General features: G+C 44.3%; 5 protein-coding genes and 1 long non-coding RNA gene across 21 annotated transcripts; 3 read left to right on the top strand and 3 right to left on the bottom strand.

The window, feature by feature from the left end:
* The first annotated feature begins 27,278 nt into the window (after nucleotides 1–27,278).
* On the top strand, nucleotides 27,279–42,400 carry LOC120398820 (prion protein). Of its 2 annotated transcripts, XM_039526492.1 has the most exons (3): nucleotides 27,313–27,400; nucleotides 29,816–30,045; nucleotides 39,648–42,400. In XM_039526492.1, exon 3 carries the CDS (start codon nucleotides 39,658–39,660, stop codon nucleotides 40,462–40,464), a length of 807 nt encoding a protein of 268 aa, XP_039382426.1. In that variant the 5' UTR covers nucleotides 27,313–27,400; nucleotides 29,816–30,045; nucleotides 39,648–39,657; the 3' UTR covers nucleotides 40,465–42,400. The 2 variants fall into 2 exon arrangements, with proteins under 2 accessions (XP_039382425.1, XP_039382426.1); XM_039526491.1 differs by lacking the exon at nucleotides 29,816–30,045 and having other exon boundaries at nucleotides 27,279–27,400.
* A 19,977-nt stretch (nucleotides 42,401–62,377) lies between these two features.
* PRND (prion like protein doppel) lies at nucleotides 62,378–67,517 on the top strand. The gene is made up of 2 exons (XM_039526493.1): nucleotides 62,378–62,433; nucleotides 66,445–67,517. The coding sequence occupies exon 2, from the start codon at nucleotides 66,455–66,457 to the stop codon at nucleotides 67,010–67,012; it is 558 nt and encodes a 185-aa protein (XP_039382427.1). The 5' UTR covers nucleotides 62,378–62,433; nucleotides 66,445–66,454; the 3' UTR covers nucleotides 67,013–67,517.
* A 25,982-nt stretch (nucleotides 67,518–93,499) lies between these two features.
* RASSF2 (Ras association domain family member 2) lies at nucleotides 93,500–140,065 on the bottom strand. 2 transcript variants are annotated; one of them, XM_039524121.1, is made up of 11 exons: nucleotides 139,954–140,065; nucleotides 126,591–126,681; nucleotides 119,344–119,419; nucleotides 118,022–118,173; nucleotides 114,365–114,453; nucleotides 108,849–109,009; nucleotides 108,364–108,465; nucleotides 106,862–106,913; nucleotides 106,139–106,260; nucleotides 101,450–101,547; nucleotides 93,500–99,366 (listed from the first exon to the last, which is right to left on the bottom strand). In XM_039524121.1, the coding sequence occupies exons 2-11, from the start codon at nucleotides 126,647–126,649 to the stop codon at nucleotides 99,297–99,299; spliced, it is 981 nt and encodes a 326-aa protein (XP_039380055.1). In that variant the 5' UTR covers nucleotides 126,650–126,681; nucleotides 139,954–140,065; the 3' UTR covers nucleotides 93,500–99,296. The 2 variants fall into 2 exon arrangements, with proteins under 2 accessions (XP_039380055.1, XP_039380056.1); XM_039524122.1 differs by lacking the exons at nucleotides 93,500–99,366; nucleotides 101,450–101,547 and adding an exon at nucleotides 104,609–104,889.
* Nucleotides 113,648–128,451, top strand: LOC120397737. 3 transcript variants are annotated; one of them, XR_005593963.1, is made up of 5 exons: nucleotides 113,648–114,427; nucleotides 118,000–118,215; nucleotides 126,079–126,210; nucleotides 126,618–126,903; nucleotides 127,006–128,451. It is a non-coding gene; the product is annotated as an uncharacterized LOC120397737 (long non-coding RNA). The 3 variants fall into 3 exon arrangements; XR_005593964.1 differs by having other exon boundaries at nucleotides 126,672–128,451; XR_005593962.1 differs by having other exon boundaries at nucleotides 126,618–128,451.
* A 10,342-nt stretch (nucleotides 140,066–150,407) lies between the features above and the next one.
* Nucleotides 150,408–266,873, bottom strand: SLC23A2 (solute carrier family 23 member 2). Of its 12 annotated transcripts, XM_039525016.1 has the most exons (21): nucleotides 262,244–262,309; nucleotides 261,336–261,416; nucleotides 258,702–258,768; nucleotides 238,791–238,867; nucleotides 237,584–237,653; nucleotides 225,699–225,802; nucleotides 222,944–223,220; nucleotides 212,416–212,514; nucleotides 202,017–202,133; nucleotides 198,716–198,873; nucleotides 179,260–179,348; nucleotides 175,980–176,050; nucleotides 174,642–174,823; nucleotides 170,805–170,925; nucleotides 164,164–164,320; nucleotides 161,987–162,134; nucleotides 161,238–161,343; nucleotides 156,508–156,637; nucleotides 156,207–156,344; nucleotides 154,669–154,764; nucleotides 150,408–153,854 (listed from the first exon to the last, which is right to left on the bottom strand). In XM_039525016.1, exons 7-21 carry the CDS (start codon nucleotides 223,046–223,048, stop codon nucleotides 153,622–153,624), a joined length of 1,950 nt encoding a protein of 649 aa, XP_039380950.1. In that variant the 5' UTR covers nucleotides 223,049–223,220; nucleotides 225,699–225,802; nucleotides 237,584–237,653; nucleotides 238,791–238,867; nucleotides 258,702–258,768; nucleotides 261,336–261,416; nucleotides 262,244–262,309; the 3' UTR covers nucleotides 150,408–153,621. The 12 variants fall into 12 exon arrangements, with proteins under 12 accessions (XP_039380950.1, XP_039380952.1, XP_039380947.1 ...); XM_039525018.1 differs by lacking the exons at nucleotides 261,336–261,416; nucleotides 262,244–262,309 and adding an exon at nucleotides 266,820–266,873; XM_039525013.1 differs by lacking the exon at nucleotides 261,336–261,416 and having other exon boundaries at nucleotides 262,244–262,366.
* A 12,996-nt stretch (nucleotides 266,874–279,869) lies between these two features.
* Nucleotides 279,870–287,162, bottom strand: TMEM230 (transmembrane protein 230). Its single transcript, XM_039528088.1, has 4 exons — nucleotides 287,012–287,162; nucleotides 283,625–283,752; nucleotides 282,695–282,817; nucleotides 279,870–281,265 (listed from the first exon to the last, which is right to left on the bottom strand). Exons 2-4 carry the CDS (start codon nucleotides 283,721–283,723, stop codon nucleotides 281,125–281,127), a joined length of 363 nt encoding a protein of 120 aa, XP_039384022.1. The 5' UTR covers nucleotides 283,724–283,752; nucleotides 287,012–287,162; the 3' UTR covers nucleotides 279,870–281,124.
* Nucleotides 287,163–288,358: the final 1,196 nt, after the last annotated feature.

Here is a 288,358-nt window from a genome sequence, read left to right as displayed (position 1 = left end):
CAGGTCCCAGAACGGAAGGACCCCCCCGCCGCCGACTTACCACTGAAGCGGGGCCCCCCGCCGCCGAAGACCCCGGGCCCCCGGAATCCTCTGGGCGGCCCTGGGATATTGTAACTATATTAATGTAAGCTCTTTCTTTAAAAAACAGCAAACAAACAAAAACCCTTCCTGCTACAGAAAACATCTGTGCTGTCAAGTTAATGAGGATTTTTTTCCCCTACTCTTCTCCCTTTTAAATAATCTCAGCACTAAAGGTATCCATAGAGACAGACACTGAATGCTTGCTAGACTGTTGTGTCTATGACAACCAGAGAACAAGCATCACTGCAGGGTTTAGAAGGTGCAAATCCTCTCACCTATACCTCCCTCTTTCTTGTATCAGACTGTGTATGTCAATTAGGGCCTGATCTTGCTGCCATAAAGTCAATGGCAAAACTCACAGTGGTGCAGAAACAGGGCCCCAGAGCTCCCTTCTGATATCACACCACTGCAAATCAGCAACAATGCCTCTGCTGAAATCACTGAAGTGACAAGCAAGGTGAAATTGGGGAAAGTGAGAACAGATTCAGGCCCTTGGCGTTTTGTATTAGTTAGTGAACAGGGCTTTGTGTCATGTTGTATCCAAGAGATCATAGAAGATTAGGGTTGTAAGAGACCTCAGGAGATCATCTAGTCCAACCCTCTACTCAAAGCAGGACCAACACCAACTAAATCATCCCAGCCAGGGCTTTGTCAAGCTGGGCCTTAAAAACCTCTAAGGGTGGAGATTCCACCACCTCCCTAGGTAACCCATTCCAGTGCTTCATCACCCTCCTAGTAAAGGTGATAAGGTAGGAGGGGAAATATCTTTTATTGGACCACCTTCTGTTGGTGAGAGAGACACGCTGTCTATCTCCACAGAGCTCCTCTTCAGGTCCGGGAAAGGTACTCAGTGTCACCACCAAACACAAGATCAAACAGCAAGTTTAGCATAAGTAGTTAGCACATGTGGGGGAGGGATAGCTCAGTGATTTGAGCATTGGCCTGCTATACTCAGGGTTGTGAGTTCAATCCTTGAGGGGGCCATTTAGGGAGCTGTTGTAAAAATCTGTCTGGGGATCGGTCCTACTTTGAGCAGGGGGGTTGGACTAGATGATCTCCTGAGATCCCTTCCAACCCTGATATTCTAAGGGACTATTCAAGGTAAATAACTGCTTCTGCTAGACCAGGGGTTCTCAAACTGTGGGTCACAACCCCATTTTAATGGGGCTCCCAAAGCTGGTGTTAGACTTGTTAGGCCTAGGGCCAAGGCCGAAGCCAAAGCACGAGCCCCACTGCCCAGGGCTGAATCTGAAGCCCAAGCCCTACTGCCCAGGGTCAAAGCTAAGGTTACAGGCCTCCTGCCCAGGGCAGAAGCCCTTGGGCTTCAGCTTTGGGCCCCTCTCCCCCAACCTGGGGCAGCGGGGCAGGATGGGCTCAGGCTTCAGTCCCCTCTCCTGGGGCGGTATAGTAATTTTTGTTGTCAGAAGGGAGGTCACGGTGCAATGAAGTTTGAGAACCCCTGTGCTAGACAATCTGCTCCACCTTGTATTTAGCTGTCCCACTCTGACTATCTTTCCAAGAGCTCTGTGTAGCTGAAAGGCTTGTCTCTTGCACCAACAGAAGTTGGTCCAATGAAACACATTATCTCAACCACCTCATCTTTCTAATATTCTGGGACCGACACAGCTACAACTACACTGCATACATATTATATCCAGTCAGACAAGTAGATGCTTTAGAATAATATAGAAAGCTCAAATAAGTGTCCAGATAATGAAAATTTAGCTGATTAAAATGTATGGAAAAGAACTGATGGGAGAGAGAGATGCTATTTTACATCACAAATCCAGTATGTGGATTTCAGGGTCCTCACAAGGGGTTCGGTCTCACAAGAAGCTCTGCACAGGTGGATCCCTGTTTCAATGTAGAGCTCATTGCAGGGTTAGGGCCCAAGAGTCTGATCTTGCAAACACCTACTTGAAGCCAATGGGGCTACTCTTGTGAATAAAGTTACATGCCCAGGTGTTTCTTGGATCAGGACCTTGGACAAGAATTTTGTTAAACCAGGAAGGATCTTGCATGAGCCAGAACTGAAGTTAAAAAAAAAAAAAAAAAAAAAAAAAAAAACCTGGGCCAAGAGAAAATGTTACATGGAAAGTGACAATAACCTACAACATATACATAGCTAGGGCCCTACCAAATTCACGGCCATGAAAAACGCATCACAGACTGTGAAATCTGGTCTCCCCCATGAAATCTGGTCTTTTATATGCTATTACCCCATACTATACAGATGTCACAGGGGAGACCAGCGTTTCTCAAATTAGGGGTCCTGACCCAAAAAGGAGTTGTGGGGGGCCACAAGGTTATTTTAGGGGGGCCACAGTATTGCCACCCTTACTTCTGTACTGCTGCCTTCAGAGCCGGGCGGCTGGAGAGTGGTGACTGCTGACTGAGGGCCCAGCTCTGCAGACAGCAGTGCAGAAGTGAAGGTGGCAATACCATACCAGGCCATCCTTACTTCTGCGCTGCTGCTGGTGGCAGCTCTGCCTTCAGAGCTGGGCTCCTGGCCAGCAGCTGCTTCTGTCCAGCTGCCCAGCTCTGCAAGCAGCGCAGAAGTAAGGGTGGCAACACTGTGACCCCACCCCTAACTCTTTTTTTGGGTCAGGACCCCTACAGTTACAACACTGTGAAGTTTCAGATTTAAATAGCTGAAATCATGAAATTTACTGTTATTAAAATCCTACGACGGCGAAATTGACCAAATGGACCGTGACTTTGGTAGAGTCCTATATATAGCCAATAAAAAATCTGGGAGGTTTTCCTGTTCCGTTAGACTCTTCTTGTATGCACTGAACTCCTACTGATACTGGGCTCAATTCACCCACTGTCCTATCCTCCATGGAGTCATTTACACTTTTGCAAAGTAGGTATAAAATCCTATCAATTCAGCATAGCAGCATATTATGCTCACTTTGCACTGGTGCAAATGATTACACATGCTACAAGACAATAGTGAACCAGATCCATCCATGGGAATTCTTCTCACGTCGGGGGAGAGGGACATCTGCATGGAAACCGACTAGGTGGATTCAGAGGGAGAATTTCACCCTGCTGCTGCAAGAACACCTTTCTTTCTGCCTCCTAAATCCAATGGTCTGATACTATCCAAGGACTAGAATTAACAGGCTGATTCACCAGCAGGTTTGTGTAGCTGTTTTGACTTCAGTGAAATTACACTGCATCATAGGGTGACTGGCCCTTTAAGGCAGATGGGTCCCACCCCACCTACACTTTGCTTATTTTCTCCACTTGGGGAGATGAGCTAAGTCACATGACAGGCAGGTCACATGGCTAAAGTCAGTCCTTTTAGTTCCCCTGGGGAGGCAAGAAGGGAGAGATTACAGACTATGTATGAAGCCCTGGGAGTTGCTGCTTGACAGAGAGCAGGGGGAGAGACTCGAAGGAGCAGGAGGTGTGCATAAGTGGCTCCACACAAACAGAGTCTCCTCAGCTCCCAGGCACAGAGCTGGGGAGCACAGAGACCCAGTACCAGCTAGGAAGGCTTTGATCTTTGTTAATAAACCAGCCCCCAAGAAGGGGTGTTATCTGACACATGAAAGCCTTTGTGAAATAATTGAGGAGCCCAACATGGTGAAACTGAGGCAGCGGAAAGCCAGAGCTGCAGCACATCCATTTTCACCAGCAAAAAATCTAGGCCAAAATATTCTGAGAGGGGAAACAATGGTTGAAAGTGAAAACAATGGTTGAAAGTGAAGCACCTTTTTTACATGTCCCCCTATTCAAAAACCACATCCGTTGAACCAGTTCAGTGTGTTGCTCTCCTTTGCCCCAACCAGAGACTATTCTGAAAATGATTCTGCCCAATCACATGGCCATGACTTGGTTTCACCATCCTACGGAGAAAGTGAAATGGCTGCTACAAACAAACCAGCAGAACAACTCAGTGGGGCAGGAGGATTTTTTCCAGATTCTGCAGCACTGTAATAGGGAGTTGTTTAGTTCTTTGGAAACCATGGTAATACGGAAATGAGTCATGCAGCCTGCTAGCTTTTTCACTCCAGACAGCAGTATCTTTGTGCAAGCTTCTGAGAGGGCTTTCTAGCTAGTTATTGCAATGGAAAGAAAGATCTGTAACAAAGCATGAGCCTCCCCAGACTCTCTCACCACCGCACAAAGGTAAATGACAGGGTGATAGGAGCCCCTTCACCACCACTAGCATGGCTTCTGGAGATCAGGCAGAATGTTTCCTAGTGTAAACGCACCAAAGCTTATTTACATGAGCTTTGCTTATGCAGACTGCGTTCAGCCTGGTGTGACCAAGAATGGCACGTTCCTTGTGTGTAGCTAGTTTACATAGACTTCCTGCACTTACATGTCCACTGCAGTCATGCAAACGGTGCTCAGGCCTGGGCCTTGACTGATTATATTATCACCTGTATTACAATTATGCCTAAGGCCCCAACCAAGGTCAGGGACCCATGCTTGCCATCTCCATTCAGGAACGTACCCCTAGGCAGGGCAGTCCTTAAGCATGTCAAATGAGACTTAAGGACATGCCTTAAGTGCTGTCCCGAATAGGGATACAGAGCCTGGATGTTGGACTCTACTAATTCATTTTTGTGATGTACTGATAACTGAACTCAAATTACCAACTATCACACATTAGGAGTAAAGTGTTTCCTAGTCCTTCCAGCAGGCTAGGAGGCTCTGTGGGGAAAGCATGTGAACTGGGTCTTCAGCAGTCAGTCTGCGAAGAGCCAGACTAAAGCAAGACAGGGGGAGTCATACCTCTCTGCCATAGGGAGCAACGTGCTTTGTCTCTCTGGTTTTTGTGGTTCTTGCTTGTAAGGGTTCTGGATTCTAAGAAATAAAGCCATGTTGCATTCTAACATTCCAGAAAGAGTAGTTTATGTTTATATTTATCTTCTGGGTGTATGCTGTGAATGTAGGCATTTTTATTTATTCAGATTTATAAAAAGGTTAATTAAGGGCATTTATCCATACTCTCTAGGTGCCCTTGACATAAGTGCAGCAGTACAATATAATGCAAACCATCACAAGTAGCTCTTTTGGACTTTATCCAGACATGCAGGTTAAAAATAAATGGGATGGGAATCTCCTGACAGTTAACATACTACAGATCCTACCCTGGACACATGATACCCATATGCAGTAAAGTACATTTAACCTTTCCTAAGAGGGACTCTAACCAACAGCAGGTCTTTTGACTGTCAGTTCTCTGAGAAGTACATGTGTCAGTTTAAGGGAAATCTCAGGGATTTGTCACAGTAGTAACCCAGTGTCACTACTTTACCATGTCACCAGGAGAATATCAACCAGAGTGCTCAAATTCTATGCTGCCTTCAAAGAGCGTTCAAATTCTATGCTGCTTTTGTCTTTATAAAAAATACACAAGTTGTCTGTCCCTTCCTCCAATTATTACTTCTCTGCTGCTTACTTATTCTTCAGGACACAGTAGTCAATTGTTCACATGCAGAGGTCAACACTGCAAGACATTCCAAAAGCATGAACACTCTGTTCCCCAGACTGGTTTTACACAGAATATTTTGCTGAAACAGAGCCAGATTGCAAGTTCCTTACTCACATGGGTATGATTTACTCAGCCAGTTAGACTCTACTGTTTTCATCTTTAAATAAAGAAAGATCCAGCTATCCCTGACCACCACATAACCTAGCCACCATGGGTTGACTTGTCTGTCCAATTATCATTTATTTGTAGCAATGGCATAGAGAAAAATATGTGCATTTGAACATTAAAACACCCAGTCTGACAACTAAATTAAGGATTTATCTATATGGAGAAAATTGACTGGAATACCTATGCAGAATAAGAATGCCCACAAGTGGAGTTATTCTGAAACAGCTATTGTACTTTAAGTTCACATACACACTACCTGATTCTAGAATAGCTTCCCCATATACACAACCCCTAAGCTAAGACTCTGGAAACCTTCAGAAAAATGTATTAAACTGCCTAGTGTTTTTAAAATAAGAGTTATTACAAGTAAACCGCCCACAGCAGAATGGATGCAGGCTAAGAACTGTACTAAGTTACACAAAATAATTACCTGTCTCCTTCATAAGCATGCCTACCAACTCTATTTTTGCATAGACAAATACTTTAGAAACATCATATGTTATATGGGCCTGTGGAGACACAACTGGACCAGTACTCTTTTTTGTTCTTTGGTTTTTGTTTTTTTAAAGCAGTATCTTTATTCCTGTTACTAAAGCTGCACACAACTCAAACCTTGCAGCTGGTTGTTAGAATGCCAAGGGGGACTTAATCATGAGTTCGCTGTGCTGCCGTGAACTAAGAGAGTTGTTTAAAAGCAGTTCCTATGAGAGATTTATTCCTTGCAGGTTTAAACAACTATCCCCAGAAAATTCATTGCATCATCAAGAAATCAACCTAGATACAGGAAGACAGCTCTGCCTGTAAGTAGCTTATTTGTTTCTCTGCCTGGAATAGTACTTAGCACATGGGTAGTACTAAATTACCTACAACTGTTATCAGATTATAGCAGCTAGAGAAACAGTTATAACTTTTAAAGTGATCGTATTCCAATAATAAACACAGAAGACATGTAAATGATCCACAGAGATTCAGTGAATAAGATGCCTACCTATACAATAGGTAAGTTATTGATTAAATATTCCTTAAATAGGGTAGGTGAAGTTTGGGTGCGCTAGTTCTTTGTACACTTAATTATTACTACTATCAACTATTTGTATTACTGTAGAATCTAGAAGCACAATCACATTATGCTAGGCACTGTACAAACAAAACAAAAAAGACACTTGTCTTTCTCTCTGAAGCACAATTATGGAGATAATACTTTGCATGTGTATAGTGCATTCTATCCAAAGTGCCTTTCAATAATTAATTTGGCCTCACAATGCCAGAGAGGAGTAATTATGGCCATTCCAAAAATGGGGAAACTGAGGCACAAACAGGGTTAAGTGACTTGCACAAGGCCACACAGCAAGTCAGCGAGTCATGTTTGCCTTCAGAGCTGTTTGTGCTGGAGACTGTAGTGTATTGTAAAAGAAAATAGGCCAGTTCCTCTGCTAGTATAAGTCAACATAGCTGCGTTGGAGCCAATGGAGCAACACCCATTTACACCAGCTAGGAATATGGCCCTGTGTGTGCATGCAGTGAATTACATCAACCAGCACATGAGTTTGTGGGTGGAGAAATGGGATCTCAATTTGCTGACAAGATTCATCTTTAGAGGTATTGATTTACATTGATTAACATGGCCCAGATATTTATTTGTTAATGTTACCACTTACGGACTAACAAAATGGATTTGGAAATCCTTCAAAAATATTCAGGAAGCAAAGAAAATCCCCTAGACAGCATGCTCAGCAGAGACCATGAACTCTAAAACATTAATTAGCAGCATCATGAATGGCTGGTGCTAATAGATGTAGTTTGCTTGAGGAATCACAGGCTAATTGCATTTTCTTTCTAATCAAATGCAACGCCAAGGGCTTGGCTTTGCAACAGTCATGTGTTTGTTGGGAAATGTTCCTAGCTAGGACAAACTGTTCTGTGCCTGTAAAAGTTGAATGACTTCCCAGCAAGGACTTTCCCTGCTCTCCCCTTCCCCTCACCACTCCTCTATCTATTTTGAACTATCAGTTACCTAATAAAATGCACTGTTTGCCTCTAACAGCACCTTGGAGAGCTTTGGAGAACTTCCCCATGACTTGTGGATTTCAAAAACTCCTGCTTTGCAGTAAAACACCAGAATATTCAACTATAAGCATTTACCCGATCATTCAGACTAATTGCATGAGTATTCTCTTTTGCTGTTTCAGTGTTACTCTTATATCAACAAGATTAGAGCTTCATCACCTTGATTCTTTATTGAAAAGTCCTCCAGCGTTTTACAGAAGAGGAGAAGCCCTTGAAGGAGCTCGGTTTAAAATTAGAATTTAACAGACAATTAGGTCTCTGGTATAAAATTTATAGGGCAGTTTAAGAAACCTATAGAAAAGAGTGGGAACCTATTTGATTTAGACCTTGTCAACAAATGGTAAAGATTTTTTATATGACAGGCACAATCAATCAAAAATCTCAGCTAGTTTAAAACTCGCAGCCGGCCACCTTGGAGAACATCTCCAATTCTGCATTTCTCCTCCAGCAAGTCTCCCATTGATTCCATGGGACTGAACCCTTTACATCCGATGTTCCTTTTTCACTGCTTTGGCAAAACCATGTAAAGAGGCCTTAGTGTAAATGAGAAATAAGGCCCTACGTTTCTACATGTAAGTTACTTGATATGAATGGACATTAGAATAGTATTTGGTTATTTGGACAGGAGTAATCTATGTGCGCTAATGGCCAAGTGGATCTTCTTAGAATCAATGGCTGTGTCCAAAAGATGACAAATAGATTCTGCTGGATCGGCCCCTCATAATTTTCCTAAAATTTCTTTTCCCTTTTGTTTACAGCAGCAGAGGTTCCTGGAAGCCTGCTCTCATTTTTCTTCTCCTCTGAGTATGTATATGCCACACAAGCCAATGGCATTTACTTGTGTGCTTTGCCATATGCTGATGCATGCAGTGTGAATGCCTATATAGGAGTTGGAATAAAAACTATGAGATTTCAGTGGCTATTTGAGCAGTTAGGAAGCAATGACCTCAGTATTTGGGTCATACTCTGTTTTGCTTCTGAATTCATGTCACAGTTAGTTTAATGCAGATTAATAGATGATAAAACCAGCAGGGATCATTGCAATCAAATCTGACCTCTTGTATAACACAGGCCATAGGACTTCTTTGAATTAATTCATGTTAGAACTAGATCATCTCTTTTATGTTTGGCTTACACAACTCCCTCAGCAACCAAGCATCAGTGAATCAATCAGAGTCCAATTTCTCCACTGCCTTGCACCTATGTCATCATCTATGCCTGTGAAGCTGGGTGCAAGCTGCTGCCATTAATCTGGTGGCATTTTGTACACGTTCACTTTGCCCAGGGACACAAGCGGTAAAGCTTCATAGGGAAAAAAATCAAATCATCCACCGTGTTGAACTTCTGATTTCATTTTTTAAGTAAATCTTATTTAAAATATTTGTTTAAGTAGGTAGAGGAAGGGGAAATAGGGGGAGATTTTTATTTTGTTTCCAGCTGCAATTATGAAAGGGTTTACTTTAGTGCTACACAAACAGCTGCCGTCTGGAAAATTCAACCACTCCAGATGGCCACTGGAGCATTTAACTCTTTTGGAGCCTGGGTGACCAAAATCAGTTCTCTGTGTCCAAAGCATTCAGACACAACATATATTAGTCAACAGAAATGGGATTTTCTTTGTTTCTTTATATGATAAAACCTGGATAAAGCATGGGCATTTTTCAATCGGATAATAAAACTGGTCACAGATGACTAGGCTCCACAGGGAACACACTCACCTTGCTATCATTTTATTTATCCATCCATCCATCCATCCATCCATCCATAGGGGTAGGTTTACTGGATGTGTACTAGCTCTTAGTAGTTCTTGCTTTATTTGCCTTCCGGGTTTTGAGCCTTTATGGTTCACATTTTCAAGCTTTCCTCCATAACCATGAGAGCTACAAAAGGGTAATCTTTTTTTTACATGAATCATAGAATATCAGAGTTGGAAGGGACCTCAGGAGGTCATCGAGTCCAACCCCCTGCTCAAAGCAGGACCAATCCCCAATCCCCAATTTTTGCCCCAAATTTTGAAAGTGGAGATTCTCACATAATCACATGACTCCAGGAGCTTGAGCTTTAAGAAAAAATGCCGCATATCATGAGACAAGTCACAAGAGTTGTCAACACAGAGCTTCATAGCTGTAACTGAGGGAAGAATCTGCTCCATGTGTGTTAGACTAAGGGGGCATTGAGGAGATGGGGTGATGGTTCAAAATTAGTCACTCCAAATTTATATATTTTGTCCTTAAAATGATCGAGACAGGTACTACCAAGCAAGCCCGCAGTAACAGGTCAATGCCCATTTGCAATGAAGAGAAACAATCTGGAAAAAGAGAAACAGATCCTGGTTAGGGAGGGATAGCCAGCGCATAGGACCGGGAGTCATGGTTTCTCTGTTATCCTAGCAATCACCAAGCTTCATGCAGATGACCCTCTGCATTCATGAACTCTGACATCTCTCCACTGAGCTGTTTTGTTTTCTGCAGCACTACAAATCCTGCTTTTGAGTAATATGGAATCCTCAAGAATTGCAGGGGGAAAATCATTCCGGCACAGGACTGCAGAAAGCCTGTGTACCACTGAAATTGCCAGAACAGCAGTGTTACCAACTCATGATTTCTACCAAGCGTCTAACAATATTTAATGTTTTACTTAAAACCCCAGCTCCTGTGAGGATAACCTCAGTGCTCTCTTCTTAAAAAAAAGTGGGTCCTTTTAAAGTAGGTCCTTTGGTAGTTGCAGAGAAAAATCTTGAAGACATGAGTCGAGTGCATCCCACCGTCTCAAAAAACAGAAGGCAAACAAAGTGAATGCAACATTTAAAATCTCATGATTTTAAAGCTAATTTCAGGATTCTTTTCAGACCTCGCTCTGGGTTGTTGAACATTTCGGATTGGCCATACCGTAAAAGGCCCTGTGCACAGGAGTAGTTTTTCTCCCTAGGTGTGAAGAAAGCTGTGCACAGGGATCTGCTGGGACTTCATGTTCAACTTTCCTTATGGAAGATATGCATTAGCCAAACAAGTTATTGGGCTCAATAAGGAGGTTGCAGAGTGAAATTTAATGGCCTATGATATACACAGGTCAGACTAGACCAGTGATTCTCAACCAAGGGTATGTGTCAACCATGGGTACAGAAGTCTCCCAGGGGGTACTCAACTCATCTAGATTAGTGGGTTGCAGCTCCCAGAGTGGGGAGGGTCATGGGACAGGTTTGGGGGGGTTGCAAGTGCAAGGCCGATAGTAGGGGGTGGCAAGCAGGGCAAATGCCTGGGGTTCCACACCATAGGGAGCCCCACAAAGTTAAGTTATATTCTTCAGCCCCACTGCCTGGGGAGCAGGCTTCAGACAAGGCTCACAAGTGAAAAACAGGCTCTCAAGTATCACACTGAAATGTAAGTACAATATTTCTAGTCCAATGGATTTATTTTATCATTAGAAGGTAAAAATGAGAGAGTCTCAGCCATTTTTCAGCAATAGCGTGCTGGGACACTTTTGTATTTTTATGTCTGAGTTGGTAAGCAAGTCGTTTTTAAGTGAGGTGAAATTTGGGGGTACGCAAGCCAAATCAGACTCCTGAAAGGGTACAGTAGTCTGGAAAGATTGAGAACCACTGGGCTAGATGATATGATGATTCCTTCTGGCCTTAAACTGTGGAATCTATTCATTTAAAAGGTGGGGGGCAAGGAAGGCGGTCAGGTCATGAGAACCTCTCAGTGCTTCATTTTAGCCATGTGTATAATTAAGAGTGTGATAGCCACAGGGACTGACAGGCTTAGAATGCTTGGAAAGGTCTGAATGAAGGGGAAATGTGGTAAAGTACAAAGTGTTACCTTCCCAAGGCTTTATGATGAAGAGCAAGGAAGAAAATATCACAAAAACTAATTTGACATGGGCTCTTTTAATTAGACTATGACTCAGAGTTTCCAGGGAAATAGAAATCCTGTTTTACAGCTCTCCTAAAAAAGAAGACACTGATTTTTGCTACCAGATAGACATGCCATTTAAAATCCAATAAAATCAAACCCAGAATTGTTTTCCTCCAAACCAGCCCTGTAATAATTCACAATTAGATATCTGTACTCCCTCTCAAGTCTCAAGGTGGCATATTGCCCACTCCCAGCAAGGCTGAATCTGGAAAATGTTCAGACGGGAGATCGTCAAGAAAAACCTAGGGTATGGCATTGGTGATCCAATAGATGTTACATATCATTGTTAATTATTATTATTAAAATAACTAGCACTATATAGGACTCTTCAAAGTGCTTTACAAAAGGAGTTAAGTATCATTATCCCCATTTTACAGCTCAGGAAACTGAGGCACGGAAAAGTGAATGGTCTTGACAAAGGTCACCCAGTGGGCCAGTGGCAGAGGCCAGACTAGACTCTTGGTCTCCTCATCCCAGTCCAGTGCTCTAGCCACTAGACAACACTGCCTTCTTAAGCACTATTAGTCAGCTGTTGTGTTTCACCCTACAGGTAGGTGAAATTATTATTTGTGTATTTATAAGGCCATATTCCGTCAGATCACTGTGGATCTGCAACTGCCAGGAACCTTTTGGAGTGAGTGACTCCAAATTTGACTTTCTGCATTCTCACAGAAAGGTCACTTGGCAAAAATTTACAACACAGGAAAGAATGGGGCCTACAGGTCGGGTTGTGTGATTGCCTTCCCCACACCTTGGGCAAGCCCCTTCTCCCCCATGCCTTAGTTTTCCCACCTGTAATAATAATACTGACCTCCTTTGTAAAGTGATCTTTGAGATCTCTGAATAAAAAGCACAATTAAAAAAAACTAGGTGGTGTTATTATTAAAGGGGTGAACTTAGATGCTAACTCCGAGTCTGTGTGCTTTGATGAGACCGGGGTATGGATTCAGTGTATGCTGAACCACTATACAGCAACCCAACACAACTTGCCAAGTAATGAGCTTTTCTCATACTGTAAGAATAAAAACTCTCACACCAGTATGCTGAATGTGTTCTTAATTCCTTCCCGGGTGCCCCAAAACAATCCAAGTAAGTTAACAATGGAAAGGTTGCAAGCCCGTCCCTAAAGGATCTACATGAACAAGAACTTAAATGAATGAATTAAAAGGTAAATTTACCAAAAAAAAGAATGGTTAGGCCTCCAACTGCTGCCATTCAATGCTTTCCTTTTCTACTGTACCTGCAGTACCAAAAGAGCCAGAGACCTCATTCATCTGCCACCGACTCCAGTTAAAATAAAACCACTGAATGATGGAAGGGATCAATCCACACACAGCCATGTTCCATCCTGTTTAGCTATCACAACTACACGGTACAGCCAATATTTTTTAGCTTTGCTTCAGGGCAAACAGCCTGTTAATGTTTGTTTTGTTTTGTTTATGGACTTATACTTCCTGAAGCATTAATAGATTTCATTCTTATCTAATGCATTTTGTAGCTTTCACTTTTTCTGGCTTTGTTTTGGTAACTTCAAGGAAAAAAAAAAGACTACTCAGTGCTTATAGTGTTTTTCATGTTCAGAGCACTGTACGAATAAATCCTCAAAACACTGTGGGAGATAGGTTAATAAGCAGTAAGTATTACTCATTCATATAGTCCATAGAGATTAAAAAAAACTGGAATGCTGCCCTGGCAATGAGGGATGAGGAATCTCCCCGCAAAGGTGGAGGAGGAGAAACCATGTACATCCAAGGCTGGGGGGACCATGGCCACCACTCCCAAGGGGAAATGGTGGTGGTCAGTGACTCCCTTCTAAGGGAGAAGGAAGCATCCATGTACCAGGATGACCTGGCATCCCAGAAGGTGTACTGCCTATCAGGGGCCCACATCTGAGACATTACAGAATGATTGCCGACCCTCTGGCTACTACCTCATGGGGACACTAATGAAACCCTGCAGGGTATGACCCTGAGCAGATCAGAAGTGACTACAGGGCTCTGGGAGGGAGGGTGAAGGAGTTGGGGGCACAGATGGTGTTCTCATCTATCCTTCTGGTCAAGGGTAGGGGCCCAGGCAGAGACCGACACATCCTGCAGATGAATGCATGGCAGAGCAGATGGTGTTGCTAGGAGGACTTTGGCTTCCTTAATTATGGGATGCTGTTCCAAGGACTGCAGAGCGGAGACAGGGTTCACCTAGCAAAGAAGGGGAACAGTATCTTCAGATACAGACGGGCTAACCTAGCGAGCTGGGCTTTAAACTAGGTTTGATGGGGGGAAGATATAAAAAGCCCACAGTTCAGTCCAAAACAGAGACCTACGTGGACAGCTGGGATCTGCGGGGAACATGGAAAATCACAGCAGGGACAAAGGAAATCTTTGATGAACATCTTATGAACATCTTAGGGCCGGCTCCAGACCCCAGCGCGCCAAGCACGCGCTTGGGGCGGCGTGCCGCGGGAGGGCGGCAGGCGGCTCCGGTGGACCTCCCGCAGACATGCCTGCGGACGGTCCACTGGTCCCGCGGCTCCGGTGGACCTCCCACAGGCGTGCCTGCGGACGGTCCGCTGGTCCCGCGGCTCCGGTGGACCTCCCACAGGCGTGCCTGCGGGAGGTCCACCGGAGCCGCGGGACCAGCAGAACCTTCGCAGGCATGTCTGCGGGAGGTCCACCGGAGCCGCGGGACCGGCGACCGCCAGAGCGCCCCCTGCGGCGTGCGGCCCTGCTTGGGGCGGCGCAATTCCTAGAGCCGCCCCTGATCTTAGATATCTGTATACTAGGGCCGGAAGTAACGGGAACAAACAGGAAGATGTAGATATACAACTGAATAATCACAATTATTACACAAGCAGTAGACCAGATGGGATCATTCACATGACTAGAATAATGGTATAGAAGGCCAGGCAGAGGAAAAAAGGGAGGAGTTGCTTTGTGTATCAAAGATGTATACACCTGCACTGAGGCTGAGATAGAAGTGGGAGACAGACCTGTTGAAAGCCTCTGAGTAAGAATAAAAGGGGAATAAGCAAGGGTCTTGGTAGGGGTCTATTATAGACTGTCTAACCAGGAAGAAGAGGTAGATGAGGCTTTTTTTCCCCCCAATAGCTAACAAAATCATTCACAGCACAGGACTTGGTGGTGACGGGGGACTTCAATTACCCAGACATCTGATGGGAAAATAACACAGCAGGGCACAGATTATCCAACAAGTTCTTGGAATGTTTTGGAGACTCCTTTTTATAACAGAAGGTGGAGAAAGCACCTGGGGGGGAAGCTGTTCTAGATTTGATTCTGACAAATAGGGAAGGACTGATCAAGAATTTGATGATGGTAGGCAGCTTAGGTGAAAGTGATCGTGAAATGACAAGTCCATGATTCTAAGGAATGGTGGGAGGGAAAACAGCAGAATAAAAATGACAAACTTCAAGAAGGTGGACTGTAGCAAACTCAGAGAATTGATAGCTAAGATCCCATAGGAAGCAAGTCTAAGAGGAAAAAAAGTTCAGTACAGCTGGCAGTTTTTAGAGATACATTATTAAGGGTACAAGAGCAAGCTATTCCAGTGCATACTACACTTCCTATCTTTCGTAAGAGACCACCGTGGCTTAATCAGGACATCTTCAATCAATTGAAACTCAAAAAAAGAGTCGTGTGAAAAGTGAAAACTAGGTCAAATGACAAAGGATTAATATAAAAAAACCTCACAAGCATGTAGGGATAAAATTGGAAAGGCACAAAATGAGATTAAACTAGCTAGGGTCATAAATGGTAACAAGATAGCATTCTAATACATATATTGGAAAAAAGAGGAAGACCGAGGACAGCGTAGGCCCATTACTCAATGAGGAAGGAAAAACAACAACAAAAAACGCCGCAATGACCGAAGTGTTAAATGCCCTTTTTTGTTTCAGTTTTCACAAAAATGGTTATCGGTGATCGGATGACTAACTGTGAACATCAGTATAAATCAGGGGTTCTCAAGCTGGGGGTCATGACTCTTCAGGGGGTCGTGAGGTTATTATGTGGGAGGTCACAAGCTGTCAGCCTCCAGCTGACCCAAACCCCGCTTTGCCTCCAGCATTTATAATAGTGCTAAATATAAAAAAAATATTAATTTGTAAGAGGGGGAGGGGTCACACTCAGAAATTTGTTGCGTGAAAGGGGTCACCAATACAAAAGTTTGATAACCACTGGTATAAATGATGTAGGATCCGAGGCTAAAATAGGAAAAGAACAAGTTAAGAATCACTTACAAGTTAGATGTCTTCAAGTCAGCAAGGCCTGATGAAATACATGCTAATATACTTAAGGAACAGGCTGAAGAGATCTCTGAGCCATTAGCAATTATCTTTGAGGAATCAGGGAGGATGGGAGAGACCAGGAGGACTGGAAAAGGGCAAATATAGTACCTAATATAAAAAGGGGGAATAAGGACAATCCGGAGAATTATAGACCAATCTGTTTAACTTCAGTACCAGGAAAGATAATGGAATAAATAGTCAATCAATTTGTAAGCACTTAGAAGATAATAAGCTAATAAGTAACAGTCAACATGGAATTGTCAAGAATAAATCATGACAAACCAACCTAATATCCTCCTTTGGCAGGGTAACAAGCCTTTTGGATAGGGGGGCAAGCAGTAGATGTGATTTATCTCAACGTCAGTAAGGTTTGAGAAATTGCCTCACATGACCATCTCACAAACAAATCAGGGAAATATGGCTTAGGTGAGCTTACTACAAGTTGGGTGCACAATTGGCTGGAAAAACATATTCAGAGTATAGTTACCAATGGTTCACAATCAAGTTGGGAAGGGCATATCAAGTGGAGTCCCAAAGGGATCTGTCCTGGATCTGGTTCTTTTCAATATCTTCATAAATTATTTGGATAATGACAGACAGCACACTTATAAAGTTTTCAGACAATACCAAGCTGGGAGGACAGGATTAGAATTCAAAATGATCTTGACAAATTAGAGAAATGGTCTGAAATAAATAGGATGAAATGCAATAAGGACAAAGGCAAATTATACTTAGGAAGGCATAATCAAAATGGAAATAACTGCTTAGGAAGAAGTAGTGCAGAAAAGGTTCTGGGGGTTATAGTGGATCACAAACTAGATATGAGTCAACAATTTTAAACTGTTGCCAAAAAGAAAGAAAGATCTGCTAATACATCCCAGCATGGAGTGTTGTAAGCAATGCATGAGAAATAATTCTTCCACTCTACTCAGCACCGATAAGGCCTCAACTGCAGTATTGTGTCCAGTTCTGGGCACCACACTTCAGAAAAGATGTGAACAAATGGGAGAAAACTCCAGAGGAGAGCAACAAAAATGATTAAAAGATCTAGCAAACAATGTTCCACGAGAAAAGACTGAAAACATTGGGTTTGTTTAGTCTGGAGAAGAGACGACTGAGGCGGGACCTGATAACAGTATTTGAGTATATAAAAGATTGTTGTAAAGAGGACGAACCATAAATTCTTTTCCTTAACCACTGAGAACAGGACAAGAAGTAATAGTCTTAAATGGCAGCAAAGGAGATGTAGGTTAGATGTTAGGAAAAACTTCTTAACTGTAAAGGTTGTTTGGCAGTGTAACAAATTACCAAGGAAGGTCATGGAATCTCTGTCACTGAAGGTTTTTAAGAACAGATTAGACAAACACCTGTCAGGGATGATCTAGATAATACTTGTTACTGCCTCAGTGCAAAGGACTGAACTAGATGACCTAACAAGGTCCCTTCCAGCCCTACATTTCTAGAATTCCATTTTACAGATGAGGAAACAGAAGCAGGGAGGCTAAGTGATTTGACAAAGGCCACAGAAGAATCCAGTGTCAGAGCTGAGATTAGGTTGTGTATCAGAAACAGCTTCCTAATGGAGAGGTCTGTAAGACTGTAAAATAGCCTCTGGTTACAAGTTCCATCCCAAGAGACATTTGAAATTGGACTGTTCAAAACAATAAAAAAAAATACATTTTAGTGTACAAACCTGCATTGGACACAGAGGCTTAACATCTATGATAAAAATACAAACTGTTTAAATATAGTGAAGGAAAAAGCAATGTTTTTCATTTAATTGGTGTTTATCAACAATATTTTATTGCTATAGTTTGGAGCTAATAATTAGGACAATAATTTGCATTTATAAAATTATAGCACCATCGATCAAAGCACTTTTACAATTATTAGATTTTAGGATCTAGTCTACAGACCTTGAAAAATCAATAGAAAAATTCCCATTGACTTCAGTTTACCATATTTAGGATTGGGGTACTAAGAAAGTTTTCCCATCTCCCAAGTGTTTTACAAACATGACACCCCAGACCCACAGCTGAAGCCAATGGAACAATACTGATTTATTTGCACTGAGGATCTGGCCCATTAAAATTAACTCTAAACATCCCTGTGAAGTACAACTGATCACATATTTCCACTGAAGATACCGGAAAAAACAATCCCCCCCACAAAATCTATTGAAAAATACTGGAAAACAAGACATGTGGGATCATGTGACTGCAGCACATTTGCACCAGGGATGAATTTGGCCTCTTAGCATAGGAAACCACCATCCAGTCCAACATGCCTTCACTTGTTGACCTTAATCACACTCAACACTTAAATTGCCTTCTACTCTGGAAATAAATATTGATATCAGTACTCAATTCAAATACATATTCAAATTCAAGCAATGCAAAGTGCGTCCCATTTTCATGGCAGACAGCATTTATCCTGTTGAACTTAATCTTGTCAGAAGAATAAACATATATGTGGCATGGTACAACGGAAATCCTCTTACATTCTGTGATCTCTCTCTCTCACTCAGACTACCTCAGAATCAAACTTATTTATTTTGCTTCCTATTCATAAAGGGTTAAAGTCACCCTTATGTAGAAGGACAGCAAGGGCCTATACATCAATTAAATCCCCACTTATACCTTCAGAATTGGACATAAGTGAGAGTTGATTACACCGGGATGTGCAGTGATGCTTGTTTCATTTGCAAAATGTGTAGCTGAACACAGGTTAAATTGAACAAGTGAAATTTTATTAAACCATGTGGATGGCTCTGTCCACATGGCTAGTTGCTTTCAGCCTAACTCCCTGATACCCCACATTCCCTGTTCCCCTGGTGTCCCATCAATAACAGTCCATCCAGAAAACATGGGCCCTCTGACGCCAGTTCCAGTGATTATGATACAAAGCTCCAAAATGCGATACTAAAAAGTGTGGCCTTTCATACGGGCTTTCACTTTCTTCTGATCACATTTCCTCAGTTTACAAGTGGTTTCCTCCCCCGCAGTTGCTGGTGCCACAAACTCATTCTGAAACTAGAAGTCATGCTGAGTTCTTTCTGGCTTGACCATTGCCAAAAATAACAAAAGATTCCAGAATCAGGATGGAGTTAATTATTCAGTTGATGTGTGGAGCAGAGTAGAAACCACCTGTGTTTATCTGAAGGGATAATAGAAGTAAAGAAAAGGAATAAAAATCCATATTGCCAACTCTTGTGATTTTATCATGAGTCGTGATTTTTAGTGTTTTTCTAATGGCCAAGCTCCTGGGGTCAAGTGATTACATGAAAATCTCATCTCAGATTCCCTGTTTAAATATTTAGATATTCTTATAGCTAGACATTTTTTCCTAAATACTGGAATAAGTTACCAAGGGAACAGGTTTCAAAGGAGTAGCCGTGTTAGTCTGTATCAGCAAAAACAATGAGGAGTCCTTGTGGCACCTTAGAGACTAACAAATTTATTTGGGCATAAGCTTTCATGGGCTAGAACCCACTTCATCAGATGCCTGGAGTGGAAAATAAAGTAGGCGGGTATAAATATACAGCACACTACCAAGGGAACTTGGTCAAAACCTTCCCAGGCTTGTCTCATAATACAGTCCTCATACATGTTAACAATGCCTGCAGACAAAATACACATTTATCTCACACCCTTCCCATTTGAAAACGTCTCACTGTCACCTGCTATTGTTTGCACCAGGGCCTGTTGGTGGTGGTGAAGACTTACAATGACTTTGGTGACATGCTTTGGAAACTCCATGTCTGTCAGCATCCTCCAGACAGTATCAAACGCTTCTGAGTAGTCAATGAAGCATGGTCAATGGGTGACTGTACTTATTGCATTTTTAAGTGATGCAATGGGATTTGCAATTTGGTCACGTGTGCCTCTGCCCTCACGGAAACAAGCTTATTGTGGTAGCAGTTCTGCTTTTATTCTTCGTTTCATGTTATCCTAGATTATGTAGAATAGAACTTTGCTCACATGCGATATCAGGGAGATGAGATAACAGCGACTACTACTACTAACCTACATATTTGCATAGAAAAGCTTGGAAATGTGATCTGAGAGTACCCGAACAGCTCAGGAACCAGAAAGTGAAGCAGAACTCAGAACTGTTGGGTTTTTTTAAATGTGATTTTGACTCATGATTTTCGAATGGTTAGGCTTGCCAGTACTGCAAAATTTTGGTTTTGTTAATAAAGTAGATCATTATAAGATCTGCACAGATCAGATCTGTTGAGCAGAAAGATACCATCTTTCACACAGGCCTGATGGAAAGCCCTCTGAAGTCAAAATCAATTTCCTGGGCTTGACACTGATCAGTTATAAATCAAGGCAGGCAAATAACTGATCTTCCAGTTCAGCCAAGCAAATCAGAAAAAAGAAAGTCCAGAAACAAAAAAAGTTCCGTTCTGCTCCAAAATTTGTTTGGAATTGATCAATAAATCCAAAATGTATCACCTGGGAGATAGATATGGGTTCAAACCCCTCTCTTCCCAGGTGAGTGACTATAGAGTCACTCTCTCTTTGGCCCTGTGAATACTTATGTATTTATAAAAGTGGAACAGCTTCTGCACTTCCACATCCGAGGAAGATGCTCTAAACCACTGGGCTAAAGGTTATAAAGTGGGCTGAATGGACACACACTGAAAAATGTTCTACAACTGCAACTATTTGGGTCACATTCGTGAATAGTTTGGGGTTGACAGACACTGCATTTTTTGGCAAATAAGGTATTTGTCTGAAAAATGTTGCCCAGCCCTACTTTGAAGTCTCAATTTTTAAACACAGTTGGCTAAAAGAAAGATAGACCGGGATGAGATGCAAAGATCTTCCTATGTCTACATTTTGAGTATTTGGACTCTGATCCTCCACCCAGAAGTTAATTGCAAGATTCCCATGCACTTCAGTAGGCACTGGATCAGGCCCTTGCTGACTAAAAGATGATTGGACTCAGTAAATGTGTCAAAATTCCATCTCAGACTGTTTCCAATCTAATTCAGCTTTTGGATTTCAGAGATCAGTGAAATGCTCAATCTTGTGGATCAGACATAAAAATCAAAGTCCTAGCCATTGTGGTCATTAACAGTTAGCCACAATATCTGGCCAAAATTCCCACTTGAGTAATAGCAATTTGCTGTTCTAGTTAACCCTGGGCGGCTGGTTTCAGGAGGATACATCCATCTTCATATTATGTGTTGATAACCAGTTCCCATATTTCACCCACAGCGGTGGTTGTTTTTCCAATCGTAGATGGAGGGAAACCAAAGTATGATTTGTGAAATATGATGTATTTTCATGCAGAGCAGTTTGTTAAGCTTGTGACATAGTCTGGGAGCCCTTTGATGTGAAATAAGCTCTATAAATGCTGTATTATATACTCTAGAGAGATACAATATATGTATGTTTGTATACATTTGGAAATAAAGGTGAAATATTTATGTGCACAAACTAAAATCCCCTAATATTTATAGCGTATTTATATATATATTCATTAGTTTATGAATATTAAAGGATTTGTTTTGGTTTGTGCACATAAAAACATCATTTGTACTTCTAAGAGATTGAAAATGGATACAGTCATATTACTTTGCAGAATAATAAAAATCATGTTTTGCTGCAAAATGGACCCAAAATACTTGTTTTTATTTTTTGGTTGGCTCATTTTGCGTTTTATATTGTTCATTGTTTGGGTTTTCCTACAAAACTAATGTTTATCTATTGTAAGACATAGGAGAATTTATATTAAGAGAACAGCTGGTTGGAAAAAAGGAAATTTCCATCCTGCAGAAAATTCCAACATTTCAGAATCTATTTTCACTCTGAATTGGAACCATAAATCCAATTTTTTTTTTCCACAAAAAATTGAAATTCTGAAAAAATCTGATTTGGAAACATGGAAAAGTTTCATTTTATCAAAACAATATAAATATTAAATACGATGTTAAAAATAGTTACACTGTAAAGGTCAAAGCAAAATGAAATGGGAAAATCAAAATGATTTGGCCAGCTTGGTTATGAGCAAAACTGACAGTTTAAAGTGCTAACATTGCTAAAGTAAAAGACATTTGAAATGTTATTTTGGCTTTCTTCTTACGGTGTCCTAGATGACTCTCTCTCTTCCTCCCTCGCAATGGAGTTCTGTGAGGATTCCATATAACATGCAAGTTACTTTGAAGATAATTTATTCTGACATATTAATAAATCACACTCTGAGAGGGTATTTTTCCATTTAAATGATAGACAAGAAGAATATAAAGAGATTCTCAAGATAATCACGTGTGGAATAGAGCAATATCTTTCAGAATGGCTAATGGAAAAAGAAAAATTTGGGTTTTATCTGATGGGAATTCTGAGTTAGCTTGGTAGGACTGTGTGCAAAGATTTGAGATAGATGGTGAAATAAATTCACTGAGGTGCAGAGGGTCAATGGAAATCTTCTGCTCCCTGTAGGTCCTCTTTATGTCCCCAAAACAGAATTTAGGCAAGATGTAAGTGGTCCATAAACTTTGTGTCAACTCTCTGCACAAGGGTGAATTTCACTCCTATTTATTAAGGGTATTTAGTTTAATGGAGTTGTGCCCACTTACACCATCCGTGGGCATGACTGTGTGAGAACAGAAGCTTTTGTGGCTATGAATGGAGGGTTATCTGTCCCCAACCCTGCGTTTTAGGCTCTTTTGCCTTATATCCGCGTGGTAAGAGTCATTAGGCAATGGGCGTGGGATAGGGAGGGAGGTAGAGAACAAAAACAAACACAAGAAACCCTGTAGCAACTTTAACTATGGCTATGTCTACATTACAGAGGCTATGCCATCATAGCCGCCTAGCATAGACGCAGCATACGCCAACAGGAGTACTGTCAGTGTACCACTGTCACCTCCCCAAACAACTTGAGCTTTGCTGACAGAAGCCCTCTTTTGTCAGCACAGCTGTGCCTATACAGAGATGTCGTTTCCACACACACACACTCACTCCTGACTAGCACACAGATATGCTAATATAAGCTTTAAGTGTAGACCAGGCCTATGGAATTTGTCACTCCTCCATCGTGCGAGAGTTTGCAGTTTTTAAATAAGTCATTGTTTGAAGAGGACAACTTTCTCAGGCTGTTTATTATTTACACTCCACTCTGCTTCGGCAATTAAAATTAGACTTGTCAGTTCCCTTTTATTTCTAGCCCTTTCCATTTTCAAAACCATACACCAGCATCACATAGTTGTTGGGGTTTTGGGTTGGTGGAGGTGAGTTTGTGTGTGTTTGTTTTTTGGGGTTTACAAACAAATTTTGAGCTTAAAATAACTGACAGAATCCCTTAATATTCCGCCGCCGCCCCCCCCCCATTACTCTCCACCCAAATCTTCAAAGTTTCTGAATCAAATTCCTAAAAATATTGCAAAACTATTGATCCAGATCCTCGGCTACTGTAAATCAATTAAGCTACACTGATTTACACCAGCTAGGCATCTTGCCCATTGTACTTTATAAATGTACTTATATCGCACAACTGAATATTTATGGCTAAAGTGTAATCCCCTAAAAGCAGGTGTTTATAATGGAAATGGTTTTTGCCAGTTTTCGCTATACAGCTCTGCAGTGCTGAGGAATAACTTGAATGTATACTGTGCATATGCACATTATCCGCCAGAATTAATACCATCTCTCTTTCGTGTTATTCCAGCTTCTCGTATTCCCCAATATCACTTAATGCATCTGAAAAAGTGGGGTTCTTTACCCAGGGCCGGCTCTTTTTTGCCACCCCAAGCAAAAAAGAACGCCGCCCTGCCGTAACACCTCCTCCCCAGCGCTGTGCTGCCCCACAAAAACACCCACCTCCGAGCACCACGCCACGCCACCGAAACAAAATTCCCCCACCCCACCCCACCCCAAGCGCCGCCCGGACGAACCAAAAAAAACCCAAGCACCCCCCGCCACCGCAAGATTCACTGCCCCTTATAAGGTGCCACCCCAAGCACATGCTTGGTCAGCTGGTGCCTGGAGCTGGCTTTACCCACAAAAGCTTATGCCCAAATAAATCTGTTAGTCTTTAAGGTGCCACCGGACTCCTTATTGTTTTAATATGACTGCAGTAGCAAGCCAGGCACTTGGCTGTCTGCACGTCAAAGTTTTAAACCACCACAACATCCGGATGTCAACAAAACTGCTTGTGTACAGAGCTGTTCTCTCATCTCTTTTGTACGGGTGTGAAACATGGACACTATATAGGCGTCACTTCAAGCAGCTCGAAGCATTCCACATGCGCTGCCTCCGCAACATCATGAAGATCCGCTGGCAAGACAAAGTGCCCAATCTCGAGGTCCTCGAGAGAGCCCAGATGACAAGCATCGAAATGATGATCATGAAGTCACAGCTACGTTGGATCGGTCATGTCAGCCGCATGGATGCCAACAGAATCCCCCGCCAGCTTCTCTATGGTGAGCTCTCCCAGGGCATCCGGCATATAGGTCGTCCACGAAAACATTACAAGGACACCATCAAAGCCAATCTGCAGTACAGCAGTATCAAACCCAGGGACCTTGAGGATGCCGCCAGCGACAGAACACAGTGGCGTACAACAGTTAGAAATACCTGCATTGCCTTCGAGGAAGACCGCTGCCAGCGTCTACAAGAGGCACGCGAACGACGTCACAGAGCACCAGCAGCGCACAACCCACTGACTGCGAACTTCCCATGCACCATCTGCAGCCAAATGTGCACCTCTAGAATTGGCTTGTATAGCCATCAGAGGGCACACCATGAGACCAACAATAGATGATCTGCTCAGATTTGTCATCATCGGATCGATGGACTACCAAGAAGCTGCATCTTTCAGACCCTCATTTGGAGCCTCCTCAATACACATCAAGTATTCAGGAGTAGTATTGACATACCCAGTAGCAGCAAATCCTGGCTGGAATTTACTAGCACCCTGCTACAGCCAATACAGTGATTGGATAGAAGAGTCAGATCAGAAGCCCACAACCGACTTCTTCTCCTGTTGCTGCTTTATAAGACTGAGCCTGAGTGGAAAGGTGGATTCTATGTGTTGCTAGAATTCAAAATCTTCTTCCCTGGGACTATGCGTTATTTGTTAATCAAAAGTCAATAGCTCTCCCCTGTTGGGCAGCAGGAACAGGGGATAATTGGCTGCAGGCTAGTGACTTGGGCAGCATCTGGAGGTCTGCAGCCTGTTTCTGCTTAGCACTAGAAATTACAGAGGAAATTCAAGCTAGTGATGAAGGCAAGCCAGGAAGAGGGGAGGGGAATAGTGAGTGAGTGGGTGAGGGAATGGTATGTGGTGGGAGGCGGGAGCTGCATGTGGAGCTAGGGGGCTCTGTCTGCGAAGGGAATGGGCAGGTGAAGTGAGCTGGGCGACTGAAAATGGGAGGCTGGGTGGTGATGGATGGCTTCAGGGGTGTAGGGAGAGCAGGGACTGGTGTGGTTTGGGAGATGGTGTGAGGAGGGGCTGGATGTATTATATGGTGATATTGGGAGGGACAGGCAGGCTGTACTGTGAATAGCCCTGGGATAATGTGAGGGACTGTGTGGAGGGGGGAGGAATGGAACATTAGGAGTGGCTCAAAGAGAGACTGTGGGTCTGCAGAGGGCTGTATGGAGGAGTGGGGCAGTGTTAAGTGGTGGGTATTGGGTTGTGGGTGCCGTGTTGTTCAGTGCAGGCATTTGGAGGGCTGAGCTATGGGGGTGGAGGAGACTGGATACAGGGGGCGGTGCAGTGGGGACTCCTGGGCTGGCTTGGACAGAGCTGGGCGTGTGTACAAGAGAGCAAGTGCTATGTGGCAGTTACTGGGATGAGTTCTGGGTTGGGTGGGGAAGATGTGGCTCGGCTGTGGGATGAAGGGGCAGTGGAGGTGTGAGGCTGGGCTGGGGGTAATGGAGGTGGGGACTGGGGTGTAGGGCTGGGCTGTTGGGGCAGTGGGGTGGGTTGGGGGGCAAGGGCTGGTGGAGCTGGGGGTGAGTAGGGGCAGTGGGGTAGGTAGGCCTGTTAGGGGGCAGGGCAGGTGGAGCTGGGGGGTGAGTAGGGACAGCGGGGTGCTGGGTTGGGATAAGAGGGGCAGGGTAGTGGGGCAGGGCAGGGTAGTGGGGCGGTGAGTAGGGGCAGTGCAGGGAATGGGGTTGTGGTGGGTGGGGCAGTGGAGTGGGTGGGGCAATGGGGGTGAATGGGGTCATGGGGTGCTGAGTTGGGGTAGCAGGGTGTGGGGCAGTGGGGTGCAAGGCAGGTGAAGCTGGGTGGTGTGGAGGGGCAGGGGGGGGCGGGCCAAGTGGCGCTGGGGGGTGAGTGGGGGAGCAGGATGCTGGGTTGTGGTGGCAGGGCAGTGGGGGGACAGTGGGTTGGGATTGGGGTAGTGGGGGACCGGGCAGGAGGGGGCCAGGTAGGTGGAGCTGGCAGTGAGTAGGGGTAGTGGGGTGGGGTTGGGGTTGTGGGGGCGGGGCAGTGGGGTGAATAGGAGTGTGGTAGGGTGCTGGGTTGGGGTAGCAGGGTGTGGGATAGTGAGGGGGCAGTGGGGTGGAGCAGTGGGAGGCAGGGCAGGTGGAGCTGGGCGGTGAGTAGGGACAGTGGGGTGGTGGGTTGGGACCAGGGGCGGCTCTAGGCACCAGCGCGCCAAGCAGGCGCTTGGGGCGGCCGTTTCCCGGGGGGCGGCATTTGGCTCCGGTGGAGCTCCCGCCGGCATGCCTGCGGCAGGTCCACCGGAGCCCGGGACGAGCGGACCTGCCGCAGGCATGCCGGCAGGAGCTCAACCGGAGCCGCGGGAAGAGGGGACCCGCCGCGGGACCGGGGAAGGGCGGCGCAGCGTGATCTCTAGAGCCGCCCCTGGTTGGGACAGTGGGGGGCAGGGCAGGCAGGTGGAGCTGGGGGATGAGTAGGGGCGGTGGGGTGCTGGGTGGGCGTACCGGGGGGGCAGGGAGGCGGAGCTGGACGGTGGGTGCTGGGTTGGGGTAACGGGGGCAGGGAGGCGGAGCTGGACGGTGGGTGCTGGGTTGGGGTAACGGGGGGGCAGGGAGGCGGAGCTGGACGGTGGGGTGCTGGGTTGGGGTAACGGGGGGGGCAGGGAGGCGGAGCTGGACGGTGGGGTGCTGGGTTGGGGTAACGGGGGCAGGGGCGGAGCTGGACGGTGGGGTGCTGGGTTGGGGTAACGGGGGCAGGAGGCGGAGCTGGACGGTGGGGTGCTGGGTTGGGGTAACGGGGTGAGGACCAGTGGGGCGGGGCGGGGCAGGGACCGGACGGCGAGGGGACCGGGCAGGACTGGCGCTGGGCTGGGCTGGGCGCCCGGCTCCTCCCCTGCGCGCCGCTCCCTCCCCGGCTCCCCTGGCAGCGCGGCGGAGGCGGGTCGCGGTGGCAGCAGACGCAGTTCCCAGCCGCATCCCGGGGAGGTGAAGCGCGCAGAGCAGCGCCCGGGTGAGTGCGGGGCCGAGGGGTGGGGGGCGGCCGGGCGGGCAGGGAGACCCTGAGCTGGGGGGGGTGGAGGGGAAACGGGGGGCCAGGCGCGGGGAGCTGGATCGGGCCCAGCTTGCCCCCACCCCCAGCATGAAATCGAGCAGCCAAAGGCTGCATCAGTCCGGGGCAAAGGCTGAATCAGTCCGATTCAGCTCCTCACCACCATCCCCCTTGCCCCACCTCTAGTTGACTGAATACAAAAATAAATTAAGTGGTGGGGGGTACGTGCGGTGTGGGTCGGAGGGGAGCAGGGGGACCGGATCCCTCGCCCCACTGCCCGGGGTGATCTCATTCTGAACACTGCACATCCTCCTTTCCTAGCGCTGCCTAGTCATGGAGGACCTGAGCTAAAGATTTAAGTCAGAGCAGAAAACGGATTTTTGTGTGTCTGTTCAGACAGCGAAATAGGCACACGAACAAAACCCCACCCCATCCATCTGCTCACATCTACTTCTTCCTTTACACCAGACCAGAGGCAGCAGTACCAGGGGCACTTACCCATCTTCCCTCTGAAAGCAGGTCCTGCTTTTCCTCTGATTTATTTAAGCTCCAGAAATACACTCAGGGCTGTATAAGCCATAAGACCATCTTACACCTTAGACAACACAGCATCCACATCCCTTAACAAGAATCTTGCCCTTCCTACCTGTTGCCCCCTTACCTAGTCCAACAGAAAGACCTTTACAGTAAGAGGAACTCTAGAAAATCCTAGGTCCAGCTTGCACCATCTGAAGGTTGGAAATGGAAGCTGCTAACAGGCACACCCAGCTGCAGCCCTTCCTGGATTTCCCATCACACTCCATCCCATGGCAGCTTCCTGGCATAAGAGCATTTCAGCTTCAACATTTGTACCCCGGGACTTGTCCCTACATTCTGTTGCCTGATACCTCCAGCTCTCTCACACTTTCACACCCCTCTGCTGCTAGATCACTCCTCTCTTCTCCTCCATATCTTTCCCCTTTCCTCTTCCACCATTTCCCTCCCTGCCTTCACTTACTGTACAGATTCAGCTCTTCGCCCCCATCTCCCTTGCCCCACCTCTAGTTGACTGAATAAAAACAAAAAGAACCAGCACTTTTTTTTTTGTTTCAAAACAAAGATATCTCCAATACCCCCCAACCCAAACATAACCAAAGCAAACTCATGAATGAGTAAAAAGAACAGCAGTACTTGTGGCACCTTAGAGACTAACACATTTATTTGAGCATAAGCTTTCGTGGACTACAGCCCACTTCTTCAGATGCATAGAATGGAACATATAGTAAGAAGACATATATACATACAGAGAACATGAAAAGGTGGAAGTTGCCATCATGTTCTCTGTATGTATATATATCTTCTTACTATATGTTCCATTCTATGCATCTGATGAAGTGAGCTGTAGCCCATGAAAGCTTACGCTCAAATAAATGTGTTAGTCTGTAAGGTGCCACATGTACTCCTGTTCTTTTTGCGGATACAGATTAACATGGCTGCTACTCTGAAACCTGAATCATGAATGAGTATCTGTTAACCTCATTCTCCATTTCTCGCTACTCTGTCTCCGACTCTTTTTAATCATCATTATAAGCTCTTCTCGGCACAAACTGTATTTGTCTAGAAAGTGCTCACTATACTTAGGATCTAGACAAATAATCCTTGTTCCATACAACCCTGACAACAACATCTTTGTGAAACCCTTCACCTGCAGAAAGGTGAGATGCAGTACTATTATGTTGTGAGGATCCATGTATCCGTGTTTGCCAAGTGCTTTGAGATCCTCTTCTCTAAAGGTTGTAGAGAGAGGCCCTGCGGGTAAGGTAATAATTGGAGATATACCAATCTCCTAGAACTGGAAGGGACCTCAAAAGGTCATCAAGTCCAGCCCCCTGCCTTCACTAGCAGGACCAATTTTTGCCCCAGATCCCTAAGTGGCCTCCTCAAGGATTGGGTTTAGCAGGCCAATGCTCAAACCACTGAGCTATCCCTCCTCCCTACACAAAACATACAGATTGATGAGCTCCAACAGCATCATTACCTGTAAACAAGATAATTATTCTCTCCAACACTTATGTAGGTAACATAGGAATGGATAACATCTTATTATAGTGGCAATTCATCTTTTCTAGGACATGAGGTGGGAACCCCACCCCTAAGGCTGCAGAGACATTAAACAGATGCATGATTAGACAAATTTCTGAGCCACTGCTTGTTTATCAGTTTGTTTTGCCCTGGCACATTATTTAATACAACCCAGATGGAACATTCTCCAGTGCTTTGCTGTAACATGTCTGATGAAAAAAACCAATTACATTCTTATTAATAATTACTTTGCTTGCTTAAGAGGAGGCTTGGATCTTCATATGAATAATATTGAGCTTTTCTGTCTGTATTCAGAAAGCGACATGGCTTTGTTAGTAAAAACCGTACAGTTTACCCAGTGAAGTTATGAATGTGATCCCTGTATATGCAGAGCTGACCCACACCAAATATACATGTCTTTGGACTATTTTTAAACCCACTGCCCTCACTGACTGACAGTGCTTCGGTATGAAGGCATTATGGAAATCAGAAAGGAACAAAGATTGAGGGCTGTAAAACAGCTAGATTTTAAAGCACTCTGCAAGGTAAGGCAAACAAATCAAGAACAAACACCAAAGGCTTTGTTTCTTAATTGTTATAGTCAGGGGGCATGTGTTATTGTATCTTTCTATTGCTCTGTTTTGGTAGGCAGAGAGCATATTTAAGTACAAGAATCCTGCTAGGTTATGTAACCATAGTCAGCCATGGGGCGGTGGAGGAAATCCCACTTGCAGGGTTTATACTGTGATCCAGTTAAGCTGTCGTATGTATTAAATACGCATTTTGATTAAGGGACACTCAGGTCTAAGCTCTCAAACCGGCAGTCGATTCAGATTTTTTTGGTGTGGTTTAATACTGTATTGAATGACATAATGCCACAAAGACCTGCCTCTGCCATGGCAACTGCAGCGTTCAGAGAGACATAAGCTACTGTACATTAAAAATTCAAGACTCCATTATGTCTGGACCATACTCTCCTGTATGTACTGCCCTGCTAAATATTGTTTTTAGCATTAGAAATAAGGACGTTTCTATCATGAGTCCAACATTTCTTTGCATATTATTTATCTGCACAGTGTATTATGCAAATAAAATCTTTCTAGAGGAAAGAGGAACTATAGTGGTGAGAGCAGGATACAGATAGGTTCTCTCTTGTGTAGAGAGGTTTCTGATTTTTTTCCCCATACAAACAGAAGCCAATAGCCATCATATCTATTTCGTTGAGCCAAAATTGTACAAGTTTCAGTTGTTTAGATGTAGCGTACTGCTTCATTCATTCACTTAAAGAAAAGTAAATGGGTGATTGTTATGGTGGACACTCACCCATGGTGGCCCAGTGCAGAACCACAGATGCATCTCTGACTCAGTTTCCCCCTGTAGACTATCAATGAGTTTCATGAGGCTTGTAGATAGTTAACCCCGCCCCTTCAGGGATCTAGTTGATTTAATCAGAGGTGAAACATGGTATGCAAACAAGCCTTCACTCCAGCATCTTACTGATGGGAGGGGAGAGAAGAAAAAGGGGTGCAAGTTAATGTTAGTCAGTCTGCTCCCACCTAAATTCCTCCTCCTTCTCCTCTGTCTAGGATCTTTCACCAATAAGGCCCTCTAGACTTGAGATCCTCCACTGGAGTCATGCCTCCGGGCATCACCTTCCTTCCCTTGACTCCGGGCCCCCGTAAAGATCAAGCCCCTGCAGCTCTTCCCTAATGATCTGGACCTCTTCTTACTATCTGGTAAGGTCCTTTCACTGGGACTGGGCCTCCCTAGATGTTTGCCCTCTTAGCCCTTTGGACACCTGCTTTCTCCAGGAGCACCTTTCTTAGGTCTCCTTTTCTGGTGGGCTCTCTAATCAGCTCATCTGAGATGATTCCTCTCCGTGTTCTGAAGACCTCCTCTTGACCGAGCCCTCAGAAGCCTGTATTAGGCCCAGGTGTTCCAAAACTGCCACCTAGGTAATTAACTACTCACAGGTGGATTTGGGTTGCCTCATTCTCCTTAGCCAGCCTGTCACAGCTAGACTGGGTGCCTGAAGCCCCTCAGGGGGCGGCTACCCTATGCCAGTATTCCATAGTCATCCGCATGCTTTAATCATCCTTGTGCTTTGTTAGGACTCATCTCTCTCCATTCTTGGCACGCTCTCTGTTAGAAATGCATGGACTCATTTTACAACAAAAGTAAGCAAATAATAGGAATAAGTAGCCAGTTCTCAGCATGGAGAGACATTAAAAGTAGAGTGTGCTTTATGGAATAGAACTACAGCCTGTGTTAGTCAGTATATTGATTAACTATCTGGAAGGAGGAGCCGTGAATGATGAGGTGGCAAAATAAGTGAGTTTTCTCAAGACTAAGGATTCTTTGGGAGGATTTCACTAACATAGTTAATTGGGCACCACAAACACAGAGTAAAGTCAACCCACACATGTGCAGGGTGACGTACATTAGAAGAACCGACTGAAATTTCTCCTGTGCCTTGATGGGTTCGGAATTTGTTGTAGTCTGAGGGGGGAAAAAGACCTAGGGACAAATTTTGGCCCCAGTGAAGTTAGGATTTGCCATTAATTTTAGTTAGACCAGGACTTGATCTGGGATTTTCACAAGAGCCCAATTCCCATTAAAGTACAGTGAGAGTTGGGTGCCCATTTCCCTTAGACTCTTTTGACAAGCCCAACCTTGGTGCTCTTCCTGGACAATGGAGTGAAAATTCCCTCTCTGTAGTGGTCAGATAAGCAAATAAAATATTAGTCTGTGTTAAGCAGGGTACAGAGAGAATATGGGAATTATACCTTGATATAAACTGATAGTACATCTTTACTTTGAGTAGTGTAGTTTGTTTTGTAATCTAAAAGGAACAGACCTGATCCAAGGAGGGACAACGCAAGTTATTGGAGCAAGTGTGTTCTTACCTTTTGCTAGCCAACATAAGTAACATGAGGTGAAATCCTAGTGAAGAGAAGGATTGTAGAAGGTAGTCCTAGGACTATTACTTCAATTATAGGTGTGATTTTTTTTAAAATTACATTTCTATAACAGAAAAGCCCTGGTGTAAATGCAGTTGTAGCAGCATAAAATCCTTTTGCTAGTTATTGTTTATTTTGCCCAAGGAAGCTATACTGGTATAAGATGCAGCTACACTGGGAGGGTTTCCTGGTACAGCTATATTTGCAAACATTTTATTTTACACATCTGTCCTTACTGTTGCTACAGCAGTCTTGTCTTCACTGCCAAAAAGAGGTGTTTTTAAAGTGGGATTATGTGCATTAGCTATCCAACTGTAAAATCCTAATAAGACAAGACATGGGTCACTTTTACTGAGATGTATCTAGGCCAGGTCAAGGCTATATTCACTGCTCATGGTTCACTCACCTAGCTACACCACAGTAAGAACTACATTGCCTTGTCTCCGTTAGGATTTCACACTGAGAACACTAAAGCACATAAATTATCCTACTATATTAAAAAAAACAAAAAACCACATACCTTTTTTGGCAGCAAAGACATGTCCTAACGTTAAGACCTACACTACAAAAGATTTGCTGTTATCCCAAAACAAATGCTTATAAACTGTGTGCAACCTATATATTAATTTCCTCCAGTCAAACTGAGTATAGCAGTAACAGCTCTTTTAAAATACTGGTATAACTATGTACTGGGTTTTTGTAGGTATGGAAATAAAGTAAGAAAAATCACTCCCCTAATCCACATTACACTTTAGACCTGGCCTAAGACTGAGAAGAAAATGGAAGTACAAACTTAACAGGTTTTTTGTTGTTGTTTTTTTTAATGCCCAACGTACTGGTGGTTCAGATGGCTCATTGAATTGAGTCCCCCTTCCCCTCACCCCAATAACGTGGACTTTTTTTGGAAACACTGCAGAAATGCACCCACACATCAAGAGAAAAAAGGATAAGCTTGCACATCCCCTTGTGCCTTTCCAGCTGGAAAGGGGTGAAATAATCTGTAAACGTGGTCTCTTGTTTGCTGAATGATTTCAGGCTTTCTGTGGTTTAGAAAGTCATTAATAAGCTAGGTACCATTTACATATTCAACAGTCTTTTAATGTGGCCAGGACACTGTCATATTGGACCATGATCCTCCCCTACAGTCGTTTTTATGTTGTAGACCACAGCTTCCTGGTAAGTCTCTCATGCTGAGCACATGACAGTTTTGTTCCTACTTACATTGGCAAAACAGCTTCAAGGAAAGTAAACTCAGTCTAAAGCCAGGTGTGGCCAAATGGAGGTCAAACAAGGTTTGGTCAACCACTGTCACTAAGGCCAAGATTTCCCCTGACCCAACATTCATTAATAGAGAGAGAGGCGAGAAAGATATGGGGGGGAAGGGAAATTTAAATTCAAGTCCATCTGCTTTGACGGCACTTTGTGGATAGACACTTTATCCTAGTGTGTGTGTCCAATTTGCACATATTAACAGGGGAATGAAAAGCATTTAAAATAGAAATGTGATTGTAAAATTCTCAAAAACCGGGGCAGATGTAGCATCTGAAACTGCTCTTAACATCAGCTAGATTTTGGGTGGGTATTGTCCCTTTAAAATATGGTGTGGGAATTGGTTACATCAGACTGCCTCTTTCCCTGTGATGGTGAAGACAACCTGAAGTGTGTTTGTGCCCTCTTGGGGCAGGAGGGAGGATATCTTTGCCGGAGCATCTCTGACTAACTGGTTTCCTCTGCCAGCCACTTAGTTAGCATTTTAGCCTTAAAGCTTGCTGGATGGCTCACCGCTTCAGGCAAGCCTTTGTCTAGTCTAAGGCCTTTTCCCCCTTTCTGTTCCTGCTTTCACTTCATTAAATGATGCTTGTGTGTGTAGATAGTGTGCTCCGGTGCCATGGCAGTTGACAAACTAGAAATTGCTCCTAGACTGCTTAACACACCACGAGGTGATCAAGGATATGAAGTGAGAGTTGCTGGGACTGCATGTTAGTGCTTGTACCTTGTGCTTTCCAGAGCCAACAGTGAGCTGGAGCTGACAAGATTCCTACCTGCCCAGCATTTGAGACTGGAATTATGTCAGTTTCTGCACACTGTTGCCTCCCAAGTATAGGTCCAGTTGGAAGAACAAAGGATGACCTGGCTTCTGTGTGTTTGAATCAATCAAATCGATCCTGCTTTGGCTTCTGGTGGATCATACACCTACACCTTAGGAAGGAGCTGAGGTTTCAGCTATGACCATTCTTAATTCTGGTGGAAAAAGGTTCTTCGTGTCTTTTATATTTTCACTTTTACAGGAAACATCTTTAGATGGAAAGCCATCTGCAGTAAGAAGGTAGAGTTATCCTTTGGTCTAGTCAACAAGTGTTAAGCCTGTCATTAAATTTCTGTTACAGAGCTATGAACCCAGATCTCAACTTTTTGTAACTTTCATGTGAGCCGACAATTGGATCTGACCAGGATCAGAGCTGCTGTGACCTCCGTGACAGTTTGCATTAGGGTAGAAACAGTTTAGTCTTCTACACAGTTTAATTGTGTCATTCAAAGATGTTAAAGGTATACATTAAATGTTGCACTGCAATATAAATAATTTTTTACAGTCCTGTACGGAGTTTTGTATTTATATAATTCATTTGGATCTTATTTCTTCTAGAATCTCTCCAGTGGAGCAGCCTTTCAAGTAGTAGTAGTAGATAGCATTAGTGTACAGTAAGCGTGGAAGCCTTCTAAACAGGCATTTAAACCAGACTTTCCTTGACATTTATCCTGCCAATGTGCACTAATTGAAACACAAACACTGGGAAATACACAGTAGTTGGATGTCTTCTCCTTCTGCCTCCCCCTGCCAATACATGACTTTTCTAATGGCTTCTTGTTAAAAATGCATTTTTTGCTCTGATGTTGAGGGTTGTTCTCTTATAAATCTTCTCTGAGCTGAATTTGTTGTAACTTCTGCATCATTCTTTTGTGAAGTAAAAATCTTAAGTGAACCCACATGTTCCGTAGAATCTCTATGGATAGTAATTTCATGCTCTAATAAGAATATAACATTAGGGATCTATTATCGACCACCTGACCAAGACAGTGATAGTGATGATGAAATGCTAAGGGAAATTAGAGAGGCTATCAAAATTAAGAACTCAATAATAGTGGGGGATTTCAGTTATCCCCATATTGACTGGGAACATGTCACCTCAGGATGAAATGCAGACACAAAATTTCTCGATACTTTAAATGACTGCTTCTTGGAGCAGCTGGTACGGGAACCCACAAGGAGAGAGGCAACTCTAGATTTAGTCCTGAGTGGAGCGCAGGAGCTGGTCCAAGAGGTAACTATAACAGGACCGCTTGGAAATAGTGACCATAATACAATAGCATTCAACATCCCTGTGGTGGGAAGAACATCTCAACAGCCCAACATTGTGGCATTTAATTTCAAAAAGGGGAACTATGCAAAAATGAGGGGGTTAGTTAAACAGAAGTTAAAAGGTACAGTGACTAAAGTGAAATCCCTGCAAGCTGCATGGGTGCTTTTTAAAGACAGCATAATAGAGGCCCAACTTCAATGTATACCCCAAATTAAGAAACACAGTAAAAGAAATTAAAAAGAGCCACCGTGGCTTAACAAGCATGTAAAAGAAGCAGTGAGAGATAAAAAGACTTCCTTTAAAAAGTGGAAGTCAGATCCTAGTGAGGTAAATAGAAAGGAGCATAAACACTGCCAAATTAAGTGTAAAAATGTAATAAGAAAAGCCAAAGAGGAGTTTGAAGAACGGCTAGCCAAAAACTCAGAAGGTAATAAAGTGTTTTTAAAGTACATCAGAAGCAGGAAGCCTGCTAAACAACCAGTGGGGTCCCTTGATGATCGAGATACAAAAGGAGCGCTTAAAGACGATAAAGTCATTGCGGAGAAACTAAATGGATTCTTTGCTTAAGTCTTCATGGATGAGGATATTAGGGAGATTCCCAAACCTGAGTCAGCTTTTGTAGCTGACAGATCTGAGGAACTGTCACAGATTGAAGTGTCACTAGAGGAGGTTTTGGAATTAATTGATAAACTTAACATTTACAAATCACCGGGACCAGATGGCATTCACCCAAGAGTTCTGAAAGAACTCAAATGTGAAGTTGCGGAACTATTAACTAAGGTTTGTAACCTGTCCTTTAAATCGGCTTCGATACCCAATGACGGGAAGTTAGATAATGTAACACCAATATTTAAAAAGGGCTCTAGAGGTGATCCTGGCAATTACAGACCGGTAAGTCTAACGTCGGTACCAGGCAAATTATATAGTAATAGTAAACAATAAAATCGTCAGACACATAGAAGAACTTAAATTGTTGGGCAAAAGTCAACATGGTTTCTGTAAAGGGAAATCGTGTCTTATCAGAGTTTTTTGAAGGGGTCAACAAACATTTGGACAAGGGAGATCCGGTGGACGTAGTGTACTTAGATTTCCAGAAAGCCTTTGACAAGGTCACTCACCAAAGGCTCTTATGTAAATTAAGTTGTCATGGGATAAGAGGGAAGGTCCTTTCATGGATTGAGAACTGGATAAAAGACAGGGAACAAAGGGTAGGAATTAATGGTAAATTCTCAGACCAGAGAGGGGTAACTAGTGATGTTCCCCAAGGGTCAGTCCTAGGACCAATCCTATTCAATTTATTCATAAATGATCTGGAGAAAGGGTCTGGAGAAAGGGGTAAACAGTGAGGTGGCAAAGTTTGCAGATGATACTAAACTGCTCAAGATAGTTAAGACCAAAGCAGACTGTGAAGAACTTCAAAAAGATCTCACAAAACTAAGTGATTGGGCAACAAAATGACAAATGAAATTTAATGTGGATAAATGTAAAGTAATGCACATTGGAAAAAATAACCCCAACTATACATACAATATGATGGGGGCTAATTTAGCTACAACAAATCAGGAAAAAGATCTTGGAGTCATCATGGATAGTTCTCTGAAGATGTCCACGCAGTGTGCAGAGGTGGTCGAAAAAGCAATCAGGATGTTAGGAATCATTAAAAAGGGCATAGAGAATAAGAAGGAGAATATATTATTGCCCTTATGTAAATCGATGGTACACCCACATCTTGAATACTGTGTACAGATGTGGTCTCCTCAGGCCAGGACTTTTCAGCTTGGAAAAGAGACTAAGGGGGGATATGATACAGGTATATAAAAAGGGATGTGGAGAAAATAGATAAGGAAAAGTTATTTACTTATTCCCATAATACAAGAACTAGGGGCCACCAAATGAAATTAATAGGCAGCAGGTTTAAAACAAATAAAAGGAAGTTCTTCTTCACACAGCGCACAGTCAACTTGTGGAACTCCTTGCCTGAGGAGGTTGTGAAGGCTAGGACTATAACAGCATTTAAAAGAGAACTGGATAAATTCATGGAGGTTAAGTCCATTAATGGCTGTTAGCCAGGATGGATAAAGAATGGTGTCCCTAGCCTCTGTTTGTCAAAGGGTGGAGATGGATGGCAGGAGAGAGATCACTTGATCATTACCTGTTAGGTTCGCTCCCTCTGGGGCACCTGGCATTGGCCACTGTCAGTAGACAGCATACGGGGCTAGATGGACCTTTGGTCTGACCCAGTAGGGCCGTTCTTATGTTCTTTGATATTTTACAGTTTTATAGGTGATAATCCACTGTCCACTTGCTAGCCCAATACTGTGAAACACTGTAGTTACTTGTCATAAGTTTAGGGAAATACGGCACTCTCTCAGATATCATGTGCAGTAACACTCTAGGTACTCACATTTTTAAAGGCGACAGCCATACTTTGAGAATTGCATGTTTATGAGCATTGTAGAAATCATTGTTTAACTGAGATCTGTTAAACATCAATACTGGTGTATTAAAGTCATTCTTTATTTTAAGAGGTTTTTTTAAAGTGAACACTAAAATATTTGATTTTTCTTTTCTTTTGAAGAAATCCGTAAGGTTAAATCAGTAAGGCACCCACCACTCCCAATGAAGCTTATGGGAGCTGAGAATATTCAGCACCTCTAACTCAGAACCCAGGTGTACACTTTGAACTAACAGCAAGAAACAGCTTTTCTAAACTACGTTTTTAATTCCATTCCTCCAAATTTGAGATTTGGTTTGGGGTTTTCTTGGTTTGGTTTTGTTTTTTCCCATACCCACACATACCCCTTTACAAGGAGCAAAATCTCCTCTTGTGATTTAGCATAAAATATTGCAGAGCAGGCTTAAGTGAATGTGGTTTTAAATTTAAACTGCAGCTAATTTAACAGGTCAGACATAGCAGAAGTAACAAGGCCTGTTTCCTCTAGGTATTATATATCAGGTCTGTTCTCACTTCTTCATCTGTTGGCATTTCTCATCATAGAATATCATAGAATAGAATATCATAGAATATTAGGGTTGGAAGGGACCTCAGGAGGTCATCTAGTCCAACCCGCTGCTCAAAGCAGGACCAATCCCCAGATTTTTTACCCCAGTTCCCCAAAATGGCCCCCTCAAGGATTGAACTCACAACCCTGGGTTTAGCAGGCCAATGCTCAAACCACTGAGCTATCCCTCCCCCCTAAAAATGAAAGTACTACATGTCCAGGGTCTTTGGGGGTCTCTTGGACCCCAAACAAGTACAAAAATTTAAATTTCCTCATCCATAGGAATTAAAGTGCATGTTAAGAGAAGATAACCTTTTTAGAAAATTGACTTTTACTTCTATTGCTTCTGTAATTTAAGTGGGTTTTTAATATTGATACACATTCAATGCATTCAGTCTACAGCTATATAAAATGGAGTGTTTGTTTATAATGATTTCACAAGTCAGGCGTTAAACAACACCCTCAGATGCAGACAGCAGTGGGAGCCCCATAGATGCACCCAAAGGTAGACCATGACCCTAGACCTCATGCAAGACCTCCTTCTGTCTGTCCTCATGTTTATAAATACAGTTGCAACCACTGAAAAATCAATGTGCTGATTGCTATCCTTGTTTTCTCCTGTTCTGTGTACAAAGAAATGCTGAAGTATCTTATACTGTTGTGCGATAACTGTTGGCAAAGGCAGAATGGTTAATGGTGAGGTTATTTAAAGTCAAATATAAATGAGGCTGAGCAGACATCCCCCTACCATCTGGTTGCAATATTGTGTGTACCAACACTTTTATACATCAGGTTGTTCTTTAAATCAAATAATTATCTTTTACAGATTAATCACCATGGGGAGGTACCGGATAACCTGCTGGATAGTCATCCTTTTTGTTGTGATGTGGAGCGACGTTTCCCTTTCCAAAAAAGGAAAGGGTAAAGGTAGAGGCGGTGGGAACACAGGAAGCAATCCTGGCTATCCCAGCAACCCTGGCTATCCCAACAACCCTGGCTATCCCAGAAACCCTAGCTACCCCCATAATCCTGCCTACCCCCCCAATCCTGCCTACCCCCCCAATCCCGTCCACCCCCCCAATCCCGGCTATCCCAGGAACCCTAGCTACCCCCACAATCCCGGCTACCCTGGTGGTGGTGGGCAGCACTACAACCCAGCTGGTGGCGGAACAAACTTCAAAAACCAGAAGCCCTGGAAGCCTGATAAACCCAAAACCAACATGAAAGCCATGGCAGGAGCAGCAGCGGCAGGCGCCGTGGTGGGTGGCCTAGGTGGCTACGCCCTGGGAAGTGCAATGTCAGGAATGCGCATGAATTTTGACCGTCCTGATGAGCGCCAGTGGTGGAACGAAAACTCCAATCGCTATCCCAACAGAGTGTACTACAAGGAATACAACGACCGCTCCGTTCCAGAGGGAAGGTTTGTGCGGGATTGTGTGAATATCACAGTGACCCAATACAACATTGATCCCAATGAAAATCAAAATGTGACCCAGGTAGAAGCCAGAGTCATGAAGCACGTGATACAGGAGATGTGCCTGGAGCAATATCAGCAATACCAGCTGGCCTCTGGTGTCAAACTACTCTCTGACCCCTCGCTCATGCTGATCATCATGCTTGTCATTTTTTTTGTAATGCATTAAGCAAGCAGTCTCAACCTGAACTGTGCTGCTGATCTGTGCAAATGTTCAGAGGGAATAATCTATATAAAACAGCCTTTCTGTGGAGGTCTCTCATTTTTGCTTGTGTTTATCTTAGGTGAAGTATCTTAAGATCTGTAATAGTATCAATAATGTACCATAGAGACACAGGCTGACAGTGTATAGCTCTCTCTTCAAAGCTATCTCTGATTATACACCTACTGTCCAGAATTAAAATTGAACCAGACTTCAAATGGAAAGAAAAGTCAATCTGTTAGCTCCACATTTGTTCTAGTGCAATAGACCTTAAAAGCCAATACAAATCAGTTAATACTGACATAGTGACCTTGTGATCACACAAGAAAGTGGCCTTCACCAAAATGCCCTCTTCCTCAAATCCATTCTTTAAACCCTGGTATGGATAGGATCCATCTGATCACACTCATCTTCCCTCCTCCAAACTAGACCACTTTTGAGAGCTGTTTTTTCCATTTCACTACACTATTGGACTTTTTCCTCTCCAGCTCGTCTAATTAAAGACTTCAGACTGTTGTCTGGCTTCACAAGCGCTCCTGAGTCATCTAGGCTGAGCAAGTTGCAAAGGCAGAATACTTATGAAAATCCTCTTGAGAGATAATTGGTGTCTTAGCTAATGGCACTAAATAATACCAAATGGTACCAATCCATAACTTGGAGACACCACAGTTTTTGGGACATCCACAATCCAAGTTCAAATTACAAGTTAATTTTGTGACCTAGAGTACGTACCAAGTATGTCAGACAGTTTTTCCTGCCTGTCTGTGGCTTGTGAAGTGAGACCCTTCCATTGTTAGGCTGTATTTTGTACCATTAGATCACCTTTTTGTACTTGAGAGTATCCTCTCTAAGCACGTGTACGTAGTGGCATTCCATCCATTTAACAATTTGCCCATTGCAAATGTTCCAGCAGAATAGGCTAGCTTTGGAGGCCAAGAGTCAGCCTAAGATGGCAGCCTGCCAAACGCCAAGGTTTCAAGGAGAAGGCCTAGGATTGTTAAGTTTGGGTAGAGTATCCTTTTAGTTGTACAGTAATTGACTTGGAATGTTTAAAGGAGACAAATGGCTGATGAAGGTGTAAATAGCTGCTACAATAACACTTGTTTCATAGTTGTCCTCACAAGGAAAAGCAATTCTGCCGATGCAGTAAAAGGTGCATGGTTTCATTCATGGCTATATTGTCAGAGTTTCCCTGACAATAAAGTTTTCCCCTTCACCGAGCTGCATTCACACAAACTGTTGACTTCATTGGAAGTTGTGCATGACATACTTCTGGGGGCAAGATTTGGCTTTTAAAGACTCATCTAAAGCCTATTGGAGTCAGTGGAAAGGCTCCCATGGATCAGGCACTAAATCAGTAAAACTTGCATTACACTTACTTCAGCAACTTGATCAAGTTAGAGCAAGCAACATCAGTTAACATTATCCTGACACAGACAGTCAAAATGCTGGAAACCATCTTTTGGAAGCAACTAATCCTGGCTGACGCATGCTTAATACCCTAATTATTATGGTAATTGATGGGGTCAGTTACAGCTAATCTGCATTTTGATTGTCTTGATGATGCAACTGTGTTGTATATAATGTGTAGTATATGTAAAGGTTACGCTTATTGCAATTACCATGCCAAATATTTAGTATACTGTATATTGCATCAAGGCACTGAATGACTAAAACAAACAAGCACCCTTAATTATTTCTGCTTCAATGTAAGTTGAATGGATATATTATGAAACTGTTAAAAATTCACACCATAAAGACAGGACTTGGAAGTCACATGTAGTTTGTGATGTGAGAACATTTTGTATATTTGTAATGGTGCATGTACTTAACACTGACGTTCAAATCCTTTTATAAATGTTTGATGTCTGGTAAAAATTAAACAGACACAGCAAAGGCTCAAGCGTGTCTCTTGCATGCAGATATCTTTCTTTATTTGTGAATGGTTCATCTACGCAGATCGAAAGCTGAACTCCTGTTCTCAGAGACCACTACTTCTGCCTGAACATTTGCTTACTTCTGTTGATCCAGGCACTGATAAGGCCCTCATCACCATAATATCTGAGCATCTCACATTCATTAAATGAAATTTACCCTTAAACACCCCCACTGAGTTCATAGAATATCAGGGTTGGAAGGGACCTCAGGACATCATCTAGTCCAACCCATCTAGTCTTTGAGCAGAGGGTTGGACTAGATGATCTCCTGAGGTCCCTTCCAACCCTGATATTAGGGAAGTATCGTCCCCATTTTACAGATGGGGAAACTGACATGTAGCGTATATTAAGCAACTTGCCCAAGATCACCCAGGAAGTCTGTGGCTGAGGCAGGAATTGCCAGGTCTCCTTAGTCCCAGTCCAGTATCATATCCACAAGATAGTCCTTCGTTGCTTGCCTGTGCTTTAATTTCATTTTAAACAGCATATATGGTATAATTTTCTAAGCATCTAAGTCCCATTTTCCTAAGTGACTGAGGCATTCTTGAAAATTGGATTTAGTCTCCTTGGTAGCATAGCTGGTTTTGAAAGTTTTATCCATAGTGGCTAAGCAATTCTGTGTTCTGATAAAATGTAAGTGCCAAGTTACTAGATGGAGAAGTTATTTACCTAGCTCAAAACACAGGTAAATAAATAGAGGTAAGGAAACTAGCAACTTTTTGCACAGAGACACAGGAGAGTCTTGTAGCTAATCATACAACAGATTGATAGCCTTCAAAAAAATATATATATATGTGATCCTGTATTGCTTTGCACCCTGTATAAACACTAAAGCTGGTCTAGGAAATGGGGTTTCCATTTTGCGGGAAATTCCAACATTTCAAAAATTCATCCTGAAATTTTCCATGAACAGAAATTCCAAAAACATTCAGTTCAAACACCATTATTGTTTTGATAATGCCCAAAACAATATAGTAAGTCAGAATGAAACCGAGAAAGTTAAGATGAATCCAAAGTTCTCCCCTAAAAAACAAAATCCTCAAAATTGACCTAAAAAGTTTCAGTTTCAACAAAATTGCATTTTCTGTTCCACTGAAAACTTTGACCAGCTCTGGTAGGTCACATAACTGGGGAAAGTGGGTATAAATGCGGCTGTTCTGGTTTGGTGGTGTGTTGCCCCCACTTTAAACGTGCTAAGCAGCAGAGAATCAAGATGAGAGCATCACATGCCATCATTTGGTGAATGGGGGGCCAGACTCTCGGCTGGTCAGCTGATCAGGCTGGTCTCGGCTAATCAGCATTGCTCCATTGACTTCAGTGGAGCAAAGGACCTACGCCTAGAAGGATAAATAAGCACCTAATGTTTAACATCAGATCCTAGAGTTAATTATTTATTAGCCACTTAGTTTTGCATGCTTCCGAAAATGATGGGCCTTAAAACCATTTTGTTCATTTCCTCTTTTCAGGGAATGTTTGCTTCCTCTGTGTGTGAATTTAAGGACTTGTGTCAGGAGCTCAATTCATGGCCTCAGATTGAAGCTCTATTGGTGCAGAATACTGGTGTCTCCTAAACACTGGCAGCACAAGCTTCCCTCACCTTTCCTTTCCTTATGAACTTCAGTCTTTCCCTGAAGGGTAGTTCAGTCACCATGACCCATTCAGTCCTTTGCATCTCTATTGAGATGGCTTCAATTTAGTGGCAATTTCTCTGATGCGGGTACTTATTCATTAGAAATACTGACACTGACAAACTCCTTTATCATAAGTGATCAAGCAGCCATCACTTTCCTTCACTACTAACCTGGGGAGCATTTGAATTGGTATCACAAGAGTTATTATATCCTATTTCACTCCCCTTCCCAATCCCTGATATTTCTTGCTTTAAATTAATTTTAGACTGTGTCTTGAATCAGTTTGTCTGAGGGAGAAGGTGCACAAGGAAACAGAATCAACTGTAATCTTCCCTCCACACACACACACAAAAAGGAAAGCTCTATATTGTGTCGGTGAAATATAAAGAACAAGGATGTATAATGGCCTTATGTACAATCACTGCAAACTTGACTCAGGACCCTATTTTGAAACCCTGATTTAATATCTCCCATTTATATTTTTCTGCAGAGGTGGGGCCCAAACCAGCACCTCAAATTCAAAAACCAAAACACACACTGTGGAAGTCCAGATCCAAATTTTACACCTGGCCCATACTCCTAAAATGGGTTGAACCAAAACTCCAGGTCTAGAATGCCAGTACCCTGAATGTTGGGAAAGTCCAGGGAAGGATCTGAACTGTGCATCTCAGGTCTATGTCTAGTTTTCTCAAGCACTGGGCTTTTCCTAACAGTGTAAGTATGTCACAATTCAAAAAATTTATGCGGTGATCCATTATGGATGTAGCTATCCATCTTAGGTCTTTTGTCCCTCTAGTATTAAATCATGTATGTGTTATATTGCAATTTATATATAGGGCTGTCTGAACTTTCATGACTTGCATAGCTGTCTGTTTTACTTATAAGAACCAGATGAAGAACTTATTGCTTTCCAATGAACAGGCTTAAAATGAAATGCATTGTTCCCCCGCCCCCTACTCCACCGCCTGACTTGAGTGTAAAACTCTGTTTTCACCTGATTATGAAAATATTAGCAGCTGCTCTGCTGTGACATTATCTATCCATTACTTCACTGGTAAGACTGGCAGCCACAAAATATTGATGCACAGCACTTCACACCGGAGTAACCGGTTCTTTCCCCTTAAAACTCCAAACCTGCAATGGATCAAGTCTACGCATCTCTAATACCAGTGGACTCTGGGCTCTCTCACCCCATATATACAATTCTTCATTAAATTAATTTTCTTTTAAAAAAAAAACAGCTTTGGATTTGTTCCCTCGCTCCCGCACCCTCCCCCGCGATTATTTTGTTTGTTTTTGGCAGTTACTCTTTGCCACTGAGGTATCACGTGAAGCATTATAGAAACACAAAGGCAGACATGATCCAAGTAGCAAAAAGCTTACCGTTCTGTAGCTCTGTTAGTCCCAGCACTCTGGAAAGCAAGGATGCTTTGAAGTAGACCCACTGTTTAAATTTATTTGCAAAACAGTAATTGGCAATGATTGGTACCTCTTGAGACACGAGACCAGTTTTAAGATGCGGCTGCTTTATGGATGCCTGGTCTCTTTGGCCTAACAGGTTGGACTTGCACAGCTCATCATTCTGAGCCACTGAGGACATGTTTACACAGCATTTTGGAGGTAGGGTGACCAGCCATCCCGATATTAGGGGCTTTGTCTTACATATGCAGCAATCCCCCGCCACACACACATACACACTCTGAAAAAATAAACGTTTGGTCACCCTATTTGGAGCAAGGCTCCCAGCCTGGGTCAACAGACCGGGGATATCAGGGCTGCACCAGTGCCCTAAAAACAGCTGTGCATGCAGTACTGCAAAGCTGCAGCTCAGGCTCTGAAACCCGTCCCCTCCTCAGACTTCAAATCTCCGATCTTACAGCTATTTGTGGAGTGGTAGCATGCGCCCCACTAACCCAATTCTGTTGACCCAGGCTCATTCCAAAATGTTGCATAAACATGCCCTCCCCCGCACCAGCCTCTATCTGATGAGGCAGGAACAGAAATGGTCATGTCTTATTCTCTCTCTCTGTGGCTAGGATAAGATGCTTCCTCCTTTCAGCTGCTGCGTTGACCTTAATTTTCATTTGCCTTGCCACACCTTTTCCTGCTGATCCCCTCAATTCCTCTAGCGGCCACCAACCCTTACCAATCACTGCCTATCCCGATTGTAAATCCCTTCTTCCCATTGGGGCAGTGCTTAATTTGTAATCAAAGAGGTGCTTGGGCTCAAGCAATTTTTTTTTTTTTACAGTCATAACTGATTCAGCAAGCCCAGAAGTGCCGGGACTATGAACTGCACCTGTACTCTTAGGTTCTCAAAGGGGACAAAAGTCCAACCCCGCCTGTTACAGAAGACTGTTTATAAAAGGCAGCAGATATTGAAGACAAGTAGGTGGTACCAACCGGTGAAATGAACTAAAGCCAGGGGACTTCCAGGCTCCTGCTACTGTCACAGGTGGATATAACAATAAGCGGGAAGATTCTAGAAATGGGAGGAAGTGCTTGTAGTGGAGAGTACTGAAATGTGTTTTCATTGGATAATATTAGTGGGATGAGGCAGCCACCCTTCATGGGCATTGTTTATCTGGCTGTCACTCAGTGAGAGACTGGGGGATGTGTAGAATGGAGAAAGCAAGGTTTACCACCATGGTTTTCTCTCCCCACTGTTTCCTGACACCCCACATCCACTGTGACCCCCTTGGGCCTTCGCTGTTCTACTCCTGAAAAGTGTCCTGACCAGACTGGGCAAAAGAGGTTTCTGAGACTGGGACCATCTAAATTAACTTACTCTCTCAGCCCCCATAAGGGCCTTTAACACCCTCTTTAATGCCACCTAAAAGACTGGCAAAGAAGTGTTTCTCTTATTAAACACAAAAGGTCTCAATACAGCAAACATAAGAGAAAGAGCAATTAATTTTATACAGCGAAAGCCTTACTTACTACTTTATATTTCAAATGCTTTAACTGTTTTTCTGTGTCTTTAATAAAAAGGTTAAAAAGTGGTTGTTACACTGGAAGTCGCCAGCAATCACTTGACAGAAAACCCTACATTACTCCTGCCTGTTAAATGTTGTAACAATGAGTAAAGATTTTATTAACATCTTATCCCTTCTCACGTCTGACACCCCCCTATGTCAACACAACAATTCACAATCTGACACTAAAGGATTTAGTGGGGATTAAAAAAACCTTAAGAATCTGAGCTATTTTTATGAATAAAATTGATGGCCAATCTGGTCGGGCAAGAAGCAGTGCACACTGGTCTGGTTATTCATCTGGATAAAACTAAGTCAGAGTTTAAGGCTAGAAGGGATCACACCAAGGTCAACGAGTCTGACCTCCTGTACATCACAGGCCAGAGGATAAACAGGGGTGCAGTTTGGATGGCTTACATGATTTTGGAGCTGTTCCCATGAGACTTCAGCCAGTAATGGTGGCTATTTCACCAGATCAGCTCATCTGGCAAAAGATTACGAAGGGAATCATGCATGATCAAGACATTTGTCTCCTTGGACCAGAAGCTTGCAAGAACAACCCATCATGGGAGATTTAAATATATAGGATTTAAACTGGTTTTTGCTCTCCCAGGGAAATAAAGCCACAGCCGTGAGTTGGGATCCAGCAATCTGAATTCAAATACCCCCTTCCTGAAATTTGGAGGGGTTCAGATTAAGTATTTGTGAAAGAATAATATTACAGTATTCCATCATTTGAACATCCATCATTTGAGGCTATGTCTACACTATGAACTAGGGGAGTGATTCCCCTGCTCATGTACATCATATACTCATGGCTAGCTGTCATTGAGCAAGCAGGAGTATCAATAGCAGTGTAGCCAAGGTAGCACAGGTAGTAGCAGCCAAGCCTTGAAACCCACTGGTTTCAGTCCGATGGGTCACTTACATCCAGGGGCAGCTCTAGCCATTTCGCTGCCCCAAGCACATGCCTGCGGATGCTCCACCGAACCCGCTGGACCAGCGGACCCTCCGCAGGGACGCCTGCGGGATGTCCGCCGGAGCCGCCTGCCATCCTCCCAGTGACCAGCAGAGAGCCCCCCGTGGCATGCTGCCCCAAGCACGCGCTTGGCGTGCTGGGGCCTGGAGCCGCCCCTGCTTACAGAGTAGACATAGCCTAAGTCAGGATTTCATTTTTGTAGCTGAAAGGTAGGACATACCTTGCCATGAAGCTACTTGCATTCAGCATGACTACATTTGGCATATATTTTATAAGATAAGAAAAATATCACTGGTAACTTATGTTATATTGCAAGCTTCCTTAGGATATATAGATTACAGAGGAGGCAGGGATGGGGGTGGAGCAGTGAAATAAAAGCACTTCCACTGAAATCACTTACTGGACACATTTACATTAGCCCATCGTAGAATATCAGAACCTAGAGTGGAGCAAAAGCCAACGTGGAAGCCAGAGAAAAGGGACTGGGGTAAGAGAAAGAAAGTCTTAGCATGTTTTTAGAACCAAGATATAAATGGCTTGACTGTACCACAACAGCTGCATCTCTGTAACATGAGCAGCCCTGGGCATAAAGGGGGCAAAAATCTCTCATCAGCTCAATGACAGAATGACTCTTTCATTACCAAGAGAAGCCTGCTATAGAGTTTCAAACTGGTTATTAGCTAGTAAAATTAATGGAATGGGGAGGGAACAGGTCAAGCAATCTGATTGGCTAACATGGGGTTAATTCCCTATAATATCCTTTATATGCCAACCAAAATGAGATCACTGAAAAAGAAACATTCAGACAATATTTGATTTTATGTTTTGCTATGTACGAGCATTAAAGATCTCAAATGTAGAACATTACTTAGGGGTCAATGAACAGGGGTGGGTCTGTCCTGCCAGTCAGTAACCCTCAGAACGTGCCTTGCATCATGCTGGCTAGTTTGAGCATTTTACTCCTCGTCGATTTTGTATGCTAAAGCCTAGGCAGTTACACAACAGTGCCAAACCATCATCAATGGCAAAACCAGCACGGTCTCCAGTGGGACCCAGATTTGACTCCGATTGTGTAAGCGAGCTGAGGAAAATAGAAATCCCCAGACAAGGAAATCAGCATTACTTACCCAAAGTGGTCTCTTCCAGCACCTCCCATCCTTCCTCCTGCTTTGGCTTTCTCATAACTTGAGTCTAGATGGTTTTATTTTTTCCTTAATCTTCTAGGAAGTTCATTCAAATAAGCTTTCCACAATTTTGGCACAGCTGGCTGGGTGCCATCTCTGCTAGGAAAGCCCATACTGTGAACCAGGGCTCTGCATCTTTCTGATCCAGCTAAAACAGTGGTTCCCAAACTGGGGTTCATGAGTCCCTGGGGGTTTGTGAAGTGTTACAGGGGGTTCTCAGGAAAAAATTCCTGAATGGCAGACAGAGCTGTCCCTAGAGACCGCGGGCAGCATGGGGCCAGCAACCCAGAGCCCCTGGACTTCCAAGAGCTAAGCAGATCAAAGCAAACATCTCTATCACACTGAGGAGTTTTAAACCTCAAAACTCCTTATAAGAAATGGAAAGGGAGGTGGATTTTTTTTTTGCTGTTTTTAAAATTAAATTAGCAGTTAGTATTGTTTTTTTAAATTATTATGAACAAGTTTAAGCTTTGTTGTACTGGACTGCTCAAGACCTGAATGCTTGTGTAGGAGGAACTCTGAGTTGGCTTCTTAAATACCTTCTTGCTGTTTCACATCTGATACTCCTTGATGAAACATAGGAGCCTTGTCTTATAACAGACTTATTCAAAGTGATACAAGCTACAAATGTGAGATCTTGGAAGAGTGTTGCCTTTTTCATAATGTAATAACAATACTGTAATGATAAATAATTAATAATAGTGTGTAATAAGCATGTCATAAAAACAAATTTTATATTTCCAAGATCACTGCTTTTATAATTTATACTCAAGAAAAGGAGAAAATCCCTGGAAATATTCATTTTTAGGAGTGGGTTTGTAAGACTTGAAATTTTAGTGAAAGGGGTTTACAGGTTGTTAAAGTTTGGGAACCACTGAGCTAAAACTATATATTCGTATTGACTCTTATTGTTATTTGGATTATGCACAACAGAGAAAGAGGCTCAGATGGAATTGTGATCTCCAAGGGGCTGTGACATGATTAGGGCTGGTTGAAAATTTTCCATCAAAACTGTTTTTAGATGGATAATTTGACTAAATTACATTTTTCACAAGGTTGCGGTGTTGTAGTGGCTGTGTTGGTCCCCGAGTACAAGACAAGATAGGTAAGGGAATATCTTTATTGGATTAACTGCTGTTGGTGGAAGGGACAAGGGTGACAGGGTGTTTTGGTCTTCTATCATTTTTCTGTGAGAGTTCATTCGAGAGCATAGTGATTGTCTCATTTTACCCACGTTGTTGGTGGGACATTTGATGCACTGGATGAGGTACACCACATGTTGTGGCAGGCCTGTGTAGGATCCAGGGACCTCGAAAGGTGTGTTGGGGGCAGGTGCAGATCATCACAGCAGTGGAAATATGTCTGCAGGTTTTTCATCTGTTGTTCTGGCAGGGTTTGGTGCCACCTGGAGTTGGTGTCTCCTGGTCTGTGGGGAGCTTGCTTCTGATGACGAGGTTGGGGGCATTGTTTGAAGGCCAGAAGAGGGGGATTCAGGAAAGATTTATATTTTCAGGTGCGTATCACGGACTCTCTCTTCCAGAATACACACCTAAACGCATTTAAACCCGCCTTCAGTAAACAAGGACACTCCACCAGAGAAGTAGATTGCCTCATGGCCACCCACATACCCAGAGAAAATGTGCTTCAATGCAGAACCACCCCCACACATACACTGACCGCACAATCCTCATGGTCACCAACCACCCTACACTGGGACCCATGCAGGATATCAGACAATTGCAACCTATACTATCAGAGGGGTAGCCGTGTTCATCACTTTTTACAGATCCAGACTAAGAGTCCTGTGGCACCTAATAGCCTAACAGACGTATTGGAGCATAAGCTTTCGTGGGGGAATACCCATTTCGTCAGATGAATGTAATGGAAATTTCCAGAGGCAGGTGTAAATATGCAGGCAAGAATCAGTCTAGAGATAACTACATGCATCTGACGAAGTGGGTATTCCCCCACGAAAGCTTACGCTCCAATACGTCTGTTAGTCTATAAGGTGCCACAGGACTCTCTTTCAGGGTGTATAGTATAGGTTGACAAAAATACCCACCTGGGACACTGGCATCCTTTCCAAATGCACGTACTTTGAATTCTTGCTAAATTAAAAAAAAATCCAAAGGAAAAAATAATATTTTCAAACCAGCTCTAGACACAACCCTATGTACTGCTGTTCAATCAGCTGAGGTGGGTCATTTTACCAACAACTGTAGGTGGGCTGCAGAGAGAGATCCCAGCAAACAAAGCAGCAGCTTCCTCTCCTACACTTTGAGCTCAGTAATGTATTACATTTGTGCTCTAGCCTGATGCCAGCTTGTGATCTTGGCTAGATTGAAGCCAGCTTTGATTACCTGCCTTTTAGCTTTTCGTTTAATTAATTCAGGCCAAGTTCCTCACAAGGTGTTGACACCTTGAAATCAATGGGAGTGAGTCGGTTGCCTAAATACCTTTGAGGATCTCCGCCCAGTTCCCAGTCAATAGTCTTAGGAAAGCCAAGTCTCCGGTTCATCCACACTAAAGTGCAACTGCACAGGGAGCATCAGTCACTCACTGCTCCTTCACACAGACCCTGTGCCTTAATTCAGAGGCACCCAGCCTTGGCCCAGCTTGGTTCCAGTTTGGCACAGCTATGCAAAACCTATAGCCTGTGTTATACAGGAGTTCAGACCAGACGAGCACATTGGTCCCTTCGGGCATCATGCTCTATGAATCTATGAACGGCACAGAAATCTTGCTGTGGCCCCCCTCACATGACAGAAACATTCCCATTAAATGAATCCCATCTCTGTGGATGTGGTTCCCCTTTTGGTCAATGTGGGGGAGCAGGGCAGAAGGCTCTCCATACACATCCCCTTTGCCACCAGCCAGGATTACAGGGGATCTGCTGACACTACCACCAGCCAGTGCAGAAACCATCAGAAACCACTAATATGGGTAAGTGTTTTGTTTTCCTCTCTCCCTGTCCCTCAGCATCAAGACAATTTAAAGGGCTAGTGCCACCCAGTCAGGTACCCTGTCCTACTGCCACCTCACCCACTCAGCTCCCCATCCTCACGACAGCAGCCTTTCCAGGAAGGTGAAGTTCCCTGGGCTAATGACAAAGAAGAGAGTAAGTGGAGAAGGGAAGAAATGCCTCCCCCAACCACTCAGACCCCAATCCACTCTGCCTTCACCACCCTTCATCAGTCAGAGTTTCTATCCCGCAGGAAAGTCCACAGTTTCTAAGTTTGTTTTCGTTCTGCATTGGAACGAGAAATGAAAAAAATCATGGAATTTCCTGCGGAACAGAAGAGTTCCTTTCGATAACCTCAAAACGCTTCTTTTCCACTTTAACATTTCAACTTTTATTTTATAAATACGTTGAAATGAAAACATGTTGACTCCTCCCCCAACCCAAAATGAAATTTTGTCACATTCAACACGTGCTCATGGAAGTTTTTGATTTTGTTGAATCAACATTTTCCAACAGATAATTTTTGACCCGATCTACAAAGCATTTTTACCATTGAAAAAAGGAATATTATTTATTTATGAAACTTAAAATTGAAAAAAAGTCATTTTCCCTTCCCATTTTCCTTTTCGTTCCAGTGACAAATTGGAAAAAAGGGAAAGGGTGTGGGAGGAGGGGAAAATGAAAGTTTTTGAAATGGGAAGTTTTCAACATCCAATCGTTCCTTTTCAAACCATGTGGCATGAAAGGGACAGAGAAATTTTCTAAATGTTTCACAATTTAAAAAAATAGAAAACCTATTTTGCTACCAAGCTCTAAAAGAGAATTCAGGCAAGAACCATTATAGTTAAACATATACTAGAAAATAAAGGGCTAAATTCTCTCTCTCTTTTTTTAAATTAACCTCCTTTTTATTCTCACCCCAGGAAGAATAGGAAAATGTTATACGTTATGCCCTCCATTAGTTATCTTATAATACCACTGCCATGTTCAAATCCTAACACCATTCTACCATTTTGAATTGAACTTCACCAAAACTCAAAAACCATCTGCATGGCAGAAGAAAGCATTTTTCCTCTCTGACACAGCGGGTATTACAGAAGTCTCTTTCATTTGTCCTCTAGATTTATTGATGGACTCTCTCCATCTGTCCCTGGTTTAGTATTAAGTGGAAGACATCTCCTATTAGAATTCTCTAGCCAGCATAACATGTCACTGGCTACATAGGTAAAAATCACCTGCCTTGAAATAGTTCATTATCTAAATACTTTAGAGTTGCTTTATTGCCATCTGCTGGTCAATTGGGGGTGAGATCCATCTTTACAAACTTTCCCACGTGGGTTCTGTGGGATAAGCTAGATACTGAATTAAGGAAGCAACAGACAGACAAAGGTTGTTGAGTTCAGCCCATCCCTGGCTTGTCGCACTACCTGCCAATAGTAAATACAATGATAATAAGCAGCACTCCATCTCCATTGTGCTGCTGTTGAACAGAATAAAAATACTAGCCTCTAAAACTACACACAAATGAGGAGTCCAGTTTAAAAGAAAGAGAGGATAAATATAGGACTGACAGTGGTTATGCTAAATACCCCATCACATCCCGATTGAGCACTCTGATCCACACAGCTGGACCAATGCACCCATTCAGGCTGCCATTGGATTTCCCTGCCTGGGTCAGCTACACTAGCTAAGCCTCCAGTGGAGAGAGACAAGACCAATTTCAGGGGGAGGGGAGTGAATGCCCGTCTACAGGGCCATCTGCAGCAAAAGATCCATCAGCTTTCTGCTTCTGATGGTACAGTGGCATCCTTCAATGTGCATCGCATCTGATTGCAAGTACCCACCAGTAGATGGCTCAAGGAGCATGTATCTGATATAACCAGGATCAACACCTTTCAGGAGGTAATGGAGTCTAGTCTATTCAGATGGGACTGTCTCTGCCCATGAGTTTGTATTAAGATTGGAGCTCTGTTGGAGATGTACAAACAACAGGAACTATTCCTTGTAGTTCTCTCTTGATTGAACACCATCCAACCAGCAATTAACTGGCCCTTTGAAATTCCTGCAGGCAGACAGCACTGTATTCAGAATGCCTGCAGCAGAAGTAGCCAGGCCAAGTGCTCCTGGAGACTATGATTCTGGTTTGACCCTAGCAACATCCCAAAACCAGTGAGCCCTTTACTCTGTGGCATCTACCACTGAGTTTCAGCTGGCTTGACCAGCGCACCCACTCACTGGGGTCATATTCTGTGTCGAAGAAAAACTCAGTTCTCACTTTTTGTTTGGATGCAGCAAAATCAAATACTTTATTATTTCTCCAGTAATTACCATGGAGGGAGAGAGTGCCATAGGACACAGGGTCCTGGGACAGTCTCTCTCTCTCAAACACAAACACAGCAAGCCTTTATACCTTTACAGACATTTTCTAGCAATACAGACAGAGTAAAAAAAACAAATATATATATTTTATATATAAGCTTTCCTCCTATCTCAACTAGAAAAAAAGACTGCAGACTGCACACATTGCAAGGGTCAGTAACTTTCACACAACACTGTCTTACATCTTCTTCTGCTTAAACCTTGTTAATTATTTACTGGCTTCCACATCTGTATCTAAAAGGTGTCAAGTAATATATTGTTGGGAAACTAATGACACACTGATGATGAATAGCATTAATACATACATTTCACAATGACATATGTGGAGTGATGGAAGTTCTCTGAGACTGTGTTTGAAAGTCTGTATTTGAACGAAGTAGAAAACAGATCTGCCCAGGTCTTGAACACAAAGGGAGTCTGGTCATCAGGCAGAGACAAGGAAGACATGTTTACATGCAAGGTAAACACAGCCATCATGAGAGCAAGTGGGGAAAGGTCACCACTTAACCATCTTCAGGGTGACGGAGATGTCACCCCCAGGAAACCTCTCTGCCTCTTGAAGCAATGTCAATGAACTTGGAGTGGTGCTTTGCAAAGATTTACTGAACTATAGAAGGAAGAGCAGAGAACCCCTAAGTTATCCATCACTTGAGGGACGGAAGAGGCCAGAACTCTTGAGATTCCAGAAAGATGGGTCCTTCAACCCAGGGGGTTGAAGTCTCTGGAGGTTGATTATAGGTGAGAAATCTGCTTAGGCAGATTGTAACTGTCTGAAATTAAATTTTAGTTTTAGAAGCATATTCCTACTTTTGTTTGTTTGTAACTCGTTCTAAACTCTATTCCTTCCCTTTGGTATCACGTAAAGAAGGACTTTTGTTTAATGAACTTGTTTTACTTTTTACTGTGACCTAATCCAGTGCTTTGATTAAAATGTTTAATGTTTAAGTGTTTCTTAACTCCAGTACAGTGGTAAAGCTGCTGATGTAGTTCCTTTCAAAGGAATGACAACCGTCACTTCTCTAAAGTAGGATAACCAGACGTCCCGCGTCCCGACACAGAACAAACAAACAATTTTGCCCTCCGCTCCCGTGCACAGGCGGAGCCCGGAGGGGCTTTCACCCTCCCCGTCCGACACCGCCCCCTCCTTCCCCCATTGGATCCCTCACCAAACCCCTGCCCCCAGCCCCGCCCCCTCACTGCCCCATTGGATCCCAAGCCGAACCCGGGGAGGAGACGGCTCTGTGCGGCGGCCTGGGCACGCGGGCCTTGACCGGCTCGGGCTGGGACGAGTCTCATGTGCCCGGGGCGGGTCAGAGGGCGGGAGGCTCTGCGGGGAATGCGGCGCGTGCGGCCGGGGCGCTGTGTGTGGTCCCGCGGCGCGGGGTGGGGTCTGCTAATGCCCCCGGCCCCTGCGAAACTGCCTTTTTTTGGGGGGGGGGGCTCTGTGGCCATTTTTTTTTTGTTCCGCCCCTCCCCCCGCTTCCCCATATTTCATCCCTGTGATCTGGTCACCCTACTCTAAAGTGACACAACCCCTCAGTGGTCTGAATTGCACCCTCAAAATATGACACCTCGTCAGGCTGCTTCATTGATGGTTTTTCCTTAGGCCCTTTGCCAAGTCTTGTTCTGTAAACTCTTCATGGGGGATGTAAGCAAATTACTTGACACACTTAAGGCCTGGTTTTCAACAGATACTGAGTATGGATGTGTTAGCACGGCAGCTCCCATAATGCATGTGTGTGCAGCTCCCATAATTGGGGGTGCTCAGCACTTCTAGAAATCAGGACTCAACACTGCTTATACTGCAGTGGATGCAATGGACTAGGTGAAATGCAATTGTAATATTTAGACATCAGGAGAAGCCAAGCCAGGATTCTGCTTCTTAATATAGATTGTTCAAAAGAAAGACTTAGCACTTAGAACGCGTTTTATGGCACCAGTTAATTCTTGGTTTCCATAGAAATCTGAGTTGTGAGCCACTAGCAGTACAAAGTCTGCTTGGGAAAGTCACAGGGCAAAGAAGTACTGTGGTGCAAGGTGACACGGAGGGACCCAGAGCCAGCCAGCCAGCACATCCCACAATGTGGGACCCAGGCTTGTGTTTCCAGGCCTGTGCTTGAGTGTTTACACTGCATTGTAAACTTGGGTTTACAACTGCTGGACCAGGGTCTCACAGCCGTGCTAACACATCTATATTGTGCCATGAAGACCCTCTGACTCGGGTCTGCCACTTGAGCTGCATCCACGCTGCAAAAAGACAGGGCTTGGACCAGAGTCACAGCAAGACTCAGACTCTGACCTCCCCCACATCCTCCCAGCAGAGTCCTAGGACCCAACTCCTGACCGCTTGCTGACCTGATTTGTGTGTGGACAGAGGGAGGGCTTAGGCTCACATCTGATGTCAGAGCCTGGGTTTAGTGGGGAACACAGACATACCCATGAGACTAGTTGTGGAGGAGCAGGGCTAGGCTGCCCAAGAGACACACTTAAACAGTGCACCTCCCAGGGGTAGTATTCCACACGTGGGATACACCAGAACTTACAGCTGCCCTTCCCTGGTGGAACCTCCCAAAGATGACAATGGTGTCATCACCATCTGGCCTCTCCAGGGGCAACCCCTATGCCCCACAGGGCATCCTCAGCTGGCTTTGGGTTCTGGACCAAAGTAGGCAATGCCTAATCTGTGTAATTGTGCCATTGCATCCATGCTCTCTGTCTGCTTGAGTTTTGTCTCAGATCACAGAGTAGGAAATCATGCTTTACTGTGAGTATTTGCTTAAGATCTAGCTCAACTGGCCCTGGTTGAAGCCTATGGGTGCTACTGCCATAAAAATAAATTGCATTTGGAATTTATTGCCAGCTACTTCTGATAGGGAGTTACCTTGTGAACACAGACCTGGGCTTGCTCAATAAATGATACCCGTTAGCCCTTCTCCAGTGCTTTTCATCAGTCAGTCTCCGAGCACTTTACAAAAGGAGGTCATTAGCAACGTTAGAGCTGGGTGGAAAACTGTTTTCCTATCCCCAAGAAAATTTGAGATTGCAAAAACATCTGTTCCACATCTGGATGTAGCCAAGACCTTTCAAAAATTTTCATGAAAACACAAGAGAGGCAGAGGCAGAGAGAGAGACAGCGAGACCGAACCCCTAGAATAGCCAGTAATCTGCAGCAAGGCACTCATTTGGCAGGTTCAAGTCCATGCTCTGCCCAGTTCCCAACTATGGGAGTGAAGCACCTAACTACCTTTGAACCTTCAGCCCAAGTGACTTGCCCAAGATCCCACAAGACATCTGTAGTGGAGCAGGGAACTGGACATGTCTCAAGTCCCTACTGCCTAAACCACTACACCATCCTTCCTCTCTATTAGCTGCCGCAAAGGAAACTGAAAATACTGAAGGAATCAACTGGTCGGCAAGAGTGTGATTCTGCATGATCATGAGTACTATCAACTCTCGTGTTCAGCAGGAACGGAGGATGCTCAGCAATTCAGAGGATTTGTCAACAAAGACCTGAACCAGTCTTCATTGAGATCAATGGAAAAAGTCTACTGACTTCAGTGAGCTCTGGATCGAATGATGGAATAGGTGAAATTCCCTGGGCCTGTCTCTTGTAGGAGGTCAGATGAGATTATCATAATGGTCTTCTGGCTTTAAAAAAAAAAATCTAAAAAATATAGTGAAACAATTTTATTTAAAATAATTTTGATGTTAGGCTTGATTCACTACTGTCTGACACCAGGTAGCTCCATTGAAGTCAGTGGAGAATTGGGATCATCAAGCCTATATATATTCTGTGAAAGAGGCCAGTCTAAAGGCAGAGGGGTGGGAGAGAGCACCTATTTTTCTTTTGGCAGCTTTAGGCGTTCTGTCAGAAGTTTTACTGTTCATCTTTAAATCCATGCCAGACACTGGCTGATATGAAGATTGCTGCCCACTTGAGTAGTACAAGACGGGGCCTGCTAAAGGGAAAAATTAATAAAAACACCAAATTACAGTAAGTGCTTTTTTGAAAAAAAAAAAAAGTAATTATTGAAATTGCCACTAACATCACGCATAAATGTATTCTTGGCTCATTAGCTCTTAGAGGGGTTATGTTTCAATATTTCAGAATGAATATTGATGAATGGATTGGATACACTGGAAATTAAACCTCTTAAGCTATAAAAATAAAAATAAGACAAAACATTAGGGTGGAGAGAAAGTCACAAAAGCAAGAAACTTCTTACATAAGGCAGCGACATCATCTGTAACTCAGCCGCTGGATGTGACTACGGATAGAAAGAGGACCTGTGTTTAGCGCATCACAACATAAACTTGTGGGGGAAAATCTTTTATAGCTCTTCCTCAGACAAAATTCCCTTTACAGGAGAGTCCTAGAAAATTTGACAATTAAAAAAAAAATCCCGCAGCAGGAATGTAAACAATGCTTTAGTAAAGAGACAGTTCTCATGGCCTCATGTCTCCATTACAGCAACATCTTTTCTTTGGCCTTGACCACCATTCAGGGCGCAGATGCAAATGTCATTTTCCTAGCCTATCACTTTTTCCAGACCACTCTCTGTTGACTCCCTCGTCTCCACAGCATCACACACAAACTACGTGTCTTCCCATTAAAAGCCCTTCATGACCTATCCCCACTATACCAATCAGCAGTCTCAACACTGCATACAAAGAAATCTTGTTTCATTCTACCCAAACTGATTTTTTCAATTTTTCAGAACTGCCAGTGAATCAAAAAAAAAAAAAAAAAAAAATCCGCTACTTGACCAGTTCCGTTAAGGACTACAGGTTAGGGAAATTAGATATCAGTGGGAATTGACCTGAAAATTGCTAAAGAAGTATCATGTGTTTAGCTAAGGACAGAATTCAGCCCTTTGAAATCAGATGCAATGAGTAGCAGTATTATAATTTTACACTGGAGTTTTGCTTTACTAGGAAATTCACTACAGCTAGGGGTAGCAGTTTAAATTACAAGAAAGGCAGAAAACCACATCCGTTCAGCAAGAGAATCTGACACATAACTAGCTAAACTGGCAGTTTGGCTAGCAGTTAATTTGTAAAGGGATGCTTTTACATAGCTCGGTGTGTTTACGCAGCTATTAGACACTCGCAGAGATCTGGGAGTTTTGCTGGTACGAGCCAGCTTACTGGGTGCTTAGAACATGATACTGGGAACCAGGGTTCCTGGGTGCCATTCCTGGCCTGGTAATTGATTTCCTGTGTGATCTCAGGCCCAAAATGAGATGTGCCTGCTAATTTTCAGGGCAGAGCATGAGACACCTAAATCCTGAATTTAAGAGGCACCTGACACCCACACCACCAAAATGAAGTCACTGGGAGGTGCACATACTCTGTGCATGTGAAACTCGTGTCTTGGATTAAGCACCTGGAAGTTAAAGGGCACATTTGAAATTTTTGGGCTCAACCTCCTTGTGCCTCAGTTTCCTCATCTTTAGAGGAATGGAACAGTGCTCATGGGGGTATGGGGAAATTTAAGTGTTACTAATATGTTCTCCAGTGTCCTAGGTGTCCATAATGTTGGGAAAAGGAGCTATGGATATCATTAATTGTCAGGAACACCGTAAAACCACACATTCAAGATTGTGTGACTAACACGGCTACCCCTCTGATACATTCAAGATTATGGCCAGTGGACTTTTTTCTGGCACACTGCATTCTCTGGAGTTCTTTGATTATTTGCCTTCTCACAATTCTTTATTTGATTATATCTTATTTACCACCAAGCAGCATTCAGGATTGAAAAAAAATCAAACCCGAAGAACTTGCTTTGAGACTGCCATTTGCTTGACTTAGAGGAATCTTTATTACTAGAAAAGCTATATGAATATAGTGCTTCCATGCCCAACCAGAAGAGAAGAAGTTCTTGAACTGCCTTCCATTAGACACATGACCACATAAGTCTTTTCTATCCTGAAAATCTGATTCCTAAATGACTTGCACTTACTGTGTAAAGTGGTGCGATCTCTAACCATCTGGAGTTCGTTTTCTGGATGAAAGATTCCGGGTATGGCTACACTTACGGTTTGCAGTGCTGGTAGTTTGCAGCGCTGGTCATCCAGCTGTGTAGGAGCAGCGCTGGTGTGTGGCCACACTCACAGCTACCAGCGCTGGTGTGTGGCCACATTTGGAGCATTTGCAGCGCTGTTGGGAGTGCTGCATTATGGGCAGCTATCCCAGCATTCAAGTGCACCAACGTGCTTTTCAAAAGAGGGGGGTGGAGGGTGGTGTACTGTGACAGGGAGTGGGGAAGATAGAGAATGGATTTTTGGAGCCAACACTGTGTGTTAGCTTCCTGGATTGGAAAAATCACAAAATGTTCATGAGCCCTTAGTCTTAACTCTAATTGCAAACAGCCTGCCTCCAACACAGACTCCTCCCTGTTTCACTCACTCCCTGTGGTGTACTGTGACAGGGAGCGGGGAAGAGAGAGATTGGAAAAAATCACAAAATGTTTGCGAACCCTAACAGCCTGCATCCAACACTGTTTCCCCTGCCTCTCATTTGATCGTTCACAGCCAGGTACAGATAGCTCCTGTTTGCTGTGATCAGTGTTTGTTTTCATAGATAAGCAGTTCAAACGGAGCTCCGATCGGCTCCGTTCTGTTTCATTCACTCTCCCTGCCTGCCTCTCATTTGATTGTTTACAGCCAGGTACAGAACGGAGCTCCGATCGGAGCTCATTCGCAACAAAACAAAGAGAGGCTGCATAACAAAACAAAGAGAGTAATTTATAAAAGCATTCTGGGATACACCTTATACCCTGGAGGCCAATCACAGCGCTGGTGTGTGGCCACACTTGATGACCAGCGCTGCAGCACCAGCGCTGGAATCCTTATTCCCCATGCTGAGTGAGGTGTACGGCCAGCGCTGCAGCCAGGGAGTTGCAGCGCTGGAAGTGCCCTGCAGGTGTGGCCACTTACTAATTGCAGCGCTGGTGGAGGCTTTCCAGCGCTGCAAATCGCCAGTGTAGCCATACCCGGTTTATTGTAGAGATAGGTGCCAACTAATTCCCTGGATCCAACCATCTCCAATTTGTCAAAGGCAGGTTAAAAATTTGAATCATGCCCATGGCCCAACTATGTATAAATAGACCAAACCAGAACCCAAAATCCAAATATCCCCTTTCCCCATCAACCTCCCAAACAAAAGTGTTGAGATTCTAGACACAATCCATGTTTAGTATGTGTGCTTACTGGAGATGGGCCACAAATCAGAAGACAGATCTGAATTCTTCTCAGAATTTAGGGCTTTTCAGGAGCCAGACCCCAGTTTTACAACTCAGAGGTGCATAGAATCATAGGACTGGAAGGAACCTTGAGAGGTAATCTAGACCAGGCCCCTGCACTAATGGCATCTATCGATCAATCTTAAGGTTTTATATGGCACCCATCATCACAATATTGAGCCTCTTTTTAGGCACAATCTGAACTTGAATACTCAACCCTACTGCTCTAGAAGTTTGGCCAAGTTCAGATGCAGATCCAGGTCCAGATAGTATTTGTATTGCAATAGCACCTATAGTCCCTAATAATGGATCAGGGCCTCACTGTGCTAGGTGCTGTACAAAAAGTCAGTCCTTGTCCCTACAGAGCTTACAGTTCAAATACAAACTGCACAGCTCAGTTCATCTCTAACATGTACAGGAAAATGGAATATTTAACAAGAGGCAATTCAAATCTTGAAAGGGGAGGAGGGGAAGGGAACAGAAGATGCTCTCAGACACAGTACACTCAGAGAGAAATAATTTGCCATATTTGGAAATGAACATACCCCACCTACTGCTATATAGTTTGAGAGATTCAGCTTGGCAAATGCTATCGAGACCTGCACTTCCCCCAAAAGACAACCTGCAACTCTCTAGCAGAAAGGTGAGTGATTACCAACATCTGGCACAGATTTTTATCACTTATTTTCATTTGTGTTTGCATAGGATTTTGCTATTTACCTTTGTTGTTTAAAAACCTCTCACTCCGTCCAGTGAATTGCAGAGCTACGTAAATCACCATTTGTTTTCAGTTACTCCTAAGTGACCTGGATAAAAGGGACTGCTCATGGACCCGCAGTAATTCATGACCCAAAGACTGATCTTGAAGCAAAAGGAATTGCATTGATGTAACAAGGACCAGAATTCACTTCAAGCTGTCTTATCTAGATGATTATTAGACATGCTGTCAGATAAGTTACCTGATATCTGCATGGTTCGATCCTAAAAGAACTGGCTGTTTCTTCCAGCCCGTGCAATGTTAATTGCTCTGGGATATTAAAACTATCATTGATAAATATTTTAATGGGTATAGTTGCATGTTGGACCCTAACTGACCTTTCCATTGAGTTTCAAAACCTTGTATCTATAGAGTCTTTTCCTGGAAAGAAAGGAATGATGGAAGAGTTCTATTCATCTGCTAGTTTAGAGTGAAGCAAATATATGAGTATGTAGTACCATATTTACGGGGAAAACCACAAAGCATCTACAAAAAAATGTATCTGGTGGGTTTCGTTGCTAAATTTAGCCTCACAGGGGAAAAAAATATCACATACACAAACTTGCTTATGCTTGTGATTTCTTCTTTGGACTAAAGCAATTTCTTAATGGTCTGTTTATGAATGAGCTAAATCCTTCTGTTCTAACCCGATCCTTACCCTCCTAGCAGTCCCACTGACTCTCAGTCAGAGTTTTGCCGGAGTAAACACTGCACAATTTGGCTCTACAGAAATACACAGGCAGCACCCTATTTCCCCCCCCAATAATACCACCTTGCCTGTCTTGGAGCTCTCAGGGTCCCAAAGCGGCTTACCATCATCCATTCCCACCACACCCCTGCAAGACAGGCAAACAAACATGGAGAAACTAAGGCTCGGGAACATTAAATGATTTACCCAAGATCAGAGAAAGCCAATGGGAGAGCTGGGGACGAGAACCTAATTCCTCTGCTCTAACCAGAGGTCAGGAAGAATAGCAAATGGTGTAGAAGCATCCACTCCATCCCATCTTCTATATGTTTCAAGCTAACCAACATGATATATATATGTAGGGTGACCAGACAGCAAATGTGAAAAATCGGGACAGAGGGTGGGGGTTAATAGGAGCCTATATAAGAAAAAGGCCCAAAAATCGGGACTGTCCCTATAAATTCTGGACATCTGGTCACCCTACATATACATGATACTCTATCTGCCCAGGTATTTAAAATGCACCTATCACCCTGGTATCAGCATTGTTGTTTCTTGTTGATCTTTCCATTCTAGCCTGCCACTCTGATGAACAAGACTGGTAAGCAAAAAAAAAACAACCACCCAAATGTAGACATTTGAACCGAATGCATGGTTGTGGGTACATAGCTAAGAGGGAGAAAGAGAGAGAAAGCATGTGTAATTGCACACATTTTTCTTCCTTTTTCTCTTTTCTGTGGAGCATTCGGAGACAACACTCAGCAGTACATCTGACTACCCTTAGCTGAGTCCACAGAATTGATTCAATGGGGAGCTTCATTTGACAGCCTTAAAAAAAAAAAAAACAGTTACCCACAGATTTCTGTGATGAATAAAACAACCACACACTATTTCCACAGGAAGAAGCTGTAACATACTGTGGAACAATTTCCCAGGGCTGCAAGCTACGAACCTTGCTCTATGAACCTAGCTGGAAGGCGTCTACTCATTACTTTCCACTGAAAGTGAAGCCTTACGAAAAAACAACATCCTATGATCATAAAACAGCCTTCCTATAAGCACAGAATGAGTTGGGACATTAGGGACCTGATGCAAAGCCCAAAGTCAATGGAAAGTCTCCCATTGGATCAGATCCTACATGCTCAGAAAACTCTATTTCCACACTGTGAACATGAACAGTTTCAAAACTTATTATGAGGAGTCCAATGGATTGATTTTTAAGCAGATTCCCCCCCCCCACACACACACACACACCCATTGATATGGATGGAGGGAGTTCTGCTTGATACCCTATGGCACAATATGGGTTGTGACTATTAGTTATTTCTTACCCCCAATGCAATTCCCAAACATGGTGGGTTCAGAAGTAAATGGGGTTAGGTGGAGAACAGCAAAGGATCATTAAAAACTATATGCACCTGATCCAAAGTCCACTGAAGTCAGTGGGACCAATGTGTTCCTGGAGAGCCCTGTTCAATATTCTTAATTCTCCTTTAGCAGCATACAAAGAAAGCTCTTATGGCAGCCTAGTTCATTAGGAGTTAATTCCAAAATACTGAGACATTAGAAAGCCCTGAACTCCCTACTTAAATCTCAATGGGGAAAGCATCTAAATCCCCAAGGTCATTTTGAAAATAGCAACCATTGACTTTAACCTGTGCCTCAGTTTCCCCGGATGTAAAAAGGAAATATCACTCTGGCTACTTACATGATGGTACCTTTGCACCTGCAGCTGAACCAGTGCTTTGCAAGGACATGTCAGTCTACTGCATCGTGCAACTGCAGTTGTATCTTAAATGGCCCCACACTGCTGTAGTTTCTGGGCAGGTCACAACACCTCTGTGGGGCAGAGCAGTGTGACTATGCCCATTTGACAGGGCCCAGAGATGGAAAGTGATTTAACGCCAGGCCAACTCGGAAATCTGTGGCAGAGCAGGGGAATTGAACTCGGGTCTCAAGTGCTAGGCTGGTGCTGTAACCATTAAACCATCTTTCCTCCAGCTAAAAGGAAGTATCTGGCTGCTCTTACTCAGCCTCTGGGTAATCCTGAAGGGTTGTGATGCTTCGTTATAAAGTCCTTTGAAACTTCTGGATGAAGAGCGCTATCTACTTATGATTATTTGTCACCTAAATGTTGGCAGCTTCCCCTGGTTGTTACCTCAGCAGTCAAACAGCTTGCCCAAACTGCATATGTCGTGGAATTGACGTGCTGGAGAATTTGGAATCGGAGTTGTTCCCCCTCCTCTTCCAAAAAAGGTGGGGGAGCATTTGCGACAAGGGGGTTGGTTTTGTCAATTACAAAGTTAGGAACTGTTTGCAAAATTCAGGTCTAGATGCAGGCTAGGATTCTGAAACCCTCCAAAGTTTACAGGATGTTGGGATTGAGCCCATATCTATAGGAAATAGATTAGGTTGTTAAGAATTAGCATTAATCCAAGAAGGACATGGTGGAATTAGAGAGGGATCAGGAAGAGCCGTGAGAATTAGGAAAAGATTGGAAAACATGCCTTATAATGACAGACTCAAGGAGATAAAAATATTTAGCTTAAGAGTAAGTTAAGGGATGATTCTATCACAGGCTGTAAGTACCTACATGGGCTCTTCAATCTAGCAGACAAAGAGCATAAGAAGATCCATGGCTGGAAGTAGAAGCTGGACCAGTTCAAACTGGAAATCTTTTAAAATAGTGAGATTCAAAAGGTTAATTATCAAGTTGCCAACCATTCTGGCGGATTTGCCATCAATTGCTATTCTTTAAGTCAGGGATAGGCAACCTATGGCACATATGCCGAAGGCGGCACAAAAGCTGATTTTCAGTGGTACTCACACTGCCCGGGTCATGGCCACCGGTCTAGGGGGCTCTGCATTTTAATTTAATTTTAAATGAAGCTTCTTAAACATTTTAAAAACCTTATTTTACTTTACGTACAATAGTATAGTTATATATTATAGACTTATAGAAAGAGACCTAAAAACGTTAACATTTATTACTGGCACACAAAATCTTAAATTAGAATGAATAAATGAAGACTCGGCACACCACTTCTCAAAGGTTGCCGACCCCTGTGATAAGTCAAGACTGAATGGATATAGCGTAGTTCAAACAGGCATTATTTTAGGGATGTTCTGTAGCCTGTGTTCAGCAGGTCAGATTAGATGATCACAGTGGTCCCTTCTGGCTTTATAATCCAAATCTCTTCCCCTTTCAGATCCTCCAGAATGGGAAGGACCCGGATGGTGACCTGCTGGATGGCTATGCTTTTTCTGGTGCTATCTAGCGATATCACCCTTTGTAGGAGGGGCTCCTCAAGTAAGAAAGCAAACCAGAATAAAAGCCCTCCCCCCGTTAATAAGCCCAGCCCACCAACCAAAAAAGAACCAGTGAAGATTCCAGGAACACTCTGTTACACTGGCCAATTGCTCGACATCAAACTAGAGCCCGAAGATGCCAAATATTACACCAACAACTTCAAAAAGTTCCCCGATTGCGTTTATTACCCTAGGTGCGTCCGGTCACTAGAGCCAAACGCAACCAAGGACACGTTGGTTAGCGAGTGCTTTAACGTTACGGTGAGTTTGACTGAAAACAAACTGGACTTATCTGAAGGAAAGAATGCCACCAGTGCGTATGCCAGGGTCATGTGGCAAGTGATAAGCCACTTGTGTGCAATGGAATTCTGCTGCCAACCATGCAGCCTCGCTCTGTCAATCCACGGTTCCTTTGGTTGGTTAGCAATGCTTTGCCTCGTGAGTTTTATTTCTCTTACCGTGCAATAAGCTTGCAGCAAAAGCCTTTGATTTACTGGCAAAAGGGGAGTGCCTATCAGTAACTATTTACCTTTTATGATTTGTATATGCTAAACTTCCATAATTCTTTTAATTTGTTATTTTAACCAAAATCCTGTATAAACTCAAGTGTGATTTATCTAGCAAACTAATGTGCTTTGTTTTAAACTGGATTAATGTGTGTCCAAATAAAGTAACATGCTAATCTTTTAACTCCTTTAATCTAGTCCAGAGAGGGATTCTGGATTCTATGGTAATAGACATTCTTATTAGTAAACAAGACTGGGTAATATATGGGTTGCATATAATTGATAAGAGGCACTTGTTATTGCAGACTTTTCCTGTGATGAATGAAATAATGACCCACTGAGAGATGTTGTTAACTCATTAAGAACTACCGGTTGCCACGGCTGTCAGTAATAATGACTGGATTATAAATCCCCTTTAGTTTATCAATCAGGTAAAGTGAAATAACCATAAAAGAAATTCCATAAGTAATGAGGTAAAAATGAGATATTGAAAACAGAGTAAAATAATTGTGAGAAAGTAACTTTTCCCTCCCCACAAAGATTTCTTTGTCTCACACCCTGTAAAAGGAAAAAAAAAAGAGTTTTGGGGAGATAAATTGGGAATGAATACTGCCAGCAATCCACTAAGTACGGAAGATGGGACTAAACTACCTTCTTCATGTACAAGGGTGGTAAAGTATGTTCTCTTTCTGTATCCTGGATATTGCTGTATTAATCTTTAATTAAATAATTCTATTTGAGCCAGTTATTCCAATACTTTGCATTGTTATTAAATTCCAACATGCAACAACATTAAAGTGAAGGAAGCCATGAGCTGGTTGCAAAGACAGTCTTCACCTCTTCAGTTTGCGTAATACCAACAGACCCTGCTCAATGGCGGGCAGGATCGAACTGGGGACCTCTGGAGCTTAGTGCATGAGCCTCTATTGCATGAGCTAAAAGCCAACTGCCTGTTAGCCAAGGCTGTAGAGCAAACTCATTTGATCTCTCTCTCTAAGTGGTCTCGGTGCCCCTAGATGAGACAGACCACCACACCCCGAAGGTGCATGGGTTGCATTTGCACAGTTGAATGACTAAGCTATTCGGTAGACAGTGATCTGTGTGGCCCTAGCAGTCCCTCATTTCTTTGCTTTGCCATTCCTAATCAGCATGTTTGAGACTCATCGGAAACTCAGTAGTGGTAATGATATTGAATACTGGGACGGAGCAAAGCATATTTGGAAGAGCATTATGGAATATAAGAAAGCCAGAGTATAAGGAAACCTACTGAGCAACCAAACTTCCTCCCACATGTTGAGTCTCAACCGACAAGATGCCCAGGTGCAAGAGAGTGGATGAGGATGGTAAATGTTGCACCAAATTCAGTGATCCTGCTTTACAGAGGTTATTAGATGTTCTAAAGAAAGGCTGGTCTTTTGGATTAACTATAACGAAGGCAAAGATTTTGTCATAGTTATTTGCAGTAAAAGTCACAGACAGTTCACAAGCAATAAACAAAAATTCACGGAAGCCATGACCTGTCTGTGACTTTTGCTGCTGTAGCAAAAGCCTGTGGCAGCTGGAAACTTCAGGGGGGCCCCCTCTGCCCACGGTGGCTGGGAGCTGCAGGGTGACCCTATTTCCCAAAGAGAAAATGGGACACCATCAGCCGCTCGCCCAAGGTGTCCCTCTGACCCTGTGTGAGGCTCTCTCCAGTCACTGGTACCCTGCCATGGCCCCACTGGCTGCCAGCTCCAGAGTCCTGCAGCCCCTGGGGCTGAAGCAGAGAATGTCACGGAGGTCTCTGGATATCACGGATTCCGTGACCTCCGTGTCATAAATGTAGCCTTAACTAAAGCTTTGAGACTGTAAGGGACTGTCTCCCACTGTGTCTGTAAGCACGTAACACAATGGGACCTCTTTCTCTTTATCAAGCAGTTGTGTCCTATTCCAATAGTCCTTATGAAGGATAAAAGCATCTCGCTCCCCTCAAATATGAAGGAATTCATATTCTACATGGTCATCATCTGCTCATGCATCACTGAAAATGGAGCTGCTTAGAGATGAATAGAACATCATGCACTTGGCTGCAGAGACAGTAAATGCTTTAGTGGTAAGGAGTCTCTTTTTGAGTGTAAAGAATTCTAAATGAATGTTTAATGGGACAATAATGGGTGGGGCACAATGGTTTGTGCTTAGTTTGAAATGAAGGATTAATGTGCCCATGTAGAGGGCTATGCCCTTCTCACATTAACGAGGTTACATTACATCACAGCTGACTCTGGCATATTACAGGAGAGGAGATGATGCTGTCAGCTAATTACATTTCGCTACATCGCATCAAGACAGACTGTGATCTGCAGCAGAAACAACTCTGTCCCTGGAATCAGCGGCACCCAGACTGTCTCTGCAATTGCATCATTATTATCCAAATTAAGAGCAGAGTGAGGTCCTCAGCTGGTGTTGATCAGAAAAGCTCTACTGCTGATTTAAAAAACACAATTTTCTATCAAACATTTTTTAAAAATAAGAAAAACAGGTGAGTGACCATTCAACTAAGAACAAAAAATTATCAGAAAAATGCATTGGGTATTTTGTGTTACAACCCCCCTCAAAAAAATAAATAAAATAAAATAAACTGCCAGCAAAACAGATTTAATTTTCATTGCAGTTTTTCATGGGGTCAAAAAAAATCCCCCCATCCATTTCCCAATTGCTATTTCAAAAGCTCCATACGTAACAAAACTTGACACATGAACCCCGTTGCAGAAGAAATAGTCTGAGACCATTAAAAAAAAAAAAAGAGAAGAATGAAAAGCCAGGCTACAAGAGCAATTCGTAAACAAAAGCAGAGAGTACAAAGTGTCCCTCCAGGTAGAACATAGCCTCAGTCATTCAATTCCAGAAAGAACACTGGCTTAAAGCATATAGCATTAGCTTCTCCCACTGGACATACTCCTCTGACCTGACATTCTCTCTCAAAAAGGCACAGGCAGCTTGATTTAACTTGGAGACCATCACAGAACTGCATTCCTACGTGCTGCCATGATGGGTAAGGATTAAGATTGTGTTAGCGGGGGAGGGGGAAGGAGTTGCCAATCAGCACTGCACCCCAAGCAGAAGGCTCACACTCATTAAATCCTGCTGGACTTGGCTCTCTGGGCAGCAGAAAGCTTTTTCTGAAGTAACCAAAAAAAAAAAAATCACAGCAGGACCATAGTGCTGGAGAGAGGATGGTCAAGTGGTTAGGTCGTTAGCCTGGGACCTGGAAGGCCTAGGTTCAGTTCTGTCGTTTGTCATAGACCTGTGTAATCCTGGGTAAATCACAGTCTCTCTGTGCCTCAGTTCCCCATCTGTAAAATGGGAATAACAACACTGCCCTACCTCACAAGGGTGTGGTAAGGATAAATACAAAAAGGACTGCGAGGTGCTCAGATAATGGGGGCCATGTAAGTACCATAGATTGGTGGGTAAGGAGCAATGCGTGGAGTGCTCTCGAGATGGTAATACATTTTTCTTCTCCCGTTGCCTCCGAGGCTGCCTGCATTGACTGACTGCAATCCTCCATGACCCTGGGAATTAAAACGTTCGTAGGTTTCTATATTATATATGACTCTGTGCAACAACCCGATTGCATGGACTGTAAGCGCCATGGGGCAAGGACTGCTTTCTGTTCTGTTTGTGTATAACACCTAGCTCAACGTGGCCCTGGTCTATTGTTTTGCTTCCTAGATGTTACGGCAATAATGGTAATAAATAGGAAGGAACATAAAGCCATCTCTATGGTACCTATATCCATTAGCTGCATCAATGCAAGTACTATGCTTTCGTAGATTGACAAATCAGGCCCTACACATCTTATTGATCTTTTACACTAAGGCCACTTTACACCCACTTTACATTTCCAGAGAAGCATATGGGTAAGTTGTACCTACTTTAAATGGTCCCTTTACACTACCCAGATCAGTATAAAGTGGCCTCAATGTAAATGAGAAAGAATCAGGTTCATGACAGATAAGAAAAACCCCAATATAGCTCCCCCAGCACGGGGAAAATAATGATGATCATAATGCTCAGAGCAGAGCCAATAAGCAACTATTATCCCCTCTGTTCCCCAATTTACAGAAACAAAGAGGTCATACAAGTCACCACAAAGAGAGGGCAATGGAACAGGATAGCAGCCTACAAATATCTGATGGGTATAAACACCCGGGAAGAAAGGGGACTGTTACTGTGTGATATGGGATATAGGTAGGAGAAAATGGATTAAGTTTAGGCTGAGCATCAAGAAGCAACTTCCCGACAGCAGGAAATGCAAGGCTGGAGACTTTGGTTTCCCCAGGGATGTGGGACTGTGCATAATAGTTATTGGAAAATCTGAAACATCAACACATAAAAACTGCAGAAATGCATGTGCTGTCCAAGGTAACAGGACATGGAGCTGGGAATTCAAAAGATGTGCTCTCAGATGCAATTCAGCCCTGAGGTCCAGCACGGGAGTGCTGGGCATCTGCACATGGATGAATTTCACCCTTAGTACATGGAGTCAGTGACCCCTACACACCAATCAACTACCCTTTTGCAGCCCCTGCAGTTAAGAATGGAACAAACAGCACCATCTACTGGCTGAAGCACACAAATTATCTCCCTCAGAAGCAAATGCTTCTGAGGCTGGATCCACATAATCTTTAAATTGGCTTCTATAATCATACTTTCCAAATTGTCTGTTATCTGAGGTGAGAACTGCTGCTTCCTATGAAGAAACTTAGCAACACATTTCAGAATGCTTGTTTACTGATGTCATTTCAGAGCCCACTGCTAGAAAAAAAGCAACACACTCCAGGTTGCTTAAAAAAGAAAATCCTACTTATACACTGTTGATATGGAATAGCAAGTTTTCATAGCAGCTTAATGTCTCTAATTGCTTGACTGGAGAAGATTAGTACAAACAGAACTGTTTTTAATTGGAATTGTTACAGTTCTGTTTATTGATCCAACAATACTAACCCTAGTGGATCAAAAAAAAAGATGAATGGGTTTTGGTTTGCCTTAATACATTGATCCATTGTGTTTGAGGAATAGGAGTCTCAATCAAAATGAAACAATTCCTTGAATGATAATTGTTATGGGCCCTGTGGAGCCACTGAAGCTTATTATGCCATTAAATCGATACAATATTTAGCACTTAAACAAATGAATATTGTGCTCACATCATAAGCCATTTGAATGTTGATGCCTACATATTATTTTCTTTTTGATGCTACCGAAAATTAAGACATGTAATCTATAAATATTAAATAAAAATAAAAAACAAACTGTTAAATCTAGGCAGGACAAGGCAGTAGGACAATATGCTCTAGGGAACAGTCCTGCACTGTCATGGGAGAATGGAGTGGCTCCCCTAGGAATTGATTGCTGTCACTATGATTCTGCCTGCTGTTTCATGCACCAGGTTCTGGGTGATAACATGAGAGGACTACACTTCTATAAGTAAAATGGCTCTTTATTAAGAAAGTTATCTACTGGGATGCTGCAACTGCAGTTAGCATTCCAGCCATGCGCACACAGACTGACTTTCTGGTGCCCTCTCCAGAATTCTCACCTCCTACAACCTGTGCTCCTCTCTCCAAGTTCCATTCAGGTTGTTACAACTGCAAGCAAAGAAATTCAGATTTCAGTCTCATGTTCCATATTTAAAAGTATGGGATAAAATAAGAGCAACAGAGTTCTGCTTTGGCATGCATAAGCAAGGGCATGTGATTTTAGACCTCGATTTAGCCAGATGCCCAAAGATGTGCCTAATTCTAAGCATGTGAGTAGCCCCATTGACTTTATACATTTACTTTAAACCATATGCTTACGCGTCTTGCTGAGTCAAGGCCGCATATACTGCAATACCATAAGAGCAACAGAGTTCTGCTTTGGCATGCATAAGCAAGGATGGAAACAGAGAAAGCATTCTAAAGCTGTGTCATGCCTGCTGACATGGCAGATAATGAATGAGGTAAAGAAAGATCAAAGGGGCTGACCCAAAGTCCATCTAAATCTCAGAAAGATTCCCATTGGTTTCATCGGCTTTTGGATCAGGCCCTAAAAAACCAAACCTTGTTTGGGTTCTGAACATTAAAAAGCAAGACCAGAACAGTTTTGCAAAACTAAAATCCTGTCTCCTTGGCCCACCTCATCGTGGTGCTTTCAGCTAGAATATTACTTTAAAAGTAACTTTAATAATAATAAAATAATAATAATAAAAAAAAAGCTTTCTGGGTACACTGAAAAGGCTATATTTTATGTGGGTAATTTGAAGGATGTAGATCCCTGCAGGGTTATTGGGGTAGGTCAGGCAGTTTCTGACATTTTATGGTTCAGACCATTAATTAATGTCATTGTATTGCTGACTGTGTTTTTTAAGTTCTTTGTGAAGGTTTGATTAAATAACATGAAGTGCTTCGAGTTTGGGATCAGCCCAAAATAAATCCCAGCGTATAATTACAGTAATTATCTATCCACTGTTCATGAGAAGCTGAGCTGGAAGTGCTTGAACGGACTTTGCTCTTGCTTAGACCACTGTAAACCAGAGTGACTCACACCTACATCAGTGGGCTAGATTTGTACTGCTGTTTCAATACAGAATTAAACCCACAGCTACAGAATTTCATACAGAGCTAAATAGTAGTAAAACTAATATATTATAGCAGTATACAGCAACATTAAGTATATACCGAATATATTAGTCTAGGTTAGTGATTTTCAACCTTTTTTCATTTGCGGACCTGTAACAAACTTTTGAATGGACGTGTGAACCCCATTGGAAATCTTAGGCATAGTCTGCAGATCCCAGGGGTCCACAGACTACAAGTTGAAAACCACTGGTCTAGGCTATACATGCATACACACAGACATCCCCAACCCTTGTTTCTCCCCTCAAAGGAAATCTCAAAACAAGTTTTCCTACTACTTGAAGATATTATCCTGGGAACAGTACCAGGTGCAGTGCTTATTAATTCCATGTACATCAATAAGAACATGCCAGTGGTGGTTGTTGTGGCCCTGATCCCGCACAGCAATTAAGCACATACTTAACTTTTAAGCACGCGAGAAGTGCCATTGACTTCAACAGGGCTGCTCAGATGATTGAATCAAAGCACTGGCTTAAATGTGTTGCTGGACAAGAGGCTATACTCAGTTTTAAGTGTATGCGGCATCATCCCTTCTCTCCTTCCTCTGCATGGGCTGTGGGTCACTTGCTAGGTTCATCTGGGTCTCTCTCACCAAATCAATTCCCTACCATTGCAGGGACCTCAGCTACTGGTGTACCTTGGGCCATCCCATTCTCTGCCTGTGGCACACAACAGTTTAGTCCAGGGATGGGCAAACTACGGCCCCCGGGTTGGATCCAGCCCACATGCCATTTTAAGGCGGCATGCCAGCTCTGCTGGGGAGCGGGGTCTATAGCTTGGTTCCACACCAGTGCTCCAGCCGGGGCACTGGGTCAGGGGCCACTCCAGCTCTCCAAAGCCATGGCATGGCCCTGCTCCAGCACTCTAGCCAGGGTGCAGGGTCAGAGGCTGCTCCATGCAGTTCCCAGAAGCTGCGGCAGCTGGCATGGCCCTGGTCCAGCTCCTACACCCTTCAATGGCCCCCTCCGGTGCTCCAATGGGAGCTGCAGGTGCTGTGCCTGTGGATGGGGCAGCGTGCAGTGTCGCCTGGCCATGCCTGTGCATAGGAGCCGGAGAAGGGCCATGCTGCTGCTTCTGGGAGCCACTTGAGGTAAGCAATGCTCAGAACCTGCACCCCTGAGCCTCTTGCCACATCCCATCCCTCTGCCCCATCCCTGATCCCTCTCCCACCCTTCAAACCCCTCAGTCCCAGCCCAGAGCACCCTCCTACACCCCAAACTCCTCATCCCCAGCCCCATCCCAGAGCCCACACCCCCAACCAGAGCCCTCACCCCCTCCCGCACCCCAAGCCCAATTTTGTGAGCATTCATGGACCACCACACAATTTCCATTCCCTGATGTGGCCCTCAGGCCAAAAAGTTTGCCCACTCTGGTTTAGTCTCTGACATGTTTTAATATTTTAATCTAATCCAAGTTATTGGGGTCAACGCAGGGGTAACTAGGTGGTGTTTAGAGGTCTGTGATGTACAGAAAGTCAGACTACATGATCTATTGGTCCCTTAAACCAGGGATCTCAAAGTAGGGGTCATGACCCCTCAGGGGGCTGCGAGCTGTCAGCCTCCACCGCCAGCATTTATAATGGTGTTAAATATTAAAAAAAGAGGTTTTTAATTTATAAGGGGTGGTCACATTCCGAGGTTTGCTCTGTGAAAGGGGTCACCAATACAAAAGTTTGAGAACCACTGCTTTAAACTATGAGTCTAGAGAAGTCCATGCGCATGCTTATGCACCCATACGCAGACTCAGGATACATGACATAAAGGGATAATCATATCGTATGAACACAAATGCGTCAATACTGTGTATGCAATGTTGTAATACCGTCAAATCTCTGAACTACAGATTTAGACAGGCAACCTCTAAACTCTTTCCAGCATGAGCGGACGATGACTTGGGTATTTTATTGTGGACTAGGGTTGAGAGACAAACTGGCAAAAGCCGAACCAATTTTGAGCAAGGCTGGCTCCTCTTCAGTTCGTGCCCTTGGATATGTGGATTTGAGGTTTTTTGCATTTGATTATACGTTAGTGTTTATGGCCTGAAGGATTATACATGTGCTTTCCCAGGCAAACAGCAGCAAGAGAGAGAATGCAAATGGGTTCGGATCCTTCCTCAGACAAAAAAATAAATGGAGGAGTAGGTGTTTTACTCTCCCATTGAAACCAAGGGGAGTTTTGCCCGGGATCATAATGGGAACAGAGTACCATATTTTTCCACAGATGTATAACCCACATCCACTCAGGGTGGTGCTCTGTCTCCTTCTAGCGGTGGACAAGTGACTATAATGGTTGATAAGCCTGTCACTGCCTTGGCTAGCAGCCCAGTTTTAAGAGCCAGAAGTCGCAGGTTCACTCCCCACTGTGGGCAACCAAACCAGGACTATGGTGCAACATAGGTATCTGTTTCGTGCTTTCAGGCTATGAGTGAAATTCACCTCCCCATGCAGCAGGCCAGCACAATGCCCATGCCTCTCTTGAGCCCTCCAGACGAGGATTTATGCCCCCCTCTGCACAGGGATATGTTTTACTGTATCTGCCCAGAGGCACAACACAATAATTACATGCCCCATTGAGTGTGCCCATGTACAGTACAGTGTTGGGATCATCTTTTATGGGCATGGCTTGGTATGTACATTTAAAAGTTTTTCCTTTAAAACATATCTGTGAAGGACTCGGTAGAGTGACTCCTAGTTAGAGATGAAGCATGTTCTTCAGTTAAGACCCTGGACCTCAGGAGACCTGGATTCATCTCCCTGCTCTATAACAGACTCCCTGTGTAACCTTGAGCAAGTTGCTTCATCTCTCAGCTTCCTTCTCTCCCCAACCCCACCTATAAAATAGGGACAAGGCGGCTTGCCTTTCCTTCCATCTTTTGTCTGTCTTGCTTACATAGCTTATCAAAGGCTGTTAGTCCTGAAGAGATTACAACATTCATACACTGCACCCAGCACAGCAGGCCCCATCGCCACAAATCTAATACAAGGGTAATTATCATAATGATCAAATCACTGGAGTACAGTATTTCAGTTCCTTGGTGCATGGTGGGTCAGTCAGAAAGGAAGTTATTTGTGAAGAGTGATATTACAGCACAGAGGTCAGAAAACACTTTGTTGTTTAAGTAAGTAGTGGGGGAAGAGAGATAAATCATGTCAAAAGAGCCACTCTCTACAACAACTGCTCTGCTAATGCAAAGCTTACCAGCAATCAAGCCTAGCATGAGAGGCAAATTACACGTTTAAATGAGAGTTACTGGAAAGATATCACAGAATTCCTGGCATTTCCTTTAGCTATGAGCATAAATAGAAAGCAACGTTCAAACCCCATGGAGAATTAAGAGGAGATGGGCTAACCTTGCACAACTTGAATTTTATTGGAACAGGGCTCAAGTTCTAAGTGCTGCCAGGAAGGGATCTCTCTCATCACTCCTTGCACTTATGTGTGTGCATAGTAAAGATAACCACAGAATGGTCTGTCTCTCATCTAAGCAGTTCTCAGAGCTGCAGAGGACTCCCCCAAATACTCAGCTTATCAAATTGCTACTGGGAATTTGAGCAGTTTGGGACCTTTTCCTTCCTCCCCATGTATGAAATCACAGACCTCCATAAACAAACCATTTGTTAAACAAAACAACTACAGATCAACAGGCTTCCACACAGCTCAGGTTTCAGCTTAGTATGCCTTGTTTACCAGGAGCCACATGCTGGATGCCTATACATCATAGAGACATCTAGTGGCTGCATAGCATTCTTCAGGCAAATAAATCATTGCACTCCCCATAAGATGTTACCACAAGTATAATCAGCAGACACTCTCAAGCTACCAGGGATCGGCAACCTTTGGCACGCAGCTCACCAGGGTAAGCACCCTGGCAGGCCGGGCTGGTTTGTTTACCTGCCATGTCCGCAGGTTTGGCCTATCGCAGCTCCCACTGGCTACGGTTCTCCATCCCAGGCCAATGGGGGCTGCGGGAAGCGGCAGCCAGCATATCCCTCGGCCCGCGTTGCTTCCTGCAGCCCCCATTGGCCTGGGACAGTAAACCGCAGCCAGTGGGAGCCATGATGGCTGAACCTGTGGATGCGGCAGGTAAACAAACCAGCCCGGCCCCCCAGGGTGCTTACCTTGACAAACCGCATGCCAAAGGTTGCTGATCCCTGAGCTAGACACTACTCAGTATAGAGAAGGGGGTGTTAATGGCAAGATGCACTTTGTGAGAGCTTCTTGGGCTTGGAGTTTGTTCCCCATTCCTTTTCCAGAGCCTGGTTCCAACCTGCTAGGCATGCTGTAAAGCCTACTTTTGCCTCAGAGGTTTGGGGAGGGGGTGCCCTTTCTGGAAGGAGGAGGTGTCAGGATTGTTTATAGGGAGCATTGTTAAAGAAGCTCATTCGTCATTTGTCCGGGCAGCCTGTGAACTTCATTGAGCACACACATATAAAGTTACCCAGGAACCTAAGGGTTTGCAGAGACAGGGCCTTAGATAAGCACCACAGGGAAGGAGATTCCCCTTTAGTTGTAAAAGGGATGCCCTATAGTACAGCGCTGTATAATAATCCATTAGAGAGAGTGCCAGTCCGGCTCTTAAATGAGCAGGCTCAGTGAGCAGCTATGCATCTTCTCAAGGACAAACAGCACTGCTCACGGCACAGCAGGACCATGGCATCCAGGGTAGCATAAATAGCTAGATGGACAAGCCATCCGTCACTAGGTCTGCCATGTGTCTCACTTCTTCTCCTCTTCCCCCACTCCTCCTAATAAGCCTTCACTTTTGCACAAATGCTCAAGCCATCCCTCCTCCCTCATGCCTGGGAAGGAGTGGGGAGCAGGCAGAAGAGAGGGAGAAGTTATAGGCGGCGAGTTATATGGGCCCGTGGGGCCCATGCTCCAGCAATATTCCCGAAGGTGGGCCCAGCTCCACCAATGTTTGGGCCCCAGGCCCTGTGCTTTGGGGGTCCCCGCACCAGGGGTTGGCAATGTGGGGCGCTTTCACCTCAAGGGCAGCTCCCCCCAGCCCCGGAGAGGCCCCAGTGCTGACTTGGCTCACAGCCCATTGGCCGGGAACCCCAGCCAATGGGAGCTGCAGGGGGCAGTGCCAGAGCTGCCTGGCCACATCTCCACAGCAGGGATGGGGAGGGAGCCACAGGCAGCAGCTCTCAGCCCTGGGCAGAGTGAGCAGCAGGGTCTGTGCCTGTCGGACTGACACAGCCGGTGAGCTGTGAGGGCAGCCAGACACACGGACGCAGCCGGGGGGTTGTGGGGACAGACAGACACAAGGTCACAGCCAGGGATGGTGGGGACAGACAGACAGACACAGCCAGGGGAATTGTGAGGACAGACAGACGGACACAGCCGGGGGGTTGTGGGGACAGACAGATGGAGCCGTGGGTGGGGGAAAGGAGCAGCAATGGGCACCCCGGGGCTGGCATAAAATACACAGGATGGGGGGGGCTTCCTGAGGGGACTATAGCAACACCCCCCACAGAGCAGACCCAGGTTGCAGCTGGCTCCGCCCATCACAGCCCCCTGCCCCACAGAGACCCAGATAACCCTCTGCCCCCTCGAGAGACTCCCAATGACCCCTGTGCCCCTATCACTCCTCTCCAGAGAGCCCTCCCCTTTGTGCCAGACTACTCCCCTCCCCCACTGCCTCCCCTCCTCCAAAGCTCCCTACAATCTCCCCCTTTGCCTTCTGCCCCCCAGCCCAGCCCATTCCATTGGCCGGGAGGCTCCCAGTCTATTGGCTAGCAGGGCCCATGGGAGCTGCACCTGAGGCAGGGTGCCTGCTTGCAGATGCAGACCTGCCTGGCTGTGCCTCCACAGCACAGGGACGGGGAGCCACAGGTGAGCAAGCCCTGGTCATCATCATCACAGGCCCAGTAATTCTCTGGATATTTAATTTCACTGAGGCAAAATGTGTGCAATTTTATGGGTTGAATGATTGAATGACATAATACCCACCTGCCCGCATTGTCCGTCACTAAGTCCAGTAATTTTGTCACGTGTTTGTCGCACAACATGGTGGTGCCTAACCCTACCTTGTGCTTCAGGGGGTGATTGGGTCCAGGGCAGCCTGGGGCGTTAGCGTGGGGCCTGGCACTGGCAGCAGTGAGTGACCTGGCCCCAGCCCACTCTGCTCAACCTCGCCAGCTCCCGGCATTGCTCAGGGGCAGGGCCTTCAGGGAAGAGATGGAGTGGGGGCGGTGTGGGAAGAGGCTGGGCAGAGCAGGGTTGCTCACTGCTGTCGGCGCCAGGCACCCCGCTAACCCCCCAGGCCACCCTGGACCCCACGTCTCCCTGAAGCATAAGGTAGGGGTAGGCATCCTATGGATGGGACGGATCCACTTGGGAACCACCAAATTTATACAAACCTGCCTGAAGTCAGCACCATTTTCTCTTTCCCTCACCCATTCCCAGCATCCGCCAGGGCATATCCCAGAAATAGAATCCCCCCTGCCGTACCCCCTTCCACATGACAGGGGTCCCTGTTTGGAAATCTGATCACTTTAGAAATGTGAAACTACAGAGTGCATGATCCAGTCAATGAGGCACTGGACTGGGACTCAGGAGACCTGGATTCTAGTCCCAGCTCTGCACCCACCTACTCTGTCTTCTTGGACAAGTTACTGCTGCACTCTGTGCCTCAGTTTCCCCTCTTTACCAGTCATCTTTATTTGGACTGCAATTTCTTCAGGGCACGGACTGTCTCTTGCTATGCATAAGTACAGCACCTAGAACAACACAGACCACAATCTTGTTTGGGGCCCACAACTACCACCATAATAATATGGTTATCATCAGGGGACCAGAAATCAAAGACATAACCCAGTGGGAATTCTAGGGAGGAGTTGTTGAGGGCCAAGTTATGATGTAGCAGCATGTGTTCATGTGTGCACGTTTATGTGAGTGAAACAGAATGCGCCTGCCAGCAAGAGAATATTTTTCTGAAGGCATCTAGATCTTGGATATGGATTAAAGAAATCTCTGTAAGTGAAAGTGTCATGTGACTGAATCCCAACTCTTGACAGAATCCTGGCACATCTGAATCTGTAATCAGTGGTAAGCATCATTGGAGAAATAGCCTTTCCTGCTTTCAGAGGGCCTGATACCGCTCTTCAGCCATGAGTCACCTTCTCACTGCATTCCCCTCCCCTGCAAAATAACAGCACCACACTGGCCTGACAAGTATCACCTCTTGGTTCCCTGTCATTTTCACTGACATTTAATTATTTAAACAGGAGAAAGGCAATAAACAAGCACTGGAAAGTAACTTACAAATGCCTGTTAAAACACAGCAGCAAAGGATTCTACAGGGCATCCAACCCCGACCTCTTTCTAGCAAACTTTTACTGAAAATACAGTCTTTGGGATAAATGCCACCAGACGTGCTCAGACTCCTCACTGTAATGATGTTCACTTACAGTACACTAGTCAGCTCTCTGTGTGCAGTACAGCATTAACAGAGCATGGTCCCTCAGAGACAAAGCTGGAACTCGGGTTGTGTGGAAGCCCATTTCTCTGTAGCTGCTGCTGTTTTAGAAACACCTCTTGTTTAAAACAGACTGTGACTCCATGCCTGACAACTCTCTTTTCCTTTGCTCTCTCTGCCTTTCCCTCTCATTCCCTCTTCATTTTTAGCATCCTCTTTGTTGCTGCTTTGGTAGCAGAGAACATTTTTTCAGGACCTGGGAAAGATTCTCAGCTCACCTCCTCCCCACCTCGGCCAGTGGACAAGAGTTCACGAGACTCTGCCCCTCCCCCCCCCCCCCCAACCAATAAAAAAAACCACATTGCAGACATTCTTGGGGGTTGAATCCACAGTCGTTACCAGAAACCATTTCCAGTGGGTGTTGCATTCAGTTCTGGGGATTGCCATACTAGAGTGATTGACAGCTTGGAGAGAGTTCACAGAAGAGCAAAGGAGGAGGAGAGGGGAGAGATGGGGACAGATCAAAAACATGCATGGTTACATTTTTTAATTTTGAAGCATTGATGGAAAATTTCATCAAAGTTTAATTGGAAAAAAATGGAGGAGGAGGGGGATTTGTTTTCCTATTTCTTGGACGATAGAGCTGGTCACTTCCCACACCCCAAATTTCAGAGAAATTTTGAAATTGGATGAAAAAATAGAGGAAAAAAAAGAGGAGGGACAAAAAATTTTGGCAGATCCCCAGGGTTTTGACCAATTCAACTGATTAAAGTGTATTAAGGTTGTAAACAGCCGCTCTGAGGTGATAAATGACTTATGGGAGCAACCTTCTGGAATCACAGAATGGAGAATTTACACTAGAAAGCTTCCTTCAGGAATTCTAATGAGACTGAGGGACGTTCTCTCCCAGAAAATCTATCAACGGTACTTATGTGGCCCCTCATCCGCGCAGTATCAAAGTCTCACAACCTTGAATGTATTTATCCTCACAACAGCTCGGGCAGTTCTGTGACCCTATTTTGCGGAGGGGGACCGGAGAGGCTAAGTGAAGTAACCAAGGTTACAGAGGGAATTTGTAGGAAGACCTGGGTTCCACTCCCTGCTCTGCAAATCTTAGACTAAAGTGATGGAACCCTTAGGGCTTGGGACATTCAGAGTCTGCCACCGCAGCAGCGGGGATGCATCGTTGCCAGCTAGAGGAGCCAGACGTGCACTAGTTCTACTCAAGCTAGCACCTAAAACTGGGAGGGGTAGCCATGGTGCCTCGGGTTAGCCACCCGAGCACGTACCCAGCAAGTCAGGCAGGGGTGTATTCAGCCAGCTAGTCCAACATACTGCTCAAGCTGCCACTGCTCTTTTTAGACTCTAGCCACAGGAGGATTACCCAAGCTGGGAACTGTACCTCCCAGCTGCTGCATAGACGTACCCTTAAAATTAGAGCCGGTGCTACTTTGTTCAGCAGTGGTGAGGCCTCAGCTGGAGACCAGGGATACTTGGGAGGAGAGGAGCTTGAGGGAATGAAACTTTCACTTATGAGAGATAATGGACCTCACTGCATCTCATATAGGGCTAGGTGGAGCCCTCCATTTCAGTGTGGGGTGTTCACTGATTGCTCAGTGCCTAAGGAGCTGGCACACGAACTTGTCTCGGAAGCTCAGCCCTTGAAGGCACATTCCCACATATGCAATTACCCCAGGTAAAGACGTGTACTTTTCTCTCCATGCCTTTGAGACATGACTGTCCCCACTACTGCCCCCATTGAAGTCACCAGCAGAAGATATTATTCTCTTCCTAGAAAAAACTCTCTCCAGATCCTGCCCTGTGAGAATCGCATACTGTGCTGAATACCTTCCCCTCCCCGCACTAGCTCATCATGACAGTGCAATGCAAGCCATGATCACTAAAGTACGTAATCCCACATTTATAGAGAACAGGGGAAATGCTGCTAGGATAACGCTGCCGATTGATCCACAGGGCTGCCCTCTAAAATAAACAGCGGTTGGTAATGGTAACTAGTACTACTACATAAGAATGGCCACACTGGGTCAGACCAAAGGTCCATCTAGCCCAGTATCCTGTCTTTGACAGTAGCCAATGCCAGGTGCCCCAGAGGGAATGAACAGAACAGGTCATCATCAAGTGATCCATCCCATCGCCCATTCCCAGCTTCTGGCAAAACTAGTGAGAGGGGGTTGTCGGGGTTTTTTGTTTTGTTTTATAATTTCTTTTTAAAGAACTCTTTCAATACAGTGTCACATCAGCAGCCCTCAAGCCACAAGGAGGAAAGCAGGAGAAATGTGTCAAAACAGACTGTTGAGATTTTAATCCATATTGTTTGCAGGAAGAGTCAAATTTTCAAGACAGAAATACAAGCACTTAGCGAGAGCTACCCGCTGTGGTAACTTGTCGGGGAGGGCAGCGTGCCCGAGCAATTACAAGTGAGTCAGTGAAATCCGAAGAAAAGCTTTTCTATTGTTATTCATATCACTGAGGAGTTGTTTAAAACCTGGTGTTTGCAGCTTTTAAGAAAAGGTCTGTGCGTTTCTCTCCCTACCCCCAGCTCCTCACACTCTGCAAGATTGTCAGAAGTGACAAGCAATTTTGGGTCATTCACTTCTGGGTACCAAAATTGAAACACCTTGAAGGGGGGCTAATTTTCTGGGTATGATATGCACCAGCCCTCTGAAAATCAAGCCCTTTTAAGGTATCTTCAGCTGGACACTCAACACGTGTGGCAATTTTTCCATCTGTGACTCTTGGCTACACACCACAGCCCGGTAATATTTATTTAACCTAAAAATTTCTCTGCTGTTCAGAGTGTAGTTCTAAGCATCCAGGGGACTGGAAAAGGGCAATCTTGGAGTTCCACATTTATTCTCACTCTGACATTCATACCATGGGCTCAGTTCTTCAAGCAGCATTTCATGTGGTATCATATTGGCTGAAGTTGTACTGTACCTGCATAGGATCAAACCACAGGTCTAGGCAGTTCACAGCTTTTGGAATCATGCAGTCATCTGAATGTAGGACTAGGAATGAGCAAATCCCATATTCATACTGTTACAGCTATACAAAGCTCCCACCTATACCTCTTGGCCTCAGCTTCCCTTTTTCGTGAAGTAGCATACCTGTGTCTCCAAGGGATTGCAAGATGGCTCACTGATTTATGACTGAAAGCATTTGGAAGATGGCAATGCAAGGCTCCATTTTCTAAAAGCCATTGCTACAAACCCAGCTCAGGCTCCAAGTATTAACCAGCCCTCTTCACCAAGGAGGAAGATGCTGCAGTCAGAATTTTGCTGCTCTGTTCAATACAGAACTAGCTGAATTAGGCCTATATTTTAGCTTAGAAAGCACCTCTCCACAGCTCCACATGCTGTATAGAATCAAGATTCCACCAACAAGTGATGCACCTGAGCACAACCCTAACCCTGTTAGTCACAAAGCACGGTCAGACCCCTGCACAAAACCCCAGTGACTTAGACAGGGAGTTATTACATCTGGTAGGTTGAAAAATCAGGGTCCAGAACTCCAGGCTAGATTTCCTCACCCCAAACACAACATTAACCATCCCTCTTTACAGTCACCTCTCAGCCTTGTAACAGAGTTAATAGAAAATAAACACTGATTTGTGTTACACATTAAGCAGATGCACTTTTAATAAGTCTCTGCCTCTATAGCAGTGGTAACTACATCATTATGTCTTCCAGACAGTTTCTGAACACTATAATAGAGGGAAAAGTGGTAAGTAGCAAAGGCATCAGCCTGCCTACAAAACTCAGCTTAAAAATCATGAGATGAGACTTACCTCCTTGAGGAAGATGACCAGCTCTGAGCGCATGTCTTCTAGAGTTAGCCAGTGCTTTTGTTTGCTTTGTTTTTCCCCACTCTTTGCTTCTCGCAGGGGTGGGTCTTAGACCTTGGCTAACCAAGGATTTCTGAATGGCTCTTTCCTCGAGGTGTATGGATAACCCAGATGGGGAGATAATAGAGACCTCAGGGACTAACATTATTATTAAGGACTTATTCAGAAGGATTTTTCAGGAAGCCTCAGGTTGGTCCTTTCTAGAAGGAAGGACAGACAGAAGTTGAATTTGCTGCCTGGGGGTTGTTTGCCTTCCTCTGCTAAGCTGTTAGAGGGGAAAATGTCAGGGAAGGCTTCAGCTGAAGACAGCTAACATGTTTCACCTGGAACCATCAAATCACTGACTAATGGGGAAGAGATAAGCACCATCTGCTTGCAAGGGGGCTTGCACCTAGGTATGTACGTTAAAAGAGTTTTTATAACTTGGGGCTTGATGTATTTGACCACAGTGGTTGAAGACAGGCAGGGAGGTGTCAGGGTTGTGACCAGATACCTTCTGTTCACACTCAGCCAGCACAACACTGATTCAAATCCCACATACCGTTGCTTTAGGGACTTCAGTGGTGCATTAATCTCATGCTTGGCCCTGGGGGGGTGCACGTGCCTGCCAAACAGAGGCATCTGCCGACAGCCGAATGCAAAGAAGTCTCTGATTTAGTTGGGGATTGGTCCTGCTTTGAGCAGGGGAGTGGGCTAGATGACCTCCCAAGGTCTCTTCCAACCATAATACAGCAGCAAACCCTCAATGCAGAAGTTCTGTTCCACAACATCAGAGCAGTAGAATATGGTGGGACGGGGAAGAGATGAGGTTAGAACAGTAAAAGTAAGTGACAGAGAATCTCAAGGCAAAACTTTATTACAGGTTGCAGCTCAGGGCTTTTCTCTTACATGTCTTTGAACCCACCCATTTGTTTACAGTGGAAGCTCTCACCACGTTTTTTTAAAATGTAAAATCTAATGGCACGACACAAGTCAGTCCACCAAACCTACAACAGTATGGCAAATCGGTGCCTTTATAGCACCAGGTCTATTGAAAGCACTATTTAACCATTAACTAATAATCCTCATAGCATCCCTGTGAGATAGGTGCACTGCTGAGGTATTATTACCCCATTTCACAAATGGAGATATGACTCACCTGAGGCCAGGCAGTAAGTCATGGACAAGGCAGGATTTGAACCTGGGGCTAGCCTGGCTCCCAGTCTTCTGGATTGCACTATCTATTTTACAGGTTAATGTTTCCCACCCAGTTTATAATTTTCCAGAACCATCATTATATTTGTTTGCTCAGCTATGGCCAAATACTAAGGCTGGTGGAAAGCAGTAATACACATACATAGCCCTTATGAAGGGTTTTTTCCTCTTCAAAGTACTTTTTAAAATAATCCTCCCAAGTACCTCTGAAAAGTGGGTCAATCTTATTGTCCCCATTTTACAGAAGGGAAAATGGAGGTACAGCAAGGTGAAGTGAATTGCGCAAGCTCATAGTAGTAGTCAAGGAGTGAGCCAGGAGTCTATCTTGAAGGTTCCAGCCTCCCAGATCATGCAGCTTTTGATAGTACTCTTTAGTATTGAGCAATGGATTAAAAGCAGTAATGTCCTCCCCCACCCCATAATCCTGTGTACATTTTTGAGAGTGGAGTCATACAAAAAGTCCAATTTATCTACAGCCCTGCTTTTCTAGTCCTTTGTGTCTATCACTCTAGCACAATAGTCCCCCACCACAAAGAGCTGGGAGGTATTGACACAGAGTAAACGCAGAGAAAGATACAGAATAATTGTGGTGACATATTGGTTGTGATGTTCCAGTTGTGACACTGCTTCGCTAGGCAATAGGCTGCCTCATCCTAAGTCAGCACAGCCCCACCTTGGCAGGGCATCAAAGCCATCACTGCAACGTGCTCATAGGCCACATCGGCTTGAGTCCAACTAGCGTTTCACTTCTTGGAGAGGGGGAAAAAAGGCCTCTTGCTGAATGGGATCGATGCACATTCTTTGAAGGAGCCTAGATTTTTGCCCAGCTAATGCAAAAAAGGGATGCGCACTTGTGCCACAACAAAGTCCTTCCTTTGTGCAAACCATTCCTTAAGATGTGAGCAACTTTTGATTGGAAGTTCTCTGGCCTGCGTACCTGGACATTGCTTTACTAACAACTGGGTGAAAGACATTCCTGGGCCCTATGTGCTCCATAAGGCTGATCTTCACCCTTAAAGACTAGAGGTGCCATAGCATACCCTGGGAGCCGAATGTGGCTTATATATAGGGCGCTACCAAATTCACGGTCCATTCTGGTCAATTTCAGTCATGGGATTTAAAAAACTGTAAATTTCATGATTTCAGCTATGTAAATCTGAAATTTCACAGTCTTGCAATTGTACAAGTCCTGACCCATGAAGGAGTTGTGGGGGTGTTGCAAGTTTATTGTGGGGGGGGATTGTGGTGCTGCTGCTGGCAGTGGCGCTGCCTGCAGAGCTGGGCAGCTGGAGAGCAGCAGCTGCTGGCCGGGAGATCAGCTCTGAAGGTAACACTTCTGTGCTGCTGCCGGCAGTGGTAAGGATTGCTTGGTATAGTACTGCCACCCTTACTTCTGCACTGCTGCTGGAGGGGTACTGCCAAGAGCTGCTGCTCTCCAGCCACCCACCTCTGGAGTCAGCTCAGAAGTAAGGGTGGCAATCCCACAACTCCCCTGCAACTCCCTTTTGGGTCAGGACCCCCAATTTGAGAAACACTGGTCTCCCCAATGAAATCAGTATAGTATAGGGTAAGAGCACACAAAAGACCAGATTTCATGGGGGGAAACCAGATTTCCACGGTCCGTGACACATTTTTCATGGCTATGAATTTGGCCCTACTTATAGAGCCTTGTAAAAATGTGGAAGTGCAGGATGAGGGGCAAGAAAAAGCCCAAGCAAGTTCTAATCATGTCAAAGAAAAGAGCAGCACCCAGAACAGCTGTGCACAGTTGTGCTAATCGCCATCTTGGAGGACACTGGGAATTCAACTGAGGACCTCTGGTGTTCAAAGCATGAATGGCTACAGCACGAGCTAAAAAAAAAAAAAAAACAACCTAAAACATCCTTGCCTGTGGAGAGCGGTAATTAACACATGTCCTGGGGGGCTCAGCCAGACCTGGAGAGGGAAGATGGAAGATGCAGTGTTCAGTGGGTTACGCATTTTTCTTTAATTATATATTTATTAACTAGAGCTGGTTCAAAGAACTTGAAAAGTTTCATGAAGCCTTCTGAAAATGTTCACAGAAATGTTGAATGACGGCAGCCAGCTCTAATGTTTAGTAGACTGGCAAAGTGGGGAGCTGAGACTTTTGCTTTTTGTTGTGCGCTAAATTCAGTTTTATTATCATCTTACCCTGCTAACCCACCCCCCACCCACCCACCGTGGGTGTTTCATCCACTGCTATATTTTATGGAGCTTGTGAGGCTTAACATGTCTGTGCTGCACCTAGCTCTCTGGGGCCCTGATCCTGAACTGAGATTCTCAGATGCTTGGGAGTAGTTATACGTACGGAAGCTATGAACAGGCCCTTGGATCCTGGCATGGTGCCCTGGCTGACAGTGCTGTTGGAGAATTCCTGACAGTCTTATGGAGTTTGGAAGTCCTAGGCCTATTAAATCCAGCCTCTAACTCAACATCAGGATTTGTCATGAGTGGGTTCTAATTTGAGTAATTAAGCTGAACTTTGAAGAGCAAGAGGTTGGATACTTGGATCCAGCCCCCCTCACCTACCCCCCCCCCAAAAAAAACCCCAACAGCTGGCTTGGATTTTGTCAAGCCAAAAGCTGATCTAAAAAGGCTTGCAAAAATCAGCACCAGCCCTCAGCTTGCTGCTTTGCGATGGTGTTGTGGTCCTGTTCCTCCAAAAGACTATGGGGTTATTGAGAGTGGGAAAGTGACTCTGCTTCATGAAGTCCATCTCTTTGCCTTAGAGCAAGACTAGGGAGAACATCTGAGAGAAAGCAAACCGTGTTAGATGTCTGTTGGTCTCCAGATGTTCTATACTGTCACTTGTTCTATACTTAGATTGTAAGCTTGTTGGGGTAGGGACCAGCTTTTTGTTCAGTGCCTAGCACAATAGAGTCCTGGGCTAGAACTGGGGCTCAGATCTATCATCACACTAGATGCACAGGGCTTGGAGGGGCCTGCTTTCACCCTGACATACCCCTGTGGTGTAATTCCATGGATTGCAGTGGATTCTCTTACAATTCACCCTATCAGGCAGCAGCATCAGAACAGGAATTTTGGTTTCAGATCTCCACAGGCAAAGACAAAGAGCCTCATACATTGTTGCACCCTTCACCACCAGTGCCCTGATCATACAAACCCTTAACAGCACTGACTTGAGCAGTCCCAGAGACTCCAGGGGCATGATTCACCGCAGTAGCATTATAGAAACATAGGACTGGAAGGACTCTCAAGAGGCAGGATTAAGTAGATTTACACCATCTCGTGTGCTTACGTGTTTGCAAGAGGTAGGCGTAGGTACATAGGTTGGTCACGGTCAGGATATTTGTGACCAAACTCATTGATTTTCACCCTGCTCGCTCCAGACTTACTGAGATTGGGTATGTGTCTAGCTTCAACTGCATGTGAATATTCCCAAACCCATTAGACCTCTGCCTTGCCTAGAGGGTTAAGTTATAGCAGACCAGGGTGGAAAGTTGGTTCCATCTGACCCCTGTGCCTCGCTGTAGTTTCACTCCTGCAAGTCAGCTACAAGATTACAAAAAAATAATAAAAATAATAGCAAACCCTTTGTGGCCCAGCCTCAAAAGGGGTTTGCACAGCTCCCGACACGGCCCCCTGGGTTTATCTACACACAGTTTAGACTAGTTCGGCATTAAAGAGGTGCACAGCTATGGACTCTCTCTTTTCCTCATTGCTTGTTTTAACTCACTTGCGGGGGCAATGTTCAGCCCCTCAGGAGAATACTAAGGCAGCAGCCAATTGGAGACAGAAGCAGGGCAGTGAGGCCTTCAGCATCCTTTGGGGCCCGGTTGTAGAACTGTCCTTCAGTGGAGGGGTAGGACCAGTTGGAATAGCCCTGGCCACTTGGTGGCACCTGCCTTCCTCCTGAAGCGCCATGTCCTACACGGGAGTGGCGAGACCTCCCAACAGCGCCCAGGCCGTATCCAATGGCAGCCCCGGCGGCAGCTGCTCCGGCCATCTTCACGCCACCGCTGGGGCTGCTCTCTTTGCTCTGGCTGCTGCTGCTCTTCGGTAGGGCCTGGAACCCTCCGCGCATCCCTCTGCTTCCTCCTCCATTTTTCCCACTTCCTCCTCCGCTTCTTCCTCCTCCTCTTCGGCAAAACGCGGCCTCACCGAAAACAGCGAGCACTAGCATTATTATCCAGTACCAGGCCTTCAGGGTTCTCCTCATCCTGCCACACCTGCAACAGGTACACGAGGGAGGGAAGTGAGCCCTGGATTCGCCACAGGGAACGCTACAAAGAATGGTGCATTGATACCTAGCCCCACTGGTCTGTAATTAGGATTCAACAGACCTGAGTTCTGTTCCTAGCACTGCTGCTGTGTGACGTTACGCAAGGCTTTGTGCCTCGCTTTCCCCTCCCACTCTTTATCTGTCCCATCCATCTAGCTCCTCCAGGAAGGGACTCTGGTATAGTATAGCACCTAACACAACGAGGATCCAATCTCTGGTGAGGCCCCTCGGTGCAAACCCTTAATACAAATAATATTAAATAGATTTGCTACCCAGGGGGTCCTCTTTAAGGGGAGATGAAGTTTATATGCACTTGAGTGCTATACAAGATGGACAAAAATTTCAGAGCAAATCTGTGCCACAATTATTTAAAAGGAGAGGTCTGGTTATAGCTGGCCTGAAACTGGGACTGTCGAAACCAGTGAGTCAATGAAAGGACAACTGGCATCAATCAAGAGATTCCTATTGACTTGTTATTTGGACCACGCCTTTGGAGTATTAAAATCACCAGAACCACTTGTCATCCCGCTGTTCACTGGGTGAGCTGCAGTAACTTGCATTGCACCCGTGACACAGCAGAACCTTCTCCCCGGGGAGCTGACCAAACAAAAACCGTTGTGTGTAATCAGCTGAGCCATCACCAGCCAAGCGCTACCCCTGCAAACACTGGACACACCGTCAAGGTTTACAAAGCACTTTTGAAAAGCCACATGCTGACGTGGTTCCGTAGCTGGAGATTCCATTTCAATGGAAGAGCAGACATAGCATTTAAGGCAGCAATTTGGGTGCAAATATCTGCGGGATGACAGCCGTCAAATAGCCCTTTTAAAAAAAATATAGGGGATGAAAAACAAAAAGTATAAAAGCTCATATAGGGCAGATGGGGGAGGGGGAGAGATCTGCTTTATTTAGTATATATTACAGACGCTGATCCTGCAAACAACTGAGCACGGCTAAACATTTTTTGAGCAGCACCAGGGCTCTGATGAGTGCCTGTCAACCGGCGCTTACAGCTCGAGATCAGCAGAGGGTCGAGCTGGGTGTTTGTGCCATGCCCATCCCCATAGCATCTGAACAGAATTGCAGTAAACAATGTATGCAGTTCTTGGGCAGAAAGACAATGCTGACATTAAGGCAAATGGTTTATTTCCCATCTACTGCCAGCTCCCCATGCCAGATGTCATTTCAGACACTGACTCCTCATTTAAGCATACAGAATAAAGGTGAATGGCTCATCTCATGAGAAAACACTCAAGTGTATCCAAGTCAGAGCAGGGCTCTGTACTCTTCACATCATAGGATCCAGGCTGAGTTGCATGTGTTCCTATAGGCAAATCTTGGGATGCTTCAGCTTTGCAATCCTCACTTTATCTACCTCCTCTCTGCTGTTTCTAGGGACCCCACAAGCATAGTCCCTCAGTTCTATCTTTCCCCACCCAGTCCCCTTTATTTCTGCTATTTGAAAGCATTTAAACCCAATCATCTGCTGCCATCTTTCCATCACCTCTTTACTTTGAATGCTTAGGAAGTAATAGATACAAACAGGTTAGCATGTCTGCACACCAGGTTGCAAGACAAGAACAATAACCAAGACATATTTCAGAGGGTAGCCGTGCAAGTCTGTATCAGCAAAAAGAACAAGGAGTCCTTGTGGCACCTTATGCTCAAATAAATTTGTTAGTCTCTAAGGTGCCACAAGTACTCCTGTTCTTTTAACCAAGATTTAGTCCTTCCTCTATTTAAAAGGAGGCAATCCAGGAAATGCAATCAAACCAGGAGCATGTGAAAATACATGTTAGATCAGACAAAAAATGGCTTCACTTACTTGTTGCTGGGGCAGTAAGAGACAGCTTGATTCCCTGCAGGGAAATAATCTGCTGAGAGAGGACTTCCGAAGTGCTGCATTCTGCATGTGTGCTGGTGATAAAGCATCAGCTACTCTACAGGATTAGGATTCCCCATCAACTAACCATGACTAACAAATGGAGCTGACATCACTCAGCACATCCTGTCCAATGAGGAACACGTTAAAGCCACGTGCTCTCTTTGGAATGGTTACTATTAGAGACACTCTGCAGACTGTCATTCACTTGTGGCCTTCACATGAGGGTAGGGTGACCAGATGTCCCCATTTTATAGGGACAGTCCTGATTTTTGTGTCTTTTTCTTATATAGGCTCTTATTACCCCCCCCCCCGACCCCCTGTCCCGATTTTTCACACTTGCTGTCTGGTCACCCTACATGAGGGGTTGCAGGTTGGCTTTGCAGGATGCAGCCTTACTTTCCAGAGGGGTGGTGTCAGACAGGCAGATTTCAATGCAGATGCTTAGCCACTGGGAAGAGGATGGAATCCACCACACAGGTGCTGGACAAGGTTATGGAGGAAGATGTCCATTTAACAGGTTACGACTTGTATCTGATTAACAACAGCATCTGTAGCGACACTAGGCAAGCTAACCTTCCCCCAGAAGACCAAGCCTCATGCTTCAGGGCATAAACTGGTATCAGGGTCAGGAAGGAATTTTCCCCCACTTGGTACCAAACAGCACAGTTCAGTCCTCCATGGAGGAAATACAGCCCCAGGTAAAGGGTGTAGTCTCAGATAAAAGACCTCAAAGTAAGCTTTAAAGTGGGACTTAAGTGATGCACAGACATTCTGCTGCCACTCTACAAAGGGATGAATTTTGCCATCTGGAAGATAAACATCTGAAGAGTCCAGCACTAAGGAGTGAGGCAGATAGGCTATCAGGCTAGATTGCCAAAAGGCCAACAAGAGACAATTAAGATCAAGTGCTGTATGTCACTATGAAATGGGCTTTTGGTCTGTGCCAGTGGGGGAAATTTTTGGGATACAACCCTCATGAGCCCAACTGAGGCATAATGCACCAGATGCTTAGCTAGTGTAAGGAAGCTCCACTGGCACTCCAAACCTGAGTTATTCTCACCCTGTGAAATCTTTCCCCTGCTTTAAACACTTGTTTATTCAACTTAGTCTTGTCTCCTCTTCACCATCAGCTCTAAGAAAACAAATATACACAAACTCAGCAATCTCAGTAGCATTTCTATCCGCAAAGTGCTTTATTTAAAAAACAAAAAAGGATCTAACTCGTGTGCTTTGATAACGTATTGAATTGTTACATAAGCTTTTGTCATTAATAAATGAGGCATTGTCAAAGTCATGGTCAAAATACATAAAAAGCATTTGTCACTTTACAATACTTTCAGTAACACAAATGCTAGACAGGTCTGTGTAAAAAAAAAAAAAGGTACCATTTAAAAAGAGCCTACAAAGTTACACTACAAAAACTCAAGAGGAAGAAAATCGCCACAAATTTTAGTTAGCGTTAACAACATACAAAGAGATATTGCTAGTTTAGCTCCAGAATGAGAGAGATTTACACAGATGTTCTACTTATGTCAATGATAAAGCAGATGTTGCAGGTGGTAATTGAGGCTCATAAACTGCAGCTCAGCTAGGGATGTGCGGGCAAACCCAGTAGTGGTTTTAGATTTGGATCTGGGTTCACGTGTATATGAATTTCTAAAGCACAGAGAGGGTTGGGAAAATGGTTCCAGCATTGCCGCGGTCGCTACACGTCTGTCACTGGCATAATCCCAATTGCTGCTCATTCTCTTAGTAACAAGGATGCACTATTGCCCCATTCGTTCCCCTTTTGCAAAAAGATCTTGGTGATCAGAATTTATGTCCCCACACCATGTCAGAACCGAGCTGGGGAGAGCAACCACGTGAGGTGCAGGGCAATGAAGAACTGGAGCTCTTCAGTTTTTCTGGCAAGGAAGCAGAAGTCCAGCATCCATGTTTGCAATGGCTCTCAGAGTCTGAACCTGTGTACACCAAAGGCCTTGAAAAAGACTCCTATTGCCTTCAAATGAGGAGCAATGTAAGGGCCAGTCTAAGTTAGGGAAATTTGCACCCCAAAACACTGCGGCAGCGCAAAATGGTGCTGGTACTAGAAAGCTGCAGTGGGGTAAGCACTATGGCCACGTGTCTAAGAGAAATATGCCTTAGTGCAAGCCCCTAATCTAGACAGACATTAGCAAAAAAATCTTACAAAGATCTCTCTTCACCCTATACACAAGGACAAAGTTAGCCTAGACTTATTCATTAACCAAAAAATGTACACGCTGACTCAAAAACTGAAAAAAGACACCAACGAATTCACAAATAGTTGGTTCTGTGCTACATGATCCCGAAACAGGTGTGGAGTAACCTCCCAAAACCACGCTGATCGGAACCTCGAGTTGTAACTCTTCATACGGTCATTGTGCTGGCTTGAGTTTCTTTATAACAATGTCTTCCAAGAGAAACTCATTCTTGGAAACTATTTCCCTGGGCGATATTTGGCATGTTGTGTAGATCAGAGAGATTCACATCATTTTTTTTTTCATTCCACAACAGAACTAGTGCAAATGACAAGCGGGGAAGGGGGGGGGGGGGGGAAGAAGGGTTACACAGCCAGATACAAGTGGAAAAGAAAACCACACGAGTAGGCAGTTCTCCCATAAAAAGTCCAATAGACACTCGACTGCAGCTTCTTTTATTTTCAGCAGAGGCCATGAAATTGAAGGTGAATATTTATTTCCAAGCCTAAAGAGTCTCCCCTCCCTTTTAATTATTACAATAGAAATGTGCTTTTATTTAATCAAGTCATTTTGTTGCATGTTACTGTTTTGTGCCTTTAATTGGGGGGGGGAGGGGGCAAGGTTACCTCTTAACACTGTGTGTGTGAACTGCGCCCTGGTAAAAAATGCTAGAGGTCTCAGTTCAGCAAAGCATGGGCTTAACTTTGAAGGCTGACGTGAGCCTCAAGCTAGGGTGACCAGATGTCCCAATTTTATAGGGACAGTCCTGATATTTGGGGCTTTTTCTTATATAGGTGCCTATTACCCCCATCCTGATTTTTCATGCTTGCTACCTGGTCACCCTACCTCACACACATGCTTAAATGTTTTGCTGAACCACCACCCATGTGACAGCCCTGGAGACTGGTTAAACAGACACAGCATAAACAGAGGCAATATAAGCTTCCCCAAGGCTGCCGTGGCTACATGCCTCAAAACCATGCCCTCTTCCAAGCAAGGGAACAGGGTTCTGCCTCTGGGGCCTGACAGCACTGTAGCTTCTCTGCTGAATCTCCCAGCAAGAGAGGGTCGTTAGCACCCACTCTGGTGTTGGGTTTCATGCCATCAGCACGCTAGGCAAATAACAACACATTCCTCTCCCATCGGGCCACTCAACAGCCATCAACGTACAACAGCTTTCATCCAGACTTAGATCTGAGCTAACTAGAGCTGCTTAAAGAACGGGGCAGGGGGAAATTCCAAGAATTAAGTCAAAAAAAAAATCAGGCATTTCTGTGAAAGTTTTCAGCAAAAATTAGAAAAAAAATTAGCCAGCTTTAAAAAAAACAAAACAAAAAAACAGCAGTGCAGGGATGAAAGGCTCTTTATCCCAGTGCTCTGGGACATCCACTCCCCTTCCCTGTCTCTCTGGTTTTGTTACACACTTTACGTAGATTGGAGTGCTTTCTGCTACAGACGCTCTAAAATATTAAAACACTATTTGCCCACAGATTGAAACCTATTCTATATTAAGACACACAATGCAAAGCCACCAGCAGGCAGCTCATCACAGCAACGCAGAGCCCGCACGATGGAGATGCTCCTGTCGCCCATCTGGAAACTCAGCTTGGCTCCTATTTCTTGTGTGGCCCTACTGAGGGTGTTACACGAGCCAAGAGTGACAGGAGTGAACCACGTCGTACAAAATCACACCACTGCCATGAACCCCAAGAGTAAAGAAAGTAAAGAGACAGACACCATTGTATCCAAGTCCCACTTAAAACAAAACCAAACCCATTCTCCTTAGCAGTATCAGAAGCAATGTCATCCTCCGCAATTGACCTGCTGGGAGCTATTTCCCCAGGGCATCTAGGGACAGCTGAACACCTTAGGGCTCAATTGAGAAATGCTAGCAATATACCGCACATCTTAAAAGGAAATAAAGGCCCCATAGAGATCTGGTCCTAAGCCAATCAAGGAAAACAGAGACTTAGTTAATTTAGGGCATACTTCGAAGTCCGCCAACCCCACTGCCAGTTTCTCTGTTCACTGAAGACCAGCATTAGGATTAATCTTTGAGGCCATCATTTACAAGCAGGGCTTCCTGTTATGGGCTCTGCAATGCAGATATTAAGGACTGAAGTTCAAATTTGGGCTGGATTCAGAGAATAAAGTGTCCCATGTCATCCCAGCTAGGCTTTGAACCAAGGGCCTGCTAGTCTGTAGGAAGCAGTTCTACCTGGTGAGCCAAATGGAAGGATGCTACTTACAACCAAGCTGGGAGCCTTACAAGCTCCATTGTGCTTTACATCCATCACACAAAAAACCCCACAACAAAACACACACACAGTGGAGATGGTAAACACTACTTACTGACAGTCAGCTGAATTTAAGACATCAGGAGTTGAAGGGCTACTTCCACGTTGTCCCTATCAAACTAGCTGGAGTGTGAAGCTAATGGTGATAGGTGCAGAGATTAAAAATCCACTGACAACTAGCCACTCTCCAATCAACAGCCCCAACCCAACTCATGTTCTGCAACCGAGGAATCGCTCGGTATAACTCTAGGCAAAGACGGTAAGCAGGAGGGAGTCGGTTTCCCTTGCTTGAGGAAGGGTTTATGGATCAAGAGTCTTTAATCACAGGTGTGGACAAATCAAGGGTCTTTCTTCAAACTGGTTCTGAGGCAAATTTTCTGAGGCACTTTTGGGAAAAAAAAAACTGTCCCTCCCCCCAATCTCAAAACATTCCTCTGGCAGATGCATCAGAATCTAGATAATATCTGATGTCAAGCTACATGGAACTGCCACATCTTGGCTCCCTTTATTCCTTGTGACAACCACGTGAATATCACACAACTGGAGTATCTCATGGACGCACCCAGTCCGTTGACTTTGACAGCCTGCCCTTGCAAGGTGCTTAGCTCAGCAATGCACCTGTCAATTTGCCAATTGATACCATTTTTTAGACTGGTCACAGAGTCATTGAGTTTAAGGCCAGATGGGACCACCAAATCATCTGTATTCTGTTTAACACAGGCCACCAACACCATGAATACACCAAACCTACCAACCAACAACTATTGAAGCAGGGCTCCACTGACTTCAGAGTTACTCCTGATTTACACCAGAGGGGGGAGAATCAGGCCTATCACATGTTGAGGGAACTCGGCACCTTGCAGGATCAGGTCCACACGCCTCACTCTAGAAACCAGTCACTTAACACTCCTCTGCCCCCACCCCCAGAAGCCGGCCTGGCCTAACTCACACCACGACCCACAGACTCCAAGCTCTCAAGGACAGAGCAGCCCAAACCACCAACAGGTGATGGTTATAACTGTAACAATTTCCAGACCATCTGCCCCCACCCCGTCAGTCCTCCCAAGAGATCTCGTGCCAGCATCTATGTTGGAGGATACAGCTGTCAAGGCTCCCAACCTAGGTAGGTGCATCTCTTCTTTTCCAGCTGCTGTCTGTCTCCCACCAGCCCTCTGGGGGCTCCACTTCCTGTTCACGCTATTCTTCAGTTTCCTCCTCACTTTGGGAAGATCTACACTGCGATTTCCAGCTCAGGCAGATGATCAGAGCTAGCGTGTGTACAAGCTAGTGCGCTAAATAGAACGGTGCAGCTACAGCGGTGCAAGCGGTGGCACGAGCTAGCAGAACCGAGTCGTTAGCTAGGGTCTTGGATGGGATTGTACTCAGGTGGCTAGCGTGGCCTGCTACCTCTGCTGCTACATTTGGCATGCTAGCTCAATCAAATCTAGCACGTGTACATCTCCCTGAGCTGGGAATGACACCTCTAGCTGAAGTGCAGACACACGCTTGGTGACCCACACATGAAAGTGAGGCGCCAAGCATCAGTCAGGGGAGCAATAGGAGCAGAACGAGGCAGGAAAGGTCGAGCACCAGGGGACAACAAGATGGATCTCCCACCCGTACCATTCAGGGGTGGGGGGAGTCTATCTTTTGTGGCTGCATTCTGAGAACCGTCTGAACAGGAAAAATAAAGAACAAAGAGGACTGTCCTGTATGGGAAAAAGTTACACAGAACATATATCTTGCCATCAAAACACACTTCATAATGCACGACATTCTGGCACGAGCGGAGGTTGGCAGGAGTTATTGCAGCAAAGTGGCTACCAGTACTGGGATTGGTCTGGAGCATTTACATGGACTAGTATTTTCTAAGTGTGCGGGCACGGCAGAAGCTGGTTTACTAGCTTTTGTGAGCATGAGTTTTGTTCTCTCTTTTGCGTACAGACATGAGATCCTATGCATAGTAACATCAGCACTCAAGCATGGATAAGCATCTCAGAATGGCACTAGGCGAGAAGCAAAGGAGCATGATCCACTCTTCAACGCAACTGCTTCTTCGGTACAGACACTGCAGGTCAAGGTGCACAGGCATGCCACACCAGCCTTGGTGGGCATATCCCAAAAGCCTTCTTTCGACATGCCAGCAAGGTCAACTCTCCTCTTTGTGAATGCTGGGCTTGCATTCTGTAAATCATTTCCTTTGAGAGGGGGGAAAAGAAAATTACTGGAAGATTTTCCTTCTGCAGAAGGAGTCCATTGACTCTCACACATCCATGTCTGCTGAGCAGGTACAGGACACGCATTCAATCTCTGCAGGGTTTTGCATTCAGGTTTGGTTCCCAAGATGGAGTGCATCTTCTTTTCATTCTGTTCTTCATGTAAACAGTGATTCTTAGAGAGACTGATCGCCGACACAGGGCTGCAGCACAGCGCTGAGAAGAACTTTAGATCGTTGCCGGGCTCTCGGAAATCTCTTCTAGTCTTTGTTCTATCATTAACCGGAGGACTGTGTATCTAGAGATAGAGACAGAGAGAGAAAGAGCCTTGTTAGAGCCGAGCCCCAAAAATCTAGGTACCTTGACAAATTGTCAACAATACTATAACTCCTCACCCATATGAGCTTCACAATAGGCCCTGAAGGTCTTTGAACTTAGACTCTGACTGGGCAAGGAAGTGGAGGAGCCAATTTCCATGAGTCAAAGGCCTTCTACCTCTAACCCAGTCATAGTCTTCATACAGCTGTGAGCAGGATGTTAAAAAAAGAACTAGATAAATTCATGGAGGATAGGTCCATCCATGGCTATTAGCCAGGATGGACAGGGATGGTGTCCCTAGCCTCTGTTTGCCAGAAGCTGGGAATGGGCGACAGGGGATGAATCACTTGATGATTACCTGTTCTGTTCATTCCCTCTGGGGCACCTGACATTGGCCACTGTCGGAAGACAGGACACTGGGCTAGATGGACCAATGGTCTCACCCAGTATGACCGTTCTCATGTTCTTGTAAATCTATGGGCCAACAGCCCAAGGTATTCTCAATTGTCTGGTAAGCATGAGGAGAGGCACAGGCCTCTGAGGTAGCCAGAGCCACAAACCAAAGCAATATGAAGCCATGTGTCAGCCCAAACTTGCATGAAGGGTTTGGGAACCTCAGACAAGCCTGCTTTGAGCTTCACAACAAACTTTGTCCCAAGCTCAATGTTTAACCAGACAGACCTCTCCCAAGGTCCCATCTGTTTAACCACTGGAAACAAGGAAGGTTGAGCTTGCTAGGGACTTTTTAGACACATGAATTAGCCGGCACATTTAGCCACATTATGAAAATAGAAGACAGAATGCTTCCTCCTACACCCACCCTGCATTCTTTATGGGGACATATACAAATGATGCCTCTAGTTGAAATACTGCCGGAAATTTTCATCTCTGTCAATTCCTCTGCAGGAATAGCAGCAAACCATTCCCACTGCAAGTCCTCACGGGCCAGGTTCTCAGCCAGGGAGTAATTGTGCCTTAACGCCTCACAGTTCACAAGTTCATGCTGCCAGGGGTCTGACACTGGTTGGGTCCCCACAAGAGAACTAGCAGCACTGCTGGGATGTCAAAGGACACAAAGAATAACCTAGAATTCACCTTCCTAGACACACTACTGTTTAAGTCAATGCAGCTGCGCCAATGTAGCGCCATAGTGTAGATCTGCCCCAAGACAGCAGCTAAAAAAGGTAGCGTGTTCGAAGTCTGAAACCAACTGAACTGGCACGTTCACATCCACTGAGGATAGACAGACAATCACATTGTCAGCTCTCTGAAGCACCCGGCATACTTGGAGGCGCTGTGAAATAACAATTCATTATAAAGACAGAGGAAATGCTACATTGGAACAGACCATTTACTCTGGTATCCTGTCTCTGCATTCCAGCCCAGCAGTGGCTGCATCTGAAGTGGGGTGAAGCAATCCCCGCTAATAGCTGTACTCACTGACCAGTAACTCCCTTTAAAATTGAGAGAGATGACAGCAGTTCAGAACCTCTGCACATCGGGCCACTTATTTAGCTGCACAAGTATGGATTTAGGTATACAGATCCGGAGGACTAAACCCCAGGTCTGGGCGACTGATGCTTCCGCTCTACCATCCAGCAGCCACGGCACAGCCATGATCAACGCACTGCAAATCCTGGGAGACTAAACACCACAGGAAGTCCACCCACAGAAGACCCGACTGGCAGCACCCCTCATGACCTCTGATTGGCCCAGGCATGCTATTTAAGCACAGCAGACGTTTCAGGAAGTTGTCTGTCCAACTTGACACTGCCTGGCCTCTTGCTTCACAGACTGAGCTCTTGTTCCCTGCTTCGCACCCCGACTCCATTCCTTGGCTCGTCTCCCGACTATGGCTACGATTTCCAATTAGAATCCTGATTCCGACCTTCCGCTTGACTTCTGGTGTCTGACTCTGACCCTTGCTCCAACCACCAGGCCTGACAACCCACAGACTCCTAATGTCACGATATCTTTAAGCACCTGCCTGTGACAAATCTTGGCCTCAGGCATTCATGGAAGAAGCCCACGAGACTATTTTAACTTGAGAAGGGAGCACTTACTTGCGCATAAGTTTCTTCACTTCACGGTCTTCTTCTTCTTGGAGCTTCTGGATGAAGCTTTTAAGAACTGGCATTTCAAATTTGATGTACTGAGCAACCTGCGTTGAAAGGAAAAAATAAGAGAACACAATGGATGGAACACTACCAAACAAATTTCTGTAATCAGCAGATCAGAAAGTGCTTTAAGGGCATTTAAACCTCCTACCATCCCGCCCCCCAACCCCCATCCCCGGGGGCAGCATTCCCCCAGTACAAGGTTGATAAACTGAGGCATGGATGGTGAAGTCCCCCACCTCCCCCTGATGCAGAGAGAGCCAGCACAAGTCTATCACTTACTTAAGTGGCATACAGCCGTTGTGCTGGCTCTATGCACAGGGAGTGACCGGCTTTACAATAGATCACACTGCCAGTGATGTCAGTAGCAGGAGAGTTAGGCCAACTCTGAATACCTCCAAAAGCCCCACCCGAAGCGAGCAAATCACAGGCCCCCAACTTAACTGCTTAGGCAAAACACCGCTTGCCCTCTATTACATCCGGGCACCACATGCCAGTGAGTCTATAGCTTCTTCTTATAAACTGCTGCTCACAGGTTTAACTGTACTCCTTTCACAGGATGCTGCCTTGTGATGCGAGTTTCCTTCCATTCTATACAATGTAACTCAATGCAGTAGCTGTTTGTGCCTTTGCAAGAAAGGCAGCAACACCAGCGTTGGGAAAACGTTGACATTTGGGAACACCTCACTGAAGGTTCTTTGCAATTGGCCACAACACAGCACGTGCATAGAATGATCCTATAGTACGATGCAAGAGGAAAACTAGACAAACAATGGCAGTTTCCTTAAACAAGATGATTAAATATGTTTATGCAACCATTACTGAAACTAAAGGCAAAAAACAGAAATTCCTGTTTTTTCTAAACCATAGGGGCCAGTATTCAGTGAAGTTACACTGGTGTAACAAAACAGAAGTCAGACAAGTTACTTCAGGTTTACACTGGTGTAACAGAGGAGAATAGATCTCTCACTCTAAATGAAAATATCTTTTATATCCATACCACTTACTTTCTGCTAATACAAAGCACTATAAATCAGTTAGTGAAGAGACCTCCAATAATAATTTTGGCTGTACAAGCTGGTCTCAATTCTGGAGTGAACTCTAACCTCTCTCCAGTACATGTGCACAGATCCTACTGTATGTGTGTCTACTGAGGGAGTGAAACCTGCTAAGTTCCACCAATTGATATAAAACACTCTATCTTGAACTCTGCTGACTTTCTGTCCTGGTTGCTGAAATTAAATGTGAAGACAAACAGGGAATCCAGTTGCAATAGGATTATACTCTATTATCCACCAGATGGCAGAAAGTAGCTATTGGCTATGAGCATTAATTTCTCTCTTTTGAAACGATGGATTATGTCAAGGAACATGTTAGAAATGAGAGGTTGCAATGATTGTTGATCAAATGTGGAAGAGCTAAAATCTCATCACATGATCTGGTTCTTGATGCTATAAAACTAAGGTAAGTGACAGAAGTCAGGGGGAATACCCAGGCAGATCCAGGTGATTTATTAATCCAAAGAGTGCCTGTTTTTACTATCCCGAAAAGTTCCTTATCCCTGTTCAGGATGGAAGTTCAAGTCTCAAAAATGTTCATGAACAAAAAATTAAAAACCAAAACCAATAAGCAAGACCCCCAAAAACTCTGCAATCAGGTCAAAAAGTTACATTTCAAAATGTTTAGTTTTCAACTTATATATTTTTATAATATTTTTATTACTATTTATGTCAAATTTTTAAACAAAAAGTCTTCTGAATTAAAAAACAGCTTTTTCCATTTAAAAAAAAAAAGTTAAAATGAGACATTTCAGCAATTTCAAAACTTTTCAAAAAAATTTCCAAGTGGGAAATTTATCAAAAAATTAACCCTTTCCCATGAACAGTTTTGAATTCCGATGAATCTGCATTTTGTGACAAAACATGCTTCCTCAAAACATTCCCAACCAGCCCTACAACCCAATCACTAAGGAGTTGAGTACTGTAGAGATGGGGTGTTGATAAGAGAACTCATCTTGGTAAACCTTCTGCATGGACTCTGCCATCATCCACTACAGCGATGAATATACATTAATCAGGTTTCGCTACTATTTGGGAACTGTAACTTCCCCCCCTTATCAAAAAAGTCCTAGAGAGAGATGAAGGCTGAATCTTCAAAATGGATCTTAAAGGGACTTAAGGTAAAATTTTCAGAACCATTTAATTGGATTTAGTCTCCCAAGACCCAGTATGACCTATGGGCCTCTTGATGCCAACTGGCTGCGGACACTCAGGGTGCATCATTTTACGGGGATCCCTATGGACATGTAGTAGAGCTCATCAAAAGGTGTCATGTGATGTCTCTGCCAAGAGCCAGCTGCTCATTATAATCCTTACAAAATGTACACAAGAAAGATATTTAAGAAGTTATGCATCTATGCTAAATATTATGTTCATAAGGTCACGAGGAGATAGCATGTTCCTTTTAGGCAAGAGGTAGATGCTTATCTCCCTGTCTGGTCCTAGGTGTACTTAGAGTTACCACCTTTGAAATGCAAAAAAAAAACAAACAACAAAAAATGGCACCTCACGCACACAGGCAAGCTCACTGCCTCCCCAGCCACAAGGCAACTCTATAACCTCCCCCGCCCCCGCCCTGGTTCCCCAACAGCCACTTATAGTATCTAGAGAGACATCATATATAGATAAGACTGAGAATATCTTGTCTCTCCTCACTCCTATGGGACTCAAACCCTCTCTCATGCACATTCACAGTGTGCTTGTGTTGGTGGGCAGACAGCTGCTGTATTTTCAACAGTTTTGATCTGTTATCGCAGAATGGGGGACACTGCAGCATCTTTAGCTGGACACACACTTTTAACATTAGCTATCCCAGTGTATTGTGATAATAATGCAAATTTGTAAATCCATGTTAAAAAACAAAACAAAACAACCAAAAAACAACCAGCCATGCCGGTCAAATACCGGCCAGATGGTAACCCTACTTGTACGGCATATTGTCCACTTCACAATGAAAGATCGCAGCCACCCCTGGCTGCATAACACTGGCAAGCAATGCTTTAGACATGAGAGTATCGTGTTAATTAAGTCCAGTCTCTAGAATGCATGTTACGATTTTATTTATAGATAACCATTTGATTCCAACACTTCTACTTGCTATCACTTGAATTCGTATGCTTTGTTACCCTGACTTGTATCTGTTTTCACTATGAACATATCTAAGTGCTGTGAGTAATGCAGAGTGGTGCTCTGAGGTGAAACTGGTAAGATGGGGGTTACTGTTTCTTTGGAACTCTGGGAATACTGCGAATGTCCAGCAGATCAGGGGCTGAATGCTTCAGGGAGACGCTTTCAGGGCTGGACGGTTGGAGTGTGCCCATTGCTACCCTGTAGAGAGAGAGAGCACAAGCAAGGCCCGCGGCGGCTTAGAGAGGACTGCTTGTGTTGCCGAGGCTGGTAGAGTTGGGGAGTAGGCCCAGACAAGACACCCTCAAGCTAAGGGCAAGTGATAGTGAGGTGTCTCACAACCCTGGGCAGCCCAGGAAATGTCACACCCACTGAAAAAGTCCCCAAATTAAAGTTTTACCCTACAACACCCACCTACCATCATATTTAGGTCCCTTAAGCTCATCCCACAATTGAAACAGACAATAAGGTTGAACAGCAGTTACCCTTAAAGAAACCCTAAATATTCCCATAAAGAAAGATCCTCTGTTGAATTTTTAAAGCCATCTTGCAAACTATCCCCCTGCTATAAGCTATTAGCATAGTTTAGTTTTAAAATTCTATAGGTCTTCTCAGTAGACTTATTAGCAATGCTTTCAATGTTTGTTGAGCCAATAATGCAAGAGCATTATTTCTCCTAATAATGCAAGAGCATTATTTCCCTGTCCTACCTCATCAGTGCCAAAATACAAAACAGGGCCAGAACACTTGAGATCTCACAGCACTTTTCGCAAGAGCACTTTATGTAGCATCTTGGCCAGATTCCACTTGGTAATAACTTTCTGCTTTCCTAATCCCGTTCCCCCGACTCTCAGTTATAGATTATGGGCTCCTCTATTTCCTCCTAAGAGTAACACCATGTTCCAATCCAGAGGCAGCAGCATGAAAATTGCAGGCACGCATGCTAGAGGGAAGACAGATGGTGAACTTCAAGCACAGCTCAACACTGGATCTGCATTTTCCACTGAACAAGTTATGCACTTTTAGCATTTGCACTCATGCTACAAGTATGGCTTAATTGTAATGCTAGCCAGTTTCACCTGGTTAAGTGCCAGCAGTGCCTCCCTATGCCTAAGGGAGGATTGCCACTCTGCTCCTAACACAGCACATGCATACAATGACAATATATATGAACATTCCCACATCCACTTAAACAGCATATCCCCGAAGCAGGACTGTACTTGGGAACATAAGCCTTCTTACCCAAACTATCTGTTTTACGTCTTTTCCCTGCAAGACCGCCTGTCCCTCCCTCTTCTTTCAGAGAGACCCCCTGTTTTTTATATTCCTGAGCTGGCTATTATGAAACACATTTAACCGGCCTCCAGGGTGAGTCAGCAAAATAGTTCTGCACCATCACACAGGCTCTTAAAGCTTAACAGCCTATGGTGCTCCACTCAAAGACACTCACATCATAGGTGACTTCTTCAACTTGGTCCTTCTCCATCAGGAAGACCTTGGAGACCTGTTCACACGGCCCTTGCAGGATGCGGGCAATCAGTGGATAATCTGTAGCCTTCAATTTCTGTTTTTCTGCAAGGGCCCCCCCCCGCAATATATAGGACAGCAATTAGAAAAACAGACCATACGGACAAAGCAGAAGATACTATTTTTAATCTTGGCAGTATCCCTTAAAGCAGTGGCTCATAACCTTTCCAGACGACTGTACCGCTTTCAGAAGTCTGATTTGTCTTGCATATCCCCAAGTTTCACCTCGGTTAAAAACAATTTGCTTACAAAAATCAGACAAATACACAACAAAGGGTCAGAGCGCACTATTACTGAAAAATGTATGACTTTCTCATTTTTACCATACAATTATAAAATAAATCAATTGGAATATAAATATTGTACTTACATTGCAGTGTATAGTCTATAGACCAGTACAAACAAGTAATTGTCTGTATGAAATTTTAGTTTGTACTGACTTCGCTAGTGCTTCTTACATAGCTTGTTCTAAAACTAGGCAAATATTTAGATGAGGTTATGTACCCGCCCGGAAGACCTCTGCGTACCTGCAAGGGTATATGTACCCCTGGTTAAAAACCACTGCCTTAAAGATACACAGCAGAGGTCGCCAATTAAGCCACGTTACTCTAAACCATTACAGCTAGAGGATTTCTTCCAGACTTACCTCCGCTGGTGTGGACAATATACAATGCAAATTCGTCAGCTGAGTTTTCAATCTGAACCCAGGAAAAAAAAAAAAGACGTCACAGTATCAAAAGGCAGCTAGATTACTTTTTGAAAAAAGAAACACTTTGCACTTCCATAACACCTTGCATCCAAGGACTTGCAAGTACTTGATAGGAGACAGTTCTCCACAATATGCTTTTGGCTTCAGGCAAGAATTCTAGCCATTTAGTAGATGGGTTAAAAAAATAGGGTAGAGCTGGGAACAGAGCTTAGTATTCCTTTAGCTCAGGGGTGGGCAAAATACTGCCCACGGGCTGGATCCAGCCCATCTAACATTTCTGTCCGGCCCGCCAGGCTCTTTGGCTGCCCCCTCACGATCTTCAGGCTGCTAAACGTCCCGCGGCACAGTGGAGTGCTCAGGCAGACTGCCTGCCTGCCGTGGCCCCACGCTACGCCCCAAAGCTGCTGCTGGCATGTCTCTGCACACCCTGGCGGGGGGCAGCTTTGTGCGCTGCCCCCGCCCCGAGGGCCATCCTCATAGCTCGGAAACTGGCCAATGGGAGCTGGGGGTGGTGCTTGCAGGTGCAGACAGCACACGGAGATCTGCTGCCTCCTTCCCCACAAGGGGTATGCAGAGATGTGCCAGCAGCAGCCGGCTGCAGGCGCTTCCGGGTGCGGCATGGGGCCACGGCAGGCAGGCAGTTTGCCTGAGCCGTGCTGTGCCACCAGCAGGGAGCCACCTGTGGTAAGCGCCTCCCGGCCGGAGCCTACACCTCACTCCCCCTCCCGCACCTCAACCCCCAACCCCAGGTCAGAACCCCCTCCTACACCCAAACTCCATCCCAGACCCTGCACCCCCTGCTGCACCCCAATCCCCTGCCCTAGCCCAGAGCCCCCTCCTGCACCAAACTCCCTCCCAGAACCCACACCCCCTCCATTAATATAGTAAAAATGTGCGGCCTGTGACAACTTGCCAGAATTCGTGGAGTGGCCCCCCTGCGAAAAATTATTGCCCACCCCGCTTTAGCTTTATTATGGTAACACCTAGCAAACAGAGCCCCATTGTGCTAGGTGCTGTACATACATATAAGTAGCATCTCTGCCCCAGAAAACTTACAGTCTAAGCAGACAAAGGGTGCCAGTGGAAACAGACACAGACAAGGGAAGTGACTTTAGTAAAGTCACTTAGCAGGTCAGTAGCTGATCCGAAAATAGAATTCTGGTTTCCTGACTCCCCCCTCCACTGCTCTGTTCACTAGGCTGTCCTGCTCCGGACAAAACCCCTCCCAAAAGTGGGAAGCAGAATCCACCTCCCTGCTTTAGGCACAAGAAACACTGCTTGGTCCAAGCAATGGTTCACTTCTGACTTTGCTTGGTCTGAACCAAGCAGTTGCTCAGGATTCTCTGATACAAAGACCCTGTTGAACTAAAAAAGCATCTTAAATTATACGAGTTCAATGAGAAGGTTTAATGGAGAGAGTAAATTGGGATAAAACTTGCCTTAAATTTATTGAGCAGCAGTTTGAGGGCTTGAGAAGTGGTCATTGTGCTGTTTATCCTGACATTAGTGACTGAGCCATAGGCTGGTGTGAACACAGATGTCTAGGGATGGAAAAGACACAAAGGATTTGGATTACGATTGGCACAATATGCATCAGTAATTTTCCTCGCAAACACTTTCCCTCCCCCACCTAGGCAAAGTTCACTCCAATGCTCTCCTCAGCCCAAGGTCTAGGCACCTTTCAAGTCCCATTTAAACCCTATTTTGAAGAATTCCGGGGACCCCAGTCTTACTGAACATGGATGGGTTTTGGGGACACAGCCAAGGTCGCCAAAAGTAGGAACACACTACAGATACACCCTTCAGGCACAAAATCAGTGCTGACATTTGAATAGTGACACTTGCTTTTTCATCTGCTAGTCAAGTTATTTTCTGGCACTTCAAAAGTGTAACTAAATGCTCTGTCTGGGCTCCAGGTCCTTACTTTGTGATTGTAGAAATGCCCGTTGATGGAAAACCGATGGCGTTTGATCCGCCGCTGTTCACTTGGAGTACGGAAATTCCCCCTGCGACGGACTCCCACATCGCTCCGGGTCCGCATCAGCTGTGGCGTTTCCTCTTGCTGTGGTTTTAAGTCTCCGACATCTGAAATTAAGAGTAAGAATGGCTTTAAAACAAGAGACTCACATGTGTAAAAGGAGATACCACTGGAGAAACATGTGTCGTCACTACTTAGATGGTCAGCTCTTTGGGGGAGGGACCATCTCCTTGTTCTATGTTGGTACAGCACCTAGCACAATGGGGTCCCTGGTCCTTGACTAGGGCTACTACGCACTACCACAAAACAAAGACCTCAAGAGGTCATCCAGTCCATCTTGATCCTACACTGAGGCAGGACCAAGTAAACCTATATCATCCCGGACAAGTGTTTATCCAACTTGTTCCCATCACTGGAAGCTGTTAAGAATTCCACAGCCTCCTTTGCTAACCCGTTTCAGTACTCAACTACTCTTATAGCTAGAGAGTTTTTCCAAATATCTAACCTCAGTCTCCCTTGCTGCAGATTAAGCCCATTAGTTCTTGTCCCACCATCAGTGGACACAGAGAACAACTGATCACCTTCCTCCTCCTAATAGCCCTTAACATATTTGAAGACTTAGCAGGTCCCCCCCCTCAGTCGTCTTCTCTCAAAACTAAACGTGCCCAGTTTTTTTTTTAAACCTTTCCTCACAGGTCAGGTTTTCTAAACCTTGATCATTTTTGTTGCTCTCATCTGGACTCTCTCTAGTTTGTCCACATCTTTCCTGAACTGTGGCACCCAAAACCAGACACAGTACAACAGCTGAGGCCTCACCAATGCCAAGCAGAGTGAGATAATTACATCCCCTGCCTTAGGCCTGGCCTACACTGGGGGGGGGGGGGGAGAATATCGATGTAAGGGTATGTCTACACTACCCACCGGATCAGTGGGTAGTAATTGATCTATTGGGGATCGATTTATTGTGTCTACTGTAGACGCGATAAAAATCGATCCCCGATCGCTCTGCCATCGACTTCGGAACTCCACCGTGGTGAGAGGGGGAAGCGGAGTTGACAAGGGAGCGGCAGCGGTCGATTCGCCGCTGTCCTCACAGCCAGGTAAATCGACCTAAGATATGTCAACTTCAGCTACGCTATTCACGTAGCTGAAGTTGCGTATCTTAGGTCGACCCCTCCTGTAGACCTAGCCTCAGATACGCAACTTCAGCTACGAGAATAGCGTAGCTGAAGTTGGTGTATCTTAGATTGACTTAGAATCACTTACTTCGTGTCCTTGCGGCGCGGGATCAATGGCCGCCACTCTCCTGTCGACTTTGCTTCCGCCTCTCGCCGAGCTGGAGTTCAGCAGTCGACGGGAGAGCAATCGGGGAATCAATTTATCGCATTTAAACTACACGCGATAAATCGATCCCCGATAGATCGATCGCTACCCGCCGATCTGGCGGGTAGTGTAGACGTACCCTTAGATATGACACGCCCACGAATATACTCCAGAATGATACTAGCCTTTTTTGCAACGGCATCACATTGTTGGCTCATATTCAATTTGTGAACAACTATAATAACCCTGTCTCTATCATTATTCGATATTAACACTAATTGTACAAAATGACAGTTCCAGAAAACAACTGCTTATAATAAGGTTTAAAGCAGAGTGGGGAACCTCTGGCCCGCGGGTTGGATCTGGCCCCCTGCTTCATTTCATCCGGCACGTGGCAAGTGTCCACGCTGTGGCCCAGAAGCTCCAAGCCTTGTCACCATTCCCCCCGCAGGGCTGGAGCTGCGAGCACCAGCTCGCCTCACTGTGGGAGGAGGGTTGCCAGGTCGTTAAAAGTCTGGTCAGCTCCATGCAGTGACTGGAAGCAACCAGCATGTCCCTGCGGCCCCTAGGCGCAGGGGTGATCAGGGAAGCTCCAGTATTGTCCCTGCCCCCAGCGCCGGCACTGCAGCTCCCACTGCCTGGGACTCATGGCCAAGGGGAGCTGCGGGGGGGGGGGCCTGCAGGTGCAGGCAGCGCACACTGTGCAGAGCCCCCTGACCCCTCCACCTAGGGGCCGGACATGGCGGCCACTTCTGGGAGCAGTGTGGAGCCAGGGAGCCTGCCTTAGCCCCGCTGTGCCACCATCGGGGAGCTGCCTGAGGTAAGCACTGCCTGGCCGGAGCCCGCACCTCAAGCCCCTGCCTCAGATCAGAACCCCCTCCTGCACCCTAACTCCTTCCCAGACCCTACACCCCAACCCCCTGCCCTAGCCCTGAGCCCCCTCCCACACCCCAACTCCCTCCCAGACCCCGCACCTCCTCCTCCAGCCCTGAGCCTGCTCCCACACTCCAAACCCCCTGGCCTTGACCCAGAGCTCCCTCCTGCATCCCAAGCCCCTCATTCCATGCCCCACCCCAGACCCCACACCTGAGCTCTCACACCCTCCCACACCCCAATCCCCTGCCTGGAGCCTAGGGGAAGCCCCGAGCCTCCGCAGCCCCCACCTCCCTCACAGGGCTGTGTGTGGCCCACGACTGATTTTTTCTGTGGGTCAGCGGCCCCTGATAGAAAAAAGATCCCCCACTCCTGGTTTAAAGTGATGCAAAGTTCTGCATTTTTTAGCCTGAAACCAACTAGATCTAGTGCAGTATAATCTTAGCTGCTGGATTATACATTAACCCACATTGTCTCTCTCATTTATTGATGGAGGCTATTAATTCACAACTGCAGTGTAAATCCATGCAATACTTGGCTACAGCCTCTCTTTTATGAAGTTAAGCATCTTATTCGTCTTGTCACATTTTAACATTTTTTTAAAAATGAGAACAGGAGAGACGCAAGCCAATACTTAGCATCTCTGAATGAAAACTGGCCCATATCCAGATTATAATGAAATAGCAGTTCATCCATTTTTAATGAACCACTTGAGCTAGGACTTGTGTTTTTTTTTTTTTTTTTTTTTTATTCAAAGCACGTCCGTGCCAACAGAATCTCTTGCACGTTCCGTTCCCCACACAGACAGGAAACAGTGACCCAACATTCATGAGGAGCCCTAGATGTACATTATGTAGCAGTTTTATGGGCATATTAGACAACCACAATAAAGGTTTTTGCAATGCCACGCTATTAATAGAAGACACCTCTCAAGGTACTTCAGACAAGTAATAAAAGCCAACCCTGAGATGGGCGATTGCTATGTTCCAAGTGCCTTGCACATACCAGGCAGTCGGCCCTTGACACAGCTGCCAGGGAGGGACGTATCAGGCACTGGGAAGCTAAGGGAGACAGGGTCAGAGCCCTACTTTCAGAGATTCTGAGCACCTACAACCTGAAGTGCTAATGGGAGCTACATGAGCTCAGCACCTCAGACAAGCGACTTGGCCACAGAGTGAGCGAGTAGCTGAGTCGGGATCATGTGGCTCCCAATGCCCAAATGCCAGACGCCACTTCTGTACCAGCAGAAAAGCATCCAGAAGTCTTAAGGGGCAGGGTGGGAAAACAAACTGAAACCGTGAAAAGGCACGTCCATAAGAAGCCGCGATATAAACCACATAGGGTTGCAACTGCCCTTTCAGGCCCAACCCAGATTACAATTCCATCTCTCTACCCCACCAGCCAGTCCCCGAGAAAGAACATAATGGAATGAAGCTACATTAACAAGGGAGCCGTCGTAGAAAGGATGTAGACTTCCTGTTTTTACAGACCCACATGCAGCTTCCTCTGATATAGTCAGATTGCCCTGGTAAAGAAGGCCTTAGAATGAGTCCCAAGACAGGCACACTCATTAAACGCACCGAGAGCAACTTACCCACGATAGAGAAGATTTCCCAACTGTGCATTAGCCTTTTAGAGAATTAACATTTAGGTAGCACTTTCCCTCCCAACAGATCCCAAAGCACATTGCCATGGATATACAAGAACGGCTTCATCTACTGCGGAAAAGCAGCCATCTCCAGACAGCAACATGGTGGGTCTTAACAGTGTCTTGGGACACCGCACAGCAGTCAAGGAGGGGAAGCTGATCAGCCAGCCAGCACTGCAGGGAGATCCAGACAGGCAAACTGTGATTACAGACTGCCTTGTCCCAGGACTTCTCCATCCACCCCCTTGGAAGACAGGCCATGGGGCTCTTCACTGATCCCAAATTATCTGTTTTTCTGTTTCTCTGTCTCAAGAGGGCAGCTTTGGCAGCACCTCACCTGTTAACACCATATTGGGGCACCCATTCAGCACCAAGACACAAAAAGGAGCATCAGGGGGGCAGTTTGGTCCCAGGAATAGGATATAGGATCCAGAAAAAGGAGACCTGGATTCTATTCCCAGCTCTGCCACAGAGACCTTGGCCAGTCAGATCCTTTCCCTGTGCCTCTATTCAGAGCAGGGACTAGTTCCCCAGCCTCTCATCCCAACTGGAATATAAACAACCACCTAGTGAAGAACAACCCCATTCCCTAAAGCATTTGGGCAGTCTCCCATCCAAGCAAAATCCAACCTAACCCTGCTTAGGGTGGAAGATTAGGCAGGATCAGAGCTCAAGGCAACAGGACGGCACAACACCAGCATGGAAAGGGTTACTATACTAAAGCATGCCTGGAGCAGAGACAAACCTCCCTCTGCTCTTTACACAGGAAAGGCCCTTCAGACACAACTCTGTGTGCACAGGCAGCTGGGGAGGGAGGGAGGGAGGAACTTCTTAGAAATGTTTACTTCTCCATGGTAACGCTACTAAACAATGGCTCCTATTCTTCCTCTTGAAAGCGGGGGGAACCCAGGCACCAGGGGCGCAGGGGGACTGCCAAAGGAAAGGGAAGCATGGGGACAAGTGGAGATTGTTACTCAACAATCCTTGCTTTCCTTTGGGGTTTCACTCTGGGCTTTCGAAGTAGCTTCTATGACACCTGCACAGCTTCTGGGCAAACAGCAAAGGCCACGGTGGTCCCACACTAACGTGCTCCCCAAGATTTCTGCGGTGGATATTTTGGGTTAGGCTTAAAGAACTCAACAGGTTAACATAGCAACAACTCCCTTCCCAGGGAATCTGAACACGATAGGGCCAGAGTGGTTGGCGAGGAAGATACAGGAATAGGCAATGTTAAAAAAAAACAAAAAAACAGTGGAACCCGACTCATTCAATGCATAGGATGGACAGTGCTCACTGAACAAGCAGCTATTGATTGTTTCTTCTTATCCTTGTTATTCAGTGTGTGGCCCTTGGTCTTAATTCTGTACACCGTTTAAACCTGGTGGAAATTCTTGGGCGACCATAACTAAAGGCATCGCTACTTATAATATAGATAGACCATTTCATGCAAGACACGTGCAAGAATAATTTCTGGCAGAGTGATTCCACTGAATCAAAGAGACTGGAATAAAAGAAAGCAAAAAAGTTTTAGGCATGGGACATCACCCCTTTGGTTTATACTGGAATAGCCTACTGAAATATAACAGATTAGTTAGCAAACCCACCATCCTGGTCTCACCTGTTCCACTCTCGGACTCATCAGCATCCATAGCGGTGTCAACATCCGTAATCTGAATATCAGGTATGATACTTGGCTTCACTGCAGACCTAATGAAGAGACAGACATACTGTTACAATACAGGATCAAAGTCACCAGCCAATGCACCAAGCTCACTTTCTCTCACATAATGGACTGTCAGATGTGGGTGCCCCATTTAATGGGTGTGTGACAGTGGGGGTTTTTTGTTTTGTTTTTTTAAGTTCAAGTAAGGCTCGTAGCTCAGAGTATGTAGCCAGGCCAGATAACCCTACACAAATACAAGAGAGGTGGAAATTCACCCCTTGTGCAAAAGGGCCAGCCCACTTTTGCTGGCCCTCCACACAGGGGTGAATTTCATTCCTGGATACTTTCCAGTTTTATACCGGACTGAGGTACATACACCCGTGCACACGCACACACTGGAAGCCAAGAAGGTTGGGACTGAAATTTTGGATCACAGGCAAGAGCGGGCTCCCTATTTGACAAGGCAAAAGCTTGCTAGGTTTCATTTTAACTGCCATTAGTCCATAAAGCAATTCAAAGACAGTGTCCGTTGTTGGATGTAGCAGAGAATTTCTGCCACCCTAGTTTTCAATACGCTACTTACTTCTCCACACTACAGCAGGGAGAGATTTTAGGCTTTTAGTCCCACAAAGTCTAATAACTGGAGAGAACGTTGAAGTGACCCTCAGATTTAACTTGGCTAAAACACTGCTGGTGATGTACACCCCTCTGCAGTGACGTGCAATGCCACCGCATGACTTCAGTCCTCTTAGTAGCTGGCACTTGCACCAAGTAACATTCTGCTCTCAATAGCTATGCAGAGGTAATGGGTCCAGGAGATCACGTTCAGGGCTAGAAGTCAGGAAACTGGGTTCTATTCCTGGCTCTAACCTGCTGGATGACACGGGACAGCTCGCTTCTCTCTGTTCCCCCGCCTATTTCTTGTGTATTAAAATTGTAAGCTCTTTGGGGCAGGGACTGTTGTACTGTGAGACCATACAGTACCCAGCGTAGACTGGTTGGGTCTCTAGATGCTATGGCAAAAAACCTAACAGTGTGTCCAAGTGCTATGGAATTCAGTGCCTACATGATGATTTTAAGTATCGTTTTTCAATGCACCCCACATCTTAACACACAGATAAATGGAATGCACTGGTCATGGTAAGACAGTCAATGAAAAGTTAATCTATTAGTTCAATCAGAAGTTTATCATTTGACAAGTCCAATTCATTAGCTGTAATATCAGCAAATCAGCAAGGATTTTATGCAGTTGGAAAGATCAGGTGGCTTTCTAAAGGAGATTGGCCACATTTCTGGAGATTTAAAGGAGATGTAATGATGCCTTTTGATAACATAGCAAAGCAAAAAACAATGTGTTGCGCAGGATTAATGCCCTATAACTGTGTCTCCATCTCAGCTCTTAATATCAAACTACTCAGCCAGTGGAAATGTTCTGAATGTAGATTTTCCAGCTATGGTTTTCATCCAAACTGATTTTTATGGGGGGGGAGGGGGAAATAAAACCAAATAAATAAATAAAGATTACATTTCCCCCAAATCCCCCCTCCCTTTTATTCCCCCCCCCAGCCAACTTTACTTAAGTTGAATGTTTTGAACAGTAAGCTTTGTTGGGCTTCACTGCTGAAGAGAGGATCTCATAACAAATACTGGGTTATATCAAATGTTTCAAAATATAGGATAATTTCCCCTCAGTGATCGATCCCTCAGTGATGGAATATGTTTGTACAACACCCACAGTGGTTCCCTCCCCCATGTCTTAAAACACGATGTGGTCATACCAGAATGATGAGAAGAAAGTACCGTGAAGTAAGACAGGCAGCAACACAATGATTCCAACGGTCGCATGATGCAAGACAAGACATAAGGAGGTTTCACTCAACAATGAAATGATGGAAAAATCATAAGGACAGAAAGGGAGGAGAGGGAGACAGGACCGATGAGATTTACAGTTCAAGACAGTGAACTGGGACTTCTCCCAGCTCTGCCACAGCCTGACAGCATAATCTCCACATGCCTCAGTTTACCAAGATGTAAAGCAGTGACAATACTGGTTTATTTCGCAGTAGGGGCTAGGAGACTAAATTCATTTGTTTGCAAGAGGCTCATTAGCACTCATTTCCTTTCTGGGATATTCTAAACCACCTAGGTGGAGGCAAAGTTAACTTTCCCATCCCTCTCTCCCGGTCACATTTATAGATTTTTCATAGAGTTTAAGGCCAGAAGGGACTATCAGATAATCTAATCTCATCTCCTGTATATCACAGCCCCTAATATTTCATCCAGTTACCTCATAACGTGTGTTTGGCTAAAGCATATCTTCCAGAACAGCATGGAGTCTAAAGACAAAGACAGGGAATCCACCACTTCTCTGCGTAGTTTGTTTAAAAATAAATAAATATAAAACTTTAAAATGGTGCCTTATTCCCAATTTGAATGGGTCTTGTTTTAGCTTCTAACCATTCTTGTTCTGCCTTTCTCCACTAAATGAAAGAGCCCTTTAATACTGGCTATTTTCTCCCTGTGGTTTCTACACTGTATCAAGTCACCACTCAGTCTGGTAAGCTAATCAGACCGAGCTCTTAAAGTCTCTCACTGTGAGATCTTCTCCAGCCCTCAAATCATTGTTGTGGCTATTTCTGCACCCTCTGTAATTGTTTTGATGTCCTTTGCAGAACGCTGACAGCAGAACAGGATGCAGTACTCCAGTCTGTCTCCTCAATGACATGTATTGTCTGTATGACCCCTAACTCTCCCTCAGAGTCGCTGCTTTCCAGGATATAGTCCACCGTTCTGTAGGTCTGGCCTGCGTTCCTTGGTGTATAATTTTGCATTTGGCTATGTTGAAGGAAGCACTGTTATCCAATCCTGCAAGGAGCTTCATTTGGGTCTCTGTCATAGCAGAGAGAGCTCACCAGTAGCGCTGGTCTATTCAGCAATGAGCCAACTGGCCAGATTCTCCTCAGCAGCAGCAGGGCTACAGAAGTTTCCCAGTCTCCCCCCACAGGGCTGTACAAACCATCACCGTAGCATTGACCAGCTCAGATCGGAAGAGCTTAGCACACAGTTGTAAGCTGAAGGCAACCAGTAGGGTGGCAGTGTGGCCTAGTGGAGAGGGCACCGGAATAAGACTTGGGAAACCTGGGTTCTGTTCCTGGCTCTGCCACTGACCCGTTGTGTGACCTTGCGTAAGTCACTTCATCACCCCGTGCCTCAGTTTCCCCTCCCACCCTATTTAGCATGTAAGTTCTTCAGGGCAGAGCATGTCTTCCTACGTATTTGTACAGCACCTAGCATAATGGGGCTGTGTTCCTGGTTGTGGCCTCTAGGCGCTACTGCAATACAAGTAATAATGCACACATCACTCAACTCTCCATGTCAGGCATTTCAACACTCTCCCCCAGTGACTGCAGATGATGCTGGCAATAAGCCCTAATTCAACCTCAGTAGAGAGGAGAACTCCATTGGCCTGTTTCTGGAGCTGCATGTTGGGTCCCACTGTTGCATGTGTGCGGTCTAGCAGACCCCATGGATGTCTCTACCAAGATAATGAATCCATGCCCAGGAGTTCTAACAACAAATTTCCTCCCTAGGCAGAGCGGACCATCTACTGACCCCTGTGCACCCAGGTTGCAGCCAGAGTGCCAAGAGGAGGAGGAAGGAGGAGGCCGGATCCGCTGGTTGTCATCCTGCATCTGCAGCCGGATGGGCCTGCGCAAGCCCCAGGAGATGTTCAGCAAACCCTCGACGATAAACTCGCCTTCCTCCTGGGCAGCAAACACAAAGACACACGTCAACATCTCAGAGCGGTACCTTGGCCAGAGCCCTCTCCTCTTCAGCAAGGCAGATCTAAACACACAGCCCTGCCATCCTGCCCCCCCCGACTCCGCCCACCCCCCAAGCTCTCCCAACACTTGATCATCACTAACACAGCCTCACGTGAGAGACAGGCCATATCATCTCCATCTCCATGGTATGAACAGGGAAATGAAAAGCCTAGTGGTGTTGGATTTACTCTCTGTGTAACATCATGCCATTGGGCAGCGTTGAAAACGGAACCCAGGAGTCCTGACTCCAGGCCTGGTCTACACTTAAGTTTTAGGAGTAATATTTTGCTTAGGGGCATGATTTTTTTAAGCCAATGTAGTTATACTGGTAAAAGCCCTAGAATGGAGGCAGTTACACCAGTATAAAGAGGCTTTTTACTGGTATAGCTTATTCCCTTTCCCACATGGAAATAAGTATACTGGTAGAAAGCACCTTTACGGAGATATGGCTGCACACAGAAAATGTAGTTGTGTCTCTTTAACAACACCAGTATAGTTAGTGAGATACAACTTTCCAGGGTAGACAAGAAATCCCCTGTTCTAACCCTAGACTATGCTCCCCGCCCAGAGTTGGGAAAAGAACCCAGGAGTCCTGACTCCCAGCCTTCTGCTCTAACTAAAAGCCCACCTTCTCTCAGGAGCAGTGTACTCAATACTCCAAAAAGCATCCCACAGCACACAACGGGCAACAGGCTTAAATCATGCAACATTAAGGAACAATGATATTACTGATAAAAAGCTGGTCTAGAGGATCATGGTGTTCCCTTTCCAGCCTTAACCTTTGAATCCCGGGAAGAGACTGGATCCCACTCCCATTTAAATGAGTGTCAAAATTCCCCTTTGATTCCGAAAGGTGATCATGTGGGAGAGGGGAGAGCCCATTGGATCTCTATGTCTCCCTCCGTAAAATAGCTACAAAATAGGAACTCATGACCCCACAGCTGTAGCGCTCCTCCTTGCAATAATAACCAGCCATCAGCTTGCTTTGCCAGCGGTCACTTTTTGACCTCCAAGGTGGGCATTGACCCAGACGGTCTCATTTTTCCACGCAGCCTCCTCCATCTAAGTCACAAGACCAGCCTGCTCAATAGTTACTCATTGATTTCTCACCTCTCTGTGCCGGAGCTGCAAATTCTGACCTTCATAATACAAGTTGTAGGTCTTCAAGTGCAACAGCAGTTCGTTTCTGGAAGATAAACAACATTAATGCAGGCAAGGAGTCACAAGGAGACTAGGAAAGAACCAAAGCCTGAGAAACTCGGGTTCTTATGCTGCACTGGGCCCTGTGGTATCAGAGCGCCTGAAATGGTAACTTGAAGGGGCTGACCTGAAGCAGGTTTGATGGAGTCAGGAATGACTTTCCAGAGCCAGGGCTGGATTTAGGCAAACGAGTCATAGGCACAACGCCTCATGACCCCACAGCCCTGCCTCTACATGGGACGGCAGGAGAAGGCTTCCCACAGCAGAGCCATCTAATGCCCTGCTGAGGGACTTACCACTGCTTCTCTTTGGCCAGGCTCAGGGTACCCTACTTCTACAGCCCCGGGATCTGCACAGGAGACTGGCTGCAGCAGGAGTCACTGCAGTGGTTATGCTCGCATCGCTCTTTCAAGCTTTTCCTTACAACGGCAGGGCACGGAAAAACATCTTCTCTTAGATATGAAAGCGGAGATTCTCATGGGATCTCCTGACTGTGGGAGACGAGGCCCTCGGTGTGGGTCCGTAGAACTGATGGCTTAATCCAGCCATATCCAGAGCTTGCATTCAATGACTGAGGGCTATGAGACCAGACCTTGGTCGTTCCCTGCCTCAGCTTCCACTCGCACTGCACGGAAAAGGGGTGCGTTGGGGAAAAGCACAAGCATGCCGAGGTGGAAACAGAGAGAGACCCTCTTCCCAACCTTCGTGACATGGTGCACAACAGCTGCCATCTGGAGAGGGGAACTCACTGCTCCCTAAGGGTGCATGAGGCCTCTGTGTAACTCCTACTACTCCAGATATGGGGCTGGCAGCAAGGACAGGCTGACATACACAAGACTCCCCACCCTTACCCCTGTACACATAGACGTCCTTTCCTTCTCCTCCCACTTAGCTCGGCCTGCCTTGATGGACCTTAACAGAGGACAGTCCTTGTTACCAATGAGTGCCAGGTGACCCATGCTTTCCAGTAGGGATTCTTCCCAGGCAGTTACTGAGTAGTAACCTGGAATCTGGAGCTGGTGACCATTATCGCAGCACCTAGATTCTCTCTCACTCACCCATCCCACAGAGAGTCAGAGACTGTCCCTGTTCTAAACAGACATGACTGGGGCAGGGAGTATTAGCCATAAAGAAGGCAAAGTGCAGCCCTGAGCAATTAACTGATTTGACCAAGACAGTCTTCGATAAAGCCAAGAATAAAGTGCAGAACTTCTAAGTCCCGGTCCAGGATCTTAACCACAGGACCATCCTTCCTCCCTGGAACATGCAGGTGTTTCTGCATGTGTGGTGTGTCCAAGTGTCTCTCTCCCTTGCAGTAGTTTATGGGCCTTTCGAAAGCCAGATGCTTGGAGGAATCCCTGGATTTACTACCATGAGTGCTCTCTACACACTCAATAATAAGGCCCAGCCCCTTTACCAAGTGCAGGATCCACTCCTTAATTAACAGGAGTAACAAATTAGAGAAGCAAGTGGAAATTGGGGGTGGGGAAGATTCCTGAATACTCTAAGGCACTCGCTAGATATGTTAGGGGAGCAAGTCCCCAATGCAGGGGGTCTCCAGCAGCTAAATCAGGGCGCTGAAAGTAGGGCACCTTGTTTCAATTCTCAGACCGCTAGGAGACCATGGGACAAGTAATACATTGTGCCACTCTGTGCTGCCGGCAGCACATCTGGAAATGCGGAAAAACTGACACCCAGAGAACCGGAACCACTTCCTAGAAGTCCAGTGATCACTTCCTATTTTGTTTCCATAAGCCCTTCAAAAAAAACAAACAGTCTTCAGGGTGCATCAACATATCGGCCCTACAGATGGGCAATGATTTCGCCCCACTCTAAGCACATGCCCCAAATATGGGGGCCATCAGTGTTTGTTTATTGCATCTTCCAGTCAAGAGTAAGGAGTGCGCAGCCACAACTACTGTGTCCTGACAGCCAACACTGCCCTGAGGAACGCTGTCTGGGCTTCGCAAGAGGCCTTTCTTCCAATGATCAAAAAAACCCACTGCAACAAAAAACTCAGACAGACTGACCTTGATGAAGCAGACTTCAAGGCTGCAAGACAAGCGGCTTAGAGAACACCGTCACTTGACTTTGTACTGCATTTATTGTCAAAATAATAAAACAGCCCCCATCACAACACATTTCTGATGTCTATTCACTGCACCAGCCTCCCATCTTACAGTTTAAACAGCACCACTGTTGTAGATACTGAATGGGAGGAGGGGAGGGAAAAAGAGAGACCTAGCATAGGTACACAGGTCCAGATCCTTAAAGGTGTTTAGGCACCTAAGTCCCATTGATTTCAATGGAGGTTAGGAACATAAATATGTTTAAGAATCAGGGCTCTAGGGCCTGATCCTTTGGGTAGCTTTGCCTGTTTGGCACTACTCTGACAATGCAAAGCAGCAAAGCACATTGGACAGTTTGGCCCGGAGTGCAGCAGGTGCAGTATTTTCCTGACCTCTAGGGGCATTTTTGGTTTTTTTCCCAGCATGGGAATAACTTTGTTCCCATGCAAAAGTCACTAAACCATAGGCGGCAGGTTTGTATAATTTTTGGTGGGGCCCAAAATGGTGGTGCCCCCCCCCGCTCCCGCCCTGTAAGCCGATATAAAATGAAGCTACAACGCGTCAGCGCCACAAGATTACAAGGGTCAATTAAAAGTGGAAAGTCAGAAGCAGCACTTGCCTACTTCAATATACAGTATTATATTTTGTTGTACCTGTTGTGATGAAGTGGGAATGTTCTTAATATTTTCTCTGAATACTGTGTGGGTGCCTCAGTTTCCCCTGCAAGATGCCAACTGAAGGTGTTGGGGACAAAGAGATCAGGTGGCCTCCTTGTCCGGAAGAGAGACAGAGGCCAGAGGAGGGAGTGTCAGTTTGGAGCTGGCTGGGGAAATGGGGAGAGACTCAGAACTTGGTTCTGGGCTCCCCACCCATAAGATGGACCTGACCGAGGGGTTCTCTTTTCTGTACCAACAAGCTCTGTTTAAACTGTGTTCCCATCATCTAATAAACCTTCTGTTTTACAGTCTGGCTGAGAGTCACATCTGACTGCCAAGTTGGGGTGCAGGGACCTCTGGCTGCCCCAGGACCCGCCTGGGCGGACTCACTGCGGAAAGTGCATGGTGTGGAAGGGCATGCTGAATGCTCTGAGGTCAGACCCAGGAAGGTGTAAGCTTCTTGCCCTGGAGACAGTCTGCTCAGAGAGGAGGCTCCCCCAGAGTCCTGACTGGCTTTGAAGGAGTGGTTCCAGAGCATCCCAGCATCTCCTTCCACCCCATGCACTTCTCAGAAGTCCACACAGGCACTAACACTCCCTCCTCTGGCCTTTGTCAAGAAGGCTAACATCATTTTGGGCTGTATAAGTAGGGGCATTGCCAGCAGATCGAGGGACATGATCATTCTCCTCTATTCAACATTGGTGAGGCCTCATCTAGAGTACTACGTGCAGTTTTGGGCCCCACATTGCAAGAAGGATGTGGAAAAATTGGAAAATCCAGTGGAGGGCAACAAAAATGATTAGGGGGCTGGAGCACATGACTTCTGAGGAGAGGCTGAGGGAACTGGGATGGTTTAGTCTGCAGAAGAGAAGAATAAGGGAGGATTTGATAGCTGCTTTCAACTACCTGATAGGGGGTTACAAAGAGGATGGATCTAGACTGTTCTCAGTGGTAGCAGAGGACAGAACAAGGAGTAATGATCTCAAGTTGCAGTGGGGGAGGTTTAGGTTGGATATTAAAAGAAACTTTTTCACTAGGAGGGTGGTGAAACACTGGAATGGGTTACCTAGGGAGGTGGTGGAATCTCCTTCCTTAGAGGTTTTTAAGGCCCGGCTTGGATGATTTAGTTGGGAATTGGTCCTGCTTTGAGCAGGGGGTTGGACCTTATGACCTCCTGAGGCCCCTTCCAACCCTGATATTCTATGATACTCTAAACTGACCACCAAATTTAAGTTGCGTTTTTCCGGTCAGGTGAGGACTCTGGGGCAGGGGTAGGGATAAGGAACTTGGGGTGCAGACAGGCTGCCCCAGGGCTAGGGCCAAAGAGGACTCCCCTCCACCCTCCCTGGCAGCAGCAAGCTCCAGGGGAGGGACCCCTCCTCTCCCCCGCAGTTCACTGCACATGCTCCTAGGGTCCCTCTCAGGTCCAGAAGGCCCACTTGGCTCCCCTATGGTGGGTACCGAGGGGGGAGGTTGCCATCACGTATGGCCTCCCCTGCTGCCACCCCTCACCATAGCCTCACTGGGGATGGGGCTGCCCCTGCCTCAGGTGCAGCTCCCATGGGCCCTGCTAGCTACTAGACTGGGAGCCTCCCGGCCAATGGAATGGGCTGGGCTGGGGGGCGGAAGGCAAAAGGGGAGATTGTAGGGAGCTTTGGAGGAGGGGAGGCAGTGGGGGAGGGGAGGGGGCTGGCACAAAGGGGAGGGCTCTTTGGAGAGGAGTGACAGGGGCACAGGGGTCATTGGGAGTCTCTCGAGGGGGCAGAGGGTTGTGTGGGTCTCTGTGGGGCAGGGGGCTGTGATGGGCGGAGCCAGCTGCAACCTGGGTCTGCTCTGCGGGGGGTGTTCCTATAGTCCCCTCAGGAAGCCCCCACATCCTGGGTATTTTATACCAGCCCCGGGGTGCCCATTGCTGCTCCTTTCCCCACCCACGACTCCATCTGTCTGTCCCCACATCTCCCCCGGCTGTGTCCGTCTGTCTGTCCCCACCAACCCCCCCCACCCCGGCTGTGTCTGTCTGTCTGCTCCCCGCTGTGTGTGTCTGTCCCACAACCCCCAAACTGTGTCTGTTTGTCCCCACCAACCCCCCCCCCGGCTGTGTCTGTCTGTCTGCACCCCACTGTGTGTGTCTGTCCCACAACCCCCAATCCCCTGGCTGTGTCTGTTTGTCCCCACCAACCCCCCCCGGCTGTGTGTGTGTGTGTCTGGCTGCCTCCACAGCTCACAGGCTGTGTCTGTCTGTCTGTCCGTCCCCCCCCCCATGTGTGTCTGTCCCCCAACCCCCAGGCGGTGGGTGTTTGTCCCCACCAACGTGTGTGTGCCTGCCCGCCCGCCCCCACAGCTCACCGTCTGTGTCTGGCTGCTGCTCACAATGCCCAGGGCTCAGCCGCTGCCTGTGGCTCGCTCCCCCTCCCTGCTGTGGAGGCGCGGCCAGGCAGCTCCAGCACCGCCCCCAGCAGCTCCCATTGGCTGGGGCTCCCAGCCAATGGGCTGGGAGTCCAGTCGCTCCTGAGGCCCCTCCCAGGAGCTGCTGCAGCCGCTGAGGTGAGTGAGACGCCGGGTGTTGCAAAGGGGGGACCCCCAGCACAGGGCCTGGGGCCCAAACATTTGTGGGGCTGAGCCCAGCTCCTGGATTATTGGTGGGGCCTGGGCCCCACGGGCCCATATAACTCGCCGCCCCTGCACTAAATGTCTGATCCATCCAACCAGGCATCTCACAAATTGCCCAATCACTGGACTATTAGGTATCACCTAGGTAATGTTTCTATTAAAATACCGTAGGACGGACACCTAGCATTTGCACAACACTTCCAATTTGGAGGTGTCAAACTCTGCAAAGATGGGGGAATTAGAATCATAGAATATCAGGGTTGGAAGAGACCTCAGGGGGTCATCTAGTCCAACCCCCTGCTCAAAGCAGGACCAACCCCAACTAAATCATCCCAGCCAGGGCTTTGTCAAGCTGGGCCTTAAAAACCTGTAAGGAAGGAGATTCCACCAGTCCCTAGGTAACCCATTCCAGTGCTTCACTACCCCCTCACTCCTACCTGTCACTAGGTTGCCTCCCCCATTCAGTAAGGGTCCCACACTTTCCCTAACCACCTTCTTGTTGCTAACATACCTGTAGAAACCCTTCTTGTTACCGTTTGCATCCCTTGTTAGCTGCAACTCCAACTGTGCTTTGGCCTTCTTGATTACATCCCTGCATGCTTGGGCAATGTTTTTATAAATATACATAATGTGACAAAGTTCGTCCTCTACCTTGGTGGGTCCTGCGCTTATTGGCGGATTTGCTCACCTCAGAGATCTCCCCCTCTGGTGGAACCCACAGTCCAGGTCAACTCCTCCTGTGTCTGATCAGGAGTTGGGAGATTTGGGGGGAACCCAGGCCCGCCCTCTACTCTGGGTTCCAGCCCAGGGCCCTGTGGATCGCAGCTGCCTGTAGTGACTCCTGTAAAAGCTGTGTGACAGCTACAACTCCCTGGGCTACTTCCCCATGGCCTCCTCCAAACACCTTCTTTAACCTCACCACAGGACCTTCCTCCTGGTGTCTGATAATGCTTATACTCCTCAGTCCTCCAGCAGCACACCCTCTCCTTCTCCCTCTCAGCTCTTTGCGCCTCTTGCTCCCAGCTCCTCACACACGCACCACAAACTGAAGTGAGAGCCTTTTTAAACCCAGGTGCCCTGATTAGCCTGCCTTAATTGATTCTAGCAGCTTCTTGATTGGCTGCAGATGTTCTAATCAGCCTGTCTGCCTTAATTGTTTCCAGAAAATTCCTGATTGTTCTGGAACCTTCCCTGTTACCTTACCCAGGGAAACTACTTAACCTGGGGCTAATATATCTGCCTTCTATCACTCTCCTGTAGCTATCTGGCCTGACCCTGTCACAATAATTATCACCATTTCTATTTTACAGACGAGAAAATTGAGGCAGACAGACAGACTACAGCCAAAAATTTCCCAAAACACTTGTCCAGTGATTTGGGGGCACCTCAACCTAAGGCACATGCAGAGATTTGGGCCCGGTCTACACAAGTTTTGTTCCAGGGTAACTATTCCGGTTAGGGGTGTGATTTTTTTTCCTTTTCTTACCAATGTAATTCTACTGATATGTTGTTATAGCTTATTCCTACCTAGGGGGCTAGGGTAGTAACCAGTATCTTTCCATCCTCATCTTCTTGGCTGCAACCCATTCAATGATTTCTCACCCATGGAATGTTACTATTCCCCCACAAGGCTCCTCTGTGGATTTTTCCATGCTTTGCATCATCAATTGCTAGAGAGATCACCTCCCCTTCCACCTCTATCCACAGCTTTAAGTTCTTTGTGTGTCTGCATCTGCCCCTCCTCCACCAGTCACCAGGGCCTTTCATAAATAAATCATAATACCAAAAATATTTCTGCGTTAAGCTCTGGTTGCAATCTTACTTTGAAATGTATTTGTCTTTTCCACAGGGGACTAGGGATGACTGGCTGCAGTAATCCATCCTCACAATCTTCTTTCATTAGGAGCAGAGATCTGATTTGTGGAGGGGGAAGATACAAGAGAAATTTGCATTAATCACTGCATCATTTTCATCTTAATATGTAAAGACTGGGCCGGATCCAAAGCCCAGTCGACTCAGCGGGAGTTTTTCCACTGACTTCAGAGCTTTGAATCCATCTGTCAGCCACATCAGACAGCAAAACAGAAAGTTCCAATTCAAATGATGGACCTAAAAGCGGAAATGTGAAAAGTCAGGTGAGGGGAAAGTAACGAGAATCACTGCAAGTGCACAACAGTAAGCCGACCTAGGGAGACACAATTAATAGAATACTTTGTATTTCTATTGTACCCTTCCAGATAGGAAGGTATTGAGCCCACGAGGTGGATATTATACCCGTTTTACAGATGAGGAGATGAAGACACTGCACTTGGACTCTAGTGTTCTGGTTTCAAGCCCCAGCTCTACTGCAAACTCCTCGTGTGAGCTCAAGCAATTCACTTACTCTCTGTGCCTCAGTTTCTCATTGTGAATGAGGAGAATTATCCTCTCTCTCTCATCTATTCAGGTTCTAAGCACTTCTGGGCTGTTCTTACTTTATGTACGGCACCTGGAACGCTGGGGACTTTAAGTGCGATCATAAAAACAAACACTCACTGACTTGCTGCAAGTCGCACAGCGAGCCTTTTGGCAGAGGCAGAAATAGAACCCAGGAGTCCTGATCTCTCACCTTCTGCTGATGGATACTTGTTGAAGGTTAGGGCAATGACCATTTTATTGTGCTGTGTTTGTACAGTGCCTAGCACAACAGAGTCCTGGTTCATGACCAGAGCGCTCCTAGGTGTTACTGTATTAATAATGATAATCATGTTTAACCCACACATCCAACGGTTCGAAGGGACATCTCTTAAGTCTAACAGGCTCTGATCAGTTACCCGGAGCTGCCAGTTACTTTCTGGGCTGGAAATGCTAGGGGCACCTCTGAAGGTATGTTGAAACTTCCACTCCCTGGATTCCCACAGGTGCAAATAGGATGGGGGTGGCGGGAAAGAGAACTATTTATCATTCGGATCAGATTCCAGTTTGGGTCAGTTGTTACCCACCCCTGCTCACAGTAAGGTTCCCCTCCATCCTACCACTCGTTATCAGGATGAAACTTAGGATACCTATTATTGTTTTGAGAATGGCTACAACAGACACGAAAACCTCCATCCAGTTCAGTGGTGTTTCTAAAGGAAGACTGGTGGCCAGGCAACCTTGGATTCTACAGATAGGAAGAAAGTTTGGAACATGCTTTTTGACTCCACTGTATCAGGAGAGGTGTTTTGGTTGAACCCAGTAGGGAAAATGATAAATAACCAGCTTAAAAAAACAAATACAAAGACAGCTGGCCTGAACACAAGACTCTCCTTTGACCAATCACCAGCAGCCTGAGGTGACATGCATTCCCCCCCACCCCCAGATGTATCGACACCAAAAATCCCCAGCCATCATATTTGAACCTGCTTCTAAGGAGAAGCTTGTTTGAATTCCCCAGTGGAAAGTCACACTGTCTTTGATCAGCTGGGGCCCCAGTCGAGCTGTTGTGAACATTTCACACAAAACACTCGACCACTTGAACATTTTGGGTCCTGCCTTTCGTTTCAGTTGCAAGGGAATAACACCATTTCACACACAAAGAACCGCCTATTTCCCCCATATACACTTGGGGGGGAAAAAATCATGTTTTGTTTTCAGCCTGATTTCACTCCCCTAAAAAAAAAAAAAAAAAAAAACCTACATTTTATAAACTTTCAACTTTCAGAATGGCCTTGCCACCAAAGTTGATTTTTTAATTGAGGTCCAATGATTTATTTATTCATTGCAATCACATGGGTTTAGATGTGGAGACAGACACTTGCCGAAAAAAGTCATGCACACATGCAAAAAAAAAAAAAAAAAAAAGTCATTCATTTTTTTTTTACCTCTGAAGTGTCCCCACATGAAATTGTCAGTTTTTATTTATTTATTGGGAGCTACGAAGCATAACTAAAATGAGATGTTGGGTAAAGTTTTCTAAGACACCCAAGAGCTTTAGGCATGTTGGAAAACATAACTGAGGCTCCTAACTCACTCAGGTGCTTGTAAAATTTTTTACTTAAACTCTCACTTCAATTACTTAACAAATAATTAGAAATCATTGCATTATTTTGAAAGATGTGCGCTTTTCAAGGCACGTTTCTTCATTATGTGTTTGTGAAGTGTCTAGTACAAGGGGACCCAGAGATTTCATGCCAAAAATATCCACCACTTTATACACACCACACACGCACTTTCCTCAGCTGTACAATGGCAATACTGTTATTGACCTCCTTTGTAAAGTGCTTTGAACTCTGCGGATGAGAAGCACTCTGAGATCCAGGTATTATTGTTATTCGTTTCCTAAGGAAATTGCTCTGTCCTTCTCTTCAGCTTGAAGAGAAGGGCCCACGTGTTAAGTTAAAGATACAGGGTCTTGTAGCTCAGTATCACACTAAAGTCGATGGTAGATCCACACGGTGGTAGCAAGGTCTGGAGTGTATTTCCCAGCACTACTGCACAGGGAAGTCGTTCCAGGACCTCAAAGCCCTTCACGCAAATAAGCTAGTTCGCTTCACACCTCAAGGAAGTGGATATTTTACAGAAGGGGAAATGAAAGCACAATGAGGTAACTTGCCTGCAGTCACATGGGAGCCAATGACAGGGTCAGAAATCCCTGCTCCCAGTTCTCCTGGGCCACAGTTAGGATACCCTCTCCCACCCACCACTGGCACAACCCTGATCAAAACTGCAGTTACATTCCAACTCCATGCTTCTAAATCCAGCAGCGGCCCAAGCACAAAAGCCTATATTTAAACCCAGCAATAGCAAGCATGAGACACAAGCAGACAAAGGGCAGGAAATTCAAAGCTACAGCTAACACGGGGCATTGTCCTGAAAAAGGAGAACAGAAACGCAAAATAATAACGCAACTAACAACGGAAAGACTGACTCGACTTGTCATTTCCTAGCTTATGCTACTGAGTTTCACAACCACCTCAGCAAGGCTGAAATAGTTAGGTTAAGCTGTGAATGGACTGGAGGGAGGCAGGCAATGTTCACTTAGAAAAATTAAAAGGAAATACTCTTTTTTCATTGGAGGCTCTAACAAACATTACTATTGACCAGAGGTGTGTTACTGCTCAGGCAAACACGAGCCAGGTTTAGACTGCCACATTATGAACTCAGGACAATTATTACTATTAGTACTGACATAGCCCTACAAGTCGCAGCTGTGATCGGGGTCCCATTGTGTTAGCTAACGTACCCACACGTAGCAAAGACCGTGCTTGCCCTGAAGAACTTTTACAGTCTAAAAGTTGGGGAAAAGTAGTATTGTCTCCAGTTTACAGATGGGGAGACTTAGGCACAGAGAAATTAAGATCACACAGTAAATCTGTGCAGAGATAGGAACTAAAACCAGTTCCAGCACATCGTTTAGATAGACAAAGGATGGGAGGGGAAACTGAGGCACAGACAGAGACGCAATTTGCCCAAGGTCATACAAGAGATCAGTGGCAAAGCTGGGAACAGAACCAAGTCTCCTAACTCCAAGTCCAGTGGTTTATCCACTAGACGACACTGCCTCTCAATGTTTTAGTACCCGTGTTGTGGTCTCTGAGTCTTGTATCATTCCTCTCCGCTTTTTAGATTGGTTCCACATACATGCTCATTCTGATAGGCAGAAATGTACCTGTGTAATCTGACTAATTAACTTCACAACTGATCTCAATGTTATTCACCTCCAAGGAGGCAAACAATGGAAAAATCCTGATTTATCAGTGGCAGAAGTCAAGAACAGCACTTCTCTACCTCATTCGAGTGTGGAGAAGTTCAGTGCTCGTAAAGAGATCCTCAGATGAAAAGTGTCATAGTGTGTAGTGCAGTCCGCATCTTAACAGAGAGATTCTCTTGCGGACCAATTCCCCGCCCGTTCCGGATCACATAACAGTTTCTAGTAGAGGCAGCTAGGCTCTTCCTCACTCACAGAAGTTCTCAGAGGCCATCAGGCTGTTCAGTGAAAAGCCTGGACATCTATCTCAACAGCCTCCTTTCCAGCCAGCTCGCCAAAGACCATGGGGCCACAGATTGACCTCTGCAGAGATAAGGGACGTATTCCCAGAACAGCCACTGACTTGGACCTTTCTTCCCCTTCTCTCTCTCCCCCGCCCCCATCAGTAAAACAGGGATAACACTGACCTTCACACCAGAATTTCTGTGACCTCTGAATGAAGAGTGATATGAAATTGTAAGATATTAAGTGGATAGAATTACTGCTATAGAAACAAACAACATACTCACAGGAAAGATCTTGCCATGCACTTATACACCCATTTCTCCCTGAACGCTCAGCAGAAACATGGGTAGAGAACCAGCGACCAGCTCCTCGTGCCCTCTTTGCAAGAGCAAAAATTCAAGACCAAGCAAGAGGGTGGTATAAGTAATGAGGCCGGCTGGCTGGCATAGATATCCAAACAGAATGGATGAGCGTCCATAGGCCAAGCTGAAACCAGGATGTGCGAAAAATCCCTCTGAAACCCATAAATGAGGAAATTATGTCTTATTCTATGCGAGCTCAGAAGGGAGGAACAGAGCAGAGATGGCATTACTGTGGGGGAGGGGTGGGATCCATCCATCTCTCAGACAAGAGCAATTGCAATTACAAAGACAGCAGGGACAGAGGGATGGGTGACTGATAGGCGAGCCGAGAAGAGGCGACAAGGCTGCATCCGAGATGCACAGACTGATGCTGAAGCACATACATACAACCAAGATTCGCAGCTGTATGGCTGAAGATCAACCTTTCAACAAGATGTCTTGCCTGGGAAAGCTTCCAGCCACCTTGTACGACCTCAATTTGACCTTCCCTGAGGATGGAGTCTCTTGACTAGATGACCTCCCGAGGTCTCTTCCAACCCTAATATTCTATGATTCTATGATTATTTTGAGAGGAATGGACAGTGTTCATGTAATTAAGACCCTGGCCTGGTGCTGACAGGATCTTGTTTCAATTCCCATCTCCGCCAGACTTGTTGGGTGACCGTGGGCAAGTCGCTTCCTCTCCGTGGGCCTCAGACAACGAGAATACTGGCTTTCTTCCACCTTTTGTCCATTTGCTCTATTTAAATTCTAAAGGGGAGATTTTTTTCTAAAGCATCTGTCAGAGTTAGGCACCTAACTCCCTTAGGCACCTTTGAAAAGTCACACCCCACACTCTTTGGTGCAGGGACTGTCTCTTATTAAGAGTCAATATAGAGCCTAACACTACAGGACCCAAATCTAGGTTGGGACCTTGAGGCTACTGGAATAATTACCTTCTGCTACAGAGAGCTCCACCAAGAAGCCCTTACACCAACCCCTCCATCTCCCTTCCTCAGAGGGGTCCGTTAAGGGAACATGAGGCTACGTGACTAGGGTATTCTGAAACATCATCAAAAGTTAGGAACCGTTGGGGAAGTTATCACCAAGTAATTACCACAGAGAGGAAGGAAAAGTTGCACAGTTACTTGTGCCATGTAAAAACGTTACCCGAGTCACACACAGATGGGCAGCGTGTGTGTTTTTCTTTAGGGCTCTTAGACTCCTTTGCCACCTCAAAACACACACAGCTTTATGCCCCTCAGGGCTTCTCCTCAGGATCAGAGTTATCCAAAGGCTACAGAGATAAGCACTGGCTGCGACAAACAGCTGCAAAGAAGCAACCAAACTTATATTTCTGTTCTGTGGAGATAAAAAGCCTGTTGGCCCTCACTACTTTATAAAAATACTGGGGAACTTAGAGGTTTTTACTTTGAACTAACCAATGCAGCAATGACAATTTGAATCAGCCGGGGAATTTGCCTCTATCCATTTACACCCCTTAGCAGTCTACTTGTCTTAATATACCCATAGATAGGCTTGGCAGAATTCGATTTCTATGTTATCATTTTGACACATAATATTTATTTTTAAGCATTCCCCTCCCCGCCAATTTAAATTCTCACAGTTGTGAGAAATTATGGGTTTCGGGCTTTTAAGATTTGCATCAATTTAAATGTTCACAGATTGAATGACAGTAGTCACTGAGATTCAAAAAGTTAAAGCTTTATATAACCATTAAAACACAGCTAGTCAACACCAAATCAAAATGTAAAAAGTACATATCCTCAAATCAAAAGCAGCTAAGTTCTCAAGCAGCATTTTCCTTCCTCCGCTTATCTGTAAACGTTGATTATTAGTCGATGGAAATGTGTGTCGGATTGTGTGTGTGCACGGTGATGTCAACGTTTACGACTATAATCTAATCTTTCCAAGCCTACGTGAAGAGCATTCTTGAAGCTCCTTAGCAGCCGCACGCCCAAGCCAAGAAGTGCCAGGGGATCTCAGAGCAGTTTATACAGCACCCTTCAAACACAGGGCCACTGCTGAAATCAGCGAAGGCTCTCAAGCTGGAGCAACCTCAACATAAACTAGAGCAGGGGCGCTGGAACAATTTGTATAGTGGGGGTGCTGAGAGCCCTTGAACCAAACTGCAAACCTTACATATAATGGAAACCACTTCAAGCCAAGGGGTGCACAGCACCCCCAGCTTCAGCACCTTTTGATTTTGGAACTACCTACCTTGGTCTGGTGGAGCCCAGATTTATTAGCATTCCTGACGTGCTGTACACCTTCTCTCTCTCTCTCTCTCTCACACACACACACACGGCTGCCTGTGTTAAGGAGGATAGGTGCAGAGGATATATTTATGGATAGTCCTTTGTTTATGCTCATGTTGCAAGTTTTAATTTAGGCAGTAGGTGCCTGGAGCACCATGTGGCTACTGTAGTTGCAATTTAAAAGGTTTGAAGACATACGTAAAACAGACATAAAATGCAGCTGTCTCTGGGGTGGAGTGCAGCAGTCAAGGTAAAGGAGGAGAAATTAAGGCCAAGGACACCCTCACAAAAAATGGTTCTTTCAAAAAGTTTGCGGAGATCTCAATTGCAGACGTGCTTAGTTTTTATGGTCTCCAAGCTGAGCCACATGGTGTTTATTTATCTACAACCGGAGAGGAAGAGCCCAAACCTCTGGTTTCCCTTGAAAGTTACATTTTGGATGAATTTCTAGAAGGTAAATGGGCTTATGCTTATGTATTTTGCCTGCCTTATGATTAAAAAATGTTGATGCCTGGGAAGAGCCCTCCCTCTGCGAAAACAACTTAGAGCTGGTGCAGCTGCCTTGCCAGAGTGCCTTCGGTTTCTCACACGGAAGATTTGCTTTTGATTGAGCTCCAACTTCCTGTTTATCAACCGGCTGCTAGATCTGAAGTGACAAGCTGCTTAAGCCTTCTCTGACACCCTCATCTCTATCACCATCTCCATTTCCTAAGCAAGACGAAAAGCTGCCAGTTCTTCTCTTTTTTGGGGTCTGCTGTGCAGATTCAAGGTTCCTCATGCAGGGTTTCTAGAAAGGGGTGTGAGGTTGTCAGTGTCAGACTGCCAAGCCCAAGGCAAGACTTACTTTCCTTGATATGTAAGAATATTTTGATCTCCTTTTAAAAATTATAAATACCAGAGCTCACCCACAGAAGTGACCCAGTACTTCCAGTACCCACAATACAAACATGAGATCTTTGATAGGCCACCATTCTCTCTGCCACGGAGAGATGGTCTGAGCAGCTCAATACAAACAAGATCAATACCTGACAAGTACGACATGTCAATGCACAAAACAACCCCCAAGCGGTGCAGCAAAAAGGCTCTTATTTAGACCTGCTCAGGAGTACTGTCTCACCCTGTGGCCTAGCAATTGAAGTGGCACTTGGGAATTTTGAGTCCTTTTGTGGCGCAAGCCCATAGTAACTACAGTGGCATTTGGGGAATTCAAACAAAAGCAATAGAAATGACTGTTGCTATAGGTCTCAGAGAGAGAGAGTGGGGGGGAATGAATCAGATGATTTTCTATCTTACCAAGGTTTTAGGATCACAGAAACTTTAGGAAGAAACCTAGTAAGTCAAGGAGTCAATCCCTCTGTCAACGAAGAACAAAGCCTGGTAAAGGATGATTTTATTAACAACATCTATTATTGTAGCACCGAAAGGCCCATGTTAAGAATGCCCCCCTCCCCTTATGCTATATAATTACTACATAAGGAGCTTCACTCTAGTCTAGGGTTACACACACATATCAGATGTTAAACCTGACTTTAGTCCCAATGGCCAGAAAGAATGCTCGGCACCCTACACGAAGCCTGATTTGCTCCACCACTTTACGGCTGCTGCGTCATCGAGTCAAATGGCCTTTCTGCTCATCTCCCTTTAACACAGTTTGACAGGCCACCGGGATGGCACCGGAGCAGCATGGAGTGTTCTGAAAGAGCAACTGAAGTGCACAAGGATGACAAGTATGGGTCACTTTCACGCTGTTACACACGCCATGTCCTTACTCACAGGTATAAAGAAAACCTGTATGGTGTAGGAGTAGATGGGACAAAGGAGACACAGGAACCGATGAAGACTGGTGCAGCAAGAGACGCCATGAGTTTGGGTTATTAAAACAGAAAACTCCAGCTGATCAAGGAATCCCAGAGACTGTCCCTACCAAGCAATACATAGGTAGAATTGCATTACCTGCAACAATTCTTTTATTTTCATAAACGCTGGCTAAACAAGATGCCTCTGATCTAGGCAAGGGGACGGCTGAGATCAACACATCTGTGGACAGAGCAGGAAGTAGTGGCTAGTGCACAGGACAGAGTCAGGACTCCTGGGTTTCATATATAAATAGATTTTAAAGCTTCAAGGGACCATTATGATCTACTCTGACCTCTCATACCACACAGACTGCAGAATTTCTCTCAGCGATTCCTGCAGTATACTGTGTAAATCAAGGTTGAACTAGAGCATAACTTCAAGAGTCCGAGAGAGAGCATTTGTTACATCGCATGTTAAGCCGTTCCAGCGGCTAACCTTCCCAGTGAAAGACGTGAATCTTTTGTCCAGTTTGAACTTTACCATCTTCAGCTGCCAGTGTTCTATCATCAACGGTGCCAGCAGGTCTGTACATGACCTTGGGCAAAGTCAGGTAACTGCACCGTGCCTCAGTTTACCCAACCATTAAAAATGGAGCATATTTAATTACTATTTGGCCCGCATGCATATTAGAAGAATCCCTTACTCTTTGCAACATCCTTTCAAAGCTTTAGTGGAAGGGGGCTACATGGAAGCATGAAATTATATGAGGTTTCCTGAACCAATTTGAAAACTCAATGCCTCCCACACACACAAAAGGTTGGGAATATCAGGATGTAGCAGGTTTGTCATGCAACATTATCTGTTTCTAAAGTCACTTTCAGGGCTGATTGCATCACAATGCAATCTACCCTGAAAATATCTTTTTCAGACCATTTTGTTCAGGTCCTGACAAACCCATTTGCTCTGCAAAGCCGCCGCCACCAAAACCCAGACTGCCGGGTTCCTTCTCGGCCACTTGACTCATCCCCGTGTGCTGGCAAACACTGGAACGGAATACTCTCCGGCAGCCTATGCTCCCAGGTAGTAGTGTTTGGATTCATCCTGACGCTCTCCCCGCTCACAGCACCAGGGTGCCCCGGGGAGGGCGGCACCACACACACGTGCTCCAGTCTCAAACAAAGCTGCTTTGTAAGCCCCTTGCAGGGCCTGCCCGGCTGGAGGGCACCCTAAGCCATTGCAACAGTGACGGCAGAAAAGGAGAAACAGGCTGTCATGGCAGGGGACGCTTCCGAGAGTTATCCTAGACCTTGACAGAAACCTTGAGCAACAGCGAGAAGTGAAGTTTCTCCTGAGAGCTGGGTTTTTTCTGACAACCTGATGCCTTGTGGCAGGAACAGCTCTCATTAGTGGCCGGGAACTGGTGTAAACTGACCTATTGTTGTAGTTTGCTATCCTGGCACATGCTCAGCTACACTTAGGGTGTAGCACCAGTGCAGTTATGGCAACTGATGGGTACTGAGAGCTGGATCAGAGCAATTTTAGGGGCAGACACGTTGCACCTAACCAGGCGCAGATCTAAGCTTTTATTTAAAATGAAAGTTCCTATCCCTGAATGACTATGCAGAAAACCCTCCAAACACAAGCCAAGTGAAACTGACCCAAGGTCGGGCTCCTGCGTCCGCAGACAGCCAGAAACATCAGAGGCCACCCTAAGGCCGGAAAGCAGGATATTAAGAGTCAGGAAAGAGAGTGTCAAAACACCATTGGAAGCCCTAGCCTGACTTCCTAAAGCTGTTGGGTCAGGGTGTGAAAAAGGAGCCATCGTTGTGGGTCATCAGTGGGGCTCAAAGCTGGGACATTCAGCACCAGTTCCCACCAGCTAAGCAGGCAGAGGCTATGAGGAGATCGCGCTGATCTTCGGAGAGGGCCAGGCATGTCTGAAAGACGTGTGCATAGCAGCTTAGGGTGGAAGAACAACATCCCCACCACTAAAAGCTGCCCGAGGGGGAATCCCCACACACGCCCCACTCAGATATTTCTGCACTTTGAGTCCACCTTGAGAAGTATCAACTCCCTCCCTACCCTGTGACCCATAACCCGGTGAGGGCAATCTGCCCAAATGGTCTTAGGCCTACGCAACATAAATGGTCACATGGAGCCTCTCCATCCCTGTCCTAAATAAGGCTGCTTTACCCACAAACAGGTGCTCACTCCAGGAATTCTCACATGCCCTAGGCCAGGGGTTCTCAAACTCCATCGCACTGCAACCCCCTTCTGACAACAAAAACTGCTTCACGACCCCAGGAGGGGGTACCAAAGCCTGAGCCCGCCCGAGCCCTGCCACCCTGGGGTGTTGGGGGAGGGGGGGTGTCAAAGCCAAAGCCCCCCAGCCCCCTCTGGAAGAGGCCTGTAATCTGAGCCCCACTGCCCAAGGCTGAAGCCCTCAGGCTTCGGACCCAGCCAGTGGGTCGCAACCCCATTTTAATGGGGTCACAGGGCTGGCTTACACTTGCTGGGGCCAGGAGCCAAAGCCTGGGGGATCCACTTTGGGATCCCAACCCACAGTTTGAGAACTGCTGCCCTAGGCAATGGCGGTATCTCTAGCCCGGCTGTTGTAAGCTCTGCTGACCCAAGTCCACAGGGCAAGTCCTATAACGGGAGCCCAGTATCCAATGTAGCGGGAGAAGGCTAAAGCCACGTCCTACTGGAAGCTGGGCACTGTGCCCTGCAATGCGGCTGGAAAGGGAAAAGCATGCCACCTGCTATGAAGCTGGGCACTAAAAACCCCTGCCTAGGCCCAAGTGGATATTGCCTGGAAGGGTCCTGCTCAGGGGAAATGGAGAGAAGCCAGGTAGAAGTTAGAGGCAAAGGGTAGAAAGGCCTCGGCATGAGACACAGGGAAATTAAGTGGGACGGATCAGAGCAATGGGGTCTATTGAACTCTTCACCCCTAGGTCACTGGTTCAAACCCAGCCCGACTAGAAATAGTTACCATCAAACGGCTCTTTGTGGCCTACAGGAAATGAGCTGGTGGGTTTGAGTCCAGCCCCCTCCCTTGGGCTACATCCACATGAGAGATCTCAGCAGAGGTCCAGGACTACAGAGTGAACTATCCTTTCACCCCTCATGAAGATGTCACCAAGCCAGCGGGGAGATACAATGGGGAGGGGGCATAGTGGAATTCTTATCCCCAGGAAATCAACACAGGACTCCAGCCCACACGGCATCTTTCACAAGCACTAAAACCAGCTCACGCGCAGGTCAATGCGGGTGAAAGTCAACCCTGTCCAAGGGATCAGCATAAGGCCTGTGCATCTCTTACATCTTGAAGTGGTGCCGATGACCTGGTGAAATCATCCCCTAAGCACTTGAGCAGGTTCATCATTAACAATCTCACTACACAGGTCATTATTCTGAGCCATGTTATCATTACTCAATCACAAATACATTTAAGGAGTCTGTTACAAAACCAAGAGCTTTGAATGATCATAATGGCTCCTGCTGATGTTAAAAAGAGCTCTGAATTATTAAGTTAACGATGTTTTACAGTTTGCGTGCTTATTCACACTTATTTTGTTAAGGCACATGAGTCTGGCTTACCCACACAAGTCTCAAACTTGCAAAAATTTATTTATGGGGAGAGGGAGAGATGTGGAGGTTCGCAGGGCTCAGGGGGCTCTTGACTGGAACAAGTTTCACAGAAACACAGCATTTGGGCCAATAAAGATCCAAAAAAAGTTTCTGAACTCCTGCTGTCTCCCGCTTTCAAAGATTGCAATTGTAGAGGTTTTATTATTTTCAGAGGGACAGCGTAGTAATGTTTGCCCAACCAATTGCAGGAATTCATACTGGGTTGGGATGGAGGAGCACATCAGTGAAAACCCATAAGCCCTTCCCTCTCTTCCTCCTCCAGGGAAACTTATACAGTATACTTGAAAAGTTCAATATATGCACACCCACTGAATAGCGCCTAATCTAATCTCCCTCCAACTCCTCTCACTGCACATTGACCTCCCCATAAATCAGGATTTAGAACAGAAAGTTTGATACGCTGAACAGCTTTGTGACCTTTGTTAGATGCCTACTAAAAACAAGACGCTTGAAATTCAGGAACCAGTTTCTTCCTCTTTCAGCATCCTTCTCCGCACCCTGGCCTGCCCAGAGCAGAGTCCCAATGGAATCGGGAGTCTGTGTAAATAAAAGCAGGCTGGGGGGGGAGAGGGGGGGAGTTACCCAACCACCCATGCTGATAGCTAAGGAGGAGGACACTGAGCTGATGCAATTTACTCCGGAGTGGATACTAAGTGGCAAAGTTGGAGAAAACTCCCCAGGAAAACTCCTTGTCCTGACTCCTAGACCCCACTTCTTCCCTGAGCTAGGACGAGAACCCCAGACCTCTTACTCCCAGCCTGCTCCTGTAATCCCTAGACCCCCTCCATCCCTCCCTGCCCCCTGAGCCAGGAACAGCACCCAGGCATCCTGGCTCCCAGCCGGCTGCTCCAGCCACTGCCCCGGGGCTGTACGGCTCTGCAGCGGGCACGCGGCTCCAGGACACCCCGCCACATGCACCCCGATCGCTCCCGCAGGGAGCTCCGCCTTGAGCAGCCCCCCGGCCGCTCTAGGCTGCCTCTCGCGACGTGGGAGCAGCCTTGCAAGCGGCTGCTAAACTTTGCAGGCTGCAGCCCATGAGCAGGGACCGGGGCCGGGCTCCCCTGACAAGGACCCGCCTTTGTTACCCAACTCCCCCGCCCCAAGCCCGTGCACCCCACCCGGGCGCCCCCCAGCAGGGCTGCAGAGCGAGCGGCCGGCGCTTACCGTGCGCTGGGCCGGGCAATCAGCAGCCGCCCCGCCGGGGAGCCGCCCCGCCGCTCCGGCTCGGTGCCCTCTCCGGGCGCCCACCCCGCGCCTCCATCAGCCGCCCGCGGGCAGGGCAGGGCAGCTGCTGCAGACACCGCCTACCTCGCTCGGCCTCCCTCCCCCGGCTCCCTACGCCCCCTCGGCTGATAGGAGCCCCCCGCACCAATAGCCGCGGCTGGGCTGTGCAATTCCGCGGCCTCATTGGTGTCTCCAGCCCCCTGCTCGGTGGGGAGAAGGGAGGAGGAGCCTGGGGGGCCCGCCCCGACAATGCGCAGCTGGTTAGTGGCTTCAGCAGCTGCCACAGTTTGGAGTGTCATCAGCCTCGGACGGAGGAGGAGGAGGGTGGTTGGCTGGCTTGGAGAGCCTCCCCCAGGCAGGGATTGCAAACCTCGGGAGGGCTAAGGGGCTAGCGCGGGGACGGGGGTGTCCTGGAAAGCCCAGTGCACAGGGGCAGTGGGTTTGGAGGGGCACTAACATCATTTGGGGCGGGGGGGGAGAGCTGTGATGGGAAAGAGAGAAAACTTGTGTGAAAAGCGTTGGTGGAGAGTCACGAAGGCCCCCCTGAAGGGTCTGGCTACTTTTGAGGGTCTGGGCCAAAGGATCTCCCCAGGCTGGGGATTCTCACGCCTGCATCTCACAGTTGTCACTAGGGTGACCAGACAGCAGGTGTGAAAAATCGGGATGGGGGGGGCAATAGGTGTCTATATAAGAAAAATATCCCAAAATCGGGACTGTCCCTATATAATCGGGACATCTGGTCACCCTAGTTGTCACCTCAGATCAAACACGGCATGGGTCTGTAGGGACCAGGAGTCATGGCCATCTGATGTTTGACGCATCATTGGAATGAGCGAGCAGGAGTGTTAATCCATGTTGAAGGCATAGGCAGATCCAAGCTCCATAAACTAGAAACTGAAGCGTTTTCAAACTGGGAATAAAGTGGAATATTTGAATCGTGTGGGTAATTAACCATGGGATCAGATTGCCAAGGGACATCTATTCTCCATCCTTAGAGTCCTTGGGCATTTCTCTAGGTCAGTGGCTCTCAACCAGAGGTACGTGTTCCTCTGGGCTACACAGAGGTCTTCTAGGGGGTACATCAGCTTGTCTAGATATTTGCTTAGTTTTACAACATAAAAAGCACTAGTGAAGTTGGTACAAACTAAAATGCCATACAGACAATGACTTGTTTATACTGCTCTGTATACTATGCACTGAAATATCAATACAATATTTATATTCCAATTGATTTATTTCACAATTATATGGTAAAGATGAGAAAGTCAGCCATTTTTCAGTAACAGTGTGCCGGGGACACTTGTATTTTGATATCTGGTTTTGTAAGCAAGTAGTTTTTAAATGAGGTGTAACTTGGGGGTACACAAGACAAATCAGACTCCTGAAGGTGGTACAGTCGTCTGGAAAGGCTGCAAGCCACTGCTCTAGATTATTCACGCTAGCTTCTAGCACAAGCTATTGGGCTCAATGCAGGAATCTCTGGCTCTGACCCACTCCTCTAGCAAGGTCCTGTATCCTGAGCGTTTGCTGACCCCAGTCAGGCTGATGTGTGTGGATGGAATTGGCATTTGGGCTCAAACGAGTCAGAGCCCGGGCTTAGTGTGCAGGGTAAGCATACCCTAAGTGGTCTGATCTACCCCGGTGTTGAGCACCTTGCAAGTGTCTAGAAGTTCTGGCCTAAGTAACTTGCCCAGGTTGGTGCGGAGCTGGGAATAGAATGTAGGAGTCATAGGAACATAGGATGAGGCTGGATCTTTGAGTCCAGCCCCCTGCTATGACAGGCAATCCAATCATATAATCCCTTTCATAAACTGCCTCTTTGTTCCAGGCTGCCTCTTGCAATGGGAGCTTGGTATGTTTGTGTAGCATTGGTGTCCTGAACTTGTTCTGCGGGACAGGAAAGAATTTCTTAAATTGGATAGATTCGAACTATCTTTCCCAGCTGGTCCTTGTCTCTGTTGCTGGTGAGGACATGCCCTCAGTTGAATAGCGGCACTCATACTCTGAAACAAAAAAATGCCTGGCTTGTCTATGCAGCTGTAAGCTCGTCAAGCCAGGTACAGGCAAGTCTCATCTTACGCGGGGGTTCTGTTCCTTGGTTAGCGCGTAAAGCGAAAACTGCATATAGTGAAACACTCATTGAGTTAAATGGCAGGCAGAATCACTCACACTACAGATGCAGTTTTTATATTGTTATTTTTCTTTTTTTTCCCCCGCTTTTGCCGACCACGCAAAGCTGAATTCGCACATGTTAAATGCGCCTAAGATGCGACTTGCCTGTATTCTCTCTTACTATATGTATGTCCATCTTCTAGTTGACTTCAGTTTGTCCTCTCAATGCCAATATAATATAGCCTTATCATTTCCCCAAGCCAGATTGGTTGGCTCGCTCTCTGATTTTAATACAGCTGTCTTTTTCTTCAGTTGTTCATAGTTTTCTATATGCAATTGGAAAAGGCTAATTGCATTTCCCCATCTTGTGCAGTGGTGAACATTTGCTTGTTTTGATTCACATTTAAAAAAAAAAAAGGCTAATGTGTTTCTGGTCAATTTCTTTTAAAGGGGGCCTGAGCATCCCAGAAGTAATGGGAAAGTTCAGGACCGGACAAAGGGGGGAGAGAGAGAGAGTTGCTGATGCTTTGAAATACTTGATATCTAAGAGGCACTTGGATACCTGTCGTGCTGAAAATCAGCCCTGTAAAAGCACATAGCAGTGTCAGGCTGGAAGGGACCTCCAGAGGTCATCAAGGCCAGCCCCACTGCACTGAGGCAGGCCCAAACAAACCTAGACCATCGCTGACAGGTGTTTGTCCAACCTGTCCTTAAAACCTCCAGTGATGGGGATTCCACAAACCTCCCTAGGTAACCTGCTCCAGTGCTTAACTAACCTTATAGTTAGAAGTTTTTCATAATGTCCAATCTCAATCTAAATGAGGATATTGGATTTTTCCCTCCTTTGTAAAGTGCCTTGAGCTCTACCGGTGAAAGCGCTACCTAAGAGCGAGGGGTTAGTATTCGTTTCCTGAGGTTTTGTGGGCTGTGACAGAGCCACCGCTGGCCTAACAGGAAGCCAGAGGCCGGCACTAATGCCTGTGGAAATACTTTCATGCAGCTCTTTTGCTGCACAGAGAGACCAAACCGAAGCTTCGCTGGGCAGCAGGACCGTGCTCACAGCTCCGCCCGTGGAGTCCAGCTGCAGGTGTGCTTGTCCCCTCCCCTCCAACAGCTGGTTCAGACTAGCTGACACCCCCCTTCGCCATCTGGAATCTGCAGCTTGAGCTGGGCTGACATCCAGGCCTTCGGGAAGTGCAGACAGTGGCGGCGGTGGCTGCTATGGGCTGAGCAGAGAGATGGTGTGATGCTGTACAACATCTGTATTTACTTCCAGGCTGACTTTAATCTCAAATCCCCTTTCAGCTTTCCATTGGCTCCACCAGAAGGTTGAGTCATTCCCTCCCTCCCCTCAGCTGCCAATTCAGCCCTGGTGGAAGATGCAGGATTGAGGGCCTTGACAGCCGTAGTCCTGGGTGCATCCACAGAGCAGAACCAGCAGGGGTCTTAGCAGGGCAAGCCTCCCCCCCAAGCCATCCCACCTTGAGCTGGAGGGTTCGCTTTGAAAGGACGAAATGTTGGTTCACCCTCAGTGGCACCTCCTTGCTGCAGTATTGCCATCCCCAGGCATTCAAAAACCTTCAGACTCCTTTAAAAATCATTTTAATCATACATGCATTTGAGGTTCTTTTTAGTTGCCTTCTGGTTCTGAACTTTCTGGGTTACACTTGGGTCACGTTTCAAGCTTATCTCAACCATGTGTGCCAGAAATTCCTGTTTTTCTTTTTTAATGAAAGCTGAGATTCTCAGTTTATCACTTGCCTCCAGGAGCTGGGGCTTTAAGAGAAAGGCGGAATAACGTGAGACTTGCTATACAAATGCAAGAGTTGGCAACCCTGCTCACTGTGACGCAGGTTCAAGCCCTGTCATGCTGCAACGTGGATGCAGCTCAAACCATAGACTCGAGTCAGCAGATCTGTGTAGTGCACTATGGGAGACCCAGGGCTGGCAATTGTAAACCTAGGTTTACAATGCGGTGTAGACACTCAAGCGCGGGCTTGGAAACATTGAGTCCACAAGCCTGGGTCCCACAGTGCCAGGCTTAGCATGCAGGGTAGACATACCCTGACATGCCTCAATCTGGATGTGGGTACCTAGCTTTAACCTCCGGCTCTCAGTTTCGGCATCTGTTAACAGAGTACCAGAAGGGTTTATGTTAACTTAATGTTTGCAATACACTGCGTGAGCGTCAGATGAAAGCTGTTATATAAGTGCGAAGTACTAAAGATCAATAATTTATTGAGACATCAACCATCTCAAATATCTAATTACTAGGAAATTAACTTAGGCCTGTAGTCCCACAGGGCCAATGTCTCAATATATCATGGGCAATGCTATGGATGCAACAAATAATTGCTGATGTTGTATTTGGGCGTTAAGGTTCTAGTGTTATGGTTCTAAATATGAACAGAAAAGCTGATTAAACGGTGGCGAACAGTATAAGCTGGTACCAGGCTGTGTCACTCAGAACAGCTTCTCTTGTATTTTTCAGCTTCAGGAGTGGAGGGCAAAGCTAAACCACATTCACAAAATTGCCAGTCACTGAACCAATATATCAGCAAAGCTGTGTTCAGACACTGACACTCAGTTGAAGTAATATGGGAAGTTAAAATATTCAGCAGTGCCTCCACTTAAACCTACAGGAGACGTTTTGATTTCTTGATGTGGACATCTACAGAGAGAAATCCTCTCCTTACACTCAGGGCTTGTCTACTGGGGAAAAATGACCAGCAGGACCATACCAGTAAAATGTTTGGGGGGAGTGTTGATTAAAATGAAGCTTACAACAGATCTCCAAGCAAATCCCTTTAATCTCGGTATTAAATAAAGCATCTTCTATGAGGAAGTCAAATGTTTATTTTTTAATGTCTATGAGGAAAAATGAGAGACTCCATTTCCAACCATAGGGAGCACACCTTCTATTCCAGCCTTACTCCTGACTCATGGTGCAGCCTCATCTGAGTCACTTAGCCTTCCTATTGTTCAGTTGCCCCATCTGTAAAATGGGGCTAGTGATTCCTGCTCCTTCGCAAAGCGCTTTGTGCTCAGGGAGTGTAATTTTTTTTTATTTCTAAAATATTTTGTAGGAAATTGGGAAAAGCCAATACAATTCTCAACGTAACCTTTTTTTTAAAACCAACTCTTTACTTGGATGACTTTTTTATTTCTGAAAAGTGTTAATTTTTTTTTTAAAAGGTGGAAAGAAGGAAAAAGAAAACCCAGAACATTTTCCAAAAACAAGTTTCAGGATTTATTTTTTTAAACCACCTCCAACTGCCAAGCATTGGGATATCTAGTAGCACTGGATGGTGATGTTTGGATTACATTTTTTTTTCACCCTGTCAGAAGTTGCTGGTTTGTCAGAATCAAAGTGTTCTGTGGGACCGAGTCAATTTTGATGAAGTTCTACCTGGCTTCCTGCCAGCTCACCCACCTGGTTCCTTGGCAGCCCACCCAGTGAGCTGCTGGGAACCTGGAAGCCCAGTTTCCAAGGTCACAGATCTCTGGCAGCCTGGGCTCCCTGCTCCAGCACTGTGCCTGAGCAGGCTCCCAGTAGAGCGAACAATAATTCCATCTCAGAGAATTCTGAAATTTTTAATTTTTGTTCCAAAACAAAACATTTCAAACTCCTCCATGAAACAGAATGACCAACTCAAGTCCCTAGCATTCATTTGGGCCCCCTCCGCACTAAAACAGCTACTGTTTCGGGATACCAGGTTGCACCACCATCATCTGTCTACACATTTAAGTGTTGCAGCACAGATGGGAATGAGCCAGGGGGCACCACTGGTCTGTACATGGCATGTAGCAAACTCCTTTTGTCCTTCCTCTTTGCTGCCCCCATTGTCACAGGCAGACACAACCAAGGAGCCCTTGGCGATGATGATCTGCTTTGTGTACATATATGTACCTTACAGCGTCTCTCCGCAGGGCTCAGCGTGTTTACCAGACACCGTGCAAGCTCAGTTCCTGCCACCAAGGGAAGTTCTCTCCCTGGAAATGGAAATTAAATGTCTGATTTTCAGATGTGCATGCACAGCTCCTTTTGTCTTCAGTATCTCTGACAACCAAGTCCTAAATAACTTTCCCATGGTTACTCAGTGGCAAAGGAAGGAATAAAAGCTGGGCCTCCTGACCCCCAGCCCTGCATTTTAACTACTAGAGAGGCCATGCTTCTTCCCTCATAAATGTACTATTGTCATTCATTTTCATAAGCAAGCTAGTTTAATCCTTCTGTTCAGTGGGATTTAATGGCGGGAGAAGGCAACTGGCACTGCCTTCTATTAAGGACTCTTTTACTGTCACTCAGATGTCAGGATCAGAGGAACACACCAAGGAAAAATGCAGACACTTCAATGGTAAACTCTGCTGATGTGGGCTCAGAGGCTCTCTCCACTTTCCTGGAATTGATGTGGACAGCATCATAGATTCCAAGCCCAGAAGGGACCGTTGTGATCATCTCGTCTGACCTACTGCATAACAGGGGCATAGAACTCCTTCAATGTAATTCCTAGAGCACATCATCCCATATTCTCCAGCAGGAGTTAAAAAAGTGCAGGGCAAAGGGTGAAGTTCCTTTTATCCTGACTTCCCAATTAGCAGCTGTCCAAGGTCCTGCATCTGCTGGATCTTGGCAGGGGGAAAGACTCTGGATTGTATTGATATGAAAAAGGACACGGTGTGAACAACTAATCCACTGAGACAGGACAATAACAGAGCAAGTGAAAGAGGTGCAGAAGCTTCTAGGCAACTTTTTACACACTTGACATTGTTAAAGTAACAGCAGCCCACAGGGGATACAAATCGCTGAAATTAGCCAAGAGTGCCCTTGGGCATGTGCCTCCCAACATCTTCTAATGGCTCAGCGAGGAGCCTCCCCCTTTGATTTGCTCCTAACAGATCAGATGCACAACTCCTCCTTAGTTTATGCCTGAAAGCAGATAATGCGGCTAAACTGATGCATAGACTGAACCGCGCAAACATTGCCATTTTGTAACAGGCTTCAACACTTTATGGCCATGATGCTAGGTACACGGTTGGATCAAAACTCAATAGCATAAAGATGGATTATTTTTGTGATTTATTCTTTTTACTGATGAGGACAGATTTTTTAAAAACTGATTTCCTGGAACATGCCTGACAAGAGAGAGAGTTCTTTACATATTTAGACTGAAAGTGTGAAACTCAACTGACTGTTTTTCTCCCTCAATAGGGTCCAAGTTCAACGAGCTGGCTTGAGCTTCTCTCATTCAGATACTTCCTCCTTTTTATTCATGCCTCGCAAACGCCCTGACAAGAGGTATCCAATTCTTGTAAGAGCAACTGACTGAATCAGGTTAGGAGAGTGCACACTTTTGAGTGCAATAATAGTAAATTTTATAATCAAAAGTCCAGGCTGAAGAACCAGCATCCTGTATAGTTTAGAATACAATATTCAAAGTGGTGATCGGGAGGAGCAGGGTAGACATACCCTCTTAAAACCAAACCTCCAAAGAACCAAATGTGCATAGAGAGAGAGAGAGAGAGACAGACAGACAGACACAGAGAGAGAGAGAGAGAGAGAGAGAGAGAGAGAGTGTACATATTGTGCAATTATTTGTATTTTAACAACTTTGTTCTAAGGAATAGCTTGTCTAATAAAAACTGTCAACCACGTACTCCTCTTTGTGTAGCCTAGGAAGCAGTGTACTGGTCTGATTTCTGGCAGCGGTAATGCATCACCTCTGCTGTTTTCAAAAGCCATTCAAAAATAGTAGCGAAAATAGCACAAAAGCCCTGGAACAGCTATGTGGTCTATTCATACACTGGTAGGGAGTAAAACAGGAAAATAAACACATTCCCTTAGAATCTTAATATTAATCTGTTCATTGGCCCTTTAAAGTGGATTAAGAGAACACACTGCGGTCTAGCGGACAGGGCACTGGACTGGGGACCAGAAGGGGGCCTCTGTTCCAAGCTCTCCTAAGGACCTGCTCTGTGATCAATCTGTGCGCTTGTTTTCCTTCCCGCCCTTTTCCTATCTTGTCTATTTAGATTGTAAGCCTATGGGCTGCCTCTGTGTATTTGTAGAGCACACAGCATAGAGCTCCAATCCCAACTAGAAGATTCAAGACATTGCTGTAAATAAAAATGATAAATAAGCAATTGCTTCTCTTTGTGCAAGTTCCATATTTCTTGAAAAATGAGTACTACCAACAAACTGCCAAGTTGCATCTATGTCAGCGTTTATTTATACTGAAAGGCTTTAAAAATACAGAATAAAATAGCTTTATCTACTATTATTCACAACATCTGGTCCAAATATTACATATTTTTTAAATATTTAAACGTTTAATGAAGCCATGTTAGAAAAACAAAATACGAAAACTCCATAAAAGAATTACACGTCTCAAAAAATAAAATAAAAAAAAACAGAAAACCCTTGGTATGTAACAAAATAAAAATGTTTACAGCCAAAGTCAGTCAAAAAAAACTCATGGAAAAATATTTATCCCCACTGTCTAAGAACAGTCAATAGTTTGTTATGCCAAAGGTTGTTATAAACAGACAAAGTACAATAATTTGGACTGGCAGCAAGATGCAAAGATGTCACAATAAATGCCAGATAACACAGGAGGCAAGTCTAAATACATCTTCGATATTAATAAGTACCAATGACAATGCACAGTCACAATCAAATTGTAACCTGACAGGAATGGTTTGGATGTTGCTAAATATGAATCCCCAACACTTAAAGCAGCCCAGCACTATGTTGTATAGAAGACTCATGGGCGGATGCTAAATACTGGCAAGCGTGTGGCCTCCTCCAGTATTATAAATAGCTATATAAAGAGGTGGACATGCAATATTTGTTATCCCACGTCCAGGAAGGTTAACATAAGCCTGAGCAAGTCGTCCTACAAGACATGCACCAAATGGGAAACAAACCACTGGAAGATTTTCTGGAGAGGAAAAAGTGGTATTTTTGGTTTGAGAAGGCCACTTACAAAAACTAAAGTTAGGTTGTGCGGGTCCATCAGGCATTTTTAGTCAGATCTAAATTATGTTAGCACAAGCTGCTTTGGACTGTATGCAAACATCCAGTGGTTAACTTAAACCATCAGATGTTGGCTATTTGTAAACCACATGTGCCTGTAGTGCTGCTTATACCATAAGTGATATTAATCAACTGAATATTTGAGACAGTGTTTTTGTATGAAGGCATTGCCATAACGGATTGTTCTCACCTGACTGACACCTCTTGCGGTATAAATTGTATCAAGGATTTCAATTTGTAAGTGTTGATTCTACTTTGCAAGTAAGGATATTTCAGTAGGGAGGTGAACAATAAGAAACCCTTCATTTTTCAGGAATAACAAACACGGGTAAATAAAGTATACACAACTACTATAGATTCGTCAATGAAGAAATTCTATCATCACATGACATTGTCATGACAATCATACCACTCCCTCCCAGGAAACCTGTAAAAATTATCCTGAGTGGAAATGTTATTTTTAACATATGGAAATAAAATACTGCAATATTCATGTACAGACCAAGTTGCCATATTGAAAGTCAGTATTAAAAGGTGTAAAGCAAATCCCGAGTATGAATTTGGGGAAAAAAAAAAAGTAGTCGTCATGTTTTCCCCAATAGGTTACTGATCAAGTCAGTCAATCAACACATCCTAATATGACATTAGTCAGTCATAGAGGTAAATTTGCTATGAAATGTAATTTTGAAGATGCATAATTTGTCAATGTTCTATTTAGAAAACTTGTTAGCAAGAGTTCTTAATTTAACCAAAAAGATCAATACAATAAAAGGATGGCTACAAAAGCCCCAAAGCTATTTTGCTTTGAATATAGTTATACACCTTTGATACGACAACATGATATTTTGCCATGAATATTTGCCATTCTATATTTAAATCTAGTTGAAACACCTCATCTTTTTCTAGTCCTTTTAGTAGGTGTTGTCTTCTTTATACACTATTGTCTGATTTATCAATTAGAAAGGCAATTACATATACAGCAAAAACATAGTATTGCAATAACAACCATATTTCTATTCCCATCTCCCCCACCAACTTACCCCTTTAAGTATAAATGTAAACAAGAAACTTTTAAAGTATCCAACTGTTTTTCAAAATTACAGAGCAAAACTCTGCAACGTATCTGCCTGCGGCACCTCATGTGGTAAACTTTGCATCACCTGAAGTTAACAGCATTTCCACACCATTCTAACCAAAATTCAAATTTTAAGTGTTTTGTTTTCTCGGGGGTGTGGACTCTCCTACCATAAATGAGGGTATTAAAAACCTGCACTTAGTATTTGATTGGCAATTGTAGATTCCTCTCAGAAACAGACACACTAAAGGAAGGGGGATTTCTCTTCCCAAGGCAAAACTGTGCACATGAGGTTTTTCCCCCACTCTTATCTGAGAAAGCTAAGATATACACAAAGACACATCTAACATTCTGGGTGCTGCAGTTAACATCAGATGTTAAGTGTACTGCCAGTGACTTTGTTAAAACATTTTGCTATAAGCAGTGTTTCATCAGCTCTCGTCTGGTTATCCTTGCAAAATTAAGGCTCAACTTTAACCATCAGCTTTCTTAAAAGAAGAGGATTCAAGAAGTCACCTTTCTCAGAAGTTAAATGTTTCAGGATTTTGGATGCAAAATGGACTGCTCAACCACATTAAATACTAGTTTTCAAGGTGGCTAGCAAAGCAAAGTGTGTCAGCTAAACATTGTGATCCTCCAGTATATATTTTGCTAAACTTCTCTCACCCAGTCGATGGAATCAGCGTGGTAGGAGCAGGAAAGAATCTAACTATAAGATTTTAGATGGAGGAGGCTCTGGCTTTCCATAATCCAACGTAATTTCTTCCGTCAAGAATAGTATTGTATCTCAGAAAAACAAATCCTCAGAATGGCGATTGAACTATTTGATTCAAACTACCATGCAGCACCTAAAGACTATTTAAAGTGGTTGTTCTTTCAAACATGTTAAAGAGGCCATTTCTGTGTGTGCGTGCAGCAGCGCTTTACTTCATCCAAAGTAAGATCTTGTAGGGAAAAAAATCTATTTAATTTTCAAGTCAGGATTTCCCACTGTGTGGTCTGCTACTGCATGACGTGTCATGCTAATACAAAAACGCACAAGCTGCCTGGCATTACAGGGTTAACATGCAAGTCATTCTGCCAGCAATCTTGTAAGGTAGCCAAATGGTTCCTAAAGTTGTTGTAAGATTTTAGTTTCTTTCCACTGCCTTACATTAACATATTCTTTTGGGAAAAGATCAGACAAGCCTCAAACATGACATTCGCTGCTGAGTCCACAGAGCAAAATGTACTATTAGATTTTAAGTATTGAGAAGTCTGCTTTTAATGAGTGGCATCATCTTTAATTCAAACTTTTGCCTTCCTGACCCCACATTTATAAATGAACCAGCTTTGGCATTTTACATGATTATAACCACCTCATACAAGCGGCTTTTCTTTTTTTTAATTGAAACTCCCTCACATCTTTGGTTGCACATAAAATAAAAGGTGGAAAATTTAGAAGCTTAGTGTTACTGATCAGTGCTCTTGGCCAAATCCGTTCCTAAGGAGACGGGTAATTTCTGTAACCCCTCTCATTGCCTGTAGAGCAAAATAAAAGATAAGAACAGCTTTGCACTACAGGTGACATAACCTTGTCTATTACACAATAATTCTTCTGACTGGCTTTCAACTAAGTCCAACTGACGCCACAACTGCAAACTACTGAAAGTTCCTTGGAGCAAGAACAAATACATGGTTTGTTATGGAAAAAGTTGTATAAAAATATGTTGCATAAACAGCCATGACATGCTGAAAACTATATCAATGGAATCATTTTGACTCTGCACTATTCAATACTGATCCATTAAGCAATTTTCTTCCCCTCCCCTCCCCCACCCCAGCCCTTCCATGCTTCAATAACAAAATTTACTGCTCTTGTCCAGTAGTCAACTTTGATAAATATATTAGCGAATTACAGTATCTACCTTTATTTTTTATCCAGAGATACAAAATGCAAGCATCGTAGAGCATACTGGCCTTAAGAGTACATTACACTACACTTCCCTGATGATCTCCACAGCTTAAAAATGCTTTTTTGGGCCACACTGAAACACTGACGTCTAAAACTAACTTGCAATAGTAATAACATTAAACATGAATAAAACCTTATAATTATGAATGCATGATGAGTATTAACATCCACATAACATCAGAGCTGAGGCTATTCCAGAAAAAAATATCTGAATGGCACCGTCACTGGGCCCAATACCCGTTAAAACCATCCAGTGGACGATGATGCCAAATGTAGTGTCTCCGCTATTTAAAAAATCCACTTGTAAAAACAAACAGCTGCTGTGTTAGTCCCCAGAGGAGGGAAAAAAGGCAGCATGTACATAGGCCACTCTTATTCAAGCAGCACTAGTCAGACAGAGATAGTCTGAGCAGGATGAAGAAAATTAGGTACAAGTCAGAATAAGCAAATGCTGATATTTTGCCCTGTTGATTTCTACATATATGGGGCTGCTTAGACAAATTCACATTTTCATTCAGGAAGAGTCTGTGATTAAAGTGGATATATGCACTGTATTGTAATGATAAAAGCTGTTGGGCTAGGAAAATGTAACAGTCTTGAAATTAAATAGTTCCCTATCCAAGTAAAAATAAAGTTGACACTTCCCTTAAAGGGAACTTCGACTCAGGCACCAGTTAGGTGGCAAGCTTCCAGGTAGACAAGAGCAACATATCTAAAAGATATCAAAGAGATTCTTGCACAGTAGTAGATCACATGGGTAAATCAGTGCTTTTATCTGGCATAATTTAGTAAGGAAACTGTTGTCTGGAAATTTCTGAATGCATTGTCAATGATTGCAAAGATATTCTAGAGATATACCCATTAGCCACAATGATATAATGTCTGATTTACAGGTGGCTGTGTGGAAAAAATATGGAATGTATGAGCTATAACTGGAAAAAAATACAACTGACTTGATATTGGTGTCTGTGTTTTACAAGTGAATAAAATGGTATTTACTCATTTCACACATGGATTCAAATTTTCTGGCACAACTAACTCTGCCAGCAATGGATGTGCCGAAAACACCAGCACCAATGATTTAAATAAAATAATCAGAGGATAAGATTTTCAAAAGCACCTATGTAATTTAGGAGTTGAAGTTCCACTTTCAAAAGTGAGTTTGGCACTTATGGACCTAAATCTGTTCTGAAAATGGGACTCGGGCACTTAAATTTTACCCAGATCAGTAACCCATTAGGCAACCAGACACACTATATAGAGCCATCACCATCCACAACAGGAAAGCTTTTTTTTTTTTTAAATCTGTCTCAGCTCTGGTTCCAGAATTTAAATGCAGATATACAAAACATATATTTTAATGCTTCTTAATCAGCAAGAAACTGCAAATACATCTGTTACTACAACGAGATAATATAATTGCAACCAAGGCTATACAGTAGCCTCAGAGTCTTCATCTGAACTCCTGCAGTTACTGCTTTTCCTGAAGCCTTTCCACGTGTAGCCCATGAAGGTGGGACTGATGGGCAAGAAGCTGAAGCACCTGTACTTTTTGATAAAGTTCATGCCAAAGGGCAAATCATATGTTTCCATGCCCTCCAGGGACTTGCTGCCTTTGCCCACGCCTTTCTTCCATTTCTGGATTCCTCTCTCCTCAGGGCTTCCTGAAGTTAAATAAAAAAAAAAAATGGGAGGGAAACTCATTCTACTTCAAAGACATCATGTTCCGCAAGCAGCCAGTCTAGGAAGACATATAGTATTCTCAGGGAGGGAAAAACAGAACTTCACTGCAAAGGTAGAACCTCTAGTACAGGGTTGTTCCTACACCACTAAGGGCTTGTCTACACTACCGGCCGGATCAACGGGCAGCGATTGATCCAGCAGGGGTCAATTTATCATGTCTGGTATAGACGCAATAAATCGACCGCCGATCGCTCTAGCGTCGACTCCGGTACTCCACCTCAATGAGAATCGCACAGGGAATCGACAGGAGAGTGTCTCCCATCGACACACCACAGTGAAGACACTGGGGTAAGTAGATCTAAGTACGTTGACTTCAGCTACGTCATTTATGTAGCTGAAGTTGCGTAACTTAGATCTATTCGCCTCCCCTCCCCCATAGCGTAGACCAGCCCTATGTCAATGGTGACTTGATGGAACTAGGATCAGGCCTTATATGATCTTCTACTAAGGAAGTGGCTTCAACAGTCTGTTCTTTTCCCTGGTTTCATTTCGTAATCATCAGTACATCTTTTAACTTACGTTGCCCTTTTGGCAGAGAGACGTTAAATGATTTGCCTAAGGCATCACAGCAAGTCAGTGAATTCAAGCCAAGAATTAAGCTCTGGTCTCTAGCATCCCAGTTCTGTGTTCTAATATCCAAGCCATGCTGCCTCCACAGTTAACAGTGAGAATACTCATTCAGAAAGGCAGGTGAAGCCATTTAAATTTCAAATACAACAACATCACAAAACTGACCTGGAATGGTGTTATCCAAAATAAAGGCCACACACCCGCCAACAAACATGGCTGTAGTGAGAAGAACATTTAACACTTGATCGATGCCTGCTATTCCTAGAAAAAGAAAAAGAATTAGGTCAGGATTTGCCGTTTTTACATGTGAACACCCTATTTGGGGGCCTGATCTCATGTATTTAACCAGGCAAAAATCCCAGTGAGCTCAAGGGGAGCTTTGCTTGAGTAAAGTATCATATACTTTATGATAGATTAGGTCGTTGCAAACAGTTTACAGGAGCATCTGCCACTAATCTAGTCTAGTCTGTAGGACTGAGGGAACTATTACTCATTTTAGAGTCTACAGTTCTGGATTTAAATCAGTCAGGAAACTAACCCTAAAGGCATTCATTTCAGATTGCTTAGAACACCATTTTCTTTAATAAATCTATGGGAGACACTTCTGCTAATGCAATGAAAAAACCACTAGATAAAAAATACGAGATTTTTTCAAATTTCAAAATTATGTTGACAAAACAGCCCAACTATTAACTATCTTTCCTTGGAATGGCAAGTAGTTTACAAGGTTCTTCATTAAGGATTACTCTATTATTGCTTTGAATTTAGTTCTCCCTTGCTTTGTTGAAATAAATCTCAGCCAAAACTAACAACTAGATTAGCCTCTCAATCTGCTTTTGAAGCAGCATGATTAATATTTAGTTTAGACTTGTATCTTTCACCAAAAAAATTAGTTCTGGTTCAGGGGCTTTCTTCAAAAGATTACATATCTGCATCAATCCCAGTGGTGACAGAAATCAAAACAGCTTCTCCCCAGGTTAGTTAAGAAATCAGTCATTAAAAAGTCTGAAATAAACTGAATTTTGAGGCGCTCTCTCACTAAAATACACCTGCAAGTGACAAAAACATCAGTCTTGTCAAAGGTTAACACTAATACCCACATTTCAAGATCTAGTTCAATGTTTTCCCCAGTGATTTAAAACCTTTTATAGATTAGCTCTAGCTTTCTAAATGCACACTTTTCTCAACTCTTCTTCCACCCATCTAGCAATGGGTCATCTCCAGACCCTGCGTCCCTCTCCACCGTCACCCACACAAGGTAAGGCGAGAACGTCATCTCCACACCATCTAGAAAAATCTTCTTGGGTCTCACCATCTCATCAGCTCTCTGGCCTGGGAACATATCTGCTCCTTTACTTATGGCTCTAAGTCCAGGCCTACACTACAGACTTTTGTTAGCATAACTATGGTAGTCAGGGATGTGATCCCTGGCCAACATAGCTGTGCCAGCAAAAGCCCTAATTATTCTGGCAAATCTGCACATGGAATCAGCTATGCCAGGAAATGTGCAATTTTGCTCCGATAAGCTGCTTCCACACTAGGATTGCATTATTGGTACATTACACTTGAATATACCTATATTGGCAAGGTGCTCCTACTGTAGGAAAGGCCCTGATATCTTTTTTTTTAAATGAAGTATTTATCACTAGCCCATTGTTTCACTTGGTACAGCATTTTCGCATGAATGAATCAAAAGTTCGTACCTGTAACCAGTGGGTTTTGTTTGAGATAACTTGGAAGGACAAGTCCGAAGAAGATGGAAAATCCAAGTACAAAGAGGTTACGTGAAGAGTTTAAATCTATGAACTGGAGGTTGGACAGACCCACAGCTGTAATCATTCCTAAACAAAACAATCAAGAGTGAGAACTTTTAGACTCTCTCTCCTTTTTGTTCAATTATTTTGTTCAAAGGTTAGCTAACATCCACAGATACACACCACTGAGGTTAAAGGCTGTCAAACAATCAACTAGCATATGAAGAGAAGCAGAGAAATAGACACTTACCAAAGAGGGTGCAGAAGAGGGCTCCAAGCACTGGGTCAGGCAGGGATGCAAACAGCGCACTGAACTTCCCAACCATTCCAAGTAAGAGCATGAAGGCTGCACCATACTGAATAACCCTACGACTTCCAACCTAGAAAGCACAACGGGAGAGGAATAAAGCAGAATACTTCAGAAAAATGCACATTTACACCAAACTTTAATGTCTTACTTTTTAATACTAGAAAAAAGTCTATATTTTATTGTCTAATCCCTCTTGAAATTCTCTCCGAACAGAGCCCAGCAATCTCCTGTAGTCCTTCATGACATCACAAAGCAAAGTAACCCTGCACAACAACAGCTAGTCTGGCTGAGACAATATACATAAGGGAGACTCAATTCTCCAGTGAAACACAAAGCACACTCTCCACCCCAAACCTACACCCTACAGGAACTGGAGATCATCAGAGGAGGAACAAAAACTGCAGAGATCTCAATTTTAGGACCAGTTGCTTCAATTTTCCATTTAGATACCCTCTCCCCTCCCGACCCCCCGCCTTCCTTAAAATACTGGCTGCACAGTATTACAAATGTCTCAAGTTTCACAGTTGAAACATGGTTGTACTCCAACTGTGACATAATATGGTTTGGTTTTGCTTATTTAGACTGTAAGCTGTTTTGAAACTACAGAACTATTAACCTTGCCCAGCATGGTTTCCTTGATGTAGTTTGGTCCCATCTACAAAAATTAAAATCAACTATGTAACACAAATTGTACATGGATGCCCCAAGATAACAACAAATGGGACCAAAATGTAAACATTTGCCTTGGCACCACATTAACACAGCCTCACAGAAAAACATATCACCAGGTAACAGCAACAGTGTAAAATTTTGCCTCACCTCCATTCACTTCAGTCAGGTGTAATTTCCCTGCCTGAGATCATGTAACTGATTTTAAGTCATCTCTCTTAAGCAGCTACAGAATTTGTCACTTGCAGAATTTGCTCAGCTAATGTTGCAGCAACTTTAGTATTTCCATTTCCATAATGTTTTTATATTTTAATTGTGCAACCTATAGTGTAGTATTACTCTTATATTTTATGTTGTAGTGTACGTTTATACACAAGTATAATGTGTTTTGAACTAGAGAGAGACTCATGTACGTACATACATATTTGTATGCACAGGACCCTATTCTGGTAGGTTTGAAAATTTGTTCCCAGCATAACCTTTCAGAGGTTTTGAATTCAGCAATGTTAAGCTTCATACAGGCCATAAGTAACAACAATCACTATTATGTGTGGCTGTTTTCAATGCTTGAGCCCTTAACTGAGCCAACTGGTATAACAGGGTGCTTCACCCAAAAAGAGACACTCGGTATAAGCAACAATTAGTTCCTCAAAGTGCTTGGGTGCTAACAGGGTCAGACACAAGCAGGGGCAGCTCATGCTGCAATTATGTATCATTTGAATTTAAAAAAGAAACACATTATGCCTTTGTGCGTAGAGGAGAATATTTTCACAATGTTCTTCATTGCTTAATCATTCTCAATGTTACCTGTGATGTGGAAAGAGACCAATTGCAAAGAGAAGCCAGGCTGGTCAATATTAGTTATTTAGTGGATTGGCAATGCAAACAACTCTGCAAAATATCTTGATTCAAAATATTTCCTTATTTGTCTAGTATTAATTTCCCATCTGACTTGCTATCCCTTTCTCATTACTGAATACTTTATGATAGAGCGTGAAAACTGCGGAAGAACTGAATCACCACCACATCCACAGCCAGTAAAAAGGAAATTGACATGCAAATATTCAACCTTTAGGCATTTAACAAATGAAGTCTCAACTGGGATTTGAATCCCACCGTGAATAGTGTGTTACTGAAAACATCTTATTCAGAACTGAATTAGATCTGAGTACACGTTCCCAGACACTTAGACACAAGCTGAACAAAAAAGGGTTTTATTTCAAAACCAGTGGAAACCACGTACAGCAAATTAGTATCTTATTAAGCGACAAAGAGTCCTGTGGCACCGTATAGACTAACAGACGTATTGGAGCATAAACTTTCATGGGTGAATACCCACTTCGTTGGATGCATGTAGTGGAAATCTCCAAGAGGCAGGTATAAATATGCAGGCAAGAATCAGTCTATTTATACCTGCCTCTGGAGATTTCCACTACACGCATCCAACGAAGCGGTATTCACCCACGAAAGCTTATGCTCCAATACGTCTGTTAGTTTATAAGGTGCCCCAGGACTCTTTGTCATTTTTTACAGATCCAGACTAACACGGCTACCCCTCTGACACTTAGTATCTTATTGACATTTAATATCCTTTTCATTATGAATGTTTGCAGTGCAAGATGCCTGAAGCTTTTGCCCTGTAGTCAGATACACCACTCGATTCTCTTCTCACAGAGTAAAATTCACCTGAGCAGGGGTCTAGCATAAGGCCTATGCCCTATCCAAGTGCCACTTAAGCTCTCAAAATTGGACCTTAAACTGTGCATGAGCTTCATGCTGCACTCTGCACTGGGGTATATTTTACACCCACAGATTTTTCACTGGTATAGGCTCAAAGAACCCTATGCAATTTTAGTTCATAGAGTGCCAAATCACCTGTGCTAGCGTAGATTGGCATGTGCAGGAATAAAAAAATTGACCACTTTCAGAGTGGCACGTTGTGTGCCCCCACCCTGGGGCAATTATTGAGGGGCATGCCCTTGCTTGCTCCCTCCCCTTATGCACCCCCGGAGTGTAGACCTGCCTGCAAATAGGTTTTTAACCCCATACAAAGTTTACATGCCTCTTTGGAACCTTGCCTTATGATAACTCCCATGAGAATTAGGCAGTAGAAACGGAGATGATTTGGTCAAAATAAACCTTTTATAATTAAACATCTTTTTATAAATATTTACACTAATTTTTTCCTATGGAATTTCCTTCAATAATAAAAAAGGAGAAGAGAGATACAGTCAGCAGATGGCGCTGTTAGAATTTCTATTCTCAGCCAAAGCAAATACACTTGTTTTAGTGCAGAAAAAAATAGACAGAGATGCTCCAGAATGGTATGTGTATTTAAGAAAATGAAGCCATCCCTCTGTACTGCCCAAAAAGAGTTTGAAAATCAGACGTTGATTTTAACTAAAAAGATTTAATATAATTGTTGTAAATGAAATATATATTGTGATCTGTCATCAAAGATCCAGTATATGCTATGTACATCTATTTTCATTTGCTAGAAGAAGCTGGATCTGATTTCTGAGTTCAAACACCACAATCACTTATGCCAAATATTTGACAAAAATATGCACATTCATAACAAATGGTTACTCTTAGTAATTTGGTATCCTTAACAATATTAATAATGGAGGTTGAACAAATCAGCGTGTATGCTAAGGTCCAAAATCAGGAAATTACTAAAGCATGTGCCTACTTAGGCATGTGAACAGTCCCCATTAATTCTAATCATAGAATCATAGAAGATTAGGGTTGGAAGAGACCTCAGGAAGTCATCTAATCCAACCCCCTGCTCAAAGCAGGTCCAACACCAACTAAATCATCCCAGCCAGGGCTTTATCAAGCAGGCCCTTAAAAACCTCTAAGGATGGAGAATCCATCACCTCCCTAAGTAACCCATTCCAGTGCTTCACCACCCTCCTAGCGAAATAGTTTTTCCTAACATGCAACCTAGACCTCCCCCACTGCAACTTGAGACCACTGCTCCTTGTTTTGCCATCTCTCACCACTGAGAACAGCCGAGCTCCATCCTCTTTGGAACCCCCCTTCAGGTAGTTGAAGGCTGCTATCAAATCCCCCCTCACTCTTCTCTTCTGCAGACTAAATAAGCCCAGTTCCCTCAGCCTCTCCTCCTAAGTCATGTGCTGCAGCCCCCTAATCATTTTCGTTGCCCTCCACTGGACTCTCTCCAATTTGTCCACTTCCTTTCTGTAGCGGGGGCACTAATGGGACGACTTATCTACTTAAAGTTAGGCATATGCTGACATACTTTGCTGAACAAGCCTAAAGCATAGGGCATTTTCAAAGTATACATATAGAAATATAGCATCCAAAGCATTTTAGGTGCTTTAAAAGCTAATAAGAAGCTGAGGACAAATACCAGCTGTCTATTTAATTTAAACCTACAATGGGGTTTTTAACATCTGATGTACCTACATCAATGCAACAGCACCAGGGCAAACCCCTAGTTGCACAGTAGGAGATTTCACCAGTGTTGCTAAACAGGTGGCTAAACAACCTTTCCCTCCCAACCCAGGTGTGGACAAGGCCTTAAGGTTTGCATTGTAATACACCCGTGTGTAAAATGTTCAGTCATTGTTATAAATTACCTCACAGCAAGGATACATACCAGAGCATTGATTTCTATTTACTCTAGAGCCCAACCAATTTGAAAACTGTAAAATCAACTTTGTTTGCACAAAGATCAAATTGATCTCATGTTACATTCCTGAAATAGGTTTTTAAACTGCTTTTGACAAAATGAAGAAAAGGTTTTAAGGTCTCTTATTCATAATGGACATCTTGACAGGGAAATGCCCAGTGTAGTCAGGTTAAGGAAGTTCAAAATATTGTGTGCAGAGGGTTTGCACAACAAGATACAAGAGAGCATTACTTCCCCGTAGAGGGTTATGTCATGAAACAATATAAATGGTGAGAGCCAGGTACTACAAGATTAAGCAATACTCAGGGAATTGATTACTGGCTGATCAGAATAGAACATGTACCTTAGTGATACCCAAGACGCCGATGTTAGGGCTAGATGAGGTGGATCCATTACCAGTACCGAATACTCCATCCAAAACACAGGAAAGACCCTCAATGAAAATCCCTCTGTAATTCATGAAGGGAAAAGAGTTAAAATTTAGATTAAAATATTCTCACTTCAAAATGCATTAAATGGCTGCACACTAAGTAGATGTTTATCATGGTCCCTTGTCCCCAAGTTCTGATCCACTGAACATTTCAACACTTAAGTACATCTAACTAACCGCAGTGGGGTCTTGTTGCCCCATCCCAGATATCTACATTCATAAAACAATTTAGGAAAATACAATGAAGTAGAAAAATCAAAGTTTAAAATTACTCTCTACTCTTAAAATTTAATTTCAGCTGCATTTAACAAGATGCAGACACTGATTCCTTGTAATGAATTTAAAGCCCAAATATTTTAATGATTCCAGCAATATGATAAAGACAATATTAGGATATACATGAGTGTGGCTCCTACTGAAGCCATAAGTCTAACTTCCATTGAGTTCAACAGGTTCAGGATTGGGCTTTGAGTATTATTTTCATTAAAACAGCTCAATTCAAAATAGTTATGTTTTAGATATCAGATCACTGGGTTCTAGACTTGATCACCGTATAAAATGTGATACCAAAACATCTGATGATAAAACTCTGTCTCAGCCAGAGTACGAAGCAGTCACGACAGCAGAAAATACTATACTTATTTCTTTTCCAAGTGACTTACCTATTTATTGCATGAATAGGTGGAGGAGGAGCACAAGACAACCTTGCACAGGCATAGTAATCTCCGATTGATTCTATAATGCTTGCAACAACTGCGCTAAGCATTCCTATTACTCCAGCCGCTGAAATCGTTGGCAACCCCCACTGAACTGTGAAGAGAAGAAAACTGAAATCTCTTTTGTTCTACTGAAGACAATAATTTCATTATTAAGATGTAAAACCACTGGTTCCACTGCAGATTGCATGACTATTGACTATGAAGATCATTCAATAAAACTATCTAATTCAACTAGATATGAGAGGCAAAAACACTTGGTTAAATGTAAACCACTGTAGTTTTTAGAGTCTCTAACCATTTTAACTGGCTTGGCCATGTTTAAAAACAAACTGCTTACATTCATGAGAAATCTCAATGATCTGAGCTGTAGTTTGAAAGTCAGATCAGTGTGGGCTAATCACATAATTATGATTTGTTTGCACATTTGGGCTCTGCCTTCAAGGGCTAACAATCTAAAAAAAAAAAAAAGACAAGAACTACCAGTTGTGATTATCCAAATGCCAACACCCCATCTCTCCAAACCTTCACAATACTAAAATAAGCCTGATTTTAAGACAGAAGAAAAATCTTGCCATTATTTTCATAACCACTGCCTTGATGGCTTCATATTTTTTAAAGACAGAGGCACACTTCCAATTAAGCAGTTTAAGTTATACATACATTAGTTAGTGACCCAGGGAAGTCTAATACATCTTCGATTTGAAAAATAATACCACTACCCAATTCCCCACAGCCCCCCATCTCCCCCCGAAAATCTTCATTTGCTTCACATCACATTTTACAGAACATACTTCAGAAACTACTTCTTTAAAATGTTCAATATGAACTAAAGCACATGAAAAACCAAAATGCAGGTGCCTCATTTCTGTGTGATAGTATTTCTGTGCATTTCTGGTATTGCTCCTTTCACCTCAAAGGGGCACAATTAAATTTGGTTGTGACACTGCAATTTGTGTTAATGAGAAATGTGACGATAAGTCCCCCGATACCAATTTTAAGCTTTAGATCCATCGGCAAAAGAATAAATGTCTAATGGTTTAACTGTAAAATTCACTTATGCCCCAAGTATCCTGTTTCTCCAACCCACTATCACATTTCAAAAGTAGAAAGATACACTGCAGCACTTAATCGGTTAAAATTACCAAGTTGTAATACATCCATTTGGACATTGTGCAGTGATCAGGAAATTCACCTAGCACATAGAGTAAGGGAGTTCAGACATGAACCAACAGTTTAAAATTTGATGCCTGAAGTTTGACACTTATCTTTATTATTTAGGCCAATAAACAGAAGTGTTCTAGTTTTCAGACTTGTTCAGACTCCCACAGAAAACAATGGGAGTTTGGCCCTTCTGAAAGCCAGGCCACTTCTACTGTAGTGCCCAATTTCAGGCTCCCAAATTTGAAAATTTTCATCATAATCATCAGAAGTGGATGAGAAGAAATCTGCTCAGTTTGGAAAACAAAAAAACCCAAACCTGCACATTTAAGTGATGCTCCTAGGTGGCTTAAAATCAAGACACGTGTATTCATTTGTTCTCACTATAGCTCTCAATGACTTCAGCAGCTTAACAGGAGCTATACGCACCCGCCACATCACCTATATCTTACAGTACTATTAGCAGTGGAGTGTATGAAAGTAACAGCTTGCTGCGCAACAAACTGCATATCAGCAAGTGCATGTTAAGGAAAATTAAACCCATCATTTCCTGGGAATCCCAGTAGTTGCTTTGCCGTATCCATTGGTCAAAAGTTACTCTTTTGTGGGAGAACATGCAAAAACAGATGTTAGTTATTAAACAGTAATAGTTATCTAGTTATATCCTGTGAGGTACTGAGGGTCCTCAACTCCTCCTCCAGCAAACGTGAGTTGAGAGTGCTCAGCACCTCTCTGAATGAGGCCCTGCAGCTTGTGCTGTTTTTGTATATAAAGGGAAAGCCATACCCAGGTTTAAAATCCTTGGTTTCTATAGGTCAGTTTAAAATCCCATCCCTTTGATTGTCTAAACATATCAGAAGCCAATGGTATGACATGGTCAGTAATGTTAGCAGGGAACACTGAAAGGATCTTGTGAGCATACTTCTAATTCCCAGCACGTACACATTTTATAACATACTCACAAGGATAAGGAACTTTAAACCAGGGTGCTACCAACAGCACTCCTTGTCTAGCGTCAGTGCGAGCATAGAACCCATACTTTGTGCTGTCAGGTGGAAAGACGTCTGTTACAGTAAAGATGAAGCAAAGCAACCATGACACCAGGATAGCCAGAATAATCTGGGGATGAGGAGAAAAAAAAAAAGGGTATTTAAAGTGAACACACTTTATCCAATTATCAACAAGGAAATATTCAGCAATAGTGAATTGTTCATGCAAACCTCTATGACCTACATATCAGACATACTTAAAACCATAAAAGACGGTTACTCACCTGTAGTAACTGTTGTTCTTCGAGATGTGTTGCTCCAATCCATTCCAGTTAGTGTGGTGCCGTGCAGCGTTCTCGGCTTCTCTCGAACTTTTTACTACTCCTAGGGGGGCGGCCAGGCTGGGCCCTGGAGTGGCGCCGCTTATTATATACCCCATACCCGTCCGGCCCTCCTCGCCTCCTTTGCCTTCCTGGCTGACGGAGTGGGGGGGAGGGGAAGGGAGTCTGGTTGGGAGCAACACAACTCGAAGAACAAAGAACAAACCACAGGACTGGTTTTTTCTTTCTTCTTTCTTGCTCTGATTGCTCAATTCCCCAGTGTGATTCCCAAGTAGCCTTACCTAGTGGGTGGTGGCAGAGTGCAAAGCGTGTGCTGGAAGACTGCTGAGCCGTCTAGAGACTGCTGCCAGCTGCTGCAACGCGTGCAAGGTGTGGACCGAAGGTGATGTGACGGCCATGTGGTGCTGAGACATGGGGCCTGGGGGGGGATGGGGCAGAGGCGCGCGGCAGCGGCGCGCAGCGCCTGGAGTGAAGCGCGTGAAGCGGCCGGCAGGGGCAGCAGCACTCTCAGCTCATGATGCATTGAGAGAGAGAGGGAGAGAGGAGATGCGCTGGAGAGATGCGGACGGCGACTGCTATGAAGAGCTGTGTAGAATGCCGAAAGAAGAATGCGAAAGCGTTCTTCCGTCCGGCTCTGGACGTAGCGCTGAGGAGCGGACGTGTGGAGAGAGGCGGGGCATGGGAGCTTCGGGGGGAGAAAGATGTCGATTGAGGAAGAAAGGTGGAAAGCTTGGACCAAGAAGCCGGAAGGCGGATGCGTGGAAGCTGCGGCTTGCGTGGAAGGAAGGCGGATGGGCGGGTGACCTACGGTGTCAGCGCGCGCGTCTGCGACTGGTGGGGCGATGTTATGGCGGCGAGGAGGCGTGGCCGAGGAGAGGAGAAGAAGAAGAAGAGAGTGGCCGTGGCCATGAGTTTGGACAGGGCTTGTTTTTGGAGTTCGCGACAGGACGATCCCAGGTTGGGGCCCGGGCGGGGCCGGTCACCGCAAAGGGGGCAGGGGCGGAGAGCATCGAGACCAAAAGATGGAGAGATCCTTCCGGAAAAAGATGAAACCGCAGCGCCCGCCACCGCCAGAACCAGCCAGGAGAGGTACCAAGAGGCAGAGACCAAAGGACCTTTGCCTGTAGGTGGTAAGGATGGTAGGCCAGGTTGGTAGGAACGGTTCGACGAGTTGAGTCCTCAGGGGATTTTCGCGCATTAAAGTTTCAGGGGGCGGGGTTCGGAAGACTTGGGGAGCTCGGTGAACAGTCGCTCTCCTGCTCTGTCAGCTGGAACAGTCCCAGGCGTCCACTAGAGGCCAGGGTGCAGGCAGGGAGGGATGGAGGCTGACTGCGAGAGGGACTGCGGAGTCTGGCAGATAACGGGAGGAGCGGGACTGCGCGAGTCCGGCCATAACGGAGGGGGCAATCGAGCAGCGGCCAGTAGAGCAGGGTGAGTGATGCTGTCTCGCCGCAGCAGGGGAGGCAGCTGCCTGGCGCACTGGCGAGAAGAGCCGAAAGGAGGGAAGGAGAGAGTCTGCCGAGGGAAGGAAGGAGAGGGAAGAGGGAGAGGGAGGGAGGGCAGCAGAGGAAGGCGTCCGACGCCGAAAGAGGCGAGTGGGAGGCGAGGAGAGCACCCCGGAAAGTGGAAAATGAGAGCCACCCCTGGCGACTCCCGAAGTGCAGCCACCCCGGAAGAGAGGAACCACTCGTGGAGAGGCGAGGACCTGAGACAGGAGGTCAGCGAACGAAAGACTGAGGTGGGTGGCCAGGTCGTTCTCAAACAGAAGGGAGGTCACGCAGTTCTAGGTGAGAGGAGGAGGAGAAGGAGCCGCGCCGGAGGGGCTCCGCAGCAGAGGAGAAGCGGTAGCGGCCAAGTACTGGCACTGTTGAGTGCATTCGGCGTGAGTACAGTTACACTGTCCGGGCAGCGGTGCGGCAGGCGGGGCGGCGGCGGGGCAGGCGGGCGGATCAGGCGATGGCGCGGGCAGGGCGATGGGTGTGAGAGTGTGGGGGGCGCGGCCAGCGCTACTGGCGGGTGGGGAGTGGTGGTTGGCCGGGGTCGAGGGCGACCGCCGTGCGTGGCATGGCGGGTCGGCAGGGCGGGCGGGGATGAGCCACCAGAAGGACGACCTGGTGGAGACGTGACCGAGGGGAGCCGAGGATGGAGGCGTCTGGGAGTCCATGACCTAGGACTGGAGTCAGGGAAAGGAGCGGCAGGCCGAAGGCCGACCATATGCGCAGGAGGGAGTGACACCCAGAAGAGCGCAGGGCAGATAGCAGCAGGAGGTGGAGGCGGCGGGGTGGGAAGAAGGGGAGCGCCGCGGGGCGAGGAGTGGGCGGTGGAGGGCGACGCCGAGAGCGGAAGGGAGAACACCGCCGCGATGTCGGGAGAGAAGGCGAGGCCCTGGCAACCGGACGGAGAGAGACAAAGTGGAACTCCAGCCGCGAGATTGGGGAAGAGACCGGTTGCCTAGCTGGATGAGAGAGGCAGCCATGAGAGAGTGCAGAAGAGCCAGTGTCTCTCGGCGTTGAGATCTCGTGGCGGCCTTGACCTGACCAGCCGAGGGCAATTGACCTTGGGTATACGGTAGGCGATGAGGGCGAGAGTGGCAGTCGCGGTGTGGTGGCATTTTGTAAACACCGCAACCACAGTGGGAGTGGGTACGCCGATCGGCAAACTGGTAGTGACATGGAGGCGACATGACGAAGTGGGACGGCGATGAGGAGGATAGATCGCGACAGGAAGTATACGATACCAGGGTAAGGCAATAAAGGGAATCCAGCATCCAGGGGGAGGGCAGGCTGGTCCAGGTGAGGGTCCATGCGCGAAGGGGTCAAGCAGGGGTTGTGGGGCTTTCGCAGGTCCCAGGATATGAGAACCCCGCCTTGGTCAGCCGCCTGCTGCTGTCTTCCAGGCACTGATCCCTGTCTTGCTGCACTGAGAGAGCCTGAAAAACAGTAAGGAGGGCCCGAAGGAACAGAGTGGGAGGAAGAGGAGGAGAGGGTGGGCAAAAAGAGGGAAAGGGGTGGTGAAGGAAAGAGGACTTGCTTGAATGGAAGGTCCCTGAAGAAAGACTGAGGAAAGAAATAAAAAAAAAAAATGTGAGAAGGAACGCCGGGGATGGATGGGCGGGCGAAGCCCGGTTGGTAGAAAGCCAGGATCGCCCCCGAGAGGGGGATGCTGGCCTGCCCTGGTGCGGGCCTTGCGGGCGGCGGGCGGCAGGCCTTGGTGCGGGCTGGCCGCTGGGCAGGCGGGCTGTGCTGTTGGGCGCTGCGGCGGGCGGACGCGCGCTGCGTAGCGCGGCGCTGCGGGGGCGGGCGCGGCCTAGCGTCTGCGCGTCGAAGGGGCTGCGCTGCTGCGTCGGGCGTATGTATGCCTAAGAAGCTGGGTGTCCAGGAGGCCCGATGTCTACTGGGGTCCGTCCGGGTCTGGGTGGAAGAGGCGGCACAGGAGAGGGAGCCTCAGCCTGGCGCCGGGATGGAAGCCTCCGGAGGGTCGAGCGAGCATTCCAGGCCGGGGCCAGGATCCGAGCCAGGAGGACGACCTCAGGGCGGCGCCGTAGCGAGGAGGGCTGAAGAGATGGATGCGGCGCTCCGCTCGGGTCCGCCAGGGGCGTCAGCTGCATGAGGGCGTCCGAACCGTGCGAGAAGTCAGGGAGCGTTCGAACTCCACGGCATCCTCAGCTGAGAACCCCTGCTTACGGAATCTTGGGCATGATGGCCTCTTCCCTTTGCGCGTCCAGCTGGAAGGCCCATGCGGGCCTGGCTCAGTGCGTGCTCGGGCGCGCGTTAAGTCCGGGGTTGGGCGGAGCCGGCGCTAAACTCCTCGGAGGGTGTGGGAGTGGTCGGGATGGGTGGGAGTAAGGCGGCGTGCTGGGGGTGGGGGGGCTGGGGAGCCCGCCGAGTGGGCTGAGGTGGTGGGGAGTAGGGGAGCCGCAGACCGTCCGCGCGCTGAGCCGAGGCGCAGGGACAAGGAGTGGTGGACGGGCAACGACGAACCGGTCGTTGGTAAGGGACGTGGGGCCTGCGGGACCCGGTCCTGGAGGCGGTAGGCATGGAAGATGGAAGGCTCCGCGCCGGGCGAGGTCAGGGGGGTCAATGGCGCGGCCTGCTGGGCGGCCACCGGAGGGAGGCCGCCCGGGCGACCGGCGCCAACCGCTGGCCCCGCTCACAACCGGCCAGCTCTGCGCGGGTGTGGGCCTCGAGGGTGGCGTGGAGGACTGGCGCGGCGGAGGCCTCCTCCTGGGCTCAGGCGGTCCGGCTGGGGCGGGAGGGGCGGCGCTGGGGACTGGCGGGTGGGGAGGGGTGCTGGTGACCGAGGGCCTGGGAGGAGGGCTCCCTGGTCACGGTGTGGCCCACGCGGGATGGGAGTCCCTGCGCTGCTCCTGGGGGCGGGGGGGTCGGGGGACGGCGCCGAGGGCCGCGACCGCAGTCGGCCGGAGCGCAGCCACCGGCTGGGGCGGTGCGGTCGTGGGCCGAGCGGCGGGCTGGGGACGGTGAGCAGTGCACCGACGGGTGCGAAGGTGCGCGCGCGCGCAGGCCGTGAGCGTGAGCACGACTGCGGAGCCACCGACGGGCGGGGAGCGGGGACCGGGCTGGCGCCGGGGGGGGGGTGCGGGAGGGCGCCGACGGGCGGCGAGCGAGCGGGACCGTCGACCGGGGGTGCCGAGAGAGAGGTGACCTGGACTCCGGCCGGGACCGGCGGCGGCGCGGGGGTGAGGGTGAAGTGCGACTCAGACCGGCGGATCGGGGCGGGGAGGTGAGAGCGGCAGATCGGCGATCCCGACGCGCGGACCGTGGGACCCGAGGCGGCGCGGGGGACCGCCGCCTAGGCTTAAGAGGAGAGCGCGGCGGTGCTGTCGGCCGCGTCTGGCTCGGATCGAGAGAGGGTCCCCAGCGTCTGGCTGCGCCCGGGCCGAGGCCGAGCCTCGGAGCCTGCCGCGGCCCGCCCTCGGTCGAGCGGGGGCGGGGCGGGCCCGGGCGCCTCTGCGGCGCCGGTGCGAGCGCTCGCGGCGGCGGGCGAGGGGCGCGGCCCGGCCACGGCGCGGCCGGGCGGCGGCGGCGCCCGCCACTACGGCGCGGGCTCCCAGCTGTCTCTGGTCCGGGCAGCTTTCGCCGCCGCTGCTTTCGCCAGGCGGTGCTTGCGTGCGCCGCGCCCCCGCGCCAGTGGGTGCAGTTACACGTGCCGAGCCTGCGCGCGTGTTGGTGTGCCGCAGGTGATGCGCGGTGCCAGGCGCGGGCAAGCCGTGCGTGCCGGGTGCCGAGGGCGGAGGAGCGTGCACTGCCGCCCGCTGCAGCGCGGCGGGAGCTCTGCCGGGCGGGGGAGTAAGGAGCCTGGCTGAGCGCTACTCTCTGAGGCTGGCGGAGTGGTGTGCCTGGCCCAGAGCCAAAGGAGCAGAACGTGTCACACGTGTGGGCATTAGCCCCTGGGACGCTGCACAGGGGCAGTCGTGCTGGCCCTTAGGGCCCTACAGCACGCTGAGGGAAGCTTACTCCTAAATCTATCGCTTATATAAAACACTAACTAAAACAGGAAACTACTACTACCTAACAGTAAAGAAACTATACACAACTATAAGTAGCCCAACTAACAAGGAGGAGGAACTATACAACTCAATGGCAACAAATAGTAAGTGGAGGGACTATAGAGCAGGAATAATAAATCCTATAATGGACTTGTTGGATAGATTATCCTTTAAACAAACTGCATCTAGAAAAGCTTTAAAGTCGACTTTTCCCCCTTTTTAAAACAGGGAATGCCTCCAAAATGAGTACTTCAGGAATTACTGCACTAGTTTTTGTTTTAACAAAAACATAAAAGGAAGCTTTTCACATAAACTCAAGTGCATATTACAGAAAGCCTGAAGATAGTGAACTTTACCACTCCCTACTTTGGAAAGCTAAATTTAAGATGTGAACCCCTCCTTCCTCCAACACATTCCTTCACTCCTCCTTTTCCCACCCTGGACCCTGTAACTGGTTCTGCACAGGCACAGGGGACAGCCCACATGGAGCCAGCTGCAAGAATGGGGACTAATAATACTAGAGGTTTGTCACCTTTTCCTGTACCAAATGAAAAATTTGGTGGCGTTTCTTAATTGTGCATCTGTGCTGTTATCCCCATTATTATTTTTTGTGATCTGCTGAACTGGTTGAAGAAAAATCAAAACAGTCTTCACCAATTCAGACAAAAACAAAGAGTCCCTTCAGACTTTATTACACCATAAACCTGTGGCATGGAAAAAACAAAAGCAATTTTATTCCTAAGTGAAAGACAAGTGGAATTACTTACGGGAAACATTTTGAAAAGCTGCAACCTGTAGGCTGTCCATCCTTTTTTGGATTTGTAAATTGGTAAGGGGAATTTGACATTCCTTGCATATTGAGAAAACAATAACACCAGGAAAATAGTCCTGAGGGAGAGAAAAAGGGCAATAAATCGTTTGCATCAGTACTTTAAAAATCCTTCCCATTACGAATATAATATTGCCATCTCTTGCGGACATTCTGCTTCCAAGGTATAACAGCATATTTTGGTGCTTAACCAAGGTGAAACATCTTTACAGAGAGAAAATGAATACTGTAAGTATGAAGTCATTGTAATGAGAAAGCTAATACTATAAAATCTGTATACATGCTTTAGAGTGTCATAATACAGCTAGAGGTAAATAGGTCAGAACAGAGGGAGCGAGATTAAGAGATCTAGGCCACTGAGTGATGCATTTTCAGAGATGGGAAAGCTACTGTGATTGACGGATATATTGTTCTCTATAACTCCTGTCTTTAGGGTGCTGCCGCTACCCATAGCCAGGACTGTGTGAAAGCACAGAGATCTAGGACCCTATGAAATCTCACTGCTAAATACGCAGAAGGGGAGGTCAGAGACAGGCTGGAGGCAAGTACATGGAGAGATCTTAATACTTGGTACTTACATAAAGTCTATCATCACCAAAGCACTTTACAAACATTACTCAATTAAGTTACCAAAAAGTCAGTTCTGGCATCAGCTCTTAAAGGCTCCAATTTTGTGGTGTATTCACCCTCCAACAAGTGAGTGCAACGGTCAAAGATTAATGAGTTACACATTAGCACAGGGTGAAATTTCACCCCTATGCAGAAGGACAGCTCAAGGCTTACACACCACTTACATTCTCAAAATAGGGTTTAAGTGATATACAGAACCTGTGCTGGCTCTCTGGCACAGGGGTGTAATTCACTTATCCTTTAGGTTAATACATAAAAGCTGCACAATCGATTTATGGAAAGTAAGTCCTGGTGAAGCCATACTCTAATTCCCATCCCACTGCTAAGTTTTTACAGGAAACACATTTTTTCTCTGAAAACAATTCATGTTTTCTCGGACTCCAATAACAGAAAGAAGGAGAAAGTGTTCAAAAGTGAAAGAAATGCATATCCATTTAGCGACAGCACAAAGCAGGGGAAGATGCAGCTTGTGTAATGCAGAGTTGTAGGGCAACACGAACTGCTAAAACCACCCCCACTGTTTTGTCGAATATGATACTAACGATGGCAAACAAAAAACAAAAATCATGATCTCTCCCCCTCCCCACCCCCACCTGAAGGCCAGGCAGACCAATATTCAAAGTTCCATTCAAACTTTAGTGTTAATAATAATACTGTTTATTACTTGTACTACAATAATGCCTATAAGTCCTAGTATTAAGCAACCATTTCTCTTGTGCCAAAGCATCTGATTCGAGTTTTGGACTTGCCTCTGGGTCACAAGTGCAAACTTCTAGCTTAGAAGGATTAAAAAATATTAATTTAGCACTGTTGTAAGATTTTAAGTCACTGCTGCTCATACTGTGAAGAGGATCAACAAGGCACAGTATTTAATATTTTACTCAAGCTCACAATAGCGGAGAACAGTCTTAATGCCTAAAAATTACTAACAAACGACCTGAAAAAAGGCCTATTCCAGGTCCTACCCAAAGTAGTCACCTCATATGCTTCTATAGTCTCTTACTGTATTCTGTGCTGACCTTGAACAAGATACTAGTCCTCATCTTGAGAGCCAGTCTAGCTCTAATGAGTCAAATCAGAAGGCAAACTACATAAAAACTGGAGTTAAGCTGTCCTAAATATAAACCCTTTTTTAAATTCTAGGAGTAGGCTACATCCCCAATTCAAAGATTTTAAGCTTTTTTCTTTCCGTCTTTTCCTGTTCCAAATCACCTTTAGTCCAGAAGAAAAACAGGCTTTGTTCTCTCAAACTCCAGGTACAGAGTGTTCTGTGCAGTAGTGTCATTCATACTTGCAAAAGTATGAATGATAAAAGGTACCTTTCCTTGCATTTGAGGTACATCTTGCTCTCTTCAAAAAAAGACATTACTGAGATGAACTACTTTTGTTAAGTGTCACTAGCTCACCCTAAACCAGAGTTCAACTGGTTGCAGATAGTATTAAATAAAAGTAATGATAAGAACTCAAACTGGATTACCCAAACATGGCAGATGTTACAAGCTTCCTAATTCAGTGGTTAAAGCACAGAAGTGGGAGTCAGAACTCGAAATGTAATTGCAACTCTGCCACTGCCTCATTGGGACTGTACACAAATAAACCTCTGCGTCTCAACCTGATGATCTACTAAATGGGTATAATATTAGGCCTGCTTCAGGGGGGAATATTGAGGCTTACTGGCAGTCTCTGTATAGTATTTTGCGATCCTTGGATGAAAGACATTAAGTAAACACAGAAGTATTATAACTAAATTAGAATATTTTGCCCTAAGGCCCTGTGACAAGACAATTTTCCTGCAATATTCTTGAAAAACATTATTGAATTAAGTTTAAGCATCTTTGGAGGTCACTGTATTGAACACAAAGTTTATGTATTTTTGTGGGATTGGATGTAATTTCTCTGTGGGAGGGAGGCGCGGGGAAGGAAGACATGGCCAATGAAAGCCCTGGGAAGTGTGATGAGCTTCAAAGGACTATTTTAAATAATGTGCCAGACAAGAAGAAACTTCTGGAACAAACAACTGAGTTTCCTAGGAAATGCCTGGGGGAAAGTGAATGCAAACTTTGCATTCAAACTTTGCAGACCCAACTTTTTAAAGTTAAACCCCAAGGAGAGAATCATGGTCCGCTGATTATCTATTCTCAGAATCTGAAGATCAAAGATCCAAGCTGTATACAGGAGAGACTGACTTATTCATGGGTGTGCTTGTTCTCAGCTAAAGCAGTGATGAACCTGTAACCACAGCAAAAGCCCTTTGTGAGGCCTGAAGGACGGATCAACGTGCCAGAGCCCAGAGCCCTAGCTGGATTGGGCGGGGGAGGGAGAGGAGAGGTATTTCTGGTAAACTTATTGGCATGCATGAAGAGTTTTATTGTTTTTAAAAGGTTCTCTCTGTAATGCTTTAATCTGAAGAACAAAGGTTCTTGCTTACAAAGAACTGCGGGGTAACTTGTAGCTGGGCAATTACACCTGTTTATAGCCTCTGAGGAGAAAGCAAAGTGCAGATGCAGGCTGGTTTAGGCAGTCTGGCTTGCTGGGGAACTGAAAGTGTAAGCAGGGAACTATCCAGACTAGAAAATCCCCAGTCTGGGCTCCAGGCTCTTCAGCTGTTACCTCTTCTTGAGTGAGACCTGTCTCTCTCTCCCTCCAGACTGGGAATTTAGCTGACTGAGGAGACACTTTCCAGTCTTGTACAAATTTCTGCACTGCAGGAGTCAGACAGGATTTATTGATTGGCTAGTACTTAACTATTTAATTGCTATTCCCTAACAACAAATGGAATGGGGGAGGAGGTGAGAAGTCCACCTACAGTGGGAAACTTAAGAGTTGCTGCAGGGATTTAAATGCAGAAGGAATAAGTGAATACACAAGGTCGCGGATGGAGAAGAGAAACAGAGAAAGTAAAAATAAAGGGTGAAAGTCACACACGTGCATATTTCCTCACTAACTGTTGTTCAATGGGAATGCAGGAAACCTATATAATGAACAAAAACTACCAAAACACTAATTACTACTAAAAGCTACGTCCTACCCTTTGTCTTTGTGTAAACCACTCCCTGACATGAGCAGGAGAACCACTGTGGAGTGACAACGGTATGCATCCTTACTTTATAATGCAGCCCAGATAACCATATCCAAGGGTACTTACAACATAGCAATACCCCAGTGTTTGCCTGCTCTCTCCCCTGCAGCCTGGAAACCCGACAGGCCAATCAGAGCCACAGTTGGTGTAATTGTCAGAGGTCCAATGTATCTCAGGAGAGCTCCAGGAAGGCCAAGGAAGCCAATCACCACTTCTATTAAGGAGGACATGATAATAGCCCCTTGGATCTGAACACAAAAAGAATGGGAAAAAATACAGGTCAATTAAGTTTGAAATGGATACACTAAATATGTTTTTTCGGCTCTGGGTAATAAACTGCAATTAAAGAATTCAGTGACAAAGCAGGCCTAAGCAAACTGTTTTTCGTCATACAACAGCTAATTATGAGTTTAAGTGACTTATTGCTTACGTATAACACTTATGTTTTTCTCCACAAAACTATTACCCAACAGACCAATGGGCCAGTTTGGCAGTTGTGTGGATAGCACATCACACTGTCATACAGGAGACCTGGGTTCCAGGCTAACCTTTAAGCTCTCAGATCGAACCGGCAAGGGCTGGTGGCGCCACGGAGGTGAGATGCTCTTAGCTCCTAGGGGCAGAGTGTATGCTGCATTGGTCACAAGTGCTCCTTAGAAGCTGGCATAGAGCAGCGTTGTGGTCTCAGGAGACTGCCAGCCTTCTTGGCTGCAGGGCTCTTGGCAGGATGTAGCTATGGTTTGAACATGGGGAAGAGAGAGGGGTTGTTTTAAATCGAGGAAAAATTGGCAGCCCAAAGCGACGGGATGGGAGATAAGTTCCATGACACATGCCTCAATTGGACTATGCTACCACCTATCCTTCTGTAGTGTGATGTCTGGGCACAACCCCCATCCTGGGCTCTGTAGGACATGAGAAAGTTCATACTAAAATGCTGGAGGTGGGGAAGCAATGGGGCAGATTCAGCAAGTCTCTGGGGAGCATCAACATCTCCATCAGAACTGAATCCAGCTTGAGAAACCTTAATGTCAAGTGATTTGCGAACTGCCTATTGAACAGCCTATTGAATTGCTGAGCAAGGTTAGGCAAGCGGCTTGATAAAGTGTTTAACTGCTACTGGTGCACACAAACAACACAGTTTAAGCAACGGAATGTTAGTCTCCCTTGTGTATTGTACCGTGTGTCTTTTTTAACATGGTAAATGACTCATTGCATTCCATTTTCAGTCATGCATAAAGAAGTTGGAACGGTTAAAATTTGCACGAAGCAGATAACGGGATATATTCACACTGAATGGTAGTGGAGGAAGAAATTACAAACTTAAAATACAAGAACATGTAGAGGTATGGATGAGAAACCTTAACTGAAATGGGATGATCAACGGAGAAAGGCTACTTATGTTACCTCTCGTATCCTGGGGTACCAGATATGTTCAGTGTGCAGCAGCTCTGTTGTTCCATTAGAAACTGTTACATCTTGGAGGAATAAAAAACAAACATGCTTTCATTTCTATGTCCCCTTCATAGTGTTTTTGTTATTTAGGAAGGGAAAGATTCACCTAATACTTCAGCAGTAGTTTATTTTTTAGACTGATCGATGTTTGAGAAACAAAAACATTCCAGTCCCAGCAATCAGTTCTCAGAGTCTGTCCATACAGCAACTAGACACCAATGGCTGGCCTGGACCAGCTGACTCAGGCTCGCAGGGCTCAGGCTACGTGACTGTTTCACTGCAGTGTACACTTCTGGGCTCGGGCTCTGGGACCCTGCACAGTGGAAGGGTCCCAGAGACCAGGCTCTGGCCTGAGCCCATTAGTGTACATGGCAATCAAACAGCCTTGCAGCCCTTGAGTGGCACAGGCCAGCCATGCGATTTTCTTTGCAGTGTGGACACATCCTCAGAGTACTAAGACAGCAGCATTTCATAAGGGCTAGCCACCAATTCCACCCATTACACCAGAGTGGTAAATCCTAATTTGCCAAATATAAGGGTCAATTGTGAATTCTTTTCACCCAAGTAAGAGCTGAATGGGAACGTTTTCATCAGGAGAATTACTTGATTTTATACAATGTCTAAAACAGTCAAACATTTGTTAAATACTAATTTAGCTAGTTCATTCGAGTGTAACAACTTGTATCTGACCCCTTTAGAAGGTTAGAAATGGTCAAGAGCAAGACAAAGCAAGGGTCCTTTTCCACAATAAACTGAAACCAGTATCTCATTTGATCTCTAATACAGGAATAAGCCACAACAGGCTGTTAACACATGCTTCAGTGCACTGTGATGCATCAACTTGAAAGCAGATCATCTTCAACCACCACCTAGCCTACTAATGTACACCTTAGCATGGCTTACTGCTATGGACACTGAAAATGTGTGTGTAATTTCATAACATCCAAGGCCTGATTTTCTGAGCTACAGACTTGGATATCTACCTTCTCAGATATTTGCAACAGCTCATTTCAGGTTTTATATCAAAAAGCAAGCAGTGAAAGTAAGAGGGTCACAATTAATTAAAGGTATCTGGGGCCTATGTGAGGTAGCTGGAAACTGTCTCTTTCCACCCTTTAACATGCTTTTCCCTTCCCCAAGTCAAGCTGCCTCATTCTGCACACGTAAGCTCTTAAAATCTACTGTAGAAAACTGAACTGAGAGCAATGACATAGTTTCCACTTCAGTTTTTTATTTAAGGAGAGACCAGATGATCAGGTTTCATCTAAAAAATAAATATACACCTGTGGAAAACTTCTCAAGACGTTGGGGCTGGCAAAAGAGACACTGAAGGCCTAATCTGGCCTACAGTTTTGTTTGCTTGTTTAATTGATGACATTGAGGTAGAAACAACCAAAACCTGGCTCTCAAAATCCAGGTTCATTATGCAGGGATAACAGTTAAACATCTATTTCATAGAGTTTACAGCTAAAAGGGACCATTAGCTCTTCTAGTCTGATCTCCTGTATATCACAGGCTATAGAATTTTGTCCAATTATTCCTGTATTGAGCCCAATAACTTGTATTTTACTAAAACATATTTTCCAGAAAGATATCCAGTCTTGATTTTCAGACATCAAAAAATGAAGAATCCACCACGTCCCTTGGAATTATTTTTCAACGTTTAATCAACTGCACTGTTAAAAATGTGCTTCTAATTTTAATTCGTCCAGCCTAAGCTTCCAACCCTTGGTTCTTGTTCTGTCTTCACTAGAGCCCTTTAGTACCTGGTATTTTCTTCCTATGGAGGTACTTATACACTTTAATCAGATCACTCAATTTTATTTATTTATTTATTTATTTGGATTAACCAAACAGATTGAGCCTCTTAAGTCTCTCACTCCAAGGTATTTTCTCCAGCCTACAAATCATGTTTTGTAGCTCTTTTCTTCAACCTCAAATTTTCAACATACTTTTTAAAAGGCAGATATCAGGACTGTATGCAGAACTACACGGTATTTCAACACTGGTCTCATCAACACTATGTACAGCAGTAACAATCATCTCCCTACTCCTACTCATTAATCCCTTTGATACATCTCAGGATTGCATTAGACCTGTGCGTCACAACACTGCACCAGGAATGCATGCTGAGTTGCTGGTCTACTATAACCTCTAACTCCTTTTCAGTTGCCAGGATACAGTTCCCAATTCTGTAAGTATGGCCTTCAGACCTTATGCTTAGAGGTACAGCTTTGTGTTTTAATACAGTCAAATGTATTTTGTTGTATGGGCCCAGATTACCAATCAATCCAGATGACTGCTCTATCCTTATTTACTATTCAGCTGGTCTTTGGGTCATCTGAAAATTTTATCAGCAGCAATTTTATATTCAATTCCAGACTGTTGACCAAAAATGCTGAATAGCATTGGACCTAATACTAATCCCCGTGGAACCCCCCTAGAAATAACCCCATTCAATGGTGATTCCCCAATGACAACTATATTTTAACATCTCTCAGCTAGACAGTTCTTATTCCACTTCACATAGGTTTTGATATAGATATAGTACTACTATTTTAATTTTTGAATACTGACATAACATTAGCAGTTTTCTGAATTTTCCCTGTTTTCTCCTCAGCCAGATCTTTTATAACACATGGATGCAAGTTATCCTGTTGATTTAAAAAGGTTTATCCCTAGTAGCTGTTGTTTCAAATCCTTCTTAATTAATAATAGACTGGAAAGTATTTCAAAATGCTCATGTGACAAGAGTACATCATCCTGCTTCATTCCAAATGCAAACAGAAATATTTATTGAACACATCTGCCTTTTCTGCATTATCAACAATTTTGCTATATCCATCTAGTAACAGGCCTGTGCCACCGCTATACCCCACTTACTGAACCAAAAAATCCACCTTATTGTCCTTAGCCCTACAAGCCATAGATTTTTTCCTGATATAATTAGCTTCTCTCTCTCTCTTTTTTTAAACATTTCATTTACAAGAAAAGCGCATTTGGCATGGAAATCACTAAAAGAAAATCAGAACTCCACAACAGCATTTTTACAAAATCATTTTTTCAAAAGCAGAAAAGCATACATTTCTCCTAATCTCCCCACTCGTCCACAAAGAGAGGTCAATGACATATCTTTTGATATGTCAGTTGCAAATTAGATGCCTCATTTTGCGTTACCTTGGTGATTTATCACATGGTTAAAATTCCACAAGCATACATGACTTTCATTTACCTGTGTTATTACACTTCCACTTGTCCAAGGAGAGGATAGCTCTGGCAGGTGCTAAGAATGCAAAAGCACTGGCTTGAAACAAAGGTAACCTGAAGGAAATGGAAAGAGAAAATATAGACATTTATACTTTGCAACATCATAACACTGTTTCTATGTACCTTTCTACGTGTGGTTTTCATGAGGTTAACCCTCCCCAACTTACTAATCTTTTTTTCACTGTTTATTAGAAATTTTGAAGTAAACAAATTTTTATTTAAAGGAATAAAAAGAAATCATAAAAAATCCAACCACCATCTAGAGGTACAGAAAGGCATTAAATGCAATAGCAGCTATTATCAGTAACAAATGTTACTGAACACAGGTATGCAGACACCAGGTATTGGTACAACAAGATCTTTATTCAATGTGGGGAAAGGCAGTGCATAACAGGTATATAATAAAACAGTACAAGTGTCAGGGGCTGCATGGCTGCTGAATGTGCAGAAGTACAGTATATGAAGTGATAAATTTCTTTGTGAAAGGGAAGTCATTCTTCACATAGTTTGAGTAAATGCCACACCTTAATTGCATAGCTGGGATTAAAAGCATATATAGTTTGATCATTGAGTTATAAAGCAGGTAAAAACTGATGAGTTCCAGGTCAGCAAGAGCAATAAATCTGGAAGCTGAAAGGATATTAAGAGAAGACATGTTTAATATTGTTTATATAAATTCCCAAAAAGGTTTTTAAAATGACGTCCATCTGTATAGACATATCTTTGTATGCATTCAGTAAGCTATAGTTTGCACATATTAAAATAGTACAGGTCTGTCTCATCTTACGCGGGGGTTCCGTTCTGCGGTTAGTGCGTAAAGCGAAAACCGTGTATAGTCAAAATTACATTGAGTTGAATGGCAGGCAGAATCGCCCGCACTACAGAAACAGTATTTAAATTGTTATTTTTCTCTTTTTTTTGTTTTGTTTTGCCAACTGCGTAAAGCTGAAATCGCGCATGTTAAATGCGCGTAAGATGCGACAGATCTGTAATAGACATTGCTTAACTATTTAAGAATAATACTTTGAACTGTTCTCTACATACTGTTTTTGAGAGATGGTCACATAGTTCTCTTTAAAACCAGATCAAACTATGGCACATCGAGCACTTCCTGCTCATGGGGCACTGGCTAGACTCCTGCCTTTCTGCTGCTTGTACAGCCACAACAGAGAGCCCCGATGCCCACAGAATCAGCAGCATAGGAAAAGGAGCAAAACCAGCGGGCTCAGCTCGGGGTGACAACTAGCACAAGAAAGTGGGACTAGAAATGCAAAATGCAAGAACAACCGGAGGGAGGACCTTCCTCAGTGAGGTACTTCAGGGAGTAAGATGAACAGAGGAGGTGATGAGTAGCTAGAAAACAGAGGAAATAAGAACACGCATGTGTTAACATCATACGTTCACAGGCAGGAAGAGGGATCAAGAATTGGTTTATGATTGGCAGGGGAGGTGGTCCATGAGATTCTTTTACAAGAATTGGCCCACACAGAGAATTTAGAAACCTCTGCTTTTTAAACATTATAAGTGCTGACAGCACATAGACCACAAGTGAATGGCCATGACTTTGCTTGGATTGTGAGGATTCTACTCAGATATGAGCCCCTATATCAGCTACTTGTGGCAAAAATCTAAACCATATCCTGGGGAAAAAGAAAGGGTGTTCGTTGTGAGCAAATGATTCACCTCAGACCTTTGAGCTTCACTAGGCAAACTGAGTACATGGGCACCCAGGGCAAAATATGTAATGTCTGAAACAAGCTACTACTCCTCACCTCTACCTACACACTACTCCCCTTCCCCTTTACAAATCCTTTAATTAATATACCTCAAACACATTCTTCAATAATGAAGTCAGTTTAGTGTTTCAACTTGATTCCAGTAATTTACTACATGCAGAAGCAGCTTTTCAAACCTTGTGTAAATTTAACTTCATCTGTAACATGCACATGTTGTGAGTATTCAAAGCTTAACATTTGTTCCTTTCAAATGATTAGATATCAGCACATTCTATGAATATTAAACAGTCACAGAAGCCTGGACTTCTGCTGTGTCAACTTGCCTCCATTTGACACAAAACTTCTTGATGGATACATTTAGATTATTTTTTTTTTAAATCATAAAATTACAATGTCTTGGAAGAGATCAGTGCAAAAGAATTCAGGAGCTGAGCTTTTTAACTATATTTGATAAGAAACTTGTGTGAAGCGTTCAGAGATATGTTCCGAGCTGTGGAGATTTTTTTTTTTTTTTAATTAATGATGTTCGAATTTTCAAGTAAAACACTGAAGCCCTGATTTAGACAAGTATGTACATGTGTGCTCAGGTTAAGCTTTTGGATATTCTGCTTTGATAAATTATTTGTACATTATCTAATGCTGTTTTGCATGACTGATCCCTCAGGCCTTGTAAATCAAAGCTGACCTGCTATATTGATCATGAGAGTTTCTGCAGCAGACGAGATCTGTTTTGTTTTTTCCTAACCAGAAATTAGCATAACCTATCTTACTTTGTTACAGTAGTAAGCAAGTAAAAAACAACCATAACCAGTTATCTTTCAAGATAGCTAGCATCAGCACTGGCCTTGGTTAATAGTTTGGAACATATTCCGTAAAATGTCTTTCCAATTTTTAAGAATTATGCTACCTACAGCCATATTTAAACAAAAGCTTATTTTTAATGTGCAATTTCAATTTGGGCTAGTGCAGTACGTAGTCCTTAGTCCCATTTCTAATTTTTACACTGCAGTCAATTCACAGAGAGTAAGTTCTAATGCAACACTGAGACAAACACCATTGCTGCAAACACATAAACCACAGTATAAACGCTGAAGCTGTTTTGTAAAAGGTAAGGTTACTCGAAGAATATAAATTCACAACAAACTTGCAAAAAGCAAGATGCTAATTTAGAGTTTAAGTCTAACGGCAAGCCTGAAGTGGTTTTGTAAAAGGCAAGGTTACTCGAAGAAAACCGGTTACTCGCCTTCTCGTTAACTGTTGTTCTTCGAGATGTGTTGCTCATATCCGTTCCCACTAGATGTGTGCACGCCGCATGCACAGTCGTCTGAAAGTTTTCCCCCTAGCAGCACCCATCACATCGGCTCTGGACCCCCCTCGAGTGGCACCTTCATGCCGCTCAATATATAATCCTGACAACCCAGCACCTCCTCAGTTCCTTCTTGGCGGTTACTCGGACAGAGGGGAAGGCGGGTGGGTTTGGAATGGACATGAGTAACACATCTCGAAGAACAGTTACGAGAAGGTGAGTGACTGTTTTTTCTTCTTTGAGTGATTGCTCATATCAATTCCAGTTGGGTGACTCCCGAGCCTTACCTAGGCGGTGGGGTCGGAGTTATGGAATCGCTGACTGGAGCGCCTCTCGGCTGAAAGCTGCATCATCTCTGGAATGCCGGATGATGGCATAATGAGAGGTGAACGTATGTACCGAGGACCAAGTTGCTGCCCTGCGGATTTCTTGTATCGGGACCTGGGCCAGGAATGCCGCTGAGGATGACTGAGCTCTCGTGGAGCGTGCCGTTATGAGCCAGGGTTGGTGTTTTGGCCAACTTGTAGCACATGCAGATGCATAAGGTGATTGTAGAATCATAGAATATCAGGGTTGGAAGAGACCTCAGGAGGTCATCTAGTCCAACCCTCTGCTCAAAGCAGGACCAAACCCAACTAAATCATCCCAGCCAGGGCTTTGTCAAGCCTGACCTTAAAAACCTCTAAGGATGGAGATTCCACCACCTCCCTAGGTAACCCATTCCAGTGCTTCACCACCCTACTAGTGAAAAAGTTTTTCCTAATATCTAACCTAAACCTCCCCCACTGCAACTTGAGACCATTACTCCTTGTTCTGTCATCAGGTACCACTGAGAACAGTCTAGATCCATCCTCTTTGGAACCCCCTTTCAGGTAGTTGAAAGCAGCTATCGATCCCCCCTCATTCTTCTCTTCTGCAGACTAAACAATCCCAGTTCCCTCAGCCTCTCCTCATAGGTCATGCGCTCCAGCCCCCTAATCATTTTTGTTGCCCTTTGCTGGACTCTTTCCAATTTTTCCACATCCACATTGTAGTGTGGGGCCCAAAACTGGACACAGTACTCCAGATGAGGCCTCACCAATGCCAAATAGAGGGGAAGGATCACGTCCCTCGATCTGCTGGCAATGTCCCTACTTATACAGCCCAAAATGCCGTTAGCCTTTTTGGCAACAAGGGCACACTGGTGACTCATATCCAGCTTCTCATCCACTGTAACCCCTAGGTCCTTTCCTGCAGAACTGCTGCCTAGCCATTCAGTCCCTAGTCTCTAACAGTGAATGGGATTCTTCTGTCCTAACTGCAGGACTCTGCACTTTTCCTTGTTGAACCTCACCAGGTTTCTTTTGGCCCAATCCTCTAGTTTGTCTAGGTCCCACTGTATCCTATCCCTACCCTCCAGCATATCTACCACTCCTCCCAGTTTAGTGTCATCTGCAAACTTGCTGAGAGTGCAGTCCAGGCCATCCTCCAGATCATTAATGAAGATATTGAACAGAACCGGCCCAAGGACCGATCCTTGGGGCACTCCACTTGAAACCGTCTGCCAACTAGACATGGAGCCATTGATCACTACCCGTTGAGCCCGACGATCTAGCCAGCTTTCTATCCACCTTATAGTCCATTCATCCAGCCCATACTACTTTAACTTGCTGGCAAGAATACTGTGGGAGACCATATCAAAAGCTTTGCTAAAGTCAAGGAATAACACATCCACTGCTTTCCCCTCATCCACAGACCCAGTTATCTCCTCATAGAAGGCAATTAGTTTAGTCAGGCATGACTTGCCCTTGGTGAATCCACGCTGACTGTTCCTGATCACTTTCCTCTCCTCTAAGTGCTTCAGAATTGATTCCTTGAGGACCTGCTCCATGATTTTTCCAGGGACTGAGGTGAGGCTGACTGGCCTGTAGTTCCCCGGATCCTCCTCCTTCCCTTTTTCCAAGATGGGCACTACATTAGCCTTTTTCCAGTCATCCGGGACCTCCCCCGATCACCATGAGTTTTCAAAGATAATGGCCAATGGCTCTGCAATCACGTCCGACAACTCCTTTAGCACCCTCGGATGCAGCGCATCCTGCCCCATGGACTTGTGCTCGTCCAGTTTTTCTAAATAGTCCTGAACCACTTCTTTCTCCACAGAGGGCTGGTCACCTTCTCCCCATACTGTGCTGCCCAGTGCAGTAGTCTGGGAGCTGACCTTGTTTGTGAAGACAGAAGCAAAAAAATCATTGAGTACATTAGCTTTTTCCACATCCTCTGTCACTAGGTTGCCTCCCTTGTTCAGTAAGGGGCCCACACTTTTCTTGACTTTCTTCTTGTTGCTAACATACCTGAAGAAACCTCTCTTTTTACTCTTAACATCTCTTGCTAGCTGCAACTCCAAGTGTGATTTGGCCTTCCTGATTTCACTCCTGCATGCCTGAGCAATATTTTTATACTCCTCCCTGGTCATTTGTCCAATCTTCCGCTTCTTGTAAGCTTCTTTTTTGCATTTATTATCAGCAAGGATTTCACTGTTAAGCCAAGCTGCTCGCCTGCCATATTTACTATTCTTTCTACACATCGGGATGGTTTTTTCCTGCAACCTCAATAAGGATTCTTTAAAATACAGCCAGCTCTCCTGGACTCCTTTCCCCCTCATGTTATTCTCCCAGGGGATCCTGCCTATCAGTTCCCTGAGGGAGTCAAAGTCTGCTTTTCTGAAGTCCAGGGTCCGTATTCTGCTGCTCTCCTTTCTTCCTTGTGTCAGGATCCTGAACTCGATCATCTCATGGTCACTGCCTCCCAGGTTCCCATCCACTTTTGCTTCCCCTACTAATTCTTCCCAGTTTGTGAGCAGCAGGTCTAGAAGAGCTCTGCCCCTAGTTGGCTCCTCCAGCACTTGCACCAGGAAATTGTCCCCTACACTTTCCAAAAACTTCCTGGATAGTGTGTGCACCGCTGTATTGCTCTCTGAGCAGATATCAGGGTGATTAAAGTCTCCCGTGAGAACCAGGGCCTGCGATCTAGTAACTTCTGTTATCCAGGAAGATATTCTTTGAGATGAGACCGGGAGTCCTTTCATCCTGTCTGTCACTGCTATTGTCATAGGTCTCACCCCCACTTAGAGCTGTTGGGTTTCAAAATGGGGACCTGCATGGACTCCTCTAAACTAAAATCCTAGTTTAGATCTGGTAAAAGCTGCCACCACCCAATAATGTACGTGTATTGGGACACAGTCCTTCCCCAAAATCCTTGGGGATCCCAAGAGCCCCAAATCCATGGAGTTCTTACACCTAGGAGAAATAAACCATTCCCCCCTGCTTCCTCCCCCCTCTCTTTTCCTAGGAGAGATACCGGGATCCAATTACAGAGGGATGCCGTCCTCCTCCCTCCTCCCCTTTCCCTGAGAATTCACCCAAGGAAAGATCAACCAAGTCCTTAACAGAAAAGATTTATTAAAGAATAAAAACAAAGTAACTGTCTCTGTAATACCAAGATGGAACAATACACAGGGTCTAAACTTATAAATCTCTGGAGAGAATCCCCCCTCCTTTCTTTCTCAGTAAAAGCAATACCAGTACAGAATTTAAAAAATTCTATAGCAAAACACAGAATTGCAAATACAGAAATAAAAGTATAAGAATACTAGTTCCTTGCTAATACTCACTAGCTTGAATAGAAGAATTTATTGCAAAAACCTGGGAGGACTTGATTAAGATGTCTGGACTCCCTTAACTCCCAAGAGAGACTCTCTAACACAAAGGATACAGGAAAAAAAAAACTTCCCTCCACAGGGATTTTAAATTATCTTGTCCCTGATTGGTCCTCTGGTCAGGTGTTCACAGGTACTCCTTGTTAACCCTTTACAGGTAAAAAACAAACCTTAACCCTTAACTAACTGTTTATGACAGCTATGAACAACTGGTTCGACTTCCTGAACGGCTTAGTGCACTCCATGTAGAAGGCTAGTGCTCGCCGAACATCCAGGGACTGTAGCCTCTGCTCATGGCTACTGGCATGAGGATTAGGGTAAAAAACAGGCAGGAAAATGCCCTGACTAGTGTGGAAGCATGACACAACCTTAGGAAGCAAGGCCAGGTGAGGTCTGAATTGCACCTGTGGAAAACCATATAAGGTGAGCCTTTAAGCTCAGACACCCTCCTTCCCGATGTAATGGTGACAAGAAAGGCTACCTTCCACGACAGACAGAGAAGGAAGCAAGTTGCCAGCAGTTCCAATGAGGGTCCCATTAGCCTGGAGAGGACCAGGTTAAGGTCCCACACAGGAACAGGCTGTCTGATCTGGGGATGTAGCTGTTCCAGACCCTTGAGAAACGGACCAACCGTAGGGTTGGTGAAGACAGAGCATCCAGACACTCCCGGGTGGAAAGCTGGGATAGCAGCGAGGTGTACTTTTATAGAGGACGCTGCCAGGCCTTGCTCTTTCAGGTGCAGAAGGTACTCTAAAGATGAGAGGTAGCGGTGCCTGAAGAGGGGGTGTACGACGCTGGTCACACCAACAAGTAAATATCTTTTCCACTTTGCCAGGTATGTGGCTCTAGTGGAGGGCTTCCTGCTGCCAAGGAGGGCTCCCCCCTTAATTGTTCCGAGCACAGAAGCTCCGTGGGGTTCAGCCATGAAGTTTCCAAGCCATGAGGTGGAGGGACTGCAGGTTGGGGTGATGAAGATGACCATGGTCCTGAGTGATCAGGTAGGGGAGGAGTGGCAACATGACCAGGGCATCCACTGACAGTTCCAGGAATGTGGTGTACCAGTGTTGTCAAGGCCACGATGGTGCCACCAGAATTATCTCTGCCCCATCCCTGTGGATCTTGAGTAGGACCTTGTGCACTAGAGGGAACGGGGGGAAGGCATAGGGCAGACGGCCTCCCCAGGGTAGCAGGAATGCATCCATCATTGAGCCTGGGCTGTCTCTCTGGAAGGAGCAGAACATTGGGCACTTCCTGTTGCTCTGGGTGGCAAACAGGTCGACCTGGGGAAACCCTCACCTTTGGAAGATGAGGTGTATGACATCCAGCCGCATGGACCACTCGTGCGTGTGGAAGGACCACTGAGGTGGCCCACCAGCACGTTCTGAACTCCTGGTAGATAGGATGCTACCAGGTGAATAGAGTGGCCTCTGCAGAACTCCCACAGCTGGAGGGCTTCCCGACAGGGGAGAGGAGCGGACTCCACCTTGCTTGTTGATGTAAAACAGGGCAGTGGTGCTGTCCATTAGAACTGCTACGCACTGACCTCGTGGCCTGGCATGCTAGTCGCACTGCCCTCAGCTCCTTGGTGTTGATATGGAGGGCGAGCTCATTCTGCAACCACCGGCCCGGCGCTTGGAAATCTCCCAAATGCGCTCCCCCTTCCCTCTCAGTTACCAGTGACAAGGAAGGCTGAGAGCTGTTGAAGGGGACTCCTTTGCACACTCTCCAAGGGTCGAGCCACCACTGAAGGGACTCAAGCATCCGCCCCAGCATTTCAACCACTAAATTCAGGCTGTCATGTCCCAGGCGATAGGCCGAAGCGAGCCACACTTGGAGTGGTCTGATCCTCAGCCTGGCATGCCGGGTCATGTAAGTGCAGGCCGCCATGTGCCTGAGGAGACTCAGGCATCCCCTTGCTGTAGTGGTCGGATATTGCCTGAGGCTTTGAATTATGTCTGTCATGGCTTGGAATCGGGACCGTGGCAAAAGTGCTCTTGGCTGAACCAAGTCCAACACTGCCCCAATGAATTCTATTCTTTGGGTCAGTGACAAGGTTTACTTGTTGAAATTGAGGAGGAGACTCAGTCTCTCGAATGTGGATCTGACCAATCAGACTTGGGACTCCACCTGCCCCCTGGTGCAGCTCCTGAGCAGCCAGTCATTGAGGAAGGGATATACCTGCAACTGCCTCCAATGGAGGAAAGCGGCCACGACCGACGTGCACTAGGTGAACACTCAGGAGGCTGTTGAGAGGCCGAATGGAAGGACCATAAATTGATAATGTTTGTGGTCAACCACAAACTGTAGGAATCATCTACACCTCCTGGATAAGGAGTTGCTCGTGAGAAGGGTCCCAGAAGAGGGAGGGTAGGAGCAGAATTGGAGAGAATATTCCACTTCTACTATACGGCAAACCCAGCGGTCCGAAGTTATTTGGGAGCAAGCACAGTAGAAGTGGGACAGATGATTCAAGAAAGATGAAGAAGCATCCGGAATTGTGGCTGGTGTCCATCCTCAGGCGTACCTTCAAAAGACCTGCTTTGAACCTGACAATGGTTTAGTCAGGCCCTGGCCCTGCCCAGGCGGGGGGAGGGGGGGGGGGGAGAAGGGGGTGTGGGAAGGCTTGTGTCTGCCATTCCCGCCCTTTTTCCTATAAAAGTCCTGCCTCAGCCGAGGAGGATAGGAGTGCTGCTGCTGCTGAGGCTTGAAATGTTTACGTTGGGTTGCCAGGGTGTGCATACCCAAGGACTTCATGGTAGTCCTGGGGTCCTTTAGGCTATGCAGCCTAGAGTCAGTCTGCTCTGCATACAGACCTGCCCCATCAAAAGGCAGGTCCTGCATGGTCTGTTGAACCTTGAGCAGGAGTCCCAAGGCCTGCAGTCATGAGCGACGCCTCATGGCAATACTGGAGGACAAGGTGCATGCCACTCAATCCACAGCATCCAGTGAGGTCTGTAAAGAGGTCTGTGCCACCACCTTGCCCTCCTCCACTATCGCTCCAAACTCCTCCCTGGACTCTGTTGGCACCAGCTCCTTAAACTTGAGCATCAAGTTCCAGAAGTTGAAGCTGTATCTACACAGAATTGCCTGCTGGTTTGCAATCCTGAGTGGCAACCCCACTGTGGAATACACTTTGCACCCAAATAAATCTAGGCACTTGGCATCCTTGGACTTAGGCCCTGGGGCTTGTTGTCCCTGCCTCGCCTTGGACTTAGGCCCTGGGGCTTGTTGTCCCTGCCTCGCCTTTTCATTTACTGCAGCCACCACCAGTGAGCAGGGCTGTGGGTGTGTGAAGAGGTATTTGTACCCCTTGGATGGGATGAAATACTTCCTCTCCACACCCTTCACAGTGGGATGGATGGAGGCCGGGGTCTGCCAAATGGTCTTAGCATTGGCCTGTATAGTCTTGATGAGGGGTAGAGTCACCCTTGATGGGCCTTCCAGGGCCAGGATGTCGACCATCGGGTCCTCCGACTCCACCACCTCCTCGGCCTGCAAGCCCATATTTTGCGGCATCCTGTGAAGGAGGTCCTGGTGGGCATGGCTCTCTATGGGCAGCAGTCCTAAGACAGAGGTGCCTGCAACCGCCTCATCCGGGGAGGATGACGAGGAGGCTAATGGGGGAACAGGGTCCTCCTGAGCCTCTTGGTCTCCAGGGGCCTCCTGTTCCACCTCTCTGTCAGGGACAACCACACTTGGATCAGGCTCAGGAACTGGGGATGGTTCCAGGGGAGGTAGCGTGACCAGTACCTCCTCGGCACCCCTAGGGGTGGGGCAACTGGCTGATGCCTCCGGCACCCACAGTTCAGAAGCCGCCAAACGGGAACCTTTGGATTGGGTACCCTGGGCCTGGTAGTACACCCATGGAGGTACAATATCTACACTGCGCACACCATGGCCCTACCCCCACCTCAGCCCTTCCATGTCTGAAAACGAGGACCAGGACCACGATGGCCAGGGCGGTGCCAAACGGAGCTGGACTGGGGAGCAGTGCCAAGATGACCAGTGCTGGGAACGGGATCTGCTGCGTGACAGGGATTGGCATGAGGATTGGCGTCGTGGCGCCATGGCTCTGAGCGGTGCCGTAACTCCATCGGCGGTGCTGAGGGACGAAGCATTGCCGGTTTGCCTCAAGATGGTGCCCACGTTGCAGTACTGGAGGCTTGGCTCGAAGGACCAGGAACTGCGGTGCCGTCGTTGCGATGAGGTCCCTCGCAGCCTCAAAGGTATCTGGGGTGAATGGCAATTTAACATCCTCAATGACCTGGCTTGGGGAGTCCAACAGCACCAGACTCGACGGTCCCCCTTGCAGGGGCCGAAGTCAACAGTGCCGGCTCCAAAGTCTTCAGCCCTGGCTGGTCCTCTCTGGGACACATCCCATTGACCAGCTCCAAACGGGTGGGTCTCTGAGTTGGAGATCCACTCCTCTCCTGCTTCCGGTGCCGCTTCTGCGCCGGGGAATGGGACCGGTGCCGGATCGATCCTGCCGGTTTGGGCACCAGGGAACCGCGGTGCTGCAGGTCTCTCCCAGAATCCTTCTGCGGTGCCGCTTCTACCTCTTCCACTGGGGCGCGGAACACTAATGATCTTGGTGTCAGGTCTTGCCACGCCAATGTAGGCTGTGGTCTAAGGAGCTGCTTGAGGCGAAAGTCTTGCTCCTTTTTTGTTCTGGGGCAAAACCCTTTACGAATCCTGCACTTGTCCGCTTGGTGTGCTTCCCCTACACACTTTAAGCAAGTGTTGTGGGGGTTGCCCGTTGGCATGGGCTTGTTGCAGGACTTGCAGGGTTTGAACCTTTGGGATTTAGGCATACCTCGAGTCCCAACGGGGAACACTGTCAGGGTGAAGAGGAAAACCTCCCACTCCCAACAGCTATATGCTGTAACAACTGAAAACACTAAAACTAAACTTAATGAGGCTAGGAATAACTGTGAACTAAACTGAAAGCTAGGGAAAACGAGGAGAGCTTGCTAAACAAGTCACCGCAGTTCCAACGACCGTCACTGGCGGTAAGAAGGAACTGAGGCGGTGCCGGGTCGGCAAGATCATATATTGAGCGCCATGAAGGCACCACTCCAGGGGGCTCCACAGCCAACCTGACGGGTGCTGTTAGGGGGAAAACGTTCCGATGACTGTGCACGCGGCGCGTACACACCTAATTGGAATCGATATGGCTATCACTCGAAGAAGAATATCAATTCACAACAAACTTGCAAAAAGCAAGATGTAATTTAGAGTTTAAGTCTAACAGCAAGCCTATTCTGCTACAAGACATTTACATAGAGCAAAGTTTAACTCAGGAGTAGGCAACCTAAGGCATACGTGCCAAAGGCGACACCCAAACTGATTTTCAGTGGCACTCACACTGCCCAGGTCCTGGCCACAAATCGGGGGGGGGGGGGGGGGGGGGGGCGGCCGGCATTTAAATTTAATTTTAAATGAAGCTTCTTAAACATTTTAAAAACCTTATTTACTTTACATACAACAATAGTTTAGTTATATATTATAGACTTATAGAAAGAGACCTTCTAAAAACATTAAATTATTACTGGCACGCAAAACCTTAAATTAGAGTGCATAAATGAAGACTCGGCACACCACTTCTGAAAGGTTGCCGACCCCTGGTTTAACTAAACTATTAACAGGCAGAGGTTGCAGTATGCTCAGTCAACTACTCACATGCTCAAAAGTTACATAAGTGCTTAAGCACTTTCCTGAATCAGGGTCAGTATGAATATAGGACATATCAATTACCCCTAACCAAACACAGCATTTTTTCCTTGGCTCTCTGATGCAAATACAATTAACTGCAAGCACCCTTTCTTGTCCCAGCATATAAACAATAACTAAAACCCCACCCGTCTCATAGGAGCAAAGTCCACTCCCAAAATGGAGTCTCTCATGCCCCAGGGGGGCCGAGAAAGCAGCTTGCCAGCCTGCAAAGCATATTAAGCTGGGTAAATCGGCAGAATCCACAATAAATGGTTTTACTACCTACCGTAAAAAGGCACGGGAATTCTGCTACATAATTAAGCAATGAATGCTCCAAAGAGCTTCTGACTGAATTTCCCTCACTCCAATTTCTAGAATAAACTCAAATTCAGCTTACAATAAAACTAAAACTGGAAAGGCTCTAAAACAAAGTGAACAGCTCGAATTTAGCAATGCTATTTCCACAGTGGCTTTATCTCCGTGTTTAAGCCTGGATGAGTTTGGGGAAAAAACCCATTAGGAGTTCTCTATTAGCTTCCCCTTTTCAAGTCATATCTATGGAGATGGTGATTATCTTAACAGTGAGGAGTTATTCCAAATGCAAACTGCCTTTTTTTTTTTTTTAAGCATAGAATACAGAAGACACTGACTGTAAAGTTGTCTGATTAGTGCCTCTGCATTTTTCTCCTCTCTCCAGCCATTCTCCTTTCTTCTAAGGCATAGGAAGTTGTGTTTATGGCTGCAGGATCAACTAATACTTTTTTTGTTAATATAGTGATTTCCCATACAAAGCTACATTTTTCAGTAGTTTAAAACTTGTTTAAACTAGAGCAGTGTTTTTCAAACTTTTTGTATTGGTGACCCCTTTCACACAGCAAGCCTATGAGCGGAACCTGCTTATAAATTAAAAACAGGAGGGGAATATAATTTAATGGGGTTTGGGGATGTCAGCCCCACAGAGCAGACAGCTCACAACCCCAATGTAACCACCTTGTGACCCCAGTTTGAGAATCCCTGAACTAGGGGTCGCATACTTTGTAGCTTGTGTAGGCTGAGCTCATTGCACTCACAAGGGGCTCCAGACATCCTTCCCTTCTCTCTGCCCCAGCTCCCTATGAAGACACACTCCCTGAAACCTCTCCCAATCTCCTCTCTGCCACAGGCTCTGTGCCCCCTCCCCTCCATTCCTCCCATACCAGCATCTCCCATTCTCCCTCCCCACACCAGTAGCTTTTTGTACACCCCATTTCCCACTTCCCCCATGTCATCCATTCCCCTCCATCACATTTTGGCCACTGATTCTTATAACACTGAAATTTTGAAACTGATCAGGTGCAGCATTCAAAAGTGACTGTGCTATACCAATACAGACAGAGAAATGCCACTGAGGGGAGCATAAGGCCTCCACAAGCTCTGCTAAAAAAATCACTGAGTTGAACCTTGTTTCTGAACTACTTTTTTCAACTCAGTCACAATGGACTTTTTGTCAAGGCTAAAATGGCTGGTCTTTATAAGGGCATGATCAAGGGATTCCAGTGGTTATTACATTTCATTCTTCTCAAGAGAAGACAAATTCATTCTTCTCAGATAAATACATTGTAATTTGTCAGCAATATACAATGAAGTGGCGATACATGGAAACACCATTCAAAAAAATCAGAAGAAAACCTAGTACAATCTCACCTTTTGTTTTAAGTAACAATTATCTATATATCTTAGTGGAATTGTACCACAATCTTGATAAACTGAAACTATGCCCTAAAAATACGCTATTGTGAAATGGTAATGCATCACATGCCTAAGATCACACAAATGTACAAAGTAGATACATTACCCAAGCCCATTTAAACATACAGTCAGGCTGCAATTTCAAGGGCAGCTCTGAATTTCCTGGTGGTTGAGGTTTTGACACTTGCACTATTGAAGACAGATTCTGAATAATTAAAATGTTGTTTTGAAACATTCTAGCTAACATAAATGCATTGTATAGATCAGGGGTCGGCAACCTTTCACAAGTGGGGTCCCGAGTCTTCATTTACTCACTCTAATTTAAGGTTTCGCGTGCCAGTAATACATTTTAATGTTTTTTAGAAGGTGTCTGTCTATGTCTATATATTATATAACTAAACTAGTGTTGTATTGTAAAATAAACAAGGTTTTCAAAATGTTTAAGAAGCTTCATTTAAAATTAAATTAAAATGTTGATCTTACGCCACCAGCCCACTGCTGGTCTGGGGTTCTGTTCACCTAGGCTGGCAATGGACTGAGCGGGGCCTGTGGCCAGGACCCTGGCTGGCAAGGGTCCAGCAGCCAGAACCCCAGACCGGCAGCAGGCTGTGTGGGGCTGGCTGCTGGGACCCCAGACCGGCAGTGGGCTGAGTGGCTCAGCCCACTGACGCTCAGGGACTCCATCCGCCGGCTCCTGCCAGCCGGGATCCTGACTGCCGGATCCACTGAGCTCGCTGCCAGTCTAGGGTCCCGGCCCTGACCACATACAGTGGGTACCTACCTTCTCCCTGGTTCTGGCCCATTCTCTTCTTCTCTCTGCACTGAGCTGAGGGTGGGAGTGCACTGAGCACAGGGCTGGGGGTGAAGGGTCTGGCCAGGAGCTAGAATGAGGGAGGGGGCCCAGGGTTGGGGCAGGAGGTTTGGGTGTAGGGCACTTACCTGGGCAGCTCCCATACGATGCAAGGGGTGTGGGTGGGAATGTGGGTGGGAGGTGCAGGAGCTCCCATTTGGTGCTCAGGGTGAAGGTGGGGGGTGCATGGGGTGTGGGGGGTGCAAGAGTCAGGGCAGAGGGCTGGGAGCATGTGAGGGAGGTGCAGGTGTCAGGGCAGGGGGGGACTGGGTATGTGTGGGGGTGTCAGTCAGGGCTGGGGTCGTGCGGGGGGTGTGAAGAAGTCAAGCGGAGGTCTGGGTCTTTATGAGGGAGGTACAGGGCCCAGGGCAGGGGCCTGGGGTGTGTGTGGGGGTGCGAGGCTCAGGGCAGAGGGCGGGAGGGTCGAGGCTCAGGGCAGAGGGCTGGGTGCCCCCCTCCGAACCCACAACCCCCTCGCTCCTTTTCCCCTGACTACCCCTTCCTGGGACCCCTGCCCCTAACTGCCTCCCAGGACCCCATCCCCTATCTAAGCCTCCCTGCTCCTTGTCCCCTGACTGCTCCCCTTGGACCATACCCCCTACCTGCCCCAACCCTTATCCACACCCCCGCCCCCAGACAGACTCCCAAGACTCCCATGCCCCATCCAACCTCTCCCCACCCCCTGACAGGACCCCCAGAACTCCCGACGCATACAACCTTCCCCCTGCTCCCTGCCTGCCACAACCCCTCTCCACACCCCTGCCTCCTGACAGCCCCGCCACCCGAACTTCCAACTCATCCAACCCCCCCAGGTCCTTGTCCCCTGACCATCCCCTTCAGAGACCCCCCACCCTAACTACCCCCCGAGGACCCTCCTTGCTACCTGTCCCCTGACTGCCCTGGGACTCCCATGCCCCATCCAACCCCCCCTGCTCCCTGACTACCCCCTCCAGAGACCCCCCGCCCCTAACCACCCCGCCCGGGATCCCACCCCCATCCAACCCACCCTGCTCCCTGTCCCCTGACTGCCCCCCCCCCTTATCCACCCCCGGACCCCTTACCTTGAGGCTCCAAGCACAGCCAGATACACTACCCCACGGGAGCACACAGCCCCGCCCCTCAGAGTGTTGCGCGCGCGGCAGCAGGGCTCCGGGTGCATGGGGAGCATCTTTCCCTCCCCACAGAGCCAAACATGGCCCCGTGGGAGCGCACAGCCCCGGCCCCCAGAGCTCTGCGTGTGCAGCAGCAGGGCTCCAGGGGAGGGGCTGGCGGCTTGCTGTGCTCAGCCCGGTGCTCCAGCCCGGGACCGCGGACCCCGCAGCTTGCCACGCCAGGCAGGATTTTTAATGGCATGGCAGAGTCCCAGCAGGCAGCCGCGTGCCATTAAAAATCGGCTCATGTGCCGCCTTTGGCATGCGTGCCATAGGTTGCCGACCCCTGGTATACATATAACAATGCTTAGATACTACAGAGACATAATTCAGCAAACCTAAAATACGGATCAAGGTACATATTTATCTCTCAGATCATGATAGTTCCTTTGCATTAATCCAAAAGGCTGGCAAAGAGCTACTCTTTGGTAAATAGCTTGAATTCCTAAAATTAGTATGGATACACGACTAACCACAATGGCTGCAGATAAATGGCTACATCCATCTCTAAGGGCTTTTAACCAGTGAAATTTGACCTTTCTGAAACCATAATGGTTTTATTTGTTTAATCATTTCTCAGTTCACAGGCTTGCCAATAAACCTTGTAAGAATCTCATTTCAAGTGAAGTTCGTGTCTGCAGGTCCCAACCAAATATAAAACAATATCACATGCGAACAGTTACAAAATGTTCAGTCACTAATTCGCCGCACAAACAAGGCAGTGGAATAGGTCTGAGAGGCGATAGATCAAGTCTTTAAGGGTCTGAAAAATGAAGATGACTTTTAATCTAAAAAAGACTTAAGAAACTGACCATATCTTTTGATTTCCGTGACTACCCCTTGACCCTATACAGGAAGGCCAGTATAAGATGCAAGATAAGGAGGTAAAAAGTAATGTGTTAAAGGTAACAAGCATTTGAAGTAAGCAGCAACATAATCAGATCTAGCTGCTCAATTTAAATGTGATTAGATTGAAGACAATGAGGGGCCTTGTCCCACGCTTCTCTACTACCCTCCCCCCCTTTATAAATGGATAGCTAAAATCTAGGAGAAAGTGTATTTGAGCATTAAGCCAACTCTCAACTTCAAATGAGCATAAACAGAAAGGAACAAACCGAATAGGAAAGAAAAAACTGTCTCATACATGAGAGAGAGACAGAATTTTGTTGCAAGGAAAACATGGTCTTGGGAAAAAGCAAATGCGTTTCTCTCCTTTCCAACAATTCCTCCTAGACAAGTATCCCTTCCTACTTCTGAAGTAAGTAGATGATGAAAGAAATATCAAAGCAGCTTTACAATTCTTAGAAAAGCTGAGGGTAAGAAAAGGACAAATAATCTTTTCTGAAGAGGTAGAAAAAAGGTGAGATGGCAGATCAGCTGAGTACTTTCTCCAGACTATTGAAAACAAAAACAAACAACACAAGGACTTTGACTCAGGAAGCCTGAATTGCCTGAAGAGGTTTTTGGATTTTTTTCCCCCTTTGTCTGATCCGCATTAATAATCCTAAATCATTTGTTTAATGGGTTTGCCCTTCCCACACCCTGCTGAGTGATCTCCCCCACCCAAAGAGTCTGTTTCTTGGGTAAATGTTTTTAATTGGGCCCATGTTGTCCATTTTTCATTTAAAGTCTAAGACTTCATCTTATATTATTTTTATGATGAATTAAGTGACACTTGAACTGTAATGCTTGGACACGATAATACAATGAGTATCTTTCTTCTGGTCTTATTTTTCTTTCTTGATTCTATTCAAGATGCAGAAAACCTTGTGGGTTTTATCCATCCCTTGACTTAGACAAATCATGGATGAACAAAGGTTTAAGTAAATGTTTAGTTAAAATCTCTCTGCAGTATTCCAAGTATAGTGATAACTACTTTTTTATTTTTATTTTAACTTCACTGTTGTTAGAACGTACTACGTTTTGGCAATAACATTACTTTTCAAATCTGGCAATATTTAGACCAGTCTCAGATATGTCTTCGTATTAAAATGGCACTTCCAGAAACAGTAGAGTGAAAGATACAGGGACCCCAAGCAAGCTAATCTAATGCTTATGTTCCTTGACAGCTTGTGGCAAAGTGATACTGGCACCTCTGCGTAGATAAAAAAATAAGACCTTTATTTCTCACTCATTCCCACAGAAGGAATTTACAAGGAAACATATGCAAAGGGTGTGTTACTGGCAGAAACAGTAAGATCAGGGATCAGAAGTTGCCCTTCCCTTTTCTTAATGTCTATTATAAAGTGATTCAAAAGTGCAAGGGTTTTGACAGAACAGAGAGATTTTCTTCTATATCAGCATTTTATCCTCAGCTTAAGCATGATTAACTACACAGGTCACTTTCTTTCACTGAAATACACCTGCACCCTGAAGCATCAGAGTCGTACATTAGCTTCTTTAAGCATCTGACTCCAGAGATCCTACTATTTCAACATACTTTGACAATCACTTTGCTGAAACTGTCACAGCACAATGCAACAGAAGCAGGAGCAGATATTACTGTGTCCATACACCAAAACTTTAACTTGTTACCTTTTGGCAAGTAGTACAATGACAGCATTCTAAGCAGTCACTCTTTAAAGTGGGCTAAATAATTTTTTCCCTATGTTCATTCATCTTGTTTCTCCTCACTACTTCCCTGCTCCTCTACTCTTTTTATTCTGCTCATGCCTTCTTTCACTTGAAACAGCTTCCCAGTTATCCAAAATGTAGTGCTGGTCTACATTAGAAAATTAGATCAACCCAGCTATATTGCTCTGGGGTGCGAAAAATCCACGTCTCTGAGTGATGTTGCAAAGCTCACCTCACCTCCAGGAACGTCTATAATAGTGCTACATCGATGGAATAATTCTTCCGTTGATCTAGTTACGGCCTCTTGGGGAGGTGGATTTTCTACAGCGACAGAAGAACCCCTCCAGTCACAGTAATAAGTGAGTATGGTAAGTGTACACTGAAGTGCTACAGTAGCGTAGCTGCAGCTATGCCACTGTAATGTTTTAAGTGTAGACATAGCCTTATTATTTTACTTCATATCACATTTTTTTTTGTGAAACCTTCCAAAATTAGGATCAGACAACCCTATTCCCGACCAATCTTGAGTTTGAACAGTTTTTTCTGTATTTCACATTCATCCTTCTGAAATACCTTATGCACTTCTTGGATATCCTGTACATTTAAAGAGATGTGTACCCCATCGTCAGCATCTCAACAATAAAGAATGAAGTATGAGTTTTGATCTCACCTGCATCCAAAAGTTGTTTGTAACAAAGTAGTGATCCCCACACAGAAGAAAATGGTCCCAATCAGTTGGCTGGTAGCCCACTGGTCAAATCCAACACACATGGCATCAGCTAGCAAAAAAGGTACTGCTATAGTTCCACTAAAACATGTCAGGTAGTGCTGTGAACACAAAGAATGAACAGCTTGTTAATACTGATAATCACACATACAAGAACCTCAGAGATTCACTATTTTTCCTTTGTACTCAGTTTATTTATTGCTTTAAATTAACCACCAACTCTCTCATTGTTTTCTGGTTCCAAATATTTTAATTCCTAGTGTTTTTTACTTTCCATGTTTAGCTACTTTTAGACAGCTACTAATGACTTCTACTTATAGATGATAAATTAGGCTATTTACATAGCTAAATGATTCCTGTTCTTATTCTTGATGAGTAGGTATCTAGGTAACCGTGCTGAAGCAGCTTCCAACTAACAGAAGCAGAAAAATAGCTCCCTCCATTTTGAAACACACAAAATCACAGGGTTAGAAGGGACCGCAAGGGTCATCTAGTCTACACCCCTGCCAAGATGCAGGATTTGTTGTGTCTAAACCATCTAAGACAAATGACTATCCAGCCTCCTTTTGAAAACCTCTAATGAAGAAGTTTCCACAACCTCCTGAGGCAGTCCGTTCCATCGTCCTACTATTCTTACAGTTAGGAAGTTTTCCCTGTGATTTAATCTAAATCTGCTATGTTGTAGTTTGAACCCATTGTCTTGTCCCACTGCCACTGTGGCAAGAGAGAACAATTCTTCTCTATCTTTTTTATGGCAGCCTTTTAAGCAGACATGCCAAATCCACAAAGAAACTGCAGAAATTGGGCTTGTTTTTGGCTTAATTGGCTTGTGAGTTGCTTGTTGGCTAGTTTCTGGCTTGTAGCTTGTTGCTTTTTTTTTTGGATCAGCTCCTGGCAAGCAGGGGAGAGTGTGTCAGGGGTGCATAGCGGGCCCACCACAGTCCCAGACTGCATGCCGGGGGATCTAGTCACATAGAGTGTTGGGGTTCTTAAGGATTGGCTTGTTTTTGCCTTGTTTTGAAACGGGATTAGCTTGATTTGTGGCTTATTGTGAAAGTCGGAGTGCTTATTTACAGCATGAAAATTGGCAACTGTGCTTTTAAGTATTTGAAGACAGCTATCATGCCCCCTCCCCACAGTCTCCTCTTTTCCAAACTAAACATATCCGGTTCCTTCAACCTTTTCTCATATGGCTTGCATTCCAGCCCTTGGATCATCTTTGTGGCCCACCACCGGATCCTTTTCAGTTTCTCTGCATCCTTTCTATACACTGGTGACTAAAATTGGACACAGTCCTCCAGCTAAGATCTAACCAGCACCAAATAGAGCAGAACTATCACTTTCCATGACTTGTGTGCTATGCCTCTGTTAATGCAACCTAAAATTACATTTGCTTTTTTTTTTGTAACAGCCATTTTTGGTATGCTCTCTATTCCTACATCCAGGTCATTAATAAAGATGTTAAACAACATCAGACCCAGAACAGATCCCTATGGAACCCCACTTGAGACCTCCCGCTAATCCAACATCATTCCATTAATAGTTAGTCTGAGTTTGCGGTTGTTTAACCAATTGCATATCCACTGAATGGTAGTTCTGCTGAGCCTGCATTTCTCCAGCAGACTTAACAGAATGTCATGTGGGACTGTGTTAAAAGCCTTGCTGATGTCCAGGTATATTATGTCCACCACATTCTTCCTATCCACCAAATTAATTCATGTGAGGATCACATGAAAGACTGTCTGATCAGACATGAATTTAAATAGTACTTCAGTATGAAAACTATATAGGGGATAAGTTCTGGAATGTTAGAGACTAGCTAATCATGGATTTATTCTGCTCCAATCCAAGTAGATTAAAAAAATTATTAAAAAGCTGCATGTTCAACTATGTAAGAAAAAGAAAATTCCTGCAGTGCTGGCTGATGAATAAATGCAGGAATAAAAGTAAGCCACTTTGGATTCCTAAGGAATCATTTGTTTGAGGATCTCAAAGTATTTTTTTACAAATACTAATGAAGTCTCAACACTCCTTTGGGGTAATTTTATTACCCTTTTTAGAGAGGTGGAGAGAGATGAAAGAACTTGCCCACATTCACAGTAAAACAGCAACTAGAATCCAGCTGTCTTGGCTGTCCATTAAGTTCTACTATGGCCATGTTTACGCTACAGACTTCTGCCGGCATTACTAAGTTGGTCAAGGATGCAAAGAGTGAGATTCATGACCAACATAACTGTTTTGGCAGAAGTCTGTAGTTTAGACAGAGATATACTAGCAAAACTGTGCTTTTACCACTACAGCTTGTTTCATTCATGGGGGGCGCTTTTATTACACCAGTACAAAGCACAGCCTTGCCGGTCTAATTGCACTGGGAGCACTTTGCCGGTGTAGTACACTGGTATTCCCATACCAGTAAAGCACTCCTAATGTAGAAATAGTCTAACTCTTTAACTAACACAAAGTACAAACAAATGCCTGAAAAGTACAGGGAACTCAGCAGGCGGGGGTTCATAATTAACCAGCTTTCCAGCCAGCGGATGCTGCCATCTTGGTGCTAGTCATTCCCAGAACTAACCCTACTAAAAGCAGTACCTCCAAGAAAGATCAGAACATTAACACAGCATATCTCTCACCTTCCATCCCCCTATATTATCCTCACATGAATTCATGAGTGACAAGTTGTTACTGAATTTTATTTTTTACTTAAATTAAGGAACACGTATTAGGTAGCAGCCCAAATGGTTATTTGTGAAGCGAGTCTCCAGTAATTCCTGAAATACAACAGCTAGCAAGCAACATTATAGCTCATTGCCAATATGTGAATTCTAGTGAGGTGGTAGAGAAGGGAACGAGACATTTTGCAGGAAAGCTATCTTGCCATGATAGGCTTTTTTGCAAAAAGCTAGGAATGCTGGAGAAGAAAATTAATACAGATATGAATGTAGGGGAGCATAACAACAAATAGGACTTTTATAAGCTTCCAGCTGTTTTAAGACTCCCCAGTAGTACTTTCCATCCATTCTGCTTCATTCATAATACATGACTCTGTTGCCAGAGTGGGCTTCCAGCCCCCCAAACCACTTCAATAGGTAATCAAATGGACTCAAAGCAGAAGACAAGTCACCAACATTGTTGAATATCTGTATCACGTACCACTATGTACTATATAAAAATGCTGAACATTTTCTTAAAGATTATAAACCAAAAAATGCATTTCTTCAGAAATATGCATTTTGAAATGTACCTGTAACCCCAAGAATATGCAGAGGTACCAGGGAGGAACATCCTCAATTGTGTAAATCATGTCGGCCCTCTGCGCATCTAAACTTCCACTGCTGTCCAGTGTCTCTGCCAGAGAACTCTGTTAAATTAAAAGAGGAAAAGCCAACAGCAGTTTAATATTACAGAAGAATAACTGAATTTGGAATGTTAGACTTCTAAGGTATCTTGAAGAGGATGGGGTTCTATTATTCCAAAGCAACATCAGTGCAAATTAAAGCTTAAACTTTTGAGATGATCAACCGCTACCAACTCTAACTACTGAGCGTGAATAAAAAGATTCTCTTTCATAACCCATCCCCTGCCTATTCAGACAAACAAAGCATAATCCTCCATTTGTGATATAACCACTTTGGCAGCAGATTATGCCAAAATAAACGGGGATTATCATGACTGATTGGTTTACACAAAAAAGGAGAATGGGGGGGGGAAGTAAGCTGTAGAACATTCAACAATGGATATTTCAAAAGTAAAATGGCTATCCTTGCATCAGAGATCTAAACTGAGGGCAAGAACGTTTCGAACTATTATGATTGCATTCTAAGATGGCCTCTTACTAATTTTAGTCATGCTCAGTCATTCTGAGCAACACAGCAAACCCTATGGGGTTGTTGCCGCACACTGAAGCACGTAGGAAAAAAATGTTGATATAGCTACATTAAGTAATCCAGAGTATCTTTAATACAGACAAACTGAGTTACTCTGGATTTACCAAGTGTAAATGAGATCTGAATTTAGCCTATACACATTAATACATCCTAATTAGGAAAGAGCATGCTGATAACTGGAAAAGCAGCTACATGTATGGTAGTACCTTCCAGCCTCCCTAGATAGTCTGCAATAATTTCAGAATCATCATATTTTCTACAGCAAAATATTTTAAATACAATTTTAATGGCTTCATTTCAAAACTGGGGAATTAAAACTTTGAGATCAAAATACCTACATGTCTTTTAGTGCCAAGAACATTTGAGCAGGAGGGAGGATTTGATTTTATCATTTTAAACCCTGAATGATAACTTATATAACTACGGTTCTGGTCTAATCCACACTGAATAAATTCACATGAAGAAGCCTTACTGTAAAACTGATAACTTTCCCAGACTCCCCTTCCCTTTCATTGAGATAAATCCAAGTAGAATTCTTACATGATCCCAATTTACTTTATTATCCAAAGTGTCATGGAAATCAACTGACCCATGACATTTCCTTTTCACACTGCACTGATTTTGCTAGCAAAACAAATACAACTGCCTGGGCTACACATCCATACTCAGATAAGTTACATATAAGGCTGGGGAAGAATGGGGACACTGAGATTTTCCTTTCCTGTCCAGAGGACAGCGATATTCATATCCTAGAAGCCTACTCAAAATGTTAAATTCAGTGTTTTGTTGAAGGAATGATTGAAATGAGAGGGATAGCTCCTAAATGATCACTGAGAGGAAGCTGTTCAGAGTGGCTCCCATCTGGCAGACCAGCAGCAGCACGAAGGATATGCTTTTACCAAAGGATAACTAAAAACCGAGTGGGGAAAAAGCAATTTATTTTTATGAGGAGTAAATTAGGTGACGTTAACCATGGGCAGGAGGTACATAGCACTGACCTCACCTAGCCACTCTCATGGTAAACTAAGTGCCTTCTGCCTCCACTCAGGATTATACAGCAAGGTAAGTAACTACAGCATGTTTGATATCTTGCTTTGTGTCAGTGAAGACAAAGCTGAGTGAAGAGCATCAGTGGGGAAAGGAAAGTTGCCCCGGGGGGGCGGAGGGGAGAGGAGAGAGAGAAAGGGAGATGCAGAAGTTTGTAGTGAAAATGTGAGGAGACCAGATGGCACCAACCAGAAAAGCCCAATCTAAAGAGGGTTTAGGACAAATCGAGACTGTGACAGTCTGTCGGAAAAGAAGAGCCCTCTCCCGGGAAGTTAAGTATGCTTCAAGAGAAATTTCTGTGATGGTTTCAGTCTCGTTGCAATAAAGTTCTGTTCAACTTCTTAAGAGTGTTTTTGTGCCTGTATACATTTCTCCTCATCCTTCCTTTTGCTCTGAGATTAGCATATGTACTTGCTGAGGATTTTGTTTATAATAGGGGATTTTGTATTTTAATTAATTTTTTGGCTAAGTCATCAACATACTGACTAAAAAGGGTCAAGAGGGAAACACCGCCACCCTGTTAAATAAAAGCTAAGCCTAATACCAACAGAGAGAAACTGTTTCCTTGTGAACAATACCAGAGTTGTTTTGGTGAAGCCATCCATCTAAGAGCACAAATTAAACATGATGAACAGTTGCCCTATACTCGTGAAGGCAAAATTATTGCTTGCCCCCTTACCCAACAGAACACCTCACCATACTGTGTGTCACAGGTAACTTTCCAAGGTCAAGTCCTTCCAAAGTCTAACTGAGTGGCCTGAGCTTGACAAGTTGCCTATGACAGTATGCTGAAGTGACATTTTTGCGTTTGCACATGTTCAGAACGACTCAACATTGGGTACTAGGTTTCATGAAAAGTCCAGGCCATAATCTAGGCAAGCTGATGTGCCTTCATTGGTCCTTGCCCTTTGGCCTCTTCTCCTGGTCTGCAGCTATGCTGAGGAGCTTCAAGTAACTTGCCTTAGCTGCATTCGCACCATACTACCCTGAAACACTCCCCACTGTTCTTCACAGGACAGGTGAAATTGCACCACTTCTACAGTGATGGTGGGAAATTTTCAAAGGAAGCTTAGTCACAGCCTGGAGATAAAAGCGTTATTTCTTGGCACACTGTCTTACCTGGCTATTCCCTACCCAAACAAGTTTACAACACACCCATCTACAACAAAAGAGATTAAAAGCCTGAAAATATATTTAGAAATAGAAAATATTCAAACACATCCAGTAACTCTGAGCCCAGCACTCTGTCAGCAACACACCAACAACACTCCTGGCTTCCACGAGCCTCAGATACTATACTTGCAGGATAACCCCAACACACTCCCAGGCCTGTATTTTTTTTTCAAAAAATTGTGTCTGCACTGTCCAGACCTTAGGGTGTGACCTGCATGCTGGAAGGCTGTTTGTGAGCAGCCTAGGTTGGGAGGCTGCTCACAATCAAAACATTGTGAGGCACCCAAAGTTGCAGGGCAAGTGGTGACACAACCCCTCACTGGTCTGGATTGCACCCTGGAATGTGACATGAGGTATCTGATGGGAGTAAGCGTGTGACCAAGTTAGTGGATTTCAGTGGATAAGCAAGTTATTGAAAGAATTTTTTGTGGGGCTGGGCAAGTGAGACAGATATAGATATGTATAGAGAAAACCACACAGAGTATGGGAACAAAGCAAAAGGGAAATAATGGAAGTAAAGGGAGAAAGACACCAAAAATAACTGACAGACTTACACCATGATCTAATAAAGGGGAAAAAATAAAGAAGTGGAGAGAAGCCAGAAGTGAAAGATGATCAAAATGCAAGAGACATAATTCAAGATATGTTTTTAAAAGTGTTATATGATGAGCTAACTGACAACACTTTACAATTAAATCAATGATGCAATAAGCAGTGCGCAAGTGTTTATTTCTTTAAATTAGAGCCATAGGACAGTGCAGCTATTTTCACTCTGGCTAGCAGGCCTAATATTGGGACTAACAGGTGCCAGGTAATTTAGCATTAATACTCTACAGACTGATACGTTAGCGTGCATATTTACTCGCCACAGATTATACATATTTTAGTTATCTTCACTTTGAACTTTTTTCTTTAAGCCTCATTTGGTCTTTGATGAGTGATATTTTATGAGAAATAGAATAACAAAAAAAGAAACGTGATTGATACCGATACTGTTGTTAAAGGTGATTGAGAAACAGAAGAGATATGTTTGCATAAAGGAAATTACAGTGTCAACCATTATCTCCCACACTAGATGACTAATGGATAAAGCCCTCTCCTTTCAACTCTACCAAGTTCCTACATCACGCAGAGCTGATAAAGTTCACCATCTATATAGGGCAAATTATATTATGCACTATTTACAATCCTGTTCACATACAGTTTTAAAAAAGAGAGAGACACAGAAAAAGTAGTACCCAGAACTGAGTACTTAGTGTGTTGAAGCAATGTATGGATGTTTTCCTTCAGTGTAATGTAATCTGAGTTACACTGGCATGTAGCTGGCTAAACTTTCCTAGAACTGGATGAGGAGTTACGGAGTTAACAAGAAATCAGTAGAGAACAGATAAAAATACAATTTACGCAGAAAAATTAGTCAGCAAATGCATGCTTTCAAATCTGAAGACCAATATATTATGGTGATTTTACCATAATAAATTTTGCATATTAACAAGTCTTTATCAGATTATTGCTACCACATACAAACTTTGCCTTGATGTGACCTAATCCCCGTGGTGCAATACTAGCATCAGATAAAATTTACAACTCACCAGTTGCCAAAGTTAATCTTTGCAGTACTGTAATGAAAACTGGAGTTTTGCCAGTTAAAATATTATATTAGAAACAGAGAAATAATCTTTATGCCTCTCTGAATAAGCTTAGTGTTCGCAGTTGGAATCTGGAATAAAAGGTTTTCTGCATCTAGGCAATTCGATATATTGTGGACTTTGTTTCAGATATTTATCCAATGTTCTTGTTAAATGCAATATAATCCAAAATGATGCTGGTATATTATTAGCCTTCTAAAGTTACAGCTAAAAACCTTTTAGATTTTCTAAAGACTTTGAGATAGTCAAGGAACTAACTAAATATTAATAAAAAAAATAATCTATGCAGCTCTTCCTAAAATCTCAATTATGTCCTAGGGTTTAACAAACACCTTTCCATAAAGTATATGATTTTAGTATTAGACAGATCATTTCAAAGCAACACACACTGACAAATTAAGACTGTGATGCCTGTTTTAACATTGCCTATTTTTAATCTAAATTTTAAAGATGAATAGCAGAACTGGATTCTAAAGATCTCTATAAAAACCTAATATAAATATATGATTATAACTAAAACTACCTTCAAGTTAGATATTTTTTAGTCATTTTTAAAAGTTCTGGTAATTTGGTCACCAGATCAGTAACTATTCCATATAAGTGGGTATTCACCCATGAAAGCTTATGCTCCAATACGTCTGTTAGTCTATAAGGTGCCACAGGACTCCTTGTTGCTTTTTACAGATCCAGACTAACATGGCTACCCCTCTGATACTATTCCATATAGTTTCACTTGAAACATTTCAGGCTACAGAGTCTATGTTACAAAAGGGAAGGTTATAAAAACATAAGAAAGGACATACTGGGTCAGTCCAACGATGCCAATAGCCTGTCTTTTGACAGTGGCCAGTGCAAGATGCTTCAGAGAGAATGATCAGAACATGGCAATTATCAAGTGATCTATCCCCCATCATCCAGTCCCAGCTTCTGACAATCAAAGGTCTAATGGCATTTTGGGTTCAAGCCCCAAACAAGATTTTCCTTGAAGAAGTTCTCCAGTCCTTGGTGTATTAACACTCAGCACAAAGATGTCAGTTATATGGCTTAACACCAACAGTACTAGGGGAATACATTAATCAAGATTTCTTTAGTTTCACAAAATCTGTGAAAGTCAACAGTTGTTTGTTTCAATATAGAAAGTCCACTTGTTTAACAGGAATACAACGCGACTGAAGAGTAATGCCATAATGACTACTAATATCTATAGTTCTATCTATCAGCATGAATAAGGCTGATGGAATAGATTAAAGCCCTCCGCTACACCACCCTCTAGGATTAAGAAACCCTTAATTCTTTCAAGTAGCCCCGTGAGCAGGTTTAAGGAGAGATTTTTCTAAGGCACAAAAGGCAGTTACGCGCCCAACTCTCACTGAAAGTCACAAGGACTTGGGTTCCTAACTCCCCTTTTAGCCTTTGAAAATCTCCCCTTGGAAACAGTGAATCAGTTTCAAGGGATGAGATGTGAAAACCTACAGATAACTTTGTGTAGTCCTTTTCGTTAAAGAAGGAAAAAGACATACCTCATGTTTGCCACCACCTCATCTATTATGTTTTTACTGTAACAGAGCAAGCAGCTTCGTGCACTATCCGATTCAAGGCTTTTTGTGAGATATTTTCCACCAGTCAAAAAAGGAAAGATCCATTTCATCCCTATTAGAAATACATATTTCTCAAAAGGAAAATCTGACGATAAAGATGCCAGATTAGAAAGTCTGCAAAGACTGTGAATAAGTAAAATGTGCACGAAGACTGAGAAAAGCAGTGCCTGGATTGCCACAGAACTGTCTCTTCGAAGCTGACTTCAAAATTCATGGGTCCAATCCAGAGAGGTGCTGAAATCAGAAGGAGTTGGAACAGCAGAGCAACTCTTATAAAGGTCAAGTGTGAGGAAAACAAACAACAAAAAACCCAGAATTTACTTCTTGCACCAAAAAGGTGCTGTGTCTAGTAGTGGCTATTCTGTCAGATTTTTTTTTAAAGCTGATTAAAAAAGAGCCCCAACTTGAACCAAGCCCCAAATTCTACATGATTTTAGCAATACAAAAGTGGCAGGCTAATAGAGCAATTAGCAGAGCTTACCCAGCCTCGAGTTCCATGTAACCATCAACAATAAAACAAAATGGCATTGTAAAAGCTAAAGAGCTAATTTGGACAGAGGAAGAAACAGACACTTGGAAGGCAGAAATGATGAATCTTTATCATTTCATCCCTGCCCGTTTTTGAACGGTTTCAGGCATGACATGGACAAGCATATGTCATGTATTTGACACAGCATGAGAGCACATTACATTTAAAAAAAAAAAAAGAGAGAGAGAGAGAGAGAGAAAATCTGTCTTCACCGTTCCATAAAATTAAAAAAAAAAAATCTAAAAGCAGCCTAATGCAACAGATGAAACCCCAACTCTCAATACACACTGACAACCCAGAACAGATGCATATAAGTGACACTAGACTACTCCAAAGGCATCACCTCTTCTTGCTCTGACTAGTCGATTCTTGTGAGCCAGCAGGTCTCTCAGAGGATCAGTCTACCTGGGCAAATAGAGATATGCCTTTCAATCTAATCAACTTATTTTGACTTAAATCCCCCCTCAATGCCCACATAGGTACAGTTTATTGAGATTGTTTGAGTCGGCTGTGTTGCGCTTGTGCTGACAATCTTAAAGGTATTAAACTATGCTTATGTGGGCACTGAAAGGTTTTCAGTTGAGTTAACCCACGGCTTCCTCACCATGAGAAAGCTTCACCATTTAAATTAAAAGGTGGGATATTTAGCGGCTTTGGAGTATATCTATGCTGAAAAGACTAGAGCAACCCAGCTGCACCACTGCAGTGCTTCTCTGTGGCACAGGTAATCCCCTTCCATGGGAGACAGTTGTTAGGTTGACAGAAAAATTCTTCTGTCAACTTAGCACTGTCTAAACCAGGGATAAGGTCCTTATAACTACATCTCTCAGGGGTGTGGATTTTTCACCATCCTTGAGAGATGCAACTATTTCTTTAGTTAAACTAGAACAAAAGGCTGTGTGGCCACTGTGATTTGGATAAACCAAGTTGATTTCAATTTAATTTAAGTTGATTGGAAAGGTGTTAAAGCTAACCAAAATAAACTATTCTTAATCAGAAGCGTGTTCACATGGGTTTCCACTGTTTTAACTGAAATTGGTTTAACATTTAAGTTAATCTGGGGCAACATTCTTGTTTAGATAAGGCCTAACTCAACAGAGCCAACTCAACTAACCACTTGTTTTTTCCCATGCAGACCGATATACAAGAATCTTACTGCCCACGCACCAGAAGAGCTAAGGTTCTTTTACATTCTTGTATATTCTGCCTGTTTGCATCACTGCCCTACCCTATTAGCTCTTTTTCTATCTGTGTTATCTTGCAAAGTTGATACAACCTAGATGGACCTACTATAAGGTAGGTGTATAACTGGTTGGAAAATCATTCCCAGAGGGTAGTTACCAGTGGTTCAGAGTCATGCTGGAAGGGCATAACGAGTGGGGTCCTGCAGGGATCAGTTCTAGGTCTGGTTCTGTTCAATATCTTCATCAATGATTTAGATAATGGTATAGAGAGTACACTTATAAAGTTTGCGGACGATACTAAGCTGAGTGGGGTTGCAAGTGCTTTGGAGGATAGGATTAAAATTCAAAATGAACTGGACAAACTGGGAGGAATGGTCTGAAGTAAATAGGATGAAATTCAATAAGGACAAATGCAAAGTATTCCACTTAGGAAGGAATAATCAGTTGCACACATACAAAATGGGAAATGATCGCCAAGGAAGGAGTACCGCAGAAAGGGATCTGGGGGTCATAGTGGATCACAAGCTAAATGAGAGTCAACAGTGTAACGCTGTTGCAAAAAAAGCAAACATCATTCTGGGATGTATTAGCAGGAGTACTGTAAGCAAGACACGAGAAGTACTTCTTCCACTCTACGCCGCTCTGATTAGGCCTCAATTGGAGCATCATGTCCAGTTCTGGGCACCACATTTCAGAAAGGAGTGAACAAATTGGAAAAAGTCCAGAGAAGAGCAACAAAAATGATTAAAGGTCTAGAAAACCTGACCTCTGAGGGAAGATTGAAAAAATTGGGTTTGTTTAGTCTGGAGAAGAGAAGACTGAGAGGGGGCATGATAACAGTTTTCAAGTACATAAAAGGTTACAAGAAGGAAGGAGAAAAATTGTTCTTCTTAACCTCTGAGGATAGGACAAGCAGCAATGGGCTTAAACTGCAGCAAGGGAGGTTTAGGTTGGACATTAGGAAAAAGTTCCTAACTGTCAGGGTGATTAAGCACTGGAATAAATTGACTAGGGAGGTTGTGGAATCTCCATCATTGGGGATTTTTAAGAGCAGGTTGGACAAACACCTGTCATGGACGGTCTAGATAATACTTAGTCCTGCCTTGAGTGCAGGGGACTGGACTAGATGACCTCTCGAGGTCTCTTCCAGTTCCATGATTCTATGATAAATGCTACGAAATCAAAACCAAGCTGATTTAATTTTAGGCCTAGTTGCCTTAACAGAGTCCCTTTGAATAGTTAATATGCCACTAGCAATATCCAAGGAAAACATTTATGGGTGTATTTTTGAGTTCACAATGCTTTCAGTAAAGAACAAAAAAAATGCCCTCGTATTCAGAAGGATTAGAAACTTGAGTATGTCAGACACAAGACAAAGGTCACAAAAATCACTACAGTCTTACGCCAGAACACCTGCTGGCAGGCTTTTTTCCTGCAATTCTCATTAATTCTGCCTTCTAACAGGGAAGTGAGAAAGTTCTTGCTGAAAATTTCAAAGTCAGAGTGATTGAATCAATATTTAGAAACATCATTTACCTTGTTATTATGGACATTTTAAGATTAAAACTACCCATCTGATCAAAATGATAGAGTACTACTGTGGGGATCTAAATGCATTGGAATTGGCAAGGTTTCGTTTGCAGAAAGTTGGCTTTAGAGAGAGAGAGAGAGAACTAAAAGGAGATAGATTTCTATGTTGCTGCAGAGAATCACTTTGGGAAGGGACTAACAGCAGCAGTTCACTAGCTGAAATGCACATCAGAGAGGAGCATATGGGACATGGAAACAGTCCTGAGGCTACAGTAGCAACCACGGAATAGTTATGAGGCTGCTGTGTAGACTGATAGTGGAAGGAAGACATCTTGCAATCTCATGACACATAGGAACTCACTGAATTGGGATTTACAGAGGGGTTAAGTCTGTGGTCATTTGTTCTTTCCTTTCAGGGCTTGTCTACACTGGCACTTTACAGAGCTGCAACTTTCTCGCTCAGGGGTGTGAAAAAACACCCCCCTGAGCGCTGCAGGTTTCAGTGCTATAACATGCTAGTGTAGATAGTGCACCAGCGCCGGTAGCTATGCCCCTTGTGGAGGCGGCTTTTTTAGAGCGCTGGGAGAGCACTGTGGCAGCACTTGAGCATTGCCAGTGTAGACTAGCCCTAAGCTGATACATTTTAATACTTCTAGATACTTAATACTTTTAATACTTCAACAGAAGCAAGTTTGACAGAGTTTGGCAGCATATGAGGATGTGTAAAAGGCCAGATGGAGTTCAGAAAGGCAAAAAAGCCACATATTAAGAATTAAATAAATTGTTTGTGTGCTTTAACCTCCTAACCTAATTGCTGTATCGCTCCTTGAGCTCTATAACCAAGGACCTGACCCTGCAGTCATAAGGAAGGCAAATACCCTAGTGAACCAAGAATTGGGGCTGTAAGTCAGTGTATTTTGTGGAAGTAGAGAAGGTAGACAGTGAATTTAATTAATTAGAAAGAATGCCCAGGCCCTAGGATGAAGCAAGAGTAAGTTATTTTATATTAACATGAGTTTTACAAAGTATTTAACAAAAAGTTATACCTTTTCTGCTATGCCATTTTCTGTGGTATAGATTGCCATCAGCTCTGTGTCCTCTGTGTCCTGATCACCACTCGATGTCGCGCCACCAGTTATGACAACCTACAAAAAATCCACATACAATATCGTAACTTACTTAACTACACAGCTTGTGACACCATATTTTATGTCAACTATCACTAAAAACATTCTGAATAAGAAGTATGTAACAAGAAGCTCTCTCACTGTAGCTCCTTAAGAATATATTCAAGTTGTTCTAGTGGTCATATTCCAGCGGTTCTCAACCAGGGGTATGTGTACCTCTGGGGGTACACAGAGGTCTTCCAGGTGGTACATCAACTCATCTAGATTTTTGCCTAGTTTTACAACAGGCTACATAAAATATCACTAGCGAAGTCAGTACAAACAAAAATTTCATACAGACAATTACTTGTTTATATTGCTCTATATACGATGCACTGATTGGTTTATTCCAGAATTATATGGTAAAAATGAGAAAGTAAGCAATTTTTCAGTATTAGTCTGCTGAGACACTTTTGTATTTTTTATGTCTGATTTTGCAAGCAAGTAGTTTTTAAGTGAGGTGAAACGTAGAGGTACGCAAGCCAAATCAGATTCTGAGTCCTGAAAGGGGTACAGTAGCCTGGAAAGGTTGAGAGTCACTGCCATATTCTATAGCAGTTCACAAAGTAAAGGTCACATTTCCAGACATCTTGCTGAGAAGATTTTTTAAAACTATATATGTACAGTCGATTAAAAGCAACACAGTATTCTTGTTTCTTTACTAAACAAGAGCATGGTTTGTGGTAACGAATCAACAATTGTCTCTTTTGCTTGTGTTTTTAATGGCACTTAGATGAAAATGGGGAATTTCTGGCTTTAATCTTCACCTTGTTTCCCAAGTAAGGGAAAGGGGAAGATTTTGTCATGCTCTCACAGATTCTTTCAGCATGAGCACAGTAATTCTCTGGAAATTATATGTACTTTCATTACTGAAGCATTTTAATACAACACCATGAAATCAATGTCATGAGTTTTTCTTAACGCCACACCTTCCATTTGGATTGCATATTCGACAGTGTAAAAGCAAATGCTAAGCATTTTTAATTTGACTTTTCTAGCAGAATACTCCCCTCCTAAGTGCCTGTAATAAATCACAAGTGTGATGCAAAGTATTTCATTCTGTTGTATAATTTCTGACTTTGGACCATGAGATAAATACCAATTATCTAAATAATATGGATCTTTTTAATAGGCATTTAACATAAGAATATGCTTAACTGTGTATTATAATCAATTGAGATTCTGATCCTTACCACCATCTTCCTTTAGATCCTGGAATACACTATACACAACATGAATTGCAGTTTTCAGTTCCACAATCAGCCCCCTATAAAAACACCCCCCCCCCAAAAAAAAAGATTGACCCAGTGCATGGGTGTGAAGTCACATCCACAAATTAGAAAATAAACCTATTAAGGCCACAAGAGCAGTAAGCTAAAGCCATTCAGGCAGTGAACGACAACTACAGAAGGAGGAGGAGGAGAGGAACTAAGTAACACAAGGAAGTGGGAGAAAGGTAACAGCAATACTACTAGAACAGGCATAAATTGCTCTCTGCGTCACTCTTGCCATCTGTGTCAGCAACTTAACATCTCGTGGAATTATAGATAAGCAAATTAATTATGGGGCTATGTACATATTTTGCAGAGAAGGGCTCCCTTTGATTGACCGTGCGTCTCGCCCCACTTTCTGCTCATTTCTGAAAGACCTTTGTTTATCAGTTGATTCATTTTATATTTGTTCTTTCCTCCAGAGTAAAAGTTGATCATCTGCTACTCTATGCTTTTAGATTGCATTTAATATGGAGTAACAGCAAGTTCTCAGGTCCATTAGTATAGACAGATTTTGGGGTTCTTCTTACCCATCACACCTTGGATACAAGACTCATCCTGAAAGCAAAAACCCATCCTTAAAAATACAGCACAAGTTCAAATATGGACAGTGATTTAATACATAGTTCTCAGAATTGTTAGAGAAAAAGAGAATAAAGACATTATTTTGCAAGGTATGCATTTTACCTCCATTTTCTACTAGTTGTAAACCTTCTTGGACAGATCAAAAGCAAAAAACAAAAACAAAAAAACCAACGATGTCAATAACCTAGTGCATTCAGTTTGTTTGTTCACCTAAAAATAGGGTCACCAGCCGATATTTAGTTGTTTGTCCTGCGTCCCGACCGATCTTTGGTCTGGACGCAATTTGTCTTGATATTTCGCTCCGGCGGCAGCACTCGGGGTTTGTTTGTTTTTTTTCTCCCCGCCGGCTGACACCCCCCACCCCACCCCCAATGTGTCCCAATACTTTCTTCCTCTCATCCGACCACGCCACCTAAAAACTGCATCAGCAAGTTATTAATATCAGTTTGTGCACTGGTAAAACAGAAGTGATCCAATACCATTTTATAGCTACTTTGAACTATGAGAACTTGATGTTTTAGTTGAAAATTAACTAGGTCAGAAGTCACAAAGATCTTAACATTCACGTTAACATTTTCCTGAGCAAATATTACTGAGTACTGAAAAATCTAACCTTTCCTCTATCTAGAAATAGCAGGCATAATTCAATCAGGGATGACGACAAAGGAGCTCTCTCACAGAGTTAAGAGGCTATCTGGCAAATAACTGAACTGTTACCAACAATGATTTGGAAGCTCATTTCTGTACCAATTCTGGGTTAGAATCCATTTGTAGTTTTTTAGAACACTTACATAAATAAAAAGAACGATTCTTTCCCATGCCTGGAAATGACCTAATTTTTAAGATATGAAGTTTATTTTAGAAAAGCTTACACAGTTGAAAATAAAAGCATTTCCACTAAAAGAATGCAGCAACAGTCATTTGTGCTCTGATCAACACTCTTTTAGATACACAGAACACAATCCTTGTGTCTGTCCTCAAAACAGAGAGACAGACATACAACTCCACAAAACTCAATGACAGCTGATGTCTTACAAAATTGTATAAATGGTAAACAATGAAGCTGGCCATGTTTACATTCTTGCTTGCAGTACTTCAACAGACTGATATTTCAGACCTTTCCATATTTTAGAAACATTGTATATCGCAAATAAAAATAATCAGAGTCTAGCCTGTGTAAAGACCGCAGGATTAAGCTCAGAGCCATCAAGAAATATAAAAAGGAAATTCCTATTTCTGCTTTCAATTAGATATAGTCTTCTCCCTGTATGTCTTTCCACAAACCCATACACGTTCAGGGGTGGGGTGAGGGGGGAAGCATGCATTTTGGGTAACAGTCAAAACATTCACAAGTCACTGAAAGTCTTAAATGGTAACACAATCTTAAATGGTAAAAAAACTGAATGAATTTCCATATGCATTCTTTTAAGCAGTGCATGTTTCCCAATACATTATTGATCTAACCATTTTTCAAAACATTATCTGATTTCACCTTCCCAATGAATTCGGCTGCAGTGAACATGTATGTCATGCCTATCCTCAAGTTCCTTCACTAGCTTCCAGTCAGGTTCCAATGACAGTGTACAGCTTCGGTTCCAAGCAACATTAACTGATCAAGTCCCAGGTATATTAGAGACAGAATTTTGATCTATAAGCCACCATGACAGCTATGCTTCTCTGGGACAATGAAGCTCACAAAGCCCAGAACGAAGTGCACAACATCTGGAGATAAAACATTCTCAGCTGAGGGGATCCAGCTAGCTTCCAAAGAAGATCAGGCAACATCAGAACCTGACCTTTCAAAAATACTGCCAAAACTTTCTTCTTCAAAAAAGCCTTTTCACCACAAGACAGGCATTCAACACTGACATCCACTTCTACCCAATCAACCCCTCTTCCCCCCACCCTGGGGGGGGGGGGGGAGACAGACAGACAGACAAAGAAAGGAAAATAAAACCTTAAAAACAAAAAATCCTCCCATATTCAATTTCCATGTATCTGAAATTCATAAGCAGCTATTATACCAGCAAGAAGTTTTTCACAATAGTGTTTTGCACAATTCAAATTGTTTATGAACTGCACTCTCATATTTGAGCCATTAGACATTATGGGGCTGTAAAAGAATAATAATAATAAAACTAAAAGACATCCTTTTATTATTAGCAGGGCAACTGAGGTGTTACTGTTCACCAGCAAGAAAGGAAACTGTACCACACAAAAGAAACCACGCCCCGCACACAGAGTCATGTTTCCCTTTCTGTCACTGAGTTATTTATTTAGAAGTGGCTGGGTCCCATGTGTGCCATAATTTTTAGTCATGTATCATATGAAAACTTTTACGGTACTGCATGAGATTGACAAAATGAGTAATACAGCCTACTTCCTCCAACGGAAGGTCTCATCAGAGGATCACTGTGTCGAAACCAAGTTGCCAAACAAGTTCAATCAACTCAGAACATGGATTGGTCTTGTAGTGTAGCCTGGACTTAACTGTAATCTGGAGCCAAACTACAGACTTGTACTTCTACAGGACTGTAGCACAATAGTAGAGACAAGATCACTCTTGTCTACTCTGCAAAACCCATGGAAATTCTCAGAGCTTTATTTTTGGGTGCGGGGGAGGGAAGGGAGAGTGTTGGGGGATGCAGGATGACTATAATATTCTAGCCAAGTACCCAAAATTTGTTAGCTTCTACAGCGCAGTCAGGACCAAAACACATTTCACACTAAAACTACCATGTAATTTCTACCCACCAGTCAGTCTGCTCATGGCGTAGTGCCATGAGCGCTGCAGTAGAAGACCGATGAGGATTCAATTACCAATTCCAGTTTCCAGCTCCATGGGACAACCAATGTGAGAAGAACTGTGCAGGCATTGCATTCAGAACATCTGAAGAGGACTGGCAGATGCTAAACAATACCACCAGTTAAGGAGTACCATCGCCTTATTAAAGGAAACTTTTTCCGCTACTCTTCAGCTGGGAGGACGTTGTACACAACATTCATAAGGGGAAGATGCTCATCAGGGATCCGTAAAGGATAGGGTGAAATGCTACTCCCATCAAAATTTACACAACATTTCTAATTTTAAGTAGTTCTCCCTAAAGTAAAACTAGCTCAGTAAAATACCCATATGAAAATCACCACATTAAGGAAGGCTGGGTTGACAGGCACAGGAGGAAGATGGCATTTTAGAATAATAAAAACAAATTGTATATTTAATTTATATATATATTTGATTGCACCCTATTTTCACTCTCCTTTGGATTTTACTTTTTTTAAACTTAGCTGTTGAGAGCAGGAAGCATGCCTTCCTTTGCAATTGCCCAGCACTTAGCACAATGATCCTGACCAGGGGCTATCTAACTTCGGTATGCATATGGCTCTGGACACGACTCTAATAATTATAAGCAGTCCTTTATTCCAAGATTCACCATTAACAATGTAATGTACACGTCCCCTTCCCTCAATCTAAGACTGATCGGGCTAAAACACTAGCGCTTTTAGAATGAAGGATCCTAGGAACCCAGATAACCTCTTCCTCCAGCAAACGGACACTCAAAATTATTGTTCTATGCAATGTAGTTGTATCTGTGTCAGCCCCAGAATATGAGAGAGACAAGGTGGGTGATATATTTTATTGGACCAATTTCTTTGTGAAAGAGAAGCTTTCAAGCCACACAAGAGCTCTGAAGAATAAGCATGAGTATGCAACTGCAAACATTAATGGCAGCTGAAAAAAAATCAAAAAGTATTTCAACAGCAAAAGCACATGGTGCTCCCATAACAGGGACACTTTTATGATTCCTGGCATAATTATCTGTATGTTGCAATATGATTATTCCACCAAGTCTTGTGACAGGATTTCACAAAAACTGCACAAAACAAGTGAAAAATAACTCAGGATCATTGATGGGGGTTTTCCGTTTGTTTGTTTGTTTGTAGCACACACAACACAGACCATCTTCTGTTTTCCACAAGGTGATATTTACAACAGGACTTAGGGTATACAAGTTATTCAAAGGGCTCTTATTCTCATATCATTTACCCTCTACTTATTTTACTTTTGGCCCATTTGAAATGAGTTTCACAATGCTGGATGTACTGAGATATGTGTGATCACCATTGAGTAGTGATGTATATGTGAATAAGCAACAGGAGAACAAAGCGCTACATAGTAATAGTTTTTTTCTAGTACTGGGTTACTCCGGTGATCTTTTACCAAAGGGAAAAAGAATTGTGCCCAACAAAATGTAACATATCAAATATTCTCCTTTCAAAATTTCATTGATTCAAACTACAGCTGTTCCTGGACACGGCTCATCCCTTCCCCATGAGAAATATAAGTGATATTTTAAAGGATTCTCAAAGCAGAAAGGTTGAGACAGACAAGCCTTGATAAGATAAAACATTCTTATCATTACAGCCTTAGTTCATTCATATACTTCCTACACCAATCAACCTATTTGTACTGAATCTTGCCGTGAGTGTTTGGCACTGGTGCGATGACTGCTGGAATACAGTGTCCAGTTCCAGTGCCTGCAGTTCAAGAAGGATGTTGATGAACTGTAGAGCTCACAGAGAATACCCATGAGAATGATTAAAGGATCAGAAATCATGCCTTAAGGAGCTCAATCTATTTATCTTAAAAAAGAGAAGATTAAGGGGTGACTACTACACAACCGACACGGGAAACAAATATTTAATAATGGGCTCTTCAATCTAGCAGACAATGATTCAATGGCTGGAAGTTGAAGATGGACAAATTCAGACTGCAAATTAGAGTAATTAACCACTGGAACAATTTACCACAGTAATGGGAGATTCTCCATCACTAACCATTTTTAAATCAAGACTGCATGTTCTAATAGATCTGCTCTAAGAATTATTTTGTGGAAGTTCCCTTGCCGGTGTAATACAGGACTAGATGATCACAATGGTCCCTTCTGGCCTTGTAATCTATGAATACCTTCCTTCTTCCTGGGTACATGTTCTAACACTAATAGCATAACCCCTTTCGTCCCACAAACATATGCATATACTTTAACTGAAATATTTGCAGGGTTGTTGTTTTTTTTAACTGCTTGAGTTGTGCCTGTATCTTACGGTCATTCACTGTTACAATACGAAAGATATCCAGGTTCAAAGCTAATCTTTAGTGTACTCATGAGTGTCTCTAGCTACTGCCTCCTACACGTCATTTATTGGTATTAAATTTTCAGATAGAATTCTAACAGCATTCTTTGGGCACCTATGACTTCAGGCTAAGTTTTCTTTTTATTTGAATTGTCATGGGGATGGATTTGTTTAAGTCTGATTTCATATTCTTACTTACAGAATTTCTTCAAATTATAACTGGATTTCAAATATATTTAAAACCCAGGACCCAGACAAAAGTCAGCAGCCAGATCTATATGGTGAGAAGCTTATTCCTTTAAGAGGTGCCACTCCACTGTATTAGGTTTGTTTTTCCCCTTCAGAAGAGGCAAATCAAGTAAAGTACCATTTAGATGGAAGTTTAGTGGAGATGTAAATGCTGCTAAATCATATTTGGATATCCAGGTTTGGAAATAGAATACTGATATTAGCAGGGGTGATTTACTTTGAACAGGTGCATGCTGAATAGTAAGGAAACTGCACGCAACATCAAATCCCCAAAGTCTCTACTTCAACAACTCTGGAAAAAGTATGCCAATTATTGCTTCCTAAATCTCTCTGAGGAAAAGTAGTCAATTGTCCATTTGTAGTTAAATTTGATTATTTTTTCTATTATAATCCATTAAGTGCAAAGCACATATTTAACAAATCTGATTTCTGACATTTTACTTTGCTACAAATGTTCTTTGAAGAAGCTCACAGTACAGAGTAATTAAACAAAGTGAGAAGACAACGAACCAGTAAGTGAGAAATTATATAGCACCGTCTCCTGATATAAATAGTATGCAATAAACTGAAGTGAATCAGATGAAGCTCTTTGGCCAGGTAAACTTGTATCAGTTGATTTATGAAATCTGCTAAGGGAGGACCCAATCCTGTTACCAATTAAGCAAGAGAGTTATGACTTCAGTGGGAGTAGAATTTGGCCAAAGCTAAGAAAGGACAAGGAAAAATGTGGGAGACGTAGAAACGTAACCGGGTCGTGAAAGAATCAAACAAGTGTAACCCATTTCTGCTTGGTGTGGTGCTCTGTCCTCCTCTAGTGCACCTAAACCATGTAGAGATTGATGAGCCTGCTACAGCCTCATCAATGCGGCTTTTAGCTCATGCAGTAGAGGCTCACACACTAAGCTTCAGGGGTCCCAAGTTTGATCCCAGCCAACAACAAGTCAGCGGCATTATACAAGCATCAATGGAGCCTACTGCTGTAGTGTTTTTATTTTTCTCTCAACTGTGAGCAAACCTACAGCACATGAGGGGAAAAAACAGATATTCTCTCACTCTGCCAAATGCATATTTTGTGAGATTATCACTGATAGATTGCCTCAGCCACATAGTGGGATTGTTTAGCACTATTCCCACGTAGGCTGCCTCTCCACACACATTTATTTATATATACACATATATATATACACACATTTATTTATATATACACATATATATATACACACATATATATATATACACACACACACACACACACACACACACACACAATATACACACTATATACACACACACACACAATGGGAATGGTCAGGAGGAAAAAAAAATCTGGTTGATCCACAAACACAGGGACTCATGTCTAACCTGCATCTTCATGAAAATAATATTTACAACTTTCATATCATAATCTTTGTAGAGGGTCACTAGGACCATCAAATAGCTGACTCTTCTCAGTGCTCTGTTAATGCTGCTCCCAAGAATCGATGCCTTTATAAATAAATAGCCCCTAGCACTGATATTTCAGAGGTCAAACATTTGCAAAGGCAGGCCAATGTCACATGATTCAAAATGAAAGATAGTTAGAGGGAATGTCCTGCCCAAGATTCAACCTTCTACTCTTAATGTCACTAAGCTCAGCATCCTGGTTCTTTGTTTTGTTGGCTGTGAAGAGATACTAGGACACAGTAGATTTAATCTAATCAGAATTTTTGGAGATGTGAGACTGATGACCGTGTGGACAGTTATATCAGAAGCAAACAGTGGCTAAACATTAGCTCATGGAGGATAAGATCAATAAGATCTCTCCCTTCCTCCTGAAACCAAAAATCTGATAAACTGTGTGGCGACTGGATAAATAATTCCAAGTTTACCCACCACATTTTTGTCACATCTTAACAGAAGTAACCAGAAAAGGAACAAACTTGTGGAAAAGCAACCAGAAATATTTTTTAATGTGAAATGCAGAAAAGCAAGATTATAGATCTGATTGGGAAAGACACCTTAAATTCACTAATGTTCCTACTGGAAACCCCAGTTCTCTTGATGGGGCAAGAGAACCAAATGGTAATGCAGCAGCATTAGTCAAATGGCAAAATTTTCTTGATTGCAAGCTCGTTATGTTAAAACACTGACATCCAGTGGAGCTGAGGAACTGATGAAGACGTTCTAGACCAGGGGTTCTCAAACTGGGGGTCACAAGGTGGTTACACGGGGATCATGAGCCATCAGCTCCATCGGGCTGACAGCCCCGAGCTGCCACTAAATTAAATCTCCCCTTCATTTTATAAGGGGGGGGGGGGCACATTCAGAGCTTGCTGTGTTAAAGGGGTCACCAATATAAAGTTTGAAGAACACTAGTCTAGACAGTCAACAGAGAGCTAACACCAACAAAAACCACTGTGATCTGGTCCACAATGTAGCACAACTGTGGTATCTACAACTGTGTTAAGTCTGTAAGATATAGACATTAAGCAGATACAGCACAGTTATGGAGGTTCAGTGCTAAAACTCACCTATTAAAAACATTTAAACATTGTTGCAGCTAGCATAGTTACCGTATGCTTCCACAAAAGCTACTAACACAACTTGCTTCAAAATGGTTTTGTATCTATGGCACAATCCTTCAGTATGAAATGAACCATGGCACTGTGTGGAATAATTCAGTGTCATTTACTTTCACCTCAGTTAAAATATAAGGTTTTTTTCATCTTAGCAATGCCATCACTACACACATTAGTATTTGTTTTTCCGAACAAAACACATTCATTGCAACTACTCATAATATGGAACTACTTTCCCTACTTTAATAAAATTATTTCCAGACAAATTACAGCCTGAATTTCCTCTCAATAGATGTAATTTTGCCAGACAATTTTAAAACAAGATTCTTCCCCAAAAAAGGATGAGTAGGTGTATGCTTACCAAGAGACACATCTTAAGACATGTGTTAGAAAGCTCTATCACAATAGACATTGAGGAGTCAAGAATTTAGCTCATTGATCTAGTAAAAGTCTCTTCATAATGCAATGCCATTCAAAATTTCTATATCTAAAAAGCTTAATTGCATATCTGGACACCATACTTAAGCCAACATAAACCCTGATAACTGAATAATACAAAAACCTTTTACATATTATTTAAGAAAGAACATTCTTGAATATTTTACTTACAGGTAGAGTGAAGAAGGCAGGATGTTTAGATTCATCTTCATATTTGCCCTCTGTCGAGCTTCCAGTCTCCACCGATTTAGAAGCAGTATTCTTGCCAATCCCCATGGTTTCCAGAATGCCGAGGACTGTCACACAGTAGCTAAATTGAATTTTATGAGATGGGAAGGTGGAGAGGAACAGTGCAGTTTACAGACAGCAACACCGCAGAAGTAAGAATGGCACCTAGCAGTCAAGTTCAAGCATTAGGTTCTGGAAGTACCGTTAGCTTCGATGGCACCTAGAAAATAAAGTGAAACTAATTACATATTTTTTTCACGACAAAGCATATTTGTAATACTTTATTAAACCAAAAAAAAGGAGACATTTTATAAAATTCATAACAGCCACAACCATTGTGAGTGCAATACCACTTTATCTAACATCCCATATGGAACATTACAATGATCCAGGTTTCCCATAAAATCCTGAAGGAAAGCAACCCCAACTTTAGCTCTCTAACATACTGCCTGCTAAAAAGTTTAGGCTCTCATCCACATGCTCTGCCAAAAAAAAATATATAGAGAGAGAGAGATTTTTAATTTCTCCCAATTTAGGATACAAATCAAGGCCACTTACTGGTTTGCTCACCCCTTTCCCCAAAATCTGGAGAATCATTAATTTACAAACACCATTTGCAGCATTTTGTACACTATAACTATATGAAAACCCAATGTGAACAATGTTTTACATGTTACACTAGCCTACCTATACACGCATCTGCTTATGATTTTATAATTTACTATAATACCCATCAACTTTATTTTGAGTGTTTGAGTAAGAGAGGTTTCCCTTGGGATGGGTTTCTTTGATTATTCTCTCATGCTGGGAGGGAGGGATGTGCCTCGTATCTTGAAAAAGTATTCTCACCACCTTCAGAGTACTGGAGACTTGTATTTTTATTTTTTTTTTAAATTCCACTAATTTAGATGGATTAGGACCATTTGTAAAAAACAGAAAATTCCCATCCTTTAGGATGTGGAAGTATAGTGATGCAATTAGCTATTATGCATTCCTGGTGGTTACGCTTCTGCAAGAAGTAAATCCTATGGACCTATATATGGGTAAACCTGATCTTTAAAGGTAACTCCACGCTGCCATTTTAAAATAGAAAAAACACACATTTAGCCTGGCACAGTAAACTGAAACTTCACAACATGAGGCACATTCCTCCGCTATAGTGTTTGGAACATCCCAGCTCTTCAACAATCCAAAACTTGACATCCCCAAGAGTGAAAAAACAGCCTGAATTATCAACCCCAGTTCCCCAGCTGGCAATGCAGAACATCATCGCTAAGTTCCCAGGCCAGATGAGCCCTGTTCTGACATCATTGAATGTATTTGGTGATATTCTATCATCAGACACCTATAAATAAAAATCAGTTATAGGCAAGATGAAAAAAGACTAAACCACAAAGAATATGACACATCACAAGGTCAGGAAGAAGAAGGAGAAAAATACTCCCCAGCAAAAAAAAACAAACCAAAACCATCAGGGGGGAATTTCTGTGAAAGTAGCCACAAAATCGAAACAGAAGAAAAACCCATGGTACTCTAAAGTCAGTGACATTTTCAACTAAATCCCTGAGGTGAAAAGGCAGTGAATGAACATTCAAAAAGAAATCACGAGAAACAAATCTCAGCACAGCCACATAACAAATCCCAACAAAGTAGCAACCGTTTATTCTCTTTCCTAAAGGTTGTCTAGCAAAATGCCAGGAGTTTATTGTCTGATGCAACTGCAGTAATAATGACACTTGATGCTTTGAGCAGGGGGTTGGACTAGATGACCTCCTGAGGTCCCTTCCAACCCTGAGATTCTATGATTCTATGATGTGTGACCTGTTCTGTAGATGGCAGAGTTTGGGCTATGTTTGGAATCATTACACAATATCTCAATATTTAAAAACTTGTTCCAATTTAAGAATTATCCATTTGCTAGTCGATTCTGGTTATTCTGGTTGATGAACAATTTAGTTTTAAAAATAATTTAACATTTAGACCGCAAAAAAACAAACACAGATATTAAAAAGTGCTATTTGAACATTGAAATGCAAGTGAAGCACTCCTACTAGAAAAGTGAAATGGCCTCAAAAGAAGTATTATTAACTCAAAGGCTTATAAGAGCCAGTAATTTTAAAGTATATGTTAAGAGGATACTGGCAAATCGTTCTTGCAGTTGGACCTTTAAATTAAAAAACAAAAAAGGAGCTCCAGTCCAAGTGCTCAGTGTTTGGAACACCCTTTTGTAAACAAAACCTTTCAATCCCCACCAGATGCTCACATTTCCACTTGAAAAATATGACCTGCCAGAGATGGAAAGTAACTGGTTTGCTTCTAATTTGTACACCTTTATCACTGTTGACAGCTCCAAAAATAATGTGGCAAATGTTAGTGCAACACCTACTGGAGATGTTCACGGTGTCTGGATGGCACAAAAATAGAAGAGAACACGAAGACGAGAAAAAAAGACATGGAAAAAGTCTACAGGATTACAAAACGAACAGTTTATCCCTTAAAGAGGCTCAAAGAGTTTACTTGAAATGGACAAAAGATCTTTAAAGTGCATAGATATCACCAATAAAAAGTATAAAAGGTTGTGTATATAGGGGGAGGAATGGATAGCAAACCCCATAAAAAGTGAAGTAACTTGGAACCTATTTAATTCCCTCTTCCATTGTGATTTATATCATATCAAAAGAGGAAAAACTGCATTTACCACATTCTTTAGGAGCACTGTGACTCATGGTTGAACCATTAACTGGGACTAACATGGCAAAATTGTCATCCTTGCTTCTTCCCACTTGACGGATAAAGAACTGCCTTATGAACCAGAGAACAAACAATAAATAAAAACATAGTCACATGCATTTCTCCAACACATACCACAATATTAGAGTTTCTTTTAGGAAAGACATGGAGAGGAGAAAAGGACCATCACCTTTTGAGTACAGTGTTAATTAAAGCATAGATACTGTATTAAAAAAAATAATTTCTGTCCTCTAGACTGTGAGCTGCTTGCGGCAATGATAATGTCTTTCTTTAGATCTATTGAAAACTTAAGATGCCAGTTCTCAATAAATAAGCTGTTGGTAGCTTTCAACTTGTGAAATCTACCAAGGGCTAGGCAGCAACAGAAAATCACAAAAATTAGCAGTTTATTCTGAAACCAAGACTGCACTGCATTCAGGATATATTGTAAATGCTTGGGCATTTTTGATCTGTTGACTTCTTTTCCGTAACCATACTTAAAACATTAATCCATTTGGCAGATGCCTAGCTAGGAACCCCAGGCCCACAAGTTTGTTTAAGCTGCTTTTGTTGAACACTCAGAGCACTTCCAATCCTGTAGGATTTTGAAATCCTAAATTCATTTCATCGCTGAAATGCTGACTTCAAGCCTAAAATTCTTGTTTGACAATCCTCTATCTCCACAGTAAAAATCTGAAGACATTAAGCTGATGAAATTTTTTCAGAACTTTTACACGTGAAGAAGCTTCACAGTATTTATGTAATTATTAAATTCTGACAGCAAAATTTACAAGAAAATAAAGTGAGGGGTCAGATACAGATCTTTGTGGGATTTGAAAAGTTTTACAATTCTGCTGAGTGACCAGAACAAACTACCCAGAAGGATCATGGCAAGAGGGCATGGAAAATTACTACCTTTTAATGTTGTTTGTCCTGGTGATTCCCCACAAGTACTGTAAAACTTGACAGAGGCTGACTCAGGTCTAGGTCCCTACTAATTCACATTTCTGATGTCGTGAACAAGTAGTATCTAGCTTCTCTCAGGGCATGTCTTCACTAGCTTAAAGTGCTGCCGTGGCAGGGCTTTAATGTGGCTATTTAGTTGAGGCACCAGCGCTGGGAGAGAGCTCTCCCAGTGCTGTAAAAAAACCACCTCCACGAGGGGAATACCCACCAGCGCTGGTGCACTGTCTACACTGCCACGTTACAGTGCTGAAACTTGCAGCGCTCAGGGGGTGTTTTTCCACACTCGGGAGCGAGAAAGTTGCTGCTCTGTAAAGTGCCAGTGTAGACAAGCCCTAAGAAATAGGTGGATTCCACTTCATATCAAGTGGACACACTTGTCCTCTAGGAGTTTTCCTTTTTGACTATGATTTACACTTGGTTTGTCTGGCTGGAGCAACAGAGGACTCAAAGGACAAATTGAATGTCCCCTGCCACACCTACGAGTGAAGAGGGAGAGTGAACTACTACAGCACAACCACTGTGGTAACCCTTAGGGTTCCCAGCCTTAGGGTGGGACACTAAGGGCTTGTCTACACTCCCACTTACTTCGGTATAATTTATGTCACTCGGGGTGTGCATAATCCACACCTGTAGCACTTCTAGTGTAGACTAGCCATAAGGCACTGCCCTGTTTTGTTCCTGGGGTGTAGGGAGGGAAAAGGAAAGGAAATGTAGGCTGCAGCTGCACAGCTCCAAAGATCTTCTGGGATGTGACACATGTCCTGAGAAAGGAGGTGGCGTGGGAGCCTAAACTCAACATCGGCTGCCCTTCAGAGTCAAAGAAACCCCAAGAACTAAGTGAGTTCCACCAATCTCCCACTAAGGAGCCTAGAATCCTGTAAAATGACATATTCAGAGAGGAGTGAATCATCTTAATTACAGGCTATAGAAATTTATGATTTTTTTGTTCTCAAATTTAGCCCTAACGTTGATGTACACCACTAACTTCCCTCCTCCACAAGCTGGGCCTGTTCTATCAGCAGATATTTGAAATAAGATCAACAAAATTTAGCAACACTTAGCTCTGCTGCAATGTAAAATAAGCCCAGAACATCTATGTAACAGTTGTCTGATTTTCAGAGGTGCCAAGCCTCTGAAACTTTCATTAGCTTCAATGGCAGTTGAGAGTGCTCAGCACCTCAGAAAATCAAGACATACTATATTTAAGGACCCTATTGATTTAGACATCGCTAACCTCAGGTTCTGAGTTAGAAAACAGTCCATTTCTGTATGGGCTTGAGACAGAGTTGTGGACTGGAAAACTGACTCTTACCATTTAGGTATATGTACTGATAAGATACAAAATACAGTTTTGAAACTTACTGTAGGGTGACCAGACGTCCCGATTTTAATGGGACTGTCCCGATATTTGCTTGTTTATCCTGCGTCCCGAACGATACACTGGACAAACAAGCCATTTTGCCCTTCGCTCCTGCGCACAGGCGGCGCCCGAAGGGGCTCGCCCTCCCCGCCCCGACTCCGCCCCCTCATTCCCCCATTGGATCCCTCCCCAAATCCCCGCCCTGGCCCTGCCTCTTCCCCAAGCACGCCGCATTCCTCCTCCCTCCCAGGCTTGCGCTGATCAGCTGTATGGTGGCGCAAGCACTGGAGGGAGGGGGTGACACCAGCGTGTGGGGCGCGGCCATGAAGAAGGTAGGGCCAGGGTGGGGATTTGGGGATGACAAAATTGCTTGTTTGTCCAGCATCCCAAGCCACGTGAAGGTGGGAGAGGCAGCGGGGCACCTGGCCAGGCCACCAGTGCCGCGCCCCAGACCCCGCACCTGAGGGGCAGAGCTGCCGCCTACCGGCCCCCTCCCCTGCAGCGACTGGCAGCCCCCGTTCCTCGAGAGCTCCCATGTCCCCCAACCCCTTTGCCCAGCTGTTGCGTGTGCCATGTGCCCTGCCCTGAACCCCCCAGGACCACAGTGCAGGGACGGGCCACGGGCGGGTCGGCGCCACAGGCCGTTCTTGTACAGGGCAACTCGGTGGGGTCACAGCGGCTGCAGGCTGAGCACGCCCCAACCGTTCACTTCCTAATCCCAGGGTGCTCTGTGCTGCAGGGCAGAGCTGCCGCCTGCCTGAAATGCTGCTGTCTGAGTGGGCGGGATTGCACCAGCTGGGCACCTTCCCTTACGGGGGGGGTGGGAGATGGAGAAAAGGTGAGCTGGTGGGGGGGCCCCCCTCCAGCGGCTTTTTTTTTCCTCTCCCCTTGCCCCCCCCCCCATGTCCTGATATTTCACCTTTGTCATCTGGTCACCCTAACTGACTGGAAAGTGGAAAAGATTAATATTTCAGGTCATCCTTCTTTAGCATGCCAAAATACAATTTTAGCAATACTGCAGCACTGTTTCAGTGAAGAGTGCACCACAGACTGCAATTAAAGACAGCTCTCAAGTCCTGCTGTACCAGGCAGAGAGCCATGAAAACTTTAGGCCTGTAACCAAATCACTGGATTTACTTTGTTATGATCTAGAAAAGAACTGCACCTAAGCTAAGTAGTCTACATTGTTCTGCAGCAGATCCTTGGTGATTGCGAGGAAGAAGACTGCATTAAGAACAGGATCCCATACAATCTGGCTGCCAGCAGACATTTACATTTAAAGAGGTGAGAAGGAGGGGAGGACTCAAGACTATGGCTGCCAGAGAATATCAAGGGAGACTCATGCCACACAAGATAGTGGAGAGATGCAAAGGGTCCCGGGAAGTTGTAAAAGAAATTCTGCCTTTAACAAACACTGAATTGACCTGATTAGAGAAACAAGACTGGTTTTCAACATTCTTAACTATTGAAACAAACAAACAATTATGGAATGTTGTTGAGGCTCTAATTAACCAAGTTCACTTACTGGGTATAGCTCTCACTTGCCAGATAACCAATTAAACATAAAAGCAAGACAATTCCCAATTAATTATGGAATGGCAGCTTTATCCTGATTGTTCCTGGCTTTGGTCAACTCTCAAGTCATTAATGACAAATTTCAGGGTTTAATTTTCTCTAGCGTGAAGTGCAGATTTTTAAAGAGATATTTCCATGATATCAATATCCTGGTGGATCTTCAACTGATTAAATGCGAGTCACTTTTTGTATAGTTGTCTTACTACACATGAACACAACACAACTGCTCTTTTACAGACAGTCTGACGAACGCTGTCATAATAATTAATATTTCAAGTCCCACAGAAATCAGACTCTGGGCACAATTGTATCAAGTCCATAAAATGGACATATTTCTAACTATGCAGAATGAACATTAGCTTTTCCTAATTAAACAAAACTGCAGTTTATGTTCATGTATTAAAAAACAAGAAACTAGTTTTGTCTATTTAGATTATAAACTGTTTCGGGCAGCAACTCTTTCGTTTTCTTGGTAGAGTGACTATCAAAATGGGGCTGTCACATGTGATTGAGGCCTCTAGGCACTACCATAAATAATCAAGTTGCGTTATCTAACAGCCTAGTCTAGCCTGCAACATTCTGGTTTTTAAAATGAAGTACTTCTCTGCTGGAGGGTAAAAATTTAATCCCAACATAAAAGTTCATGACCAAGTTATGAAACACCGAAAAAACAAATCACTGCTACAGTGCTCAAAGAAACCTAACTTCTACTTGAAGGATTATCCTTGCAGTTATGCTGACAAGTGTCACAATAATTATATGGTAGCTCCCCAACACCTGTCTAGCTGATATAACTGCAAGGTTAATAAAGCCCAATATATACTGAAATTAATATATATAACTTGAGCAAAATACTGATTAGGGGACCAATCCTACAAGAAACCAATTCCCCTTAACTCTGATTGGCTCACAGAATTTGCCCAAGTAATTAATCTTAAAATTGGTGCTTAGATAGAAGCTTTATAAACAAGTAATTTAACAGTTTAAGTCCCTATTCTGCAAACTGTTCCAGTTGGGCAGAACCCTGAGCCCACATGAAGGTGCGACAGCCTTGCTCTGCATGGTGTGAGGATCCATGCTTGCAAGATCAGGTACTTAACCACTGTACTTATTTTATTTTTTAAATAGTTTTCTTTTTCAGTCTGGGAGAACAGATTTTCCACAGAGTATCGCAAACTGGAGCCTCCTTCGGATAAAAGGAGGCTTACAATTTGTTTTCCTTTTATTGTACACAAGTCCTTTACAACAACAGTTTTCCATGACAGTGTCTAAAAGGTAACCATAACAAAGGTTTGCAACACCTCTGAAAAAAGGCTTAGCACTCAAACAACAGCTTTCAGATGCTTACAAGGCAAGTATGTTTCAAATCCCCGATGCAATACTTTTAAGTATGATCTCTAAAAATCCTTTATGAAACAGGTATCTCTGCCCAAAAGAAATGTTGGGACTGTACAGAGAAGTGGATAAAAAGCTTGGCAAGTACCCCAAAAAACTAACCAAATATTTGGACTTTTAAAAGTAGATTCAAAGGACATTTAGGTGACCCCTGGATACTGAGTTAGTTTCTTACTTGGGTTCTGAGATGCTGTTGCTTTAAAACAAGACTTCAAAAGAGAACCTAATATTTTCTAGTGGTTGCAGTATTTCAACTGTCCTACAAAATAATCTAAAGAATTAAGATTCCAGGAGCATCCCATCCCTCTGAAGCTAAGAATTTCTGTGGAGTCAATGGCTCTGTCTATACTACGGATCTTACAGTGGCACAGCTGTACCACTGCAGCTGCACCACTAAGCTCTCCTGTATAGCCGCTCTATGCCAGTGGGAGAGAGGTCTCCTGCCAGCATAATTAAACCACCCCCAACAGGTGGCGGTAGCTATGTCAGTGGGAGAGTGGTAGTGTAGACAAAGCCCGTGTGAAGCAATGGAAGCAGCTACAAGCATGGTTGAGAGCTCTTTCTGTTCAGAATATCACCAGGAAGGAATAAAGGAGAGCAGCAGAATACAGACCCTGGACTTCAGAAAAGCAGTTTGACTCCCTCAGGAAACTGATGGGCAGGATCCCCTGGAAGGCTAATATGAGGGGGAAAGGAGTCCAGGAGAGATGGCTATATTTTAAAGAAGCCTTATTGAGGGTGCAGGAACAAACCATCCTGATGTGCAGAAAGAACAGCAAAAATGGCAGGCGACCAGCTCAGCTTAAGAGTGAAATCTTCGGTGAAAGTCAACACAAACAGGAAGCTTACAAAAAGTGGAAACTTGGACAGATGACTAGGGAGGAGTATAAAAAACATTGCTTGAGCATGCAGGGGTGTAATCAGAACGGCCAAGGCACAATTGGAGTTGCAGCCAGCAAGGGATATGAAGAGTAACAAAGGATTTCTACAGGTATGTTAGCAACAAGGTGGTGGTCAGGAAAAGTGTGGGACCCTTACTGAATGGGGGAGGCAACCTAGTGACAGAGGATGTGTAAAAAGCTGAAGTACTCACTCAATGCTTTTTTTGCCTCCGTCTTCACAGACAAGGTCAGCTCCCAGACTGCTGCACTGGACATCACAGTAGAGGGAAGAGGTGAGCAGTCCTCAGTGGTGAAAGAACAGGTTAAGGACTATTTAGACAAATTGGATATACACAAGTCCATGGGGCCAGATGCAATGCATTCAACGGTGCTGATGGAGTTGGCTGATGTGATTCCAGAGCCATAGACTTTGAAAACTCTTGGTGATTGCGGGAGGTCCCAGACGATTGGGAAAAAAAATATAGTGCCCATCTTTTAAAAAAAAGGGAAGAAGGAGAATCTGGCTAACTACAGACTGGTCAGTCTCACCTCTGTCCCCGGAAAAATCATGGAGAAGGTCCTCAAGGAATCCCTTTTGAAGCACTTAGAGAGGAAAGTGATCAAGAACAGTCAACAGGGATTCACCAAGAGCAAGTCATGCCTGACCAACCTGATTGCCTTCTATGATGAGATAACTGTCTCTGTGGATATGGGGGAAATGGTGGATGTGATATACCTTGACTTTAGCAAAGCTTTTGATACGGTCTCCCACAGTACTCTTGCCAGCAAGTTAAAGAAGTATGAATTGGATAGACTATAAGGTGGATAGAAAGCTGGCTAGATCGTCAGACTCAATGGGTAGCGATCAACGGTTCAATGTCCAGTTGGCAGCCAGTATCAAGCGGAGTGCCCCAGCAGTCGGTCCTGGGGCCAGTTTTGTTCAACAGCTTTAATAATGATCTGGATGATGGGATGGATTGCACCCTCAGCAAGTTCGCGGATGACACTAAGCTGTGTGGAAAGGTAGATATGCTGGAGAGTAGGGATAGGGTCCAGAGTGATGTAGACAAATTGGAGGATTGGGCCAAAAGAAATCTGATGAGGTTCAACAAGGACAAGTGCAGAGTCCTGCACTTAGGATGGAAGAATCCCATGCACCGCTACAGACTGGGGACCAACTGTCTAAGCAGCAGTTCTGCAGAAAAGGACCTGAGGATTACAGTGGACGAGAAGCTGGGTAGGAGTCAGCAATTGCCCTTGTTTCCAAGAAGGCTAACGGCATATTAGGCTGTATAAGTAGGTACATTGCCAGCAGATCGAGGGACATGATCATTCCCCTCTATTCGACATTGGTGAGGCCTCATCTGGAACACTGTGTCCAGTTTTGGGGCCCACACTACAAAATGGATGTGGAAAAATTGGAAAGAGTCCAGCAAAGGGCAACAAAAATTATTAGGGGGCTGGAGCACATGACCTATGAGGAGAGGCTGAGGGAACTGGGATTGTTTAGTCTGCAGAAGAGAAGAATGAGGAGGGATTTGATAGCTGCTTTCAACTACCTGAAAGGGGGTTCCAAAGATTATGGATCTAGACTGTTCTCAGTGATACCTGATGACAGAACAAGGAGTAATGGTCTCAAGTTGCACTGGGGGAGGTTTAGGGTTGGATATTAAGAAAAACTTTTTCACTAGGAGGGTGGTGAAGCACTGGAATGGGTTATCTAGGGAGGTGGTGGAATCCCCTTCCTTAGAGGTTTTTAAGGTCAAGCTTGACAAAGTCCAGGCTGGGATGATTTAGTTGGGAATTGGTCCTGCTTTGAGCAGGGGGGTGGACTAGACAATCCCCGGAGGTCTTTTCCAACCGCAATCTTCTATGATTCCGGTTGAATCATCACTGGCTCTGGTGGTCTATTACAGTCCAATTTTTAAGTTCTCAGCCATTTTGACTTTATGAAATTACACCCATGCAGCGTACAGCCACCATAAGGTGTGTACCTATACCATGCCAAGAGTCCTAGACCACTATGACATCAGAGGTCATGCAAAATACAAAATGATGAGGTCTAAATTAGCTGTTATCACTCAAGAACAAAAGATTTTGGAGTCATCGTGGATAGTTCTCTGAAAACATCCATTTAATATGCAGCAGCAGTCAAAAAATCCTAACAAAACGTTAGGAACCACTAGGAAAGGGACAGATAAGAGACAAAATAGCATAATGTCACTATATAAATCCATGGTACACCCACAGTTTAACTACTGTGTGCAGTTCTGGTCACCTCATCTCAAAAATGATAAATTAGCATTGGAAAAAGTACAAAGATCAGCAACAAAAATGATTAAAGGTATGGAACAGCTTCCATATGAAAAACGATTAAAAAGGCTGGGACTGTTCAGCTTGGAAAAGAGGGGGGATATGATAGAGGTCTATAAACTCATTACTAGAATGGAGACAGTGAATAAAAAGTGTTATTTACCCCTTCTCAATTGGAAAGAGTCCAGCGGAAGGCAACAAAAATGATTAGGGGGCTGGAGCACATGAGCCAGCGATCATAAGACATGAACCAGCAATCACATGATGAAATTAATAGGTAAGTAGGTTTAAATCAAACATAAGGAAGTACTTTGTCACACAATGCAGAGCCAACATGTGGCATTCGTTGCCGGGATACTGTGAAGGCCAAAAGTATAACTGGGTTCAAAAAATAATTAGGTAAGTTAATGGAGGATAGGTCCAACACAGTGGCTATTAGCCAAGATGGTCAGGGATGTGACCACATATTTTGGGTGTCCCAAAACCTCGGACTGCAAGAAGATCGGACTGGATGCCTAGGGATGAGTCACTCGATAAACTGAGATGTTCTGTTCCCTCCCTTTGAATCATCTGGCCCAGCCACTGTCGGAATACAAAATGCTGGACTAGATCACTCTACCACTAATTTATATGCAACAATTTTGTTAGTTGTACGAGGGAGACTTGCATAGATGCTGGATTAACTGGCTCATATGCCCATCTACCAACCACACAAATCAATATAAAACTCTCAACACAACTACTCCTTCCCAGATACAACCATGCACACAAATACCACAACCAGCTTACACAATAATTCCAAATACATATAGCCTTGACTACTGCACACACCCCTCATTCGCCACCAGCACAAATCCACACAACTCTTCCAGCACAATACAACCCACATACAAAATCAACACAATCACCCATAGAACCAGCAAACAGAATAACCCCAAACAATGTTTCTGATCCCTAGAATGTCTGAGTCAATGTGAAGCAATGGAAACAGCTACCAATATGACTGAGAGCTCTTTTTGTATCATGAGGTTCAAAGATCACTGCAATTCATAGTCCGTTACTGACCAATTTTTAAGTTCTCAACCATTTTTGGCTCCGACCTTTTTTTTTAAACCAATATGACTTCACCAAACAGATCCCTGTGACTGCACAGGCTTTCAGCAACTAGTATGTCTTTGTAATTCATCTGCTATGCTTGGGCATATCTACACAGGGATGCTCAGGAAAATTAAGCTCAATTAACTGAAGAAGGTGTGAATTGAAAGCATATTGAAACATTGTGTGGACTCTCACGGTGAGAAGTAATATGGACTCAGTTCCCTTTAAACTCAGCCTGAGAGTCCACACGGCTTTAATGTACTTTAAATTCACAACATCAATTATTTTGGCTTAACTTTCCTGCATGTTGCTGTGTAGACACGCCATTCAGGTATATACCACTATTTATACTGAGAACGAAGATAATCGGTATTTTCTGGACACACTTGACCCTATAATTTTCCTCTGATCCTGTATTTTTTCCTGTTGGTGATCATTCTTGCTACATCATCCTTGATTGGTTTAATCTCCTGTGGAGCACAGTACATACTAAGTTCATATACAAATAAAAAATGAACAAGTAAGATGCTTCCAATATAGGCTGAAACAACAGATTTGAAAAGGAATGTGATAATAAAAATTAGGGGATCAGTGTTTCAGATTTTGTGCTTTTTAGCTTAACAGCATTAAAAAATGTAAAATGAATTCTGGGAATAATGTCCAGAGCAAATTTGAGAAAGACATTACATTTGCAGTTTTCATTATGAAACAGAACACCATTTTGAGTTCTTACTCTGCACCATGTAGCCAGACACATGTTAAAATGAATGCAATCCATGTCCATTTCTGGCAGAAATCACGTCAATTTTAAAACATTATATTATTTCTCCTCTATGTTGCATGTGTCATTACTGAAATGACTGTACTTTTAAATGTTATCTCCTGTCAATCAATGTTTAGGTCTTCATGTCAGAACCCAAATAACTTTTTAAAATATGTATCACATGGCAGTGTATACCTTGCCCAGGAATGATTACATTCATTTATTTTATTCTGGTGCAGAATTAGTAATAACCTCTGAAATTTCAAGGCAGTTTTAATCTGGATATACTATTTTTCCTCCAGAAAAATTCATGCAATTGACACCAACGGGTCTTTTTGGTCCTCATGTATTGCATGTTTATTTGTGAATTGAAAAATGTTGATATCCTCATAGACACTATAGTTTATTAAATCCTATTCACCTGCTCATGAAGACTCCTGACAGCATGCGGAGTAAACATTATTTGTTTAACCTTTCATTAAACTGCCATGCAGAAATATAGGGTAAGCTATCTTTATCCATAAGCCCAGACTCATTTTCATTTCTAGTATCAGAGGGGTAGCCGTGTTAGTCTGGATCTGTAAAAGCAGCAAAGAGTCTTGTGGCACCTTATAGACTAACAGATGTTTTGGAGCATGAGCTTTTGTGGGTGAATTCGTCTTGCATCCGACGAAGTGGGTATTCACCCACGAAAGCTCATGCTCCAAAACATCTGTTAGTCTATAAGATGCCACAAGACTCTTTGCTGCTTTCATTTCTAGCTTAAATCAAGTCTTTGGTCAGAGAGAATCTCCTTGTTGGAAGAGCATATTTAATACTCCTCTGAACTGCAAAAGCTAGAGCACTCGGTCCCCTTCTAAACTACATTACCTTAAAGTCAACATGAGACTAATCAACCCAAGAGTGAGTGTCTACTTTTGGTTAGGTACTTTGCACAAAAAACTCATGACTGATAACAACTATCCTTTCTAGCTTTGTAAAGTATTTGAGAAATGTGAATCTTCCATTTATTGTTCTGAAATAGCCAACATTGTTCAAAGAAAACCCAACAGCAACAATTTTTTTCCTCCCCAAATTACCTGCTATAAACACTTCAGAGTTTTCAATTACTGTAAAGCTCCATTCTTAACTGAATGATTTCCACGTGCACAGGTTTTTTCTCTTATTTCAAGGATTTTTTTAAATTTAAGTCTGTAGGCAAATATATTGCCACAGATGACTTTACAAATTAAGAATGGCTTAAGCATTTCTTCCTAGCTCTCTTTACAGCAGTCACAAATCTGTTTTCTACAGTAAGCAAATAAAACTGGTTAAAGTCCTCACATCCAAATGACATGTTTTGAATGTTAGTTTGTAAAATCAGAAGAATTTTTCATATGGTTTATAGTCATTTACATATTATATTATTTATGTCTACTTAATTATAAACTGGACATTTAATATCTAAACTTAAGCAGCCGAGTTCTTCCTTTTACAACTTCAATTCAAAGAAAATATCTTACCTTCAGAAATCTGTACTAATCTCTACAGAGCCTCTCAACCAACTGTCCTCTCCAAAGTTTCTTGCGTTTTCTACACAGAGGAACTGAAGGCTGTGAGTAACATTCTACTAAAATGCAGACATAATGAAGGTTTTTTATAATCTAGATGGGCTCGTTATATTGTGTAACTATTTTATCCAATCAGAATCACTATTTACATTATACAACAGCTAAAAATACAGGAAGACACCACATGGTCACAAGCTGTTACTACATGCCTCTGACATAACAGAAAATGTAAGTAAATGCACAAGAAGTCGCTTTATGAGTAATAGCATAATGCATACAAATAAAATTAAACCAATGGCCTGGAGGTGGTTTAGACATGATAAACTGTTGTATACATGCTGGAATATTATAGGCAGAAAATCCAGTGGAACACAGTCAAAATCCTCAAACTGCATAGGACAACTATTTAAATGTCTGATTTTATAAAAGCTATAATCATGCCGGTGCACACTCCCCACCCATCCCACCCCCGTTTCCAGTATTAACTATTGTTAATATTGATGTTATTATACTGTTAGTTACATGGTTTATAGAACAAAACACTGGAGAACACACACACACAGTATACAAAGAAAGGGGGAGACATGAACACGTTACGTGACTGCTATGAAAATATTTGTTTAGCTATTACTTAAATCAATAAAAAACTAATGAACTCAAATCTTGTCTGACAGCACAAAATTTAGTCAGTGAAAATCCATGCAAGACCTATAAGGCGAAGTATATATTGTGGTTCATTCATCTTACAGATAGGCTCAGTAAAATTAGGTCCTTATTTTAAAAGATACTTTAAAAATTGTTTCTTTATTGTAGTTTACTCAATGTCCTATGTATATTAACAGTTTTCATTTCTACAGAAAATGTAATCCAAAGATGCAAGTCCTTTCCAAAGACAGGTATGCATTATACATTTTAACAGATGGAGGAACTCAGGCCAAGTAAATGGCTAGCCGAAAGTTACAAAGTATGTCAAATACAGAACCCTGAAATACTACCTTCAAATTTCTATCTGAAACTATACTGCAAACTAGGCAGCCACATTATGTAAGTTCTGCAGCTTAGCTTTATAAACCAGTTTAATCACAAATATCATCAACAAACATTACAACAAAAAAGGCAAAATATTGGAACACAACATGACTTTACACTGAATGCTTACCTTTGCTAAAGCTGTTGGTGGCTAAAGACTGGCTTTCTCCTATTCCTTCTTAGTAAACAACAAGTAAAAGCTTCTCTCTATAAAAGTGAAATAGGAACGATTAGCCTTATCTCAGATGCTGAGCATTCACATATTTAACTGTGGTGAATTGGAGCAACAGGTACTCAACATCTCCAGAAAATAAGTTTTGTTGGCTTTCTGTTAAAAACAGCTTTAAAATTGCCAACCATTTGCACTGCTCACAAATTGAAGAGAGCTAGATGGCACTATTGCTTTGTTTTTCAGCTCTTAAAAAACTGGGTTCAAAAACTTCTTTAAATCGCAAGTGGAAATCAATACTACACACTAGTCAGTCTCTCACCAGCACCGAAATGGTGGGAACCATTGTAAATCTGCCCTGAGCTGTGTCTGCAGTGTTGTAGCCATGTTGGTCGCAGGATATTAGGATATATCTACACCAGCACTTTCGTTGGCAGAACTTTTGTCCGTCAGGAATGTGGGGGGAAAAAAAACACATTGCTGAATGACAAAAGGTGTGGACAGTGCTATGTCAGTGGAAGATGCTCTCCCGCTGACATAGCTACCGCTGGTCATTGGGGGTGGTCTAATTATGCCAACGGGAGAGCTCTCTCCCGTCAGCATGGAGTAGCTACATGGGAGACCTTACATTGGTGTAGCTGTATCAGTACAGCTGTGCCACTGTATGGTCTGTAGTGTAGACATAGCCCTGAGACAATGTGGGTGAAGTAATAACTTGTATTGGTCAACTTCTATTGGTGAAAGAGACAAGCTTTGGAGCTCTCCTTCAGGTGTGGGAAAGGTTATGTAACTCGGAATGTTACAGTTAAATACAAGGTGGGACAAATCGTTTACCATAAGGTGTCAACATGTTGTAAGAGACCATTCAAGGTGAAGTGAGCAGTTAACACCTCTGCAGTTGTAGGACAAAGGAGGTTTACTGGGTTACAGATTGTTGTAATGAGCCATAAATCCAGTCTCTTTATTCGATCCATGATTTTGTGTCTAGCAAAGCTATGAATTTAAACTCCTAGGCTCATCTTTTCATAGAACAGAAGGCCTGGAAATGACTGATGTGTACATTTGTGCACTAGGAACTGTAATAAGACCACTGAAGAAGCAACAAAGAATCCTGTGGCACCTTATAGACTAAGGCTATGGCTACACTTAAACTTCAAAGCGCTGCCACGGCAGCGCTTTGAAGCGCTAAGTGTAGTCAAAGCGCCAGCGCTGGGAGAAAACTCTCCCAGCGCTGTCCGTACTCCACCTCCCTGTGGGGAATAACGGACAGCGCTGGGAGCGCGGCTCCCAGCGCTGGGGCTTTGACTACACTGGCGCTTTGTAGCGCCGCAATTTGCAGCGCTGCAGAGGGTGTGTTTTCACACCCTGCTGCAGCGCTGCAAATTTGTAAGTGTAGCCAAGCCCCTAACAGACGTTTTGCAAAACGTCTGTTAGTCTATAAGGTGCCACAGGATTCTTTGTTGCTTCTACAGAACCAGACTAACACAGCTACCCCTCTGATACTTAAGACCACTGAAGTATCAATTAGCTGGTGAATTATTTCCACATACACAAAAACACACATCTGCTTTCTGTGGAATGGCAGTGCACATGAGGCTGCAGAAACCCTATTTTCAGATTTCCATAGCCTGGAATGAAAGCTGAACTTTATCGAACTCAGACATATAATAATCACAGTAATACTTCTACCGGTCTGCTTCTACACCTATCGTATCTTACTTTTCAAGGTTTTCTACTAGCTCCAAAGTTGTGTTCTGCATATTGCTTGTACACCAGATGATGCAGTTGACATTAGTCTGGTGTAGATAACATCATATACGATGAAATAAAAATAATACCACCAGATTTTATATAGTGCTCATCATCCATACATGGCCACATGCTTTACAAAAGAGTGCGGTATCATTTATCCCCATTTTAAAAAAGAGGAAACTTAGGCACAGAATGGTGAAAGCCAGCCAGCCAGAGGCAGAGCTGGAAACTGAAACCACATTTCCTGAATCCTAGTCTAATACTCTAGCCACTGGACCACACTGCCTAGAATTGGATCAATCAGCACATGTCCATGGCTTGGTCTTTTCTGGGTTTATATGCCATGTTGCATAGTGAGAAAAGTGTACAGGGGAACCAGAGGCTGATTTATTTATCCCATTTACCTTTGGGAGATTGCCCCTAGGATTCTGCTTTAAAGGGAAGAGTAAATCCAAGCTAGTTAAGTCCTGTGCAACAATTTTGGAAAGAAAAGCAAATTATCACGGTGACCCTCCATAGCTGATCATTTTTGTTTATGAAGTTTATTTGTTTGATTAATTTTCAATTCTTAAAATAAACCTACAGGAGTTACAGTTGCAAGGAAGAGAGATGGTATTTTCGAAGGGGTTGTCTACACTGGCACTTTACAGCGCTTCAACTTTCTTGCTCAGGGGTGTGAAAAAAAACACACCCCTGAGTGCTGCAAGTTTCAGCGCTGTAAAGTGTCAGTGTAGACAGTGCACCAGCACTGGCAGCTATTCCCCACGTGGAAGTGGGTTTTTTACAACGCTGGGAGAGCTCTCTCCGAGCACTGGTGCTGCGACTAAACAGCTGCGTTGCTAGTAAAGGCATGCCCTAAGAGTTGGATTACTTCAGTTACAACATTGTTACTTTTCCCCTCCAAATACGTAATTTATATATATTTGTGTGTGTCTGTGTCTGTGTACATATGTACACACACATATACATACGCCATTAGTTTCTCTGTCCACTTACAAAGCAGAGGCATTCAGTCAAAGGATAAACAAATATTGCAAAATATTCTATTCAGATACCAATATCTGCTATTAGACATATACTGGTCAAAATATCTGGAAATTTACTGAGCGCCTACCCTAACTTAAGACAGGTGCATTTCACATGTTCAATGAGAAATGTGGCCCTACTGCTCAATAATTGTTCCTGCACAAACACTACATTTCAAGAGTAAGGACAAATCTCTTTTTCCTCCCCCCTAATCTATCACAGTCCCCAGAAAAATTGTTACTTTTTATTTAGGTGCAGCATGACAATACATTTGCATGTGCCTTTTATCTAGGTGTGAAATGCCAATTAATTGCATGATTATGAATGCCAAGAAAGCAGGATAACATGGCCCAATGCATGCCAACTCTTCCCAATCAAATCACTCTTTTTGATCTTTCATACATCTGTTATCTTGTAACACAAGACTGAATAAGAAAGTGATTCCAGTGCTATTACAAAACTTATCTTCAAAATCTGTTTTAAAAGACCAGAAGCGTCACATTTGTTAGCTAATGTTCAAATGCTTGAGGCTGCCCTTATTAGAGCAGGATTTTTCAACTTAGTAGTAGGTCCCTTGGCAAGGAAATCATACAGGGGACACATCTGATTCATCAAGGCAAGATGAGTCTCTCTAGCATGTATCTAATTTAACAGTGTTCTTCTCAAAACAGGGTCACAATGGAAGGCTTGAAGTTTCTTCCAACCATCAAATTATATAGCATATCCATATATGAACATCCTCCCTTTGAAGCCCTCCTAAAACAACCAGAGGACAAGCAAAGCAATTGTACAAGAAAGTAGCTTTACATACAGTATTAACAGAATAAATAGACCTAAATCTCATCACTATTTAAAGAGCTGAAAAACAAACAAATTTTATCTTGCAGACATTTATAAATGTTTAGAGATTTCAGATTTTAACTGCAGGTACAGTAAAGCACAGCCTTCGGTGATAAAATGTACTCTAAATTCACAGAAATTACTACAAGACCTTGAAAGCCAGTATCATCTTGCTTACAAAAGCATTTAAGATACATCCCTTTAATATGAAAGCACTTAGGGCTCCTACACTTAATACTTTGTAAATTACATACAGAGGCTACATCTGACTAGTGAAATCGTTCTGAAATCCTGCCATTTGACTTCAATGCATGATCCTCGAGTAACATGTTTGCTCCTTACAAAACCCTACTAGTTAAAATCTAGGTCTTTCCGCTGTAACAGAAAGGATGTACACTGCTATCCTATCATAGTGACATAACTGGGATTTCATTTTCTGGTTTGAAAGCGTACTGTTAATGCCTGACTTTTTATTTTTAGCCTAAATCTGATTACAGGCCATATTACTATGGAACATTTCTTAGAACTTTTCCTGCATCTGTATGTTTTTACATATTAAAATCAAACGATAAAATACTCAGTTAAAAAAAATAGTCAAGAGGGAGTTATATTTTTAAATATATGTTCATTACTCAAGAAGAAAGCACATTGAATACACTGTGATTTCCAGGACCAAGTGTCAGAGATCACTTTCAAATATTTGAAAAAAGTTTCCCTTCCATATACAGGCCCATGAGCTTTGTGGGCACAGATGTAACTGTTCCTTCATAAAATATAGTAAGATGGCAGCCAGTGATCTACTGTTCTTTTTATTAGGTCAGGAATCTTTGACATTGATCACATACTTTTTACTGGATCTCCATTTACATTCACAAATCATTCTTAATGGTGGATCAACCACCTTAGATTATCTTTACAACTAAACTTGGATTGGCACAACAGTAAACATATGGTTCAATGTTCAGTAAGGGTTAACTTGATGTTCATTTCAATGCTGACTTTAATTAACTATTACATTCAAAGCAGCAAAGAGTCTTGTGGCACCTTATAGACTAACAGACATTTTGGAGCATGAGCTTTCATGGGTATTCACCCACGAAAGCTCATGCTCCAAAACGTCTGTTAGTCTATAAGGTGCCACAAGACTCTTTGCTGCTTTTACAGATCCAGACTAACATGGCTACCCCTCTGATACTATTACATTCAAGTTTCAGGGAGCACCTGGGTTTCTTGCTACAGAAGATTGTCAATACTTCTTTCTGCCACACACACTAAAACATGCACAGCCACAACTCAAAGAAACAACTTGCATTGCACCAGACCTCATACCTACTGCTGAGTATCTAATCTGCTATTAAGCAAGGTGACCAAGTACTCTCCAACTATACCTGATGTCTGCCTGTATCTTGGACCCTTCACATGGCCTTGGCTACACTTGCAAATTTGCAGCGCTGCAGCAGGGTGTGAAAACACACCCTCTCCAGCGCTGCAAATTGCAGCGGTGCAAAGAGCCAGTGTGGTCAAAGCCCCAGCGCTGGGAGCGTGGCTCCGAGCGCTGTACGTTATTCCCCACAGGGAGGTGGAGTACGGACAGCGCTGGGAGAGCTCTCTCCCAGCGCTGGCGCTTTGACTACACTTAGAGCTTCAAAGCGCTGCCGCGGCAGCGCTTTGAAGTGCAAGTGTAGCCAAAACAGGTGATTGTCACTGGGAAAAGAGTGGCAGCAGAGCAAAGGAAGAGAGACATTTTCATAGATTGTAAGGCCAAAAAGGACCATTGTGATCATCTAGTGCGATTTACTGCATAATACAGGCCATAGTATTTCCCTGAATTAATTCCTGTTTGAACTACAGCCCATCTTTTTTTTTTTTTTTGGGGGGGGGGGGGGGGGGGAGAAACCAATATTTATTTTATAATTTCCAGTGGTGGAGAAACCACCACAAACCTTGGAGACAACGAGGAGACAAGAAGTGTATCGTGGGGAGAGATGAAAGGGGAGAAAAAAACCCACAAAATTATTCCATCAAGGTAGAATCCCTTGTTAGAGATGAAGTACATCTAGAAAACTTTATTTTGGCATCAGGAAGAGTCAGAGGTGATAAGGGAAGGCTGACTCAGATGACCTACAGAAAAGAAAAACACATACAGAGCCCTTAAAGATCTAATACCTATGTTTCACCACTAGTGGGGGAAAACTACTATTGATGACTTTTATATATAAAATTCTGTTTCACTAAAAGGCAATACACAATATAATTTTAATGATTCTGAGAGTCACAATATCCTGAAGTTAGCAGAATGCACTATTGCCTATAGTAGGGCCCTTCATTTTTGGTTTTTATTTTATTTAAAATTACCCAGGAAATTATCAGTATTTATTACTACAACAAAACAGGTGAAAATCAGTGCAAAACATATTAATTTTTCTGGATAAATATCAGGGTTTATTTTGGTGGACGGAAGGACAGGAGAAAAAAGCATTCAGTACATTAATGCTCTGATTAACAGAATTCAGTGTGGTTTGATGCAGAACTAAAACAGAACTCAAAACACAATTTCTCCTCTGAGTTTAAGAAAACAATAGATCGCTAATCCCCAAATAAAACTTTTCATTTGAATAAGCAGTTTATTGTTGTAGACTTAGTACTATTAGCCTATAAATATTTACATTTAATAATTGGGCCACACCATTTGCAGCACATACAGTCAACTTCATCATTTTCGCCTCTTTTTTTTTTTTTTAAACTCTCATACTTCCTTGTGTTCTCAACAGGGCTTCAGGGGGCCTGGAGCAAAGCAGGGAGCTGCGGTGCTTTTACTCACCCCGCGGCAGTCCAGGTCTTCGGTGGCATTTCGGGGGATCCTTCAGTCGCTCCACGTCTTTGGCAGCAATGAAGGGTCCCCCGCCGCCGAAATGCCGTCAAAGACCCGGACCGCCTCCAGGCCAGGCTCATGGGGCCCCTGTGGGACCCGGCGCAAATTGCCCCACTTCCCCTCCCCCCTCCCTTGGGCGGCCCTGGTTCTGAAACGTATTATGATATAGATTTTCATTTTCTTCCCATTTTAATGTGTCAAATCTTTAAACCATTATCTGCTAACAGCTTGAATGGGTACATGGTGGGCATGATATTCATCAGTACATTCAGATGCAGAGGCACTTCAGACTTGCTTGCATGTCTGTTTGTTTATTGTGTGTATCATGTAGACTAACACAGTCTTAGTTCCACAGGCCTCTTTGCATATACACACAGACTAATGTATTACAGTATTGTAATACATATATCGTATGCAATGTGTTGTATTTTCCTAATAAAATAAGTTGTTTTTATATATTTGAATGATACAAAAGCAGGGTGAAAATCAGGAAAAAAAGGAATACTTTTTGTAAAACCCGGGATTTTTTCAGTAAAAATCGGTTTAAACTGAAAACTAAGGGGCTTACAAGTACCAGTCTAGTCCAGTGATGAAAAGGGGTGATAGCAAGGGAGGGTGTGCTGGTGGATGAATAAGCTAGTGAGAACCTAGGCACCCCAGCTCCCATACAAGTGCCTTTAATAAAGGAGTCCATAGCCACCTCAAGGAGGCAGCAACTTTTGGACACATCTTTTAACTCAGGTTGTTTTTTAAATAGACCTGAATTGAGTTTTCCTCTCCTTAAACAACTAAAACCAATATGTTTTCCAGCCTAGTTCTTTTTTTCTTTGTTTGACATTTCAAAGGATGTCACAATAGCCATTTCAAAGGCTCTGGCACAAACTAGAGAAGGGACAAGATTGAACACTGCAGATCCCAATGTGAGAGGACCCTCCAGGGTGAAGAGCAATTGCCCCAAACAATCTACTTGGATCTCTTAGTAAGCTTAGTATAAACTACTGCATTTTTTGTGCATCAGGGTTTGCTTTTGTTTTTTATGCTTGCACTACTCTGAGAAATATTTACTTTCCTTTGCTCATAAACATTTTATTCACAGATACTAGTGTCAAAGGAGGTTGCATTGCTTATCTCCTGTTTGCTGTTGCCACTGACTTCATTACGAGAAAGTGTAGATGGAGTCAACAAAGGCATCCATGGCTTAACAAAAGTACACTAAAACATCTAAGTTTTGCTGGTAAGCTTATAAGCATGTGATTGCTTGAAAGAGCTGTGGAGTAGCTTGTAGCTAAGGGTAATAACAATAGCCTCTGAAGGGAAAGCAAAGTGCAGAGTAGGCCTGGCTTGCTGGGGAACTCAGTGTAGACAGGGAACTGTGCAGCCTGGAAAAACCCAAGTCAGGAAGGTCTGCGTGCAAGAGAGGTGACAGTTAGGGATCTGGGAACCTACAGTGGCTGCCCTTGCTAAACCATGGAAGGGGTATACAGGCACAGTGGCCTTCAACTGTGACATCTACTACAAGGAATTACAGGGAAGGACCAGGAACTGAAAAAATTCCAAGAAGGAAGCAATTCAGAAAGGTTTAACAGCCATCAGCAGTACTGAGGATAATAAAACTTTCTATTTCAAAAGGGCTTAGATTTTAAGAGCATATGGAAAGTCCAGTGAAATTAGTGGCATAAATTTTATTTCACTAATGTTATCCATTCAACACTCACTATTCTGTCATGCATTACAGAGGGCATCTGCCAGCAATCTACCAAAACAAACTGATATACTGGTATACTGTGGTATACTGTGTTATGCCAGTGACACAGAGCCGAGGCAAGTCTCACAGCTGCCCACAGGAACAATGAAGGTCTCAGACAGTTCTACCAGAATGCGTACTAACACCTGAAATGCCACGTCTTTACTGACAACCTCTAGCATATTAGGGATTAATTCATGTTTATTAAGGGCTTTGAAAATCTAAACCCCATTTTCCAAGAGGTGGTGATAACAACCATAAATTGCACTGCCACGTTCTTCCAAATGATCACACAGGCCTGTTTTAAAAACGACGTCCAAGTGGAAACCAAGTTTGCCCTCCAGCATTAAACTATGGCTTTCAAAGAACCCAAACTGTTAAGTCTGTTTGTGCGTTTTACTCCAGTGACAGTTCTTATATGGAGTTTCTGAAAGCAAGATTAGAATCTGAAAGCAAATTAACATGCTAATTTCAAACTGTCTCAATTGCAGAGAAAAGGGGATGGTTATGTCAGAAGATGACTTTTTAATGCAAATGTTTGCAATAAATACATTGATAAATCTCTTTCCACAGGTTCACCACAGAAAAGCAGCTTGTGTTAGACAACAAGGAAAGTCTCCAGAAAACATTAAAAACAGAACAAGAAACAGGATTTACCTGAGTTATGTTAGTTTTACTACTGGCAACTAATCATGAGGACAAACCCAGTGATTTACAGTCACTAACTTGACATGGAGTATCTTAACTATTTTTTTAGGGGCTAGATCAGCAAAGGAGACTTAGATTAAGCATTTTAACACCTAACTTTTAAGGTGCCCTACTGCCTAGTGAGATTTACAACCCTGAGTTAAGTGTCCGGGCTTCCTATACAATGCATAGGAGAAGTTAGGCGCCTACGAATGGAGCCACAAAAACCACTGAGCTGAGCAGGAAGTTTCCTGACGTAGCCAGTAGGAAATGCCCTAAGACCTGCCCCTCAAAAGGTCATAGATGTCTAAGTTTGGGAGTCAGAGCCATGAACCCTCTCCTGAAGTTAGATGTCTAAGCCGTTTCTCACAAAAAAAGAGTTGGTAGTATCTTTATAACCTTTAGCCCAGTGTTCAGGGTACTCAGCCAGGACGTGGAAGACCCATGTTCAGTTCCATTCTCTGCCTGATTGTGGAGCAAAGACTTGAACTTGGATCTCCCCACTCTCAAGAAAATGCTGTAACCACTGGGCTATGGGTGCATGCTGGGCAGATCGCTCAGGCTCTCCTGTTGAAACTGTTCCTCTGTGTATAAATAATTAAATATGCATTGGAGCACTTGGATCTCTCTTCTCCTAAGTGAGCGTGCTAACCACTGGACTAAAGTTACTGGGGGTTGGAGGAATGCAACACCATTTTTTCCTTGTGTTGTTTTGTGCAGCACCCATTCTGGTAGGCAGTTTCTGACACCACCTACTAGATAGAGCCCCGCAGGTGAGATAGGCAAGGCAACGTCTTGTTTGAGGATCTTAGCTGTGAGCGAGGCGCCTAGACAGAGGCAGCTGTGTGCATGCCCAGCTAGAGATTTAAGCACTAGGGACTTTAGACACCCACAGAGATAGATGGCAGCTGACTGGGGGATTAAGGTGGCTAAAATGGCAGTTAGGCATCTAAATCCCTTTATGGGTCTAGCCCCAGATAGTTTCTCACCCCAGAGCAAAACATTAACTCCTATCATTAATGCTTTTAAAATTATCTGAGCACTCCTCACTCTCTTGCCCATACAGTGAAAGATTTATGTAATATTGCACTTTATTTCAACATAGTATGGCAACTATCTAGTAGTTTATCACTTTCACAACGGAACAAGTTTGAAAAGATTGTTTACACAGACTGGCATGTGTTCAACCAGTCCTGCTCATTATTCCCCTTGCTATTGTTTGAGATATGTTTAGATAAAAGGTATTATTCAATCATCCAGCTTCACCTCCTCACCATTCTCTGTTTGTGAAGCCAGTTTGCTGTTTTGGAAATTAATGCAACGTTACAAATTTAGCATTGCTACTTCACTGGAGAAACAAATACGAAAAGGAGAAAAGACAAGACATTGCTTAAACACAACTGATAGTCTATGCAGCAAGTAAAATGATTAACATGGGTACAGCAAGGTGTGATTTACCAAATAATAATAAAAATTAACTCACAATGGATTTGAAATTTTTCCTCAGCATAGAAGTCTTTAAGTAAGAAAAGATTTAGAACACATTTAAGTCCAACATGGACTGAGAATTTATAGTTAAAGAAATTTTTTTTTAACAATTAGCCAACCAATGTAAATGAGAAGATAATAGAAATGAAAATTTCCATTTCTATGTTGGTCATCAAGGAATGTCACAAAGGAAAATTAGAATAGGTTGACAGTGGTTCAAACAGCTATAAAGATATTTTTACCATCTTGAGTAAAACCTTGAAAAAAATTTATTCTTACAACAAGTCTACCCTTTTAAGACCACCTTATTTTAGGCCATGTATTTAAATTGGTTAAATGAATAAATTTTCTGTCTTTTGTAACCTTTTGACAGGCTAACAATTTATTCTTTTACCATGTATTAAAGTTAAAAGGCTTTTATGATGTTTCTGTACATAATTTGGTTTGGCACATTTTAGTAACTAAAGTTATATGCATAACACAATGATTGGCATTGTGTTATGCATATATGGCACTTAATTGGCATTACTTAATGTCCATATGCCTTGAACCTTTTCTTAAATGCAGTAACTCTTTCCCTGTTATTTACTATTTGGAGTAAAACCCCTTTCTTAGGGCTTGGCTACACTTACAAGTTGCAGCGCTGGTGGAGGCTTTCCAGCGCTGCAATTAACACCCCGTCCACACTTGCAGGGCACAACCAGCGCTGCAACTCCCTGGTTGCAGCGCTGGCTGAAAACCCATCCGGGTTGGGGTATAAGAGTGCAGCGCTGGTGACACCAGCGCTGCTCAGCAGGTGTGGACACTCACCAGCGCTTTACCTGTCCTCCAGGGAATAAGGAGCTATCCCAGAATTCCTGTTCAGCCACTCTGCACATCAGTTTGCACTCTACTGCTCTTGCCTCAGGTGACCCGCCCTTTAAATGCCCCGGGAAATTTAAAAATCTCCTTCCTGTTTGCTGCAGCCAGGTGTGGAGTGCAATCAGTTAATCAGTTACAGGTTACAGGTAACCATGCCTCCACGCGGCAAACGAGCCCCAGCATGGAGCACAGGTGAATTGCAGGACCTCATCAGTGTTTGGGGTGAGGCGTCTGTTCAGGCACAGCTGCGCTCGGCCGTAGGAATTACGATATCTTTGAGCAGATATCAAGGGACATGCTGGATAGGGGCCATCAACGGGCGCACTACAATGCAGGGTGAAAGTTAAAGAGCTGCGGAGTGCCTATTACAAAGCCCGAGAGGGGAATCGCAGATCCGGATCCGCCCCCACGACCTGCCGTTTTAAAGTGTAGATGGACAAAATACTAGGTGGTGACCCACTGACAATCACAGGTTAACGATGGACACTTCTGAGCAGGCTGGGGACAGGAGGAGGAGGAGGCTGCGGGGAGAGGAAACCGCGAGTGAAGCTCCTGGGATGGGGAAGAAACCGCAGATTCCATGGTGGCATGCAGCCAGGAGCTCTTCTCAAGCCAGGAGGAAAGTAGCCAATCGCAGCAGGAGCCATCAGTTGCTGAAGGACAAGCAGAGGAGGCGGTGTACGGTAAGCGGCTTTTATTTTCTGGGTGGAAATGTTTCTGGAGAGGAAGGGGGGTTATGGATGCATGCATGGCAGCGTCTAGATGTGGAATAGCCCGTTGATGTGGTCTATCACGTCGCGGTAATCTGCTTCAGTTATCTCAGCAAAAGCTTCATCCAGAGCGTGGGCAATATGCCTGCGCAGGTTTATAGGCAGAGCCACTGTGTCCCTTGTCCCAGTGACGGTGTCGCGTCCGCGCCACTCGTCGGCCAGGGTGGGGCGGACCATTTGTGTACCACGGCACGCCGCCTAGGGGCCCGGGCGGAATCCACATTGCTCTAAAAGAGCCCCGCTGTTCCCTAGTGACTGCAGTAGGGAAACATCTTCCAGGATTAAGTCCTGTGAAAAATGTTGGGAGACTCTTTAGTGAAGAGATAGGAGATAAGATCACCCCTGCATCTGCATCTTCACTCAACCCCTCTAGCACTCCAGATTACCCGAAGCAACCAGCTCCCCTCTCACTCAAGCCCTCCTCACTCACCATTTCGTGGCTTCTGTTGTGTTTTCCTTTTGGGATAAAGAATGCAAGTGAGAACTTGCAAGTGAGAACTCCCTCAGTGTAACAATTCATGTCTGGAGATAGTGGATACAATGCTGCCCGTGTTAAATGTTGTCATTTCTGTGTGTACAGTGACCTTGACTGGACTGCCCAGATGTTCAACATCACAGAGGCTTCAAAATTTGAGAAAAATCCCCGAAAGAGCAAAGAGGACATGCTGAAAACTGTTCTTCAGCACTCTGCTACAGAGAGAAAAGAATTGAAGGAGTGGCGAGAGAAAGAAAGCAGGACCCGCAAGAGAAATGCAGTGGCCAAGAGGAAAAGCACGGAGCGGCTGCTAAGCATCCTGGAGCGCCAAGCGGAGTCTATAGAGTCACTCGTTGCCATGCAAGCAGAGCACTACCGTGCTACTCCCCCACCCGCCCGTCCTTTGTGCCTTGTGCCCCAATGTCAGCTCCAACCACCTTTCCCCAGCTTCCAGGCTCTTAACACCACCAGCTGCCTCCAACACCTGTCGTTCCCCAACCAGCCCTGATACCTACCACCACCCTTACCCTCTGCATTCAACCCCCATCACCATGCAGTATATGCACCCTGAAGTGCAGGATTCATTAAACAGCAATCCAGACATGGCATATGCAAACTTGTGACTGTACAGTTCACCAACCCACACCCTTGCCCTCTTGTGTTAATGAAATGTTGTGTGTCTGTCTGTCTGTCAAGGAAGATATTTTCTTTTCAATAAAACAATTCTTGGCTTTGAAAACAGTCTTTATTATAGCAGATAGTGAAAGACACCTTAGCCCAGTAAAGAAAGAGGCACTGCAAATCATATTATTATTATGGATAATAGAATAACAGTGTAAGCAGTGCAATTCACTCCCATGCAAGGCAGCAAACATTACTGTTGGCTTTCAGCCTCAAATTCTTCCCTCAAGGCATCCCTAATCCTTGAAGCCCTGTGCTGGGCCTCTCTATTAGCCCTGCTCTCTGGCTGTGCATATTCAGCCTCCAGGACTTGAACCTCGGTGGTCCATGCCTCACTGAATGTTTCACCCTTCCCTTCACAAATATTATGGAGGGTACAGCAAGCGCTTATAACCGCGGGGATGCTGCTTTCCCCCAAGTCTAGCTTCCCATACAAACATCTCCAGCGAGCCTTTAAACGCCCAAAAGCACACTCCACAGTCATTCTGCACCGGCTCAGCCTGTAGTTGAACCGGTCCTTGCTCCTGTCAAGCTTCCCTGTATAGGGTTTCATGAGCCAAGGCAGTAACGGGTATGCGGGGTCTCCAAGGATCACAGTGGGCATTTCGACATCCCCTACTGTGATCTTCCTGTCTGGGAAAAAAGTCCCTGCCTGCATCTTCCTGAACAGGCCACTGTTCCGAACGATGCGTGCATCATGCACCTTTCCAGGCCAGCCTGTGTAAATGTCAATGAAACGCCCGCGGTGATCCACAAGCGCCTGGAGAACCATAGAGAAATACCCCTTACGGTTATCGTACTCTGCTGCCAGGTGGGGGCCAGAATAGGAATATCGTCCCATCTATCGCCCCTCCACAGTTAGGGAAACCCATTTGTGCAAAGCCATCCACAATGTCCTGCACGCTCCCCAGAGTCACGGTCTTTCTTAGCAGGATGCGATTAATTGCCTTGCAAACTTGCATCAAAACGATTCCCACGGTCGACTTTCCCACACCAAACTGGTTCCCGACCGACCGGTAGCTGTCTGGATTTGCCATCTTCCAGATTGCAATAGCCACCCGCTTTTCCACCGTCAGGGCAGCTCTCAATCTTGTGTCCTTGCGCGCAGAGTGGGGCGAGCTCAGCACACAGTCCCATGAAAGTGGCTTTTCTCATACGAAAGTTCTGCAGCCACTGCTCGTCATCCCAGACTTCCATGACGATGTGATCCCACCACTCAGTGCTTGTTTCCCGAGCCCAAAGCGGCGTTCAACGGTGCTGAGCATTTCCGTGAATGCCGCAAGCACTCTAGTGTCACACGCGGCAGACAAATCCATATTGATATCATCGTCGGACTCCTCACTGTCACTTTGGAGCTGAAGGAATAGCTCGACTGCCAAACGTGTTGTGCTGGTGACACTCATCAGCAGAGTCCTCAGCAGATCGGGCTCCATTTGCCACAGAAATCGCGATTCACAGAGAGTAACAGAAAGACACTCACAATGGCGCCAAACGCTGCCGGAATGAATGCTGGGATGTGAAGCGATGCACCACGGGGCGCTGGCAAACAGGAAGCGGAATGACCCGCACACTTCCTTCCCCTTCCCACAATACTCAGCGCCAAAACGGCGCCAAAACGGGACGAGGTGTTCTGTGGGATAGCTGCCCACAATGCACCTCTCAATACAGCGCTGGAAAGTGCTGCAAGTGTGGCCACACTGCAGCGCTGGTAGCTGTCAGTGTGGCCACACTCCAGCGCTGGCCCTTACACAGCTGCATGAGCAGCGCTGTAACTCCCAGCGCTGCAACTTGTAAGTGTAGCCAAGCCCTTATATATTCTCCCTTCAACAGACACAACTTCCTATTTGAATAATTAAGGCAAGACGAGATCAGTGTAGATATCCTCTTTTTAAAAGATACCCACACACTGTGATGTCTCCACAACCAATCTATTACCTGCCATTCAACAAGGCACTGGTTGTCACAACAGCTTACAGAATAAAAATGGTAATTATACTATTATACTTAATATACCGGATACATTGTTCTAAGGACAAAAGACTGAGCATATTCAGAAAGTGCTGAATGGACTATGAAAGCATTTGTTAACTGGTGTGCAGAAGTTGAGCTAACATATGTCCAAAAGATTAAAATAAAAAAATAAAAAAAGATCTTGCTAAAAATAGCAAAAGTCCAAGGGTTCAGACAATTCTATGGTCTTAGGCTCATCTAACGCTAGGAAACAAACCCACTGCTGACAATCATCAATAAGTTCCTCTGAAATTACGTTTAAAATTGCTTAATTGCTTGTATTGCTTGGTTTAACTGAGTTCCAGGCCTGGTCAACACTTAAAATTTACACTGGCATTGCTACATCTGCTAGAAGTGTGAGCTAATGGCTGAAAGCTGAAGCTAGACAAATTCTGACTGGAAATAAGGTGTCCATTTTGAACAGAGTAGGTAATTAACCATTGGAAGAATTTACCAAGGTTGTGGTGGATTCTCCATCTCTGGCAATTTTTAAATCAAGATTGGATGTTTTTCTAAGAGATATACTCTAGGAATTATTTTGGGGAAGTTCTCTCACCTGTGTTATACTAGGTCAGACTACATGATCACAATGGTCGGTTCTGGCCTTGGAATCTAGGAATGTGGTTTGGAGAAGTGGTATTACTGTAACAGCAGAACTACTCCTTCTAGCTGCCTATGTGGCATCTACATGAGGGAGCTACGCCAGTGTAGCTAGGCTGACAGAACCACACTGACATAGGCTCTGTAATGTAGATATGGCCTTTGTAATGTAGATATGGCCTTAATGACACGTTTGGTAATGGTGCTGAAAATTGTTTTGTCCTCCCATGCTTTGTCCTTCCCAACTAAACCATTGTCAGAATAGATTCAGAGGATATGACTACTCTGCAATTAAAAACCCATGGCTGGCCTGGGCCAGCAGACTCGGATTCACGGGGCTTAGGCCAAGGGACTGTTTAATTGTGGTGTAGATGTTCTGGCTGCAGCTGGAGTCTGGGCTCTAGGACCCTGCAAGGTGGGATGGTCCTAGAGCCCAGGCCCCAGCCCAAGCTCAAAGGTCTACACAGCAATTAAAACAGTACCATAGTCCGAGCCGGCAACAGGAGTCTAATTCAATGCATACATACCCAGAGGGACCCACCGCTGAAATCTGTTGCCAGTGACTGTAGTGTTTCCTAGAGTAGAAGAGGACTCAGAAATATTCTCTGTCAAGAGTAATATCAGCTACCAGCTATCATGCTGACTCTCCCCCATCTTCTCCCTTAGTGACCTATACAATCAAAACTTGGATGGATTTTACAAAAAAAAGACAATGGAAATATGCCAGTATGTTGGAAATACCATGACCCAGGTTTTGCAGAGGGAGACTAGTATGTTGCTTCTATACTGCCTTTCATCCAAGGATTTGCAAACATCAGTCAGCTGACACAGCTGTGAGAAGATTATTGAGCATCTAGGAGCTCTAATCATGAACTAGCACCCCATTTTCCTAGGTACTGGGCTATACCAAGTTAAGTTCTTCATTACTGTACAAGTTTTCCAGCTCTTGGTTTTAAAAAAAATGCAAATTGGGCTAGCTAGATTAAATAGTCAAATTACATTTGTGACTGGCTCTACAATAAAACACAAACCCCAAAATACCTGGAAAAAACAAAAGATGTCCCTCTACCTGCATCTGTTAAATGTTTTAAATGTATAAAATTCCAAGAGTAAATTGGAGTAAGTAAACTAATAATATGAACATATTCAGAGTAAATATCGGGTTAGTAAAACTACTGTCTGGTAGCCTGAAATTTATAATACTACCAGCATGATCATACAGTACTTTATAAACAATTAATTATCTTCACACTAACACTGTGCAGTAGATAAACATTGTCCCCATTTAAAGATGTGGAAAGGGGGACAGCAGTTGTGACTAACTCACCACCACACATCTTAAGAGTTTGATCCAACTGCCACTGAAGCTAATAGGAGTCTTTCAATGACTGTAGTGAGAGCTAGACCAAGCTGCTAGTCCATGCCATTAGCTGCTCATGGTTGACCCCATGTTTTTAAAAAGGAACAATCCTGTCCAAACTCAGGGCAAAGCGGTGCTCTGCATCACATCAGTTAAAACACTTCAAAAGATGATGCCTTTACCTAGTATGCACATGGCTTCAGAGATAGTATTAAGATTCATGAGCTCCCAGTCTTGCATTTACCCTACTAGATCATAATGCTTCTCTGGTTAAACTGTTGACCTGTACTTAATTCTGCATGTATTTCAACTGTCCAGAACATCTAACCTAAGTGAGAATGAAAAGTGACCACCTGCTTCAGTTTCCTTGTAAATGTCACCAAACAGCAGAAGTAATGGAGTATTTGCCCAGCCTGCTTCCTTATGAATTCCTCCTTCAGTTCCCCTTCATGCACTTCTCACAAAGAAACCTGCCTTTTCAGCCTCTCATCTGAAGTGCTGGTTGTTTAAAGAATGACTAATCAGCTGGTCCTTGAATGAGGGACAAGCAACTTGCCTACCAAAAATAACTCATTCTGGCTTCAGAATTTTTTTTTTTTGCCACAACCCTATTGTCTCATTAAATAACTAGGACTCCCTTGGTCTAAAAGACATTACAAGAGACTAGTCGTCAAATGATCTGGGAACTGCAGACAGAGCTTGGGTACAGTATCAGAAAGTCTTTGTCCCATCCCATCATCTGAAATGGTCTGCACAGACAAGCATGTTGCCTTTGTTAAGCAGGACAGAAGCAGATACTGGAATCTCCATACAAAGGACCAGTTTCTCAATTTTGGCCTCATTTATCCTTTGTAACTTAACACAGTAGGGATTCCAAGACTCAAATAACACAAAGCAGGCATCCCTTTCCACAAGAAAGGTAAAAGCCACAGCATGTTCAAATCGTATCACAATGCAGTCACCTCTCAACTGCTATTTGACTTCATGGCATTTTAATTTTATGTAACATTTGCCCGAGAAACAAGAGAGAGTTGCTATTTTTGTAATGCAGCATTTTATTCCGAATTACAAGCTAGTAATAACTTCATAGAATGACAAGTGACAAAGCCATGACAAGCTATCAAGGCTGTAGGTTTGGGGCTTTTTTTGGAAAGCATTTATATGCTCATGAATATTGTAAGATTATTTTTTAAAGCTTAAATTCAATCAGCACCACAAAATAGAAAAACTTTGAAATGTATACTTAAAGGCACAGTATAATATTCTAACTGATAATGCTAAACTAGTGACACCAAAAAGACCACCAAAAATAATGATACTACGGTAGCCAAATAAGAGCCATGATCACAGATGTGTCTCAAAAGTGGGTTCAGTTTACATCTGTAGTACTCTGCAAGCGTAACTTCAGGCCATACCTACTTGACCCAAAGCTATTATTATATGGAGATATACCTATCTCATAGAACTGGAAGGGACCTTGAAAGGTCATTGAGTCCAGTCCCCTGCCTTTACAGCAGGACCAAGTACTGTCCCCGACAGATTTTTGCCCCAGATCCCTAAATGGCCCTCTCAAGGATTGAACTCAGAACCCTGGGTTTCGCAGGCCAATGCTCAAACCACTGAGTTATCCCTCCCCTCTTCCAAAGATTTCCCATCATGGCTAATACCAGTTCAGCTCCACTGGCGTTAGCACCTTGATAGCCCTGGCATAGACAGGCCACCAACATATTAACGGCCGAATCATCTAACTCCGCTCTAGTGGGCATAGTGCTTCAAATACCAGCAGCAGCCTGTTTACGCTAGGGTACCTGCGTGTGCTCAAAGCCTAAAGTTCTGTCTCCCCACTCCAACCTACTTTTAAATTTTACAGCTGATCACAGCAAGAACAAGCACCCCGATAAGAGTTGAACCCACACTGAAGACATTTACATGGGGGGAATGGGGAGGGGAGGGGAAATCGCCAACAAGTCTAATGAGATATCAGGGGATGACAAGCAAACCAGAGTAACCACAATGAAAATGTTCTAGTGCATTTTAAAGTACTAATGAGGCTCAGGCTTACTAAATGCATGTAGGCATAAGAATCTATTACATGTACTTAAGAGTGCAAGTATACAGAATCAGAAATTAGATATGGAAGAGACCTATTAAGTCAACCTGCTCATTCACCAGACATTACAGAATTGCTCTCTACTATACATTCTCAAAATGTTTTATCCAGTCCACTTAAAATGACTCATGCAATAAGGTAGCTGACTAACAAATACATGCAGCTAATAAATTTCAGGGATGCCCAGAACATTCCAAACCACCCCTATGTTCAGTGTTAGATTTAAAACACCATCCAGGAAAGAAGAAAAAAAAATAAAAAAAAAATCAACCAACTTTTCCTTCAGTGTTTATACCCATTTGACTCTGTTTATACCCATTTGACTCTTAAAAGTCTAAACTTCATTTTTTGCCTCCTATAATCTGAAAATAGCTGACCACCGCCAGACTTTTTTCCACCTTCCAGACTAGAGTTACCATCGGTACACTACTAATCACGAGAAAATAGGGTTTCTAATGGAAACATGCTCCACAATAATGATAGCAGTATTACGGATTACAGGAGAAACGGATAAGTGAAAGCTTACAAGCAAAACATTTTAATGCAACAGAGCACAGCAAACAGATTTTGTTTTCAATTATTTAATTTATTCCTACCTTCCACTACAGCATGATGCACATCCCCTTACATAACCCGACTGTCAGTCTTCTCTTCCTGCAGATTCTAAGCAAAAATAAAACATATTTTAATTATTGACATAGTGTTTCGTAAGTGTTCGCTCTTCGTAAATATAGTTAGGTGAGTAGCGGATGGTTGTAACTGTTTCAGATATGTATGGACATAAAACAGGGAAATTCTTCCAGCTAACTACCAAAATTTCCCCAAATCAGTTCCAACACATCTCTCAGTCAGATCGCATTCTGGTTTGTGCTATACCCTCAATTTAATTTACATGACAGGCCCTAGAATACCTAAGAATATCTTGAACATTCTTCTCCATAGTGCCTCAAGCTTGAAAATGAAATGTATGAGAAAAATGTGTTTGAAAGAAAAATCATCCTTAAAAAATGGCTCCCCAGTCATAGTATCTCTAAGGCCTTGGCTACAGAAAAGAGTAAGAAGAATCTTGTCTACATGAGAGAAATTGACCAGAATAGCTATTGCAGAATAAATTATTCCATATCATCTCCTTGTATGGACACTCCTGGAATAAAAGTCCAGAATAATAAAGTGACTTTTATTCTAAAACAGAATGTCCACACAGGGAGCTACTCTGGAACAGTAATTCAAGTAAATTTCCCCTGGGCAGGTAAGGCCTAAAAAAAGTTAATACTGTCTGAAATTAGATCATTATGGCAGGTTATCCACTATTTGAATCTATACTACTAAAATAAAAAAAAATAAAAAAACCTTACCAGTTTAATTTAACCCCCTTCCCAAGTGACAAACTAAACCAAAGAAAGCTATTCTTATACCAGAGTAAGAGCCTTCACATGAGGTTTCTACACTATGTCAATTATTGGTATAGACTGGGGGGGGGGGGGGCGGGGGCGGGCAAAATCTTCCCATGTAGGCAAAGGAGAGAAAGTGACAAGCTGACTTATTCTAATTATAACCCTTTGACATGGAAAACAAGACATTAACAAATTGAAATCCTACAACCCATCTCTAGCTATTTTTCTTTTCTACCCAATCTTTTGATGAAAGGGTTGTGGGGGGGTCCCCCACATTTTTAGCATTTTCTGTTAGGGAAAAAAAATCAACTGCTGCTGCCCTTACTAAGCTACACATGATGAAAAAATGTCTTCATTGAAACAACACTAATACCAAAGCTCTGATCTTTATTCTTCTCTTTGAATTCAATTATGTGTTAACTTCAAAGCAGGCGTGGGAGTATTTCAATGCTAATGCTATTAAGGCAGACAATAATAAAAACACTCAACAAGGCATATTTTTAAAATATCTATATCCTCCCACCCCATCTCAGAAAGGACTCTTTTCTTGCTGCTCTGTCACCATGTCCTACTACTTCCTAGAAAACTGTAGGAGTTGCTATTGCTTGGTATATTTCCTTTTTGCTTCCCAAACTCACCTTTGGATCAAAAGTAAATGCAAGATGAGGACATGGTTCTTTACTTAAAAAAAAAAAAAAAAAGCAGCGAGCAGCTGCCCAAGTCACTGCTGGAAAGAATGGTAGTCACAAACCCTGTGCCTTTCCCTTAGGGCTTAAACAATACTCTAGTAACTCCCACAAAAACTCACTAGGGGAAAAAAAAAAGGTGTTCTCTTATCACACATTAGTTAACACATGGTAAAATCCTAATGAACACAGGGCAGTTTGTAGTTTTTTTTTCCCCCACACACACATTAGCAGGCTGAGGCAAACTTCAGGGCGGAGCCTAAGGTTCATCTCACCTGGCTAACTCCTGTTAAGACCATGTGTGGCAAAAGTGAAAAGGAAAGAAATGCATCAGATCATTCATTACCTTGTTTTACACTAATCTAGGGACTTCCCCTTTCTGCCAGAACATGCTTGCAAAGTCTGTGATTCCCCTTCAGGCTGTTAACTTCTGGTGCCTGAAGAACCACCCTCAAAAGCAGATCCAAGGCTGTGTTAAGAGTTTATCTTCTCTGACTAGGCTACAACAATGGTTGTTTCAAAATGAAAGGATGGGAATATAAGTGAATCCTCCTTTCTCTGGCTCTGTATTTTATCTTTTATAGAAAAATAATCACATACACATAGAAAGCTATGCTACTTGCACACACTATGCTGGGCATTAACTGCTCTACTTAACTTTTAGAAAGTGAAATGTAACTGCAAGCTAGGACCAAGCTTTGATGGTGGAATTTGATTGTATCTGTGTCACTCATTTCCAATAAAAATATTTTAAGATAAAGAAAATGCATACACAAAACACACATGGGAGGGAATGTGAGGAACATGGGGCTCACAGGTAAAAGCCACAGAACAAATGTATTCTTTTAGCTGTTCCAAATAAACCTGAAAGCATATCACGAGAGAGGGATCAGACAAGGGGGAGAGGGGTGGAACCCAGCCCACCCCTTCAGAGCCATGTGAGAATTAACCTGAATTCTTCACTGGTTTACAAGCTTACCCCCTGCCACCCACTTGGTGGCAAATAAAGACAGGGATATAAGTGGAGGAGAAAAAAACAAACACACCACATTAAAAAAAAACACAAACACCTTTTTGGCCTATCTTTTTTTTTTATTTATTTCCTTTTGCAAGATAAAGGGATCCTCATCCCATGTACTTAGTGCCATACCTGCACTCTAGACAGCCAGCATGACAGCCCAGGCCATGCTATTCCTGATGCAATTAGCTCGCTCTGCCCTTCTGGTACAGGCTAGGGAAGGAAAGCTGCAGCTAAACATGCCAAATGGGGACCCCAGCTCCCAGACAGAACATGGAGGAGTGATCACCTAGCAGGAGCATGGAAGAGAGATAACACTGAGCACCAGGAAGGGGGAGAGTTTATACCTGACCTGAGGAGCGGGTCACCCCCCAGACACACACAGGGAAGAACAAGGGGGTGATGCTGAAAGCAAGGAGAGGGTGGCAATGGGGGTGGGAGGAATGGGGCTCATTGGCTATGGAAGGGGTGGGGGATTATCCCCAGGCAGAGGATTAATACAAAGCGGGGGATAGCGAAGGAGGAAGATGGGTCAATGTCACACAAGATGGAGCAGGACGTTAGATGGGGAGGGGGCAGTGCCAGGCAGCACGGAGGGTGGGGGGGCAGAGCCAGGCAGCCAGGGGGCATTGCTAAGCGGGGGGGCAGTGCCAGGCAGCCGGGGGGGCAGTGCCAGGCAGCATTGCTAAGCGGGAGGGGGGGCAGTGCCAGGGGGCATTACTAAGCGGGAGGGGGGCAGTGCCAGGCGGCATTGCTAAGCGGGAGGGGGGGCAGAGCCAGGCAGCCGGGGGGGGCAGTGCCAGGCAGCATTGCTAAGCGGGGGGGGCAGTGCCAGGCAGGCAGAAGATCCGAGCTGACTAACCAGCCGAAGGGATGGGGATGATGAGGCAGCAGGGGAGCGGGGTTAGAGGCAGGGCTGGATACTGGGGGTTACCCCGGGGGCTGGGGATACACCCGCAAGGGGGCGAGGCAGGCAATGCCTGCGGGGGCAGCCACTGGAGGATAAGGCGGGGGGGGTGGCCCGGCTCGCTCCCTCTCACCTGCCATGGCAGCCCCGGGGCGGCTGGAAATGGCGCTGGGGGGCTCCGGCTCCGCGGTCTCGGCAGCGGCGATTGCGGAGGCCGCAACAGCAGCGGCGGGGCCAGCCCGGGCACGCGGGAGGGCGGCCCCGCGCGGCTCCGCCCCGCAAGATGGCGCCCGCCAAGGCTGCGCCCCCCCACCCCCATTTCCTGGGCCCTCCGCGGGGCGGGTCGTCGCCCGGCTGCCCCCTCCATCCCCCATGTCCCATGCGGGCGCCGCCCCCTTCACCCCAATCCTCCCGTGCCCCCATCGCTCCCCTCCCGTCCCAGCCCATGAGCCCCTTCCCCAGTTTGCTCCCCTCTGCTCCCCAAAGGCCTCTTCCGCCCCCTCTGCTCCCTACGCCTCTTCCCCATTCTGCCCCCCTCCACCTTTGCCTCCTTCTGCTGCTCCACTGGCCCCTGCTCCGCCCTACTCTTCTCCATCCCTCGTTCCTCTCCTCACCCCCCTGCTCCCCTTCCCTCTCTGTCCCATTCCTCCTCCCTCCCCTGCTTTCCTTCCCCCTCATTCCTCTTCTGCTCCCCAGTCTGTTTCCCCCCACTGCTTCTGTCCCTTCCACCCCTCATTGTTAGCCTGCTCCCACCCCTGCTTCCCCAGCCAGCCCCGCCCTGGGTGCATTATAGCTTGGACTGTCACTGCCCTGGTTTTGTTTCATCAATCACATCCCCTCTGCAGAGGTCTGAGTGCTGGGAGAAAGGCACACACCCCTGGCCAGGGTGCTTGGTGAAACATTTCCCTGTATGCAACAAACAAAGTAATGTTTTGTGGGAAGTTCACATACACACAGGGACATTGTGTATGCATGTATGCACCTTTTAGGGACATTTTGGAAGATAACATCCCAAAAGAAGTGAGAGTAAGGGTGATACTCGCACCTTTTGAGCCATTTTGTGGGGCACGCCTATCCACACCCCTTATGGAATATTTTTATACCAGGTTTCTCAGGATTGGTTTGCATGTTTGTAAACTGTACAAGGAACTCAGACCGTTTGCTTTTCCTCCACCTATTATATCTCTATTAAGATTCCTTCTGTCTCCCATAGAGTTGAGACCCATGGTTCCTACCCTCCTGTGGAACATTGAGACCCATGGTTCCTACCCTCCTGTGGAACATAATCAACCCTTTTCACCCTTAGCATTTCAGCCTCCAGTCATTGTACAATAGCTTCCCTAAGTGCTGAAGAATACCCCACCTTCTGAGCATTCTGCACTGACAAGTACATAAATATTATTTAAAAAAAACCTTGGGCAAAGTATTTACTCAAAACATCAGCAACATTTAAATCCAAACTTCTCTGAGCTTCTGTTTCTCCTCCCACCCTTTGTCTTACTTGTCCATTGTAAGATCTTCAGAACAGGAACTAGCTCTTGCTGTACATATGTCTGGTGCCTAGCACAATAGGGCTCTGATTTCAGGTGGGGGCTGCGGCTACTGTATTGCTGTAATACAAATAGATTTTGTATTTCTAGTCTTTGAACATAAGTTTAAAAGAAAAACTGGTACCTCGTTACTGTTGTAACTGGCAGGGCCGGCTCCAGGCACCAGCATTCCAAGCTGGTGCTTGGGGCGGCATTCTGCAAGGGGCGGCAGTCCCTGTTGTTTTGCCCCCAAGCAGCGCGCCGAATTGCCGATGTGGATGGTGCGGGCAGTCCATGTGCCCTTAGGGCGGCAGGCGCATTTCCGCGGCGGCGGCAATTCAGCAGCAGCTTCTATGTTTAGCTGTCCGCGGCGGCTTCAACTAAACATAGAAGCTGCCGCCGCGGAAACGCGCCTGCTGCCCTAAGGACACACGGACTGCCCCTGCCGCCCGGGGCAGCAATTCGGCACGCTGCTTGGGGCGGCGAAAACTGTAGAGCCGGCCCTGGTAACTGGCACTCTATAAATATCTTATGTAGATGGCAGTAATTAGTTACAATAGACAAGGAGAAGCTATCTTGTTAAAGCAGAAAACAAGGAGTCAGAATCCTGGGTTCTGTTCCCAGCTCTGCCAATGATGCTTAATTTGTCTATGCCTTAGTTTCCCCACCTGCAAAATATTACCTACCTTAAAGGGATATTGAGAGAATATATGTTCTTTGAGCCCTATGTTGCTGGCACCACTCACATGTTAAGGGTTTGCTGGAACAGAGACACACATGGTAGCAGGACACACAACTCTCAGTTGTCAATACCTGTAATTTATTGCAAGCCACAGGGTATTTGATGTTTATGTTGAAGCCGCAGTGCCACAAATTAATCTCATAATTTTTGTGGGGCCTGAGTTGTCATTTTCAAACCCTTGGGTTGTCGATAGTAGGAGTTGCACTTTGTCAGCCCTACCATCCTTTGCCGATTGCCACGTCCAGGTTGATTATATTTAAGTGTCCTAATTACACCTCTACCTCGATATAACGCTGTCCTCAGGAGCCAAAAAATCTTACCGTGTTATAGGTGAAACCGTGTTATATTAAACTTGCTTTGATCCACCGGAGTGCGCAGCCCCCCCGAGCACTGCTTTACTGTGTTATATCCAAATTCATGTTATATTGGGTCGCATTATATCGAGGTAGAGGTGTATTATATCTTTCTGATTAGGTTTGATGCTGTAGATTACTGTAATGATTTACTTTTTGTCCTTTAAAGTATATAGTCCTCATCTCAACTTGCTGAGATGCAGCTAGTTTTTTAAACCCTGGCTTATTCCACTGTCCTTACTGTATTGTGGGAAGTCAGTAGCTTGTCCTCCTGCAATAAAATTGCGATGAAGTGCAATCTGATAAGTTTACGGTGGGTGATCTACTGTCTCTAGTGATCTTCGACCCTGTCCTGACTGATTCGGGGCTCTCTCTTGAAACTTCAATCTTGCTTATTTGATTCAGGTGCCTTGTTGCTATTACAGGAATCCAAGTCACTAGGAAAGATTCTATGTTCCCTAGGCCAGAGGAACCAACTCCAAATCCATTACATCATTGTGCCCAGACCTGCAATTCTGTGTTGATCTTGCAGCCCTCTGCCTTAACACTTATTGTTGGTACAGAGGTCATACACTGAGCTGTTTACCAGGTCTAACTCCTACTGCCCCACATAAAGAGGTTTTCATTGAATCCCATTAAAGCTCTGAGCTGATTTTAAAATCTTTGCTCTGACAAGGCCTCTTGAGGGCTAGTGAATCATTTAGTTCCACATTCACTAGGTCACTCCCTTTGTTAAGCCCATGAATGGCTTTCAGTTGTACCAGATGGAGACACTGTATAGTAAGGAAAACAGGAGTACTTGTGGCACCTTAGAGACTAACAAATTTATTTCAGCATGAGCTTTCGTGAGCTACAGCTCACTTCTTCGGATGCATAGAATGGAACACATAAGTCATGATGCATCTATGCATGTGTGTGTCCACACACACATTATGTGCCCTGCTATAGAATGTGACCCTTCATGTCATAGAATGCCCAGCTTTAACTCAAGCCTATGTTACTTCTTTAGAAATGCAGCTTTTACAAGGCTGAAGGCCTTTGCTTGTTACAGTAGATTAGTATGGAGCCCTGGTATAAGAGGCATTTTAGAAATGCAAGATTGATTGATTGAGAGTGAGGCAGTTTTGCAGGTGGCAGTTGCTTCTAAGGGAAAGCCTGATTGCATGTATTTATTGATGCAGATTTTCAAGTTTCCCATATTGACTTCTTGTGCTTGGAAATTGCTGGCATAGAAAGCTCTCTTCTCCTTTAGTATTTGAATTTAGGGTGGGAAGGATAAAGAATTTGGATTTATGAATAAAACATGTAGTTTTGCCATCCTCACTTATGGAGGAAAGTGGCAGAATTGGATCCAAAGGATCCTATTGAATTCGTAGGTCAGGTTCATATTTAGCAAATAAGGAAAGCCAGGGATTAGGAGGATAGCCCCAAAAGTAAGGGGCAAGAGTGGATGTTTAGTGCTCTAAGATGGACATAGCTAGACTCCCTGGAATTACATGTTTGAATCCCACCAGACTCATCTTTGTTTTTCCTAGATAGATTAGCTGTCTTCAAGTTGGTTTACTGTGTTGCAATTTTTTTAGATAAGACCTTGAAAACTGAGTTCCTGTCTGAATATTAAAGACCCTCCGGCACTATCACAGGAAGTGGAGCTTTGATGGCCCCAATTTCCCTCTCTCACTGCTGTGTAATATAAATGCAAACTAATATGCTATGATTATTGGAAAATAGAAGTCCATGTTATAAAACTATAGCAAAGGACAGTGAGCAATTCATGTAAGTGTAGTCAATTTTTGCCAAACTCAATCACCGGACCATAAACAGCTGGGAAGAGTTATAGATCTCCTCTATGTATCCCAATAATAGCAGCACATCTAAAGGCTATAGGTACAATTATTGTAATTAGTCAGCATGCAAACATTTGATATTGAGGGACATAACACCACTTTGCAATTTTCTTCATGCATGCACATCTAATCTATTTCTCTTTGTGCATGTCCAATACATTCATTAGCATGCTATTTGGGTCAAATAGGCCCAGAGACTCTTAACTGTCATTTCAGTGGAAGTTAGCAACTTACATACCTTTGAACATCTGGGCCTAGGCCCTTAGACCTCACCCAAGGATGTAAGCTTGCTTGTAACTCTTCCCCATAGCACCTGAATGAAGAGAGGATGCTGAGCTTTAGGCCTTGTCCACGCTGCGATTGATTAATACCATGTTCCAATACATATCCTAATCCAATACAATTATAACCTGGTGTGGTTTCTGCCTGGATATTACACCAGACCAAGTTCAGGGACAAGGCTGTAACAAGATTACTTTAATATAGTTATAACGATGGGTAGGACACTATGTGTTGTAACATCATGGCTTTGGCGGGAACCGTGTGGGAATATTGCAGTACTATGAGAAAAGCTCTTGTTCCCGGAGTCCCACCCTGACCAGCACAGGATACCAAACATCCAGCCTGGAAAATTACACCACAAGCAGCTCCCAAGATGCTGGACCTTCCACAGTTAGGAACTGAATCCCAGCACCCTGATTCCCACCTTTGTTCTAATCACTCAGTATGCTTCTCATATGCAGTATAAATACCATACGGACATCTAGTAATGATCAGAAAATGCATTTGAGCAATTCATATATATTTTTAGTCAATTTTTGCCAGAATGAATCACTGAATCCTAAACATGTAGGGCCCAGTTGTAATAATTGGGCCTACACATTTACACCATTTGTAAGCCCAATTGTGGAAAAGTGGATAAGTTTATAAAGTGTCACAATAGCTAATAACAATGAATGTTGATGGGGGGAAAGTGCGAAAGGAATCAAAAAGCTGAATTAGTCCAAACAAGAAGGCCTATTAATATAAGTCAAGGACTGTGTTAAAATTATGGCTGGTAAACAAGAGAAGCATAGGACAAAAAATGAATGGACCAAAGTAAGAGTCTGCCTTCACTGGCCAAAACTGTACATTTTGCAATACTGCTGTACGCCTTTGACCAGAAAAAGGCAGCTCAAAACCATGTCATAAAAGCCCAAAGTTTGCCAGGTCACAGAGTGGCTGATAAGACCATATGCTGTGCCTGTGGTTTTCCCAGCAGAGAGGTTGCAAGAGAGTCCACGCCGGAGACAGAAGCTGCACTTTCTATCTACACTATTCTTTGTCATCACGTTAAAGTTTGACTCTGTTTTCTAGAACGGCAGCTCCAGCCCATTTCAACTAATTTATTTTTTCCACAAAAAGCACAGCTCTTCGCATCTAAAAGACTGGCAACCAAGGGGATTTTTCCTTATAAAAACTTTGCAGCTAAAGGGAAAGTGGGATATGGTTCAAATGAAAAACCTTACTTAATATTTTACAAGTCAAATGCTTTAACCTGTTTTGTTCTACTTGGTCTCTATCTGTAATAGAAGGTTAAAAAGTTGTTAATCGTGTTTGCCAGAGCAGCAAGCAGGCTGAGGTCTCTGTATACCAAACCCTGAACTGTGTTTAAAAGTGTTTAATGATGGACTTACAGGGTCATGTTAACACCTTTGACTCTTTGGGCCCATGCATTAATTTTGATTGACAACCCCAATGTTGCAGTGAACTCTGTGTGGTCAGACCCCTGTACCCACACCCAGCCTGAACAGGTTCTTGAATGTGGTGGCTATAGTATGCACAAGGCCTTAGTCAGCCTGGTTTTGCCCATCTCTGGAACCAAGGAGTGCAATATTGCCATGATATTCTGAACTTAACATTTCGTAGTACATTCCCAGGCAAGTCAGTCTATTACTTTGTTTGTTTCTCCATGCCACTTGGTAAGGACACTGCTATGTAAGGTCAGGGTTTTCTTGTGATGCAGCGAGTATCTTACCGACATAAATTTAAAGGCTGAGATATTTTTGGCAGTCATCTCCATTGTTTATGCAGCATTTCCAGTTTAAACTCAAGTATCACCTCGTTCTGGGACAAACCTGTTTTTCCACATGGAAAAAAAAATAGAAGGAAATAATCCTAACCCTAATGACCCTATTAGAAAACACTCAATTACTTCAGGGCATGAAGGAGGTCAGGAAGAATCCCCAACAAACAGGTTGTTCTCTAAGGTGGGGTTTCTCGAACCTTTCTGTGAAGCATCAGGATACTGACTGGATGAGTCACTGGTTTGATCTGGCATTGCAATTCTGATATTCTGTGTCCATTTAAAAAAATCTGCATGACCAATTGTGTCATTTATGTGACACAACCATGAAATCTGCTTGGAAGTCACAAAGTCCTGGATAAGTGAGAAGAGACTGGATGCATTGTCCAAGGCTAGATTGTATTCCTGAGCATCAGCATGTATGTGTTGTACTTACTTTGGGAATAATCTCTGGTAAACACTGAATTGGGTGGAGAGTCTACAATTCTCTGTTCCTTTAAAATTAGATATAGGCTGAAAGCAAAATACCAGCTCTGGACACTCTCAATGTGTAGATAAGTCTGGATCTGGATTCTATAGAGGTTCAAACCAAAAACCTCAGTTCCAAAAGTCTTTGGAGAAGTTTGTTCTGGATCCCAATTTTGTAGCTCAGGTTCAACTCGCCATCTTGAGTGATACGTTGTCAGAATAAGGTTAAAAACCCAACTTGCACTAAATAATCTCTGGAACTCACATCCACAAGATATTACTGCGGCCAAGAGTTCAGCAGGATTCAAAGGATTGGATACGTATATGGATAATGAGAACATCTATAGTAATAGGTTTCAGAGTGGTAGCCGTGTTAGTCTGTATCAGCAAAAAAAACGAGGAGTACTTGTGGCACCTTATAGACTAAAATAAATTTGTTAGTCTCTACGGTGCCACAAGTACTCCTCATTCTATATTAATAGTAGATAGGATAAAGAAAGTAGAAATTTAAAACCAGCCCCCCGTTGAGAAGGTTACTTGATAACTTACCATCAGTGGGCTTTTTGCTCCTTCCTCTGAAGCTTCTTGCACTGACTGCTGGTGGAGACACAATATTGGACTAGATGGACTTGAGGTGTGATCCAGGAACATAGCAATTACCAGATTAAAGAGACAGACGAGGCCGTAGGTTAATTGATTTGTAGCTAAAGAATGCTATATACCACCACCTAGTGGAAAACAGGTAGCATCATCTTTCAAATTCCCTAGCTACCAGAGGACACAGTAAATATATTGTTACCCTTTTGGGGGCAAGTGTTAGGCTCTGTCTACACTAGCGAGTTTACAGCAGGACAGCTGTACCGATGCTTGATAGTTCTCAAACATTTTAAAATGTGTATGTGATGTACTTCTTTTTTGGTAAATCAGGACTAAACCCTCAGTTTTCCTCATCTGTACAATGGGGATAATATGACTCTTTTTTCAGGGGTGTTGAGGAATAGAATCATAGACTTTAAGGTCAGAAGGGACCATTATGATCATCTAGTCTGACCTCCTGCACAATGCAGGCCACAGAATCTCACCTACCCACTCCTGTATCAAACCTGTGTCTGAGCCATTGAAGTCCTCAAATCATGGTTTAAAGACTTCAAGATGCAGAGAATCTTCCAGCATGTGACCCATGCCCCATGCTGCAGAGGAAGGCGAAAAACCCCCAAGGGCCTCTGCAAATCTGCCCTGGAGGAAAATTCCTTCCCAACCCCAGATATGGCGATCAGCTAAACCCTGAGCATGTTGGCAAGACTCACCAGTGAGACACCTAGGAAAGAATTCTCTGTAGTAACTCAGATCCCACCCCATTTAACATCCCATCACAAGCCATTGGGCATATTTACCACTAATAGTCAAAGACCAATTAATTGCCAAAATTAGGCTATCCCATTATACCATCCCCTCCATAAACTTATCAAGCTTAGTCTTGAAGCCAGATATGTCTTTTGCCCCCACTACTCCCCTTGGAAGGCTGTTCCAGAACTTCACTCCTCTGATGGTTAGAAACCTTCGTCTAATTTCAAGTCAATAAAGTTTGAAATGCTACTACTTTTCAAAAATCATATAAAAAAAAAACTTTAAACATTAATTAATGAGGCTTCAGGTAGCAAGCCTAGATAGATAAGCCAAGTATTGCTACTACTATTTTACAGAAAGGTAAACAAAGGTTTTTGTTAAATGACACACGCTCAAGGTTACACAGTGGCAGAGAGATAAAAGAAGCAAATCAGGATTTCTGACTACTAGTCCCCACTGCTCTTGCCATGGTAGAGTTGGGGGCTCAGGAGGATGTTGCTTCATCTTTGCATAAACTATGGGATCCCGCAAATGGGGACCATACTCTGACGCATTCAATGGTATTATTGAAAACAGAATCAGCCCCCCAAATTCCCTCAGTAGCTTTTTGGCCTTTTTATGATAAGGCTGCTCGGAATGCACTGGCAAAGCAATACAGATCCAAATATGGTCAGTAAGGAGGGGAAAGTTACAGCAGTAGAGGACATTTACAGTAACTAATTAGATGAGACAGCTCATTCTTTGGATGAGTAGCTGATTTTCTTGAGGCTGACATATCATCTCCTGTATTTCAGTGCTGCAATCAGCATTTGGGATGTAGCTAGCTGAACAGGGAATGGGCCCATACTGGGGACCCTTTCTGCAGTTCTTGGGGTTGCCTTAACTCCAGTGGAGGCTGCAGTCTACAGAAGTAAAGGATTGCTCTTTAAAGCCCTGCTCCTGCTCCCATTAATGTCAATGGAAGAGCTTTCCTGGATTTCACTGGACGAAGGGTCAAGCCCTAACATGCTGTATAGATGATACATTCATTTTGAAGTAATTTTTCCATTTCTTTCTAATGCATGGAAAGAAGGAACCTTTTCCCAGTGCCTTCTGTTATGAGCATGGGAGCTCTCAACCTGAAAGTGGGTAGTCTGGGTCAGTATTAACTTTAAGCATGGGCTTAAGTCCTACTTAAAGTCAAAGTTGAGCATGTACTTAAGTGCTATGCAGAACTGGGACCTGAATACTCATCAGCCTCAGACCCATAGTGAAATCATGTTTTTCACAGAACTTCCAAGTAGAACAACAATTGGGATGTTAACAGTCTTAGACTTGGATTCTACTCCCATCCAAACAGTTTCACCCTCTCTTAGGGCTGGTCTACACAGGGCGGGGTGGGGAGGATCGATTTAAGATACGCAACTTCAGCTATGTGAAGTCGAAGTATCTTAGTTCGACTTACCTGGCCGTCCTTATGGCAGCAAGTCGACTGCCGCGGCTCCCCCGTCAACGCTGCTTATTTCTCCTGACGAGGTGGCGTACAGGCAACAATTCGCGGATCTATTTATCGCGTCTAGACGAGACACGATAAATCAATCCCTGATAGATCGATTACTACCCACTGATCCGGCGGGTAGTATAGAGGTACCCTTTGTTTGCTATATGTGGATTTCACTGTTGTAATAGGAAAAGTATCAGAGACAACTCCACTCAAGTGCAGTCTTCACAAAAAAAAAAATTCAGCCTTAAATTGCTTGTCTTATACCAGGATTTTTAGAGGCATCCAGTTATTATCAAAGTGAATCAAAGATATTCTAACAAAATCTACAGGGAACTGACCTATTTTGACCAAAAGTTGCGGGCGGGGGGAAGAACAAAGTGGAAGGGGATGGTTTCTGCTCTCATTTACACCAGTAACTGCAATCTGTTGAGTTTCTTCAGCAAAAGGAATCACACTGGAGTAAATCCAGAATGAGCTGAATCTGGCGTAGGGTTATCAATAACTCATAAGATCTCAACTCTGATGTCCTTCTGTTGAAAGATGTAAAGAAATCTAAGGCAGATAAAGAATTCATCATTAAACCTATATACCCTCTGCATGAGAAGCCATGTGGTCTAGCGATTAGGCCGTGGATTAGGTCTAGGCCCAGGGTCTATTCTTGGATCTGCCACTGACTTGATGAGTGACCTTGATCAAGTCAGAGGGGAAAAAAATAAATCAAGATCAGGACTTCTAGCCCCCTAGTTTTACCACTAAGGCAACATTCCCTTTGGTAGTTTGTGGGGTCTATGGAATAGGAGTCTGTGCCTCTGTTTCCCCTCCTACCATTTGTCTTGTCTATTTAGACTATAAACTCTTCAGGGCAGAGATTGTCATGTATCTGTACAGCACCTAGCACAGAGGGGTCCCAGTCTGAGTTGGGGGCTGTAGGCACAATGGGAATGCAAATAAAATATTCATCTTCTAGAGAGGTCTCACTTTTGAGACAGTTTCCTTACTGCATCATCAATAACCAACAAAGACAAAAATATGGTAATCGGAAAAATGTTTTTTAAAGCTTGCATGTGTTGCTAATAAGATCGTTAAAACCTTTTTAAAAATTCTAGGATAGACCAGTGACTTGATGGGGCTATTTTTATTTAAACTCAATATTACTTTAAAAAAATAAATAAATAAATAAATCACAAGCTGCTTGGGAAGCCTTTCACATAGCTATCACAGAACAGATTTTAAAGGGCCTGGTGCAGCAAATCATTTAAACATGCCTGTGACTTTCTTTAGAACTTAAACACGTGCCTGAAGTTAAGTGCTTTGCAGAATAGGGACAGAGGTTAAGCATGTGGTTAAAAGCTTGGCAGAATCAGAGCCTAAACCCAGAAGGGCCCACTATGATGATAGAGCCTGACCTTGCTCCTAGAATTTCACCCAGTAACTCCTACGTTCAGCTCAATAATTTAGGTTCCCCGGACTGGTTCTGTCCAACCTGTGATATTACCGCCAAGGAGCAAGATTCCCATTTAGGAGAATGGCTCAGGTTTGAATGGCACTAATATTTGCACACAGGCATCTTTATATCCTTCCCTGGTGACTGATGGGGCTGGCGTCAATTGAAACTAGCAAATATAATAAGTCAGCATGGGAACATTAAAAAAAAAAAAGCAATATCTTGCCCTCCTTTGTATTATTTTATCTCGCCATTAAAAAAAAAAAAAAAAAAGCTCAGTAGATGTTATTAGTTTGCTACCCTCTGAGTGACCATTTAGGAAGACGACAGCAGTGCCGGAGCTGTGAAGCATAAATTGAAATCTAATCAGAAAGGACAGGATTGTTGTGCCAAATCATCCTTGTGTGTCCTGCAGGTTTTTCTGTCCTTATTTATGCTAAGCTCAACTATGGCTATAAAAATAGCAGTACAGCGCTAAGCCTCTCAATGGCAAATATAGCTGAATTTGGCTAATTGCAGTCGACAGGAACGAAAGCAGAACTCCACCGCAGGGGCTAATCCAGGGGTCGGCAACCTTTCAGAAGTGAGTCTTCATTTATTCACTCTAATTTAAGGTTTCATGTGCCAGTAATACATTTTAACATTTTTAAAAGGTCTTTTTCTATAAGTCTATAATATATAACTAAACTATCGTTGTATGTAAAGTAAATAAGGTTTTTTAAAATGTTTAAGACGCTTCATTTAAAATTAAATTAAAATGCAGAGTCCCTCGGACTGGTGGCCAGGAACCGGCCAGTGTGAATGCCACTGAAAATCAGCTCATCATAGGTGCCATAGGTTGCCTACCCCTGGGCTAATCTAAGCTTTCTTTCATGCTAGGTGCCAGAAAGATGCTGTAGATTGTACTAGGATTGCGAAAATAAAGCCCTGCTAGAGAGTAATTTATATTTATAGGGCAGTCAAAGTGCTCCAGGTGAGTCACAATATTATTTCTCTTTCAATTCTATGGAGGTTTCACACAAGCTAAACTATAGTATTTAGTACAAAGATTAAAGGCAGTTACAAATCTATAGGACAGCCAAGACCCCTGCCATCAACAACAACCCCTGGAGCCTCAGCCCATCCAGCCATATGTTAAGGGCTGTTTTTTTCAAACAAGCTCAGCACTCACTTTTCAATCTGACCTTTGACAGGCTAGAACAGCACCCACTTACTGAGAGCCCCCCCATCACCAATGGTACCTCTGCAGGGCCTCACCTCTGTTTTCTCCTTCATTGGGCACCTTAAACCACTACCACACAATCCAAAGGGAAACTCAGACATCCAATTTATTCAGTCCTCAGGTACATGCCAGCCCCTGCAGGCCCCAACTCAGCTCAGCGTCTCTCTGTCCTTGAGGGTGTTCCCAGTGCTGGATCACATTGTATTGTTTCTACAGAAGCCAGTCCTACTCCCTGCAGCTCCTTCTTCAACCCATCTACACTTCCCAGGTTTCTTTTTACTTGAGCAGCCTCAGCTTCCTACGAAGCTTCCTCCCCTATCTCACACACTTTTTCCACCATCCTCTTCCTAGCAACCTGCTGCCTTATATATATGGGGAATCACCTGATTCCTCTCAGGTGGGGCTCATCAGGGCTGGTTTAGCCTGGGCGCTCCGACCCATGGGCCAGCCACCCCATCACAGAGAGTAACAGATTGAGTGTAATCTATTGCTCAAGCACTTTGAGAGTCTCGCACAAAAGGGGCCGAGTCATGCAGGGGCGGCTCCAGGCCCCAGCACGCCAAGTGCGTGCTTGGGGCGGCAAGCCGTGGGGGGCGCTCTGCCGGTCACCGCGAGGGTGGCAGGCAGGCTGCCCTCGGTGGCTTGCCTGCGGAGGGTCCGCTGGTCCCGCGGCTTCGGCCTGCAAGCCGCCGAAGGCAGCCTGCCTGCCGTGCTTGGGGCGGCAAAATGCCTAGATCATTTAAAGTGAAATCTTTCTCACTTTTGCTACTGATTTCCATGGGACCAGGCTTATGTCCCTACAGCTGGTCCAAAATCCCTCTTGGGGAACTGGTGTGATGCTCCGATAGCTTTGCTGCAAAACTAGAGTGCGTTCAAATACCGCTGAGGGTTTACATCCCTGTAACAGCTGGTGGGAACTTCTGCATCTGGCGTAAAGAGTTTCCATTCACATTAGCACCTGCTACCAGTGATGCTGGAGTAGATGCTCAGCAGGGAAGCTGTCAGACAAGAGGATGAGGTAGCCACTCTGGGAAGCACCACAGCACCTACCACAAGGCTGTTCAGGGAGGCGGGAGGGCTAGCAAAGGTCCTGCAAAGAACATGGCATTTAAACTAGTTAAATCCAACAATGAGGAGAATTTAGTGCCCGTAGCTCCAACCACATTACTCTGGATATCGGGTAATAATTCTTGCCTCCCTCCCAACCTCTCAGTTCCTCTCAGGGGTGAGTTTTTAATTAGACTCTTCCTTGGAACAGGTCCAGGACCTGAGAGCTGGAACACCGAAACCAGCTCTGAGGAAACATAACCTCATGCTCTCAAGCAAAAGCATTATCCAAGAGTTATTGATCAAGGAGATCATCCATACGGCTTCCTGGGGCTTTGCTCTTCTTCAAAGGAGTCTGTTTCCCTTTCCCACTTTTGTACCCACTCCTCCCTAAACACTAGAAAATGCACTGTCAGGAACATTTGCAGGGGGACAGATTGGACAATCTAGTACAATTTTACTAGACTGACATTTCTATAATTCCCCTCAAGGCCCCTGCATAGCATCAACCAAAAAAGGGACACTCTTTGGGGACCCTCTGCACTCCCACTAGATGACAAGAAGGGAATCTGCAGGGTCCAGGGTGAACCAACTCATAAGAACATAAGAACTCACCCCACGAGATATACCCTCCCATTTGACAGCAAACTATTCATAACTACTCTTTGAGGATGGCCTTTCAACCAGTTATGCACCTACCTTATAATAAATTCATCTAGACTGCATTTTCCTAAAACCCAGGACCTCCTATTTGGCCTTTCCTACAGCTTCTCTCCATTAAACCATCTACTTCTGCCAGATTTTTCCCCTGGGATGCTGCCAAGTGCCTCTTATAAGTACTCCTCCTGACCCATCTCTCTTTCATTGAGCAAGCTCTCTCTTATACAAAGCATTACTTCCAAACTTTCACATGACCCGTCAGTGACTGGACTCCACCCATCAGCCAGAATCTTGAAACAGAGTGTCGGATCATGGGTCTGTTCCAAGACCCAGGCCCTGTGTCACAATCTCCCTCTTTGTTCTGGCACACCCAAAGACACACAAAGAACCTGAGTCAGCAGCCTCTGCCAGCCCAGGGAAACTCCCTGGCAGAGCACAGTTGCCAGGCTGGCTCATTATTTCTAAGCTTAAATGAAAGCATTTGGCTCAGCTCTGCTATCTGAAAGGACTTCGCTTCTCCCTACCAAGTGTTAAAAGATTGACTTGAATTATACTTGGCATTTCTGAGCCTGAAGCTGCTGGTGGCCACCTCTCTCTCAGCTGGTGTCAGCTGTGTCCCTGCCAGGAGGAAAAGGCCTTGGTGCAGTCTGGGAAGCAACTTCCTAGGGAACAGGATACAGTGTCAGGGCAGAAACATGGCCATTTTTATGGATTGTGGCAGGAGCAGCAGAGAGGGGAGATACCCAGAACCTGGGTCTGGATCTACCATTGACTGGAGTCTGGCTGCGTTCAGGCCCTGTAGCTAGTACATGAGGTCAGCACTCCTTCACCAGCACCCGCCCCTACTGTTACCTTGTCCCCATTCCTTCTGTTGGATTATTCCCATGCTGCACATTGTCTAAAATTATATCTCCTCTTAATGGGGGAAACAAGCATCTGTATTACTACAGCATTGTATCGACACTGACATTGCTATCCACGGGCATTCAAAAATTATGAGATTGGCTTAAAAATATTATAAATGTGGAGTGGCTTTTCTTTGCCTCCTGGTTTCTGAGCCTTCAGAGAGCACTTCGGTCACACTGTCAAGCAGGAAGGTCAGAAACTCACTTTTTATGTTACATTATACACAAGCCCCCGTGTATAATCCTCACTTTCGCTTTAAAGCATCTTCTTCTCTCTCCTCCTCCCTCCTAAAATGTAACTTTCACCTGCCATGTCAGATACGGACATAACGCTGACTCATTGCCTGGCGTCAGCTGTCACCTTCCTCCCTGGACTTGGCTCTCACTTGATGGATTTCAGCTGCTCCCAGCCACTATGTAGCAACTTCTTGGATGTGGCAGTGACATCTGATTAGAGAGCGAACAAGGTCAGGAGCACGGGAAGGGTGAAGCGCTGAGCCACCATGACACAGCACAACAGAGAGTCATGTGTATATTTCATTTCCTTCCAAGGGAGGATGGATTAAAGCAGCAGAAAGGGGGAACTGACTTCCTGCATTCAATCAATCCGTTCCCTTGGCCCTAACACTCTGGGCACATGCAAGTCACTCAATTAAGGACAGTGCAGCAACCCAGGGAATAGAATTTAAACCCCACAAAAAGCGTGTGAGGGAAAAATCAGGACTTGGAGGTTAGCACAGAACACAAAAGTGTTCTGGGGGAAAAGAGAAAGGGAGGCAGAAAACCAGCAGGAACTTAAAAATGAGCACTGCTGTCTCAAATCAAACTGCTATATGGGAGACATTTGCCTGGAAAAATTCTCACCTGAGCCTCAGCACGTGTGTAGTATGCACTGGAAGTGCTACTTTGCATGGGAGGAGCCCCTTTCCTTTGAGACTCTCACATCCACCAAGTCTCAGCTCCCGCCACTGCTGGTTGATAACTACGTGCATTGCCATCACCATGTTTTGGATCTAGGGAAACAGATTGAAAGGCCACTATCCCCTCTACGACACATGGAACAACCTTGGGAGTTAGTGACAGCTGCCTTTGCTTACCCCCCCTCTTAAATAATCAGGCCATAAATGACCTGCCCACAGCTACACACTGGGCCTGTTCAAGACAAGCACAGATTCTCTATTGTAGCAGCCAGAAGTTGTTCCCGCCTGTAACTTATGTGGGTGCAGTAAAGGCCATTTGGCATACAACACCAAGTGACCAGAGATTTTTGAGTGCCTTAATTTCTGAGTTCCCAACTTGACACACTAAAGGGGCCCCATTTTCAGAAAGCACATGGTACCCAAAGATGTAAACAAAAGGAGGGGGGGAGAGGCACCCCAAAAAAGCACTAGACAGTTTTGAAAATCATGAGCCAGGAACTCCCTCCTCTGTGTCTGTCTCTGGACAGGACCCTGGTCTGGGGACTGTGTTCTACTGAAACACAAACACATATTTGCCTTTAAAAAAAAAAAAAAAGTAGTACTCCAATTGCCTGGTTTAGAAGAACAGGTTAGACAAACACCCATCAGAGATGGGCTAGGTATACTTTAATCCTACCCTAGGATAGGGCGATGAACTGGATAGTCTCTTGAGGTCCCCTCCAGTCCTACATTTCTATGGTTCTATAGTTCAGTCGCTTCCTATTTTATATATTCAATCTATTGGTTGTCAAGCCATGTACCCTGTGGCAGCTTCAGGTAAAATGGCTCTCTCTCAGAGCTTGATCCCAGGGTATAGTGCTCCATTCTATAAGGTAGGTGGAGGCACGAGTCTCAGGAATAATATGTCCTGTTACATTTGGTTAAGCCGATTCTCCAATTACTGATTTTCATATGTGTTTGATAACTGCTTGTGCAGCCCCTTGATACTCTCGGAAGATGCTTCTTCTATAAACATAGTTACCATTCAAGAGCTGGCATTGAGTTGGATGGGAAGGTAGAGACCAAGCTATTGATTCCAGTGTTCTACTCACGATGGCCCACTCATCTGAAAAAGCTTAGCCTCCACATTTTACGCTTTGATATATTTCCACAGTTCATAACTCCTTATGGTAAATAAATCCCATTCCTGCTCCCTCTGGCTTCAGCAAACTCCCCGATTCAGGGTCTGGGCCCTGTCCCCCCCGACCTTGCTCACTATGGGAAGCAGTTCAGGCTGCATTTACAAGCTGTAAACCTATCGTGTGGGAATGAGATGAGAAACACCAGGAGGGACTAGAGCCCCTCCTGACCTGTAAACATACAAGGGTCGGCCTCTCGGTCTCTCACACAAGGACTCCAGGAACTGATGCAATACATGATGTATTAACTCTAGGCTTCCCCCTCCCGCCACCTTGATGATGAGCGCTGGGACTCAATACACCCTCCGCCATTCATATGAGCCCAGAACGAAGATGAAGCTGCTCAAAACCCCATCCTGGCAAACTGCTGCTCACTGTCTCTGGCAAATGACAGCATGAATAATGGAAGAGGAGGCAGTAGGCAATGGCAGATCCCATTGAAAGCTCAATCTAGGTACCAAGCAGACTTACTCCCAGCAAGTTTGGGAACCATTTTTATTGTATATGAGCATCTTTGGATTTAAAAGAGACATGCCTATGAACCATACATGGACTATAGTGGAGTTTATTCATATTAAATGCATATGCTTGAATTTTACATTACAATTTCTCATTCCATACTTGCTTCTTGGAACACCCAGTTCAATTACACCTCGGAAGCCACTTTGCTCTTATTGACATCAAGCAGGAATCTACCAGTTGTCCTCAGTTTCTTGTGAATCTCCAGAATAATGAACAACGTGCAGCTAATAGAGCAATACAAGCAGATAACATGTGCAGCACTGTCCTAGATTTTCTTTTTTATATGTTTAGGGTATTGTGTACAGTACAGGGTTTAGATCTAGGGCCAAGTGACCTCAAATACACATATAGACAGATGAGTCCAGTCTGCAAAGTGGGGATCTGAACTTCCCTAATGTTCACCAATATTCAAAAAACAGAATTTTAAGATAAGAAAATTCAGGTCCAGGGCCCAGCTTTCAATTCTTCATCCTGCCTCTCCACAGAGTTTGTTTAAAATCCTTCATTAAGCAAAATCTTAAGTCGTCCTTATGAAAGGATGACCCATAAGCTTTAGCAAAATTAACCGTAGGGTGGGAAGTAGCTGGCACTCAAGGAATGTGTTGGTCAGGTAAGTGGACTTATCAGACTGACAGGGGTTCTTGTATGGCAAATACACCGTAAATCACTGCGCGCACATCCAATTTCCTCTCCCATTTGCATCAAACTGGCAAATGGTCAGCATTCCAGATGCAAACCTATGATGATGAATGATGATGCTGGAATTATTTTGATGATTATGCAGCAGTACAAAATGAGATGTACTATATTTGTTTGCCACAAAGATCCTAGCTATAGCTTTGATCTATTTGAAAGACAATACATGTTCTACAATACACTATCCATTAGAAATATCAATCTCTTTAGACAAAAATTATAACTTCTTTTTTTCCCTTAAATTATATATGATTCATCTGGCCTTTGGACAACTGCTCAGCTTGGCTTGCCCAAGAACTTCCCATTAGAAACAAGAAGAGCTCTTCGAACAGTAAATGCTGTGCTTCATCTAATGTTGCACTCATGTCTCTCAAATTCATGTTAACACCAAAAAAATATAAAATAAAAAAGCTGGCAGTTACTCAATAAAATATTTACAGAACTAGGAAATTGCATCCACTGATAAATCTACTTAGTTTAGGTTCGTACATGTTCCATCTTTGATAGCCAGGGTCAAGTTAACTAACGTCTCTTCACACGAAACTCATTACAACTTGAGCCATGCTTCCTGCTTCCAGAGTGCGTTTTAGTCATCAAAATCTGGAATGTCATCGTAGGAGTAACCCCTGTAGCCTTTGGAAGCATAGTATGCGATGCGCAAGTGATAAAAACCTGGTAAGAACACCAGGATTCCAATGATCAATACTGGGATAGCTCGGTCTGTTCCCTGGAAGAGAGAAGCAGAGAAACAAAAGAAAAATAAATAAATAAATACTCAAAGCAAAGGCTTTGTAACAGGAGCTTGCCTCAACTGGTGTCACACCCTGATCCTGCCTCACTTTCCCTCCTTGCCCAGACAAGCAAACCACCATATGCAGGGCTTTGACCAACTCGGCCCTTGTGGAGCCTGGTTTATTAACACAAACTAACTCAATCTCTCGGCCTTCTTCTCCTGGACTTTTAATTCCTTCTTAAGGATTTGCTTCTGCCCCTCACTATAGGTAACTCTAGTCAGACCTATCCATCCAGATGAGAGGAGGAAGAAGTTGTCCCTACCAACCAGTGTACACTGCCAGGCCCACTCCAGGCTCAGACTCTCCAGAGGCCTCTCCTAGCTCCTGACTTTCCCCTCTCTGACCAAGCAGGTTACCATCATGTGACGTCTGACCACTGGCCCAAATCTGTCATCCTCTGGGAGGCAGATAACTAGGCCCAGGTGGAGTTGAACCTAACTGTCCATAAAGGCCAGTTCACTCTGTGTCAGGCTTGATTTTAAATCCCTCTAGACCAGAGAAGCTCTGATTTCATTAATGTTTTATTTGACAAGGCACAGGGGAGGGGAACTATTGTTAGTTCTCATTAGGTTTATATGGCTCCTTTTCCAGCTTGGAAACATTACAACTTGGTGATGCATTAAAAACAAAACCAAACTGCCAGCCACAGGCCAAGGCCTGCAAACTTTGCTAAGGTAAAACTCTCCCGGGAACTGGCGTTGCACCTGAACAAGGGTCAAATCCTGCAGTCCAATCTATTTAGTGATCAGTTCATCTACTTCCAAAATGTAGCCAACTCTGGAGTAGTAAGCAGCAGCCATTATTGAAGCAACACGACATAACAGCTTATGAATAGAAGGAGAAGACTACTGTATCCAAGTGGAGTGGCAGGCGCAAATGTAGCCACTAACTACCTTGAGTGCAGCTTAAATGCCTAGATGGGCAGCCAGAAAAGATAATACTACAATTGTATGTACTACAGTTTGGCCAGCACATTCCTTCAGAAGGGCCATGAGATCTTGAGTCATGAGCAGTGATCAGAACCTTAGCTTGACATCTCCTCTGAAAGACAGCAAACCCAGCACTCCCAACACCAAAATCGGGTCAGTACTGGTAGCTGGCAGGACATCTTTTTCCTTATCCAAGCACAGACCAACCCCACTCACGCCTAGCTAGAAAACGCAGATGGGATTACAGCCAAGGGCAGCAGGGCCAAGGGCAGCAGGGCCACTGGCAAACGTTATCCAGGGAGAAAAGCTCTCACTCTGCCTACAGGCCTTGGCAGTGAAGTTCCATATTTAAGACAAACAAAAGTTGGCAGGAGTTGATTTTTTTTGACACTAAACACAAACCATATTTTAAAAAGATATTCAGCCCACTTACTCCTTTGCTAATGTATCCTGCGAGGAGAAGCGCTCCTATGACAATCAGAAGAGTGCCAATCATGAACAGCACAGTGGCCAGTGCAATGGCCTTGTAGGGGATTTTGGGTGGGCTCCTCTTGAACTGCAGGGAAGGCAGATATTAAATGGCATTAGAACGTAGCACATCTTCCTGTCTTTGGTGAGCGGGGAGGATGGCGGCACTCAGACAACGCAGAGAAACCGCCACAGGGGTCTTCCCTAGCCGTGCGGATTGCGAGAGCAGCAACATCTCGGTCCTACCAGGTAAGCTCCTCAGCGCCTATCGGCTCAGAGGAGCTCTGCCCACGTAACGCCCCGTTCTTTCAGGGTGAGGATTCATATGCCCTTGTTCCCAGATCCGGCTGTAGCTCAGATTTCAAAGTGTCAGTGTCTGTTCCCTTCAGAGCTGTCATTCCACAATGGGGTCGTCTCATCCCCCAAAGGAACTGATATAGATCTAACCTTCTTAAAATAACCAGGATCCCAGCTCCAGCCCTGTGTCCCATCCCCGGGGCTTTAAGACACCTTTGTCCCCTCCTGATTCTGGGCTGCACCAGGGGTGTAAGCAGGCCTCACGGCTGCGCGAAGTTACGATAGCCTCCCCAATGCATCCATCACAAGCCTGAATGGTCGTAGCTGTTTGCACTATGACTGCATTCCCTCTGCTGGCGCTCCTGTGCGCACGTGGAGCATAACACAATGGGACACATGCACAACCCAGGGGGATTCTTCCTTGACTTGCTGCAGGCTGTTTAGATCCCTTATACCTGACCAGAGCAGCACACAGGGGCCAGAGAGGAATCTCATCCCACCATATTTATGGAGGTCAACAAGAAACCAAGTTCAGAGCTGTGGGATATTTTTGTCACCCAAGAAAAAAAGAAGAAGTTTTCCTGTTTTCCCCTTTTACCTGCAGATCAATATAACCATCGTCAGTACTGGAAAGCTTGGAGTACTTCACTTTGCTACTGGGGATCCCAGCAGTTAGATTAGTACGTGATGGCATCATAACAAGGAGGCCGTGTCATCAGCTATAACCTGAAACAGACAAAGCTATTGCTTATAGCAGCCTAGACAAGAGGCAGTGTGGTAGAATGCAATGTTTGAACTTTATTAAAAGGTTAAATATCATTTCTAAAGAAACAAGTTTCCTGACCTACGTTCCTAACAACACTTTAACTCATTATTTAAAAGAAGCAAGCAAGCAAGCACCACACCCCACACCTAGCATTTATACAGCATGTTTCCATCCACAGGTCTCAAAGTCCTTTACAAATGTGAAGAAGCACCATTATCCCCATTTTACAGAGGGGGAAACTGAGGGTACATCTATACTACCCGCCGGATCGGTGGGTAGTGTTCGAAGTATCGGAGATCGATTTATCGCGTCTGGACGCGATAAATCGATCCGCTAATCTACGCCCGTACTCCACCTTGGCAGGAGGAGTAAGCAGAGTTAACGGGGGAGTTGCGGCAGTCAACTCGCTGCCATGAGGACGGCCAGGTAAGTCAAACTAAGATAATTCGACTTGAGCTACGCGAATAGCGTTGCTGAAGCTGCGTATCTTAGTTCGAACCCCCCCCGCTGGTGTAGCCCAGGACTTAGACACAGAATGGGGAAGTGACAATGACAGTGCAGAGAACATAAAGATGATCTGCTGCACAGTGAGTTGTATAGTGGGATATGCCAGCTCCCTTAGACATGTAATTCTTTCCCCCTCATTTATGCTATTTGTCCACTCTTTATACCTCACTCAGCATAGGCCCTATTCAGTTTCACTAGCACAGCATGGCAAAGCCTAGGTAACGAATACTACAAAGGAATACTGAATTCCACAAAAACCTGGAACTGTTTTCAGTGGAATTTGAACTATCACCTGTATTAGGGTTTTACAAAGTTTTGTTGTTTTAAGAAACAAAGCCTCAGAAGCTGTTGCAAAATGGAATTGTCTGTTCCTCCAGACTGCTCTATCACAAGACAGGCCAAACACAGACAAGTGGATGGAACAGGCCAATAGGGAGGAGGAGGAGGAGACGATTTCAAAACAGGAAAAGCAGAAAAACAGAAGTCACAGCTCCCTGTTTGCCTACCTAGATTAGATCTGCGAAGGAGGTGATGTTCAGTGCTTGAGCTTTATTTAGCCAAGCCACACTTGCACCCTGTAATTTCATCTTGCTGTGAATCCAAGCCCTGTGGTTTTCTTGCCTGCAGTGACACCCTGACAAGATTGTACTCACTAGGCTGGGGTATCTGGCTTTGTTGTACAGCTGATGGCCTTGCTTTCTAGGAGCTGAAACCTGCGTTTATCCTGCCATCGATGCCTCTGTAGCAATACACAGGAGGCGATGTCTAAGCTGGCCTGTCAGTAACCCAGCCATCAATGCATCCTGCCACCAGAAAATCTCCTGGAAGTCTGAAACCCAGGATAGCTTAGCTGTTCCTTCCACAAGCACTGCTGCTAAGGACTCATATCCAGGTCTCAGGTATCTGTGGCTCTGAAGGAATGACTTCAAACCTGCATCAGTCTGCATGCACTTTACAGCCAGTGGGCAGGCCCATATTTAAACAGCATTTATAGGATACCATGATGCTCCAATACCGTTTAGTTGATAGGGGAAGTGCAGTTCACTGCACAAAGGCTTTTACTGCCTCTTTTATTTACTAAAACCAGAAAAACTTGAAAATATGTTTGCCCACTAAGTGTATATCCTGATTCCCCAAATTCCTTGGGGGAATTCTGCCCAGCTCTATAACCTATTTAACAATATACTTTTTCAAGCTCTCCCTCCCTCGAATTGAAGGAGGGTTCCCCTTTCTTGAATACAACACAACCCCACCAAACACTGTCAGCAGGCCTCTTCTTCCCTGCAAACTTCAAACCTTGCACAACTGGTAAGTCAGAGGTACTCTCTGCATGTATTGTGCATATGCTTTGATTTAAAACTTAAATCTGGAAACTCTAGCTGTATCCCAAAAGGGAGAAGGAATGAATGGTTAGTTCGTAGTAGCAGGCGGCCAGTAACATCTTAGCCATGGGCTCAATTCAGTATTTTGCTTCCTTTATGGACAAAGCAGGCAGACAAAACACGTTTCTAATTTCTGCCGCTACTGAGGCTAGAGATAACCCACTCCTCAGACACTTCACCTTTGGGGCCTGTGTCCTCATCTACTCTCAACGTTCAATGAGAATTGCCAGGAAGTGCATGGTATTGGCAGATACCGCATAAGAAATACTTTGCGTTGCATTAAAGCCTTTTGAGTATATCAAAGCACTTTTATATACACTAAGTAAGTCCCACACACATCCATGAGCTAGGTATTATCTCCACTTTACAGGTGAGGAAACTGAGTCACAGAAGTGATTTACACACCAGAAGTCTGGTCCAGACAACTGGACAAAACCCCAGATTTCCGGACTCACAGTCCTGTGCCGTAACAACTTATTTCCACTGAGAGTAAAGTGGGCCCGATTCTGTGTTGACTTGCCCCAGTTTTACATCAGGGCAACTCCACAGTCTTTTCTGTAATCACATCTGATTTATACCAGTATAAATGAGAGAAGAGTCAAGGCCTGTGTGTTAATGCTGATAACTGTCAATAAAGTGGAGACTGAGAGCAAGTCATTGAAACTCTCAGAGCTAGAGTCTTATGTGCTCATTTATATCAATGTCAATCTGGAGTACCTCCACTGTAGACAACAGATAAACTCGAGATCTAGAATGGGCAGTGTCTAGCTCACTATCTGCCCTTCTTTACAGCTGAAATCTGTTTGAAATCCAAGTTTTCTATGATGTTTAGCCACCTTCTAAATACCATAAAAGTCAGTTGATTTTACTTTCAGAATAAAGCTCAGGATCACTGACAGATCTGACAGAACCCACTGCCCCACCAGGATTGCTTGTACAAGGGGAGTCTATCCTGGCCTTGTCAGAGCAACAAACTCTTTCTCAGTCGTAACCCTGATAAAAAGGGGACCCCTTTAGAAGTTTTAAATTCTCACTAATGTCACAAACTCCATCAAGAGATCCAGAAAGCCCGGAAACATCAACCTCTAGGAAGTTTATCTACTGCTACTTTAAACAAACATGGATTAAGTGTTCTGATGAAATTATTCTCTCTACTAACAAGAAGAATTCAAAAGGGGGCCGTTTATAAGCTTATCTGGAATACCATGGCTCTGTCACTTGGTAGCAGATCAAATCAACCAGTTCAGTGTGTGTACCCTAGAGATGCAAAATATCAAGCTCTTAGCACAAAGAAACAAAATAAAAATTTCACTGCAACAGTATTCTGTACCTGTTGTTCAGGCCCATCTCTCCCAGTACTGCTGTGATGCCTCTCTGCCGCACCTATTGCAAATCAACCCAGGAAGTTTATGCCCCGTGACAGTCATTTCCTTCCAGGTTAAGGCACTAAACCTCATTTTGATTTGACTCCATTTGTTTTTCTAAAAAAAAAAAAAACACCAGCACTTGATTGGTAGCTGAAAGTGGAAGCTGATTGGACAGGTTGTGCTGCGTGCCAGCTGCTAGGACTCTGTGTAATATGTGTCACACGAATAGGACAAGCTGGGGCTTCTCTGCTGAATACAGAACTGTCCTGTGTGGGTTGGTGAGTGAGGGGTATCTCAGTAGAGATATTTCCAGACAGTTTTTTCGTCAAGCATCTTGGTCTTACAATTAAGGATTCTGCAGTGTCCTTTCATGAGGCATTTATAAATATCTCATTCATTTTTTGAATGGAGATCTTACTCACAATTTGTGTCTCAAGATTGTAAAATCCCAGATATGCTGCCTGCAGAAGCTTTCAAAATTGGTCAATAAATTCAAAGGGCCACTCTTAGTTATTTACAAAGTGTATCAAATAACTTGCATTGATACAGCACTTTTCAACCCAAAGGGTTGTACATACATGATACAGGTTTGTACAACACATAGACCCCCCACACACCAAAAAAAATTGAAGCGGTCAAAATCATGAGCTGCTTTTTATAAATAAGAAACGTGGGGACCTTTCTATTTGCCATCTGGCGTTTCAGCTTTTAGGGTTCACACATTCCAAATTTTATCCCCAGCAAGAGCAAGAAGCTTACTTAAACAAACAGACAAACCAACCACCACTAGGGCTTCTAGGTGCTAGTGATACAAACAATAATAATAAAAGGGCTAGATCCAGAGATTCCTTCAACCATCCCAAATCACAGATATGTTTAGGATGAGGCACAATAGCTGTATAACTACACAGCATGACTTCACACATTTAACACAGGAACTGCAGTGTCACCAGCACCTGTAACTTTATTGCAAGTTTTGTGTTTTTCTGAAGCATTGGGAGTTGTACAATTGTGTGTGTGTGTGTGTGTGTCGGGGGCGGGGGAGTGGGTGTTTGTTTTTTAAAGTAAGCTAGCTCTTGGTGGAGATAAATGTTGGATTGGGGAGGGAGTGGGGGAGGTTTAGGTTGGATATTAGGAAACACTATTTCACTAGGAGGGTGGTGAAGCACTGGAATGGGTTACCTAGGGAGGTGGTGGAATCTCCTTCCTTAGAGGTTTTTAAGGTCATGCTTGACAAAGCCCTGGCTGGGATGATTTAGTTGGGGTTGTTCCTGCTTTGAGCAGAGGGTTGAACTAGATGACCTCCTGAG

This window comes from Mauremys reevesii, linkage group 2 (genome assembly GCF_016161935.1).
Source record: "Mauremys reevesii isolate NIE-2019 linkage group 2, ASM1616193v1, whole genome shotgun sequence".
NCBI classification, from domain to species: Eukaryota; Metazoa; Chordata; order Testudines; family Geoemydidae; genus Mauremys; species Mauremys reevesii.
Note: the sequence above shows the minus strand (reverse complement) of the source record. Positions and strands in the feature narration are given on the sequence as shown.

Bases quoted from the DNA above. Each gene is read 5' to 3' on its own strand.
- LOC120398820 (XM_039526491.1), top strand. From the start codon at position 39,658: ATGGGGAGGTACCGGATAACCTGCTGGATAGTCATCCTTTTTGTTGTG.
- PRND (XM_039526493.1), top strand. From the start codon at position 66,455: ATGGGAAGGACCCGGATGGTGACCTGCTGGATGGCTATGCTTTTTCTG.
- RASSF2 (XM_039524121.1), bottom strand. From the start codon at position 126,649: ATGGATTACTGCAGCCAGTCATCCCTAGTCCCCTGTGGAAAAGACAAA. The intron at 109,010-114,364 runs GTGAGACCAGGA...TCTTAATTTCAG, and splicing joins TGAGTCCGAGAGTGGAACAG to ATGTCGGAGACTTAAAACCA. The intron at 108,466-108,848 runs GTAAGGACCTGG...TTCCATCCCTAG, and splicing joins GGCATTTCTACAATCACAAA to ACATCTGTGTTCACACCAGC.
- SLC23A2 (XM_039525018.1), bottom strand. From the start codon at position 223,048: ATGGGGATTGGCAAGAATACTGCTTCTAAATCGGTGGAGACTGGAAGC. The intron at 176,051-179,259 runs GTAAATGAAAGT...TATTCCTCCAAG, and splicing joins GTGGAAGTGTAATAACACAG to ATGTAACAGTTTCTAATGGA. The intron at 156,638-161,237 runs GTACATGTTCTA...TGTGCTTTCTAG, and splicing joins GCGTCTTGGGTATCACTAAG to GTTGGAAGTCGTAGGGTTAT.
- TMEM230 (XM_039528088.1), bottom strand. From the start codon at position 283,723: ATGATGCCATCACGTACTAATCTAACTGCTGGGATCCCCAGTAGCAAA. The intron at 282,818-283,624 runs GTAAAAGGGGAA...CCTTCCCTGCAG, and splicing joins ATGGTTATATTGATCTGCAG to TTCAAGAGGAGCCCACCCAA. The intron at 281,266-282,694 runs GTAAGTGGGCTG...TCTCTCTTCCAG, and splicing joins CAGGATACATTAGCAAAGGA to GGAACAGACCGAGCTATCCC.